This window comes from Cynocephalus volans, chromosome 9 (genome assembly GCF_027409185.1).
Source record: "Cynocephalus volans isolate mCynVol1 chromosome 9, mCynVol1.pri, whole genome shotgun sequence".
Taxonomy (NCBI): Eukaryota; Metazoa; Chordata; class Mammalia; order Dermoptera; family Cynocephalidae; genus Cynocephalus; species Cynocephalus volans.
Window position 1 is genome coordinate 104,173,157 of NC_084468.1, and position 288,358 is coordinate 104,461,514.

General features: G+C 37.1%; 4 protein-coding genes and 1 long non-coding RNA gene across 7 annotated transcripts; 2 read left to right on the plus strand and 3 right to left on the minus strand.

Moving 5' to 3' along the window:
- The first annotated feature begins 73,556 nt into the window (after window positions 1–73,556).
- On the plus strand, window positions 73,557–113,254 carry MYOZ2 (myozenin 2). Of its 2 annotated transcripts, none has more exons than XM_063107935.1 (6): window positions 73,557–73,722; window positions 74,279–74,366; window positions 90,056–90,225; window positions 97,171–97,300; window positions 99,235–99,418; window positions 112,818–113,254. In XM_063107935.1, the coding sequence occupies exons 2-6, from the start codon at window positions 74,291–74,293 to the stop codon at window positions 113,050–113,052; spliced, it is 795 nt and encodes a 264-aa protein (XP_062964005.1). In that variant the 5' UTR covers window positions 73,557–73,722; window positions 74,279–74,290; the 3' UTR covers window positions 113,053–113,254. The 2 variants fall into 2 exon arrangements, with proteins under 2 accessions (XP_062964005.1, XP_062964006.1); XM_063107936.1 differs by lacking the exon at window positions 73,557–73,722 and adding an exon at window positions 83,462–83,541 and having other exon boundaries at window positions 74,277–74,366.
- On the minus strand, window positions 76,570–133,521 carry LOC134386028 (uncharacterized). Its single transcript, XR_010024438.1, has 3 exons — window positions 133,402–133,521; window positions 116,028–116,081; window positions 76,570–76,668 (listed from the first exon to the last, which is right to left on the minus strand). It is a non-coding gene; the product is annotated as an uncharacterized LOC134386028 (long non-coding RNA).
- Window positions 133,522–133,830: 309 nt separating this feature from the next.
- On the plus strand, window positions 133,831–203,496 carry USP53 (ubiquitin specific peptidase 53). Of its 2 annotated transcripts, XM_063107933.1 has the most exons (16): window positions 133,831–134,008; window positions 153,762–154,454; window positions 158,660–158,752; window positions 168,723–168,857; window positions 169,893–170,006; window positions 170,087–170,169; window positions 172,524–172,629; window positions 173,221–173,367; window positions 174,159–174,308; window positions 179,721–179,883; window positions 180,393–180,545; window positions 182,000–182,146; window positions 183,191–183,929; window positions 185,047–185,123; window positions 199,116–199,197; window positions 200,394–203,496. In XM_063107933.1, the coding sequence occupies exons 2-16, from the start codon at window positions 154,311–154,313 to the stop codon at window positions 201,358–201,360; spliced, it is 3,300 nt and encodes a 1,099-aa protein (XP_062964003.1). In that variant the 5' UTR covers window positions 133,831–134,008; window positions 153,762–154,310; the 3' UTR covers window positions 201,361–203,496. The 2 variants fall into 2 exon arrangements, with proteins under 2 accessions (XP_062964003.1, XP_062964004.1); XM_063107934.1 differs by lacking the exons at window positions 153,762–154,454; window positions 158,660–158,752.
- An 11,492-nt stretch (window positions 203,497–214,988) lies between these two features.
- Window positions 214,989–217,073, minus strand: C9H4orf3 (chromosome 9 C4orf3 homolog). Its single transcript, XM_063108437.1, has 2 exons — window positions 216,757–217,073; window positions 214,989–215,289 (listed from the first exon to the last, which is right to left on the minus strand). Coding segments are annotated over exons 1-2 (207 nt in total). The 5' UTR covers window positions 216,963–217,073; the 3' UTR covers window positions 214,989–215,288.
- A 40,962-nt stretch (window positions 217,074–258,035) lies between these two features.
- FABP2 (fatty acid binding protein 2) lies at window positions 258,036–261,115 on the minus strand. Its single transcript, XM_063107228.1, has 4 exons — window positions 261,049–261,115; window positions 259,626–259,798; window positions 258,483–258,590; window positions 258,036–258,086 (listed from the first exon to the last, which is right to left on the minus strand). Exons 1-4 carry the CDS (start codon window positions 261,113–261,115, stop codon window positions 258,036–258,038), a joined length of 399 nt encoding a protein of 132 aa, XP_062963298.1.
- Window positions 261,116–288,358: the final 27,243 nt, after the last annotated feature.

Here is a 288,358-nt window from a genome sequence, read left to right on the forward strand (position 1 = left end):
TAATCGAGGTGGAGGATGGGTATGTTTGTGTGAGTTCCTCATCACATGTAACTGATGTTTGAGGACTACATCTTGTGAGTTGACCAAAAATTTTGGGGAAGATAACCAAATTTCCTGCTATGACAGGCTGATATAGAAATTATTATTCATTTACTCAACAAATATTTACTCCTTATGCTTCCTGAATGCTTTCTTCTATTTGTGTACCCCTTCTAGGGCATCTGCTTTTCAGAAATTCTAATCTATGGTTAAAAAGGCAAAAGAAATATCCTGCTTGTTTTTCTTGGGCCTCTTGGAATTTTTTTATGATAAAGTGTATGTTTGTGATGAGTATTTACTGATCAGGTGTTTAAGAGAGAAAGGACTTAAAGGAGTTGAAATAATACTTATCAGTTGAAGACCCTAAGATTTCAGCCAAAATAAGTTTTTAGCTTTCAAGGTTTATGGTATAAAATAGTTTGAGCTTCAAAACGTATATCATATTAAACTTCTTTGGCTTCCAGGACTATTTACATTGCTTTAAAATTCATGTCTTTATCCTAAGTAAACCTCAGACAGACAATTCCTTTTTAAAAGTCAAGTGTTCCCTGCAGTTAAATTTGTTACCAGACAGTTTAAGAAGGAAGCTAGGGAAGCTGCTTCATTAGCATGCTATGTGGATAAATCAACATTTAATTGACATGAAAAGATGGTTTGTGTTAACCTGAAAAAGGCCCTCTGCTCATCTGAGCTTTTCTCCTGAATGCAGAGCCCCATATGTGTCTTACCTGCAAGTAGCAGAAATTCATCTAAATGGGATGCATTGTTTTCCCTGTATGTTGGTTGAGCAAGATGCCAGCATTAATTAATCCAAATTTAATCAAGATTTAAATGATCCTATCCAAAATTTCTAAGATCTCATTAAAAAAGATGTTCTCTTGAAACAATTTTATTGCAAGTACAGTCCAACATTATATTAAGAACTCTGGTATGAGTCTGCTTGAGTTCCACTCCCCACTCCAACACTTATTAGCTTCTATCCTTGGGGAAGTTACTTACCCTCTTCAAGTTTCATTCTCATCTGGCAAATAGGGATAATAATAGTTCCTACTTCGTGGGGTTGCTGTGAGGATTATGTGAAACGTTTCACATAAAGCAATTAGCACCCACTGCCTGGCACATGGTAAGCAATATACTTGGCTATTATTAAAGGCAGAAGTAGGAAAATGCCTCCTTAGTGTTTAGCCCTTTTGTGGGAATATATAACTACCAGGTGATTCATGATTCAGTGGGAATCTTGCAGCCTTTACTGCATGCATTAAATTGGACTGGCTAAAGATTGGCATGTACTGTCCTGGGTTGAACACTTGAAGAACAGACAAGCAGGTCAGAGTGGACTGTGGTCTGACTTCCACCCAGGAAATCTGAAGGTGAGAGACAGGCTGACAAAGTGTTTTGGCAAAGAACCAGGAAATTTACTGACACATCCCAAAAAGCAAATGATGTGAGTGTTCCCCATGGGCCAGGACAAGCCAGGAGCAAGGAAGAGCTGGATGGGTCATCTTGGGGCCTCTGCAAGGGGGCAAATGGATCTTAGTAGCTATGGTATGTATGTAGACAGCTTCCTAATGGAGCACCGAATGCAACACAAGTTACCCCCTAGAATAGAGACAAATTGGCATGAAACAAGGACTGCAGGTAAGATGTCCCAAGTGATAGGAATCTTCAAATATCCCATGAAAGTGTCCCTCCCTGAGTGTGTCTGGCCCCAAGAGTGATAAGCCAGAATATGATGTTACCGAATCAAGTAAAAGCGTCCTTCTGCTTTTTATTTATTTATTTATTTTTATTATAGGTACTTGTGGGGTATAATGTTGATTTTCAATAATTGTGTAGAATGTGTGGTCATTAGATCAGTATAGTTAGCTTATTCATCATTACAATATGCAATCATTCTTTGTGTCCGTTGCCCAATTCCTCTTTTTCCTTCTGCGTCCTTTCCATCTAATTCCAGGGGGTCAGAGTCAGGGTTAGCAGCTGGGACAGGAAATGAGAGGTGAGAGTGAAGAAGCCACCACAGCTCCTTCCCTGGAGGAAGGTGATCTTCCTGAAACAGGCCCCAGTCAGGGAAGGAGGGGAGATTTACCTTTAAGTGGAAATTGGAGTTTGTTAATACAGGAGATGGTACCTTCTATTTCAACATAAGACCTGTTTGGGTAACTTAAGGTAACCATAGAACTATTCCTAAAAGTAAACAGAATGTCACAGGACATGTTAAGTTTTCATACAGTGGCAGTGGGAAAACTTCTCTCATTAAATAAAATTTAAAGGGCACTAGGAGACCAAAGGAAGCAATTTGATGGCTCATCATGGGTAAATCCAATTTAACATATTGCTGACAGTTAAGTGCTCTCTATCAGAAATTTAAATTCCTTTGATGATAATACAACCCACAGTGGAACTGACAACCCGGGATCTAACTCATGTTATGCTAGGATTCTACCATCAGGCATTCAAACTCCAAACTAGAAGAAACACCTCTGTTATTTTCCAGTCCCTTTGGTCATTTCTGGCTAAGGGTGTATCACATGGCATCACTGAGCCAGCCAAGCAGAGAACAGCATGAACCCTGGGACAGAGATGCACAGAAGGAAATGGCACCAAAGAACAAGACATGAAAATTGCTTTGGGGAAATAGGTTAAAATTAGGGGTTTGGTTGCAGGCAGAGAGCATAGGCCTGCAATATTTTTGGTACAAACAGAAACAACTATGTTCCTGAAGAATGATTTATTTATATCACAGTTGAATCTCAAACCTAAGACAATTTATAATTTTATCCTCTATTATTAGCACTTGAAGGACCATGAAGGCATGTTTGGCAGTGTGAGGACTATGTAGAAGGGCAGCAGTCATTTTGTTCATTGAGCCAATTGCCCTTCTTTCCTCACAAGCAATACTGGTATTATATGTGTTGCATGCGTATTCTACAAGAGACTTTTGTTTTAAACTTCAATGCTATCTTTAATTTCTCTTCAAAAGACTTGACTTATTCTTTCAATACCATCTCTCAAAGTTTTACTTTCCTCCCTACACATTCAGCTGATTAACATTTATACCTGAACTAAAAAAAATCTCTGATCTCTCTGATCTCTCTGATCTCTGTTATTAGGATATTATTCAACAATGCTTTGAGCTTCCTAATTTCTAAGTTTCAATACTTCTGAAGATTTTCAGTCTAAGAGGGTGGAAGAGAGACCAGAAAATAAATTTCTCTCTTTCATCCTGGGTTTTGGATGTCCCATCACTACAGTGTACACACTCACAGAGTACTTAATGCTTCCAAGTGTGTGGATAATTACTTCTCTTTCTAGCTATTAGCCAGTTAGAGCAATCACTTGTATATATATTCAGGGGCTCTCCTACATTTCTGTAGAGTCTTAGATCCCTTTGTCTCTGGCATCCCCTCAACTTTCTATTGTTTGATAGACCTTTGACTAAAGCAGGCCCTTGAAGTGCTGATCAAAGGCCACAGAAGGCACATATTGCTGGAATCTGAAAACTGTCCCGGGGACTCTGGACAACAATGTCGTTCTTCCTCTTCCATGGATAAGAACAAAAGGGCAATATAGAAATATCCTGTGGGAGACTGCTAAATTTCTTTTTATCACACTGAATCTTAATACTTCTCACAGTTTAGAAAATTCCCTATTTTTCTTGTCAAGATAGGTAAAGAGTCTCTTCTCTGAACTGGCCTTCTATGATTGACTAACTTGCCACCGAAAGCTAAAAAGTAGTACTGGACTGTGTGCTTCTTGATGGCAGAGACTTTATCATCTTTGTATCTTTGTCTCATAGAAGAGTGCCCAGAAATATTAGGTGCTCGATAAAATTTTCGTTATATGACCAAGGACATAAAAGAGACTAAAAGTCAGGCTCCTCTCACCCCCACCTCTATAATGAAAAAGGATTTATGACTAGTTCTGGATTAACATAAGGAAATTAATGAAAACAAATTTTTGCTAACATTCAACAATTATTGGTGCAATTGTAATGATTAAAAAGAGAGAATGAAGATCCATTATTTTGACCCCTTATTCTTTGTACACAAACAAAAATGAACCGTCTACCTTCTTTGTGTGCCTAATAGAAAAATCAAAAACAAAACATTTGAATCTGAGATATTTTGCCCAAATCTAGGTGTTATTGTCCACTTTAAAATTAAGAACTTGATTAAGAGAAAAAAGTTGTTGAAACTGTTTATAAAATTTGCACACAATGGGCCGAGCCCGTGGCGCACTCGGTAGAGTGCTGCACTGGGAGCGCGGCGACGCTCCGGGTTCGGATCCTATATAGGAATGACCCGTGCACTCACTGGCTGAGTGCCGGTCACGAAAAAACGGCAAAAAAAAAAAAAAAATTTGCACACATTATTAAGCATAGCAATGCCTTTGTTCAAGAAAGACAATGTTTTGATACTTTCAAAGCTGACTCATTTCCACTAGGTGTACCCTTGCTACTTTTTCCCAGGAGTTTGTCTAAAGAGTCTCATGTGAATGGGAATGTATGAGGAAGTAATGTGGATAGCCAGTCACCAGGGTCCCTGAAAATGTAGACGAGTAAAAGGAGAGAATACATGAGCTTATACTACATGATATTGCTGTGGATTAGCCAAGCAGAACATTTAGCATACACAGAGGAAAGGTGCAGGGACACAAACTCTCAAAGAAATACGAGTGTAATGCACATAAAACAAAGAAAAATGCAAATGAAACAAGTGGTCAGAGTGATTCCTTCAGAGACCTGGGCAATACACCCCACTTAGGAAATAAAGATCCATGTGATGTTCACCAGACAAATAGATTTTGAGAGGAAAAAGGCCAGCCACTCCATCACAGTAATGTTAACTGCATCTAAGTAGCTCTTGTTGATTTTTGCTACATTCAGTGAACCAAAATGAGATAACAGATTAAAAGTCACTTGGGAAAAGTAAAAAGCCCAGTAGTTTACGGCCAGTTTCTGGTGTTATCAGTATCTTTTGTTTATTTTGTACCAGGAAAACAGGACTGGAATGCAGGTGGGCTTTGCATGTAGATTTGAATATGTGCAGGGCATGTGGAGGCAGGAGTGGTTCCCAGTGATGGCAAGGCCCCTGGGGTGGTTATGCCTGAGAAGGATGGCAACAGTTGGAGCTATGCGTTCAGAGTGGAAGAGCAAGTAGGAGGCCAAGCAAGGGAAGTGGGGTCGAGTGGCAGATCAGAGCTAACAATATGCCAGGCAGAGGCAGCCTGTCCTGGCATTAGGAATAGGCATTTTGGGGGTTGTTTTTTGCAGTGCTTGGTAATGGAAACCAAAATGAATGAAAAATATTAACGTTGTTATTGTTTCTAGGAGAGTGGGCGCTCCCTTTCTCTTCCGGGAAGCTTAGTCGCACCCACCATTTCTACAACTCCTTGGGTATACCAGCCTGCCTACAGTTACTCTAGCAAACCAACTGATGGGCTGGAGAAAGCAAACAAGAAACCAACTCCTTGGGAAGCAGCAGCAAAGTCTCCTCCTGGTCTAGTGGATGATGCCTTCAGACCCAGAAACATCCAGGAATCCATTGTGGCAAGTGTGGTTTCAGCAGCTCGGAGGAAGGTGCTTCCAGGGCCCCCACAGGATTGGAATGAGAGACTATCCTACGTTCCTCCAACCCAGAGGGCCAACATGGGCTCATGTGGAAGACAAGAGTATAATGTCACACCCCTACCAAATAATAGTATGCCCCTTAGCTCCCAGTATGGTTCACAGTTGCCATATGAATATTATAGGCAGGTTTCCAGAAATGATTCTGAAATAATGTCCATGGAGTCCAAGTCTGATTACTATCTTCCAGTGGCCGATTGCAACTATAACCCACACCCAAGGGGATGGAGACGCCAAACCTGAAATTAGGAAAACCGATTGTGTGCCAACTATAATTTTTTTGGAAAATGCTCCTTTGTAGGGTTTTTGACTTTTCTAATAGATTTAGATTCACTTTTTGTCTTGACTTGTTCTCAAAGGTCATTTATCTGAGTTTATGTGTGGATGCATGTATATGTGTAGGTGAGTTTGAATCATTTCCTTGTCTGCTGATGCATAGAGAATTTCTTTGAAGAAAAAATTCATTTTCTGCATTAATATGCTGGCACTTATACGTAATTCATAATCATAAGTCCATTTATATAGGGTAGTCTATGCAACTAAATTCTGCTCAATTTAAATGAAACTAAGTATTTTTCTCTATGTGCCTTAGTCCAGGAAGGAATTAATGGAAAATGGTGAATATTAATTAATATTAATAGAATATTAATTATCATGATCTGTAGTTGCAAGGAATATAACATTGGAGAAATTTTCAATGGAAGCATGCCAGTGAATAATGATTGTGCAAAAAAGGATTTATTTCCTTGGTGTTATTTCAAGTATTTCTCTGAAACATTTTTTAAAAGTGTAATAAAATTCAGTTTGTTCAATTATAAAAATAATTGAAATATAGGAGGTCTCAGAAAGAAGGAACTATATCAGAGTAAGATTATTATACATTTCAGAAAGACTTTCAAAGTAAATAGTGTAATGTGTGGGTAATAGAAAGATTTAGGTACAGGATTTATTTCTAATCTATTTAAAGCCAGCAGCCTGAGACAAGAATAGACTTTGGGTTCACGTGTCTTTATTTGTCAGATGAGAAGATTGGATTATCTAATCTCCTAGATCCTTAACAACTCTGATATTCTGAGATTCTCTCATTAGTAGAATCACCTTTGATGCATTCTTCATTTTTGTTGCTCATCATATAAATATCAGATTAAGTTTAGGAATGGATTAGGTAATTAATGTCACTACATGTATCAATAAAGGTCCCAAAAGGAATTGTTGGGCGGCAGGTTTTGTGTTATGTGTTACTTGGAATGAGGGTTGATGTGAAAAACAAAACTATTAATGGATTTAAGGAAGTGGTAGATGAATATGTCTGTTATTATGCAACTGTAGGTCATGACCATTTATTTGGTTATTGGTCATATGCCACAGAAGCTCACGCAACAAGTGGTGCTTCTTTAGAAAGTTCGCCATTAGGATGTTCAAAGGAAGTTAAACAGCTCCTTCATCAATCCTAAAACCCATGCCTCGATAGCATGACCACAAATCAATCAAATCAAACACCTGCTCCTTACTGCCATACCTACAAGCAAATCCAAAGTATTTTACATCATAAGCAAGTATTGAGAATATTTTTAAATTAGAAAAATCTTGGGTATTTAAAACTTACTTAGGTTCTGTACACTTGGTCTTAGCCAAAAGGCCGAGAAATAATTACTTAGGTTTTTTAATGTATGTTTTGCTTTGTTTTACTTTTTAACTCTTGAACTTATCCTTACAATAGTCTCATCATTATGATGGGCTCTTCTACAGAATAATACTTTAAGAAAAATGCCAGGGTACAAGTGATCTCTTATCCTGGAAGTGAAAAAATAAAAGAGTTGAAAAAAATCGCAGTAAGTTCTATTAGTGATGGAACCAGCCAGATACTAATTTTTACGGTTATGGAGAAAAGATGAATACTTTCTGAAGTTATATTAAATTGATATAAGGTTAATTCTCTCAAAATATAAGATATAATTATTGACTCAAGAACTTCTATGGAATCTTTAAAAAAAAATGTCTGGTATATGGATTAGTCTGTCAGCAAATTCTCAGGAATCCTCCACATGAAATCCTGACTTGGTTCAGATTTTATTATAGTCATTGAACCATTCTAGATTTGAATGTTTTAAGATAAGGAAAATTTAGCAGAAAAGACTTTGCCGGGGCCATATTCTATTTTGTTGCTTTCTTTTGTAAGTGCTAGGAGTTATTTTCGTCAGTTGATAAATATTATATTATTCACTAAAACTTTCACTAGATTCTAAATAGAGAAAAGACATTTTAAACTTAAACTTAAATATTATCATTTAAGTTTAATGCCTGCTTCTTTGCATGTACAAAATGAAATTTATCATCTGTATTAAGCTATATGAATTTATTCTAGACATCAACAAAAAGACAATACATGGCAAAAAGTTGTACATTTTTCACTCACAAGGAAATAATGATCATCCCATATTTTATTAGAAATCAGTGCTTTGAGAAGTCATTCTTAAAAGTGCCATTGCCAAGTCACCACAATGTGTACTGTTGGTATTTTTCTCTAGTCTGCTTGAAAATAGGGCTGGCTTGTTAGCTCGGTGGGTTAGAGCGCAGTATTGTTGCACCCAGGTCAAGCGTTTGGATCCCTGTACAGGCCAGGCACTAAAAAAATGAATAAAGCTAGATTGCTCACATTCCAGCTAAGACTTGAGACAGGATACTTGCCATACTGAGATATGATTCCTGTGGGTAAGATGATCTAGATAACTATTGTTCTCACAAAAGTAAAATGAGTTGGTCTTATCTTCCAAATAAGAGTGTTTGTAGAGAAGAGCTGTTGCTTTGTAAATACATACCACATTTGTTGTAAGACTTTTTTCTGTTAGTAGCAATCACATAGGTAGAAAGAGTTCATGTTTTACTGTGAATTAAAAAGCCTTCTCTAAAAGTACAGTTTGCCAGTTATAGGGACACTAATTTCGCACTTTTACTCCATCTTGAGTTTAAATATCATAGCACTGCATGTGTGTGAAGTGTCTGTTATTAGAATGATTTAAAATTTGTCCTGTATTTTGAGTTTTATAAATGCACAGATTCTAGTCCATTTAGCTCTGAATATGTCTTTTATGTTTTGGCATCATCGCACACATTGCAAAGAGCCACCCTATTAGAGCTTATGCATACATATGTATTAATGACTTGAAATTTAGGATTAAAAATGATATCAGATCAGCTTACTTATTATAATTAGAGAGAAATTGCAGAAATGGTTGCTTTTTAAGAGAAAGTAGATTTTCACGTTTGATTTCTATTCAAAGTAGAAGCATCTACACTGTCCACAGTTTTCTATTTAAAAAAGACTATGTTCTCCTGCTAATTAGATTGACATTTTCACCTCTGTTTATCTCAAAAGACTGTATTTGAAAGATGCACACTGAAAATCAAAATTATATTAGTAATAAACATAACTTGAAAATCAAGTTAAGGAGCCTTTTCATTTTTTCTTACAGAAGATTTTTTTTGAATTATTCTTTATCCCAAAGAAGATTTACTCTTATCTACTACGAATTTCTAAATTTTATTTTGCCTAATAGCTTTCAGACACATCAAAAGAATTTAATGCTAAATGGCAACATTTTAACTGTAACATTTAAAACCTTTAAAAAAGAAAACTTACCTGAAAACATGATTAATTTCAGGCAAGTTTTTGAAATAAGTTAAAAAGTTTAGGATCCAAATATATTTTAATATTATTCTTAACTAATTCTGTCCTTTATAGTATGCTGAAAATCAGTCCTAAGCACAAGCACAGACAACAATCATATGACTTGACAACATGTTGGCTGAATTTCTAAAACCACTCTGGGTACTCACTCTAATCTACCTTGTTTGTCATTCCAGTGCTTCCAATTATTTGTCCTTTTTAAGCCAGACCAAGACTAACCTCTGCTAAACTGAATCCCTCATTATAATAAGGCATGTCTAAGTAAAACTTTAAAAAATTACTTTGGTTCTTTCTATATGATATTAAAGCTATCAGCTCAAATATGAGTTTCCTGGTCAATTGTATCATATAGCACAACTTTTTGACTTTTTTGGATAAATTCTAAGTAAAATGGCTGTTTTGGGCATTCTGATAAAAAAATATATATATATTTTTAAAGGGCCAGCAATTGAAAACACACTTCAAGAATAAGAATGTTTTAAAAATTTAAATGACTTAAGAGACAGTAGTACTAGATTGTCTTAAGACACTAACGCTATATTAAAAGCCCCTTTTCTCTGAGGAATTCCTAATGCTAGCAAACCATAAATTTCAAAACGTACTAAGAGGTAGGTAGTGTCATCTCCACAGGGAGCGAACAGGCAGCCTAAGGCCAGGACAGTCCAATTTCCTGGCTCATCTCCCAGGAAGACAGCAACAGAAATGAATGCCTCAAGACCAGCCTGTGTTTCCCTACTTTGCATAATAACAGAAGCATTTAGTACAAAGTGCTCCCTTCTCCTCAGCAATTTTAGAAAGTTGCAAGATCTTTGACTTCTCAAATTTAATAAAGCAGTATTTTTCACAAAGGGGCATTTCATTATGTATAGCTTTATAAAACATGACAGTTTATATTTCTAGAAAGGATCTGGCTATCCCCTCTCCCCTATAAAAATCAAGTAGTTTTATGAAGGGCACTTAAAGAAGAAATGTCTCCGGTGTATCTTGCTCTGATATTTTCTTTCCTCTCTCTAAAGGGAAGATTTGCTCTATTGTACCTTTCTTCTCCTTGATTTTTCCTGTCACCTTCCTTCACAAACTTTCCTTCACGACCACCTACCCTCAAGGGAGAAAGCTTCACTCACCTCCTCAGCTTTTCAGGACTTAGAGTTTTAACTTGAGGGTCTAAAAAGGCAGGACTGCCTCCCGTGATGATTTGATTAAGTGTGAGGTTTGCCATAAATTACTGAATAAATTATAGTAGGTGATATGTAGGCAAAGGCTCAATCTTACTTAAGTCCAAACTCCCCCCTGAAGAGGCTTGCCTATTTTACTGTGAACATACAGAGGTAGAGATAGAATCTCCTAGTTAGGCTTTCTTCAGCATCACCTTTTCTAGAAAAAAAATTATTCCGACAGTTGAGCTATAAGTGTATTCCTCAGGGATATTTCTTCCACACAGGTATAGTGCATGTGTTGGAAAGTAAAGTGCCATGCTTTGTACCACCCCTGCTCCACTTGGATGGAGCAACCATTCTTGTAGCAACATAGAAAACCAAGGCACAGTAGTCTGAAGAAGCTTTGCAGCACCCAAAGCTTGTCCCTGACCTGTCAGGACTAGCCTCATTTCAAGAGGTTGGCTTGGTAGTTTTTCTTGTTGATCTACATGTCATTCATACCACAGCTTTCTGCCAGACTAGTACATAGGACAGAGAAGGATAATAGTTAAAAAATAAATAATAAAGGGGGGTATGTATTTTCCCATAACTTGTTATTATTTGGTGTTGTCTATTTACACTAACTATGACTATAAATAGTAGCAAGACAAAAGGCCTATGATTTATTGAAGTTGATACTTAGTAGAGAGCTGAGAAGATAAAAAAAGAACCCAGATTTTGTGATAAATCAGCCAACATTCAATGCACAGCTAAGCCAAACCTCATGTTCAGCATGAAACTGATAAAGCAAATAACCAAAAAAGGGGGCAGAGGTTTCATGTCCTATAGTGTTTTCTGTTGGTGGTATCTGAAAATCTTGTATTTCTAATAGAGACTCGACTGGTTCTTCCAGAATGTGTTTGAATAAGCAATGTATCTGAATGTCTCATTTTGCATTAAAAAGGAAGACACTGAGAAATAAATAAGAATGAACTGTTCAAGGCCTAAAATGCTATCATGTAGGGAAAAAATCAGAGGTATGAACAAATGGTATAGGTATTTTTCCTGAGGGAGTTGCAAACAAAGAATATATTTAGCTTTCACTTTTTACAGTAGGAATAAATATTTTTTTCTCAAAAATAAGTCTCATATGAATTTGTAAAATGTTATTTCATCATTACCCTGCTGTAGAATTGTCTTGGTCTCTTCCTGCTGCTAACAAAATACCAGGGACTGGGTAATTTATAAAGAACAGAAATTTCTTTTCTCACAATTCTGGAACCTGGGAAGTTCAAGGTCAAGGTGCTGGTAGATCAGGTGTCTGGTGAGGGCTACTCCTTCTACTGCTTCTCTTGCTGTGTTCACACATGACAAAAGGGACAGACGGAAGGGGCAAACTTGCCCCTTCAATCCTTTTTATAAGATGCTAACCACCACATGAACTAATTACCTCCTAAAGGCCTTACCTCTTAATACTGTTGCATTGGGGATTAAGTTTTAACATGATTTTTGGAGAGAACACAAACATTCAAACCATAGCAAGAATTATTCTTAAAACAAAGCACATTAACCAAGTTATGAAATCAACCTAGGTGTCATGAATGGATAAAAAAAGAAAAAAGGTAATATATACACACAATGGAATACTACTTAGCTATAAAAAAGAATGACATTTTGCCATTGCAACAACGTGGATGAGCCTAGAAGACATTATGTTAAATGAAATAAGTCAGACACAGAAAGATAAATACTGCATGTTCTCACTCACATATGGGAGCTAAAAAGAAAAAAAGAAGTTGAACTTTTAGAAGTAGACAGTGCAATTGTGGTTACTAGAAGCTGGGAATGGGAAAGGGTAGCAGGGATAATGAGAGGTTGGTTAATGAACACAAAATTGCAGCTGACAGGAAAAATAAGTTCTAGTAGCACTCGGCATGTATAACTAACAATAGTTTATTGTATGTTCTCAAATGGCTGGAAGAAAGGAGCTCAAATGTTCTCATCACAAAGAAACAATAAATTTTTGTGATGATGAATTTGCTAACTACCCTGATTTGATCATTACACTTTATATACATGTATTAAAATATAATTGTACCCAGTAAATATGTACAATCAATAATTGCACCCCATAAATATGTACAATCAATATGTTTCAATTAAAAAATAAATACATTAAATTTTTTTTTATAAGGGTCATTCCAACATCCAAAAAGTGTGTGTGTGTGGGGGGGGTGTGCAGGGGAGACTGAGGAAGAGTGAATTTTAGCCATAAGTGTGAAACAAATATTTTTACTACCATGAAGACATTGGTATTTATGGAACAAATATTTCCATAAAACATCTGTATTGTATTCACTTGAAGAAATCTCCCTTTGGGCATAAATTACTCAAACTCAGCATTTTCCCCAAGTTGTTATCATTTGAAGTTATCAATGAGGAGATTTGAGGGCTTTCATAAAGACATCGGAATTAAAGATCAGTAGGTAGTACTGGTCCTGAATTTTAATATCTCCGACAAAAGGAAACATACAATTTCATTAGCATGGTATCAGTAGGTTTAATAACACTGAACGGTATTTGTGTTCCTGCCCTAGACTTTTTTTCTTGTCACAACGAATATACCAGGGGTTGGATTTAAAGTGACAGCAAACTCAGATCGTCTCCCTGAATGGGAAGCTAATATAAATGGGCTCACCATAGTCTATGGCTACAGACTATGCAAAGTTCAAGAGTAAAGCCCTAGGAAGGAAAATGGAATGTCACAATCCACGGACACTTAGTAATTCTTCTAGAATCTGCCACTCTGGCAAAGGCACATAAAGCCCTTCAGGTGGCAGCTCCAAGAACTACTGTCAGGGGGAGATGGTTTCATTCATTTTTTCATTCAGTCAGCAATCCTTCATTATTTACCCACTCGGCACCATACACGGTGTTTGATGCCAGGAATTTATTAGTGAATAAAATGTGACCTTTGTCCCCAAGGAGCCGGCAGTTCTAAGGGAGGGTACAGTGTAAGGAGGCAAGAACAATGACAGGGTTATTCACAGAGTGTTATGAAACACAGAAAAAAACAAAACAAAACTTCAGTGTGGGAGGATTGGTGCACAGAGGGTGGGAGGAGAGTCCTCACAGAAGGCTTCCTGTAAGAATTTATGGTAGAGTCTTAGAGGCTGAGTAGGAGTAACTGGTAGAGGTGAATAGAGCACAGAGGAAGGCCATCCAGACAGAGGTACCAGCATGGTGCTGATGAACTCCAGGCAGCTCTGTTATTACTGCATAACAAAGCGGGAATCAGAAAGAGGTGGATTTTATCCTACGGAGCAAGGTAAACTTTTTTGGTAAAGGGCCAGATAGTACATACTTTAGATTTAGGGAACCATTTAATTTCAATTCAACTCTACCTTTGTAGTGCAAAGAAGCCATGGCAAATATGAAAATGAATGAGAGTGGCTCAATAAAACTTTATTTATAGACATTGAAATTAGAATTTCATATTATTTTCACAAGTCATGAAATAGAATTCTTCTGAGTTTTTCCAACCACTTAAAATGTAAATACCATTTGTAACTCACCATTCATGCAAAAACAGCGTTTGGCCAAATTTGGCCCATTGGCCATAGTTTGTCTATATCTGCTATAGGGCAACCGCGGGGATTTTAAACAAGGAACTGGCATGATCAAGCTGTGTTGTCAGAAGTTTATTCTGGCAGCACTGAGAAAAATAGATTTGAAAGAGCAGGGCAAGAGGAAGGGAGGACATGAAGGGCTGGCGAATCTTTCTACATAAAAGGCAGGCACGTTTTGCCTTTAAGAACACTCTGTAATAAATCAGTCAACTCCAGAATGTCCCCAAAGTGCCTCCTGCCTCCCCATCACTGCTCAGCCCTCCCTGCCACTGTGCTTCCTCCTCTCACCTCACCATTGTCCCCATCGCAAACACACACCATTGCTGCCAGCTGCCACCTCTTCAAAACTCTTTCAACAGAATACAGAACAGAGAACTGTGCTGAGTCCCCCCCAGTGGCCCACTTCCCCGATTTCTGGAAAGATGGTGATGGCTGAGTGAGCACTAGGATAACCCAACCTTCCTCTAAGCCATCAATACATGGAAGAGATGTGGTTACAGTCTTTGGAACATTCGTTTTCCAGTCGATGGGAATAACAGCCTTTTAAAAAAAATTTGCATTGGGCAGGTGAAGTAATTCAGTCTCAGAAGAGTGAAATGACTAGCTTCTTTTCCTGCAGCATAATCTAAGACTTTATCCTTTGCTAAATAATCTTGAATCTTGATTCCAAAACTTTTAAAACTAAATACACCACAAAAGTGCTTTGGTACTTAGAAATATTGTTGGTAGGTTTTCAAAACTCACAGACTATTAGGAACAGAAAGGAACGTAAAGACCATGTAATAAAATACAGGAGTGATTTAAAAAAACAGAATGAGACCAGGTTCTCTTTCCCTTCAATGCTGAGTTCTTTCTTCAAAGAATTGATTACAGAGGTTTTTTTTCATCACATGGCTAAATTTAAGATAGCGATATACATTTGGTACAATGTTGTTTTCAAACATTAATGTTGCTGTACCATAAAATCCATTTTAGTCTTTTAAGGTGCTTGATGTGTACAGACCTGAGCCGATGTTGTTCCAGACATGGTCCGTGTTAACAACCCTCCTCCCTTCCTGTTTTACAGACATAAGTGAGGTCATTGGCAATTGAAGGGATAGTTATATGTGGCACTGTATCATTATCTCCATCCTGAAATTCTCCCAAAATGGAGAAACGTAAAATGAAAGAGACCATAGTAATGGAAGATGTATAATGTATGCTTTTAAAAGAGTAAAACAGAAAAAGCCAGAGTTGACTGTAAATAGTAACTTATTTTAACTAAAGCAGCTCTGTAATCTGGATGTTGTCAGTCTATTATACCCACACAAATAGTTCAAGCTTAAGAATAATATGAAAATCTTTAAACAGAATGATGTGTGAAAATTAACAACAAAAAAAATTCACAAGAGCTTAATTATTACGGATTTTCAAAAACAAACAGAAATAATTAGGAAATACATCACAAAAACCAGGCAATTCTGCCACATACTCATCTGATCTACTCTAATTTCATCACGTATGTCAATCCAGACGAAGCTTCCACAATATGGCAAGGTGAAGATTTGCACCAGAGACTTAGCTGTTGCTTATATATTTTCAAATAATTAATAAAAATCTTATTCAAATAATTAAGGGCAAAACTTAAGTGGAGATTTATTTGGCATAATACACCTGAACTGTTATTCTCTTTTACTGCATTCATTCAGTCACTCGTTAGAATTGTATTAAGTATTTTCCAGGTGTTAAGCACTCTACTAGCTAGAGTGATTGTGATGATGATGATGATAGTGATGATAGCCACTGTATTAGTCCATTTGTGTTGCTTATAACAAAATACAGGGAACTGGGTAATTTATAAGACAACAAAATTTATTTGCTTACAGTTTCTGAGGCTGGGAAATCCAAAGCCCGAGGAACACATCTGGTGGTGGTGACAGTGACCCAGATGTTTCACATTGCAAGATGGTGGAAGCAGAGAGAGTGACACTGATCTCATTCACTCCTCTTTTTTAAAGCCCTCAGAACCACAACCATGACACCATTTTTAATCTATTCACTGTGGCATGGTCCTACAATTCAATCACCTCTTCAAGGCCCCACCTTTCAATTATCATAATAAGATTTCCACCCTCTACAGCTACAACGGGGATTAAGTTTTGGGGGTACATTCAACACAAGACAGCCAGTCTTTATAGACTCTCACAATGTACCACATGCTATACTAAATAATTTAGCTCTATTGTCTCATTTAATCTCCTTAACTTTTTGAGGTTGCTATTGTTATCCCCATTTTACAACTGAATAAACTAAGACACGGAGTGCATAAATAATTAACAGGGTCATACTACTAGAAAGTGGTAGATCTGGGATTTGAATTTGGGTCTTTCTGTTCCAGTCTATCCTATATACACTTATCTATGTATATACATGATAGAAAGATGTAAATGACATGGCCTCCCCATGTCATTTATCTAGTTATCCCCATGTCATACATGTAGTTTGGGAAACTAGACAGATACATTTACAACAACAAAAAAATTCTAAGGCATATATGGGATCACCGTGCTGAAAGGGATCATAGTCATTATCTGGTCAATACTCTCATTTTGTCCAGCTAAGACCAAGTGCCCAAGGTCACACAAAGGGGCACAGAAGCACTTTTTTCTTCTCCCTGTGCTGCTACCCAATCCTAGGCACTGGTCATCTGTTACCTGAACTATTAAATAGCATCATACTATGTCTCTCTGCCTTCAGTTGCATTCTTTTTTCTGTGATATTTATATTTCTAAAACCCAGATCTGTTAATGTTGAACTACTTAAACTCTTCAAAATGGTTTTCTTTTCCTTCTTCCCAAAGGCCCAGCCTTGCCTTATCAAGCACTAATCTATCTTTCCAGTTCCAGTTTCCACCATTACTTCAACTGATTAACAATCCATTTCCTCAATCCTGCTGTTCATGATTACTTCCTTATGTGTTCGATCACGTTCTTTGCTCTGTCTAAAATGCCGTTCTTCTTTCCTAGCTGGTGAACCTATTCATCCTCTAAGAAGTAGCTCAAATATGACTCACTAAAACATTTTATTCTCCAAACTGTTAGTCACTCCCTCCTCTACATTTGCTTACCTTTTATTTTTCAGCATCCAAAGAATACATGAATGACTCATAGTAGGTCCTAAATACATGCTTGTTGAATGAATGAATAAACTGAGTCTATTGTTTCTTGATCTCCAAATCAATTTTTGCCATAATAGCTTTAACAAGTATTTATTGTATTTCTACTTTTTTCCAGGTACTCACTAGGTGTAAGAGTTACGGTGGTGAAAAAGATACATGAGGTTTCTGCCCTCATTGAGCTATTTCTAGCAAGAAATACAGATAAGAAAAAATAAAAAACAGATAATAAGTGCCAGTAAATTATAAATACTGGACAAAAGAGAGAGCAACTGGGGAAGGCCACCTTAAAAAAATGATGAGAAAAACCTTCTGCAAGTACTTGTTATTTTAGCTAAGACCCCAAGGATAAGATGGCTAGCCTTGTAAAGAGTTGGGGAAAAGCATTTCAGGCAGAGAGAACACCAAGGCTTGTAGATAGGAAGAGGAACAGGAAGAGGCCTAGGTGGCTAAAGCCACAGTAGTTGAGAGGGATAAATTTGGTGAAAACAGTTTGAAGAGGTAGACAAACCACAGTTCATGAATGGCTTTGTGGCTTTGTGGTTATTAGAAGAGGGAAAGTGGGAGGGGAAAAAGATTAGAGAGAAATTGGTTAATGGAAACAAAGAATGAGTACATTTTGTAATGATGAATATGCCAACTATCCTGATTTGATCATTGTGTATTGCACACAGATACTGGTAGTCAGCTCTGTACCCCACAAATATGTATAATCAATTATGTTTCAAATAAGAAAAAGTGAGTGGCTTTGCATGCTTTGTAGGCTGTCATAAGGAATTTGAATTATCTCCTAAATCGACCACAGGAGGTTTCCAAGCCAGAAGTAAACTGATCTGATCTATGCATTTAAAAATGGGGAAATGGGTTTAAAAAGAGCAAGGGTAAAAGCAGGAAGACCAGTTAGGAAGGTCTTGGGGAAGTCCAGACAAACAATGGTTCAAGTGGAATAATCAGAGAAGGAAGCAACACAGATTTTAACTATATTTGGCAGATAGACTCACCAGATCATGGAAATGTATTGTATGTGGGCATTAAAAGAAAGAGGAGTTACAGTTGGTATTTACATATTATAGTTTGAATCACTGGATGAAAGGCATATTTTTTATTGAGGTGAGGAAGATTAAGATAAGAAATAAATTTAGAAAGGAAAATCAAAAGCCCAATGTTGGACATATTGAACTAATATTAAGTATGGACATTTCAAGGTTGACTGTGGAAAACTGCTCCTAAAGTAAGAGAACAGCCAAATAGTAATAATAGCTAATAATTATTGGGATTGCTTACCATGTGTTAGACTTTGTTTACACATTAACTTATTTATTTATTTTTTAATTTCATTTTATTTTGTCAATATACAATGTAGTTGATTACTGTGGCCCATTACCAAAACCTCCCTCCCTCCTGCCTCTCCCCCTCCCTCCCAACAACCTCCTTTCTGTTCACTTGTATCAACTTCAAGGAATTGTAATTGTTGTGTCTTCTTCCCTCCCCCCACAGTTTGTATTTTTATTTATTTATTTATTTATTTTTAGCTCCCACAAATGAGTGAGAACATGTGATATTTCTATTTCTGCGTCTGACCTGTTTCACTTAATATAATTCTCTCTAGGTCCATCCATGTCATTGCAAATGGCAGTATTTCATTCTTTTTTATAGTTGAGTAGTATTCCATTGTGTACATATAGCACATTTTCTGTATCCACTCATCTGATGATGGACATTTGGGCTGGTTCCAACTCTTAGCTATTGTAAAGAGTGCTGTGATGAACATTGGGGAACAGGTACACCTTTGACTTGATGATTTCCATTCCTCTGTGTATATTCCCAGCAGTGGGATAGCTGGGTCATATGACAGATCTATCTGCAATTGTTTGAGGAACCTCCATACCATTTTCCATAGAGGCTGCACCATTTTGCAGTCCTACCAACACTGTATGAGAGTTCCTTTTTCTCCACCACCTCGCCAGCATTTATCATTCACACTCTTTTGGATATTAGCCATCCTAAGTGGGGTGAGGTGGTATCTCAGTGTGGTTTTGAATTGCATTTCCTGAATGCTGAGTGATGCTGAGGATTTTTTCATGTGTCTGTTGGCCATTCGTATATCTTCCTTTGAGAAATGCCTATTTAGCTCTTTTGCCTATTTTTTAATGGGGTTACTTGTTTTTTTGTTGTAAAGTTGTTTGAGTTCCTTATATATTCTGGATATTAATCCTTTGCCAGATGTATATTTTGCAAATATTTTCTCCCATTCTGACGGTTATCTTTTAACTCTGTTAATTGTTTCTTTGCTGTGCAGGACCTTTTTAGTTTGATATAATCCCATTTGTTTATTTTTCCTTTGGTTGCACATGCTTTTGGGGTTGTATTCATGAAGTCTGTGCCCAGTCCTACTTCCTTAAGTGTTTCTCCTATGTTTTCTTTAAGAAGTTTTATTGTTTCAGGGTGTATATTTAATTCTTTAATCCATTTTGAGTTGATTTTAGTATATGGTGAGAGGTATGGGTGTAGTTTCATTCTTCTGCATATGGATATCCAGTTATCCCAGCACCATTTGCTGAAGAGGCAGTCTCTTCCCCAGTGTATAGGCTTGGGGCCTTTGTCAAAGATCAGATGACTGTAGGTGTGTGGGTTAATTTCTGGATTCTCTACTCTATTCCATTGATCAGTGTGTCTGTTTTTATGCCAATACCACGCTGTTTTGGTTATTATAGCTTTGTAGTATAGCTTAAAGTCAGGTAGTTTTATGCCTCCAGCTTTATTTATTTTTTGCTCAGAATTGCTTTGGCTATGCATGGTCTTTTGTTATTCTATATAAATGTCTGGATAGTTTTTTCCTTTTCTTAGATAAACGTCATTGGAATTTTGATAGGGATTGCATTGAATTTGTATGTTACTTTGGGTAGTATGGACATTTTCATAATGTTGATTCTTCCAATCCAAGTGCATGGGATATCTTTCCATCTTCTTGTGTCCTCTTTAATTTCTCTAAGCAGTGTTTTGTAGTTCTCATTATAGAGATTTTTCACATCCTTGGTTAACTCTATTCGTAAGTATTTTATTTTTTTGGTGGCTATTGTAAATGGGCAAGCTTTCTTGATTTCTCTTTCTGCATGTTCACTATTGGAGAATAGAAATGCTACTGATTTTTGTGTGTTGATTTTGTAACCTGTTACTTTGCTGAAATCATTTACCAACTCCAAGAGTTTTATTGTAGAGGCTTTAGGCTGTTCAATATATAGGATCATGTCATCTGCAAACAGGGACAGTTTGACTTCATCTTTTCCAATCTGGATGCCCTTTATTTCCTTCTCTTCTCTGATTGCTCTGGCTAGTACTTCCAACAGTACGTTGAATAGGAGTGGTGAGAGTGGGCATCCTTGTCTAGTTCCTGTTCTTAAAGGAAAAGCTTTCAGCTTTTCCCCATTCAGGATGATATTGGCAGTGGGTTTATCATATATGGCTTTAAGTATGTTGAAATACTTTCCATCTATACCTAACTTATAGAGGGTCTTTGTCATGAATAAGTGTTAAATTTTATCAAATGCTTTTTCAGCATCTATAGAGATGATCATATGGTCCTTGTGTTTGATTTTATTGATGTGGTGTATCACATTTATTCATTTGCATATGTCGAACCAACCTTGCATTACTGGGATGAATCCCACTTGATCACGATGTATAATTTTGTGTACGTGTTGCTCTATTCTGTTAGCTAGAATTTTATTGAAGATTTTTCTATCTATATTCATCAAGGATATTGGTCTATAGTTTTCTTTTTTAGTTGTATCTTTACCTGGTTTTGGTATCAGGGTGATGTTTGCTTCATAGAATGAGTTTGGGAGAATTGCCTCTGTTTCAATCTTTTGGAATAGCTTGTAGAGAATTGGTGTCAATTCCTCTTTGAATGTTTGGTTGAATTCTGCTGTGAATCCATCTGGTCCTGGGCTTTTCTTTGTTGAGAGCCTTCTGATAACATCTTCAATCTCTTTTATTGTTATTGGTCCATTCAGATTTTCTACATCATCTTGGCTCAGTTTTGGTAGTTTGTGTATGTCCAGAAATTTATCCATTTCCTCTAGATTTTCAAATTTGTTGGTGTATAGTTGTTTATAGTAGTCTCTAATGTTTCCTTGTATTTCAGAGATATCAGTTGTAATATCACCTTTTTCATTCCTAATTTTTGTTATTTGTGTCTTCTCTCTTCTTTTTTTACTTAGCCATGCTAATGGTTTGTCAATTTTATTTATCTTTTCAAAAAATCAACTTTTTGATTCATTGATCTTTTGTATCATTTTTTGGGTTTCAATTTCATTAAGTTCTTCTCGGACCTTAATGATTTCTTTCTGTCTGCTAACTTTGTGTTTGGATTATTCTTGTTTTTCTAGTTCTTTAAGGTGAAGTATTAAGTTTTTCACTTGCCTTCTTTCCATTCTTCTGAAGTAAGCATTTAATGAAATAAATTTCCCCCTTAGTACTGCTTTTGCAGCATCCCACAGGTTTTGGTATATCATTGTTTTCATTAGTTTGAAGAAATTTTTTGATTTCCTATTTGACTTCTTCTTGGACCCACATGTCATTAAGTAGAATGCTGTTTAATTTCCATGTGTTTTTATAGTTTCCAATTTTAATCCATTGTGGTCTGAAAAAATACATGAGATAATTCCAATTTTTTTGAGTTTGTTGGAACTTGATTTGTGACCTAATATGTGACCTATCCTGGAGAATATTCCATGTGCTGATGAGAAGAATGAATATTCTGAGGCTGTTGGATGGAATGTTCTGTAGATATCTGCAAAGTCCAATTGGTCTAGAGTGTTGTTTAGATCTTGTGTTTCTCTGCTGATTCTTTGCCTAGATGATCTGTCCAATATTGATAGCGGGGTGTTCAGGTCCCCTGCTATTATGGTATTAGTGTCTATTTCCTTCTTTAGGTCTAACAGAGTTTGCTTTATAAATCTGGCTGCTCTGACATTGGGTGTGTATATATTTATGATTGTTATGTCTTCTTGATGGATGAATCCTTTTATCATTATGTAGTGGCTCTCATTATCTCTTTTTCTGGTTTTTAGTTTAAAGTCTATTTTATCAGATAGAAGAATAGCTACTCCAGCTCATTTTTCATTTCTGTTTGCATGGTAAATCTTTTTCCATCCTTTCACTCTTAGTCTATGTGAGTCTTTATAGGTGAGGCGGGACTCTTGAAGGCAGCATATAATTGGGTCCTCCTTTTTAATCCAGTCAGCCAGTCTGTGTCTTTTGATGGGAGAATTTAATCCTTGTACATTAAGAGTTGTTATTGAAAAGTGTTGATTTACTCCTAGCATTTTATTGATTTTTGTTTGGATGTCTTAAGAGTCTTCTGTTCCTTTCTTTCTGATTTACTGTTTGTCTTCTGTATTTGTTGGTTTCTTGGTTTGTAGATAAACTTTATTTTTCTCTTCATTGTTGGCATTTTTATTTTGCTGTGGGGTTTTGATTTTTCTTGAGTTTTTATGGCAATGGTAGCTATTTTTCAGGTACCAAACCCAGTACTCCCTTGAGAATTTCTTGTAAGGGTGGTTGTGTGGTAGTGAACTCCCACAGTTTTTGTTTGTCTGAGAAATATACTATTTGCCCCTCATTTCAGAAGGATAGCCTTGCAGGGTAGAGTATTCTTGGCTGGCAATCTCTGTCTTTTAGTATTTTGAATATATCATCCCATTCCTTTCTGGCTTTTAGGGCTTATGATGAAAAGTATGATGTTAGTCTGATTGGGGCTCCCTTATAGGTGATTTGACGCTTCTCTCTTGCAGCTTTTAAGATTCTCTCTTTGTCTTTGAATTTTGCCAATTTGACTATAACAGTCTTGGAGAAGACCTTTTTGGGTTGAATACATTTGGGGATCTTTGAGCTTCCTGAATCTGAATATCTGTGTCTTTTCCTATACCTGCGAAGTTTTTGCCACTATTTTGTTGAATATATTTTCAATGCAATCTCCTTTTTCTTCCCCTTCTGGAATACCCATGACTCGGATGTTTGAGCACTTAAGGTTGTCTGATATCTCTCTTAGATTTTCTTCAATGTTTTTAATTCTTTTTTCTTTTCTTTTCTTTTTTTGGTCTTCCTGTGTTACTTCAAACAGCCCATCTTCAAGGTCAGAAGTTCTCTCTTCTGCTTCTGCAAGCCTGCTGGTTAAACTCTCTGTTGTGTTTTTTATTTCATTGAATGAATTCTTCAGTTCTGCAAGCTCTGCTATGTTCTTTTTCAGGGCATTGATTTCCTTGGTCATTTTTTCTTTCGGGTCCTGTATACTTTTCCTCATTTCATATTGTTGTCTAGCTGAGTTTTCTTGTATCTCATTTAGTATTCTTAGAATTATCACTCGAAATTCCTTGTCAGACATTTCAAGGGCTTCTTGATTTAGAGCTTGAGAGTTATTACCCTTTGGTGGTGTACTTTCTTAATTTTTCATATTTCTGGTATCTTTCCTTTGATGTTTAGTCATTGTGGCAAGGGATTTCACAGCCCACTGGTTCAACACTATTGTCTGGCTAGGATCCTGCCTGGGCTGACAGTTTTGCATGGCTGCCTCAGTGTCTGCTCAGTCTCCCACTGGCGCCTTGGGCACATGGTCGCCTCGGGTCTCAGGCCTCTACTGGGAGGTGCCTCTCTGGTCCGCATGCACTCGGCCAGGCTGGGGATGGGGTCCAGTGGTGGTGAGGCCTTCCTGCTAGGTCATACTCTGGCGCCGCGGGGTGTGTGTTCTCTGTGGGACTCAGGCCTCTCTGGCGGGGTGCCTCTCTAGTTGGCATGCACTAGCTGGGCTGGGGATGGGGTCTGGCAGCAGTAACCTGCTTGGTCCCACATTAACTTATTTAATCCCCACAATCATCCTATAATGAACTTACTATTGTGGTCATTTTACAGATGGGAAAAGTAAGGTACAGACTAGTCAACTTACCTCGCAAGAACTCACATTTGTATGTGGCAGATTCAGGATTCAAATCCAGCCAGTTGACTCCAGAACCTCATCTTCTAATCTCTGTATCATAAGAATTAATGGCCCATGGCCCACCAGTTAGCTCAGTTGGTTAGAGCACAGTGTTATAACACCAAGGTCAGGGTTTTGGATCTCCATATAGGCCAGCTGCCAGAAAAAAAAAAAAAGAGAAGAAGAAGAATTAATGGCCTTGTGCCAGGAAAGCAATTAAATCCTACTCGTTTCTTAATAAAACCAATAGGAAGTAACTATGGCTCTCCACACATTACATGACAGGATTTATTAAACACTGATTTTAATAAATGACAATTAGGTTACTGAAATAAGACCACTTTTCTTATTGCTGGTGCCACTATAGAACCACGTTATGTACTGGGCATCAAGTAAAGCGCAAATGCTCAAATAAAATTTGCCTCTGCCTAAAGGCATATTGCTCAGCAGTGACTTCTCCCAGGAGAATTAACTGGACCCTTTTTAGCGCTCTTGCCTGGAGGCAATCACCTGCAGACACCCACTTAAATCCACAGTTATACTTCAGAAACTACTTATTAACCATCTATAGCTAGCCAGGCACTGGGGTAAGCATGGGAACTGCAACTCCCTGCCTTCAGAGAGCTTCTGAGTAGCGAAGGAGACAAAAAATAAAGCCACCATGTAGAGTAAACCATGATACAGGCTGAATGTAATACACACTTACACACGCCAGGGGCATCCAACCCTACATTTGAGCTGAGACCTGAAAAGGGAGGTAGGATTTAACCTGGAGGCAGCCCAATATTAATTAGTTAGAAAAGAGAAGAAACTTATGGAACACTCTGGAAATGGCACAGGAGCACTCGTGCCATTTGACAGACAGCAGGTCTCCAAAACTTCCAAAGGAACAAATATCGAAATTGCCTTTGCCTATTCGTAGTATCAGTGTTTCATCTCTAACCTCTGCCCTTTACTCTGATCCTTATCCTGGGTTATCTAATTATCAGTCACCTAAATCATTATCAATTAGGTGGTGGTGACAGGTAATCAATATCCAAACCAGATTCCAAATATCTCTTCAGCTCTAGCCTGAGTTTATTTATCACTAGACTTCACTGCTTGAGTGATTCTCAAACACGTTAGCTTCAACCCTTCCAGAAGAGGTCCTTTTCCCCCGTGGCCTATTCCTTCTGCATTCTCCACTCAGGGCCTGGGACCACCATCCATCCACCCAACTGCCTAAGTCAGGACTAGAAGCATTACCCTAGTTTTCTCCCTTAACCGAGTCTTTATTCAACACATCAATCGCCAGACCCCATGAACTCCACCTTCTTAGCATCTCTCATTACCCACCTGGCCCTGCCTACCACCAGTGTCACAGCAGAGGTCAAGCCCTCATCACCTTTCACTTAGACAACTGCAAGAGTCCCAAGTGTCCTGCTGCCTTCGTCTCCAGTCTGTTGTTCATACCAAGGCCAGAATAATGTTACAAAAATGAACATCTTATTATTCTTTTGCTTTAAGCCATCAATGGCTCCCCACGATTTACAGGCTAAAGTCCAAACTCCTGTGAAGCCTTCTAGTATTTCATCTTTTACTGCCTTTCAGCCTTACTGTTGCTAATAACCCCTCTTCTTCCTTCTGTGCTTCATACTTCACCCACACCAAACTATTTATAATTCCATAAACTCCTTATGTGGCTTCAAACCTCCATGCTTCAGCTCACACTGGTCTCTCTGCTTGAAATGCCTTTCAACACCATCCCCACACCTTTACTCATCTTGGAAGCCTGAACTCACAGGTCAACTTGTCTCTGGAGCTTTTTTTCTGATCACCCTGCCTCTGCCCCAAATAGCTGCCCTTTTACTCTTTTATGTCCTGACTCCTTCCAATGCAGACTGTTTTCATAGCATGTTTGTTATAGCAATCCCACCAGTCTGGTGCAGTGCCTGCCTATCTGATTCTTCAAAAGACACACACACAAGTATGCATGGACCAATACTTGCTATTTACCATGAGTAAATGCTGTGGCTAAATGTTGGAGAGGCAGAAAAGGGCAATCCCTGCTCTCATAGCTTATTTACAGTCATAAAATAAGACCTTTCAGTCCAAAAGTCAAAAACCCTCCCATAACCATTCTATGTCAAAGATGTCACAGATAATAATGAATTTAGCCTGAAGGTAATGCAGTTTAAGTCAGTTTATGTGGTGTAAGAAATCTGATTTTTTTTTCCCTTAAGCAGTTGGCTGGTATGTGGATCTGAACCCTGGACCATGGTTTTACAAAGCTGTGCTCTAACCAACTGAGCTAACCAGCCAGCTCAGAAACCTGATTTTAGAGACTTTTTCTAAAGTCCTGTGCTCATTTTATATATTTTCAAATATAAAATTATATTTTTATATAAAATTTTTTAAAAATAGGGCCCCAAACTTGTACACATTTCAGGCTGTATAAAAACGGCATGCACCCCTGGTACAAGGACTTGAATCATTTATCTGTGGTCACAAATTTTTGTAAACAAAGCTTAAGGAAAAGTCAATAGTGACTCAGGGTGGGTTGACAGGAGGTGGCAAAGGCTTACTCCTGGGCTGGCCAAACTGAGCGTTGAGTGGGAGTGGGTCAACACCACTCCCTCAGTGGTCCCCTGGAGTAAGGCACAAGGGTCCTATTGTCTCCCTGCTCTCTTACTATTCAGAACCCCTAAAAAGAGGAATGAATTAGAAAACAAGGAAAGAAAAGAAAGATGACATACATCAGGAGAAGCAGAATACCACAGTTACGAGGTACCCACAGGAAACACATCACACTGGCTCACTCAGTGTCATGAGGTTCACGGGTTTGCTGCAGCCAAGAAGTGAGGGAAGAAGGAAGTTAGAAGCAAGAGACAAAGTGAAGAAGGACATGTGACAAAGGCAATGAACATGACTAATGAGTCGGATGCTTCCTTGTGTTACCCGTGGCCTCCCCAGCATCAACAAAGGAATGATGGGCTGGGATCCGGTCGCCCACATTCCTTCTCCCTGCCCCACCCCTGCTTCAGCATTTCCTTCAGAATCATGTCAGGCACTGGTACAGCATCTCTGTGTGGCAAAAGGGAGAAAAAGTAACTTGTGGACAGGCACACAGGGGGCCCGAATCCAGTTGCTTGTTCTGGCTAGGACAGGATTCAGATCTTTTACGTCTCCAAGCACAGAAAAGAATATGGGATCACCACTACTCCCATTATGTAATTCAAATTACACTTTCCTATTTTTTAATGACACAATTTACATGTATGCTGAAATTAAGATAACTGTTTTTCTAGAATTTGTGATTTTCACATTTCAGACATGCTGGTTTGAGCTGAACTTCTAACTTCTCCCTTTCCCCCTTGTCCCCCCATTTTTCTGGGCTAACACCACCTAGCGCTTACTGATGGTGTGACCTTACCACTCTAGGTCTGTTTGCTCATCTATAAAGTTGGTATGTCATATTCCTTTAATCCCCATGAGTCTATTAGTGGGCATTCTCTTTCATCTTCCAAAACAAAGCAATTTAAAATAATTTTCTCTGCCTGTACATCTTACTGACTTGTACAGAGTAAAGAATTCCAGCCCAGATTAGAGAGGCCATCCTATATATGTAGTGATACATCTGATTTTACTCATTCTACAAATTACTGCATGCCTACCATGTTACAGCCGCTGAGTGTACGGTGAGGAACCAAGCAAACCTTGCCTTGTCCAGTAGAGTACTTATCAGTGGAGCTTACAGTCCACTGAAAACAGTGGTGGAAACAGTGGGATCAGCCCAGGTGTCTGATTTTAGAACCTACCCTCTTAATTGCAAACTAGTGTGATGGCAGAGAGCCTGCCTCTGCAGTCAGGTGGCCTGGGTTCAAATCCCAGTTGTGTTATTTCCTTGCTTAGTGACTCTAAACAACTTTCTTAGCCTTTCTGTACTGCTATTTCCTTGCCTTTAAAACCACACTCAAAATAGCAAGTCCACCCAAGATGTATCTCCTGACACGCCCAAGTAATTGGCGTGACTCTTCTACTGACAGATCTTGTGCTCCTGCTCAGAAGCAGACACTGTGGGCCCAGAGAGACCATGGTGAGTTTGCTCCATGGCACATGTTTAGCTTTTGGCCAAAGAGGAAAGAATGATTCTCTCCCCAGTTTGTGTCTTACTTTTGCATCCAGGTTAAGCAGTACTATCTTGATGTCACAGAGATTTTAGATAAAACAGCATTTTCAGTTTTGACTCAAGTTCCATTCCATCTTCACTACCCTCTCCCCTATCTTTGAAAAAATATCCTTGGGGGCTTAGGAGATCTTTGGGAACTCCCAGAGACCCAGGAGATCATGGGAAAGGGTAACCCAGATTTCTTCTGTCCCCTTGTCCTTCTCTTTGAGTTCTCCAATATCTGTTCTCCTCCAAAAAATAATGAATCCACCTCACAAAAACATACTACAGAGAAATGCGGAATTTAAACAAGATTTTACGGAAACAAAAGAAGAGAAAGTTAACACCGCATACTCCTCCTAGACATTTCTTCATTTCTCTTCTCCCAATTTCCCTTTTCTGCCCCATCACTCCAGCGGGCTTGTTCTCTCCCCTCCCAGGAGTGCCCAGCTTCACTGTTCCTCTCCTCCCATTACCAAGGCCCACCATCCTTAGGTGGCAGTGGGGGTTGTAAATACCAACAAAAATTTCTGTTACACAGTAACAGATGCCACTCCATGTTCTGAAAACTCACCAGCCCGTCTGCACCAAATCTTTATCACTGGGTGCAATTTGTCTGCCATCTGCCTCTTCTTTAGGATCAGTCCTTCTCTAGGAGACTGCTTGGCATCTCTTGCAAATAGCCCCTAGGAAGGCAGCCCTCTTTCCACAAGATGCGACCTGAACACTAGTGAGGACCAGGTTACACCACTTGTTGACATAAAGATGCCGTATAACAGTTTATATTTTTTCTCCATCTTATTCCTTCAAAGCAGCCTTATGGTTTACAAAACAAAGTTGTGCTAAGTGCATTTAATTTTCACCAATGTCTTTAGGTTTCATGCCTTCTCTGACCATGCCTTCCCACATCCCACCCCCAGCAAAACTGTCTGCTTTATCTGTAATTTCTTTAGCACCCGAACTTGCCTGTACATAATACTCAACATATTATAATTTCCTATTTGTGTACCCATGTCACCAGTAGACTGTAAGTTCTATAAAAACAGGCATTGGGCTGTTGTATCCCCAGCACCCAGTTCTTGACCCAATTAGGAGCTTAGTATATATTTGTTAAATTAAGGAACAAATGAACAACATAGGCTCTACTACTGACTATCCTCATTATAAAGTAATACATGTCATGGCTTTTGTGACCAGTCTCAAATCTCAGAAACCTCAAATGTGAAATCTGTCATACTAATGATCTACGTGCTTTTATTCAGTTCACTCAGATTGTAGTTACCTTCAGAATTCTCTCCTTCCCAGTGACTCTGCTTGGGCCTCATGAAAGATGCCACTATAAATTTATTTCATTTGCTTGCTTATTTCTCTTATTCCTTCTAAGCAAAAAGCAAAACACAAGCTCTGGAGGTAAATAGACATGTGTGTGAAATTTCACCACTGCTAGCTTTATGATCTTGAAAAATTAGTCTTTTTGTTTAATTTTTCTTAACTATAAAATGAGGATACCTATACCCATAGCACAGTATTTTCAAAGAATTAATTAGTACATGTCAAATACATAGTAGGGCTTTGGTAAATAGGAAACCTATTAAACCTCTCTTTCCTCTTACCCCTTTCTCATAACTCACAGTATTACTCTACCCTGGAAGTTCAGCAACCTCAGTCTGCTCACCACTTGATCTTTCTGTATCCTTTGCAATTTATTATTTTTCTCCCCTAGAGCTGCTTGCAAGACTTTCTTTTTGTCTTTGTGTTCTGTAGTTTCATTATGATGTATTTATATATAGATTTGTTTCTATTTATCTTGTTTGGGCTTTTTCAGGCTTCCTGATTTCATAGGTTGCTGTCTTTTATCATTTCAACTGTTTCCTTTTTAGAAATAGTCACCATTCTATTCTTCTGTCATCTCCTTCTGGGCACTGATTAGATTTATTTTATGTCTTTCATACTATCCTATGTGTCTCTTAACCTCTTCTTCATACTTTCCTTCTATTTTACTCACTGAACTTCATTTGGATAATATCTTCAGAGCTAGTATATTAATTCTTTTATATGATGTGTCTAATACACTATTCAATCCATACACTGAATTCTCAATTTCAATCATATTTCATTTCTGTAGGTTCTGCAAAATAGAATTGATTGGATTGTTTTAAGTGTGCTTGCTCTTTACTTATAATTTTTAAACTCTTTATTTTTTTTAAAAAAAAGAGTTCGTACTTCTTTTAATGTTTATGTATTGATTCCAAAAAGTTGGCAGATTTTTCTATCGGTTGTCTGTGAGCTCCCACTCTTGTTATCTTCTTTTCTTATGTATTGTGTGTGTGTGTGTGTGTATTTCAAATGAGCTACTCATCTTCCTTGAGCTTTTGTTGGTGGAGACTCTTTAAGACTTGGGGAAAAAGTGGGTTCTTACAAAAGGGATTTCCATTTGTTTCTGTTAAGCGCCTTCACTACGAGTCTAGGATTACTTAAAACTACCTCTTGGTTTAAGATTTTTCAGACTACCACAGATAGTGGGAATTCTGTCTTCAAATACATATGTGGGCTAGTTTATGGTTATAAATTATCAAGGGATTATTTTTAACCCTACTCATCACCAAGGGTTAATACAAGTAGTTTTCCTTGAAATACCTAGGGAAGGGCAAAGTGCATAGTATATAAAGGTTTATTTCTGGCTCACCCTTACACAAAGAGTACAGTCCTTTGGTGTCCTGACTTTATAGAGGGTGTGTCTCTTATTAAGTTTCCCACAATAAGCAAGCCCTAAGCTTTCTTTTCCATCCCCATAAAACTGGGAAGATACACAAATTAATGCTTAAGTTCACCCAGGTCAGGAAATAACCTCGAAAAATGTATTCTGGTATTCTGTTTATCTCTCTGGGTCCCTACCTTTATTTAATTCATGGCCTGAGTATTCCAGCTTATGCATACAATCAAGTTTTTTTTTTTTTTTCTTCAATCAGCATATTAAGTTGTTTTTAGTTTGGGCAGCTAATATACCAGGTTGCCATTCAGAGTTTGTTTAGTCTGATACTGGGTCAAGCTGCCTGATCATCTTGTTTGGTGATCAGTCTAATACAAAGTCACAGTATTTAAATCATTATGCTGAGATCTATATTTCAATGTGTTAGTTGCATTCTCTTTCTCCACTCTTTTTGCTGTAAATTGCTGCCCTTGTAACATTGTAAACATTGCTGTAGAAAAAAGAGAAAGAAAGAAGATAAAGTTAACAAAGAATCCTAACTTTGGACCTCTTTAAAGGAGTCCACACCGGGACTTGGATTTTCTTTGCCTTGCCCTGTTTAGGATTCTGCTGAGTTAGCCTTCACATTAGGAAAGTTGGTTACTTACAAAAGTTGGAACATTTTCTCACTGACCCCATGGTTGGGTGTGCCTCTGGAATAACAAAAGATGAAAAACTAGACAAATTTAATTTTAATCCTTTTTTTGAAGGAAATGTTGAAAGTAAGCAGTTAAAAAAAAAAAAAAAAAGAAGTAGTAATACATACCCGGGAATTTATTTCCTTAACACACATCCCAGAGGACCTAAAATAGAGTCTGAGACTATTAATACTGGAAAGGAAGAGAGATCACCTAACAGTGATGAGGAAACCAATTCCCAGAGAAGTTACATGACCTGTTCAACATCACACAATAGAATTATTTCCAGGACTGAGTCTCCTGATTTTTAGGAACCAATTTCTTTCAATTGTATCATGCTGCCATGTAATATGCAGGCTCCATTTCAACAAAAATTGATGAACATGTTTCATGAATGTGGTAGGTTTAGTAAATTAAGTTTATTCTTTTAAAAAAATTTTTATTGCCTCAAAATTGATTATACATATTTTTGGGGTTCAACATTGAGATATATTGATCAATCAATATTACTAGCATATATATTGTTACAAATCATAACTATTCTTTATGCCCCTTGTCCAATCTTTCCCCTTCCCCTTCTCTCCTCTAATCACCCTAGATTTCTTCACTACTTCTGAAGGAATAATGGTTAATCTGTTGATTTGTTGCCTAGATGATCTGTCCAATGCTGAGAGGTGTGATCGGGTCCCCCAACATTATCATAGAGCAGACGCTTCCTCTGTCACTCTGAAATAGGCTTTGTGGAAAGAGGCATCCTCCTCCTTTCTTTATCTCTGCTGGTGACTCTCCTTGTGTCAATGCACTCCAGCAGCTGGTAGACCATATGCATGGTGGTTGTGGCATCCAGCCGCTTTCACGGTAGCCATGGTTATTGTGGTGGCTGTGGTGGGCCACCCACATGGAGGTGATGTTTTGGGCATGCTCCTTGGTGCTGGTGGTGTGTCTGGTTGTGGGAAGGTGGTTTGCTCCACTTCTCCATACCTCAGATCCCCAGGCAGGCCCTGAGGTGCTGGTGCAGTGTGCCTGGTTGTGGGAGGTGGGTCTGGTCCCCGGCTCTATACCTCAGCTCCCTGGGTGGGCCCTGAGGTGCTGGGACAGTGTGCCTGGTTGTGGGAGTGGGATCTGATTCTCTTCTCCATGCTTCGTGTCCCCAGGTGGGCCCTGAGGTGCTGGCAGTGTGCCTGGATGTGGGAGTGGGGTCCCGTCCCTGGCTCCAAGCCTTGGGTTCCTGGGCAGGCCCCAAGGCTCTGGTGGTGTGAGTGGGTGTGGGCAGGGATCCTGACCCCAGCTCCATGCCTTATGTCCCCTGGCAGGCCCCAAGGTGCTGATCATGTGCCTGGGCCAGAACTAATTTGTTGTCCTTTGCTTACTTCTAAAATGGGGGAACTTCCTGTGGGAACCAGTACTTGAACTGTATGGTTGAGCTAAATTGCTGCTTTGCTGCTGTTTCCCTAGGGAAGGCTTTTTGTGCAGCTCAGGGTTTAATGGTTGACCTTATAGATACTTCCGGCTCTCCAGAGACTCAGTGCTCCTGGGTTGTGTAGTATCTCTGATCTGGGGCCTGAATTTTTTCATCCGACTTTATCCCATGCAATTCTGCATTCCCGACCAGTCTCCTCTGAGTGGACCTACGCTGATTGGGGGGCAGATAGGCTATCCTTGCTGTGCCCCATTGTTCTCCCAGTGGGCCTGTCTCCCCACCGCCTGTGCTCCAAACACTTCTCATGGGACGGGCTCTGTACCAGTCCCTTGCGTTGACTCACCAGCCTCTGAATGGCTCCCATTTTTCAGCTGTTCTGGCTCCTCACTCTGTGTGGGTCCACGTGAACCCTATTGGTGGTCTTACTGTCCTGGGGGCCACCAAGGTCCTCTTCTCCCCTGCCGCCTCCAAGAAACTCCATCTGAAGGGCACAGCTGCGGCTTCTGCTGGCTCCTGCTCCGTGCACTCAGTAGCTCCAGCATTAAAATGGCTGCGGCCAGAAAGTCTCAGAGCCGTTTTTTCTTTCTCTCATCACGGTTTCTCCCACCTTCATGTACTCTGTAGGTCTCTCCTCCTCTTCTCCTGAGCTCCAGCATCCCGAGCTTGGCTGATATTACATTTTTATAGTTGTAAATTGGTTGATTTGTGGGAGAGAGTGATGTTGGGGACCATCTCTTCTGCCATCTTGACTGGAACTCAAATTCAGTTTATTCTGAGCACCTAAAGACAGATTTATAAAAAAAATAAGCAGAAAGAATCTACTTGAACTGAAAAACAAAACAAAAACAACAGTTTATTTATTCACTTATACAGTTTTTTAATTGAAACATAATTGACTATACATATTTGTGGGGTAAAGATTTGAACATCAATACCTGTGTAAATATATGGTGATCAAATCAGGATAATTAGTATACTTATGTTTACAAAACATAATCAATGTTTGTGATCCTTAACCAATTTCTCCCTAACCCCTCTCCCCATCCCCCTTCCCTACCTCTAATATCTACAGTTCTCTTTTCTTTAAAAAAGTTCAGCATATTATTGTGATTGTTGTTTCTCTTTCCTTTCCTTTCCTTTCTTTTCCTTTCTTCTCTCTCTCTGTCTCTCTCTCTCTCTCTCTCTCTCTCTTTCTTTCATTTAGCTCCCACTTATGAGTGAGGGCATGTGGTATTTCTCTTTCTGTGCCTGGCTGATTCCACTTAACATAAATTTCCCTAAGTTCATCCATGTTACTGTGAATGACAGAATTTCATTCTTTTTTATGGCTGAGTAGTATTCCATTGGGTACATATACCACATTTTCTTTATCCAATCATCCATTGATGAACATTTAGGTTGGTTCCATATCTTGGCTATTATAAATAGAGCTGCAATAAACATGAGTGCAGGTATCCCTTCAACATGATGATTTCCTTTCCTTTGGATATATACCCAGCAGTGGGATTGCTGGATCATATGGAAGTTTTATCTATAGTTGTTTGAGGAACCTCAATACTGTTTTCCTAATGACTGCACTAATTTAAAGTCCCACCAACAGTGTAGGAGAGTTCCCCTTTTTTCTGCATCCTCACCAGCATTTGTTATTCTCTGTTGTTTTGATAATAACCAGTCTAACTGGGGTGAGATGACATCTCAGTGTGGTTTTGATTTGCATTTCCCCAGTGCTGAGTGATGTTGAGCATTTTTTATGTGTCAGTTGGCCATTTGTATATCTGCCTTTGAGAAATGCCTATACACTGCCTTTGCCCATTTTTAATTGGGTTACTTGTTTTCTTATGGTTAAGTTGCTTTTGAGTTCTTTGTATATTCTGGATATCAATCCTTGTGAGATGCATAGTTTGCAAATATTTTTTCCCCTTCTGTAGGCTATCTTTTTGCTCTGTTAATTGTTTCTTTTGCTGTGCAGAAGATTTTTAGTTTAATATAATCAGATTTGTTTATTTTTTCTTTTGTTGCCTGTGCTTTTGGGTCTTACTAATAAAGTCTTTGCCCAGTCCTCATCCTGAAGTGTTTCCCCTATCTTTTCTTTTAGGAGTTTTATAGTTTCAGGTCTTCTATTTAAGTCTTTAATCCATTTTGAGTTGATTTTGGTATATGGTGAGAGGTATGGATCTAGTTTAATTCTTCAACATATGGATGTCCAGTTTTCTCAGTATCATTTATTGAAGAGGCAGTCTTTTCCTCAATGTATGTTCTTTGTTGTCTTTGTCAAAGATCATGTATGTAAAATATGTAAGTCTGTTGGATGATTTCTGGGTTCTCTATTCTGTTGCATTGGTTATGTGTCTGTTTTTAGGCCAGTACCATGCTGTTTTGGTTACTATAGCTTTGTAGTATAATTTAAAGTCAGGCAGTTTATGCCTCTGGGTTTATTTTTTTTGCACAGGATTGCTTTGGCTATTCAAGATTTTTCATAGTCCGATATGAATGTTAGGATTGTTTTTTCTATTTCTGTGAAGAATGTCATTGGTGTTTTGATGGGGATTGCATTGAACCTGCAGATCACTTTAGGTAGTATGGACATTTTCACAATGTTAATTCTTCCAACCCAAGAGCATGAAATGTCTTTCTTTTTGTGTCCTCTAATTTCTTTCAACAGTGATTTGTAGTTCTCACTGTAGAGATCTTTAATCTCCTTGGTTAAATTGATTCCAAGGTATTTCATTTTTTGGTGACTATTGTAAATGCTCTTGTATCTTGATTTCTTTTTCTGCGAGTTTGTTATTGTAGTATGACAATACTGCTGATCTTTGTGTGTTGATTTTCTATCTTGCAACTTTACTGAAATCATTTATCAGCTCTAAGAGGTTTTTTTTTTTTTGGTAGAATCTTCAGGTTTTTCTATATATAGGATCATGTCATCTAAAAACAGAGACAGTTTGACTTCATCTTTCCCAAACTGTTTGCCCTTTGTTTCCTTCTCTTCCCTGATTGCTCTGGCTAGTACTTCCAATACTATGTTAAATAAGAGTGGTGAAAGTGGGCATCCTTGTCTTGTTCTTGTTCTTAAAAGCTGAAAGCTTTTCCCCAGTGAGGATGATATTGGCAGTGTGTTGGTCATACATGGTTTTTATTGTGTTGAGGTACTTTATACTTAATTTGCTAAGAGTCTTTATCATGAAAAGATGTTGAATATTGTCAAATGTTTTTTCCTGTATCTACTGAGGTAATCATACGGTTTTTGTCCTTGATTTTGTTGATGTGGTCTATCACATTTATTGATTTGCATATGGTGAACCATTCTTGCATCTCTGGGATGGATCCCACTTAATCATGGTGTATAATTTTTTGATGATTTGCTGTATTCTGATTTCTAATATTTTGTTGAGGATATTTGCACCTATGTTCATCAAAGATATTCGCCTGCAGCTTTCTTTTTTTGTTGTCTCTTTTTCTGGTTTTGATATCAGGGTGATGCTGGCCTCATAGAATGAGTTTGGGAGAACAACCTCTGTTTCAATTTTTTGGAAAACTTTGAAGAGAATTGGTATTAATTCCTCTTTAAATGTTTGGTAGAATTCAGCAGTAAAGCCATCTGGTTCTGAGTTTTTCTTTGTTGGGAGACAGCTGATTACTGTTTCAATCTCATTGATTGTTATTCATTCTGTTCAGGTTTTCTACTTCTTCTTGGTTCAGTCTTGGTATTTTGTACATGTCCAGAAATTTATCCTTTTCCTCCAGGTTTTCAAATTTGTTGGCGTATCATTGTTTATAATAGTCTCTAATGATTCTTTTTATTTCTGTGATAGCAGTTGTAATGTCTCCCCTTTCATTTCTGATTTTTGTTATTTGAGTCTTCTGTCTTCTTTTTTTAGTTAGCCTGGCTAATGGTTTGTCTATTTTGTCTCTTCTCGAAAAACCAGCTTTTTGTTTCATTGATCTTCTGTATCATTTCTGGGGTGCCTATTTCATTTATTTCTGCTCTGATCTTAATTATTTATTTCTGTCTACTAATTTGGGGATTGGATTGTTCTTATTTCTCTAAAAAACAACAGTTTAATAGAAACCTTTCCATTATATTGTGTTGGATTATTCTTTTAGTTTTCTTTATCAGCTTAGTAATTGGAAAACTAGCGTACATCAAAGTTATTTAGGGCTGCCATTATTACTAATGATAAAACTTTATATGTACATATTTTGTGTTTTGAAATAAATTTAGAAATTTATTTAGATATTAAGAAATCAATATCTTCATCAGGAATATCTTCTCTGCCATTATCACTAAGTATAAGATTCATGTACCTTATAGCTAAGGAGCTATAAGGTAAAGTTGTATGTGAACTATCAAGAGTAAACCTCAGAACCCAAAGAAATAAATGAGGTTCAGAACAAGAGAGAGAGAGAAAAGTCAAGTATCATCATCATTACCCATGATGAGGCAGCAGCAAATCACAGAGAGTGTGGAACCATGAAAGTTTCTTGGGTACTGGAACCAAAGCATAAAAGTGACCACGTCAGGACATCTCTGATGGATCAGATTTGATATATCCACTCATAGCACATGAATAATTACATATTCAGAATCACATATTTTTACTTTTATCAGCTATTATGCAATTGTGAGTTTCCCTCAAAGGGAAAAATAATAACCCATACTTGAGATTGTTTTTGGACACATTAGTGCTTTAACCTCCTATTTGAAAAACATAATCCAAGATTCCAATAGATAACCCAGGATTTGTGCTGCCAGTACATTCCAGTCTCCACAGGTTCACAGAAGTTTTAGTCACCTAAGAATAATTAGATCTAGTAGAGATTTTTGTTTATTTTCTTTTGTTTTAAATATGGAAATAGAAAGTTCACTTATCTAATAGCGGGTTTTGTTCCACATCTGCAAGAGATCAAAGTTAGTATGGAAAGTATCTCTGGCATGGATAAGTTATGAAATCAAAAGAACTGCATGTGCCAGTAGAGTTTAGTTTTTGGATAAAGTCTCATGAGCAAAACTTGAAGATGGGATAAGCATATTACATGTTAATAATAAAATGTGCCCTGTCAACAAAACATAAAAAAGGGATTACTGCATAGAAATCAAACTCCATGTGGTAAAATAAATGCCAACATTATCAGCAAAAATTGCCAAGAGTATCAAGCACTACGCTAGGTATCTAGTTGTAAATAATGACTATTAAAAGAAGTACCATTTCTTCTTAACAAAGTTTTTGCTCCAAAATGAACACAGTGACACAGACAATGGCAAAGAAAAAATGGACACATTTTAAATACTATTGCTAAGAGAAAAATTCCTCTAACTTAAATTTTATATTTCCAAAATTTATTTAGCTATTTTTAGGGCTTTTCCTCCAATTGGAAATTTGCTGAGCATAAAGAAAGACCTTAATAGAAGAAACAAATCAGTAGAGAGAGTTTATGGAAAATGAAGAAAGGATAATGAGAAAGAGGAAGATTTAATCAGAGACGGTAAAAAACAAGACGGTGACACAGACGATCTATCTATTCATTCCTTCTTTTTTTCTTTTTTAAACAAATATTAAGTATCTTCTAATTACCAGGTATTTTCATAGGCACCGGGGATAGAGCAGGAAACAAAACAAAGTACTTTCCTTTGTGAGGTTTACAGTCTAGAATAGGGGCTGGCCAACTTTTTATATACAAGGGCAGATAGTAAATATTTTAGGCTTTGCAGGCCATACAATCTCAGTCAAGACTGCTCAACTCTGCCAATGTAATGCAAAAGTTGTCACAGAAAAACAAATGGCCATGACAGTGTTCCAATAAAACTATTTATTAAAACAGATGGCAGGCCAATTTGGCCTGCAAGCCAGCGTTTTCCAACCTCTATTTTAAGTAGAAGGAGACAAGTAAATATGTAATGTAATTTCAGTTGAAGATATGTGCCTGGAAGAAAAGTAAAACAGGCTAAGGGGATAGAAGGCAATGATGTTGGGGAGATGGGAGAAGCTATTTTAGATTGTTACAGAAAGGTGACAATAAAATAGAGAACCTGAATGAAGTGTGGCTGTCTGGGGAAGATCATTCTAAGTAGAAGGAATGATGAATAAAAAGGCCTGAGACTGGAACATGTGTGGAGAGTGAAAGGAAGAGCCAGGGCCCAGACTGACTGTAGCAGAGTGAAGTGGGGAGAGAGCTGGTGAGAGGCCAGATCATACAGAGCCTTGTTAGAACCATGGTAAGGGCTCTAGACATATTCAAAGTATGCTGTAAGCCATTGGAGGGCTTTAAACCATTAGAAGAATTAGTCCACTGTGTGGAGAATGGCATGCAAGGGGCTAGGAGTGGGAGCCAACCGCTAGTGAGGAGGCTGTTTCATAAGCAGTCCAGGAGGTGATGATCAATTGGACAAGGTGGTTGTGAGCTGAAGATAGTGGACTAAGGTAGAGTTGGTGAGAAGTCACAGAATTCGGGTTCTATTCTGAAGTCAGGATTCACTGATTGTTTTAATGTGGAGTGCAACGAAAAGAATGAAGTCAAGAATGACTTCCAAGATTTTTGCTTAAACAACTTAGTGACCATGGTAAAGAATGGTTTCCATTGGAGCAGCAGAGAGAAACTGAAGACAGCCAGGCATAAACAAATTTTGACATAAAAGGGGAGCATAGGAAGGGTCAAGGGAGGTGTTTTATTATGCCTTGTTTCTGTTTGTGAGTTTTTTTGTTTTGTTTTTGTTTGATGTGAGATATAGCACAGCATGTTTCTGTGATGATGGAGGAAAAACCAGCAGAAAGACAAAACAACAGTAACAAAGAAAGAGACGGGATAATTTCAGGAAGGAAGTCCTTGAACTTTGAGTAGGGAAGAGAAGAAGAGATCTAGTGCACAAGTGGAGGGCATGACTCTAAATAAGAACGTGGACAACCGATCTCTTATAACAGGAAAGAAGGCAAAATTAAAGCTACAGATGCAGGTGAGTTGTCATATACGGTGGGGAGAAAGTGGATGTTCTGTGTGATCGCTGATGGAAATTGATGATTAGAACTACACTGATTGCACTTACCCTCTTCTCTTAGTCTTTTTCTTTGCTCTCTGATACAAGAAATTCAGTAAGTATTATGAGCAGGTAAGAACACTACAAAATGAAATTATATAGCATTTTTAAATGAGGCAGGGGATATAGTTGGGAAGGAGGTTAAAGTATTCCAAGAATGACTAGTGGATGCTACACCAACTTTGAGGAATGTCATATAACCTGGACGTAGAAACCAAAACCACATTGCTAGACTGAGAGCATGTATTCTGATGTGCAATGACTGTCATTATGTAAGGAAGGTAGAAAGTGATTAGAAGAATTTAGAAAATGTATTTAAAAGTTTAAATTGTATTTAATCAGTAACATCGTTGATCCATGGGGGCTGTGCAAGGTTCTGTGAAGGGGAAACGAAAGGTGATACTTAAGGAAGGTGAAGCTTTCTATTAATATCTGCTGTACTAAGAGATACCAACAAAGAGTTCTGTTGTTCCAGTCCAATTGGGGTCATCTCTGGCTTGTCTCATGAAAGATATAAAAGTATAAATCAACAAGATCAATTTCATGTAATCAGAGCTCATGGGAAAAATTGTGATACAGACTACTGCTGTACATGAAATGATATGATGGAATTGGGAGCAGAGAGAGAAAAATAACTGACAATTAAGAATGATCTATATATATAGAATTAATTTCAAAGCTCTAAAGCATTGCAAATAAAAAATTATTCTAGAAATCACTCATGTCCAGACAACAGTCCCTCTCCTAAAATATTTAATCATGCTTGGTAGCTATTGTCAACCTAGGAATAAAAATATTAGAGAAAAATATTTCCAAATATGTTGAGTTTACTTAGGAATAGAAAACAGAACTATAATCTAGAATGCATATCATGGCAAGCCATGAATACATTCAATGAGAGAAGAGTAAGAGAAAGCCTTTATTGGCAAAAAGGAAGAGGTTCACATAAGCTGCTTGGAAACAGAGTTCATTGGTTTCGGAGGCTCAAAGTCATGCTTGTAGTCAATTCATTGGTTGAGATGCCATTACTGAGCAGTTTCTTCTCAGAGCACCTTATCTGAATTACTTTAGTTCTAAGGAATGTCTAGTGATTAACCCTGTCACAGAAACATGCACGTACATGCAAAGCAGGGGATGCGTGAAAGACATGAGGGATTTCTGATGGGTTTTTAGATGGTCTTTGGAAACAGTTCTCATCTCAGACAAGCAAACAAGAGCTCCCATCCTTCATGCCTTTCTCAGCCCTATTTTGTCTGGGTCTGACAGAAAGTGATTTCATAAACTTTCACACTACCTAGTGGATGTAAACTATGCTTCAAAACAAGAGGGCAATGGGTCATACTGTCTCCATTCCTTATATCTACAGCTTGACTCAAGACAGCCTGAAGTTCAAAGCTTTTGTTCTTCAGGAGCAATGAACTCTAAGGGCAAAGTTTGTCCAAAGAAATCAGCAACCAACATGTAATCTTCAATTTTGGATTTAACATATAAAAATAAAACCATGATGTCTGTATGCCAACCATAGAAACAAATGCTAATTTAGGATGATGTCTTCTCAAAGAGCAGATTGGTGGTCATGCTCAAAAACAAGCCCACCTGCTCTTCATAAAAAGCCCATAGTTTTGAAGGGGGAGCAATAGACAAAAGGTAGATGGAGGTGCCAGTATATTTAACACATACCCAGGAAGCTCCCTGCTCTCTTTTAGGCTGAGTAAATGATGCACTGTTGTAATATTGAGTAAGTCACTTAAGTTCCAAGAACTCAACTTCCTTCCATCTACTAACAATGACCTGATAGTAAAGAAATTCTGAAAATACGAGACAACACAATTTACCAGCATCTAACAGTATTAGGTGACTAATAAAGAAAAAAAAAAGTAGGAAATATCCAGAAAGCAAAAGTAATTCATTCTTTATCATACTACCTCTTTCACTAAGTTACTAATACTTCTTCTAGAAATGTTGTTTTTGAGCTAGTTCAACATCGGTTCTAGAATAACTAATTTAAGAGCTAAGCTTCAATTTTTCCTACACAGTTTTTCAAACTATGTCCCTTTGTCTCGAGAATAGTGTGTCAATGTCTTTTTTCTAATTGTGTCATACTGCACGTTCACGAACTTTGGTCCTAATCTGCTAGTTTAATTCAAAAACTCTCACCAAATATAACAAAAGTTCATACCTTTACTTCAGAAGTATGACCCAACTTTCTAGGATGCAGATTAGTTGATTAGAAAGAATGAGGGCTTCAGGCAGGTCTCTTTTCTACAATATAAAATGTAGAGTTTGTATTTGTTTTATTATTTTTTAACCCCCAAAAGAAAAGAGTATAATATAAGGGTTAAGTATGCAGATTTTAGAATACAACAGACCAGGCTTCAAATGCTGATTCTGTTTTCTAGCTGTAGATTGAGGGAAAACTAATTAATTGTTCTAAATCTTACATTTCTCATTTGCAAAATGGGAATAGTGAAACCTAATCCAGGCTTATTGCTGTTAAGGTTAAACAAGAAAAATACAGGCATAAAAATTATATATAAAGTACATATATAGCAATTAATGCAGTCTGAGGCATAATTAATACTTAGTTTTTATAAGCAAGGATAAAGTTAACCCAGATAATACAGTAGTTTTGAGTAATTTTATTCATTCACTCTTTAGCTATCCAGAGCCTTTAGTAAATTCTTCTTCAGAAAGAAGTGATTCTCAAATTCTTCATAATCATCCACTAAGTTTGGAGTAGTATCACACCCAGTGTTTTGCTTCTTTTGAGGACAAATGTGAATTCTACACCAAATCCTATAGCTTACTTCTATGTATTATTTCAGATCCAAAAAATATTACTTAAAATTTTCAGTTATTCTAGAGAGATTATATGTATATCAGACATGAAAATGTAGACCACTGTTCTGACAAATAATATCTTGAAACCTAAGCATTTAGCAAAGCAGAAATGCTATAGGAAAAACAGGAATAAAAAAAACTAGAGGGTCTAATCCTTACCTTCCTTAGCCCCAGAGTATAAATAATTGAGTGTTCTAATTGCACAGGGCACTTTATGCTTTATACAGTAAAAATAAAACAAAGGGCACTGGTATCAAATACAGTTCTCTGTGAGCCAGTGGCATGCCTCCCTGCCCATCACATTTCCTAAGCCAAGACTTGAGTAATCAGGTGACTTGGCAAAGAAAAATAACACATACTCATAGAAAGTCCATAAACCAGGATGGATATGTAACTTGAAAATTCAGACAAGGGTCTATTGCCCTTTTATTGCCTTTGTCTCTTGTCTCTATTGCCTTTTATTGCCTCTATTGATGGCAATAGAGACTGTGAACATGGTAAGAAAAAAAGAGACTGCTAAAACTGGCTTGGCACTGCACCCTGTCACACAGCATTGCAAGTCAATGAGAACACAAACAGAATCTGGCTTGCCCTTCTCAAAATCTTCACCATAACCTTGGCCACTCTCTTAATTGAATTTATGGATCTCAGGTTGGTTTGGTCTTTATTACTGGTAAACTACTATACTTTGGTATTTACTATCTAATATTCTTCACTGAGTATTTATATCAAATGGGTATTTGTTGCTGCTATTGTTGCTATTGTTGTTTTGCCATTTAGTTAATGAAACTGGCCATATCCAAATGGCCAAGACCAGAATCTAAGCAGAGATGTTTTCTTGTCATAAATTACATATCTTATAAATATGTTAATTTCTAACTGTAGAGTGCATTATGTAGTCCCCTTTTAGTGAATTTTTTTGTACCTCTAAGTCAAAGAGATGAAAAAAACTTATCAATCACAGAGCTATTACAAAGAATATAAGCAGAATTATGAGGCTTGAAGAAAGTAATTTAATTGTGTCCTATTTCTATATAAAAAATCTTGCAAGTTATTAAATACAAAGTTCATATTAATTACATGTGTAATATACACACTATGTGTATATGAAGAAATACACAAGTTTTTTGGTAGAAATCTACTTTTAAGTAATGTTATTTAGGAATAAAGTGTCAAGGTCAGGATTCTATGACATTGAAATAACCAATATGTTCCTTAAAACAAATGAGATGAATTAGAGAATAGACAAAAGATGTTGGAATATGCAATGGTAGCATACATGTGTATTTAGAACACTTGCTGTCACTTAGAAAGAGTGGGTCATCTTGTTCTAGTGAATAAGGTGAACAAAGGATGTAGTTAAACCAATGAGCTGGCTGTATTTCTAAAATTATCTCTTTTGGGAGACCATTAAAGTCCATATTTGAAAAAATTTCTTCATTTATTTGGTTTGATTACAGTAATCTCCCTGCACCACAGTTTCACTTTTCATGGTTTCAGTTACCCATGGTCAACTGAGGTAGAAAAATATTATAGTATTTTGACAGAGAGACCACATTCACATAACTTTCATTACAGTATATTGTTATAATTGTTCTATTTTATTATTAATTATTGTTGTTGACCTCTAACTTACAAATTAAACTTTATCACAAGTATGTACACATAGGAAAAAAAACATAGTATATACAGGGGTCAGTACTATCCGTGGTTTCAAGCATCCACTGGGGGGCTTGGAATGTATCCCCATGGATAAGAGGGAACTACTGTACTCAAAGGGAAAAAATGGGATCTGAGATGTAGGAGAAAAGAGTTCCAACAAGTTCTAAATGTGCAAGATCTGAAGAACTTACTTCATGTCGGACTTTATTAATACTGAGTCTATCTGGATGCCAGCCTTTTCTTACCAAAAATACCAGTCTGGAATAATCAGGAAGCATAAATCATGAGAACCAAGAGAGAAAGCCAGAAACGTGAAGCCAGCACAACTTATCTAGTATTATCAGTATAAATGACAGTGACATATTAAATCTAGTAGGACTTGAGGACCCCAGAGTACAGACATAATAGAGATTATGGTTTGGTGGAAAAGCCTGGAAACTGGGGTAAGGGAATGCATTTCAATTCTGTTTGTGCCTCTTCACAGGTGTATTCATCATGATCTTTTAGATGAAAGCTACAGAAACCCAGCTAGAACTAGCTTAGGTGAAGGAAAACGAGGCTTTTATTGGGTCAGGAAACAAAATCGACAGAAGCATAAAAACACAGACGTCATCAAGGACAACTGAGCCAGGGATATGAGTGCTGCTAGGTTCCTCGCTTTCATTGCTGTTTCTGTCTGTATGTCAGCTTCCTTCTCTCGGACCAGAGCTCTCAATGTGCCTACCACAGCAACTTGCAGTGACCTCTGGCTCCCGTAGGAACGGCTTCCCAACCAGCAAAGAGGAAGTTTTCTTTATGTCACCTCCCTCAGCTTCCTTCATCCTTCTTCTTGTCCAAGTTAAAAAAAAAAAGAAAGAAAGAATGAAACAATTCTAATTGTCCATGCTCTTCTACTGAATTCAAGTGTTGGATAAGGAGGGTTATTATGATTAGTCCAGCTTCAGTCAGGTGGCCACTCCAAGGTCAGTCAGTGTAGCCCAGGAGATTGAGGTCACACGGAATGAGGCATCTTTCAATCAGACCAAATGTTGGAGGCAGGGATTGAGGAGCAGTTTCCCACAAGAAGGAGGTCAGCACAGACATGATCTCCATGAGCAGGGCAGCCCTGGTGATTTGACCACTACGGAAGCTGCTGAGCCTTAGGCCGAGTTTCTTCAACCTTCTGAGTTTCCTTAACCATAAAATGATTAAAATTATAATTCTTAATTCACAGGATAATTGTGAGGAGTTATTAAATTAGTACCTGATAAAGTACCTTTAAAACATAAAATGCTTTACAAATAAATAAATTTTCAATTTTTTACTCAGACTAGTAGACTTCTGGAATCTGGCATAAGCCACCAAAGGACTGTCTTTCTCCTGGCCCCAGTTTAAGTACGAGTCTGGCCAGTGAATTCACAAGCTAATTCCTTAGGAAAGGCTCTAATAACCAGCAAGTTATTTGTAGCAAATACACCAGATCAAAGGTTAAAAGACATACTAGAAAGAATTAGGTCCAGCAATTTAAAACATTAAGCTTAAAGGAGTAAAAGTTTATTTTATCTCATCAGAAATACAGCAGTTTCTGCTTCATCGCCTGGTATCTAAATTATGGGTCTGGCTGGTTGGCTCAGTTGGTGGGAGCACAGCCTTGTAACACCAAGGTCAAGGGTTTGGATCCCTGTACCAGCCAGCTGCAAAACAAAACAAAGAACAAAAACAAAAATAAAATAAATTATGAATTAGTAAAAAGAAATGTATTTTCTGGAGAACGTAGCTGAATATTTATCTTGAATAGAAAAATAAGTTTTACTCAGGACTTGTCCTAGTTCATTTTGTGCTGCTATAACAGAAAACTTGAGACTGGGTAATTTATAAATTTATTTCTTACAGTTCCAGAGGCTGGGAAGTCTTAGGAAGGTTTGTATCTGGTGAGGGCCTTCAGGCTTCATCATAACATGGCAGAGGGCATTGCGTGGGTAAGAGAGAGAGGAAACAGGCTGAACTCATCCTTTTATAAGGAGCCCAATCCAGAAATAACAAACCCACTCCTGTAATAATGGCATTAATCTATTCATGAAGGCAAAGCCCTCATGACCTAATCATCTCTTAAAGGTCCCACCTCTCAACACTTGCACTGAAGATGGTTTTCAACACCTAAACCTTAGGAGACACATTCAAACATAGTAATACTTCTTACTTCAAGCATTCTGAGTCTTTTCTCTGATACTGATGAATATATCACATGGGAGGCTAGCAATACAAATTTCATGCTGTTGAAAAGGAAACTAAGGTAAAAATATTCAGCAGCTCACCTGTAGTGGTTAGTGATATCACTCAAGTGATGTTACCAAGTGCAAAATCCCTGTCTTCCATCCCCAAATTCAGGACTTTCAATATGTCCTGAATTGACTGTCCTTAATCTAGTGCAAGTTGACTTTGGAATTGATATATATGGTACTTGGTGAAGGACATATAGCAGACAGGTGGCTCTTGATGTGTGTAAGTCCTCTCTTAACTACTAGTTTCCATTGGATCTTCCTGCCTTTAACAACTTTTCTCTAGTGGGGGAGGGTCAGGGAATTTAGGGGAAAGAGTGAGTTTCTCAGTGTCAGTCCTGCCTACCTTATACCATGAGAACCCATTCTTTTTTTTTTTTTTTTTGTCCTTTTTGTGACCGGCTGCCCCGCGCTCAGCCAGTGAGTGCACCGGCCATCCCTATATAGGATCCGAACCCGCGGCGGGAGCGCCACTCTTCCGAGTGCGCCATGGGGTCGACCGAGAACCCATTCTTACAAGAGTAAAACGATCCTGCCTTATCCTCGGCATGTGGTACACAAACTCAAATCTCACCTCCTCTGGGATGGCCTCTCTGAGCTGTCAAGACTGGGTTAGATGATTCTCCATTGAGTCCCAGAGTACACTGTGCTTGTCCCTTGTCCATTTTCTTCAGCAGGTATATATCTCCAGTGCCTAACACAGTGTAAAATAGCATTTATTCATCCAGCAAATATTTATTGAGAATCCACAGTATGTCAGGCTTTATTCTAGTAGTTATAGGAGTTGGTGCTTGAAACATAAATGAATGAATACGACTTCCATTCCTATCTGCAAGTGGGACTAGGAACCAGTCTTGTACCATAAATCTGGGCTCCTCCATGCCCAGAGAGTTACAATCGTTTCTTTTAACCACTGTTTTTGTCCAGTCATCATAACTGGGCCTCTTCCTTGTGTTCTACTGGTTCAAGTTCCTTTCTATGGCTGGAACTCTGCACCTGGTCTGCTCAGCAAGAAAATGAGCCCTTGATTATTTCTTGATAATCTCCTTCTCCTGGGGGCTATGTCTAGCACAAACTGTATGAGACACCTGAGACATGATGCATTTACCTATTTAACTTCAAGCCCCACCACTGCCCGTTCTCTACAGTGGCTCTTTCAACTTCTATTATTCCTAAACCTCCTAGGTCACCACTGCCACCTCCTTCTTTCTTAATAGAGGACCTCAACTCCTGTCTAACAGAGGAAATGGAAGACATTAGATACAAACGTACTCAAATTTATATCTGTACATCTTCAAAATTACCTACACCTATACCTATTGTTCTCTTATTTCCTCTTTTCATTGTGACAAAAGTCTCCCCTCCTCCGGAAAAAACAAATACTCCAACCTAAGTTCTGGATCCCATTCCCTCCCTCTGTCTAACTTTGAAGCACAACTTTCGTTTGTATGTGTAATTTCCATTATAAATCTTACCTCTTAACTTTTCATATAGTACCTAAAAATCCTCTGTAGTAGCTGAGAAGGTAACAAAACAATGTTCCCAATAAGGGTTTCTACCAATCAGGGTTTCTCAACCTCAGCACTGTTGACATTTTGGATGGGATAATAGGTGTGGGTGGGGGAGGGGACGTGAGAAAGGACTGTTCTGTGTATTCAGCATCTCTAGCCTCTACTCACTAGATTCCAGTAGCACCCCACCCCCCAGGCATGACAACCAAAAATGTCTCCAGGCATGGCTAAATGTCCTCTGGTGAGCAAAATTACCCCTGATTAAGAATCACCGTTATAAACAATTAGAAAGCAAAATGTAGGACTTGAGAGTGAGATCAGAAGGTTTAGGCTTCTGGATTCAGGATCAACTTGAGTTGTGTTTCTGAGTTTGAATATCAGTAACAATAAAACTTTAAGGGTTAAAAAATATTGGATAGTAAAATTGTGGTAAAGAATCAAGTGATTAAAAACTCAGCTAGTAGTTCAAGATGAAGTTATGAGTGCTAATGAAATACAGGTACCAGACCAAGAATAGAAAGAATCTTATTTTCAAAGATAACATATGATTAAGAATATGATCTCCATTTGTTCTTCTACAGGAAGTTTTATTGTAAGAAAAAAAATATTACGAAAAGCTTTGAAGTGGCCCAAGTTTTCACAAAATTCTCCTCCAGAATGCCAGTATATATCCTCCCAAATAAGTCTTTCTGAATTCCATTTTTCTGATAAAAATTCTGACTTGTAGAATATTAATGTGCAAACTAAGATAACTTTCAAACAATATAATAAAACAGTATATATTTATTACAATTAAAAATGGCTCATTACTTTTTTTGTCCTGTTTACTTAATTTACACATACTGATACTTGCTGTGCATACCAATCAATAGGTTGAATACATTAGTGGTCACTCATGTTAAAAGTTAGGCAAAGGGTCATTAAACATACATATAAAATAACCCTCTATACTAATCTTATTTTCTTGGAAAAATTCAACTTGATATTCAGCATTTCAATTTATTCTCTTTTTTCATAAAGGGAAACTAGTTGATAGAAACAGAATATATCACAGTTAAGAATAAGGGCTAGAATCAAACTGCGGGTATTTGAAAGCCAGGCTCCCTCACTTGCTACTGCGTGACCATGGGAAAGTCACTTTATCTTCTCTGTGCCTGTAACACAGGATTAGATGAAACAAAGCATGTGGAAAGTATATATATATAGTGCCTAACATATCCTTAGCTTTCATCACCTTCATCAATAACCAACCCTGTCCACTGCAGAGAGGCTAGCCAACATACCGTTCAAGAAGAGGGCTTCTGGACCTAGCCAGAGCTTACCACTGAAAGTGATAATTGACACATAATAGCGTTTCTTCCAGATGCATATCTGGGGCTCATTAGTATCTGCTTCTAGCATGGTTTTAAAAGGCTCTCAGGAGCTTGATGATTGTTGGCTACTACACTCAACATCAGCAAGAAAGAAATTATCTAGGAATGAAACATTCTTCAAGTAATATGATCTAATTTTTTTCTTTAAAAAATAATATATAAGAAAATGTGTTAAAAAAAGAGGTAGAGAAAATATAAGAAAATGGTTATCTCTTTGATTCATTTCACATTTATTGAATATGTGCTCTTTACAAGGAGTGATTTTGCTAGGGGTTGGAGATACAATATGAAGTTGAATATAATACAGTGCCTATTATCAAGCAGTACAGACAAATATAAAACACATATATTTGATACCAAATTCTACATCAGATGTATGAATTAAGTGCTATGAAAACATAGAGAAGAAAAAAAATTAAATAAAATATAGGAAAATGAAAAATTTCCTTGGGTTTTAGTTACACATACATAGAACTACTTATGGGAAGATCAGGGCAAGGTTTCCCATTACTCTCAGCGATACTCCTTCACTCCCCACCCTCCCCAACCCCCAACAACCACAATATTTGTACAGGAGATATAATAAATATCAAAGAATACCATTAGAACAACAAAAAAATCGTAAAAGGCAGCATGGCGAGAAGCATATAAGAATTGTTCCATCCACTTTACGAAATGAAGGACTTTATGGGATGATTGTGTGGATCAAAATCAAGGCAGAAATAATTTTATAAAGGTTTATTGAAAGCCAAGCTTGATTCTGGATGCTGGTAATATTCTGTCTCTCAGTATTATCAGTATACCTTAAATATATACCTATGTTTCATATGCTCTTTTGCATGTGTGATCTATTTTACAGTGACAAAAACCTTGTAATGGAACATTCCCTGCAGCATTTTTGAATATGTCAAATGACTATATATTATTTATTAAACTTATATTTTCTTAAACACCTATCTCATGTCCAGTATGCACGAGATCTTTTGAGGTATGTAAGAAAAGAACAAAGTATTATTTAATTTTACATTGAGAATGTATTCATGCATTGTCTGCGTAAAAACTTGAATCATAAGTAAGAAAACTTAAAAAAAAAAAAAAAAAAGAAAGCCAAGCTTGAGGATCAACTCAGGAAACATAAGCCAACAGAGCTGGAAAGTGCTCTGAAGTCTACTACAAGCAAAGGCATTTTATAAGGGAGTTTCAAAAGGGAAGGGGAAGCTCCTAGTACAGTTGTCCTTTTCTCATAGAACACAAAAAATCACAATCATTAGTTACTGATTACAACAAAGGAACCAAAAACGCCTGTGTGCAACCTGAAGCAGAAGCGTCAGGCTTCAGCTATTATTGACATTATCTACGTGGCTTATTCAGAACCAGTAGGTTATTCATTAATTAATACATCAGCACTTCTAACCACAAACATTGTTTATCTTAAGAAAAAGGTGTCAACATTGAGTTCATGAAATTTATCTCAAGGCAGTGAGTTTTGGAAAACCTGCTTCATAAGATTATTTCCTTCATTAATTGTATACATAGGGACCAAATAGAAAAGCCACTGTCACCCCATATTTCCATGTGCTTCAATGCTCACCACTTTTCTACATAAATGGATGTGTAGACTATAAACTCAGCGTCTTATTTCCTAAAAGACCCTTCTGGTTCTTTGTATACTAGGAATAACTTCAACCAAGTAATAAATAGGCCAAGTGTATGTGACTTTAACCAGCTTGTCCTTCATTTTCTATCTGCTTCACCGTAGGCAAAATTCAATACAAGGATGAAGAGCAGCAAATGTTTCCACAGTATATCTACCCCTGGCTGCCAGCCAGAGGTATGTTTGTAAGGCCTGTAAGAGCATAATGATTCAACTCTTTCTTCAGAAACAGGAAATCAGCAAAAGAGAAGTCATCCTGATATTTTAGCTACTCCCCACCCTTCCTTCAATTTATCTGCCTTTCTGTATATCTCATTTACAAATTTTCTCCCATAATGATTTGTCAGATTTATAAAAAACTCAGGACATATCTATTTTCCTCTCATTCAGAGTAACCTCAGGAAAAGCACTCTGCCTGGAGGGAAAATGGTCCACTGAACCTAGGCAGCAACTTGGAAAGGCTGGCTCTAGAATGAAAATCTAGAATTTCATTAATGCACTGTGTGTAGCAGAGCAAATGGATTAACCTTCAAAGGGTATTGTGAATTTGGAAAACAAAGAAGAGCAGAAGAGATAAACAGTCCTATCTCTGATATTATCACAATTAATTATGAAATTCAAAACTGTTCTCAGTGAACAATAACAGTGACAAGCAACAACATTGGTTTTTTAAATGGTCTTAAATAAAATCAAAACAATTTTCGGTCCTTTTCAGAAACACATTTAAATTTGTTCAAGAAGTTTTTTTTTGTTGAAACAGTGTAATTTCCAAAATATTTATTTTGAAGAACTGCAGTTTCTGAAACTAAGCTGCTAAGGCTGGATATTTTAATTCCCTCAAAAATATAAAATAAAATAATCTAATATCTCTTCACTTGAAATTCCGGTTTGGTATCAAATACAATACTAATAGTAAATGGTCACCTTAGTTAGCACTTTTTTATGGTTCAGTAAAAACCCATTCCAAAAAATGTCATGCTTCACCCGTTGCCTCCTCTAATCTGCAAAGGCCTTGTGGGTTACTGTTTATGAAAGCAGGAAGATGGCCTAGTGGAAAAAACACTGAACAGATCTTGATTCTTGTCCCAATTTTACCACAGAGACTTGAATAAGTAATTTAATTGTTGTTGAACCTCATTTTCTCATTTCTAAATGGGGACAGAAGCATTTTTCACTGCTTTACTCATAGGGTTGTTATGAGTCTCAACTGAGAAAATACATGTAAAGTGCTTTTAAAAAATGTAATGCTTTTGTGCATCCTTTCCTAGAGATATGTAAGAAGGCACCTATTATATTTTATTTATATGTATTTTTCAAACTATTTAAAAATACATCTGTAAACCTAATTATCATGATATACTATTTTATCAGTTCTTTGACAGTAACCAATATACACTAAGGCATTGAGGTTTATTAAGCTCATGGACTATTGAATCAAACTGCTATTTACCAGGGCAAATTGCTTAGTCTATTTCTCAGTTTCTTAACCTATAAAATGGGATATAATAACAGTACCTACCTCACAAGACTGTTGTACATATTAAGTACATTAGAATATGCAAAATATCTAGAATGACTGGTACACAATAAACACTTAAAAATGTACTAGTTCTTCTTTAGAATAGAATAAGAATCTGAAAAGAGATATGAATCAGTTGGCATCTTTATCACTAGAAAAGGCAGGTATTTTACATAATCAGCCCATGTGATTTCATTTTCTCTCAGAAAAAAAAAATTAAAAGCTTATCCAACTGTCTCTCTTAAAATCTACTCATCCTTTACATCTAAGAAGAAAAGATCACTAAACCTTGAAAGCCTAACTGCCCACCTCTTTGCAGTAATGTTCTCAAGAAAGAAAAAGGATATAGTCAGTATGACTCACTAGCAAGTAGGAGAACATAGCCAAACAATGCTGTATTCCAGGTTTCTACTTCCTTTCAGTGGCTAACTTCTGGATCTGATAATGCTTAATCATATGAAAAAGGAAGTAATAGTTCAGGACATTAAATAAGAAGTGTGTCTTTATACTACCTAGCCTGGAGACCCAAAATAATTTACCAAGCCTAGAATAAAGCAAGATAGCCTCATGGTCAGGATGCCCTTTCTTGAGAAATACTTACAGCTTTATTCTTTGTCTTATCACCTTGTATTTCTGCACAATTGTCAACTAAACTTCAAAGACCTGACTGGGATATCAGTTATGCTTTCTATTGAAAATTCTAGTTGTTTTGCATCATTTTGAACCATGGACCAAAACAAAGATAGAAAAGTTACTTTCTCTATTGTAACTAAGCAACAAGGAAATTTTTTTCTTCATAAAAAAAGTTTCATGCAGCTACATTTTTCATCATTTAAGAACAAAATCCTTTCTTTTTTTTTCTAAATAATTCAAATAACAACCAACACTAACTATGCTCCGGATATTACTTATAGTTCCCTCCATAAACTATCTCATTTAATACTCACAAAAACCCTGAGGGTCAAGGACTAATATTAATTCTATTATACACATGAGAAAACTGAGCCTCATAGAGGTTAAGTAATTTGCTCATGGAGATGCTAAATGGAGCTTCAGCAAACGCTAAAGCTGGGATTTGAGCCCAAGTAGTCTAGATTGAGAGTTCATTCACTCTGGTATATAGTCATTCAATAATTTATATATAACATGTTAAGGTAAACCTCAGTATTTCATTTCTTTCCAATTTTTATTTCTTTTCATTTTTTTTTCCTTATCCTCTATCTTTTATTTGAATATCTCACAGCTATCTCCTCCAACCACATCTAAGTAGTCACCAAATCTTATTGATTTTTTTTTTAGCTCTTTATCTGTTTTGTGAGGTCCATATTCATATATATATCTGCCTATTAAAATTTTCTGCTTGAATATCCCACATGTACCTTAAGCTCACACACCATAAGTTGTCATATATTTCCTATTATGGTTAGTAACACCATTACCCACTCAGCTGAGAGAAAGAAAAGTAATCTTATGTATATTATAAATTCTTTCTGCTTCCGACCATCTACCTACCAAACACAAGTGGTGTACACACACACACACGCATGCAAACATACCACCCATTCCATCTAATCACTAAGACCTGTTAATTCTCACCTAAACTATTACAAGTGTCTCCTTGCTGATTTTCCTGCCTGCCTCTAATCTCACTATACAGTCCACATCACTTTAATATAACTTCTGTACTGCTGCCAGAATGGTCTTCATGATGTGAGCATTTGCTTGTTTTCTTCCTGCTTGCATTTTTATAATGAATTATAAGATAAATTCTAAACACTTGCAATGAATACAAAACTGTTCAGAATCTGACACCTGCCTGTCTACTCAGATTAATCTTCCAATGCTGTACTCTTTGCCTGGAATATCTCTTCTCTAGGATTCCCACAAATCCTACAAGGTTCAACCAAAATGCTGCCTCCTTCATGAAGACTTTCCTATCTCTTGAAGTTACTCTTAGATGCTACTTCTGACATATGTTCAGTGATTTTTCAATATATCTCTATTATAACAACTACCTTATTGCTGTATAGTTGTTTGTTCACACATCTACCTTCTCACTAGGATCCTGGGAGGAAAAATCAGGTATATTATTAAATTATAAAAATGTATAAGTATAATATATCCGTATCATAGATACTTTAGAATATTCAAAAATATATAATAAAGAAAAGCAAAATTATATTTCTTCCACAAAGAGGATACCACTATTTTAAAAATATTTCTTCTATTCATACACACAAAAACACCTAACCATATTACATATTTTTATTTGTCTTAGAACATTCATAATTTGGTTTTGTTTTTTCCTAGCAGCTAGCACATGGCCCACCACATGCAAAATAGTCAACAAATATTTGTTGGGTAAATTAATGATCTCAAATCTGTTCTTTTTTCTCCATTTCCTCAGCTACTGCCTTAAAATCATTCTTCCAAGTTATTCTAATAATCTTCAATTGGTCTCATTCCCTCTTGTTTCTTCTCCCTTGAATTCATTCTTCACATTGCTGCCATAGTTATATGATAAAATGAAAATCTTGACACATTATTATATTTATGAATGCTTTGATGGCTTTTATTGCCTATGAAATAAAATACAATTTCTTATCCTTTGAGACTTGTCACAATTTAGTCCTAATCTACTTTCCAGACACATCTTCTGTGATTTCCATCTCCCCACCCTCCACCCCCATTTTAGGCATCAGTCTAGTCAAACTGGACCATTTATAGCTCTCAGAAATATGCCATGGATTCTCACTCTTGAGCCTCTACTCATGACACTCCTTCTGACTAAAAATATCCTACCCCAGTCTTCCCCATCTGGCAAATATTTTATTTATCCTTCAAAGATAAATTTAAAAAATAATAATAATAACTCTTCTGTGAAGTCTTCTTCAAGCCTTTCCCTCATTTTCCAGCCAAGTTATTTGCTCTCTCTTGTTTTCCGGACAAGTAGTCCCTGAAACTAAAACTATAGTTTTGTAAAACTGCAGAATCCTTGACCCCTGACTTACAGAGGTTCAGATTCAGTAGAACTGGGGTGGAGACAGGAATCTGTTTTTTTGAAAACATGCTACTTCCCAACCTAAACAAAGCCACTTCAGAGCCAGACTGAACTCGGGTTGCTGAATGCTAAACATTCTCCTTAAAGCATTCAGTATCTTGTAGAAACAACCAGAAATAGAGCATGTTAGGACCCATTTTTTCAGGTATTAGCAAAACCAATCATTTTTTTGATAGGTTTTATGGGTATGAGTCCTTGGGAAGTAAAACTGGGCTGTTTTTTTTCAGCTTTTCAAAATATCAGGGAAACAGAGAGACTGAAAATATAAAGCAAGACAAAGGCACACACTATTAAATATAAACAACAAAAAAGAAAGGAACGGACATGAGGTCACTTAAATTGACCTCTAAACTGCCTCTATAATATTGTACTCATAGAAAAGAAATGAGGAGGTGAACACATACAATGAAACCAGTTATAAGCAAATACAATTTGTATCAAAGGAGGCACCAAGGGCCTTGGCTGGTTCCAATCATCAGAACCATTTTTCTAGAATGGCATTACTGGCTCTAAACAAGTCACTTTGAACAAATTCTTGAGATTTTCCTCATTTAGAAAGATACACAACTCCTTTTGAAGATTTCAGTTAAAAGCAACTCTGTGTAAAACCCATCCCCTCCTCTCTTGGATACAATATGCTCATTCAGTGAATAAGTGCCCAGAGAAGAAGAGAGTATTAATAGTTAATCTTTAAAATCAAGAGCTTTAGAGAAAGGAGGACTGTTAAAAGACCTCCTGGACCATTCTTCTTAACCTTTTTCACAGCACAGTACACATGGAAAGTGTTATTTATAAGGCACATAAGGGTAAAGACATGAGACTATTAGAGACTGAAAGTGACTGGCAAGGAGGGCTCAAGCTGCCCCAGGCAATACCTGGGGGTCAAAGAGATCGATAAATTCTAGAACATGTGTAGTATATACTGCTTGGGAAGGTATACTGGGTAAACCAATGCATCTTAGGGATGAGAAGAATCAAGCCCCAAAGGGTGGGTTGACACCACACAGGTTAACAAGGTCACTTAGTGAAAGGGCTGGCACTGAGTTTTCACAGGTCTCATAACAGTGATTCCAACCTGTACGTCATTCACATTTCATCAATTCTGACAAATTGTTGGAGTCATTTAAAGAAATCCACAAGTCACTGAGGCACCCAGCATTGACAATAGACTGAAAACATGATGATCCCTCCTGCAAATATCTGTACTATTTTCAACTGTATTTAAATGCAACTTGAAAAAATAAAAGAGAATTATATTGATAATGCTCTTAATTCTCTGAAAAAATTGCTAGATAAAATATTAAAAACTCTTTTAAAAAAATGAATGGAAGAGGCTGCCAGGAATTAAGTGGGAGTATGAGTCTAGAGAAATAAATGAGAACTGAAGTGACTGAGTACTCTGGGATTACCTATACATGCAGGCTGCCTGGAATGTTCACAGAACAGAGTTCCGTTAGAGACCACCAGCATAGAAGCCATGCTCAGGGAGGCCTAAGCACACAGGAAGACAGTTCACTAGAGAGAGATAAATAAATAACCCCTCACAAGGGCAAGAAGCAAGGAAAACTGTCTGGCAGATACTTGACTATAGGAGAAAAAAGCTCTCCTGAGAATTCGTAGCCACTAGACATGAATTTAAGGTCAAAATTTGCACTGTTTACATGGTAAGAAAAACCATAAACTAAAAATTTTCACTTCTAGTCCCATTTTAAATTGAAACCAGGTCTGTAATGTCCCCATACATGTGTCAGAAAGAAAAACAAATTCTTCCTGGAGGAAAAAATCTACAACCTGGATATTAGAAAGTCCAAAGGATTGCTTTTTGTTTTGAATAAAATTTCAGAATAAACAAAAAATCCACAAAACACACGAGAAATTAAGCAATTATAAGCAAATGTCACAGAAATAATAAACAATAGGAACTTGAATATTGGAAATGTACAAATACAGGGAATATATTAGAAAAAAATGTAAATGCAGTAATTACATATGTTTAAAGAATCATTTTTCGTAAAAAAATTACAAAAGAGGAAGGAGGTAAAAACATGACTGATCAGTAAGATATTAGGCAGAATTTGGGAGAGAAGATCTCCTAGAAATAAAAATGTAACAATTAAAAGTAAAAAGTCAATGTAAGTGTTAAACAAAAGATAGATACAATGGAGGAGAGAATTAATAAAATGGAAGATTTTTATGCAAAAGAAGAAATTGCACAGAATGAAGCAATAGAGATTAAAAAGATGAAAATATTTTTAAAAGAGTTGAGGACACAAGGAGAACAGAGTGAGAAATATATATCTAATTAGAGTTTCAAAAGGAGAACCAGGCAAATTTAGCCAAAAGAAAGAAATATAGCCATAATTAACACTGGACAAAATATTCTTTAAAGGAAAAAAATACTACTGATAAAGAAGGGAACTCTATAAAAATAACAGGACATAATCAAAAGGACAAACTACATTTGTAAGTTTATATTGTTTAATATCATAGCCTCAAAATAAATAACGTATAAATTAAAAGAACTACAAAGAGAAATTGACAAATCTGCCAACATTGTGGAAAATTTCTAATACATATCTTAGTCATTAATACTTGAAGTAGATAAAAAAAACCAGTAGGGATGCAAATAATTTGAACAATAAAGTCAACAGGTTTAATTTAGTTGATATATATAGAAGCCTACATCCAGTAACTAGAAAATATATACATTATTTTCAAGCACACACAAAACATTTACAAAAATGGACTGTCATTAATTCTTCAAAGAATTGGTATCATAGAGAACACATTCTCTGACCATGATGCAATCAATCACATTAGAAATTATGGCAGGGAATCTGATTCTCCTCTCTCTCATAGGCATATAGTTAAATCACATTTCCAGCCCACATATTTAGGAGACTTAGGTCGGTCCTAATGAATGTGGGCAGAGGTGATACATGTACTTTCAGGCCTGACCACAGAATATACTGTGCAATCTTCCACATGCTTCCTTCCTCTTCATCAAAAAATCATAGGGCTACATGTTGAGAATGTTGGCAGTCTAAAAGGGAAGGAGCTTGCTTTCTGTGCCATATTTAGAAGCATTCGTGTTGGACTTCGAATGAGCAAGAAATCAACCTGTATTGTGTTCAGCCCTCTGAAATTTGGAATGGTTTGTTGCAACTGATAGCTTATTATGAGAACACAAAAACTAAAAATAAAATGATAGCTAAAAATAACTCCCTGTTTTCAAATTTTTAAACACAATTCTGGCTACTTAAGACTTAAAGTGGAGAGTATAATACAAAATTTTTAAATACTGGAATTAAATAATAAAAACCCAAAGAAAGTTGGATGAGGAAAATAATATAGAAAAGAACAGAAAATTAAGAGATAGAAATAAATGTTTAATAGAGAAGCAGCAAAATGAAATGTTGGTATTTGAAAAGACTATTAAATAAATTCAGTAAAGTTGCAGAATACAAAATCAACATACAAAAATCAGTAGCATTTTTATATGCCAACAGTGAACTGTCTGAAAAAGAAATCAAAACAGTCCCATTTACAATAGCTACAAAAAAAAAAAGCCCTAGAAATAACTTCAGTGAAGGAGGTGAAAGATATCTATAATAAAAACTATAAAATATTGAGGAAAGAAGTTGAAGAGGACACAAATAAATGGAAAGATATTCTGCATTTGTGGATTGGGAGAATTGAATTCATATTGTTAAAATGTTCATACTACCCAAAGCGATCTACAGATTCAATGCAATCAAAATACCAATGGCATTCTTCAAAGAAATAGAAAAAACAATCCTAAAATTCAAATGGAAACACAAAAGATCCCGAATAGCTGAAGCAATCCTGAGCAAAAAGAACAAAGTTGGAGGCATCACACTACCTGACTTCAAAATATCCTACAAAACTATATTAACCAAAACACCATTGTACTGGCATAAAAACAGACATATAGACCAATGGAACCCAATACAGTACCCATAAATAAATCCACACGCCTACAGCCAACTGATTTTCTACCAAGAACACACATTGGGGAAAGGACAGTCTCTTCAATAAATGGTGCTGGGAAAACTGGATATCCACATGCAGAAGACTGAAAACCAACTCCTCTATCTCTCACCATACAGAAAAATCAACTCAAAATAGATTAAAGACTTAAATGTAAGACCCCAAACTATGAAATTACTAGAAGAAAACATAGGGGAAATGCTTCATGACACTTGTTTGAGGAAGGATTCTTTGGATAGGACTTCAAAAGCACAGGCAAAAAATGCAAAAAATAGACACACAGGATTACATCAAACTAAAAAGCTTCTGCACAGGGCCGAGCCCGTGGCGCACTTGGTAGAGTGCTGCGCTGGCAGCGCGGTGACGCTCCCGCCACGGGTTCGGATCCTATATAGGACTGACCAGTGCACTCACTGGCTGAGTGCCGGTCACGAAAAAACGACCAAAAAAAAAATAAAATAAAATAAAAAGCTTCTGCACAGCAAAGAAATCACCAGAGTGAACAGAAAACCTACAGAATGGGAAAAAATATTTGCAACCTAAGCATCTAACAAGGGGTTAATATTCAGAATGTATAAGAAACTCAAACAACTCAACAGCAAAAAACTAAATAATCTAATTTTTAAAATAGGCAAAAGTCCTGGACAGACATTCTCAAAAGAAGACATAAAAATGGCCAACAGATATATGAAAAAATGCTCAACATCACTCATCATCAGGGAAGTGCAAATCAAAACCACAAAGAGATATCACCTCATCCCAGTTAGAATGGTTATTATCTAAATGACAATAAATAAATAACAAATGCTGGTGAGGATGTGGAGAAAGAGAAAACTCTTATACACTATTGGTAGGGATGTAAATTGTGGTTCCTCAAAAAATTAAAAATGGAACAACCATATAATACAGCGATTCCATTTCTGGGCATATATCCAAAGGAAGTGAAATCAGTTTATCGAAGAGATATTTGCACTCCCATGTTCATCGCAGCACTATTCACTATAGCTAATCAACTTAAATGCTCATCCACAGATGAAGAGATTTAAGGGGCTGGCTGTTGGTTCACTTGGGAGAGCATGGTGCTGGTAACACCAAGGTCAGGGGTTGATATCTCCATAGTGGACAGCTGCCAAAAAAAAACCAAAACAGATAAATAGATTTTTTAAATGTGATATATATATATACACACACACAATGGAATACTATTCAGCCATAAAAATGAATGAAATTCTGTCATTTTTAACAACATGGATGAACTCAGAAGACATTATGTAAAGTGAAATAAGGCAAGCACAGAAGGACAAATACTGCACGAGCTCACTCATGTGGAATAAGAAAAAAGTTGATCTTGTAGAATTAGAGAGTAGAATAATAGTTACCAGAGACTGGCAAGGGTGGGAGTGGGGTGATGGGGAGAGGTTGGTCAGTGGGTGCGATGATATTAAGATATGTATATACTGGTTTTAGTCCATGGTTCCCGGCTCTTACTCTCTGACATTCTCCTGTCCTCCTATCACCTGCTCCTTTTTCTCCCCAAGGTAGGAAATGCTCTGACCTACCTTGTCTGATTGTAGGTCTGCATACAAGAAGCAGAATCTGTTCCAGAATCAGGTAAATTGGTTATTCAGGACTTTCTCTTTCCATTGCAAATGACATCATTCCTAAAGCATATTCATTTGTTTTTATAGCAAATACTAACCGCCCACCCAGTGTGCATAAGGCAACAGTCATTCCAGTAAGAGCAGGAGACACGTCTGCCTTCAATGAGTTTTAAATTTAATGGGGAAATATTAATTCCTCATTAATATTAATACGGGGGTTGGACCTTCATTACAATTGGAGGCAGTATAAAGAACACATGCTATAAAGCCAGACTACCTGGATTTGAGTCCTGGCAACATCCCTCATCAGCCGAATAAGCTAAAGCAAATTTAGTCTTCTATATCTCTGTTTCCTTGCCTATAAAATGGAGATGACAACAGTACTGATCTGAGGTGTTGTGAGGACAAAATGAGTTAAGGTATATAAAACACGTAGAACAGTCTATGACACACCATAAGTGGTATAGAAATGACAGCTGCTATAATGAAGACATTGTATGGCCAACATGACACTAATGGTGATGATGGTGATGATGGTGGTAATGGTGATGCTTCTCTCTATAATTGCACATCTTCCTGTACTTAGAACCCCAGTATTCTAGTCAATTCAATTAAGTGATTCTCAATTGGGATATTATCAGAAAGAATTGGGGAGACTTTTTCGTAATATAACTTCACCACCCTACTTGTCCAATGGTAATCGACCTATGGTATAAAGGAATCCCACACTCAGCCATTCCTTAACAGAAAAAGGTAGAAAAGTCCTTTTTATGGGCCAGCTCATCAGTCAGCTTATGAGTCCCCACACAAACAAAATGGTAGAAAATAAAAAGGGAAAAATGCCAGACAATTAATAACATTTTATAATTTTTATGGTATAAAAATGTCTTAACATCAAGTTTAAGTCAAAAAAAAAAAAAAGAAAGGAAAACCACAAAAGAGGAAAAAGAGGGAATAAAATATTAGAGAGAGTAATTAACAAAAGCACAAATGTAGTGCTAGATAAAAAGAAGTTTCGCGTAGAGATTCACAGATGTCACTTGTAAAAGTACCAGATACAATTGATCCCTTCACATTCTTCTCTAGCTGATGACATGGTTTGGTAAAAACCAGGAACAGTCTTTCGTCCCTGATCTTCTTTGTTGCTTACAGCCACATCAAACCTCTATCTAGCTTGGTACATAAACAAACTGAAAATCTAACTTAGGACTATACCTTCCTAACAAATAGCTGAGTCTCAGCAAATCACAGCAGCTTAGCTTCAGCCCATCACAGGCTGCCAACTAATGAGACCATGCCAAATATGGCAAACTCTGAGCTGTAACTAGTGAAGTTGTTTCTGTACCTCACTTCTCTGTTTCTGTATTTATAAATACTACCTGCCCACATGTAGTTCTTTGAGCCTCTTCTGGTTCTCACAGGGCTTCCTTATGTAGGAATCATTCGTTTGCCTGATGAAACTCTGTTAAATTGAATTTGGACAAAGTTTTTCTTTTAACAGAATGAACTGCTGTATATTAATTAGGCAAAACTGAAATCATCATTTTTGAAGCAAGACATTTTCCAACAGTCAAATGGCAACACTGAATGAATTCATTGAGCTTCTTAGAGGTACATTTGCAATCAAGCCATTTGGATGCTTTCTAGAAAAAAAGAAACGGTCCTAAAACTGAGATTTTCTAGAGGAAAGAAGGAACAGTTCTTTTGCCTGACCTATAAATATTCTAAAGCTTCTCCTTACCTACTTGGTTCCCTCCAATTATTATGGAAGCGCCTCCAAGACCCCTCCCTTCTTCCCCCACCATGCATCCTATTGCCAAAATCTTAGCCCACACATATTTGTCAATCATACTTCTTCCTTCTTACTCATACCACCCAATTCCTTCCTTTCTCATCTGACCTTTTTTCTTTGAGACAAAAACTGCCTTGAGATGCTCCTCTCCCTTCTTAGTGTAAATCAATCAGTCTTGCCCAACTTCTTTCAGATTTGGAGCTCTCCTCTTTATTATCAGCTCAACAAAACCACAGGCCTAAAAAACTCCAATGTTTTTAGGAATTGGCAGTCAAGGGGAAAGTTGTTAATACTTACATTAAAACTTTTTCCTTTTATGCAAGTCACATGTTTTTACACAACTTTTCCCCCAATTGGACTACAAATTTCTCAAAAACAGGAACACATTCTACTCATTTTTATAAATGCCCTCCATGAGTATGACTTAAAGAAGCCTCTTGAGCCCTTTTTCTGCATGTACTTCCTACTGTATCACCTATGGTTATTTCGGCATTTCATTTATTTCAAATTTCCCTAGAGGGAAATTTGAGGGAAGAGGATCTAGGAGAATAGTCTTGAAGCAGCACTTGCATAGCAAGCAGACAGCGTTCGCTTAGATTGTCTGTATTTTCATTTCGTTCATTAAGTCCTCCACTTATAAAAAAATATTAAATGCCAACTATGTGACAGACACTATTCTTGGTGCTGGAAATACAGCAGTGAACAAAAGAGGCAATAATCTGTACTTTCATGGAGTTGACATTAATATGTTAGGTAGGATGGGGACTTCTCGGGGGGAGGTCTTAGATTTCTAAAAGGGGAGTCCAGGAATGCATCACTGAGATGGTGGCATTGAGTAAAGACCTGAAGGTGGTTTGGGAGAGAGCCATGCAGATATCTGGAGGCAAGTGTTTCAGGCACAGGGAATAACCTGGGATGTTCGAGAAAAGCAATGAAGCCAGAAGGCTACAGCAGCAAGATAGAAAGGAATAGAAGATGTGGTCAGAGAGTTATCGGATGATAAGATTGTACAGGACATTTTTAGTTCATTATGGGGACTGGCTTTTACTCTGGCAAAGTCAGGACGCCACTGGAGTACTTTGAGCAGAGGACTTAAACTATCTGATCTAAATTTTTTAAAGGTTCTGGCTACTTTGTGAGAACAGACTTCAGTAAGATACATGTGGAATGGAAGACCAGTTATGAGGTTATTGTAGTAATATGGGCAAGAGAAATGGATCAGGGTGATAACAGTGAAGGTGGTAGGAATGGATCAGTTGCAAACTATATCCAGGATTTGCTAACCAGATTTGATAAGGAGTGTGAGAGAGAGATGAAAGAAAGAGAGATGATTTAATGTAGGCAGAAAAGTGAAGAGATTCAAAGACTGCAACCTGCAGCATTTCAATGTTAAAACCTCACATTGCTGAACAGGACCCAGCAAGGAGGACCTTACCCAGTCTCAAGGCTTTAAATATCCTATAAGTGCTGAAAAACCTCAAATTTATATTCCATCCCAGACTTCTTCCCTGAAATTCAAATTCATACACTTCAGTTGGCTACTTCACATCTCTACTTGGATGTCTGATAGACATCTCAAAATTAACATGTCCAAATTTGAGCTTCTGACATTCTGTCCTACCCCAACACTGAATTACTCACAGTCTTCCAAATCTCAGAGGATTGTTAACTCCATCCTTCCCACTGTTCAGGTCCCCAACCTTGAGTCATTCTCTCTCTCACACCCTATATGCAATCCACCAGCAAATCCTACTGGTTCTACCTTCCAGAATCTAACCACTTCATACCACCTACCCTACTACCTCCAGAAACCAAAACGTTCCCTCTCTTGCCTAAATTATTCCAGCAACCTTGTAAAGAGTTTCCTTCTTCTCTCCTTGCCCTACTATGGTCTATTCTCCACAGAACACCAGAGTGGTCCTATTAGAACCGAACATTGTGTTGTCATTTCTCTGGACAAAACCCTCTAAAATTTCCTATCTCAGGTAGAATAAAGCCAAAGCACTTGTAACTAAAAAGGCCTACATTACCTCCCTAACCAATTGCCTAACGTCTCTCTTCCTTACTCTGCTCTAGTCACATGAACCTCTTCCCTTTCCTCAAATATAACCGGCATGCTCCCACCTCAGAACCTTCATCCTTGCTCTTTCTGCCTGGCATGGTCTTCCCTTGTTATACCCTCATGGCTTGCTCCCCTACTTCCTTCAGGTCTTTACTCAAATGCTGCCTTCTCAATGAGGCCTTCTGTGGTCATATGTATATAACACCACAGTCCCTTACCCAACAATGCTGTATGCCTTCTCTGCTTTATTATTTTCTTAGAACTTATTCTCTAACATATAGTACATTTCACTTGATCTTGTCCAGTGCCTGTCTCTCCCACTAGAATGTGAGCTCCCTGAGGATAGGAATTCAATATTTTACTTACTACTCAGTGCCTAGAATAACACCTTGTCTATGATAGTTACTCAATTAATATTTTTTGAGTAAATAAACTGAGAAGAAGCAGAGGAGGAAATCCAGGCGTATATCATTTTCTGGAATCATGGAAGAAAATGTTTCAAAAAAAAGGGAACGTTGAAGGTGCATTTTCCACTTAAAATGTAAATGTTTATTGAGATGTGATGAAGCTGTGTTTGCATAGCCTGCACACCATTTCAGCTTCAAGAGTGTTGATACAAAATAAGGGAGCTAAAGTTCCCTAACCACCATCACTTCTTGTCCCACCTCTACACATCATGGAATCAGGTGATAAGAATGGAGAATGGATGGTTGATCTAAGAGAGTGGTAAAAGGAAATAATATACATTGCACTCCTGCTAAAGCATTATGTTATGCTATCCAACAAATATCTGCCACATGCCTACCATATGCCAGCACTGTTTTAAGCACTGGGGTTACAAGTTGATGGATTTTGGACATGGAGACACCACTGTGCACACAATTAGCACCAGCATGAAATAGCCTCCAGCCTCGTCTTCCACTCCAGCACTAAGCCCCTCCCCACTTCCCTTTACGAGAAGCCTCCTGACTTAGAAACAACTTTCTGGCTTCTGCATCGGCACAGTTCTCCACCGAGTTGCATTAACCTAATGGTCCCTCCCCCTGTACATTTCATGCCCCAAAGCTAATACAAACTCTTGCAAACCCATTGTTGCAGCTGTCCCCCATTTTCAGGGCAGCCCCGGGCTGTCCTCCATTTTGAGTACAGCCCAGCAGATTTCTTTCTTTAATAAAGCTTGAATGGTACCCGGCATCTTGGCTCACTTTCTTTCACTCACAAGTGACCCAGTCTATTAGGGAATAAAAACATTAGAACACTAGTTCTGTCAACCTTCATAGCCTCAGAAGTTACCCCAAATCTCAAATTATCAGAATTTTTATTATTTTATACATCAGTATTTGTTTCTCTTTTATCTCCAAACACTTCCAAGTTTCCACTTCCCAAACACACACACACACACACACACACACACACACACACACACACACACACACACACACACACTCCTGCACACACTATTTACACAGACTCACACACATACACAGACAACTTGTTTTTCTTTCTAGAAACTACCTCTCTCCTTCAATTCACAGACAGCTCTTTCAAATACATAGTTTCCATTTGGTCTTGTCTTAAATCCCTTCTGTTTGGACTCTGACTACCACATTGCAAAGTTATCTCTAAATTCTGCCAATGACCTATTTCTTGCCAAGTCAAATGACCTTTTTTCATGCGTCATTCCCTGTAGCCTTTGTGTAGACCTTCGCTGTGCCTTAAAATTCTCTTTTCCCTTAAACTTTGTTCTCTTGTTTCTTTTCCAGTTTCTTACTTTTTCTTATTCATTCATTCATTCAACAAACATTTACTAAGCACTTAATTTTTTACCAGTACAATGCAAAGTAATTTAATGAGAAAAAGTAGGCGGGTTCAGATTCTGACAAACTACATGGGAAACCAGTGGTTTAGTGGAACTTTGGATGGTGAGCACAGAATCAGAATAGAGTTATTTGTACAACTAAGATTTTTGTTAATGACATCAGGTTCTGATTCACTCATAAATCACCCCCACATGAGTGATTATGCTTATCAAATATACCAGGCCCTTCACTGTTCATTTCTAGGTGCTTTATTTCTTAGCAATCCTCTTTCTGGGCTACACATGCTTTATTTATGTGTAACAATACCATAACTCAAGTTATATCCTTATCTTTCTCAGTTAAGGAACCATTCTACTTTTTCTCTTTGTGTGACCTTTGGCATATGACTTAACCTCTCTGTGTTTCATTCGCAAATGGGGTTTAAGCCATTGTTATTTAGGGTGACCATACATGTCTATGCTAAAGTTAAAGTTTTTAATGCTAGTAATAATAATGGCTAACATTTATTACATACTTAATATGTGCTAGGTATTTGATAAGCACTATGCAATGCAACAGCCACAGGCTGTTGATACTGTGATTGCCCCTATTTTATAGTCATGCTGTAGATACTCTGTGATGTGACACATAGCTATGAGGTCTAAATTTCTTGACCGTGCATTCTTTTTTAAAAACTACATTTTCTTTAATAAACTTTTATTTAATTAGGACTTGCTAAATTTACATATATGAGGAGTAGACTTTCTCACAGGTGAGAAAACTCAAAATAAAAAGCTTCAGTATTTTATATCTGTATAGGAAAAATACAGGCTGACTAGAATTGTGAAAGGAAATGTGACAACATTCTGGATAAATGTTGGGATTATGCAAGCAAAAGAAAAAAATGATTTGCGAGTTTGCTTTGGCAACTTGTTTGTTAACACTGCTGTGTATGAAGCTATTTCTTTCCAAGTTTGCAACCCTATTCATGTTAGCTTCTGTCCTTGACAAGTGATCATCAGGCTCTGCTTAGCCCTCCTTGTTTCCGCAGTTTATCTTGAGGCTTAATTTAAGACCCTAGAAGGAAATGCTTACATTAAGAAAAAAAAAAAAAAAAATTTACAAAGGAAGACAGGTAAAACATGGGGCTTCCCTACAAATGGATTATTTGGATAGAGTTGGATTTGATACTTATTGTTGGCAACAAAGGTGGTAAGTGTGTTTGGGATGGTGGGGTACATGGGCCAGGAAAGAAGGAGAGGTCTGCACAGCAAACGGCTTCCATTTGTTTATGTTCAGTATTTCAATCACTTCAGTATTTGCACAGCTGAAGGAAAGGAAAGCACCCTGAGAATAGACACCATGAGGAACTCTAGAAGTTTGCAAACCAGAAAAACATGTTAAAAAAGAGCCACAGATGTTATAAATAAAAAGCACCTCAGCCAAAATAAGCCTAGTGTTGGGATGTTAAATTCCAAAGGAAATCAATAAGGAGCACATTGCAATAATTATTCTGACAATTCTCAACTCTGCTTCTTTATTTATGTAGTGTAGATATCAATACAGAGAAGATTAGGAAAATAGAGATTTATGCACAATGTAATGAAAATACAAAAGCCTTTGGATCAGACAGAACCTATTTTTTACTTCTATCTCTGTAACTTACAAGTATGATGCCTTGGGGATTTCACTTAATCTCTTAGAACCTCAGTTTCCTTATCTGTAAAACAAGGCTAACCATGCTTAGCAAACATTACCTCAATGCTGATGGCGATTGTTTTTCTTACCACTTTTTGCTGCCCTTGGGTCTTTAATGTAATGAGACCACCTGCAAACTCTACTTCCTTGTATTGTCCCACATTGACCAGTAAAATGATCACTACAGCACTGCTTATTACTGTTATGCCCATGGCCTATTAAGGAAGTCAATTGTAAGTGGATCCTCTTCACTATAGGGAAATAAGAACCATGAAGACACAGCAAGCCAATTAGGCATCAAGAAAAAAGCATAGGGCATTTTGCACAAACCAAAGCCCATGCTTGCAAAGAGCTTCACCAAAAGTGACTTGTTTATACCACATTTGTTATCTTTTCAAACAGATTTTTTCCTATCAGAGTTAGCATCATATCTGAGGCCCTGAAGGCTGGTAAAAAACTGTCTTCTCAGATTTATTACTCGACACTGTTCTGGCAGCTGCCCTATTTGAGTTATGTGTGCATCAATCCAGAACTGAGGCTCAACTGGGGCAATGTGCTGTCTGACCACCTAGCAAACAGTTCCCACATCCTGCCCCCCCGCCCCCATCCTGCCCTAATCTCTAATTGCCCACAGATGCCTCATATAGACAGTAAATGGGACAAGGAGAAACACAGAATTAAAAAAGAAGCACTCAGAGGAAGATTAATGTAGGCCTTGTTTACCACTTGGCTAAAGTGCTCATGTTTACCACTGGCTGAATAAGGTTGCCTTTCATGGGTCCTCATGGTGTGGATTTTTGTTAGGCAGTAATATTGCAGTAAAAGTCACTGTCTTAGTTTGTTTTTTCTCCTCATAGTTCTGGAGGCTGAAAAGACAAGAGCATGGCACCAGCATCTGGCAAAGGTTATCCCATGAGTAAAGGCAGAAGGGCAAGCAAGCATGAGACAGAGAGAGGATAGAAGGCCAAACCCGTCCTTTTATCAGGAGACCACTCGCAAGATAATGAACTCACTCTTTCAACAGCATCAATCCATTCATGAGTGCTCTAGGTTAGTTATCACTGGAGCAGGCTCCTAATAAAAGGATAAATTCACCTAATCACCTCTTAAATGTCCCACCTCTTAACACTGTTACAATGGCAATTAAATTTCAGCATGAGTTTTGGAGGGGACATTCAACCCATAGCAGTCACCTTATTTAATCTATTTTATTTTTTTCTCTTTTAGAAAATGGCAAAGATGTTGGAGATGCAACTGTGGCCAACCCCTGCAGTGGAAATAATTTGGTTATGGGGGTGTTGAAAATCTCTGCCAAAAACTTCTTCCTCACTAGCCTTACGAGGAACAAGTTCTACCATTAGAATCCCATTATTTTGCCTATAAGAAAATACCTCATTTTTGTCTTTAGCACCAATTAGTTTTAAATACTTAAGGCCTTGTGAGAAAGATAAAGTACTACTTGGCTTAAATTGGGGTTAGGAAGAAGCTTCAAGGACAGGAATGATTAGTAGGACAAGGGTAGAAACCGAGTCCCTGTGGGGAAGAGAGATCCTCTTCTAGTTTATAGTATGGGGGTGATGGGGATGGGAGGGGACAGTCCTGGGTGATGAGGATGGGAGGGTGGGGGCTGAGGACAAAAAGAAACTACAATATGACCAATCTGGTGGGCGTTTTAATTGTTTAGGACCAGATTTCTGCATAGACAAAATATAAATATATTAACTGTGACAATTTTAAATTAAAAGGCAGTGGTTTTTAGAATGGATGATCTGAAAATCTTTATAATAACAATCAAAATTCTGTTTAAAGTTCAGCATTTGTGTCATGAAGTACATGAATAGCATACAATGTTTTAAAAATACAGTGATTTGTTCTTTCTTCTTTTATAAAACAAATAACTCAGAAACCAGACAGCTTCTTATGTATAAATAAGCTTAAAAAATAAGGCAAGATAATTCTAAGTATAATATATCTGGAAAATAAACCAAACAAGTAATATATTGTATTCTGTAAAAATTTTTAAAATCTTTTAACATATCTCCTTTCATTTGGGAAACCAAAATTAACATAAAAATTATTGTCTATTGAAGACACCATTTTGCTGAGGATTGAATTTTTCCCCATGTATTAGAAACTTAACCACCACTATGACAGTGTTAAGACGGTGGGAAATCCTATTACGGTAATTGAAAGGTGGGGCCTTGAAGTGATTAGATTGTGAGAACCATACCCTACTATGAATTAATAAGTTGATGGCTTAGTGGTGATCATGGGCATGATTCTGAAGGCTTTAAAAGGAGAGCACTAGAGGAGCTCTCTCTCTCTCTGTTCAAGCCATCTGCCCCCTTGCAATGTTATACCCGCATCTCTGAAGTCACCACCAAAGAACACCCTCACCAGATGTGTTCTCAGGATTTTAGACTTCCTGCCTCCAAAACTGTAAGCAATAAATATTGTTTCTTTACAAATTACCTAGTTTCAGGTATTTCTGTTATAAGCAACAGACGAATACACATTTCAACCTTTAAAACTATACATAACATAAAGTTGAAAACCTATTAAGATAGTCAAATAGGAAAACTGAGGCTTTCTAAATCTATTTTTATTTTTTACTGAATAATGCAGTTGATTATTCTAAGGCTCCAAATCCATTCATTTTGCAGGAATAATAATAATTGTAAAAGGAAAAATAAACAATAGCAAAATAAAAAATAAACATTTGTTAAACTTTATTAAACTTTTGCTATGTATCAGGAATTTTTAAATTCAAGTGGTTGTTCATTTATTACAATCCCATTTCCCCCCTAATGTTTGACATAATAGGAAGAAAATTCCAAACTCATACCAAACCTTTAATGCATTTCACAATTAATCTTCAACCTATTCATTTATTCATTCATTCAATGAGTATTGAGTACCTACCATATATCAGATACAGTTCTAGGTGCCAAAGATACAGACAAAGCCCAACCCGTTATGGAGTTCATATTTTAGTAGGAAAAAGAAATATCAGATAAATAGATAATTTGAGAAAGAGAGGGTGAGAGAGAGAAGGAGAGAGAGAGAGACAGAGAGAGAGAGACAGAGAGAGCTGATAGATATATAGATAAAATAATGTTGACTGAGAGTTGTTACCCAACAGCCCTTATCTCCTTTGTCAATGTTACCTCTAACTTATTGGGCACATGGCCAATCAGAATACAAGCTACATTTCCCAAACTCTTTTGAGTTATGTATGGCTATATGTCTGAATTCCACCCAATAGGATGTAAGCAGAAGAGGGATGAACAATATTAAGACATGTTCTGAAGAGGAAACAATGTTTTCATTTATTTCTTTTTCTTTTTCCAGCTGGCTGAAATATAAGCAAGCTGACTGGAGAGGAAGCAGCTGATTAGGCCCAAAGGGTAGGCATTTTAGAGGTAGTGAAGCAAAAAATTAGAAGATAATTGAACTTCTGGCAATGATGTCAATCATGCCACTTGAGACTACTTACATATAGACTAAGCTTACCTATGAGAGAAATAACCTCCATCTTTCTTTAAGTTTCTGTTTTTGGGGTTTTTCTGTCACTCCCATTTGACTCTGATCTTAACTAATACAAAAGCATAAAGAAAAATGAAGCAGAGTAAGGGACTAGAGAGTGGCATAGTGTGATATTTTAGACAGGGTGACTGGGAAAGGATTTTATGAAGAACTGATATTTGAGCAGAGTCCGGAATGCACGAGGGAGTGAGCCGTGTGGGTAGGGGGAAAGCATGTTCTGGGAAATGAGAAATAGTAAGAAGAACAGCCCAGAGAAGGAAACATGCTTTTGTGTTCAAAGACCAGCAAGAAGGCCAACATGGCCTACCTTTCAAACTTCTTATCCTATCATTCCACAAACAGAAATTCTTGACTCCAGACCTCATAGAGATTGGTCAACTTTGCAAGATCTTGTTTCCATGTGGTCTCTTCAAAAAGCGAGGCCCAGTTATGACTCTAAGCTTTTACTCAGCTTCGTGGCTCAACCACTAATGGCCCATTTCAATATGATCCCCTATTTCATTCAAACATACCCGTTTTTCTGAACCTAGCATAAGTTCTCACTCCTGCTTAAGGCCTGGCTCTCCTGATCCACCCACATTGCTTTTTTTTCTTAAGTCTCCATATATATTATTGCTTGTACTGTTCATTTTAATTATGAATAATCTATCATTCCGTTCTAATTCATGTATGCGTCTCCTTCTGCCTCAATTAAGATGTAGCATAAGAGCTATGTCCTAAAAAGTTTTAAGAAATCCCTTTGGCTACTATCTCTTCAAACAAAAGTTGCTCATAAAAAATTTCTGCATATCCAATGAATGAGTATTTTATTCAACCATCTCACAAACCAGAAACACAATGGAGAGAACCTAATCTTTCCCTGTTCCTCCCTTTGGCCAGGAAGATATGAGTAGCTAAAGTATTTGGTGCTATATATAGTCAGTTGATGTCAGCTGGATGCCAGTCTCTTCAGAAAGGCTCAGTCCCCAGTTTCAGTCAGAACTAGGGACCATGCCGTCCCAGGTTCAAGGATAAAAACCATCGGGTGCCATCCAGATTCCATCTCCAGAGTCTTCCTCCACAAATTGGTATTCATCCCTGCTGAAAAGCACAGCCTAACAGCAAGGTGAGTATATTGCTTCCTAAAATGTTTTATTAGTCAGTTGTCCAAAGAGATTCCTAGTTGTGACTCATAAATGGGCATTCTTTTCATTAAAGGACAGCTGTTGATGCCAGTATTAAAATACCACCACCACCAAAGAATTCTGGTTTAAGCTGGTGTCTCTTCATTCTTACAGTTTGCTGGAATTGATGTACTGTGATGCTGTGCAAATGAAGGCCAGTAAAGAAACCATGACAGATTGAAATAAACTGTGGAAGAGAGAGAGGAGGGGGAAAGGAGACTAGCTCTTTCATTGTTTCTCACTGCCTGTTGATCATTGTACTAATGTACAAATAGGATGGGGTATGAAACTCCGAGTATCATCTTCAGTTCATTGTGACACTGCCTGTCAATGAATAACATGCTGTCACCAGACAAGGAATGCATATTAAAGTCTCTCAGTGGAAAGAAATAAGAAATTCGTAATAAAGAACAAAGATGTTCTCTCTCAAAAGGATGATTACAAAACACTCCAAATGAGTTCTCCACATTACCAATAATGTCTTTTTATTTCTAACAGGGAACAAAAACCATGCTATCACATAATACCATGGTGAAGCAGAAGAAACAGCAAGCATCAGACATCATGAAGGAAATCCATGGAAATGGTATCAATAAAAATCCTTTATAGTGTTAATGTAGCTCAGCTTTAACGTAGATCCTTCCTGACTTTATTTAATATTCTACAGTTTACTTCCTTTCAGTTCTTGCTGTTCTGTCATAAACCTGAAGCTCCAGGGGGTGCAGAAAAGCCTATGGTAACTAATCCTCTTGTAGTCATCCTTTTTCATTTGAAAGCTATTTTCAGATGAACAACTGCTATAAAAGGAATGAAGCAATTTGACAGCTGATGTACATTCTACTTAGCTTGCCATTTGCATTATAAGTTAATATCACTCCCAATTCTTTTTTTTTTTTTTTGACAGGTCTCATAGAATCCTGTCCTTATTGTCCACTCCACATTGTTTATCTTGATTTCTTTTACCTTATGTTAATTACACAAATCATTCAAAATACATTCTATCATCACCCCCCGCCTTTTTTAAACAAAAGCTGTTGCTTAAGTTGCAATTCATATTCACTGCTTATTTGTTTAACCCCAAAACCAATCTTCATATTTAGTCATTGATTTGTGAACATATTTTGTGTGAAAAATCTACTTTTATTTATAATTTGGGGGCAAATATAGAGAAAGTTCTTGCAGTCTCAAAGCATATGATTCAAAAAATTTTAATATATACAAGTATTAAATGCAAGATAATTTTCCACTCTCTCCTTTTCTCTAAATTCTGGTAAGTAACTCTAGAAAGTAATGCTTTATACTTTGCATTTTGGTTATTATAAAGGAAATTCAACTTCATTCATGAACAGAGGATAGCATCAATTTTAAAAGTTAAGTTGAAGATCCAGATTATTTTAAGGACTGATTTGGCCCATTCCGGGTATATTTGTAAAATTTTCAGAATGTTTACTTATTTTCCCTCTATTGACAAGGAATATAGCCTTTCACCATAACAATATTGAGACCTGGAGGCATGAGTCCAGGTGAGGACAGCTGGGAATGGGGTTGAGTATAGAGTTTTCACATTGTACCTTCCATAAAGCAAACTGAACAGAACCAGTGAGAGACTTTCAGATACTCCCACAACAACGTAATCATATCTAAAGGATGTTATGTTTTCTACTTTCTGCAATATAAAATCACTGTACTGTATTCAACTTGATTCCCATATTTTACTATGATGTCAAATTAGTTTTGAATAAAACGAGAATAATTTTGAACCAGATATCAGAACTGAATTTGTACCAATTCAAAGTTTCAAAATTCATGCTTATTTAAAATTTTTATGCATCTTTGTATTTCCTGCCTCAGGTAGTTTACTTGAAATTGTATAGTTTTCCTGAGCAAAAAGGTGAAAAATCAGATAATCACTTGAGTTTGAGACTAAATTGTTGACCTTAAAACGAGACTTTGGAAAAGTTATCATCTTCTAATTGTATCATAATCATAAATCAATCAATTCACTTAATGTATCCCCAGTCTAAATCATATGTTGGAGTCTACTCTGTGCTAGCTCTGACATAGACCTATAAGAGTAAGAATGTCTTTTTTCCTTTTCTATAAACATAATTATTGTCTTAATGAAATATAAAGAAAAAAAATCAATTATCTCCCAAAGGAGGGAAAAGACTTCAGAGACTGCCTCACCACCAGTAAATTCTAGCCATGTAAAGTCTGCTGAAGCCCTCCCTTCTACCACACTGGATGAGTTCCAGCTCCCTTAAGAGGAGTCACATGCTCTGCCTTTGTTTGGTTGTCAAGTATTCCAGATAATGCAGAAATAATCAGACTCTTTCTTAATATCCCAGATAAAATAGCTGTAGTACTTCACGAAACAGTTCAAATATTTAATTTTCCTCTCTTATTTTATCTAATGTCTTATATTGTACTTTACTATTTGTACACAGCATGGCATTGAGAGATCTGGAGTTAGGAAATTATTTTTTTAAGGATGCAGAAATAAGACATAGATTTCAGAGAAACCTTTTTGGGAATAATTTTCCAAATGTTCAAATACTTCACAGCAGTAAAAATCTGGATAATTTAAGATAAATCATGCAACTATTTCAATCTTAATTATAAGACTAAATAAATCAAATTTGGGCTTTTAAAAAGTGAATAGAGAAGGGTGTTTTCAAGTCCTTTCTCCTACATCCTCCTCCCTTTGTGCATCAGCTTTTTTTTTTTTTTTTCAGTATTATAACTGATTTTATTCATTATCACTTTCCAAAAACATTTACCTGGAGGAGAATAAAATGTGACAATAAGTTGGCTAAGCCAGTTGTCCTCTAAACATGAGGTGGAAATTCAGTCCAGTTCTTGTAGGGGAGAGAGTTTTTGAGATGAATCTGTAAGAAAATATAAAAACCAAAAAGGGAAAATTATATATCAGAGCACTCATTCTGTCAGAAAAAGAAATAACCTCAAAGAATTACTGAAAAATTCTGTCCATATAAGTTACAGTCCTAACTGAATAGAATGAGTAAAAAAAGGTGGATAACTCCCAGCGTCTATACCCTAAGTCATTGCTCAGCATGGATCCATTATGACTTGGGATTAAATTATGTACCAGAAGCAAATATACCACATTCCCAACAAACAACTAATAAAAATCGTCCCCTAGCACTAAGGCTGCCTACTCTCAGATCAGTCTTCCCCCTCATCACATCACAGTCCTGATCATCACCGTCATCATCATATTGGAGAAGCAGAGCTGATGGTGAAGCTGCTCTGTATTACTATTGTGATACAAACCTCTGTGCTTTATACAAAAGTAGCTCAGCCACAGCTACCATCTAACAAATGCTATTGTAAAAGACAGACAAAAACACACAAAAATACTTTGCCACTGTCTGTTGCATGAATTAATTGTGGAGACAAGAAAAGATGGCCATAACAGCTCCCTGCCCACCAGTCCTGTGCAGTTTACCTCTGAATCTTCACATAATTTCCATTATGAATCAGGTTCCTCTCTCACTCAGTAACTCATCTGAAACTTGAAGACTGAAGAAAGAGAGAGGGATAGGGAAGGATAAAGGGATAGGAAGTAGTAAATTGATAGAGAAAGAGACGGGGCAATCAGAATGGAATAAGGAGAGCCACTCTAGAGCAATTGGCATCTGTTTAGAACTGGTGAAGAAAAGGAATTGGAATTAAAATAATCATAAGACCTGGGAGTATGATGTTCCCTGACTTTAAGCACAGATATTGCTGACAATTGAGAATAGGAGTTTCATAAATAAGAAAGACAACAGTGCCTCATAAGGCTGTTTTAGTCACCCTACAGTTTTCTCACCTGGGCTCCAGAAGGGCTTTTTTTTCTATGTTTTTTGTTTGATTTTTTTTTTTTTTTTTTTTCTCCTCATGACTGGCAAACAGCTTTTCCCAGCACACAGAAAAGAACTGGGCAGATTATTTTTGCAATTTCAGGAAGAGAGCTTAGCTTTGTGGTTTGAAAACAGGAAGCCCAGTTTCTAAATGGAGTGCTATTGTTGACACAGTACCAAGAGCCTTGGGTTCCAGACTAGACATCAGATTCCTCATCAGAAAATGAGGAAGGTTGAAGCCATTGATATATCTAATTCTAAAATTCCATCATTTAATTTACTGAGCTATGCACTGAAGTCAAACATTAGTGTATTTGAGTTTCCCCACCAGTAACAAAGAAAATGACAATATTGACATAAATTGTAAGGACCCTTTGAAAAAGTGCAGAGTATAAAGTCTAGAATTTCAGATGAATGATTATTTGAAGAACATTTTACTTTTCCCATACAAGCATATTTTAAACTGTAATTAGTCAAATCTTCAACATCAAAATAAGGATGCCAGGAAGGCCTTAAAAACCTCATATCAAATATAAAAAGTTTGGGGAAGAAAAAAAACTTACTTAATGGCACAAGTTTGTTAGTTCTCTTTTGTTTGGTTTGACTTTTCCAATTAGCATTCTCATAACCCCAAGAAAAATCAGAGCTTGGAAATTGCGTGTTTTCTTATGAAAACTGGTATGCAGTCATGTCTTGTGAATTCTCAGATTTTCTGAACATCTGATCTCTAACAAGGCCCTCCAGAAAACTAGTACCAGAGAACTAAGCTAAATTGTATTTTACACCAAAGTTGAAATTGCAGAGTTTAATTCTAGCCATATTATTTCATTATCCTAGTTTTCATTGATGCTTTTTTCATTCTAGTATGCTCTAGATGTACACACTGTACATAGTACTAGGTGATTCTGTTTGTGTAATTCAATTTGAGTAACTTAATGTATTGGTAATGTTCATAGATTTATACAGCTCTTAAATGATAATTTTCCATTAATGACAAATTTTTGAAAACTTTATAAAATAGTCTAGCAAATCAAGACAAAGATGTAAGAAACAGGAAAATAAAAGAGTCCCACATGGTTTTCAAAATCAACTTTTTTATGTAGAAAATTATCAATAAACTCTTTATCAGTTGTAGTCTTTTCAAGTATTATCCAAAATCACAGTCTGGACTATAACCTTTTACATTATATGAAATTTATGAAGTACCCGTATATATACGCATTATTATAGACTATTAATATTTTATGGACTATTATTTATTCCATACAGGCCAACAGTCTGTAACTAGGCAGAAGAGTCCTGAGCAAAGGTAAATAAAATCTCTTTGCCTCAATAACCCTTCTAAATAAAAAAATAAGCCCACCCTAAAGCGAATAAGCTTCAGCTAGCTCCCCTTCTAGTGGTTTTACCATTCTGTCAGAATTACGGGTGCCAGTCAGTCATGGGAAACTTTTTAAAAAAAATATTATCTATTTTACTACAATCACTTTTAAGTGGGTATCTTTACATACTATGGATTGGATTCAATGATCTAATGAAGTTCTGGATCACTATAAGTGACACCAATAGGAAAGTATGCCTAGCAATATTATTTTCAATAGATGACCTAATGCCACAAAGACAACCTTCTAAGCCATGAGGGCAAGGATATGTATTCTGAAAGTGACGTATCATTTATCAGGCATCAAGATTAAACACACTGCAAAGACCCTGTGCAGGGGTTTGAAGTAAAGGGCAGAGAACAGCTGAACTTGGAGTCTATGTGCTCACGTGACAGCATTCTTCACTCTGGAACTTTAAGTAATGAGAGTGATCATACATTAGATTCCCCAACTCACAAATGATCCTGGAATTCCTGCTCCAATGACATTGTAAATTTAATAATTAGAAGGAAAGGAAAGGAAACCTCAGGGAATTTAGTTTATGTCTTTTGTTGTTTGTTTATGCAAAATATCTTGACAACATATTGACATTGATGGATGTGTCCAGTGGTATGCTAGTAAATATTTAACAACTGGTTCTCTGGGTGGAGGGGGGGTGGGGAGGGAAATGCCTTGCTTTGTAGAGTTTGCCAATTCTGTGGTATAAGTACTCCCACCAGGGTCAATTTCAAGCTTCCATCAAGGAGCACTAAATGCAACATTAAATAGTATTTTCACCATACAGATACAATAGATATAAATAACCTCAAGAGCATAGATAATAGCAAAAAGTAGTTTAAAAAATTATGAGTGGATACTTTTTGAATGTTTACTGCTTCATTTTTAATGTGATTTATTTAAGTATTAAGTTTATATAATTTAGTTCTAATAATGGTGTACTCACTGTGTTTAACTACTGGCTTACAGAATTTTTGAAAATTTATCAGTCAACTCTTGTGAACCAGTACAAGCTCTCTCCAGCACACCACTAGATTTATCATCCAGTGCTTCTGGCCCTTGTCATCCAAAATACCTTTGGACAGTCACTCTAAGCAAATTAACTCACTGTCTATTGCCTATGGAGTAGGAGGAAGAAAACTCAGGCTTAAAGGAGATGAAACGAAGTATGAAGAATAAGAAGAGAGGTTTAGAGTTGGTCAATTATTTTTTGTGCCTTTTCCTTCTATTCCCTTTTGTCTCTTATTTCTCCTCTTTGTTGGCATAAATTTACTAGTAATTGTGGATTGCACCAACTGATTATTTCTTTGTATGCCTGGCCATCCAGGACAGGTAAGTTTCCCACAGCTCCTGTTGCACTTCTATTTCTTGTAGCAGCTTGAACGATGGATATAATGCTTTGCTAAAGAGGAGTGAATGTTTCTTATGAGCCCAAATGAACTAGTGGCCAAGGATATAACTATTTGTTTCTACCTCTGCTCTCCTCTCTTTCCTTTCTGAGGACTCCACTACTGGGCTTCTACGCCAGCCTTCTTCACCTTTCCCTGTGACTCCAATCTTAATACTTTTCGGACCTCTATCAGTGAAAACAATCTTAATACTTTTCGGACCTGTATCAGTGAGATAACAGAAAGTCAGAACCCAAGTAGCTTAAACAATAAAAAAAAATTACTGTATCACATAACTGAAAAGTTCAGAGGTGATCTGAGGTGATCCAACAGCACAGGTTTGCCACCAAGGACTGGGTTTTTTTCCGTCTTTACTTTGATCTCTTTGAGCTAATATTCATCCCAAGTCTGTCTCTATTATTCTACCAAGTAATTCCTAGCAGTCTTCCAGGCAATATACAGTACTTTCTCATTTATGTCCAGCAGGAAAAGAGAGCAAAAGGCAACACAACATTTGCAGAGAAAAGTCCTGAAAGTCACTCTCATTGGCCTAGGTTAGGTCACATACCTGTTCCTGAATCAATTGCAAAAGTGATTAATTCCCAGAAGACTGTTGTAAATCTCAGGGGCCAGAGTGATGAAATTCATTTAGGTCACATGGTTAGTTCAGAACTGTTGGTGAAGTCACTAACATACTTTTGTTGGGAAGATAAAAATGAGATAAAAACATTTCCTCAAATTTTTGTCTTGGGGCACCAAAATTAAACTTATTCCATAACTTGAAATTTAGAACTTCTAGAAATCAACATAATATGTTATTCCTACTTTCTGGTTCTATTCTCACTTAACTGTTTATAATGACTCAAGTTGTTCCAAATGATAACAAAAAGGTGGAGGAGGAGAAGAAAAGTTGCATTCCTATTTGGGTTTCCTCCTTGAAAATCTTTGTAACTTTAATTTAAAGAGAAAGATTCTGCTGCTTATGAGAACTGCCATCTCTGCATTATCTCGGGGTTGCCTACTTTGGAGTGTTTTCTATTTCCTGAAAATATCCCATTACAAATGTTTTTCAGGAAAAAACTAAATTTGCTTAAAAATACTATTTGTGATATGTAATTATATTGACACAGAATGGGTAATTCTAGAAAAGTTTTGATGGACAAAAATCTGTGGGTTTCAGTTTTTTGTGTTAACATTCTGTCCTCTCTGTCTCTGTCCGTCTCTCTCTCTCTGTCTGTTTGCTCATTGAATCCTTTTCAGATTCATTTAGAGACAAATGCCCTCTTCTCCTCCTAGTATTACACCAAATTCTATAAGCAATTCTGTGTCTCTTCTATCTTTTGTGATCTAAAGGGCACTTGCTATTTTGATTCCAGAATCAATTAGTTGAAATAGCTCGCCCTTGTCACACTGTCTAGTATATTGAGGAATATTCATAGACACACTGAAATATAACCCAGTCCTCCTTCTATGTTCCAAACACACAGTGACAGACTCCAAACACTTGCAAATAAAGGTGAATATTCCCTGTAGAAGTCAGCAGAGCCAGCAAGCAAATCCCAGGAAATTGTTGTAAAACATCCTCATCTACTCTGTTCTGTTCCTCCTATTCCTCTTTCATAGGCTATTTCTACCATCCCTTGGCATTGTAAAACACAGCATTTTAACATTTTGTTTTGTTTTGTTCTGTTTTGGCTTTGGAGAGTTAGACATAGCTGCTCTGCATTGCGTTAGGAAGAGCTATGAAATTTTTTTAAATGAACTTTTTCTTTTGTAATTATTTTTAGGGAAGTTTTAGGTTTACAGAAAAATTTGGTAGAAAGTATAGTGAGTTCCCATATATACTCCTCCCCTCAACAACAGTTCTCCCTGTTATTAATGTCTTGCATTAGTATATACTTGTTATAATTGATTAATCAATATTGATACACTATTATTAACTAAAGTCCATAATTCACATCAGGGTTCACTCTTTGTGTTTTATAGTTCTATGGGTTTTCAAAACTTTATAATACCATATATCTACTATTCTAACATCATACAAGGTAGTTTCATTGCCCTAAACATCTCCTGTGCTCCATTTATTCCTCCCTCCTTCCCCACAAGCCCTTGGCAATCACTTGTCTTTTACTGTCTCTATAGTTTTGTCTTTTCCAAATGTCATATAGTTGTAATTATACAGTATATAGCCTTTTCAGTCTGACTTTTTTAACTTAGCATTTAAGAAAACTTTATATTTTTCCATGGCTTGATAACTTTTAATTAAACTTCTTATTTTGAGATAATTGTAGTTTCACATCCAGTTGTTAAGAAATAATACGAGGCTGTCCTAAGTACCTTTTCCTAGTTTCCCCAATGGTAACATCTGGCAAAATCATTATATAATATCACAACAATAATGTTACCATTGATATAGTCACGAGAAATAACATTTCCATCACTATGAGCCTCTTGTGTTAACTTTTTATAGCCACACCCACTCCTCTCTTTCCCCCATCTTTCCACAATCCTGCCAAATATTAATCTACTCCCCATTTCTATAATTTTTTTTTCATTTTAAGAATGCTATGTAAATGGAATCATACAATATGTAACCTTTTGGGACTGGGTTTTTTCACTCAGTGTAATTCCCTGGAGATTCATCCAGGTGTTGTGTGTCTCATGGTTTGTTCCTTTTTATTGCTGAATACCAAGGTACGAAGAACTAAAATGTGTTAAATAAGTTACCCATTGAAGTGCATTTGGGTTGTTCCAGTTTTTGATTATTAAGAAGAATGTTGCCATGAACATTTGTGTATATTTTTGAGTGAACATAAGCTTTCATTTCACTGGGATAAATGTCCAGTATTGCTGGCAGTTCTATTCATTTTTTAACAGAACCTACTATATTGTTTTGCAGAGTGAATGTAACATTTTACATTTCCAGCAGCAATGTATGAGTAATCTGGTTTCTTCATATCCTCCCCAGCATATGGTGCTGTCACTATTTTTCATTTTAGCCATTCTGATAGGTGTATAGTGACTTCTCTCTCTCCCCCTGTCTCCAAGACCATACTGAGAAGATCTCAGATGTAAATGAGAAGGGACTTACTGGGAACTGGGGCAAAGATCATCCTTGCTATGAACTGGTAAGGAACTTAGCTGCATTCTGCTCACGCGTAAAAGTTTTTCAAATGTGGTGCTGACCCAGGGTGTTTGGTAGAAGAAATTTCTAAGCAGCAAAGAATTAAGGAAGTTGCATGGCTACTTCCAATACCCTATGCTGAGTTACAGTAGCAAAGGCATGACATAAAGCCAGAATTTAAAAGGGAAGCCGAGTATAAAGATTTAGAAAATTTGCAGCCTGGCCATGCAGTAGAGAAGCAGAGAGCATTTTTAGGAGAAAAATGCATTGGTGCAGACTAGTGACTGCTAGAGAGAGTAGTACAGAAGAAAGGAATTATCAAGAGAAGGGGGAAAAGGCCATGAAGGCATTACAGAAGCCTCTGGGGTCAACCCTTCCATTGCAGGCCCAAAGGCCTAGGGAGTCAGAATGGTCTTGGGGAACAGGCATGAGGTACCCTCCACAGGCTCACTGCCCAGGACCACCTCAGGAAGCTGCTTCCAGCACCAGCACCCTGACTGTTTTGGCTGCTCTAATTGTGACTAAATTGGCCCCATGTGTGGCTGGACCCTCAGCCTTGGAAAATACAAGCCAGAAGCTTGGCAGCATCCACGTGGTGTTAGTTTCTGCAGGCTTGCAGAATGCCAGAGCAGCGGTGGCTTGGGATCCTCCATGATGATTTCGAAGGATATACTTACTGAAAAGCATGGGGACCTAAGAAGAGACCTGTCATGGGGTGGATTCACTGCATACAGCCTTTGCTAGAGCAATGCCAAGAAGAAATATGGAGTCAGAGTTGCAGCAGGAAAACCCCTATAGTGCCATGCCTAGTGGAGCCATAGGTCATGGAGATCCCAGACCTATGAAGCATGCAATGCCAGCCTGCAAGAGCTGAAGCATCACCTGAGATTAGGAAAGCCATAGAAGCAGAGCTTCCTGAGGACTTGGGGACCCAACCTCCACACCAGTGTGCAGACGATGTCAAACATGTAGTCAAGATACATGATTCACCAGCTGTAAGATTTAATGCCTGCCCTGCTGGGTTTCAGACATGTTTGGGATCTGTTACTCCCTTCTTCTGTCCTATTTCTCCCTTTTTGAATGAGAATATGTACCCTACGCTTGTCCCACCACTGTATCTTGGAATACATAACTTGTTTTGATTTCATAGATGGGTCTTTGAACTTTGAACTATTGATTTGAAACAAGTTAAAACTTTGGGGACAAAATGAATATATTTGTGTATGAAAAGGATGTGAGTTTTGAGGGGTCAGGGACAGAATGCTGTAGATTGGATGCCCTTGCAATGTCATTGAGGCTTAATCCCTACTGTTAACTGTTAAGGGTAGGAAATCCTTATTATGATAATTGATAGGTGGGGTCTTGAAGAAGTGATAGATTGTAGGACCATGCCACAGTGAATGTATTAATAATGGTGGTCAGGGGTGTGGTTCTGGGGCTTTAAAAGGAGAGCATGAGAAGCTATCTTGCTCTCTCTGGTCTCTCTGCTCTGCCATTTTCTGCCATGTGAGTGGTGGTACTGTTACCACCAAGGCTTTCACCAGATGTGTTCCCTGGACTTTGGACTTTCCAGCCTCTGAAACCATAAACAATAAATTTCATTTTCTTTATAAATCACCCAGCTCTGTGTATTTTGTTATAAGCAACAGATACAGACTAATACATGCAGGACTGGTATTAATTGTTCTCTAAATGTTAGGCAGAATTCTCCACTGAAACCATCTAGGTCTAAAGACTTCTTCTTCTCTAAAAAAAGAGAGTTTTTAAGTTATAGATTCAATTGCCTGAATAGTTATAAGATTAATCAAGTTATCCCTTTAATGTTAGGTGAACTGTGGTACTTTGTGCTTTTCAAGGAATTGGTATATTTTTTCTAAGTTCTCAAATTTATGTGTTGAATTGTTTACAGTATTCTCTTATTATCTGTTTGATATCTACAGTGTCTATGGTAATATCCCCTATTTTGTTCCTAATATTGTTAACTTGTGTCTTCTCCATTTTTTTCTGTGTCAGTCTTAACACAGACTTGTCAATTTTACTGATCTTTGAAAAAACTAGCTTTGTGCTTAACTGACCTTCTCTATTGTTTTTCAGTTTTCAATCTAATTGATTTCTGCTTTTATGTTTATTATTTCCTTCCTTCTGCTTCCTTTGGGTTATTTTGCTCTTTTTTCCTAAGTTTTTGAGGTGGAGCCTTAGATTGTTGATTTGAGACTTATCCTTTTTAAAAATTTTTCATTTAGTGTTATAAATATTCCTCTCAGCACAGCATTACCTGTATCCTGTAAATTTTGATATGGTGTATTTTTATTTGCGTTCAGTTTAATGATTTTTTAAATTTCCCTTAAGATTTCCTTTTTGACCCATGGATTATTTAGAAATGTTTTGTTTAGTTTCCAAGTGTTTGGAGATTTTCCTCTTATCTTTCTGTTACTTATTTCTAGTTTGATTACACTGTAATCAGAGATAATACTCTGAATATTTTAATTCCTTTAAATCTGTTGAGGTTTACTTCATGGCCAAGCCTATGGTCTGTCTTGATATATGTTCCATGACACTTGAAAAGAATGTGCATTCTGTTGTTGTTGAGAAGAATATAACTGTCAATTAAATCCTATTGGTTGAATTCTTTTGTATTCTTACTGCTTTTCTGTCAGGTATTCTATCACTTGTGGGGAGAGGACTGTTAAAGTCGCCAACTATAACTGTGGATTTATCTATTTCTCCTTTTAGTTTTACAGTTTTCATTCCACATATTTTGTAGCTCTGTTTTTTGGTGCATACACATTTAAGATTTCTAGGTCATTTTGGTGAATTGACACTTTAATCATTATATAATGTTCTTCTCTGTTTGTGGTAATTTTCTTTACTCTAAAGTCTACTTTATCTGAGATTAATATAGCCACTCTTGCTGTCCTTTAGTTAATGTTTGCTCAATATATCTTTTCCCACACTTTTACTTTCAATCTGCCTATAATGTTATATTTGAGGTGAGTTTCTTGTAGGCAGCATTTAGTTGAGTCATTTTAAATCCAATCTGCCAATCACTGTCCTTTAATTGGTCTATTTACAGCATTTATGCTTAATGTAATTATTGATGTATTAGAACTTAGGTCTATAATTTTAATTTTAGTTTTCTGTTTGTCATCTCTGTTTTTCTTTCTGCCCTCCTGTGGGATTACTTAAATATTTTTTAGAGTTCCATTTTGATTTATCTATAGTGTTTTCAAGTATATCTGTTTGTATACCTTTTAGGAGTTGCTTTAAGTATTACATTATATATGCATAAGTTATTACAGACTAATGATGTTGTTATTTTCCAGTTCAAGTGAAGTATAAAAACCTTACCTACCTTTATGTCTGTTTATCCTCCCCTGTTTATAATGTAACTGTCTTAAATATTTCTTCTACATATATTTACAATTACATCAGTTAGTGTTACAATTTTTGCTGCTACCATCAAATGTAACTTAGAAAATTTATGAGGGGAAGAGAAGCCTTTTGTATTTACCTATATTTTTGCTTACTGTATTCCAAGTTTCCTTCTTTGATTTTTTTCTTTCTGTTTAAAGAACTTCCTTTAGCCTTTCTTTTAGGGTAGGTCTCCAGGCAACAAATTCTCTTAGCTTTCCTTCATCTCAGAATGTCTCAATTTCCTCTTCATTCCTGAAGTATATTTTCACTGGACATATGAGATTCTTTGCTAACAATTCTTTTCTTTAAGTACCTGGAAAAAAATATTGTGCCACTTCCTTCTGGTTTTCTTGGTTCCTAATGAGAAACTCACTGTCATTCTAATTGTTTTCTTCCTACAGGTAAGTTGTTGTTTTCTTTGGCTGCTTTCAAGATTTTTTCATTGTCTTTAGTTTGCAGAAGTTTAAGTATGAATCTTGCTGTGGAGTTTCTTTGGGTTTATTCTGCTTAGGGTACCCTCAGCTTCTTGAATCTGTAAACTTATATCTTGCTAAATGTGGGAAGTTTTCAGACATTATGAATACTTCCTCAGTCCCACCCTTTTTCTCTTCTCCTTCTGGGTCTTCAATGACATAAATGCTGTATCTTTTATTATAATCACACAAATTCTTAAGCCTCTGTTCATTTTTTTAAAGTCTGTTTTTTTCTCTATTGTGCTTACTGGTTAATTTCTATTGTTCTGTCTCCCAGTTCACAGATTCTTTTGTTCCCTCCATTCTGCTGTTGAATATATCCATTGAGCTTTTTATTCTGGTTATTGTATTTTCAGTTCTAAAGTTTCCACTTGGTTCTTTACATCTTTTATTTCTCTGATGAGATATCCTGTTTGTTTTTTGCTAAAGTTTTCATTCTTTCTTTCTTTTTTCATTTATTCTAAGCAGCTTCCTAATTGCTCTCTGAAGCATTTTTATCATGGGTGTTTTAAAACCTTTGTCAGATAATTTTAACATTTTGGTCATCTCAGTGTTGGCATGTGATTGTCTTTTTTCATTCAGTTTGAGATCTTCCTAGTTCTTCATATGATAAGTTATTTTTTATTTAAGCCTGAACATTTTCATATAATGTTCTGAAATGTCTGCTCTTATTTAAACCTCTATTTTCATCTGCCCTCCTCTGACAATGTTCTAGCAGACAGAGGGAAGTGTCACTTCATTACTCTCAGGTGAGGCAGAAGTCCACCTTTCTGACTTGGCCCCCATTAAAACTTTAGGGATGGTCTCCTCATTACTGCTGGGATGGGATAGGAATTTGGGCTCCCACATGGTCTCCACTAATACTACAGGGAGGAAAAGCTTGTTACTTGCCAACAGGGATCAAAGTCCCAGCTTCCTACTTGGCCTCTCTGATACCAGCCTAGTAGTAATATTGAGGAGACTTGTTACAGCCACACAGGGTGAAATTCTAGGCTCCCCACTTGGTCTTTGTTAACATGAGTGTGGGAATGAGGCCAAAGTGTTTTCTGTGGTGTTTGGCCAAAGTAGAGTGACTTGTCTAAATATTTTCTGTCTTTCTAGGTTGCTCCTTTCCTGATCACTTGGTTAGAGAGAACAGTCTTTTGCTGGAGCTTTGTTGGCACTCATTGGTGTTTCTGGGTTGCCAGCATCTTCAGCTCCAAGTCTGAAATATATGAGGCTAATAGAAAACCCGGAGAACTCACCACCATGTTGTTCCTTGGGCCCTGGGATCCCTAGCTGGTCTGCCTTCTTCTCTCCACTTTTCAGAGTCTTCTTATTTCTGTTTTATGTATAATGTCCAAGATTACTAGTTGTACGTAATAGACATGTAGGGGAAAATAACATATACTCTATCTTCCTAGAAGTGGAAGTCTTAATGCTATGATTTTGATAATTAGTGGAGCTCCTCTCCATGTAGTGGAGATAATATTAATAAACTGATTTTTTCAAAGCAAAATGGGGAGAAAATTTAACAAGTAATTCTGTTGTTTTATTCCAAACACTCCCAAAAGCTTAATTATTATGGTTAATTTGTCATATCATCAAAGAATGCTGCCCCAATCAAACAAAATAATTATTTATTTTCCACATGGTCGAGTATTTCTTCATATGCATTTAACAGCAGTCCACAGAGACTAAAGGACTCTGTGGGTTATACAGAAATATATTCCTGATTAAATAAGCAAGTTGAAGGGTTTCATCTTTTGTGGATTTTGGAAAAGCTCTTTAGTACTAGAAATAGAAACTAACACTCATCTACTGAACATCTCCTATATTTTAGGCACAGAGGAGCAAAGACTAAAACCTAAAGAAAATGCAAACTATAATCAAATAAAAGCAAATCAAGTATATGTGATTCAGTGTTATGGAAATATAAAGAAAACATGAATAATTGTGAATAGTGATTTTAGAGAAGGGATTCACAGAAATAATATTTGAGCTGGATTGGGGAGGATGTCCCATCAGTTCTTATCATCTGCCTTCTTTATATAGGCTCCTTTTTGCTGGATACAGAGTGAATAGTATTTTGACTGAGACTGGGAAATGGGGTGGGGTGAGGTGGGAGCATAGACATTTCAGTAAAATGGATAGCTCAAGCCAATACATGAAAATGTGGATAGCAAAACAGAGCTTAGTAACATAATTATGAAGTAGTGCTGTTTGAAAATTCACTTAATATGGAAAGACTAAATTGTGGTAATAGTAATGACAGCTAACTTTTCTTCACTCTTTGTATGTGCCAGGTACCATGTCAAGTGCTTTAAGTGAAGCATTTTTATTTAACTTTCATATCAACCCTTTGCAGTAGGTATTATTCTCATTAGCCCACTTTAAAGATGAGGAAGTTGAAGTTTAGATAAAATATGTAACACATCTGTGATCATGCAGCTATAAAGTGGTAGAGCCAGGTGACTAAACAGCCCATATCTTATTCACCCCAATAGCATATATCATAGGCAATAAATTAGGGAATTTAGAAAAGCATTAAAATGTTCTTACCTAGGGCCGGCCCATGGCTCACTCGGTAGAGTGCGGTGTTGAAAATGTTCTTACCTTGGGATTTTCATGCATCTAAATATTGTTTTACAGATGTAGATGGCATGAACCTGGGCAAAAAGGTCAGCATCCCCAGAGACATCATGTTGGAAGAATTATCCCATCTTAGTAATCGTGGTGCCAGACTATTTAAGATGCGTCAAAGAAGATCTGACAAATACACATTTGAAAATTTCCACTATGAAACTAAAGCACAAATTAATGTAGGTATAACTTAACCATGTGTTATCTAAATAAATGGGCAGCATTTCTAAATTTGTATGTATTACTAGATTCCAAAAAAAGTATTCTACATATTTTCTTTCAACTGATTCTGTTAGACTTTTTTTTTTTTTCATGAAAATGAATAGTTTAGGTGTCTAAACAAAAGAAGTACTGTGTATGATATAAGTATGCTTTTAGTTCAATAGAGGCATTGTAATCTTGTCAATTTGGCTCTGAGGAACTAGTCTGTTCTGCTAAGAGGAGGGAGAGGGAGTGGAGAGAAGTGGTACTGAAAGTTTCCATGGTTTTATCGCCACCAGTTAAATGTTTGAGATGGAAACACTTCCAAAGCACATAGTGCTCCACCAAGTAAGGACAAACATTTTATTGGCTGAATATACACGCTGGCACTAAAACATTCCTGGGAAGCACAGACATTCAGTCTCCTCTCAAAGCATTTATTCCACATTGTGCAGGGAAGTCTGGTCCCTATTAATGAGAAACCAGTGTGGACATACTCTTTGGGCAGATATTTCCTCAACTGAAAGCTAATAAACAAACAAAAAATTAATTAAATTATATTTTACTTGTTATATTAATATTATATTCACTTACACTGTCATTTACAGAGCTTGTAGAAAAAGAAGTTCATAGTAGGAAGGCAACCAGCTTTGGGAAAATGGCTTTAAAAATCAAATACCAGGCATGAAAAATTAAAAAATTAAAGTAGTGCACTGGTCCTAAATTTGAAGAGATGAGAGAGACTACAACAAATATAAGGTTTTTTTGGTTTTGTTTTTTTTTTTTTACCAGTAAGGGGATCGCAACCCTCGGGCACGGTGTGGTCTGCACCACGCTCAGTGCACTGGCCATCCCTATATAGGATCCGAACCAGCGGCCTCTGCGCTACCAGCGCCGCACTCTCCCAAGTGAGGTGCAGGGCTGGCCCAACAAATATAAGTTTTATTTACTGAAGGTTTCTTTCTATAGCTATGAAAGGTCTAGAAGTTTACTTACAAATTTAAATCTGAAAACTTATTAGCTGCCATCACTGATAAGCTGTTTAGAATGGACAGCTCACTTCTTTACAGCAAACAGATTTCACTGAGATCTTTTACCATAATTACTAAAACAAATTATAGAAACTAATATCCACACCCACAAACACCAAAATTTCATTCATTCATAAAATTTCTATTTCAATTTGTATATTTCTTATTAACAGTAAATGTTAAGAGGACATTTTAAATTAATTTTTTCACATTAATGAACATCCTTTAATATCCATGGATCTCGTTGTAATTGTGAATTCAGCTAGACATCAAATCTTCCTCAACTACAGTATTTACATTTGTGAGGGATGATTTTTCACTTGAAGTCATGGATAAATGGAATGTTATGTTACCCTGTAGTTATGTCCAGTATCTTTTTATCAGAAAATATCTGTGGCAAATACAGTGTGAGCCTAAAATAAACCCTATTCCATCTGACAAAGTCTGACTATGTAATCATATTCTTTCGATAATGACAACAAAGTAGACACTCTATGGAGTAATAGACAATTTTCTTTCAAAGGAAAGTCTTTGAAAAGTCATCTGCAAGACTAGACATCTGAATAAATGAATAATGCCAGTTTTCATAACTTCTACTTACACATCCAAGAATAATACTTTAACTACAGTTCTGGAGGAAGATACACTGAGATAAAAAATGTCCTTATGCACATAACATATTCTACTATTACCAGCATTTTGAATTATTAATGATAATCTTATATACCTGCAGTCAAATGTTCTGGTTATATAAAATGTATAAGATATGTCTTGGCAATTTTTCACTATTTCTGGAAGATTGGGCACTAAATAAATAAAATAGTCCCAAACAGGCATATTGAAATAAACAATTAAATGCTGATAAATAACTCAGAGCAATAAACAATAAATCTGTATGCAATGAAGTCACATCTCACTGAGTTACATAACATACTCTGAAGTCTGATGAAATGTACTTTCTTCCTATTCAAGGAAGTATGTTGATTTTATTTAAGCAAAACCATAATAAAGAATACCAAACTCAGCTCTCAGAATCCTAGCTATCTTGGCACTAACAACTATTATGGTATAATTAAAGAAACTCTGGCCTGGGAACCAGAAGAGCAAGGTTTGGTCCCCACTGTGCCATCAGCGGTGTGATTTGGAGTTAATTTACAAGTTTCTTTGCCTTTCTGGATTTCTTTTCTCATTTATAAAATAAGGGCATGAATTCAAATGCTCTCTAAGGTGCTTCTGGCTTTACTGATCTGTATGGTCTCTGATCTTAATTCTAAAAGTTTGCTGCACAATAAATCATTGAGGATGAGAGCAAGCCAAATATATGATGATATATTCATTTTGTCAAGGCACTAGATTGCATCTTGGAACATTGTTACTATAAAAGGAGTTTTAAAAATAGCATTGGTCCCATGTCTATTTCTATTCATTCGTTTATACTTTTGGCAAATATTTATTAAGTGCCTATTATCCTCTAGATACTATGCTGCGAGCTCAAAGAGAAATATTACAGCCTGTGTCTAATGATGGAGACAGCAAACGACATTGAAAGACACAGAGCAACTGTTAATTCACAATTTGTCCTCAAATCATCTTTATATAGTTTATATCACATTAACCCAATTCGCTGACTACGTTTTCTGGAATAAGCTTTTACTTTTACTGCTTCCCTTGATCTATAGATATTGTCAAAGTAATGATTTTACTTATCTTTATATATTTCTTATTTTATTATAATGTTTAGGGCCTCATATAGATGAAAATATAAACCAACTCCCTAGTAATCAGTGCCATTTGTTCAAATACTAAGCATCATTTTAAAAATAGAAAAAAATAAGTGCAGCTTTGAGCTCACTCTGCTGTTAAGGGATGTTGGTAAATTCAAGCCACATACTTTCTGTGACACAAGCAATAATAATAGGATATGTACGTTCTTAAAAAGAAATGAAGGGGCCGAGCCCGTGGCGCACTTGGTAGAGTGCTGCGCTGGGAGCGCGGCGACGCTCCCGCCGTGGGTTCGGATCCTATATAGGACTGACCAGTGCACTCACTGGCTGAGTGCCAGTCATGAAAAAACGACAAAAAAAAAAAAAAAAAAAGAAAAGAAATGAAGAAACATTGCTTGCTACATGAGCCAATTTTGAAGCCAATTTTGAAGTTCATGAACTGATATACTTCTTAAACAAAAAAGCAAAAAAGGAGATGGGTGAAAAAAATAAGCATTCAAAGAAAAATAAAATTGAAGGATTATTCATGAAAATTAAAATTTTCTTCTATGAATTACTGCAAAATGATATTGGACTTTTTGAAATCTCTGGAAATCTTAAATAATACTGGAAGTACATTATAAAAAGTAATTATGAAATAAGACCAAACAAAATATATTGGGATTCAGAATATCTATTCATTTTGTTTGAAAAATAACATCTACTCTGTATTTGGCACAATGCATAGAACAAACAAAAAAGCTACTCTTTTATTTCTATTGATATTTCAACAGAAATCATGTAATATACATTACAGGTGTGTTTTTCACTTAACATTTTTATAATCTATAAGTTACTGCTCTAGTTTTATTTTCTTTAGGGTCAACTTAACTGAGATAAAAAGAAACAAATTTTCATTTGTCTTTCCAACTTTTCTGAAGGTAATCACAGATGATGAAATCCTATAATTTAAGGCTCAAGTCAGTCACTACCTAACCATTATAAGGCTTTGCTTGTATACTTAATGATGATAATAGAGGTATTGGGTGTCTCCTGATAATTAATGACTAACTAGAAAGAGTTGATTTTCCTGCTCATCATTAATCTCTAGAAAAAGGTTACAAAAGTTTAAAAATTCTTAAAAATTAATGTAGGTAGAATTATTTGTAACTTTAGGTGAAATTTATTTCATGAATACATTCTAGAAATTTTAGAAAAGTAATTCTTTATGCACTGTACATTTAAACTTCCTATATTCATCTCAACTGCCTTCTTATTTATAATTAAAGTTGGCAGAAACTTTCCATTTTTTAAGAGGTGGCCTAGGTTAAAAAAAAGAAAAAATAATAATCTAGTGAATTATTTAGTCAAATTCTCAAGATAGGAGCTAAGTTCCAACTGTAAAATATTCAATTATATATATATATTCAAAAGTGCTTTATCTTTAGCAATCAATTATTTAAAATAATCTTTAGTTATAACATTATATTAGAACTAAAGAAAACGAATACAAAAGAAAAATGGTGACTGAGTAGGTTTAAACCAGATTATAAACTAGTTGGGGACCCAAAACGACATAAATGTATTAACAGAGTTCAGCTAATGAGAAGAAATAAGAAAGATCATGAAAGGGAGGTACATACATTAAAGTATTGAGATTAAATAAAATTAAATTAAAATATGGAGGCATTTTTTGTGGGTTCAGTTAGTCAGAAAGGAGAGGGAAATTTTAAGATGGGTCTTAGAGAAAACCTAGGATTTGGTTTGGTGAAGAACAGGAGGGAGAACATTCCAAGCAGATGAAACAGCGTGGGTAAAGCGACTGTGCGGGAACGAGTACGGCACATGTTAACAATGGGGAACTGGCTCAAGGAAGGGTGCAAGAAGGCATTAGAGGTAATATTTATTAAGTGAGTGCAAGATCTTGATTACCAAGTGTAAGAGTCTGCATTTTATTCAGTAGACAATAAGGAATGATTTCTAACTGAAGTAATGCCATACTCAGAAGCATTAGTATTCAGGCTGACTAAAAGAGAAATGCTCAGAAGGAAGATGAACAGAAGGAAGACTATCGTGTTAGATAAAAGTAGGTACAAATAAGAAAGATGACATTTTTAAAAAGATCATAGAAAAAAAATTAGCTGGACTTGGTGATTTATTCACTAAAACTTCAGCAAATATTCACTAACTGTTTTTGCTATATAAGGCACCAAACTAGGCCTTGTAAAAGATGAGTAAAATAAAATTCTCTGTTCTCAAGTAGCTAACAAGCTAGTAAATAAAACAGGACACAAAAGATGACTTAAAAGGTGAATGATATGGGAGTGGCAAGAAGAAAGAACTTTTGACTGGAGAGTGAGGGGGAATCAGAGAGGGAGTGGTTTTTAAATCAGGACAGATCTGACCATGGTAACGAGAGAGAGGGTGTCTCTTGCTACTGGAACTCCTATGATCAAAGAATCAAAGGTAGGAAAGCATACAAGATAATGGGAGATTCATAAGTGGTTTAGTTTGAAGCTTAGGGTACAACTTTAAAAACTGAAGAGAGATGAGACTACATAGGCAGGTCTGAGTTCAAGGTTAAAACACTTAGGGTTTATTCAGTATGCAATAAAGTGTGAACATGATAGTGAGTTTGCAATTAGGTATGCAATGTTTAAAGTTTTAATATTTTTGCTACAAATTTTAACCTCAGGCAGAGACAGCTACGAGAACAGTTCTTCCCAAAATATGTCCTTTAAAATTCTACTTGAGATTAAATCCTTTTGTTTAAAAAGCTATTCTTTGAAAATGTATATGTTCCTGGAAAGTTAGTACGTCATATCAGATTATCAATATTTTACAAATATTTTTCCATAAAGAGTTCATTTTACCATTGACATATCTGATCTGATTAAAGGAGGGCTTTGATAAAGCAGATGAAAGAACAAAAGATTAAATTTAGACTACTCATTTGAAAGTAGACTGCTTTTGGATGCTGCAGAGATTAAGATGAGTGCAAAAGACACTTAGGGAGTGGCTGTGTGTGGGTGAGGCATGAAAACAGGGGTAAACTTTATTTCCTTCATAATTTTATAAGGTGAGGCTCTTAATTTATGGCCTTTAATTATTGTAAGTACTTGAATTTAAGAACAAAATAGTCTTTTATCCTTAAATTTCCATAAAGTTAAATATAAATATAAAATGTAAAGGTGTATTTTAAAATGAAACCATAAATATGGAAATAAAAAAATTGGTAAATATATTCTGCATATGTCACACAGAAAAAAGTCAAAATTGGTCTCTATTCGCTAAATTTGCTCTTACTAATTTTTCTTTCTGAAGTTAATTTGACCTTATGCAGTCTTTCTTTTTAAAGTACACATTATATCCTACATATAATTTGAACAATGTTTATTATAAGGATAAGGCCTAGGCATACTTCTGAGGTCATAATCTATTACAATGTCTATTTTCCTCTCTTAAAATACAAATTGAATGTTTTAAAGGTATAATATTATTGCCATAGAATAAATCCTAAATCATAATAAAACCAATTCACCTAAAACTTAAAAGACCAATGTCTCTTTTCTGCATTTCATTTTCTAAAAATCACAAATTCTTCCTTCTACAAGTCCATGAAACATAAAGTACAAATGGTATTGTTTAATTGTTTTGTTTTTGTTTTTGTTTTCTAATTTTTGTTACATATGACTACTATTACAAGTCTCAGATTAAATTTTTAAACTTTCTACATATTAAAGTATCTATTAAAGCCCAACTATAAAATACAATGGTAATGTAAGAATTACTGAGCCACATCTTTGGCCAATATGCTCTGCATTATTAGACTCAGAAAAATTTTAAAATTAAATACTTTTATCTCATAGGGATGTTGTGAACAGAAAATTAAATAATTGATATGAAGCAGTAGACACAGTGCCTGGCACACAGTAAGGCTCAATTAATCTAAGCTTTAGTTATTATTAAGTGGATTGTTATCATAAAACAGATCTTAGATTGCTATCAGTAAAATTTCTCATTCAACTGCTCAACCATATTACCATGTAAATTATTGAGGCCCGTGAAACAGTGAAATGGCATTGTATTTAAATTCTAAATAATACAGATGGAGTCTTGCAATATACACCCCTATTAGTGTACTTGCATTTTTGAGTTTTCAGCAGAGTTTACTTTTGATCAAATACAGCACAATATTGCTATGCAGAATGGGAAACTGGATGAAAGCAATTTAGAGGGTGGTTCACAGCAAGCCCCGTTGACTCCTCCGAACACCCCGGATCCACGAAGCCCTCCGAATCCAGACAACATTGCTCCAGGTAACTAATCTCCTTAAATAAAAAAAAATTGTAAATAAAATTGCTGTGTGCTTAAAGATATGACTCAAGTCATTTGAAGCCTTATTAAGCGGTGTTTAAATGATATAGCTTTTCTCATTAAATATCTGTTTTGTGGATAAGTGCAAGAAAAATGTAAAAATTTAGACCCAAAGAAATTACGTAAAACAATTATAGTAGCCATATGTTCCTTCAGATGTCCATCGTGTTTTTTGGCAAGCACCTGTTATACTGAAAATTAGTCATTGGTAATTATATTAAAATTTGATTTTATGGGGACTGTACAATTGATGAAATACTGTGATATATTGTCTTTAATTTCACAATAACTTCATAACATATTAATTGCAATCCTTGTTTTACAAATTAAGAAACTGAAGGTATGAATGCTTATGAGACTTGATGAAGAATTAAACCCAGGTCTTGTACCAAATTTACGAATGCTTCAGTGAGGTGACCTTGTGGAGATTGCTTTCATTATTCTCTGCTCTCTCAAAGGACTTTAAATGCAGTCTCTTTAGAGTGTATATCTGTTTATTATCTTAAAAGAGAAGCAAATCCTTATCCAGCCAGACTATATTACTTAGAAATGTTGTTAGATATTGAAATATAAAATCCTTCAAAAATTATATTATCTATTTAGACAATAACTTGTCAAAATAACTTACAGCAAGTGTCTTTGAAAATTCAAGTATTTCCTGAAGAGTAATGCATAAAGTAGATTTTTAAATTTTCAATAATGTTGACATTAGAGATATCTGTCATATTAAAAATAAACAGTAAATTTAGCAAAATTATTCCTAGAATTCTTCTCAAAGGTAATACTATTTTTGAAAATATGTAAGTAAAGCAACTGTATAATATTAAATCTTATTTAAAAATAAGTTGAGTGTTAGTTATTGTTGAGCTTAGATTCATTAGAGTGTTCTTATTGCACACAAAGAGAAAAACTATTGATAGACCTGGTAAAATAACATTGAAGTAGATCAGTTAGACAAAAATTAAAAATACTTAGAATTCTGAAATGAACTATTGCAATAAAGTTTGCCAGTAGCTTTCAACCAAATGTCATGGCAGAAAAGCAGGTAGCAGGTTCTATATAGCATTAACCACATGGGAGAAGAAACAAGCTTCAGAATCAGAAAAGACCTGGATTCAACCCTGTCTCCTTTCTACCCCTTCCCATTTTACAACTGTGGTGACAAAGAAAATAAATATCTTAGGGCCTCAGATTCCTCAATCTGTAAAATAAGAAACACAAATCTTACTGCCTAGGGTTGTTATGAAAATTAAGTGTGGTGATATAAATTTAGTCCCTAACATGTAATAAGTACTCAGCTAAAGTTAATTATTTCCCTATCTACCTTCACGTCTTTCCTAGTCAATAGAATCCATACATATTCTTTTAGCTTCAATCACTGTACTGCAACCTGTTGCTTTCTAATTTTTGGAGTTTTTTTTTTTTTTAATAGGAAAGAGAGAGGACCTATGGAAAAGTTAATGTTCATACAGTTTGGTACTCTCATCACTTAGTTAGAACTTTTGGTATATAATCATCACTATGGAATTGCAAAATGAATAGAAGAATTAATCTCTATCCTTAAGGAATTCATACATTAAGAATAGACACAGTACATACTTGAATAAGTATATACTAAGATGATCAAGGAAAAAATAACTGTATGATTTGGAAAAATTACACATTAAAAATGTGGGTTCTTTTGAAAATTCCATAAGCTTAAAGGAGTTTTAAGACGTCTAACACTTTCAGACTGCTGTTTTCTGGGGAATCATAAAAAGGATGTATTCTTCATAAGTTTAACCCAGCATGAAAAATTAAACATGGTAAAATGTTAGGTGGAGTTTAGTAATTCTCCTGCACTCTGTTTACTTATTCTTGCTATATTTTTCCAAAGGATATTCTGGACCACTGAAGGAAATTCCTCCTGAAAAATTCAACACCACAGCTGTCCCTAAGTACTATCAGTCTCCCTGGGAACAGGCCATTAGCAGTGATCCAGAGCTTTTAGAGGCTTTATACCCTAAACTTTTCCAGCCTGAAGGAAAGGCAGAACTGCCTGATTACAGGAGCTTTAACAGGTAATCCAATTATACTGGGTGACACTGTTGGCATGTCATACCAAGATTTTTCCATCACTGTACAGAGGACTAAATCCTCTGGTAGAAAAAAATATTTTCTTTTAAGAAAAGAATCTAAATAGGAATATAAGATATCTTCAAAGCCTAGGCAAGAACTCATTTTTGCAATATTACTAATATTTTTAAACTTGGTCCTTTTTAGTATAAAAATGAAGAAAATGATTCAGAAACTATCATTGTTATAACATCAAGATTATCCCCCAACACTTTAAAAATGTTATTTTAATAATAATTGCTAACTCAAAGGTTGATATTAATTTATGTGTTGCTTCAAATGACAGTGCTGCTTAAAAATTTTAGAAATAATTCACATCCAGGGCTTTGTGAATTATTGTGTAAATCCAGATTCCAATTTACATTTTTGCAGGCTTTAGACCAGATTAAAGGTAATTTAGAGACTTAGTGGCCCCAGATTCAAGCACACAAACAAACCAAAACTTATGATACCAAAATATTGCCAAAAATATCTGTAGTACAGATTATACATGGGCATCTGTTTTTCCCTATTATTTATTTTTTATGATCTCCATAGAGATTTTGGATATTTTTAATGGCCTCATAATCCATTCTTTGATAAGTTTGCTTTCATTTTAGAGTAAAATATATCTACCATGTTATCTCACACCCACAAAAAAATTAGACTCAATTTATAGGCTACTTAATAACTGTTAATTTAAGGAATAAATCTTTACTTACAAAAAAAAAATTCCACATAGACTGCATTTAAATAGTAATCTTCTTTGGTACTTTTAATTATTGTACTGTAAGAATTTTAGTTTTCACACACTACTATAGTAGTATTACACCTATTGTATAAATGAGATGTACCATAGAACTTAAAGAGGGTCGAGGAGTGGCAGGGAAGAGGTTGAAGGCCCATTCTAATCAATGATAAAATGTTTTTCCGAAATGAGAGTGTAGAAAATTACAAAATATAAAACACTAAGGAAAAATGGAAAATAGTGAAATACTTCAGGCTTTATTTTTGAGATTCGTATTTAAGAGATATAGTAAGACTTTTCTGTGTCCTGTGGCTTCAGTACCTCATACCTGCTGAGCAGCTTGCTTCTACTTCTACAGACACACCGGTGTATTGGGGTCAGTTATAAAGAGATGCGTAATGATCGTATAAATACTAAGTGAGTACTATATTAATGGGCAAAATACCATCCAATAGGAAATGTAGCTCCCTGTGTTAAATTGAAGCTTTTGTAAATGTAACATTGTGTGTGTGTGTGTGTGTGTGTGTGTGTGTGTGTGTGTGTCAGAGAGAGAAAGAAAAGGAGAGAATTTAACCTGCTAATGCATCTTCTTTACTTGAGAAAATTTTATTCCTTTTTATGTATATATCAACATAGAAATAAAAAGTTAAGGGCTACATTTAATCAATATGACTGTGTATTCTTAGACTCCTTATTATCATTAAATAGCATTAACAGATGAAATAAAACATAAGGTGATATGTAGACATCCCAAACAGGTAGCTTTAAGATACTTTCTGTCCTTAAAGTATATGCACAAGGGCATACAAAATTTAAAGCTTTGTCCATTACAAGCATTGCTTTAGAAGTCTGCTTAACAAATAAACACTGTGATCATATCTTTGGTTTAAATGCTTGCTAAATGAGTAAGATTATAAAAAGTCACATAGGTAGGAATTCTATTTCCAGCTATGGCAGATTAGTTTATATCAGAACAACTTCATGAAAATAATTAGAAAAGCTAATTTTTAAAAAATGATTGAAAAGCTACCAAGGAAGTGGGTACTTGAGGGCCAAGATCCTGGAGATGAGGAAAATTTAGAAATGTGTCAGCACCACACTCAGCCAGTGAGCGAACCGGCCATCCGTATATGGGATCCGAACCCGGGGCCTTGGTGTTATCAGCACCGCACTCTTCCGAGTGAGCCACGGGCCGGCCCAAAATTTAGAAATGTGAACCCAACAGTTGGTACCATTTTTCTTCCCTTGAGGCACTTACTAATTCATTGGCCACAGCTATAAGGCTGAGAATCTGAGCAAACCTTTGGGCAATTTCAAGTCTGTAAGACCAAAAATAGGAGGAGGAGCCCTGGTGAATATTCCAAGCTTTCAGCTGGGAACCCTAAAGGGTTATACCATTGGAGTAAAGTGAACAAGTAATAGGTCAGCCTTCACAAAACTAAATGCTGCTCCCAGTCAACACAGCCTTAGATTGAACAAAGCCCACTTCCCCTAAATCAAACTGCCTGCTGTGACAAAAGTAAATCCTCTCTGGAAAGAAAATGACACCATTCAGAAATTCAAATTATCTCTACATTTTTATTCTTTTTTCTTTTTTATTGTGGTAAAATAAACAACACAAAATTTACTGTCTTAACCATTTTCAAATGTACACTTCTGTGTCATTAAATACATTCATAATGTTGGGCAATCATGACCACCATCCATCTTCACAACTCTTTTTATCTTGTAAAACAGAAACTCTATACAAATTAAACAATTACTATCCATTCCACCCTTCCCCCAGCCCTTGACAACCACCATTCTGCTTTCTGTCTCTATGATTTTTACTACTCTAAGTGCCTCAAATAAGTGGAATCATACGGTATTTGTCTTTTGTGACTGGCTTATTTCACTTAGCATAATGTCCTTAAGTTTTAAAAAATATTTTCTAGGTTTATATTACCATAAAATTCAAAATATTACTACTAAGGGCAAGAGGGGGAAGTGATTGGGCAGAAACATATATAGGGCTCTGGAATAGCTCTTAATATGTGTAGTCATCCCAAGATTGCTCATTTTATATATATTATGTACATTTTCATAAGGTTTTCTGTACATGTGTTATACTGAATGATAGAAATGGTTTTTTTAATCTCAATAAATAGAATTAATGGCAGATTAGACACAGCTAAAGAGAGGATTGGTAAACTCATGTAGAAAATGTTCCGGATGAAAGACAGAGAAAAAAAGATCCAAATGCAAGAAAACAGCAGGAGACACAGTTGGAGGAGTAATAAAAATGCCAATATATGTGTATGATTATAGTCTAAGGAGCAAATAAAAGAGAACAATATTGGAAGAATTAATGGCCAAGAATTTTTCAAACTGACAAAAGTTCAGGAAGTACTACTCAACCCAAGAAGGGTAAATGCAAAGTGAACCACACAAAGGCACATGATTGTAAACTAAAGACAACAGGAAAATATTAAAGCTCAGGAATGAAAGACACATTACTTTAAAAGGAGTAAAAATAAGATAGTTGATTTCCCAACTGAAATCATGGAAAATAATAGAATAACACCTTTAAAATAATGAATTAAATAACTGCCAACCTATTATTCAATATCCACTGAAAATATTCTTTAAAGCTAAGCGTTAAAATAAAACATATTTACATACACATTTTCAGACAGAGACATTGTTTGTTGACACCTTTTGGACAACAAGATAAGAATAATAAAATATCTTTTAAAAATAAAATGTAATAAGTATCATTTTCCCTTGTTTATTAAGCAATTCAACATGTTATTACATTAAGATTTTATTCTGATACATCTATTTTTTTCATTTTTGCAAAAATAAATGGGAGCAACAGAGAGAGGGAGAAATAAGCATTTTCCAGATATTCCCAAAGTCCTTGCAAAGAATAAAATAACACTATTTGGTAGTCCCACATTATCATATATAATTATTAAATATTGTTAATAAAGCATAGAAGGGTAAGATGTAGTCTAATATACAGCAGTAATAATGGCTAGATGATAATTGGCTCCCAAGTCTAATCACAATTTCAAAATGGCACAGAGTTTAATACAATTTTGTATTCTTGTACTGCTTTTGAGTATATTCAAATTTTATGCAATATATTCAAATAATACTCTATTAAACCCCTGTAACAAGTGAAAAAAGTAAACTGGGAGCAAGGAAGCTCCCAGCTCTGCTTCAAAAGGCTGTGTAACTTTAGGTATGTCACTTAGCCTCTCCTATCTTAATTTCCTTATCTATAAAATAAATTCTATGATTACATGATTAAGTACCTTTAAATAGTATGTATATAAGCTATTTAGTAGCATAATTTATTTTAATTTCTATATAATCATTTTAGCTACTCCTTTAGATTATAGAATAATTAGTAATTATTATGAGTGTATTATATGCCTGGCACTTACTTTCTACAAATGCAATCCCATCACTGATCAAATGAAATAAAAAAGAAAGCATCTATTAATTGTGAATCTAAGAGTAACAGGCTTATTATTCATTACACAGATGACAAAGTGTAAAAATCATTTTAAGTTATACTTGTATTTGAAGAATTTATATTATGGGAATTATAGAGATGCACAGTTATCATTCAGTAGATTTCAAATCTTTCTGTGGAAATTTTTGCTTCACTAACTTTGACTAACACTTGAAACTATTTTCAGAGATCTTAAAAATCTTAAAGGAGTCTCCCACTTTGAATGCATAATTTCTCTGTGAATGAACTCTTTAATTTGTGCGTAAGGGCAATGAAATTCAAACAAATAGTTTCAATGGTACCAAAGAAAAGAAAACTGTTTTCCAAACAGCAACCTTTGACTTTATCTGTGGTAGGAGGTAGGAGATAGGTGATGTAACGGAAGGGAATGTTTTCATTTACAAGAGAAGAAAATGATCCACAAATTGGAAGGGAAAAACAAAACAAAACAAAAACAGAACCAGATAAAAAGGGAAAAAGCAATCCACAAAAGGCCAAACCCAAATATTGAATTTTAGTGCAGAGGAATATTTCTTCTTTAATTCAGAAAAATAAATAAATGAGTAAAATTCATTTTGGAATTAATAAATACAAGATTAATTGATCAAATTCAGCTTAAATCTAGAAATATTCTACTCCAGTTTCTTGTATCTTATGGGTAATGATTCATTCCTAAGATCCCAGTAATGGGTGTGCATACTATGTCCCACGTTTAAAAGGGCCATGCTAGGTTTAATGCTGTGTTGTTCCTGTAAGGCAATTCTATTTTTAAATTTATTTTTTATTTTGACATTTACTTGTACATATTTGTGGGGTACAGTGTATTGTTTCAATACATTCATATATCGCACTATGATTCACTTAGTGTAAATAGCATAGTTTTGTACCTGTTAGTAGGCCACGACTTCCCCTCCCCACCCATCCCCAAATCTGATAATCATTATTCTGCTCTCTAATTCTATGAGAACCACTTTTTTTTTAAGATTCCACATGAGGGGGGTCACGTGGTATTTATCTTTTTGTGCCTGACTTATTTCACTTAACATGATGGTTTCCAGTTCCATCCATGTTGCTGTGAATGATAGGATATTTCTTTTTATAGCTGAATAGTATTCCACTGTGTATATATACCACAGTTCTTTTTATCCATTCATCCACTCATGGGCATTTAGGTTGATTACATCTCTTGGCTATTGTGAACAGCATTGCGATGAGCATGGAAGTACAGGTGTCTTTTTGATGTATTAATTTCATTTCCTTTGGGTATATACCCAGTAGTGGGATAGCTGGATTGTAAAGAAGATATTTTTAGTTCTCTGAAGAACCTCCATGCTGTTTTCCACAATGGCTGTACCAATTTACATCACCACCAACAATGTAGGGGAGTTCCCTTTTCTCTGCATTTTCACTGGCATTTTTTATTTCCTGTCTTGTTGATAATAGTCAAGATGATATCTCATTGTGGTTTTAATTTGCATTTCTCTGATGATCAGTGATTTTGAACATTTTTTTCATGTGTTTGTTGGCCTTTTGTATGTCTTCTTTTGAGAAATGTCTGTTCAGGTCCTTTGTCCATTTTTTAATTGGGTTACTTGTTTTTTTGCTCTTGAATTCCTTATATATTCTGGATATTAGCCCCTTGTCTGATGTGTAAATTGTCTCTTCACTTTGTTGATAGTGTCCCTTGCTGTGCTGAAACTTTTTAGTTTGATGTAGTCCCTTTTGTGTATTTTTTCTTAGTTGCTATGTCTTTGTAGTATTGCTCAAAAAAGCACTGCCCAGTCCTATTTCATGTAGTGTTTCCTCTATGTTTTTTTTTTCTAGTAGTTTCATAATTTGGGGTCTCAAATTCAGGTCTTTAATCCATTTTGAGTTGATTTTTGTGTAGGGTGAGAGATAGGGGTCTAGTTTCAATCTTCTGCATGTGCATATCTAGTTTTCCCAGCACCATTTACTGAAGAGGCTGTCCTTTCCCCACTGAATATTCCTGGCACCTTTGTTGAAAATCAGTTGGCTGTAAGTATGTGGGTTTATTTCTGGGCTCTCTATTCTGTTCCATTTGTCCATTTGTCTATTTTTATGCCAGTACCATGCTGTTTTGGTTACTACAGATTTATGGTATACTTAAAAGTGAGGAAGTATGATGCCTCCAACTTTGCTCTTTTTGTTCAAGATTGCTTTAGCTGTACGAGGTCTTCTATGGTTCCATACAAATTTCAGGATAATTTTTTTCTATATCCATGAAGAATGTCATTGATATTTTGATATGGATTGTGTTGAATGTGTAGATTGCTTTGGGTAATATGGTCATTTTGAAGGTGTTAATTCTTCCAAGCCAAGAACATGGAACATCTTTCCATTTATTTGTGTCCTCTTCAATTTTTTTCAATGATGTCATATAGTTTTCATTGCAGAGGTCTTTCACCTCCTTGGTTAAAAGTACTTCTAGGTATTTCATTTTTTTTTATAGCTATTGTGAACGGGATTACTTTCCTGATTCCTTCTTCAGCTATTTCATTATTGGCATATAGGAGGGCTACTGATTTTTGTGTGTTGATCTTGTATCCTGCCACTATACTGAATTCATTTATTAGTTCTAGTAATTTTTTAGTGGAGTCTTTAGGGTTTTCTACATATTGATGATCATATCATCTGTAAATAGGGATTATCTGACTTCCTCCTTTCTTGTTCTGAATAGAACTTCTAGTACTATATCACATAAGAGTAGGGAAAGCGAGCATCCTTGTTTTATTCCATATCTTAGAGGAAAAGCCTCCCATTTTTTGTCCATTCAATATAATAGCTGTGGGTTTGTCATATATGGCCTATATTGTGTTGAGGTACATTCCTTCTATACCCAATTTGTTGAGTGTTTTTATCATGATGTGTTGTTGGATTTTATCAAATGATTTTTCTGCATGTACTGAAATGATTATATGGTTTTTTTTCTTCATTCTGTTGTTATGATGTATCATGTTTATTGATTTGTGTATGTTGAACCAATCTTGTATCCCTGTGATGAATCCCATTTAATCATGGTTAATGATCCTTTTAATGTGTTGTTGGATTCTGTTTGTTAGTATTTTATTGAGGATCTTTGCTTCTGTGTTCATTAGGGATATTGGTCTTCAGTTTTCTTTTGTTGTATCTTTTTCTGGTTTTGGTATGAGGTTAATATTGGCCTTGTAGAATGAGTTTGAAAGTATTCCCTCCTCTTCAATTTTTTGGAAGAGTTTTAGAGGAATTGGTATTAGTTCTTCTTTAAATGTTTGGTAGAATTCAGCAGTGAAGCCATCTGGTCCTGGGGACTTCTTTGCTGGGAGACTTTTTATTATTGCTTTTATCTTATTACTTGTTATTGGTCTATTTAGGTTTTCTAATTTTTCATGATTCAACCTTGGTATGTTGTATGTGTCCAGGAATTTCATGAAATTCTCAGTAAGTTTTGAATAAGGGGCCCTGTGTTTTCATTTTTGCTCTTGGTCCTGAAAATTATGTAGCTGGTCCTGTTCCCAGGCTCTAAGTTTGAGAAGAATTTCCTGCTCACCGGGCAGACTAAGGTGCTTTTTACCCTAGGCTTCTCTGCAGTCAGGACATTCTTACCTTAGAGCAACTAGCTTATTCCATGTGTTTTTCCCCTCATGTTTCACTCTTTGCGAGCTCTTTAAGGTTGAGATCTACTACAGTCTTCTTGTCTTTGATTCCTTAGCACATAGCAGAGTGTCTAGACATGCTAAGAAATCTGTTGTTTGTTGTATATATAAATGGATGAATCAAGAAATGAACACACAGTTGATATAAAATGGCAAGTTTCTAAAATGATAAAATACTGTCTTGGATATCTTGAACTCCAGAAATAAGTTTTCTTTTGTACTGTATCAAATTTAAGTCACATAGGCTCTCCAAGCCACTAAATCAAACAACAATATGTGAGACACTGAATCAGCTAGCCATGTCATGAATGTGATAACAACCTGATTTGACATCATTTAGACACAGCCCAAGTATGTTGAGATTCCTAAAAACACTGCTCTTAGAAAGTGATCTGAGACAGCCCAGTTGTCCTCAAGGATTATTTCATGGGGTATGGTATAGATGTAACTGTCTCATATTAATAGAATTCTAGTGAGTCTGGCTGCTTGGGTTCAAATCTTGGTTTCACAACTTTAAAGGTGAGTGACTTTGGGCAAGTCATTTAACTCATTTGTGTCTGTAAAAAGGGGTATAAATAGAACCAACTCATGAGGTTGTTGTGAGGATTTAATGAGCCAATCATGTAAAGCCTTTGGTACTCAAAGTGTGGTCACAGACCAACACACTGACATCACCTGGGAACTGGTCAGAAATGCAGAATCTCAGGGTCCACCCTGACTGAATTAGCATTTGCAGTTTAACAAGAGCCAAATGTGATTCTTATACCAATAGAGTTTGAGAAACACTTAAAACAATGTCTGGTATGTAGTACTCACCTCTTAATACCAACACAATGGGGATTAAGTTTCAACACATGAATTTTAGGACACAAACCATACTAGTGTCTCAAACAGTACCTGGCGTGTACTAGGTGCTCTTTAAATATCTACACTGAGTGATGAACAGATTCTACATACTGATTAGGGAATCATGTGGTCTGTTTGGTATTTCAGATCAGCTAGTCTGACTCCAGAATCCCATTTCTTAGATTGTTCTATTTTTTGTGTGCTGTTCTATAAACTCTGTCTTGTTTACTTTTATCACCTGTGGTGAACTGGTAGGGAGAAATCCTATTTTAACTTCTCCCCATCATTCTTTTTAGGTCAGTCAAATGTATACACTGTATAAACAATCTCTCTAATTATTAAATTCAAGAACAAAACATTAACTTCTGATTCCCACCTATACATGGGAGAATGAGAAATACAACCTCTTTACTCCACCCCCCGTCTCCTGCCCACCAGCCAATACTTGTTAATTTAATCTGCATACCACTATTTGCTTGTCTGCCATATAAATATTTTAAATTAGACAAATCTTCTTTTCAAGAATAGTAGCTGGCTTTGGTAATTAATTTGCATGATCATAATTTTTAAAGTGGCTTTTATTGTCATTGCCAGTACTTTTTACATTATGACTTCACTTGATTTAATTATCTATCCATCAGTTAGCGGGAATATGTCTTCAAGTAGTTCTCTTAGGAAGGAGACACCAATCTGAGTTTGTGCATATCTAGGATATATATATATATTTACCTTGGCTCATGAATAATTACTTGGTCACAGCCTTTTCTGCCCAACACCCACTCAACATACTATCTCTTGGTATTTAATGTTTTGGAAAAGATTTTTTTTTTTTTTTTTTTTCATGACCGGCACTCAGCCAGTGAGTGCACCGGTCATTCCTATATAGGATCCGAACCCGTGCGGGAGCGTCACCGTGCTCCCAGTGCAGCACTCTACCGAGTGCGCCACGGGCTCGGCCCTGGAAAAGATTTTGACTGGCCTGATTTTTGTTCCTCCTCTACATTCCCTGCCCTTCTCCCTGCATGCATGGCTCACTATATTAAAAACATTAAAATTCTGCCAAGGAATACCTAGGTAGTATTTCTTTCTTTCTTCTTTTTTTTCCTTTTCTTTTAACTTTGCCTAGAGTTTGGAGACTCCTTTTCCTATATAAATCTTCTTCAACTCAGGAAAGTTGTCTTCCCATCATAACTTTGATTCATGATTGTGACTCTAATATTCTGTTTCCTTCCTTTGCAAGCTTGAATATTCTCTATCTTGACTCTCATGTATTTTATTTTTTATCATATTGCCTGCTTCTTGTGTATTCTGGGAGAGTTCTTCTACATAATTATGTCTGAGAAAAATAAATAAAACTTTACTATCTTCTCAATAGATTGCAAGTTTCTTGAGAGTAAATACCGTGGCTTTCATTTCTACTTATTTGCTTCCAGTACATTCTGGGAAAACAGTGGATATTTATAATTACCATTTGGTTTCCTTAGATGGACTAAGACATTGTCTGGCAATAAAGGCATATAAAATTACTAGAAAAAAATGTGGCAAAGTACTGAAAAGTTGGAATATGGAGGCTATCTCTAGTATACTTGTATATTTATTAAACATGAGGCAAACAAGAATCTAGAATTCAGTACACAAAGAAAAGGATCAAAACCCACGTTATATACAGGCAAATGACAAACAAAAAAATTACAAATTTAGCAAATCTGATATCTGATTTTATATAGACTAAACTTTAGGAATGCATTATTATTATGAAACTACCGATACTGCAGAGTTTAAAAAGTTGAAGAACAGATTATCCAGTGAATATTTAAAATAAGATTCTATTGTTTTAGAAGTTTGTTACTAAATTTTCAAATCAATGTGTATAATTTCAAATGTTTTAGAACTAACCCAATATGGTTTTCAGAAGTTTTTTGGAATTATTTTCTCTGCTATGCATAATAATAATTTTTAAAAAGAGGACAGTGTCAAATTACATAGTAAGTTAAAGCAACATAAAACACTTCTCATGCCACTGATGACACTTTGAAACAAAATGTGACAATTAAACTCTGCAGTCCCCACAGGCTGTACTAAACATTCATCATTGCTAAGAACAAACATATTTAGCTCCCACCAAATTCGTTGGGTAAAGGATGTAAGGCCTGAAGCTTGAAATGCTGTTGTTTTTACTCCACTTCTAGCAGTGAAGTGCTGGGAACATCTACACAGTCCTTTCTTAATTCACTAGTCACAAAGAGGCAACTGGAAAGTAATGGAATCACATTTGTAGAACCCTGTACATATTAATGCCTTTATTACTTCTTTAATACAAGGCAAACAGAAATTAAGATATTCAAGATAGTGACTGAACTACAAAAAAATGAGGTCTCTTCCAGGTTTCTAAATAATCTCCACAATACTGGAGAATCTATGTAGTCTTACCAGTTCCTGTTGTCCATATGTTTATGAGGATCTTTCAGGTACAATGCATTATACAAGTATATTTTAATGAATTACAAACACACATCAAAGAAAAATTCCAATTCTCTTGGAGATAAGAAATAAGGCAGACTTACCATGGATGTAATGAATGATGGAAAATAAGGTCACAGGGCAGATGTAAATGCAAGGGCACTTCAAAGAGTTCATGAAAAGATTTGTATTATCTTTTTAATTCTATTTTTCCATGAACTTTTTGAAGTACCTTCATAGAATCCATGGAAACATGGAAACTTAGGGGAGGAATGCTTACTTCTGGCTGTGGGAGATGGGAAAAACTACAAGAAGAAAGTTAAATGTGAGTTAGAACTTAAAGAGGATTTAGAAATGTAGTAGTAAAGCTCAAAATACTGAGAGAGCGAGAAAAAGAGAGAGAGAGAGAGAGTATAAGTAAAGGCAATGAGGTAGTAGAGCATAAAATGGGAAGAGCAAGCAGTTATTCAATGTCCTGGAACAACAGGTGCCTGAAAGAATAGGGCAAAACCTGAATGAATGACCTCTCCACTGGGATGTCTAAATTATGTTTTCCACCCAGGCACCAAATCTGTTTTTTCGGTCTCCCACTAGCCAGTTGCTAAAAGTCTAAACCCAGGAATTATCCTTGATTTCTGTTTCCCTCACAATATTTATCGAATTTATCAGCAAATTCAGTTGACAGTACCTCTGAAACACACCATGAGACCACCCACTTCTTTCGATCTTCACAGAAAACGTCTGGAATCCAAGCCATCATTTCTTGCTTGAATTGCTATACTCTTTTCTCCTTCCACTCTTGTCCTCTTATAATCTCTTCACACAGCAAAAGAAGCCAGAATGATCTTTATAAAATTTATTCAGATTATTCACAATGGTTTCCCTTCACACTTAGAAGGAAATCCATATTCCTTACTTGGACAAAACCCCAGACAATCCACCTTTCTGTCCCCTCTTCCCTATAACCCACCCTCACCTACTAATCTGGAAACATAGACCTTCTGTCTTTTCCTGAACATGCCAACTTCTGCCTTAGGATCCTTGCATTAGCTATTTCCTCTACAGGAAATGCTGATGTGCTTTAGCCATACTGTACATGGCTAACTTTTGACCTTGAGATGGCAGTTTATATGTCACTTCTTGAGAGAAGTCTTCCCTGATGATTAAGTCTAAAGTAACTATTGAGTCATTCAGTTATTCACCATTACATCACCCTATTTTAACTTTCTGCATAACTTCTATCACTACTTGATGTTTTTCTATGTGTTTATGTTTATTTTCTGTCTCCTTCACTAGAATATAAGAGCTGAGATTTTATTCTGTTCACTTAGAACTGTGCCTGGCACTGAATGAATAAATTAATTAATGCCTAAATCAAACAAAGCTAGAAAATTATGTGGGCTCCTGAAAGCCAATTTAAGGAAGTTGGACTATATTCAGAAAACAATTGGAAGCATTTTGAGGTTTTTGAGGTGGAGATACAAAGATGCAAAAGACATACTTCTTGCCTTAGAAGAGTTTAAAATTCACAGATAACTCAAACCAAACTATATTCTTAAAGAGAAGCTGATAATATAAAGTACCGTATCATAGCATAAGACAATTGATGCTACAGGAATTTGGCTAAGGGACTGTGGGCTGGGATAGTTAGAGGGAAGTCAGAACAAAAAGATCACAGGACATATACAAGTAGAGAGAAGGTAGGGAGGAAACATCATTTCTTGTTTTTTTGGCAGCTGGCTGGGATCTAAACCCTTGACCTTGATGTTACAAGGTAGCACACTAACCAACTGAGCAACTGGCCAGCCCAGAAATATCTTAAATAGGGGGAACATTGTTAGCAAAGGCACAGAGGCAAGAAACATTTGTGATGAGCTCAGGGTACAGGGAATAGATTAGTTTCGTCCAAAACTAAGAGTACATACAAAGGGTATTTATACTAATTTGTTGCCAATATCTGTTTTTATCATAAAAGCATGGTCCTTAAATGGAAATACTTACCTCAGAGGTAAAGAACTGAAAACCATACGTAGGATATAAATGTGCCCATAAAATCATGAATTAAACATGCCCATAAAATTATGTATTAAATTGTTTTCTATTTTCTGGCCAATAAATTTGAATATTAATAAGTATTTCTTTTTCATTTCCCACAGAGTTGCCACCCCATTTGGAGGTTTTGAAAAAGCATCAAAAATGGTTAAATTCAAAGTTCCAGATTTTGAGCTACTACTGTTAACAGATCCCAGGTTCATGGCCTTTGCCAATCCTCTTTCTGGCAGACGGTCCTTTAATAGGACTCCTAAGGGATGGATATCTGAGAATATTCCTATAGTGATAACAACTGAACCTACAGAGGATACCACTGTACCAGAATCAGAAGACCTATGAAAAGAAAGTTGTATGTGCCACAGAAACCTCTGAATATAAAAGTTGCTGTTTTATTACTCTACTTACTTGCAAAGCCACTTACGTTCATTATTAGTAGCAATCATTTAACAGCAATTTAGCAATTTTCCTTTTATAGCATTTCATTTCATTCTCAGATCAAACACTAATAAGCAATTAAAAATCTTATTTTAAAAAACCTTAACTCACTTGTCTTTATTCACAATATTGTTTTCACATGGTTTAAACAATCCAGCCTTATCATGGCAAAAGTTCAGATGGAAGAGTAACAGACAACAAAAGTTTTATCTTTGTTTCATTTAATTTATTCCAGAATAAGTTTTTCAAGTGGAATCTAGAACCAAAATACAGTGCAAATATGTAGACTCATTCAAAGTTTTATCTAAGGAATGAAAACTATGGAAGAGTATGTACAGATGTTATTGATGGAGAAAAGGGTTGGGTGACTCCTTTCTGGTGACCATGATGAAATAGTATGTCCAGATGAAGCCTTTTCATTAGTCATTCTTAAAATTCTAAAGTGGTTTGTACTTTTGAACGTGCTTTGAATCATTGGGTAATTATTCTGAATGGCATTCTCCAGAGTTTAATTAGATTAGCATATTTGTTTGGTATTAAGTCAGGGAGACTGAGACAATGACTCAAGGAATGTCCTACTACTATGGTTTTAATGACCAAGTTGTGCTTAGAATTCAAGTTCCACAAACCCCAGGGCTTTGCATTGATTAGGTTCAACTTTATGTAAGTGTTTTTAGAAGTGTAAGAACAAATAAAATGCACATTAATATATGTATAAATAATATATGTATGTGAGAGAGGGAGAGAGAATGTATAATTTGAATTGGCAACTTTCTTTGCTGAATCTTTAAGTTTTGTTCAAATCCTCAAGTACTAGGGAGTACATGCTATAAAACACAAACAAAAATGAGAATTAGAAGAGCACAAAAGGATCTGAAAGCAATGTAGCACACATCTGTCATGATATATGTAATATATGATATAAAAGACTCAAATTAAACTAATACAAATTTATAGATATATCTTAAAATACGATTGAGGAAGTATATAACATGGAACTCATAAGAAATCAATATCAATTCCTCCCATTTCAATTCAGTTAAGAGATCTGTGATAGATGTTTATAGTGGAGAAGAAATGTCTCATCCATAGAAAACTGTCTACCAGTTTAAGTTTAGGAGATAGGAGGAAGGAGAGAGTATAGTAATGAAAATGCCAAGTAGTAACATTACATATTTATGAAAGATTCTGTGTATGTAGTGTGGGAACTGGTGGCTGTTTTAATCATCCCCTAGACTCATAGGTAGAGAAATTTTTTAAAAATTCCTTATGAAAAATAAGACCCCTAGAAAGTAACAATGTCAAAGTATTGTATTTACACATGACCATTGCAGATAATTTGTATAATTTAAGATACACCTTTAAGATATCTTAGTTTTATTTATAGGTTTTGGTATTTACCTGTTTTAAAATAATGTTGGCATCTGTGATAAACTCTATTTAAGAGGCTTCCATCACGCGTTTTTTTGTTCATTTTAATCTTTAAAAAATAAAAATTAGTCATATTTTTTATGGATTCTGATGAAATGGTTTAGTTCTTTATTAGCATCATAAAATGAGTCACTATTTTTAATGAAATAACAATTTTATTGCATTATTTCAACCATGTCTTAAGAGTTAAACTATATGATTAGTGTCACCATTCTGCAACCACTGAAAGGGAGGTCAGCAATTAAGCATATTAGCTATACAAGTGGAACAGTGCTTCCAGTATCATAAAAGAATATTTTAAAAGGGAGAATCTTAAGTGGCTTCTTCTAAGACTGGGTAGAAATGAAGAAATAATCCTCTGTTCACTATAGTATTCCTTTCTTTCCTGGAAGTGTCTATTGAATCTAGCTCAGATGACACCTTTAGAAATGCCAAAATTTCACTCTCGTTGCTACACCATTCAGAATTCAAAAAGAATTTTAAATGAGTTTTCCATTGACCTGAAAAACAGCTAAGTCTTTCAAAGTCAGGAGAAATATGATAGTCTTTTCAGAACAGCAAAAAGACTGGCATTTTTTCCACGTGCATTTGCATACATGAAATATGGAAAAAAGGAGAAAGAACATTAAAAGTAAAGAAATGAGAATAACATTTGTTGATGCACTAATAAATGTCAAGCACTATACTCATTGCTTAATAAAGGCAATTATATACCTGCATATATATATTTAATATTAATTTATTTTTATAATTATCCTGTGAGGAAGGCATTATAAATAATCTCAATTTTATATAAGAAAACTGAGCCTCAGAGAACATGACCTGAAATAAGCCTAGCTCACAAGGGGAAGAACTTGGTAAGTGTGGCTCTGAACTATATGCTCTAAGAACTCATGGTTCATAACCTCTTTCAGAATAAAATTCAGCCTTAAACTACTTTATTACATATAGAAAAAATAATGAAAAATCTCCATTATCTTAAGTTTGGGTAAATACAGCAATAAATTGAATAATTTTAGAGTCAATATTTAAAGTCATACAGGAACTCATAATCATAAAAGCTGAACTCTCAGACTGTGTTGAAAGTGAACTAAATGAAACAAGCAATATGCACAAGTTTAATTTTGAAATTAGAGAAACACAAACGTGTACTCTGATTAAACCTGCTCATTTCTGCTCAGCATTGTACATACTTTTGATCTATGTAATCTTCCTTTCCTTTTCCCTAGAAGGAGAAAGAGAGGGAAAGAGGAAAGAAATGCTTGACACTAATATCCATTAGGCTGAAAAAAATCATCTACTGTAACAACATACCAAAACCATTCCTTAAAATGAAAATATTTTCTACTTTTCAAAACTTCAGAGGAAACTCAATTTCCAGTATACTGTTCACAAGACTTCCAGGTCATGAAATTATATCTATTTTATTTAAGCCAATTTCCTCTTACCTCATTGGCAGGATTGATGATCAGCTGGCCAACTGTCCTCTGGATAATAATGACCTACATTAATAAATAGAGTATGGTTAAAAAAAACATCCTTGGCTGCTACCTCGCTACTTCCTTTAATCAGTTTTCAAATTATTTTCCATCTCTTAACTCAGTATTGGAAAGAACTTGACAATTAAAAGTAACTATTTATTTGCTAGTACAAAATCAAGCCAAATGTAAACAATTTTAAGTAAAAACAACCATTTATTGCAGCCGTTTAATATTTTACATTTTTTAAATAAACCCATTTATAAATGTTTTAGCAGCTTGGAAATGGAGGGAGTCAATTATTCTTGCTAATATGGAGCAGAACATCCAGTCATGAGTATGAAAAGAACATACTGAACTTTCCAACTCAGGGCACAGTTGTATCAGCACACTTATTAATTCTGGAATCTCCTCTGCTTATGCAAGATAAAACTTACATGACATCATCACAGTTTTTCAGCCACAACTGCTCTTTATTATGCTTAGGAAAGTATTTCTTTGAATGCCCCTTTTCTTATGAAAAATATTTTCGCCCTCCACATGCTCTATTCTGTAGGAAGAAGGGCAGTTCACTTTCTATGAAAGGTGGAAGAGTGCCAGGCTTTGTCAAGAACAAGCAAGGGGAATCCATTTCAAAATAACTGATCAAAGCACTTTGCAAATATATCAAAGAGTTCTTAAAAAAACTGTAGTGTCTTTAAAACGTTAAATTTTCTAGATCTAAGAAAAAAGGTAAAATTGAATACGAATTCCAATGGCTTAAATTGAAATGCTGCTAAATTAAATAAAAGTGTGTGTAGGAGGCGGAGGGGAGGGGAACTAAAAAAAAAAAAAAAAAAGTGTGTGTCCCTATTTGAATTCCTTAAACACAGGAGCTAGATTTCGACACAGGATATGAACTTCCCCTGCGTTATTATAATGTGATTTCAATAGGAAGACTTGGTACATATGGGCAGATACAGAAAAAAAGCTATTTCTAAGAGGTTATAGTTTAGGTCCAAAAAAGAATGTGCTTATTATTCTGTAATGTATAATATTTTGAAACACATTTCAATGACAACTTGAGCAGTGGACACATTTCAGGAAATAGGAATGGAAAAAAGTCAGAAAGAAAAAAGATAAATTCAATGTCATTATCTATTTTAAAATTGCTGATTGCAGGATTAGCATAGAAGCTGCATCACTAGCAAAACAAATATAAAGAGCAGGGGGAAAAAGGAATGCCTGAATGAAGCAGGCAGAAAGGAAATACAATCTCCGCTGTGCAAAAAAGCTAATTGTGTCATTTTATGTTTTCTGAAGCCTTTTCCTCACCCCTTTTGAAGTAGTTTTGTTCTACATATACGCAATTGTTTGTTCTGGATTGTCACCCAAATAGATACTCGCATTACATTTTATCATCACTCACCTATAATATATAAAAGCAGTTGTACTCAAAGGTGCCAGCTTTGAAGTGAAAAATTTACACACAGACCTACCACAAATCAGTGATATAATCTCAAGCAATTTATTTCACTCTGTAAAACAGTTTTCTCCAACTATTTATATGATTCAAATGTCACCTCCTTCTGAGACCTTTCCTGAAAACCCTTAAGAGAGCATACTTATAACCTCTTATTGTGCTTTTATTTTTCTTTACAAACTTATTCCTTAACGTAATGTGTTAGTCCAGATCCTCTGAGAAGCACACGCCAAGATGGGATTAAACGTGCAAGAATTTTATTAGGAGAAATGCCTGTGTGAGAGAAAATGCGGATGTAGTCAAGAAAGGCTGGGAGAGCTAGCAGACCTCAAACGGAAGTGCATGGAAGTGTTAGAGACTGCCACACAATCCCAGGAAGATTCAGCAAGGCTGTTGGGGAGTCCTTGAGCCAAAGTCACCCATTGCTGGTGGGGTTCTGTGTCTCCCAGAAACAGCCTGCCTTAGTGTCATTGCCACCATCAGGCATTGGCTGGTAGCAGCTTGTGGAAGGCAGCCTCGGCATGAATGCACTGATGGAGTGGAGAGTGCAATAGAACCAGGACCCTTTGTCAGTTATGTTGTTGGTGGTCTGCAAAGAGCACTCCTATGGCTGCCACACATAATATGTATACTTATTCCGTTATTGTTTATTTCTCCCACAGAATGAATGCTCTCTGAGGGCTGGGACTTTGCCTTTTTTATTAATTTTGTTTTATATTTTAATTGACAAATAAAAATTGTATATACTGATTGTGTACAACATGTTTTGAAACATGTATGCATTGTGGAATGGCTCCACGGATATACACATTACCTCACATATTTGACACTTTTTGTGATAAGAACACTTAAAATCTGTTCTTAGAGGTTTTCAAAATAGAGGTTTTTACAATAGATATCCTGAACTTATTCCTTTTATCAAATAGAAATTTTGAATCCTTTGATCAACATTTTCCCAGTCTTCCACCCTGTTAGCCCCAGGTAATCACCATTCTACTCTCTACTTCTATGAGTTCAACTTTTTTAGATTCCACATATAAGTGAGATCACTTCACCTTTTTTACTAGCTGCTGTATCCTTTGTGCCTGGTACATACTAAAAACAATAAATATTTGTTAAATAAACAAGTCTGAATTCCTGGGACACAATTACTATCTTAAAAATAATGCATTATAAAGTACACTACCTTATACATGTTAAGAGCTCAATAAATGTTAGCTATTATTATTAATAAAATAAAAAATTATTAAGATCACACAGTAAAAACAAAAAGGCATTTAGAACTAAGTTAGATAAGAGGTGACACTGAGATTACTTTGGGATGAATATATTTGGCCCTGATTTGGACCTAATGTATGTTCGAGCCATGAGTATGGTAAACATATACATAATCAGAAACACTAAAGTAGTCTAGTTTTTAGAATAAGCATTATTATTCACTCTGTTCTCCAGACTCAAAAGCCGTTAAGATAGCCTTTTTAGGAGATTACTAAAATGGTCTTATTTCTTGTGAGCATTCACATTTTGTACGTCACTTGAGAATTAAAAAAAAAGAAAAAGAAGAACCAATATGTGGGATACTTTCCTCAATCAATATAGCCTATCTCAGGCCGAGCCCGTGGTGCACTCGGGAGAGTGCGGTGCTGGGAGCATGGCGATGCTCCCGCCGCGGGTTCGGATCCTATATAGGAATGGCCGGTGCACTCACTGGCTGAGTGCCGGTCACGAAAAAGACAAAAAAAAAAGAAAAAAAAAAATATATATATATAGTCTATCTCTACAGGAAATACATTACATAATCAGAAGGGAGTTCCCGTGGGATTGATGCCAACAAAGTATTGCCTTTTTTCTGTTTTTTTAATAACTAAAATGGCTTTTCATTCAAACACCTGTTTGGAATGTTTCAGATAAAAAAAAATATTGCAATTAGATTCTAATTCTTTGGCAAAATAATCTATAGAGTATAATGAATAAAAACAATCATGCCTAACTCCCTTGCTCTGGGGAATTTCTACCTTGCTTAGAGAAATTAGGCATCTGACACGATATGACCCCCAGGAGGCGAACAACTGCCTTAGTACTGACCCCCGCTTCAAGGAGCCAGGGTCAATACTCCCCAAAACTCTGCCGGGATTAATCTTTTACCCCCCAGGTGGTGAGAGTGGCCTCCCAGAAAACCAGAGCTGATACAGGAGAAATCTTTGCTGCCTTCTCATAGCTCTGGATTCTTGAGCCCTAAGTCTGAGTGCCCAGGGCCTCAGGGAGAATGCAGAGATGCAGGCACAGAGGCCCTGACCCCTCACATTTGGAATCATCTACATACTGCCACTAGTCGAAAGAGTTACTGGCCCGGCTCACTGGAACCCTGGATGGAGCCCCCGAGTCCTTTTGAGGATGTGGCCAACACAGAAATGAGTCAGTCTGACAGTACCTAGACCTGAGTGGGGATTCTCAGGTGTTACCAGGTCCTTGCAGTCAGTGAAGTTCCCCTGATAGAGGACTCAAGGGGGCAGCAAAGGGATTCCCCAAGTTCTGGTGAGGGTCCACCTGGCTCTGAACCTCCTAGGAGATGGCTACCTCCGCTGCAACAATGGGGACAGAAAGGAGCTGCCCCAGGAGTGGCCTCTGCCCCCTTACCCCAGTGGCACAGAATGATCACAGCATACAGACCAAGGCCCAGAGCCTGGCCTCTCTGGCCATTCCATCGACCTGGCACCCCAGTCCAGTTTGGTATTAGCGACAAGGATTCTTAGTGGTAAGAGACAGTTTAAAAGCTGAGAAGGAGCTGATGGCATCAGTCACTGAAGCCATCCCTATATCTCAAGACTAAGAGCTACTCCCCGGTGATTCTGCCTCAGATGAGCCACAGTCCAAAAACCTGGGTTCTGGGTGCTGTGGCCCAGAGCCCAGCTCCTCAGGTCAGCCCCTATAGCCTGAGGTCTTCTATGGCAGTCCTGGGCCTCTTAGTTCTCAGGACTCTGGGGAAGCCACAGACTCTCAATTATATCCCACCAATGGAGGCTTCCTCCCTGGGATACCCTCACTGAATCCTTACAGATCACAGCCCCTACACCTATTCCTGGGCCCAGTCCCTCCCTTAACACTGCTCTTTGGCATAGCTTTCAAGGGTCAGTTTCTGGATTTCTCAGCAATGCAAGTGACAGAGCTGGGGAAGTTGCTGCCTGGAGTTGTTCTCCACCCTCCACCTTCCTTCCTCTACTCTCCAGCTTTCTGCTCCAGCCCTTTGCCCAACCCATCCTTGCTTCAGGTACACCAGGATTTGCCAACCCTTTCAGATTTCTATTCTACTCCTCTGCAGCTTGGTGGTAAAAGCAGTTTCCTCCTTTCAGGGGCCCTTGCCCAGCAGATGCTTCTACCTGTGGTAGATGCACAGCTACCTGTGGTGAACTTTGGCTCCCTGTCGCCAATGCTGCCTCCTGCCCCAAGCCCCTTTCTCTGTTACCTGTGGGTCCTGCTTGCAGCCTCCCAGCCTGGCTGTGTGGCCTCCACCTTCATGTTACTCGGGTACTGCCTTCATCTGCCAGGCCTTTCCCCACCAGCTTGGGGCGAGCAGAGCTGCACCCAATAGAACTAAAGCCATTCCAGGATTATCAAAAACTGAGCAGCAACCTTGGGGCACCAGGGTCATCAAATACTCCCCCAGCTGGAAGCTCTTTCTCTGGCCTCAGTTCCTGTCCCAATGCCCCACCTTTCACCTACGGCGGAATCTTCCGCATCCAGAGCATTGACCTCTACCAGCAGGTCCCCCACCATTTGCCCTGCGCTGGATGCCGGAGCCTTGGGAGAGGACAGGGCCACCTTCAGGAGATCAGCAGAGGAACCTGGGTCGCAAGGGAACAAGGAGGCTGTGTTGCTCCCACTGGAGGGAGTTCCCCTTGGCCCTCATCCCCTGGGGCTTGTATACAGATTACAAATATATAAGGGGGAGAGTGTGGGGAGGGGTTGTGGGGCTGGGACCTTGCTCCTCCTCCTGCCCCTTCCCCTGGTCTCCTATCCCTGGGGCCATTTGTCAAAAAACAATAATAAAAGGATTAAAAAAAAAGAAGAAGAAAGAAAGAAATTAGGCATCTGGAAGTCGTTTAACCAAGGAAAGGTAATTCCTCTATCAGCTGAAATAATGGAAAATGCACTTAAATACAATCAACTTGAAATAATCTTTTCTTCTTTCCCACCTTACCTTGAAAAATCAGGAATTAATATTTACCAATTTCCATATATATTTCCATCCTCAAGCTTAATTTTTAAACTCAATTTATAACATCCTTTTTTTTAACCTTAATCCTACCTATGTAAAACATTGGAGCTAATGAGGATGATTACAACATAGCTGATTTGCTTCAGGTTCTAGGCCTCCTGGACAAGGGTCTCTTCTAAGCCCTATAGCACTCCAAGCTCAGTGCCTATTTTAGAACATAAAGTCAAATGTGAATATGGACCACATTTATTTTAAGAAATATGTCCTTTACTTCTAGTATACATGGGGTCTTCAAAAAGTTCATTAAATAATTTATATTATCTTTTAATTCCATTTTTCCACTAACTTTTTGAAGTCCCCGGTATAGAAAGAGATGTGAACATAACGTGATTAATTACAGTAAGTTTCCTCCCAAACTCATCAAAACCTATTACAAACTTTTAAAAACCCAAACTCTGAACTCTGCGTTGAAGTACTACACGTTAAATTTATAGCTACAGAGAAAAATTAACATGTTTTCAGATGCATATATATATAAATGTATCAATTATGGTTAATGATCACAGTTATCAGATGTATTAGACTATGCTATTTGTACAATTCCATACTCTGATGTTTACTTAAGTGTTCTTTTGTTAGTACAGTAAAAAGATATTAATAATTTAGATATAGTAATAAAAATAAGCAAAGAACAAGTTGTTATTTTGCAAAGTACAACCTGCTAGTACCATGTTAATGGCATAATAAAACACTTTCTTTGCTTTAAAGTAAGTAAACAACCATATGCTCAGAATCAATAAACTTTAGAATTAGACACTATCTTGAAATGTTCTAAATCAATCCCCTCATTTACAGAATGGAAACTGAGATTAGAGAAGTCAAAAAACTGGATCAATCTTATGTTGCAGGTCTAAAATTAGGACCCAAGGATCCCAACTTCAGATTTAACATTCCTTCCACACTTTTGTTCTCCTTCCTATCACAGTTGAGAACACAATCATCCACACAGGCACAATCCATATATCTTTTGATGACATTTTGTAAATGATTTCATATATATCTATATAAAGATATAGCCTAATATAAATTATATACCATATTTATTGACCATAGAGAAATAAAACTATAGATAAGGGAAAATGTTAGTAAAATGTGCAGCCAGAGAGTAAAATCCTTTTTTGGCAATGCTAGGAAGTTTTAATTTTATTAGTAAAAACTTGTTAACATGACAGTATCAAACCAAAATGAGTATTTTTTTTGTAATTGGATGGAGTAAATTTCCATTCTGTATTGAAGAAGAGAGTAAACATTACTCTTCCAATAAAAACCTCTTGCTCTGTGCTGTTCAAACTATAGTCGTGTTCTGTTAGGGGGCTAGAAATCAACTTAGTTGGTTATAACCAGTACCTTTTAAAATGAAATAAAATAGAATAAAATATCAGAGTACATCACTCACAGTAATAGTATTATTTCGTGAAATTTTTCATTCAGTTTTACATATATGTTCATGTGTACTGGATCACAATGTATTCTGCTTACTCTACGTTGCAGTCTAAAACGTCTGAAAGCCACTCTTCTATCTAGTGCTAGTTGCTGCTTGAAATTTAAATGTCAGCACTATTTTTAGCAACTGAAATGGCTTCTGTCACATTTAAACCATTCTGATAGAGTTCTTCAGAATTAAAAGAATTTGAAGAGCAGAACAAAACTTGTAGAAAGCAATTTAATCAGAAAACTTTGATTTTTAAAATGTACAAAAAGGCTTTAACACACATACCAGCGATATTGCTTGCCAAGAGTTACTTTGTATTTTTCCCCAGCACAATTTCAGGTTTAGGGCTTGTTTTACTGATAAGAGAATGAGAGATTCAAGAGCACAACCAGTTAAGAATTAGAAATAAATTCAGTACTCTAGTATTTCTGCCTTTTTATATACTTGTAATTCTTTGGAATAGTTCTATCACTGATTATTTTCCAACAACAATTTTATTACTTTATTAAACATTAAGTCCTTCTTTCGCATTTTTATTTTGACTGTGAAGTGAATTTCAACAAGGAAATTCAACTTGAAAACACTGGTGCCCTGAATATTTTTGTTATCCTTACAAAGAAATGTGCTCTCCAGGGCAACTTCCTTTGCTTTTAGTATTGCAGCCAATATGTTATTAGCAAAAGACACTGTGTTACTTTACTACTGTATTTCTTAAAGAACTACTTTATTTTATTTTTTTAAAGAACTACTTTAAAAACAAGTCAACCCAAAATGTAGAGTGTGAGAGTGTGTGTGTGTGCACGTGTGTGTGCATGTCACAGATGCTTCTGTTAGATTGGCACGAAGTTTGATAAATGTCTAGACACCATAGTGTTTTACATATAAAGTCAGTGTACTATCACGGATATTACAATTCAGAAAAAGAAACTATTTGCTTGTGAAATACTCTTGACCTCCTCCTTATGTTCCACTTCCCTTGTCTTTCAAAAGGGGTCAAAGGTGTCAAGTATGTTTATCACCAATATTTGAATACAGAAGAAATTTTACTGCATTTTGAGAAACAAGAGTACCATCTCCCATGAAACTTCAGGGAAAATACTTCACACCAGGCAAATTCCAAGTGTTTAGAAACTGGATTGCAGTCTGTAAAGCTACATGACTACGCCAATTGTCCGGCTACTTTTACCTGCCCGTAATCCTGTCAACTGGGCCAATTGTCAAACTAGGGCTGTGTCTGGGGCTCACAGACCCCTCAAGCCCATTCACAGACTGGGTCACAAACCCTTCACATGCCACGCTGGGTCACCAGACCCCTTACACATGGGTCTATGAGCTAGGTAACCAGCCAAAGGTCCTTGGAAGCCATAGGTTGGAAAGCATGGCCACACTGAGTGGTGTCTGCCTGAGGCAGTCGCCAGCAAAGGCCTCAGCACCATGCATGTGCACCAACTCCACCCACACACACAAACACACACACAATTTGTTTACTGAACCACCCCCAACCGGCCCTAGGGTGAGTGAAGCCCGATGAAATTATTCTATTTTCCCAACACAGTCCTAGTTCTGCTGGTGTTTAGAATGAGCAAAGGTAATTTTACTTCCCTAAGTTTAAGTTTTCTCAACTGTACAGGGAGAGATTTTAACAAATTCATCTGTGTTCTTTTCCATCTCTAATATTCTAAAGAGTCTTATACGTGTTACAAAACTTGTTTTATAAAAAAAATTAAAGAAGTGATATTTATGAGTAAAACTCCTAGTGAATGGCTTTTTTTTTTTTTTTTTTTGTCTTTTTCGTGACCGGCACTCAGCCAGTGAGTGCACCGGCCATTCTTATATAGGATCCGAACCCGCGGCGGGTGCATCACCGCGCTCCCAGCGCTGCACTCTCCCGAGTGCGCCACGGGCTCGGCCCGTGAATGGCTTTATTACAATTAAAACCTCCAGATATTTTTGGCCTTTACTTCTGGATCTATTAGTACAGTACATATTGCTTTTGTTCATTTCTTCTTACTCTACTCTATTTCCATGGCCTAATCAGATGACATACTTAATTGATATGTTCTTTTATGTAGTCATTCATGTTATGTTTATTGAGTGCCTCCAATGTGCTAAACATTGTGCTAAGTAACTCATTTTCATTATCTCTAAAGATATTAATAATATTTAAACATTAATATTTTACAGTTGTTGGTAAAATTAAATAATCTGCATAAAGCACTGAGTTTCTAACACATTTAGGGATTAAATAACACATGGGAAAAGGCCCCTTCACTTCAAATCTTTAGCATTTAGAATCATGTAGTCCAATCCTTTCATTTATGGATTAGAAAAGAGAGGTTAAAAAAGGTAAATAGACATATCCACAGCCATACAGCTACTTGTTGAGATCACGGAATGCCCAGTGTTCCTTCTATCATATCACGTCACTTCTGAATACAAGTAATTCTACCATCTGTCTCTTTCATTCTTTCTCTCAGATTACAGAACACTGCCAGAAAAAAAAAAATTACAAAACTATGCAAATAAATGCCCACAGGGGTGGGCAATCCTACTTATCCTGTTAACAGCAATCCAGTTAGCTAGGATTCCCTGCTACACACAGATGAGGAAACAGGTTTAGGGAAGTTAATAACTGCTAAAGATCACACGAACAATAAACAGTAAAGCTAGGATATCAACCTAGGACTGTCCAGGTCCAAGTCATATTCTTTTATGACACCATGTTACCTTTAAACATTGTCTCTTCTAGGCTTTCTAAACAGTTTTAATGCCGCATTTAGGGTTAGCTTAGGTTACAGCTGAAACTCAATGTCAGGAATATGGTCTTCAACATTTTCCTCAATGACTTAGCTAAAGACAGAAAATATCACTAATTTTGGCAATACAAAAATCTAGGAAGAATACCGAATCTTATGAGATATGAAATAAAACTTCAAAACCTAATAGGGTATTTAAAAGCAATGAAGGAAACAGATAATGGGATTGCTTGTACTCAGAGGCAGTATAAGCATTTGTGTTCAAAAAACTAATGGCATTAAGATTTGGGAAACCTGGCTTCATATCAATTCACAAAAACAAAATAATCAACTAAAAAATTAAGTATTTTGAACATAAACTTATGTTGGCAAACAAAGCAACATAGTTGCAAAATAAGTTAAAACAATCTTATTTAAACTGTTCTGGTAAAATCAGTATCTGAACTGCAGGAGGAAATGACTTCCCCAAACCACCATCAGGCTAATTACAAAAATCTGTTTTTACTTTTGGGCACCACATTTTTTTCAGAAGTTGACAACAAAAGTGCATCTTGAATTCAGTTACACAGACGGCATATGAAGCTTGTTACTGATTCGGCAGGGACATGTTGATTAGGCCACTGTCAGTGAACACAGATTAAGAGCCTCCTTAGATGAAGGCCCACTTGGGGAGAAAAAGCATTTTAGATGACGACAGAAGAATATTTTCCTATTACTCATCATTTAAATATTTTATTCACTTTTGGTTTTTGATCAGAGCCAAACTCGAGTTTAAGCTACAGGCTCATGCATATTCCCATTTTCTTGCTTTCACTCTTTACATTCTACTCTTAATTTACTTTCCTATAGCTCTCATTCTTTCTTCTTATTTATATTTGACCACTATTTTATTTTTTTAATTAAAAAAATTTTTTTATTATAATAATTTTAATTTTAATTTATTTTATTTTTAAAATTTTTATTGAATCAAAATTGATTATACCTATTTTGGGGGTACAACATTGAGATAGACTGATCAAATCAATATTACTAGCATATATATTGTTACTAATTGTAATTATTCTTTATGCCCCTTGTCCAATCCCACCCTATCCCCCTTCCTTCCCCCCCCCACAATCACCCTAGATTTCTTCTCTCCCTCTGAAAGAATAATGGTTACTCTGTTGATTTGCTGCCCAAATGATCTGTCCAATGCTGAGAGGCATGATCAGTTCCCCCTATACTATCATAGAGCAGATGTCTCTTCCATCACTGTGAAATGGGCTCTGTGGAGACAGACATCCTCCTCTTTTCTTTATCTCTGCTGGTGACTCTCCTTGTGTCAACTCACTCCAGTGGCTGGTGGACCATCTGTGTAGTGGTTGTGGCATCTAGCCACCTTCACAGCAGCCACAGTTATTGTGGTGGCTGTGGTGGGCCACCCACATGAAGGAGATGTTTTTGGCCTGCTCCGTGGTGTTGGCAGTGTGCCAGGTTGTGGAGAGTGTCCAATCCCTGGTTCCATGCCCCAGGTCCCCAAGTGGGTCCCGAGGTGCTGGCACGGTGTGGGAGGGGGGGTCCAGTCCCCAGCTCCTTACCGTGGGTCCCTAAGCATGCCCTGAGGCACTGGCGCAGTGTGCCTGGTTGTGGGAGGTGGGTCTGGTCCCCTTCTCCATGCCTCGGGTCCCAGTGACCACTATTTTATATGCCAGAATTTACTTTAAATCCTTTGTAGGATGAGGGGAAGTATAACAAATGAACAAATGAATTAGTTTACTATTTACTAGGCCTTCAAAAAATTGAGGGAACAAAGTGTTTTAGCTTGAAAACACAAAAGATGTTTTCAATGTTAAGTAGTGTCTTATGGAAATGATACACAGATTTCTGTTGCTACAAAGAACAGAAATAAGACGAGTATATGGAAATTACTGGGAAGTAAATTTCAACCCATCGTAATGAAAATTTCTTAACAGAGAAGTCTCAAAAAGGAAACAACAGGCTGCCCCAGAGCATCAGTTTTTCTATCACTGTTACCATATTTGAACAGAAGCTAGAAGCCTACTGGTGGGGATTAATCCTCCAATGAGTGGCAGGTTGGACCAGATGAAATCAAAGCCTCTTCCGTCTTTGAGATTGTAATAAAGTACATATTGCAGCAAAAAAAACCAATATGTAAGTTCTCATAGCATCACATTATCATTGATGACAACAGTATTGGTAATCATAATAATAGCACTAATGGCCATAATAACACAGTATAGGACTTTACAGTTGCTTTTATCTGAGGCATTATCAAAAGACATCACATATAAGTATTATTTCTCATCCCAATTTTACAGATAAGAAAATTAGAATGTTTCAAAGTGAAATAACATGTCAGCAAGAACTAAGGAGGCCACTAGACAAACCACTAGATGTGGTTTACCAGTAAATGTTGACCCTGGTATAGCATAGGCTTACAAAGACTGAAATGTATAGCCAGTAAAGTTTCAGCCAAGGAAGAGCTGGTTAAGATGTCATGAATATTGAATTTGATTTTCTTATGTTTAACAAAATGTTATGCTGCAGAGTTTTGAGGAATCCAGTGAATACTCAACTCCTTAATTTCCCGTAAAAGCATTAAGGATCTTTAGGGACTCTCTCCTTCACACCCTCATCCGTGCCTTATTCTTTCAGACTAGCTACTCCAAATGACAAAGCACACTGCTACACCAGCTCTGGGCTCACATCTTTACAGATCTGCAATCAGACAAAAAAGGGGTCATTCTTGCAAGTTCCTATTTGAAAACTTGTGGGAAAGGATCCCGATTAGACTTAATCACCCACACAGCAATCCCTGCAGCCAGAAAAGGGTGAGATACCCTACTCAAGATCATGCCTGAACTGTGGTTAAGTAGTGTGCATCTATTCCTAGAAGCAAGAAAAGATAAAGCAACATATGCCCACAATAGATATTTTCTCAGTTGAAAAAACTGAAATATGTAGTGATCAGGCACATATATTTTTGAAACAGCTTTTTTTGGATGTACACATATTTAAAAATCAGGTTTTCTAGACCTGTAGGAGATCATTTTACCAAAAAAATTAGAATTTTATCTCACTTTTTGGGGGTACTATTCTTCCTTATCTATTTTCTTTCCTTCTGAAAAACTTTTATCACCTCACAATTAATTTGGTCACAATATTTACTTGTGGTTCCTACTGTGACAAGCTTGGAGTACCGCATGAAAGGATATTCGTGGAGCACATCTGGGTACTGACAGCAGACCAGCAGCTTTCCAGAGGACGCTGTTAGTCATAATAACTTCTTTTCAGGTGACTTCACTCTGCTCTTAGTGACTGTATATTTTAATTTTACAGAAAAAAAGAAAAAGATAAAGTCTTGCTGTCAAGTTTCCATTGAGTGACCTATTGTGGATACTAGTTCAGATGCTGACAACTCTTTATCAATGCCTACTCTATGCCACTGGATTAAGATTTACAAATAAAATGATGTATGAGATAGAATGACATTACAGATAGAATGACTGTATCAGACTTTACAGACAGAATAATGATCAAGAGAAATATACCCTTTATGGAATTTTCTTCCTAGATAGTGAAAAAGACAATAAACAAGCAAGCAAATAGATAAGAAAAAACATAGGTTGTGATTATATGAGGTGAATAAACAGGGCACTGTGATAGGGATAAGCAGGGAGCTCAAGGTCAAGGATGGCTTTCCTAAGAAGGTGAAGTTAAAACTGGGGTACAGAGAATGAAAAGGAATCAATTACTTAGAGACCCAGGGGAAGTGTGTTCTAAGCCAGGGGTCTCAACTTTGGTACTAGATATTTTGAGCTGGGTAATTCTTTGTTGTGGGGGGTTTGTCTTGCCCATTGTAGGATGTTTAGTAGCATCCAAGTCCCCAACTGTGACCACCAAAAATGTTTCTAGCCATTGCCAAATGTCCAATGGGAGACAAAACCACCCCAACAATAACTACTTTTCTAGGCAAAGGGAATAAAGAACGCAAAGTCTTGAATAGCATTAGATGCTGTTGGGCCCTAGCAAGAATTTTGGATTTTATTCTATGTAAATGGTAAATCACTGAACAATTTTAAGTTGGGAAGTAACATGTCTACATCTTAAATAGACTACTTTGGCTGCTCTGTGGGAAATGGATTTAAAACCCTGAGGACAAATGAGATCTTGGGATCAGGCACTAAGACACGTCATCATTTAGATTAGATTGAAAAGTACAAGAGAAAAGTAGATTGAGAAGGGGTAGACAGTGAGGTAGGAGGAATGCCATAAGATGATGTCACAAAAATTGAGATGTGTGTGTGAGGAGAGAGTGGTCGGTGGTGACTAGATTTTTGTGGCTGGCTGGTTCATCCCCAAGTCTGAAGATTTCTCTTCTTGCCTAGCTATAGTTTCCCCTATAATTCTTGTGTATCTTACTTCAAACTAATCATCCTGTTCAGGAATTTACAGAGGCTTCCCATGATATCCCTGCACTGGCTCATTCATTCCTGTTTCTAAAACTTTGCTTTTGTAAGTCACATCTTTTCCTCAATGAAGCTCTTATTTGATCTCCCACAGAAGTCCTCTCCAACAATTCTGTCCCACACAGATGTCTCTATTCTCTTAAAAAAAAAATTAACAAAACTCCCAATTTTTCACTCCATCCACTAAACACATATTTGTTTAGCATCTGTGCCAGGCACTGTGCTATGATCTAGAAATACAATGAAAAAAAAAATGTACGGTTCCTGCTCTCCAGAGGCTTAGTTAGTAGGGAAATATATGTCAGCACTCCTCATTAACAGGAAAAAAAGGATTTTGTCTAGTATACAATCCTGAGTCAGCCATTCAGCTACTACTTCTCTGTGTTATATTTCACTCCACCCCACCCAACTCAATCATGGTCTGCCACGCCTTTAGCTAGTGATTACCTCCTGAAAGTACTGAACCACAGCTCTGTTGCCACTCCTACCAGTGATCAGTGGTGGAGTGTACCCTAGCCACAGGGTAGTACATTTCCCAAGTCTGAGTTACAATAAATCCAGTATAACACTAAGAGGTATATAGGTGTGCTTGTGCTGTTAGTGTAAACTTTGGCTGGGCCTCAGCTGAACAACCCACAGTGATCTCTGGCACTCTAAACCTGCTCACTTTCATGATCTCATTGTCTGTGTGAAGTACAGAGATCATTCTTCATAAATTTGGGTCCATCCAGTAAGGAACTGTTTAATAAAACGCACACATATCACTGAAGGACAAATAATTCTGAGAGGCAATACATTTAAACTCCACATTGTGACATTCCTAACTACAAAGTTTTCTGGGAGCAACTCCTGTCCCGTTATGCAGTGAAATGTCAATTTTCCTTTTTATCATCTGTTTGCTTCAGACTCTGCCCTCTTGATGCTTAAATTGGGACCTATGACAAATCTATCATTTAAAGGTCAGTATTTAGATATACCAAGAACTAGTAGAAAGTTTAAACTTATATGATTAAAAAAGTGTACAGTCAGGGTTTACTCAAATTCTTGAGCAGGGTGAACTGAAGGGCATTCTTCTGTAATCTCTTAAATGAGAAAAGGAGGTAGTATAAGTCTTTCTTTCCTACAGTTCAAGTTCTTTCTCAAGAGTGGAGGTGGGGGTTGCTCTATCAGTTATATTTGCACAGAAATAATTATAATATAACATAATTGTTGTAATTGAAATAAATCCCAAATGGGTGAAGGAAGGACAAGTTTGTTTCAGAAAGTTATGGGAGAATACATGAAGAGATAAGTATTCAACTCAGACCAGAAATATCTTGAGGGAAGCTGGCAGGATCACACAATAGCAAGGAATTTTGAATGACTAGTGTGGAGTAAGTGGAGGAAGAATGGCAGATGAGGTTAACAGTTTAAGGCCAAATCATGAAGGGCCCTGCTGGTGATGGGGAGCCCCTGAAAAATTCTTAGTATTGGAGTACCATGATCATATATTCATGTTAGAATAATTACTAATAGAACGGAGATTGGACTGGAGTGAAAAATAACTAGAGGATATTATGCAGATATTGCAAGAGTCTAAGGGAGTTGAGTCAGAAGAAATGATTACCTGAAGAAGAAAGACAGTGAGAGTGGAGATTAAAAAGAGGGGTGGATTTGAGGTATACTCAGGAGATAAAGGTCAACTAAATTTGTTGTTAGCATAGAAGAAATTAAAGAAAAGTAACATAGGGTTACTCATGGATTTCTCACTTGGGCAACTGGGTGCCAATATCTGAAATAGGGAACGGAAATGACCTCGGTTCTAGATGGGAGGGTAGAGACATGACATCTGGAGTAAAAATTAAGGTAAAGATGCCCACGCCAATTTGGGACATATTTAAGGCACCTATGAGAAAACCAAATAGAAATGCTGTTGCTCAAAAGGGTCCTGAAGATATACATCTGAGAGTCTTTTGTGCACAGGACCCCTGGTAAGTCCGTGATGGGGAAGAGATTGCTTACGGAGACATGAGGAGTCACATTAAACGACAAATACAACAAAAGAAAATGGAATGCTGAGGAACACAGAGGAAGAAAAATATTTGAAGTGCACCAGAGAGGCAGCTGCAGAACCAGGAGGAAATGGCATTAGGGAAACCAAGGGGAGAGTTAATGGTGTTCTCGTTGTTTTAAAAATGTAGAGCAGGGTTTTCCTCCCCCCCGCCCCCAAAGATTTTTAATATCTTGAAGTTAGGAACCACAGAATAATTTCTTTGGATTCCCTTCAGCGCCTAATTCAGTAAAGAGAACATAGTAAATGTTCAATAAATTCTGATTCAGTCTCAAGCACTATAAACTGGTCGTATTTGTCGCCCCTATCAACCTCCCAATGTTTTTTCATCCTATTTCTTCAAGTAAACTTTGGGAGTTACCAATCAGTTTACTGAAATCCATTTTTATAATCAGTATGTTCTACGTGCACCAGCTTTGGAATGAGTTCCACAACCTCATTTATCTACTTGAGAGAAATCCTTGAAACAATGACGGCGGTGGGTTTTTCTTTTACTACTATTCCAAAGAAAACGTTTTTTAAAAAAACAAAGGTTAGTCTAATTCCCAGCAGTACCTTGTATCTTAAAACCTGTTCCAAAGCACGGTAAGGAGGCAGCCAAACTTTTCTGACAATTAAATATTAACCGGGTCAACACGCTTATGAAAGCTTTCATTTTATTAATGGTCACGAAACAACCAGTTGGGGAATATACACATTCACGCCAATGGAAGCCATTTAACTGCAAACAGCTGGTCATGACTCACAGAAAGCTAAAGGAACTGCGTAGCCACACGGGGTTTTGATGCCAAGCAGCCGACGACTGTTTTCTATCAGGTAACACCACCTAACCTCGCTGGACCCGCGTTCTCAAGTTCAGAAAACACAGAATAAACGACCAAGAGCACCGGAATAATCACCTCGGCTTCAGGAACTAGCCCCTCCTGCTCGCTACACCAGACAGCTCAAACTCCTGCCACCTTTCCCCCGCCTGACAACCAAGCCCCAGTACAGTACAGTACTCCCGCCTTGGTGGAAATGGTCAAGCTTCTGCTCTCGCGGGATCTCGCGCCTCGGACTAAGCCAACTGGATCACTCGCCCCATCGAATCCCCGCGGGAATAGAGTTACACAGGTCCGGAAAGCCGGGAAATCGCGTGCGGGGGCGGGGTTAGCTCGGAGAGCGTGAAGGCGGGGCCGGCCCTGAGGGAGCGGGGCGGGCTCGAGGAGGAGAGAGGGGCGGGGCTCCTGGGACCTGTTGATCGCAGGTGTCACTGCCTTGACTGGCCTCTGTGTATTGGGGCGTGTGCGCATGCTCCGCGCTCAGGGTCGGGCTCTGGGCGGCGGGGACCAGCCGCCTGTGCTCCAGTTCCGTGGCAGTCTGGGTACTGTGGCAGCTGTTGCTGTGTCTGTCGGGTGTCGGCGTGAGGCGGAGCGGGGCCAGCGGGAGATAGCTCTGTGGGAGTGGAACGTCCGCATTTCTCTGCCTGGACCGTACGCTCCCCGGGCTAGCAGGGTAGAGCTCCAGGTAAGTCTCCAAAGCCAGTCCATGAATGGAGATCCGATGACCTGAGACCCCCACAGGCCTGACTGGGACACTCTCATTCCAGCCTTAGACCTAGTCTCTCCCCGCGCAGCCTCACGCCCTCCTCAGCCCACTAGCCCTCCGGGCAAACTCTAGGCTCCTAGCCGGGCGGTTCAGGCTCCCGAGGTCACGCAGCCTCCCGCGCCGGTCCCGCCGGGTCCCTGCCCCGGCAGAGATGCCTTTGGTCGGGCTGAAGGCGCGCGCGAGGAGGGAGGAGGTGCTGCACTTACTGGGTCGTGGTTGTTATTGCTGCTGTGTTTGAGGGCGGGGATGGGGCAGAATCTGGAGTCCCGCAGGATCGCTTCGTGCACTGGGGTTATGAATATTACACTTACCTGGCTCCTGCCTCTCCCGAGTACAGGTTTTTTATAGGGGTCCAGGAATGGTTATGTTTCCTTCTTGGAGAAGACAGATGACTGGATTCTCGGTGGTAGTAGTGATGTATAAAGTTAATATTTAGCTTCTAAATGATGGCTTATGGGGTATTTACTAAACTACTCAAACAGCGTTGAAGAACAGGAAGTACTTGCACAGGTGTAATAGGGAGGGTTTCTGAAACCTGCAATCTGAGCACGTTCTGAGGTTTTGTTATCCCGCTACAAGGTTTTCTTTATGAATGCAAAGTATGATTAATGCTGGCAAAATATACTGCAAGGCCTTTTCTGCTAGACAGCAAAGTTTTCTGAATATTTCCTTATCTGGACAAAAATATATACATTTCTGTGAGGAATTTTCAAGGCAATTTTTAAGGTACATTTAACAGTAAACTTAGGAAGTTCTTTGTGATTGCGGTGTGATGGGCTTTTAGTTCGTTCTTTAAAGACAAGCTCTGCTATTTTTCACTATTTAAAAGGAGTAGCAAATGCTAACACAAAATTCTGGTCGAAATGAACTTTTGGTTAAATTGACACTTGTTAATCAGTTTTATTTTCAGTTCTTTTCAGTTCCATGATGATGGTCTAGGCAAAGACCCTTCATCCTGTTAAAGAGAAATGAAAAACAGCAAAAACGAACAAAACTTATTCTGCAAAAAGTTAATACATGATTTATCTGCTGTTGTCATAAAAGTTACAGTTAGACAAACGTACTGTAGGTAGGAGTTAATTGTAGTCTGAAAAACAAGGTTTTTGTTTTATATTTTAGAGGCTTTTAAAATGAACTCCTTTGGACATATTGTCTAGGTTCATGATTACTGGTGATAAACTATGAAAGCTATTTAAATTTGTTCATTAATCAGACTAACTGGTAACTATGTGTATGTTTTTCCCTAAACTGTAAAAAATAAGAGACTAAGCACGGGCCTTTCCTTTTCCCTATGAATTTAAAAATAATTTTTTTTGTAAATGTATGAGATTTTATATAATTCTTGCAACTTAACCTAGTAATCAGTTTGTTAACATTATTATTTCCTCTAAAAGTTGTAAAAAGTTTTTAAAAAGATAGCTGTTTTAATGGGGAAACCCACTTTTCCACCTAGTTTATTCTTTTCCTTAAAAAGAAATCACAATACTCTTACGATTTCAGTATGTATTGTGATTCAAGATCTTTTATATTGTTTTGTGTCAAATAAATGTTTATTTTAAACTGTGTAGTATCAAGAAATACAATTTGGTATCATATGGTTTAGAATTTGTTATAGCAAGACAAAGTTAAAAAATGAAAGTTTTTATCTATTTTAGGGTGTTGTACACTTTTGAAAGTCAAAATCAGAGTTATTTTCCCTGCTGGAACTGTTTGAAACTCACTCTCCTACTAAGCTAGAGGGGACGTTGCTTTACCCTACAACTTTCCAAAAACCTATTTGATCTCTGGAATGTGGTAGATTAAGCTGTCCTACAATGAAATTTAGTTGCTAAAATACCTAGCAGATTTTGTTATTTGGCAGCTTTAAATATAGGTGTTTCTTAGTTATAGACCCTAAAGATGACCTACAGAAAGCTAGGTATTTATATGTATTACATCTAGAAGCATTTTGAACACAGTATGCTAGGGCCCCAAAATTGTCAATTTAGCCTACTCTTGCTCATGAACTCTTGTTTTAAGGAAAGAAGTGTGTTAATTTATGTTATCTTTGAAGAGCTAGGTAGAAATTAATTATACAAATGTAGCATTAGTATATTATTACTAATTTTGAACTGATGAAATGATTTCAGAAAAATTTGCATTACAGTGTATACATATAGTAGGAACCAGAAATGGATGCAATATATTCTACCATAAATAAAATCCTCAAAGGTTATTTAAACTTTACATAATATTGTAATCTTGGCAAATTATTATGATGTTTTTGTTAATAATAGAAATACTATAGATACTACATATATAGAATATTCAGGCAAAAAAGAAAAAATATGTTCTATGCTTTTCCAAGGTAACTCATATCCTCTATCAGGATGGGCCATGATTAGAACTGTGGTCTGTGGTTAGAATTGAATTTTAATGTAATTGGTTTTCTTTGTAATCTGATGATTTTTTTGTCTTTTTTTTATCCTATGAATTTTATTTTATGTGTTTACAAACATTATTCAGAGGAGGCTTCATTAGGCCATCAAAGATGTCCATGACACAAAAGAAGTCTACACACCATTGCGTCTGGTTAAAGAATTTTTGTTTTATATGGGACTAAATAATAGTTGCTTCATATATTCATATTTGTAGTAAAATTTTACGCAACATAAACCTTATTTCAATATTTTAGCTGTTTTAATGAACAAAATTAGTTGTCTGAGGTGTCATGGTATTTTTTAACTAGTTTGAAAATAATTACATTACTCTTCTATTTTATACATATTGACCTGCAGAAAAGAAATTTTAAGAAATAGTTTTCCTATGAAAGTTTTTTACTTACAATTTGCTCTTTTTTGAGTTAGTAAATTTTTCAATAAACACTTATTAATGTGCTGTTGTATACTAGGCCTAGTGCTAGGCACTAGAGATTAAAAAATTAGTAAGACAATTTTAAAGTAATCATAGTTATTAATTTTCCCCCTTCTAAGCTTCATCTCTGGCTGTTCTCAATCCTTCCTATCCCCCCCCCGCCCCGCTTTTTTCTTATACCCTTGCCATTGCAGAATTCTAATTCTCTTCTCTTACTTTCTCATTCCTCTTTCAAATTCCTAGTCATCCATACCACACCTGTGAGGTATCTTCTGATGCAGCAAAGGACAGAAGATTACTTCATCTTTGTGTTACCACTGTGTACATTCCTTAGTTAGAGATTTATACTGTGTTGCTGTAGAGGGAATACAGAATAGCCAAGGGAACCTGAAGATGATAATACATGAACTGTCATATTAAGTATGAGAAGAGTGCTGGACAGACAGCATAAAGGATGGTTATACAAGCAGGGAGAACATTCGCAGGGACCCAGAGACATGAACAAGGTGCATTTTGGGTGCTTTAGATATTTGCTTTGGCTGGATGGATCATCATTTTAGTCTACTCATATGAATTTAAATCGTCATTAAGGAAATTTGTAGTTATTTTTCTGAAAAGTTGTACATTGGTTGAATTTTCCTAAATTAAATCTTCTCTGTTGCTTACATTGTTATTTTGGAGTTGCTTTTTCTTTCTTTCTGATGCATTGGCTTCTAACATTTTAACTGAGTTTCTGCTTCTCCTAGTCCAAAAAGATTTGTAAATGAATGTTTAAAATAATACTATGGTAAATTCACTTGTAAAGTGAAGCATTCCCAAACATTCATTTTGTAAATTAGAATTTTTCATATATCCATCACTGCAAATATTTATCCTCTCTTTGTGATGAGAACATTTGAATTCCTCTCCTCTAGCCATTTGAAAATATAAAATAAATTATTGTTAATTATAGACAGCTAGCACTACTATCAAGTATTAGAACTTATTCTTCCTATCTAGACGTAACTCTGTAACCAACCTTCTCTTGTCCTCCTTCCCCCCTACCCTTCCCAACCTCTAGTTCTTTGCTGACTCTTGAGGATAGACTGTAAGTTACCTGATAAGAGTAGAATCCAGGAGACAGGAGGCTATTCTAGCAATCCAGACAAGATAGGATAGATTGCTAAGACCAGAATTGTAGAAGTGGAGGTGGTAAGAAGTGGTCAGATTCTGACTGAGATAAGAGGGAAAGAGGATTCAAGGGTATCACCAAAGATACTTGTTCTGAGCAAATGGAAAAATGTCATTGCCATCAGATGAGATGGGGAAGAATGTATTGGTAAAGAAAGAGTTCAGTTTGGGCTTTGTTAAGGAAAAAAAAAAATGTTAGGTTATTCCTGCTTTGCCATAATTCTCGTCTAGCAATCTTGTCTTAAAGTGGACTGCCATTAGCCATTTTCTTTAATGCTCATACTTTGTATTCTGGATATACTTGTACCCTTGTCTTTCTCTGGTTAGTTACCAGTGGAAACTGGTAAGGTAAAAGCAGCATGAAATAAAGCACAGTTCTTTACTGGACACAAAGAAATAGAGCAAAAAAGTGTAAAACATTGAAAATTATTTAAAATTTACTGTTTTTGTTGTTGGCGGTACAGTATTTTTCCTTATTAGTTTAATTTTATTTTATCTTTGTTTCATAAATTTTCTAATGTAATCTTCTCCAATTCCTCCATTTGTAGGGTGACAGTGGTTTTGTATATCAGAGGATATCCATTTTCATTTATACCTTCCTTACTATAATTCTTCTACTTTATAAAAATGAAGATATTTCTATACTGGATGATAATTTTGTATTGCTTCAACTTGCTATAATTCTTCTGCTTTCTACCTATTTATCTGAAATAAAACCTTAAATACTTTTACTAGTAAGGTGAACAGATGAAGCATTTTGGGGAACAGTTGTAGTATTTCAGTGAAAAGTCTTCAGTGTGTCCTTGAGTAGCTACATTACTTATTAGAGAAAAGATGTTAAAGTGAAGTTTTACCGTTTGATGGGTAGGCCTGGGTCTATTAAAAATATATTTGAATAGCTTTATTAGCAGTGATTCTCTGCTAATATGGAATTATGGATATTTCTAATTTTTTATGCATTATTTCTAAGGTATTTTAGAAATCTGTGTAATAAACAAGTACTATTTCATAATCAAAAGAACCAATAAACTTGAATAAATGAGTCTCATGGCTTTATCAACTATTACATTAGTTTCCTAAGGCTGCTGTAATAAAGTATCACAAACTGGATGCCTTAAAACAACAGAAATTTATTCTCTTACAGTTCTGGAGGCTAAGAGTCCAAAATCAAGGTGTTGGCAGGATTGTTTCCTTCTGTGGGCTCTGAGTGGAATCTTTTCTTGCCCCTCCCTAGCTTCTTGTGTTGATTATCAATCCTTGGTGTTCCTTGGCTTGTCACTGCATCATTCCAACTTCTTTCCAACTTCTGCCTCTGTCATCCACATGGCGTTCTCTCTGTGTGTTGGTCTCTTCTTATGACTGCTGCCAGCCATACTGGATTAGGACCCACCCTAATGACCTCATCTTACCCTGATTACATCTGTAAAGACCCAATTTCCAAATAAAGTCACATTCACAGGCCTGGGAGTTAGGACTTCAACATATCTTTTTGGGGGACACAATTCAACCCATAACAGCTGTAATGAATACAGTTTAAGATATGATTATCATTTACCCAGACTGTTCTTGTAGGCTAATCAAGTCATTGAATGTTAGAATTTGAACGATTCCACATAGTCTAGTCCCCTCCATTTAAAAAATGTGTGTGGTGGGGAGACCCTACTAATCAAGTTTATGCAGTGTGGTATAGATTGCCTAACTAATTAGATACTAGGCTTAAGTTTTGGGGGGAGAAAAGGGAATTTTGTACCTAGGGTAATGAAGGAAAGTGGACCTGGAATCTCTGCCATTGGGGTCAAATTATTGCTGGTTAGGCACTGACTCATAAGAAAGAAGCAGTAATTTTCTTTTTTACTTTTTTTGGTCAAACTTCTAACACGTTTTCAAGTTAAAATTAAAAATTTTTAATCATAAGCCTATGATAGTTACATAAGATAATTGCTAGTATGTTATAAATATTGACATTTTAAAATAAAGTAATTATACCATTATTTTAAAGGTACCCAATTGCAGTTTTTTTTTTTTTTTTTTTTTTTTCCCCTTTGGAGGCTGGTTGGTATGGGGATTTGAACCCTTGACCTAGGTGTTATAACACCACGGTCTAACTGACTTAACTAACTGATCAGCTCATTAATGGGATTTAAATACTGTAGCAATTTGATAGTCATACCCATCCATTGAAAAACATACATAAACTTTTTTTTTACATTATCCTTTTTTACTTGGAACTCATATTTATTCCATTCCTACCACCGATTTTTTTGTAATGTATTTTTATGCTCCAAATCATTTATTAATTACTTTGTTATACTATTTTAAAATGAAATAACGTGTATATTTTTCCCTTTAGATTGTTATAATTACAATTACTTTAGGAACCGGTAATCTAAAGTTTCACTTTCTGTCTTTATTCTCTATATCTAGATACACTATAAATTTTGATAAATAACTAAAACATAAGTTAAAAGTATATTGTAAATGCATCTTTTAATGAGATGAGTTGAGCATGAGTTAGGGTGCCTTGAGTTACAGGAAGCTTTTGACATCAATATTTTGAACTCTTCCTTTATGTGGCAACCTGAGGTATTTGTAGTAAACCCAGAAAATACAAAACAGTGAGATGTAGGGTGGGTGAAGAGTATATGTCTTTCTTTTGTAAAGTAAGAAAAAAGCAATTGTGGAAGTTGGGGGGGTGGGGGAGGAGAGCTACAGACTCTATCAGCCAGATCAATTCTAGGAAAGTGTACATGTGGAAGTTGCAGATCTGGGAATTCCTTTAAAACTAAACATACCTTCAAACTCTTGGAAAGTCATTTGTTTCCTTGGGTATGCATATCCCCATTTGAAGACCACTGCTTTTGATTATAAGGGCACCAAGATTCTAGGTTTAGTGAAAAGTCAAAAGAGGAAAAGAGATTATTAGAGAACAATCCGGAAATCCCAAGTAATTGCTGTGAAACTCCCTGGTACCTGTGTGTTCATGGTCTTTCTGATCTGCTCCCAGAATCTTCACTTTCCAAATTATTGTTCTTAGTTCTACGAGAGTAATCTTAAAACAACACTGATCATTATAGGCAGGGTATTATAGAGGTAAAAGCATTAGATTGGCACTCACCATATATAGTTCTTAATTTTAGCTCTACCACTTAAAAATTTTAAAAACCAGATGGAATCAGTTACTAAACTTCTCCTGGCCTAATTTTTCTTATCTTGTCAAAAAAAAAAAAAAAAAAAAGAGAAGTAAGATTAATATAATTCAGTGGCTTTTATACTTTTTTATCATGACCCTTAGTAAGGAAGATGATTTACATGACAGTCTAAGTACATATATGCATATATGTGATGGGGGAATAGTTTTAGGAAGCAATATTCACCTTTTCTACTAATCATGCACAATGATAATGATATTTTCTATTCTGTTTCATTGAAAGAAGTACTTGTCCAAGCTCCTAAATTGATTTAATAACTCACTGATGGGTGGCTATTTGTATTTTTTAAAATGCTGTATTGGATTATATCTGAGATAATTTTTAACACTAAGAAATGTATACATTTACATATTTATACTACACTGCTCAGAAATATTATATGTATCTTTATTGCTTTCAGAATAAAGTATATCCGTCTTACCATGACATCCAGGTTCCTCCATTCATAATCTGGCCCTCACCAATTTTATCGCCTTTTGTATACCTCTCCAGTTTTTCAGATCTCATATGCTTGAATTGATCTTAATTGTTTGCCAGTTATATTTTATGCTTTTCCTTCTCTGCACCTTTGCTCATGCCTGTCTGTTCACCTGGTATTCTGCACCCATCCCCCAGCATGCCTGTTCCTTTTTCTTCATTTTGTTCCTTGGAATCCTGTTGAGCCATCAGTGACTTGGTGAGATGCTCTTCCCAGTTGTAAAATGGAAAATAGTCTCTTTCCTTAATTCTTTAGTACTTTTTTCATACTTCTAAAGCTCCTAAATTTTGCTTCATGTTGTAATGACTTGTGTTACTTAAATGTCATCTCTTCCTTACTAGATTGTAAACTCTTTGAGTTACAAGGATTTTTTTCTTTTAATCATTTTATCTCTTATAGTATCCGGCTTAATACTTTCAATATACTCAGTATTTAGTGAATGGTTTTTGAATTAATGCCTTGAAAATTTTTATTAGCATAGATGTAAGTATGTAGATTTGTAATTGGGTAGTTATTTGGTAAAATAACATTAGTGAATTAAATTGAGATCTTTTATTGTGATAGACATCTCATGATTAGATCTGAGTAGCATTCACATTCATTGTGGTAATGTATTATTGTGCATTTACATCACAAAATTTAAATTTAATTCTTGCTCAACCTTTAATGACAACTGTTTTGAGTCCTGAGCATTTTTATTTTAAACATAAAAATTTAATTTTACCCTTAAAAGGAGAGGGAGTTAGGAGTTACATTATAACTATAAAATTATTATTTTATTGGAGGCTTAAATTTCTTTAAACAGAATTGATGTATAAATGCTACATTAAACCCAAAGCAGCCATGTTTTATTATACTACATAGTAGAAATAATAAATAACTGTTAAAATGCAAGGTATTATATACTAGCCAAAAGAACATCATGGCTGATCTCATTTTAAACTTGTATTTCTTAGTATGAGATTTAGAAGTATTTAATAATCTTGAGTGCATTTCAATATTGCTGAGTTGGGGAAAAGGGTTAGTTCTAAATATCTTTATGGATCTGATATAAAGCTGTGATCAGGGAGGCTGGGGTTGAGGCGCTCATACTTACCCGACTGTGTCCTGCCCAGCTGTGGCTGTTAGGCACCCATGCCGTGCCCTGCTATGCTGTAACCAAGACCTTCACCTGGATGTCATAGAGACCAGGCTGCAGCTGCACCCTTGCCTTGTTTCACACTGCAGTTGCCACAGACTGCTGTAACAAAATTTTCCCTTCTGCTTCTCTTGCTGTAATTTTCCACCCTGAGATAGAGTCATAACCACATAAGATCATAAGATTCATCCCTCTTGCCCTGTTGCAAAAACCCAGAAATGCTGTGATATAAAAATAGCAGCCCTGCTGCGTTTGGGGCTCACCCTTTGGATAGGAATCCTCTGGGCCAGTGCTGCCGGCATCAATAAACTCTGTTTCCTGCCACAAGCCCCAGTGTTTCCTGCCTCTCCCTGCAAGTTCGCAGTAGCCCACTACAACATTTCTTGGGGGCTTATCCAGGATGGTGGAAACGGTGGCTTAACCGCCTGCCTCCCTTGTTTCTTGGTCTCTGCCCCCGGGACACCCAATGATGTGGATGCACTCTGGCGCCAATGGAGAGTTTTCCGGGAGTGGGAAAGACCTCACTGGGTGGGCCCAGAGGACGAACCTGAGCACAACAGAACCCAAAGAGGCGCAGGAACCAGACCGGGGGAGCTCCGCCCATCCAACTAGGTAAGGACCTGGGTCCCACTAGGTTCCTACTCCCAGGAGAGTAGAAGGGGAGCCTGATCACCTCCCAAAGGGGGGAATGTCTTAGTACTCCATTCAGAGGAATCCACATTCCCCAGTCAGGTCAGGATTTCAATAATTTTTGGATGGTGAACTCTTGTTTCACGAAGGAAACCACATTCTCAGGTCAGGATTTTTGGAATTTTCAGGTGGTGAATGCATGTATGTGTATGTGTGTGGCTGAGATGTATCCTGGATACGAAGTGAGTGCAGAGTCCTGATCTGTGGTTCCATTGTGACCTCATACGGCTAAGGGTGACTCTCACAAGAGAGGTCGTGATGGGGGTTTATACCAGCTCACCCAGCCAAGAGGCGCTGAAATACCACTGCGAGGTGAGTGGCCAGAGATGGATGAAGTGATTGGAATTGTGTGTCTGTTGCAACACCGATCATGGGTGGAAAACATGGGAGGAACACCTAGCAAACAAACTCCCCTTGCCTGTATGCTGAGGAATTTTAAAAAGGGCTTTTCTGGTGACTGTGGTGTCAAGCTATCTCCTGATAAACTCAGGGCATTCTGTGAAGTGGATTGGCTGTCTTTCAATGTAGGACAGCCCTCTGAGGGGTCCTTTGATTTTTCCCTTATCCATCGAGTCAGAAGGGTTATTACTGGACAGCGTGGAAATGACCCTCAGGGCCACTCTGACCAACATCCCTATATTTATTCTTGGGAAGACTTACCTCATTCTCCACCTTCCTGGTTAAAGGCCTGCATGGAAAAACACTGCCAAATTCTCCTGGCTCGAGAAATGTTGGTCCTGGGTCAGACTCATGCCTGGAAGCAACTGCTATATGCGGGCTCCAAGCCAGCTATTCTGCCTTCAGATCCAGAGGATCTGCCACCTCCCTACTTGACTGAGTCAGCTGCTCTGACACCCCCACGGCCCCCGTCACTGCCTCCTACTCCAGCAGTGACTCCTACGTGTCCTCCTGGCCCATCAGAAGGGACCACTTCAGCTCCCAATTCTCCAGAGACCCCACGCCGCCTACTGTCACCCCATATGGGCCAAGCCAGACCCAGCCTTCAACCGAGTCACCATGGGGAATGGCTCTCCAGATGCCACTCAGAGAGACTCAGGCTCCCTTGTTTTATGATCAGGATGGGCACCTGCAGGGAGGACATCCCACCTTCATCTATCAGCCGTTCACAACGACTGACCTTCTGAACTGGAAACATCATATGCCCTCTTATACTGAAAAGCCCCAGGCTGTGCTTGATCTGATCCAGCCCATAGTCCAGACTCACCAGCCCACCTGGATGGACTGCAGGCAGCTCCTAATGACTCTCTTCAATATGGAAGAGAGATGCCATATCAGCCAGGCGGCTCAAAAGTGGCTCCAAGACCATGCCCCAGCCAGGATGCTGAATGCCCAAGTGTATGCCCAAACCCATTTCCTGGATGAGGATCCACACAGAGACCCCAACACAGATTAGGGCCTATGGATGCTGGGGCAAAATACCAAAAGGCTCTCCTGGGTGGCCTAAAAGAGGGAGGAAAAAAGCCGACCAGTATTGTATGTAGGATCTCTGAAGCACGCTAGAAGCCAGACAAAAGCCCCAGTCAGTTTTATGAGAGGCTCTGTGAGGCATTCCCACCTCTACATGCCCTTGGACCCAGAAAAGCCTGAAAACCAGAGAATGGTCAACGCTGCTTTTGTAGGATAGGCACAGGGTAATATCTACCGCAAGTTACAAAAGCTGAAAGGGTTTGCTGGCATGAATGTTACCCAACTCCTTAAATTTGCAATCAAAGTGTTCGTCAACTAGGACCTGGAGGCCCACCACAAGGCAGACAAAAAAATGAAAAAGAAGGTAGACTGCCCAGCTGCTGCACTGGCCGTGAAGTCAGGACCCCCAAAATGGCCCCAGGCCAAGGCCAAAAGCCGACCAGAGGATAGCCACAGGACACTCCTGGTTCCAGACCACCCTTGAGACCCAACGAATGTGTCTTCTGTCATGATGACGGTCATTAAAAAAAAATCCCCAACTCCCAGCCACCTCTAAGGGCAAATTCCAGCCCCCGAAAAAGAGACAATCCTCCTGAGGAGACTGCAGTCCAGGCAAACCGGCTACCAAGGCAGCCCCAGCAAGATTTCATTGGCTTGGCTGACTGAACTTGAATATAAAATTAAATAGAACCTACCGGGCTCCCTTTCCCTGGTCTCCCAAGGAGCCCTTGGTTCAAATGATGGTAAGGGGCCAACCTATAAACTTCATGGTGGACACTGGAGCCAAACATTCAGTAGTTACACAGCTTCTTGGACCTCTTTCTTAGAAACAAACCACCATAGTCAGAACCACAAGAAACTGACAAAGACTCTCCTTGCTGCCCAGAAAATGCAACATAGGGAAAAAAAAAAAAAGGTCATTCATGAGTTCCTCTACCTGCCAGACTGTCCAATACCTCTACTTAACAATAACAATTGTTGGTGGATATATGGAGCAGCTGTAACTCTCATACATGAATGGTGGGAATTAAAAATTGTATAGTATTCAAGAACTTTGGAAAGCATCTTGGCAATTTCTTATAATGTTAAACATATATACAACTCAGCAATCCCATTCCTAGGTATTTACCTGAGAGAAATTAAAATCTATGTCCACAGAAAGACTTGTACTTGAATGTTCATAGTTACTTTGTTCATAATCGCCCCAAACTGGAAACAACCCAAATACCCATCTACTGGTAAATGGATGGACAAATTTTGGTATATCCAGGTGAAGGAATATTACTTGGTAATAAAAAGGAATGAACAACTCTATTGATTTATACAGTAATACAGATGAAACTCAAAAGTATTATTTCAAGTGAAATAAACCAAACACAAAAGATTGTCTGATTCTGTTTGTGTGAAATCCTAGAAAAGTTGAAAATGTAGGGACAGAATGCAGATCAATTTGCTTGTTTGCTTGGGGTTGGATGTATTAGTTTTCTATTACTGTATAATGAATTACCACAAATTTAGCAGCTTAAAAATCACACTTTTAGTAGGTCAGAAGTCCAGGTGTGCTCAACTGTATTCTCTGCTCTGGGTCTCACAAGGCTGAGGTCAAAGTGTCAAATGGGGGCCGAGCCCGTGGCGCACTCGGGAGAGTGCGGCGCTGGGAGCGCGGCGACGCTCCCGCCGCGGGTTCGGATCCTATATAGGGATGGCTGGTACACTCACTGGCTGAGTGCCAGTCACAAAAGACACACACACAAGAAAAGTGTCAAATGGGCTGGCCTCTTATCTGGAGGCCATAGAGAAGAATCTGCTTCCAGGCTCTTTCAGGTTATTGGCAGATTCATTTCCTTGAAGAACTGAGGTTCCTGTTTCTTTGCTAGCTGTCAACCAGTATCCTAAAGGCCACCCACATTCCTTCTCATGTGGTTCTCTCCATTTTCAAAGCAGCAATGGCACATAGAGTCCTTCTTGTGGTTCAAACCTCTCTGACATTTTGCTGCCACCAGACAGAGAGAGAACTGTGCTTTGAAGAGCTCATGTGATTAGATTAGGCCCAACCAGATAGTCTCCCTATTTTAAGGTCAACTGTGCCATATAACATAACCATGGGATCGATATCTTGTCATATGTACAAGTTTGAGGGAGTAGGATAGGAAATCTGGGGGTGGGAATGGGTGCATTTTTAGAATTCTACTTACCACGTTGGGGAAGGTTATTGATCATATGTCTTCACACATATATTGTTTTACCAAATTGGGATCATGTTAAATGTCTGCATTTTGTCTTTGTCACTCAAAAATACTGTTAAATTTTTCTGTAATTTGGTCTTGAGGTTTCTCTCTCTGGAGAGTGGCTATAGAATCTAGCCCTGCCCTGACAGGCTTCAGGAGATTTGGTTGTAGGTGTTTACAGTGTGCCTTTTGTAGGATACTTCTCTATCCTGGCATATGACCTCAGTGTCTGCAACCCTTGGCCAGGCGTCACTCCTACAGGATATTTGTTTTTACCAGCAGATGCCCTTGTGGCTCTTGTCTGACCTGTGTCAAGTTTATTTCTATCAAGATAGCCATTTTGTCAGAGAGCCCTGACCAGGAAAGAAGTTAGTTTTAAGCGTGTTGGTCAGAGGAAGCAACAGTGAGACAGAGGAAGCAACTCACAAAAACACGTGAAGTAAAAGATGCAGTTTATTATTTACAGATTCCAGAGAGAAGAGGGCAGCACACCTCTCAGGGACACCAGAAATGGGGGGTGCCATCCAGGACACACAAGCTCAACCAGCAGGTGGGGAGCAAGAGAGAGACAGAGAGAGGGATCTATGGATCAAAGCTTTTTTGGGGGTCCAGGGTGTTATCTAGGTGGGTTTCCCCCAGAGAGTTCTAATTGGTGGGTTTAGAACAAGGTGGTACAAGTTCCATGGAGTCACGTTGTGACCGAGAGGTGATCACTGGCATATCTGTGCAGCCCATGCAGGGTGTGGGGGTCAATAGGGTGAGTCATGTAGGTTGTATCTAGCTGATGACCCATAGGAGGTGGTCACCAGGAGGCAGTTGTATAAGGTGTATATCTGGATCGACCACATCAAGGAACCAGCAGGAGGTGGAGAACTGCCAACTGTCAAGAGTAACAAAGCCGTGCATCTGGTATGAGAAAGTCCAACTTATGTTCAAAATGGATGCAGAGGCAATATAGGATTATAGAAATTCACTGTAATAGGAGACACCCTGTTCTACAATTATGTCCCTATTGTTGAAGATTTGCTTTACCTTTTTTATTTACTGCTACTACCTACATATTGCAATAAAATAGTACTTTTATTTCTGAGGGATAGATTCTCAATATTAGGTTTTTTGAGTTGAAGTGTATTTATGTTTTTAACTTTAGTAGTTGCTGTCAGGTTGATATAAAATTGCCAGAGAATATAATAGTATAATTACATTTTTAAATAATCAGCAATAAATGAATGTACCTCTTTTATCCCCACCAACTGTGTTACTTTTTTTTTTTTTTTCTGCCAGTCTGATAGAATGAGAGTAGCTCTTTACCACACTATAATGTGTCTGAATTGGAGGTCCCCAGGATCCCTCCCTCCCACCCAGTTTGGTGATTTTCTAGTAGGACTCACAGGATTCAGTGTATAGTCATACTCTTTCCTATGTTTTATTACAATGAAAAATTATAAAGCAAAATCAGCAAACAGAAAAGGAGCATGGGGTGAAGTCAGGAGGAAACCAGGCACAAACTTCCAATAGTGTTCTCCCAGTGGAGTCACACAGGACACACTAATTCCTCTAGCAACAAATTGTGATGACTTGTGTAAAATATTGTCTACCAGGAAATCCGAGACTCAGTGCCCACCGTTTTTATTGGGGGGTGGTCACATAGGCATCCTGTGCCTAAGATGCACCAAAATTCCTGACTTCCAGAAGGAAAACAGGTGTTCAGGATAAACCACATTGCACAATTTAGGTACAGTGACCCACTCTTATCAGGGTGGTAAGAAGCCTTTTGAAATCTTAAGTTCCCAAGGGGCCAACCTTGTGAGCAGACCATTCTTTGGATAACAATCTCAGGTCTGTTAAGTCTTTCCTTTTCCGTTTATTTATTTTTTTTTAAAGAAAACAGCATTATCGAAATATAACTTACCATACAATTCACCCACTTAAAGAGTACAATTCAGTGATTTTCAGGATATTCACAGAAATGTATGTCCATCACCACAGTCAATTTTGAAACATTTTTATCACCTCAGAAAGAAACCCTGTACCCTTTACCTATCACCCTCCTCTCCCATCACTTCAGCCCCCACTTCTTCAGTCCTAAGCAACACTAATTTACTATTGGTCTGTGTAGATTTCCCAGTTCTGGACATTTCATATGAATGGAATCATATAATATGTGGTCTTCTGTGACTGACTTCCTCCACTTAGCATAATGTTTTCAGTGTTCATCCATGTTATAGCATATGTCAGTACTTCATTCTTTTTATGGCTAGAATAGTATTTCACTGTGTGTGTGTGTGTGTGTGTGTGTGTGTGTGTGTGTAAAGAGAGAAAGAGTGTGTGCATGAGAGTGATGAGCACATTTTGTTTATTCTCCAGCTGATGGGCATTTGGCTTGTTTCCATATTTTGGCTATTATGAATAATGCTGTTAGCTCTTTTCTGCACAGCCTCCCAAATATTTATTGAAAGAATAAATATGGAATCACATTTGCATTACTGGAATAAACTCTACTTGGCATTATTCTTTTGTATAGTGCATTATTCTTTTGACGCTTATAGATTGTTTGCTAGTTTTTTATTTATCATTTTTGCACCTATATGTCACTTTGGTCTGAGGTTTATCATGTTTTGATATTAAGGTTATGTTAGCTTCATAAAATGACTTGGGGTTGCTTTGTATTTTATTTTCCCTGTGGCCAGCAATAATTTAATGTTGGAATTAGCAGTTCAGATAAAATTTAACTTGGAATTTGTCAGACCCAGATGCTATTTTCAATGGGAGAACTTTTGTCTCCTTTTCATTTTCTTTAAACTAGTTAATCTTTTCAAATTTTCCTCTTTTTCTTGGGTTAATTTTGATAATTTGTGTTTGGCTAGGAAATTATCTGTTCCTTTAGAGTTTCAAAGTTATTGCCGTCTTGTAACACCAAGGTCAAGGGTTCAGATTCCTGTATCACCCAGATGCTAAATAAACTTTTTTTAAAACGGTGACTTAAAAAAACCCCACAAAGTTATTACCATAGGATTTAAGTAGTATTCTTTTTTTAAAAAAAAAAAAATTTATTTTGTCAATATACAATGTGGTTGATTATTGTGGCCCATTACCGAAACCTCCCTCCCCCCTCCCTCTCCCCCCTCCCACTCAACAATCTCCTTTCTGTTTGCTTGTCGTATCAACTTCAAGGAATTGTAGTTGTTGTGTCTTCTCCCCACCCCGTTATTTGTATATTTATTTACTTATTTATTTTTAGCTCCCACAAATAAGTGAGAACGTGTGATATTTCTCTTTCTGTGCCTGACTTGTTTCACTTAATATAATTCTCTCTAGGTCCGTCCATGTCTTTGCAAATGGCAGTATTTCATTCTTTTTTATAGCAGAGTAGTATTCCATTGTTAAGTGGTATTCTTTTACAGTTCCCTTAGTTACTTATGTATCTGTGGTCATTTCTCTTTTATCAATTCCATTGGTGTTTGTATTTTTCTTTTCTTTTTTATTCTTAATCAGGCTTGTGAAGATTTCGTCTATTGTATTAGTTTTTGCAAAAATTTAGTTTTGGATTTATTTTTTCTTTCTGTTGTTTGACTGCAAATCTGCTTGAAAGTCCCCCTCTCTCTAGTTTAGTTTCACAATTTTTGTCTATTTCACCCCTTCCCCACATCATGTTTGGATTTTTGCATTATCCATTCTGTCTGTCTCTTGAGTTTCTCAGTTTTTAACTCTGAGGAACTCTTAATCATTCTTTTCCCCCTTTCTTTCTAGGAGTCCCATTGGATAGATATTGACACTTTTAAGTTTCATCTAAGTCTCTTAGCTTTTAAAAAATGTTTATATTTTCTACTTCTTTATTCCTATTTTAATGCTTTGTAGTATAATTTTTTGACCTGAACTTACTGCTTGCTAGTATGTTCTTCCCATCTATTCAATTTGCTAGTTAACCCATCATTTGAGTTTTTTATTTCAGCATTTTTAAAATCTGCACATATCTTCAATTGGTGGATATTTGTAACATTTATCTTAAATTTGTTTTCTCTTTAGTGTGTTCTTTCTGTTTCCTGAGTTATAGATTGTTTGGTTTGTTGCCTTTCTTTCATAGTGCTCATAACCTCCAAGTGTCTGGATATATTTTAACTGCGAGTACCAAGTTAGAAGTTGGTAATATTTACCTGGGGAGAAGGGTGAAAGACTAGGCTGTAATTTATGTGTCTTCAGATGATTTCAGGTAGTAGAGAAGTGGGCGTACGGGCATTATTCGGACTGATGCAGTTTGAGGGTTTGCTCTAAAAAGGCACTTCCTGTTGTCCTGTCTAGAAGCATGATCTTCTTCAGGTCTTACTCTCCCCTGTTCTATTTGTGGAGTGGGGGTGAGGACAGAACACCCAGAAGCCTTAAAGGTCACTTGTACTTGTTACTGTTTCCCAAACTGGTTGTGCTCTAGTGTTTTCCTGATGTAATAATAACCTTCCTTACCCTCCAGCGGGCACTGGGGTGGTAGCAGAGCTTTCCTGTCTTATTGTATTGTGTCAGGTGGGAATTCTCTGCCCAGAGCAATGTAAGGAATGGAAAAGGTCATAACTAAAAAGATCTTTCCTAGTCTGTAACATCTGGCTCTCTCCATCTCTTGGCTGCTGTTTCCCTCCCACTGTAGAAGCTGGTCATGTTTGGTGTTCCCAAGGTTTCTCCTTGTTTGTTCTTAGACTGCTTTCTGCTTTTGTGTAATCTCCAGGGTTGTATTGGAGGGAGAGAACCAGGAACACATAGTAGTTTTACATCTGTGCAGGAATGGAAGGCACAATATTTTTTAATTATCTGTTTTTGTCTGTGCCCCTCATCAAACTAAGCTCCTTAAGGGTAGTGATTATTTCATATATCTTAGCATAGTTCATGGTACAGACTTGGTGCCTAATAAATGCTGAAAGAATATCATTTCAGAAGGATTCTTCCATTAAAAATATGAACTTACTACCAATACAGAGCTCCCTTAATGTTGTAAAAACATGACTAAATTTGTTAAAAACTTAATTTATTTAAAAGGTTTCAGGATTATATAGATCACTTTAGAGGAGGTTGCTAAATTGTGGAGTTAAAATAAAAAGAAGAAAACAACTAACATCACAATATAGTATTTTACAATTATCAAAACATTTAACCTACATTAAAGCAGGGCTGTTATTGTTATCTCCGTTTTATAAGTGAAGAAGCTGTGAATCAGCGATGACAAGAATGTGTCTAAGATCAAGCAGCTAATAAGTGGGCCTGAAAACAAAGTCTCCTGAGTTTAATTTTGCAAAGACTAATGCTTTTCTTGATTCTTCAGTGCTTTGCTATCTTAGTGGGTGTTTGATCAGTGATATTGAACTGACCTGTGCCATTCTGTCTATCATCTTTTTGTGCTGTGAAAATGGAACTCAATGACTTTCACTTAGAATTTAAAGCCAGAGTGCTTATAAAGGGCTTGTAAGACCTACATGATCTATCTCTTTCTCATCCTTCCTTTTCATCTACTTTCTTATGTTCACATTTCTCCTGCCACACTGGGCTTCATACTGTTCCTCCACTATACCAGATATGCTCCAACCTCAGAATCTTTGAAGGTGCTGCTCACTGTGCTTGGAATTCCTTCCCTCAGGTGGCTTCCTCACCTCCTTCAAATCTCTGTGCAAATGTAACCTTGATGATACCTTCCTTGACTATCCTATTTAAAAATGCAAACTGTCCCACATTATGTACACTTCATATCCCCCTTCCTTGCATTGTTTTTCTGTTAGCAGTCAGCACATAACCCTTTTAGTACACTCTGCAATTTATTATTCATTGTGGTATTGTCTGCCTTTCCTCATTACAGTGTTAGTTCCAGTGCCTGATACAGTACATGGCTCAATAAATGTGTGTTGAGTGAAGCAATGCAGGAAAGAAATTCAGCTGATTAAGCAAAACTTTGTTCGTACTACTTGTTTTTCATTCAGAAGTTTAACATTTAAAGTTCTTTTAACCAGGAGCTTGCATTTGTGAATAAGATGGAAATTTAATTCACTAAAATTTGTTTATCAATTCAGCATTTCTTCTGAGTTGTTATTCATATCAATTTACATAAAATCTATAGATTTTTTTGAAAAAATATGATTCTGTGTGTAAGATAGATAATATAGAGTTTCTATATATGTATTTGTTTTAATAAACAAAGCAGTTTAGTATTGACATATAGGATACCACCTGAGATCTGACTTAATTCTAGTTTTTTAAAGAATATTTTCCTTATGAAACCATCCTTTGAACATTTCCAGCTTGAGGTAAATAGAGGTTGATGTCATTGACATTTTTAAAAATTTTAAATGAAATATATTTTCGTTTTTATGTTTTAGAGTATTAGTTCTTGTCCTTTTTATGATGAGTTTTAATTCTGTATTCAATATTTGTGGTCAAAAAGTAAAGCAGGAATTTTCTCAATCAGCTTTTACTTTTATTGAAACATTTCTTTTCTTTCTTGTAGATTTGCTTTGAAGTCACGTTGATATAAAATAGAGTCACCTTTGATAACTTCGCCTGCAAAAGAGAGAGACTTGTTTCTTGTTAAAAATATAAATAAGGAAAACAAATGACCAAAGGAATCATGCCAAGTGCGAGCTCTACATCTTTTGTATCATCAAGATGCATTTTTTAATCCATCAAGACAAATGGCTTGTGCATTAAAGAAAATGAGTTGTTCATCGATATTATTTTTAACAGTTTCTAAAACTTTTTCATCTTAACTTTATATAACTCTCCTATAAAATTTAACACATATAAAAATCTTTAAAGCCTTGTTTAAAATAGCTTTCTTTTTTATCTCTTAGAGTGTCAACATATATGCACCCTAGTTTTACTTGTCAAAGTCCTCAAAATTTTGTAACGTCGAGAAAGATATGGACTTGGAAACTTATGTTATTGTAACAGACTACAGTGAAATTAAGTGAACAGTTCAAGACATCATCCATTTTATTACAGAACTGTCACATAAGGGTACAATTCTTGGCTTTAATGCAAACAACGTTGCTTGAAAATGGCATGGGTAAAATTCTTACGGAAACCTGGTGGCAATCTTGGAAAAGCTTATCAACCAGGGAGTATGCTATCCCTAGCTCCTACCAAAGGCTTGTTAAATGAACCAGGACAAAACAGCTGTTTTCTTAATAGTGCTGTACAGGTGAGACTATAATGTTAAATTTTTAAAAATATTTTTCGGGAAATTCCTTTAATGCCTACTTAACTCATAAATGCCTCTTAAACTCATAAATTAAGAATAAAGTTATTGACTGGAATGACTTTTCAATATAACTTTATGGGAACAAAATATTTTGGTTGGGTATTCTGGTTTTTATAATAAATGGAAATGGCTTTTTCAACAAAACTATGTATTACTGTTGTATGAAAACATCTTTTGATTTAAAATGTTTGGTGGGGCCGGCCGTGGCTCACTCGGGAGAGTGTGGTGCTAATAACACCAAGGCCATGGGTTTGGATTCCATATAGGGATGGCTGGTTAGCTCACTGGGTGAGCATGGTGCTGACAACACCAAGTCAAGGGTTAAGATCCCCTTACCGGTCATCTTTTTTAAAAAAAGAATAAAAAATAAATACAATAAAATGTTTGGTAAATTAAGAATATGCTTCTAAAATACATAAGGATTTTTGTTTTAATCTGCTAACAGCCCTGACCCCCCATTTCCTTTAAAAGAAATCCAATGTAGATCCCAATAAATAGGATAAAAAAGAACAAGCTGCTTGGTTTGAAACGTTTTGATCTCAGTACTCAAACTCCCTTCACCGCCCACTGTGGCCCTTAATTCACCTTTTTGGAATCATAATTTGGGCATCACTGTTTTGGTTAAATTGAAGGTTAAACTATTTTGCATCAATCCTTGTTGAGATTCTTTTAATTAACAAATGTGTATTAACCTGCTTTTCTGCCTTAGTTGAATATCCTTTCTTACATATAACATAGTTTTTATTCAGAAGTTCCAGATTTTGTAATATCTTCTGTCCTTCTGACCATTAACTGTACAATACTAAAGGTGAGGAAGATTTAGAATATTGAAATGTTTTGCTATTGAGTCTGGAATAGTATACCTTAAAAAAATTCATTTAAATTTATCACTTTTCACATATATTCTATTTTTTTTCTCTCTTTCTTTGTTTTTTTTTTTGTTGTTGTTGTTGTTGGCTGGCCAGTAGGGGAATCTGAACCCTTGACCTTGGTATTAGCAAGGCTGTGCTCTAACCAACTGAGCTAACTGGCCAGCCTTACTTTTCTCTCTTGAAAACTGAGAGTAAATATTGGTTACTTAGCTCATTTGATGAATAAAAATCTAGAATGTGTCTAGTGCTCAAACATCTGACTCAGTTCTGTGTTCTCAATTGCCCCCTACCTGGAACAAATGTCCACATGAAAATTCATTAACCAAGGGAAAGAGAAGCAGTTGGTATTAGGATAACATTAATTCTAATTTACTTAGGACCTTTAAATGGCAGTCAGTGTTCTGCCCTGGCTCAAAGATCCCACTGGAATTAATGCTGTGAGAATGCAGGAAAATATTTATTGAATGGTACTGAATATAGGGAGATATCAGATACCAAAAGACCTAGAATTAAATGCTTTTGATTGAATCAGGGTATAAGAAAGTGTTGTTGAGAAGAGGCACTATCCTAGGCCTGTGTGAGCTCTGGGCAGTGTTCACTCTGATCTTTTGTGTGTTTCTTTCCCTGGCTTAGGTAGTTTCTTTCCTCATAGTACCCATCTGAATACTCGAGGGAGGCCCTCTATGGGTCTCTGTGCAGCTCTCTCCTCTGCAGTGTTCTGCCCTGCCAACCTTAGGAGCTTTGGTTTCCCTGCCCTCCCAGCTCTGTCTTCTCAGCTTAGGACATCTGCTGACCTCTGATGTTAACATGTCTGCCTCAAAAACTAATTAGCAAAGCCAATCCTTACTGACAAACCAACTATTCAAACAGACTTTCTGTCAGAAAAAGCCTGACTGTATTTTTAAAAATTCAAACTACAAATGTTAACATGCAATTTGATGAATATTTTTAGAAGCTTTTCTCTTTTGGGGGGGTTGGGGCAGGCTGGCCAGTACCGTATGGGGTTTTGAACCCTTGACCTTAGTGTTACAACACTGCTTTCTAACCAACTTAGCTAACAGGCCTGCCTCAATATTTTTAGAAACTGCTGAGAAATAAATGTGGAATACATCTCGTAAGAAATTACTAAAAGCAGACATTATTAAAATGGTAGGAATCTAACATAAGCCAGAAAAATGAATTTATATGCCATTTCTCATTGTTTGGAAGTAAGGAGTAAGATGAAAGATTTGTATTCCTTTATTAAATGTGTGTGCATATATGTATTGATCTTTTGGGACTAATTAAATAAGTATGTATAAACACTCAAATAACTACATTAATTTTGTTAGGCACCATGTTAGATTGCTACATGCAAATAATAAAAAAGAAAAGTGTATGTTGCTGAAAGCTAATTAGTCCAATAACTAGGTTACACTTTAGTTTTTTTAAATAGGTGGCAAACTATCATTGACATTTAAAAACAAAGTAGGATAAGGATTAACTATAATAAGAATATATATTTTGTGATAGGTATTTGTTTAAATAGTCTTTACACAGTTGTGTTGAATAATGTGCAGAGAACTTTAAAGAAATCACATAAAATATTTTTTCTGTAGTTTGATCCAGTGTCACTTAAAAATTTTGCTAGTCCCAGAAAACATCCTAGTTACATTTGAAAGACTTTACTGACTTTATAAACAAATTATAGAGAGCATCCTATTTTGGCTGACTATTTTAAACTTTTATCTGATGAGAAAGCAAGTAGGTATGACATATCGGTGTGTTTTTAAATTCTCTGAGTTAGAAGCAATGTTATAATATTTAATAGCTAAAATTTATTGTGTTCTTACTGTGTACTAAACCCTTGTATGAGCATTACTTATGTAATTCTTACAGCAACCCTAAGTAGTAGGTACTACTTTTATCCTCATTTTACTGATGAGAAAACTGAATCTCAGAAAATATTTTGGCCAAGTCAGTCCAAGAGTAGGTAAATAGTAAAGCCAGAATTAGAATCCAGATGGCCTGCCTTTAGAGGCTGTATTATTACCGCAGTGCAGTACTACTTACAAAGTTGTGCTATCATTGACATTCATCTTCTTTGTTGGTAAAATGGATTCCAATTTAATATTTTTTTTATGGTATGATAGGATATGATATGCGGGAAAGTTACTTAAACACTGTTAAGTGCTTTGTAAAACACTGTTATTTGTGATAGATAAATGGATCTTACTCATTATGCTTTAAGAAAAAGCAACTTTCAAAGGGAAATTCTGAAATGACCTTTAGTTATTGAGTAGTTGAAAATATAGGAAATGTTAAAATCAATTTTTTATTAACCTTTGTTTTTAATGGGGAGAAATGAGAAATCATGAATGGATTTTCTTAGTTATATTATTTGAGGACATGACTAAAAGATATAGGGAAACTTGAGGATCTTACTTCTTTGTTGTAGTAGTAACAGCCACAAATAGCAGCTGATATTCATTGCATGCCAATTATGTACCAAGCCCTGCTCTGAATATTACTTCATATATTATTATATATTATTTAATCCTTACAAGAACTCTATGAAGCAGGCAATATTATTATCCACATTGTATAGAATGCAGGTTTTTTAAGAATGATTTTAAGAAGTAGACTGATTTATATAAATAGTTACAGTCTTTTTGTTTGCTTTGTCTTTGTCTTTTAGTTGCAGATGATAACTGGATAATTGCAGCAAATATATTCAGGTTATTCCTTAACTGCTGCTACTTCTTACCAAGCTATACCCCAATACCACACAGATACCCCCTTCTCATTCTGTATCAGTGACCACACACACCTCTGCTCACCCTTTTTTTGTGTGTGTGACAATGCACTGATCTCTATTTAGTACACCCTATCTTTAAAATCTGATTATATTTCCTTCCTAGATTTCAATTTTTTCCAAGTGTTATAATCACTTCCTCTTTCATGTCTTTGCCAAGCCCTCCATTTAGTATCCCGTGTTTCCTTTTCATATCAAATCCTCAGCTGAGCAGTTAGTTTTTTCCTGCTCGGCACCTGTCATGGTTTTTCATGTGAGTCAGTCAGAATATCTTCTAAGTCCATCTTTTACATATGCACAATATGTATGTAACGTTTGCATACTTGCTATTATTTGTGGTGTTTGTGTATGTCTCATTATGTACAGGAGATTAAAATAAATTACTTATTAACCTTTTGCAATTTTTAAAGTATCTAAATCTTTTATCACAGTAAGAAAAATCTCAGTTTCTTTTTCCTTCACATCTCACTGTTTTTTAGGTTTTATGGCAGTTGGATATATTCCGACGAAGCTTGCGGGTTCTGACTGGACATATTTGTCAGGGAGATGCCTGCATATTTTGTGCATTGAAGGTAACCTTTCAGTAGTTCTGTAAAATTACTATCAATTGTTTCTCCAAAAATTGAATCTTGATTGTTCACATGGTTGGTCAATTTGTTTGTAATTAAAGTTTATTGTCAGGTGATCCAAAGTTTTTAACTCTTAAAGTATGACTTATTTAGGTTTATGTTTTCATTTTCTGCTTTCATATAAAAACAGTTAAAAATTAATATTCTAAATAGTATAAAATTGTTAGAAACATTACATTTTTCATTATTGAAATAATTCTTTGTTCATTTAACAAATGTTTTTTGAGCTACTACTGAATTCTGGGTACTGCTGTAGTTTCTGAGGATACAGAAGTGAATAATACTGATTAAAACCACTGTTCTCATGGAGCTTATATTCTTGTACGGGAGGAGACAATAAGTAAGCAAAATATAGAATATGTTAGATGGTAATAATTGCTATGGAGGAAAAATAAATCAGGGAAAAAGAATAGGGAGTGTTGAGTGGCCACGAAAGCCTCACTGAGAAAGTGACATTTGAATCAAGACCTGGAAAAGGTGATGGACTGATCTATAAGGCCATGTGGTGGAAGAGTCTTCTGGGCATACAGAGAAACAGTAACTATGTAAAGGCCTTGAGATACAACATATTTCAGGAACACCAAGGAAACCTGGTGGCAGAAACCCCTGGTAGCAGGGGAGAGAATGGTAGGGGATGAGCTCAGAGGTAAGGTGAGTTGTGGTGGCTTTAAAACATGTCTTCAGATTCTCCATATTCTTTCTATTCGAAGTCTAATTCTGTAAATATGGGCTAGCCTTAATGACTTATTTCTATGAAGTAGAATGTGGCAGAACTGATGCTGCAAGACTTCTGATTAGAAAACGTGATATAGCTCCCACCTAGCTCTGGCTCTTGGGGTGCTTATTCTTGGAAGGGAGCCACCATGTTGTGAGGAAGCCGAGTGGTCGCATAGAAAGGCCACATGTAGGCATCCTGGACACAGCTACAGCAGAGGTCCCAGCCAACCACAAGACATGAGTGAAGGACCTTCGGATAGTTCTTGGTCCCAGCATTCAAACTGCCTCAAATGACTCCCAAGTGGAGCAGAGTTGAGCCATCCCTATCATGATCAAAGTAATATTTTTTTTTTTTTCAGTAACTGAGTTTTGGGGTGGTTTGTTATGGAGCAGTAAATCACTGCAACAGGAGTTCAGATTATATAGGATCTTATAGGCCTTTGTGAAGACCTTGGCATTTTCTCTTACTGATTAGGAAGTTTTAAGATTGTTCTGAGTGGAGGAGTGATATAATATATCTTAACTAGGTGTAATGATTGAACTAGTTCCTTTTGGTGCTTTGCTGAGAATAAATAGAAGAGAGACAAAGGCAGAAACAGGGAGTCCAGTATATATTAAGAATTCACTTGTGTCATTGAAATCTTTTACCCCAGAATTCAAGATTTTGTTAACATGTTTTAGAGATAAATTTTTTTCATTCTTTGTTCTTGAATATCCTTAATGAAAACACACACACACACACACACACACACACACACACACACACACACACAAAAAAAATTTACATACCTTAATTTCTTAATAATCGTGAAGGGGCTGTTTGAATAAATTACCGAAGGAAGAAATTTTATGTTCTCATTTTTAGAACATGGCAAAATCGGGTTATAGTTTAAGGATGGAAAATGAACCTAGACCAAATTACAGTATCACTCTTTATTTACTTCCAGCAAATTTTGAATGTTTTGCCCAATTGTAAAAACTAGTCCAGTTCAGTTTCCTAGCCCAATTTTTTTATAGCCCTATACAATCACCTCCTGTTCCTTCTGCTTGCCTCCCCCTAAAACAAACAAACAAACAAACAAACAAACAAACACCCCACGCATACATACATTGCATTTCAGCCAAACTGGCTTTCATTTCTCAGAGCTGGCTCCCATCTTCAAGTCTTTTTTCATTGTTATTCCTTTTGTCTGGAATGCTTTTCTTCCACATGTCCTCATGGCTAACACACTTATTTCCTTTATGCCTCTCCTCAAGTGTTTTTTCCATCAGTGAGGCCTTCCCTGACTACCCTAGGTAAAAGGTAAGCTGTTTCCCTCTGTCTTACCTCTAGCATTCCTATCCCCATTACACTGCTTTATTTTTCTTTCTTGTATTGTATTTCCTTACTTTTTTCTCTGTTGTACTTAATCACATTGTGACATATTAAATAATTACTTATTTGCCTTCTTGTGACTACAACTAGAATGTAAGCTCCATGTGGGCAGGGTTGTCATCTGTTTTCTAGCATAGAACAATGCCTGACATATACTAGGAAGAAAAAAATAAATGATAAATGAATGATAAATGAATGACAGTGTTGTATAGGATTAATATCTTAAACGTTACCTGGAACAGTTAATTACCTAAATAAGACAAAATCTAAAAATTATTTTTTATCTTCTAGTATTCATGATTTTAGCTCTTGTGATGTCTAAAATAATTATAGTTCTGGGTATCTAATATCAGTTGGCATCTTTATTTTTTAATTTATTTTATTTATAAGTTAAGTTTTTTTTGCTGTAGTAGAGCAGACTCATGAAATATTTTTCTAGCCTACCATATGTTGCATGTAAAAAAAATTTTTTTTTTGCTATGACATGAACTGAATATGGCCAATTCTTATTTGGTGGGTTGTCATTGAAAACCTTTCTTTTTTCCTCACTTCCTTCCACATAAGATTGCATAAAACTGGAACTTATTTAAAAGTATTTCAGTTGTTTAAATTCAGTAAGGAAGATAGAAGACCAGATTAACATATATAATCTCATGTCCTTGAATGATGTTTCCACAGTTTCTTAGGCTAAGGTTAGAAGCAATTCTCAAAATGAGGAAAATAGATAAGTTGAGGGGAGGGGAGGACCTTTTTTTAAAAAATTAAACGTAATTATTATTTCTTCTCTGATGCTTCTTATAAAATGTACATTTGCATTTTTAAAAGGAAATTTAGTATAATAATAGTGAGAAATTGTCATTCTATTGAGGTTGTCTAATTTTTGTTTGTTTTTCAACAGGAGTTTATAATTTTCTGAGGTTTAAGAACCTAGTAGAAGAAATAAAACATTTTAAAAGTTCATTTACGTTACTTTAACTTTTTTTCCTAAGATTAGTGAATTCCTACTAATTTTTATGTGATTATATCTTTTTAATTTCTATAGTATATTTTTAGATTTAAAGCAACTTATCTCTAAATTCTGTTCTTAAACAACCTACATCAGAATCATATGAGGAATAGTTTAAAAATGGGCCTCACCTCAGGCTTACTCAATCAGAGTCTCTGAGGATGGGACCTGAGAGCTCTACATGTTTAATTCTTATGCATGCTAATATTTGATTTAGAGGCTGGTAAAACTATTTCTGAACTTCACTGATATGAATAGTTACTTTTAATTTTTGTATGGAATGTTAGAGCAAAACACTATTCTGTATTAGTTTCTGAGCATAGAGGTTTTTTTTTTCTTTTTCTTTTTAATATTTATTTGTACATATTTGTTGGGTATAGTGTGTTGTTTCAATACATGTATATACTATACATAGATTCATTTAGTGTAGATAGTGTAGCTAGTGTAGCTTTTACCCATTAATCCACACTTTCCCTTCCCCTGACCCCTCTCTCCCTCCATCCATGTTGCTGTAAATGACAGTATGTCATTTTCTTTTAATAGCTGAATAGAATTCCATTGTGTATGTATACCACAGTTGTTTTTATCCATTCATCCGTTGATGGGCGTTTAGGTTGATTTCATTTCTTGGCTATTGTGAAGTGTTGCAATGAACATGGTAGTGCAGGCATCTTTTTGATATATTGATTTTATTTCCTTTGGGTATATAGCCAGTAGTGAGATAGCTTAGCTCAGTTGTAAGGTACATCTATTTTTAGTTCTCTGAGGAATCTCCATACTGTTTTCCATAGTGTGGCTGTACCAATTTACATTCTCACCAGCAATATAAGAGAGTTCCCTTTTCTCCACATTTTTACCAGCATTTGTTATTTTTTATCTTTTTGATAACAGCCATTCTAACAAGGGTGAAATGATATCTCATTGTGGTTTTAATTTGTGTTTCCTTGGTGAATAGTGATGTTGAGCATTTTTTCATAGGTCTGTTTGTCATTTGTATGTCTTCTTTTGAGAAATATCTGTTTGGGTTCTTGCCCATTTTTTAAATGAGTTATTTATTTTCTTGCTGTTGAGTTTCTTACATATTCTGGATATTAGCTCCTTGTCTGATGTGTAGTTTGCAAACATTTTCTCCCATTCTGTAGGTTGTCTCTTCACTTTGTTAATCATGAAGCTTTTTAGTTTGATATAGTGTATGAAAATATATAACAAATTTATAGTATATAGAAATACATTGGGGTATTTTTTATTTAGTTGCTAGTGCCTTGTAGTCTCATTCAAAAAAACACTGCCCATGCCCATTTCATATAGTGTTTCCCCTATGATTTCTTCTAGTAGTTTCAGGTCTTAAATTTTGGTCTTTGATCCATTTGGGATTGATTTTTGTACAGAATGAGGTAGAGGTCTAGTTTCAGTCATCTACTTGTGGATATCCAGTTTTCCAAGCACCATTTATTGAAGAGGCTGTCTTTTCCCCAGTGTACATTTTTGGCACCTTTGTTGAAAATCAGTTGGCTATAAATGTGAGGGTTTATTTCTGCTCTGTATTCTGTTCATTTGGTCCATTTGTCTATTTTTTGCCAGTGCCTGCTGTTTTGGTTACTATAGTTTTATAGTATATTTTAATTCAGGAAGTGTGATGCCTCTAACTTTGTTCTTTTTGTTCATGATTGCTTTCACTATACCAGTCTTTTGTGGCTCCACAGAAATTTTAGAATTGTTTTTTCTATTTCTGTGAAAATGGCATTGGTATTTTGATTAGGGATTGCATTAGATGTGTAGATTGCTTTGGGTAATATGGATGTTTTGATGATCTTAAATTCTTCCAGCCCATGAACATGGGATATCTTTACATTTGTTTGTGTCCTCTTCAGGTTTTTTCACCCATGATTTATAGATTTCATTATAGATATCTTTTACCTCCTTGGTTAAATTTACTCCTGGAAATTTCATTTTGTTTGATAGATATTGTGAATGAAATTGCCTTCATGATTTCTTCTTCAACTGTTTTGTTATTGGTGTATGAGAAGTCTGTCTATTGATTTCTGTGTGTTGATTTTGTATCTTGCTGCTATACTGAATTCATTCCTAGTAATTTTTCAGAGGAGTCTAGGGTTTTCTATGTGTGAATCATATCATCTGCAAGTAAGGATAGTTTGACTTCCTCCTTTCTGATTTGGATACACTTTATTGCTTTCTCTTGCCTTATTTTGCTGGCTAGAACTTCCAATACTATGGTGATTAAGAGTGGGGGAAGTGGGCATCCTTCTCTCGTTCCATATCTTAGAGGAAAAGCCTCCAATTTTTGTCCATTCAATATGATATTAGCTGTGGCTTTGTCATATATGGCCTTTATTGTGTTGCGGTACATACCTTCTATACCTAGTTTGTTGAGTATTTTTATTATGAGGTTGTTGGATTTTATCAAATGCTTTTTCTTTGTCTGTTGCAATGATCATATGTTTTTTTCCTTCATTCTGTTGTTGTGATGTATCGTGTTTATTGATTTGTGCATTTTGAACCATCCTTGCATCCCTGGGATAGATTCCACTTGATCATGGTGAATGATCTTTTTAATGTTTTATTGGATTCTGTTTGCTAGTATTTGTTGAGGATCTTCACATCTGTGTTCATTAGGAATGTTGGTCTGTTTTCTTTTTTTGTTGCATCTTTTTTCAGTTTTGGTATAAGGTTAATGCTGGCCTTGTAGAAACAGTTTGGAAATATTCGCTCCTCTTCAATTTTTGTGAAGAGTTCAAGAAGACTTGGTATTCTTCTTTTAAGGTTTTGGTAGAATTTGGCAGTGAAACCATCTGGTTTTAGAGTTTTCTTTGTTGTGAGACTTTTTATTACTGCTTCAGTCTCATTACTAGTTTTTGTATTGTTTAGATTTTCTAATTCTTCACAATTCAACCTTGGTAGTTGTCTAGTTCTTCACAATTCAACCTTGGTAGGTTGTATGTGTCCAGGAATTTATCCATTTCTTCTAGGTTTTTCAGTTTTTTAGCAAATAGTTGTTTTTAATAGTCTGTTATGATCCTGTGTATTTCTGTGGTATCAATTGTAATGTCTTCTTTATTCATTTCTGGTTTTATTTATTTGAGTCTTCTCTGTTTTATTCTTTAGTCTAATGGTTTATCAATTTTGTTTATCTTTTCTAAAAACCAACTATTCATTTCATCAATATTTTTTATTATTTTATAAATATCTAATTCCTTTATTTCTGCTGTGATTTTTGTTACTTCTCCTTCTCCTAATTTTAGGTTTGTTTTGTTTTTGTTTTTCTAGTTCCTTGAGGTGGAATGTTTGGTTATTTGAAGGCTTTCTACTTTTTTGATGTAGACATTTATTGCTATAAACTTCCCTCTTGGAACTGCTTTGGATATATCCTATAGGTTCTGGCATGCTGTGTTTCATTTGCATTTGTTTTTAGGCATTTTAAATTTCCTTTTTGATTTTTTCTTTAACCCATTCATTGATTAAGAGCATGTTGTTTAAGTTCCATATTATTGTAGTTTCCAGTGACCTGTCTGTTACTGATTTCTAGTTTTATTCCATTGTGGTTGGACAAGATAGTATGATTTCATTTTTAGAAAATTTGTTGTGACTTGTTTTGTGACTAGTATATGGTCTTTTCTAGAGAATGTTCCATGTGCTAGTTAGAAAAATGTGTATTCTGCAGTTGTTGAATGAAATGTTCTATAAATGTCCATTAGGTCTAATTGGTCTAGAAAGGAGATTAACTCTGATTTTCTTGGTTAATTTTCTGTCTGGATGATCTGTCCTTTGCTGAAAGGGGGTTAATAAAGTCTCCAACTCTTATTGTGTTGGAGTCTATTTCTACCATTATGTCTAGTAGTATTTGCTTTATATATCTGGGTGCTCTGGAGTTGGGTGTATGTATATTTAGAATTGTTATATCATCTTGTTGAACTGATCCCTGTATCATTATAATGACCTTTATCATTTTTTTTTACTTTCCTTAGCTTGAAGTCTGTTTTATCTGTTATAAGCATAGATACTCCTGGTCTTTTTTGATTTCCATTTGCAGGAAATATCTTTTTCCAATTCTTCACTTTAATGTGTGTCTTCATAGGTGAAGTGAGTTTCCTATAGGTAGTATATTGTTCTTATTTTATAATCCATTCTGCTGCTCTGTGTCTTTTAATTGTGGAAATTAATTCATTTGCATTTAGAGTTATCGTTACACAGGGACTTGTTAATGTCATTTTGCTACTTTTTTTCTGGTTTTGTAGAACCTTCTTTCCTTTTTTCCAGTCTTACTTTCTTCCTTTGTGATTAAGTGGTTTCCTCTAATAGAATATTTTGATTTCTCACTACTTATTTTTAGTATGTCTACTACTGGTTTTTGTGCTATGGTTACCAAGAGGTTTACACAAAATGTTATAGTTATAATAAATTATTTAAAAATAATAACAACTTTGATGGCTAAGAAAAAAGAAAAAAACAAAGCCAACTCTACAGTTTAACATTATTCTTCCCCGCTTTCTGACAGTCCACTGTTTCAAGTTACAACTTTTAATATTTTCTATCTCTTATTCAGTTGTTGAATTTGTTATTATCTTTTTGGGTTTGTCCTTTAGTATTCATAGTGAGGATATAAGTGGTTTATTCACCAGCCTTATAACATTGAAGTATTCTGAGATTGTTTACGTACTTCATTAGTGAGTTTTATACCTTCAAATCTTTCAGTGTGAAGAACTCACTTTAGCATTTCTTGTGAGGCAGGTCTAATGTTGGTGAATTTCCTTAGCTTTTGTTTGTCTGGGAAAGACTTTATTTTTCCTTCATATTTGAAGGTTAGCTTTGCTGGATACAGAATTCTTGGCTGACAGTCTTTTTCCTTCAGCACTCTGAATATATCATCCCATTCCCTCCTGGCCATTAGGGTTTCTGCTGAGAAATCCACTGAGAGATATATTGAGGCTCTGTTGAATGTTGTGTTTTTCTCTTGCTGCTTTCAGTATTTTTTATCTTTGCTTTTTAATAATTTGATTATGATGTGCTTGGGGTATTTCTCTTTGAACTGAATGTGGTTGGTGACCTCTGAGCTTCCTGTACCTGAATGCTGTTATCTTTCTCCATATTTGGGAAATTTTCAACCATTATTGCCTTAAATATGCTTTCTAGGTCTCTTCCTTTTTGTCTCCTTTGGATCCTCCAATTATGCAGAGGTTATTTTGCTTGAATGAGTCCCATAACTGCTTCAATTCTGTTTCATTTTTTCTTATTCTTTTTTCTTTTTGCTCCTCTGATTGGTTAATTTCATATGTTCTACCTTTGAGCTCACTGATTCTGTCCTCTGACCAAGTTTGCTGTTGGAGCTCTTTACTAAGTTTTTTACTTCACATTAATGTACTCTTTATTTCTAGAATTTCTATTTGGCTTTTAAAAGTAGATTCTATTTCTTTGTCAAGTTTCTTGTTCTACTCCTGGATTGTTTTCCAATTATCGTTTAATTTTCTATCTGTATTTTCTTGTGATTCCCTGAACATCTTTAAGTGGATTATTCTGAATTCCCTGTCAGGCATTTCATAAATCCTCTGTTCTTCTGGGTTCATTTTTGTTGGTTTCCTCTGGTGTCATATTTTTCTGTTCTTTCTTGATTTTTGTGTCTTCAGGTTGTTGCCTGGGCATTTGAGATGGCTGCCTCTTCCAGGTTTTATAGTTGTACTTTGGTGCTGTTAGACCTTTGCTGCTCAATGTCAGAACTTTGTCTTTGGTCTTTGGTTGTTTTCCATTCTCTGGTGGAATAATAGCAACCGCCACCTCTTAAAAACTGCTGGAAGTAATTTGATACCCTGTGGTTAATTCCTGGATTGGGGGACATTTACTTTGGGGACTGGAACTTGAACTCTGTGCCTGAGCAAAATTACTGTTGTTTCTCAGATTGGTACCAGATTTTAAATGTCGGCCTTTTAGTAATTTCCTGATCATGTGGGAAATTCCAAATGCCTCTGGGATATGTGGAAATTCCAGCCTGGGACTGAGTCTTTCTCACAAACTGTGCCCCCTGCAGTTCTATTGCACTTACCAGTCTCCCCTTGTGTGGCAATTATGTTGATGAGAAGGCAGATCAGCTGCCTACACCGCTCCCCTATACAGTCTTATTGGATCAGTGTCCCCCACCCCCGCTTACTGCAAACATTTCTCATGGGGCAGGCTCTGCAAGAGTTCCCTGTGAAGACTCACCAAACTCTGGGTGATTTCTTTCTCCTGTTGGCTGTGGCCCCTCCCTCATATGTCTGCACAAGGGAAGCTTGTGAGCAGCTTTGCTGGTCTGGGAAATGGGATGGTGCACTCCAAAGTGATTTTTTTTTTTTTTTTTACCAGAGGTTGCCACACCCTTTTTCTCTGCAGATTCCAAGTAGCTTCATGCAAAGGGCGCTACTGCTGCTTTGCCATGTTTAGGTAGCTGCTGCATATTCTGGTAGCTGCTCATTGAGTGGTTGGGGCTGGGTTTGACCTGGATAATCCCTCCTCCTGCTCCTTGTGGCTTTCCACACCTTCGTGGACTCTTAGTGTTGTGTGTTTTTCTCTTGCTGCTTTCAGTATTCTTGGGTCTCTCTTCCTTCTGCTCCAAGTTCCAGTGATTACAGGATGGAAGTTTTTGTGTTTTAATTGATGTAAGTTGATTGGTTGTGAGGGGCAGCAACCCAGGAATCCTCCATTCCACCACCTTGTTGATGCCACTTCCCGTCTGAGCATAGTGTTCTGAGTTTGTGTTATAATGAAATTATTGAAGTGGTTTTAAAGTTGTTGGCATGAAACTTACTGATGTACTTGTTGATTCCCAGACAATATTTGCACAGTTTCAACACAGTCGAGAAAAAGCACTTCCCTCAGATAACATAAGGCATGCTCTTGCAGAAAGCTTCAAAGATGAGCAGCGATTTCAACTTGGTCTTATGGATGATGCTGCTGAGTGCTTTGTAAGTATTTCTGATAATCTTTAAGAAGGCAGGATAGTAGTTTTCATTTGCTACATGATGCAGATTTTGAGAAAAATGAAACAAAAATTTATAGCAATAGAAAAGTGTTAGAACTGGTCAGTGGATTCATGTCTTACCCATCCTTCAAGGATCTATTTAAACTCATCTGTATTTTGTGTTATACTTTTGGTTTGATTATTTCTGCTGCTATAATTTTTACTGAGTGTGAGGCCACTAAAATATTTTAAAATTTATTTGTTGCAGCAAGAACTTTGCTAAACATAAATTATATTACTTAAATTAGTGTTCTACCTCAACAGGTTTTCCATGTCCAACACATCCCCAGCAGTAATATTTCTCACTGCATGCATTGAGTCTCACTGGGAGAGAAGGGGATCTTGTTTGGCAACTGTCAAGGCCACCATTTCTGATACATGCCATACTCCGGGTTGAGAATCACTGAGGTTGTTATTCTAAGGCACTGTGTTACCACCATATTAATAAGTAGAGCATTCCTTTGATTAGGAATATATATACCCTATATACCTTCTAAAATATGTATGTTGTTTATTAAATGTCTCAGTAATATAGATGCCACCTACATGTAAGACAGAACCATTTCTTCTCTTAGCATTATTTGAGCCTCCTTACTATAGTGTCCATTCAACCTGTCCCTTTACATTCCATTTTCAGTGGCCACCAGATTAATATAATTTTCTTCAAGTTAATGCTTACTCTTCAAATATTTCTGTGATTCACACCTACACTTTTTCTGCAGACATTTAATGTCCTTTATAATTAAATGTTACATTATACTGTTTGTTTTGCTAAAAAAAATTTTTTAAGCTAATGCTACAAATGGTGAATAACTGAACAACATTTGAAGTGTTGATTAGAGAGGAAAGCTAAAAAGCTGACAATGTGTATGATGCTCCTAAATTTACACTTTGGAAAATCTTCAGTTAAAAAGAGTTGTATTTTGAAGTGTTCTCTGTAAGATCAACAACTCCTATGTCATTTTTATTTTTAAATTAGGAAAATATATTGGAGAGGATTCATTTTCACATAGTGCCAAGCAGAGATGCAGACATGTGTACCTCTAAATCTTGTATCACTCACCAGAAGTTTGCTATGACTCTGTACGAACAGGTGAGATGGCTTAATTATTTTATTAGATATTACATTTATGTTTTATGATTGATAGATTAAATGTGTGTTTTTACCTATAGTGTGTGTGTCGTAGCTGTGGAGCATCATCAGATCCTCTACCTTTTACAGAATTTGTGCGGTACATTTCTACAACAGCCCTATGGTAAGAACCTTTTAAAGCGCATTCCCAGCACACATTTAATAACACGTTTAGGCACATTGAGCATTTATTCTATAAACCCAGATTAAACTCATTAAACCTATTTCTTCATCAACAAAATAGTGTTTTTGATAAAACACATACATATGTGAATTTCCCCTCTCTGTCTGAGACTAACAAATGTGCTACTAACAGAGGTACCAAGTAACATCTGTCTCAGTTGGATGTTTGTAGTTTAGCCTAATATATGTATCTTTTAGTGAAATGTACAAAATATTAGTCACAATTTATATATATTTGTAGCAAGTTTTTGGAATAGTGAACGGGAGCTTAAAATGGCAAACACAATGGTAAATAGAACTGTACATGGTTTCTTCATTTTTGCTAAGACGTTCCTTTTGTAGTGGCTGTGTACCTGTCAGGTACACTATGTCCCTTCATGATGATAAGAGTTAGGGTAAGCAGAAAAGGAAGAAAAATGTGAACATACTCCTCAGGTTACTGCATTTGAGGTCTCAGCATTCACCTTACATAAAAATTTACCATGATTTTTTGCCTGCCTGCCTCCTCCTCCCTTTCCCTCATTATCTGTGAAACATTAGCTAGTCTAAAAATGATCCCTAGACCTCACATAATAAAGATTGTTGGAATACTTTCCAATAAGTATTTGAGAGTATAAATATTTTATGTGGTAAACATTTAATGAGATCATAAATGTTTGCAGAAATTTTATGCAAAATACATAACATAGATCAATTATTACCTATCAGAATACATCAGTCCAACAGTTAGTTGATGAATGCTACCAATATTTTTGTCAGTGTACTAAGTGAATATCATGTTTTCATCTATTTCATATCATTTAACTTCTTTTCTTGGGTGTAACACATTATTTCTTAAAGATTATTGAAAAAAAACTATTTGGTTATTTGAGTGTGTTTAATATCTTTCTTATATATACAAAGTTGAAAAACATTGGTTTAGAGAGACATTCTCTAAACTTCAGTCAATTGTAGGCTCTTTTTTTTTTTTGTACGAAAAGTAGGAAGGTGTTTGAACAACGATAGACCAGAAATAAAAAGCAATAAAATTTTAACTCTACTTTGAAACTTTTGTATAAAGTAACAGCACCGTGAGGCAGTATCTAACATAATAAGAATTAGATCCCCATCAATCTCTGCCTGATCCACACTGCAAATTACAGGACTACAGACTTTGAACTCTAATTCTAATCTCTCTTTTTATGGTAATAAGTATTGAATTCCAATTATCAAATACATACTATGTTCCAGGTTTTATGTAAATTGTCTCTTTTAATCTCATCAAAAACACTATTTTGTTGATGAAGAAACAGGTTTAATGATGTTAATCTGGTAAGTAGATGAATTAAGATTCAAACCCAGGTATGTATGACTTCAGAATTTGCCTGGTTAACCACTACTCTGATGCTGTCAGTTTTGTAAAACCATTACATGCAATTTGAATGAGCTTATTAGATTTAGTGCTTTCTAGCACACTTGTGAAGTGTTTTGGAAGGGTACTTTTAGATGTTATCATATACTTGTAGGTGATTTAAACTATTGAACTTTAAAATATATCCTGTTCTAGGACAGTTTTATTACAATTAAGTAGAACCAGAGTATCTAGAATGTAAACTAATAAGGGTGTTTCAGCCAACATTATATTTCTTTTTGGAAATGTTTAAATAGTTGTTTAAAGGTACTTAATACCTTGATATGTAAAAATGTGATTCTTAGGGAGGTTGAATAAAAAGTAGCAGAGTTACCCTGTAATGAATTAAAAGGCCTGAGTAGGCTCTAATCAAATGATTAACGTTCATAATTGGAACAAAAGGCACAAGTCCAGCTTAAATAACTTTGGTTCTAACTTCTGCATTAATTAGCAAAAGGCCTTTTCCTAGCTGAAACTGTTACCTTTGTTTCTGGGAACTCTGGGCCAAAGAGGGAGCCTTTCCTATAATTTTGTTGTTCTTGTTAGGGTAGAGTTTAAACTCAAATCCCTACATGTTGAATAATAATTAAAAAAAAGATTTTGCCTTAGAACTACCTTCAGATGAAGCATCTTATCCTCATTTACGTAGTTCCAAACAAAAGTATAATTTTGTGTTATTTTATTCTATACTTGGCCTAATTTTTTTCATTATATACTTGCCAAATTTAATAATTTTCCATTGTATGGAAATTTACTTTATGATTAATTTTTCAGACACAGTCATGTTTTAGGAAAGGTGATGTGCACCTATATAGACAACTTAATATTTTCATGTGTAATATATTAAATCTGTTTTAAGTGCATAGACTAGATTTGGGACTTATTTGGCACTTTTTTTTTTGTAGCAATGAAGTTGAAAAAATGATGGAAAGGCATGAACGCTTCAAGCCTGAAATGTTTGCAGAATTGCTGCAAGCAGCAAATACAACTGATGACTATAGGAAATGTCCTGTAAGTATAATTTGGAGAATGTTAATATGTTTCTGTTTGTGAATTTGAAAATTGACATTCAGAAATTATCACACAAATATTAATTCTATATAGAGAATTAACTATAACAATTTATTTTTTCAATGTTGTTTTAGATAACTTTATACCATGTGAGCTATTTATCTTAGCACTATTTCCTTAAAAATCTAAACTATGTGAAGGAGTTATGGTAGCATATGTTGAATGGATTTTTTTCAAAGTCCTGAAATTTGTCATTTAACTAAAGAGATAGTTTTTTTTCTTTAAATTTGATAAGTGATACTCTTTTCTCATCTAATATTGTTAATGACTTCAGGAGTTTTATTTCTTTTTTGATTGAATTCTTATTTTGACATATTTACAAAAATACTAAAGAATACTTTGATTTAAAATAAACTTCTTGTTTAATCAATAATTAAGACAAATAGCTTGTTAGAAGTCAATTTCTAATATACTGAAGAATTAGATTTCAGATGTATGTTAAGATTGTCATTGTATAATACTGTATAAAGCTTTGCATTTAATATGTCTGTTTTGATAATTTCAAAATTTGCCTTTTGTGTTTTTCTGTAGAGTAACTGTGGCCAAAAAATAAAAATTCGCCGTGTTTTAATGAATTGCCCAGAGATTGTTACAATTGGCTTAGTCTGGGATTCTGAGCATTCTGACTTGACCGAAGATGTTGTTCGGAATCTAGCAACACGTCTTTATCTTCCTGGGGTACCACAATGTTTTCATTCTCTTCACTTTTACATTTCTCTAAAACATCTTAATATATTGTGATACACTTAATTTTGTTTTTCAAAACTAAATTTTCTTTCTAAAAGAAATAATAATAATCAGATGTAACTGATAAAATATAAATTTAATCATACCAGGTTGACTGAATGCCTTTCTTGCATAGACAAGAAAGGGCTTTTAATTACATACTAAACTATCTCATGCCCTTTTCTTTTACTGCATAACAATGATGTGATAATTATACATATATGTGATCATGTTTATAAATATAAATATTAATATAAAAATGTTTAAGATTTAAAATTCATCTATAGCGCTGATTTCTTTATATGCTTCATTGTTACTTAATATTTTGAATTTGTTTATGTTACAATTAAAATTTTAGATAATTATGTCAATTAATATGTTTAATGTATGTTCAAATATGTGATTCAATCAAGAATCATCAAGAATGTGTAGTTTACTTACATTTTGAGTTTATATATATATAAAGTGTCAGTTCTGTATTACTGAAGAGCTATGTTACTGAACTTATTTGTAGTGAATTTATTTTATTGGACTTAAAGTTTCTATGGACTAATTAAAAGTAGTAATTCTGTTAACAGTGCAATGTCAGTAGTGCCTTCAGTACTAATATCTTAATACTGGATTGGGACAGTATACATGAGAAATTTTTTTCATAATGAGTGTAATACATGATTTATCAAATTATTATTCCTTACTTTGTAAAAGATACAGTATTAAGTGTACATTATTAATTTTTTAAACAGCTTTTTTATAGGGTTACTGATGAAAATGCCAAAAATAGTGAACTTCACCTTGTTGGTATGATCTGCTATACCAGCCAACATTACTGTGCCTTTGCTTTTCATACCAAGAGTTCCAAATGGGTATTTTTTGATGATGCAAATGTGAAAGAGGTAAGTGACACTTTCACTAACTGGAACAATTATTTTTTTTGTACTTTTCACGAAAAAAATGTTATAATAATAATGGTATAGAAAATGACATAATTGTTGTACAACATAATAACAAATGAATGTAATAATAATAGCATCATTAAGTTCAAACTTATTTTTATTATTAACATATGCCTTATTTTGAAGCCAACTTTTAAACCAGTCCATTTCCAGAATAATAAAAAGTTGACTAAGAAATGTTAGTATACAAATATTAACTGTTAGTGATCCCTGTGTCAGTAATGATCATGCCCTTTTGTCTGATACATAGATATATGTATTTCTTTGTAGATAGTTCACAGTTGCTTGTGTAACTATTGATGAAAACATACTTGCTTTTAAAAATATTTTTATGACAATGTTTTTAAATTTTGAGTGTGGTATACAGTTATATATATCGGTTATATCCTTTGGTAAATAATTTACTTATTCAAACATAATATTGTGTAGAAAACTAGTGAATAGTAGTTCTTAATAAGGAGTATTGCAATCAGTGAAGCTTTTTAAAAAACATATACAAGGATACTTCCAAAAGTTAGTAGAAAATAGAATTAAAAGATAATATGAATCTTCCAATGAACTTTTTTTTTTTTTTGTCTTTTTCGTGACCGGCACTCAGCCAGTGAGTGCACCGGCCATTCCTATATAGGATCCGAACCCGCGGTGGGAGCGTCACCGCGCTCCCAGCGCTGCACTCTCCCGAGTGCGCCACGTGCTTGGCCCTCCATGAACTTTTTGAAGACCCCTTGTATGCTTGGACTCTTAGATTCTTGATTCAGTGGTACAGGGGCAGGTATCTGAATTTTAAAAAAATTCTACAGAAGATTCATACTTAGCACAGTTGAAACTGTTGATCTTGTCAATACTGTTCTCAGGCTTGTTCACCTTAAGAATACTATTATTAAGCAGTAAACTGATGTAAAAATACAAATTCTTTGGTTGTTACAAGCAGATAATGTAGAATTACATTTAGCTTCACTTTAATATATAACAAAGGACCATTTAACAGCACCACGATTAACTAAGTCAATAAAAGTTCAAATTTTGGTGTTTAGTGGACTTCTGTCCACCCATGAAAGATTAATGGCTACGGAAATAGCCCTTTCACTGTTAAAAATTAGAAAAACAAACAAAATAGATGAAACAAGTCTTTTTTAGACATTGGAAAACATGCAGTTGAACAGAGAAAAGGGAAACAAATGAAATAAGCTCTACAATTACCCTTGCTTACTGCCTAGAGGTAGTTTTGGGGTTGCAGTGCAGGGAGCGGGAACCCATACAAAGCCCAGTAGTCTCACTAAGTTCCAGAGACCAAAACAAGTTCAGAGAGGCCAAGAAAGCTAAAAAATTGCAGGATGGAAAACCAGAAGGAAGGCTACACAGAAGGAGGGTCCTGGAGATTGAAAGAGGGATCTCCTTGAATCTTTGGATGAATGGTGATCTATGCATGTATGGGGCAAACCTGCATGAGCAGTATTGGGGTGGGGAACCACTGGAAAACAGAAAACCAAATAATTCCAAAAACTCATGCAAGGCTGGTAATAGTTTGCATCCTCTGCATCAAGAGTGGAGATAAATTGTAACACATAAGCGTCAGCTAGAATCCTCAGAAAAATATTGCCTTGAAAATGGGGCTATATTACACCTAGACTGAAGGTTCTCAACCTGAGGTAAAAAGTTTGAAACGAAGCCTTGAAAGGACTGAGCTAATTCCACTTTTTAAAAGATCACAACAAAATTCAAAGCCTAACAATGTGAAAATTCAATAAAATTTCAATATGTCTTTTCAAAATGGCATTCAATAAAAACTTACCAAATATGAAAAGTAGGAAAATATCACCCATAACTAAAAGAAAAATTAATAAATGACCAGAAATGACATAGATGGAAATATCAGACAAGGATATTAAAACCACTTTTTATGTAGAGAGATTTCTAAAGTAACATTCAATAAGCATGAACTATAAAAATAAATGATAAATTGGACTTTATCAAAACTTAAAACTTTTGCTCTTCAGTAAGATACTGTTAGGAGAATGAAACAAAAAGCCATAGACTGGGAGAAAATATCTGTCAAATATATATCTTAATGAAGACTATATCCAGACTATATAAAGAACTCTTACAACTCAGTAATAAAAAGACAACCCAATTAAAGAAATGAGCAAAAGATTTTGACAGTTCACCAAAGAAGATATATAAATGGCCCTTGAAATGATATTTAATACATCATTAGCCACAAAGGAAATACTAATTTAGTTTACAATGAGATTTCAGTATTCTCTCATTACAATGGCTAAAATTTAAAGGACTGACCATACCAAGAGTTGTTGAAGATGTGGACCAGTTAGATCTTTCATATGAGACTGATAGAACTGAAAAATTGAACAGTAACTTTAGAAAACTGTCAGTTTCTTATAAATTTAAACATATGCTTACCATACAGCCCAGCAATTCCACTCCTGTGAAAACACATGTCCACACAAAATTTGTCCTTGAATGTTTGTGGTAGTTTTCTTCTTAATAGCCAGAACTGGAAACAATTCAAGTTTCCAACAACAGGTGAATGGATAAACAAATTGTGATGTAGCTATACGGTGGAATATAATACTCAGCAATAAAATGGAATGAACTATTGCTACATACAGTAATGTAGACAAATCTTAGAAGCGTTATGCCAAGTGAAAGGAGCAAGACATAAAAGACTGTCTGCTATGATTCCATTTATGTGAAATTCTAGAAAAGGAAAAAACAAAGTTGTAGAAAGTAGATGAGTGGTTTCCTGGGACTGCAAAGGGGGAAAAGGGGAAGATTTTAGGGTGAGGACTACATGACTGTATATATTTGTCAAAACTGACTGGTTGTATGCTATATGGGATACTTTTATTTCATGTAAATTATACCTCAAGAAAGCTGATGAAAAAATTTTGGTATTTATATTCTAAAGTGAGGACTTTGCTTGAATTAATTAGTACTTTGATACAGGAGTTTGTTAAGAAGTTTCATCTTGAGTCAGTGTATAGCAACATTTTGGAGATCCTACTTTGCATCTACATAATTTAAATTGTAAAAATTTAGAGGAAGAACTGGGTATATTAATCACCCTGTGAAGTTTATTGTTTGATTTGTTTTTTTTTGTTTTTTTGTTTTTTTTTTTCCATGACCGGCACTCAGCCAGTGAGCGTACCGGCCATTCCTATATGGGATCCGAACCTGCGGTGGGAGCGTTGCTGTGCTCCCAGCGCTGCACTCTCCTGAGTGCGCCACGGGCTCGGCCCTTGATTTGTTTTTAAATTGTCTCCTCAAGTATCTCAGAATCCCAGGTGAGGAGGGTAAATAGCTGAACATGTATAGTTTGAAGAGGATCCTCCGGATTTTTTTTTTAAAGGCCCCTTCCCTGAAAAAACCAATATTCTAGAATGCTTTGTAGGTTTTTTGTTTGTTTTGTTTTTAACCCAGCTTTGTAGAGATATAACTTATAAATATTAAAATGCACCCATTTTAAGTGTACAGTTTGAGTTTTGACTAATGTGTACACCTGTGTAACCACCATAATCAGTACTGTCATCCCTTGGTACTCATGGACACTCCCCCCCAACTCCACCCCCCCCTTCGCAGATACAAAATCCACAGATACTCAAGTTGCATACATAAAATGGTGTAGTATTTGCATATAACCTGTGTGCATCCTCCTGTACCATCTCTAGATTATTTATAATACCTAATACAATGTGAATGCTATGTAAATAGTTGTTATACTATACTGTATTGTTTTTTTGTTTGTATTATTTTTTATTGTTGTATTTTTGTTTTTGTTTCTCCCCTGAATGTTTTCAGTCCATGGTTCAACATGTGGTTGAATCCACATGTGCAGAATGCACAGATACAGAAGGCCAAATATGTATAGAACATTTTTATCACTCCAGAAAAATTCTCTCATGCCCCTTTACTTTCAGTCCCCCCCTCCCCACCCTGGGCCCAGGGAATCACTGATTTCTCTGTAGATTAGTTTTGCCCATTCTACAATTTTATGTAAATGTTCTTTTGCAATGTGTACTACTCTGGCTTCCTTCCCTTAGTGTGAGGTCTTTAAGATGCATTCATGTTGTTTGGATCAGTGCTTCATTTTTATTGTTGTGTTCCATTTCATGGCTACACAGCAGTTTATTTATCCATTTATTTTTTGAGGTGTGAACAGTCTTAGTGTGAACATATTTTTTTCCATTGTTCTTACATAATACCCAGAAGTGGAATTTCTGGGTTGTATAGTAAGTGTATGTTAAACTTTACAAGAAACTGCCAAATTGATCTCCAAAGTGGTTGTACCAATTTACATTCCTACCAGCAATGTACAAGAGTTCCTGTCATTCTGTGTTGGTAGTCATTTTAATTTTAGCCCTCTAGTGGGTGTATATTATCTCACTGTGGTTCTTAATTTGCATTAACCTTGTGATTGATTATGTTTTGGTCATCTTTTCATGTGCTTATTGGCCATTCTTGTATCTATTTTTGGTGAAGTGTCTGTTCAAATGTTTGGCAGTTTTTCAAATTGGATTATCTTTTTATTAGAGTTGTAGGAATTCTTTATTCTGCACACCAGGTGTTTCTTGTTTGTTTGTTTGGTGGCTGGCTGGTATGGGGATCTGAACTCTTGACCTTGGTGTTACCAGCACCACTCTACTGATGGAGCTAACTAGCCAGGCCTGTACACCAGTTCTTTATTAGATGTGTATTGCTTATTTTTTTCTATTTCTTAATGGTGTCTTTTTCCAAGAGCAGAAATTATTAATTAATTTTGACAAAGTCTATTTTATAAATTTTCTTCTTTCTGTGGTTTGTTTAGTATCCTATCTAAGAAATTTTTGCCTTCCCCAAGGCTGTAAAGATTTTCTCTTTTGTTTTCTTCTATAGAGTTTATAGTTTTTATGTGATCCATTCTGAGTTAATTTTTATGTTTTATGGGTAATAGGGTCAAAGTTCTTTTTCTCGTATGGCTGTACAGTTGGTCTAGCATCATTTGTTGAACAGACTCTTTCATATTTCTCCATTGACTTGCCTTGAAATCTTTGTCAAAAGTTATTAATCAGCCATGTATGTGGAAAGCTTGTTAAAATTTGATAATTAAATCTTGATATAGAAATATAGAAAGCCTATGATTTTTGCCCATCAATTGTTTAAATTATAATGTTTAAAGATTTTTATTTAGACTAGTCACTAAACAAAATCGTATAATATGATGGGCAATTAAACTACTAGAATCTGAAAATTTAAAAAATTTCTTATAATACAAATTAATTCAGTCTCTGCCTTTTCATGTAACACATTGATTACAAGGTTTTGTTTTGTTTTTATTCATTGTGCTTTTTAAAAAAGGTTGGAACTAGATGGAAAGATGTGGTCTCCAAGTGCATCCGATGCCACTTCCAGCCACTACTTTTGTTTTATGCAAACCCAGATGGCACAGCAGTTTCTACTGAAGATGCACTCAAGCAGGTTGTCAACTGGTCACATTACAAATCTGTTGCAGAAAATATGGGTAATTTTTTTTAATGCAAAATTTTTAATGTTTTTTTATTATCATAATCAACTAGGAATACTAATATACTGAATATAAAATGAATATTGAGGATAGTTTCAAAATTAAGTTTTAGTAAAGTGGAATTCAGGAAAATACTAGTACTTTTTCTTAATCTTTAGAAAGTAACCGTTCCTCATCAGTGGCCTCAGAAGCACCTTCAGGAGCCGCCCTCTATTATGGTCACACAAGCTTAGAAGAGGCTGCTTGGCTGGTAGCTCTTTCTAGCAGTAAATGTTGAGATTTAAAGTGATTTTAGTAAACTGGAAAAGTCCAAAGCAGCTAGGCTATGTTTGGACGCATTACAAAGCATGTAGAAATCCAAGTTTTAAGTAATTTTGTCTACAAATAAAATTTTGTCTTCAAAAAAAAAATTTTCCCTACAATATTAAAAATGTTTGAAAAGATTCAAACATCTCTTCCCCTGATGGGAAGGAAGGGAATGATACATTTTTGTTTATCTTTTTAAGGATGTGAAAAGCCCGCAATTTATAAGACAGATAATTTAAAAGAAAATGGATTTGGTGATCAGGCAAAACAGAGAGAAAATCAGAAGTTTCAAACCGATAATATTTCATCATTTAATCGGAGCCACATTCAGACAAGTGGAGGGAGGGGACCAGGTATGTGTTTAACTTGTAATTTTTTTTTTTTTTTGTCTTTTTGTGACTGGCTGCACCGCGCTCAGCCAGTGAGCGCACCGGCCATCCTTATATAGGATCCCAACCCGTGGCGGGAGCACTGCTGCACTCCCAGCGCCGCACTCCCCCGAGTGCGCCATGGGGTCGGCCCAACTTGTAATTTTTATATTATCCCTGAGCGAGTAAGCCTCCCACTTTCTTTGTTTACTGAGTCTAATTTCTGGTGAGAACCATATAGAAGGATGGTGCTTAACTAGCTTTATTTGGCCATGAAAAGAACATAACAAGTAGATAAAATCTTATCTTTTGGTTGATGCATTTCTCTGAGAGCTATAGTTATATCTGGCCAATTTGATTAGAAGAGTTTGAGTTTCTCCATGCACTCAGAGCTGTGGTAAGCCTGAGGCAGTCTGTACAGTTACCAAAGGAAGTTCTAGCTTGGCCTTTCTTTCAAGAAGTTAATAATCAACTTAGAGAAGAAAAACATGAGTTAATAATTTGGCTTGTATGCTAAAACTAAATTTCCATTAGGGAATTCAGCAGTAGTTCAAAGTTACTGTAGCTGTAGTGTGTTCCTCATTTTTATTCAATTCTCGTTATTGTCGTTCCGTGACTTTAATTTTTCAAGCCAAGTTCTGTGACTTAGGTCCAAAAATAAGACACCACAATATTATTTGTAGCTATGGTTTAGAAATACATAAAACTTAATCATATTGTTGTTCAGGATGATTTTGTAAGCAACTTTTAAGTATATTAATGAAATAACGTCTAACCATAAAATTAACCAATTTAATCAGGGTAGTAAGATCCAGAATTAACAGTTATCATCAACAAAGAATTTAAAGGCTTTTAAAAATTCATAATGAAACTATATCTTTTTCCCTCTGATGGATTATTGATTCTCTTAAATTGAGACATTTTATATTTTTCAGAAGACGCTTTCTTTTAAGCTCAGAAACAGTATGTGTTTAAGAACACAGGCATTGGAACAGACAGCTTGGGTCATATTCCCAGTTCTACACTTACAAACTATGTGAATTTGGTAAAGTTTCTAATTTCTTTGTGCCTCAGTTGCCTTACCTGAAATGGACATAGAAATTATACCTACCTCAGAATTAAAAGAATAAGACATTTAGAATAGTACCTGGCAAATAGTGACTACTGTTTTCTTTAGCTCTTATTATTTTTGTGGTATGTCTCTTTTTTTCATTTATACTTGTTTTAGGGACTATATAAGAAGTTTTAAGACAACATACATCTCCAGTAACAGAAAAAATCATAATGAGTTTTTAGTTAAGCATAAAAATTAGTTCATTATATACTTTGTTCCGCTTTTGATATTTAACATCTTAAAATTTTTATATAATTCAGTTTTTACTTTTGTTGAGCAATTTGAAAAATGATCTGTATCATTGTAAGAATGATTTCTTTTACAGTTAAGTTAAACCACAGTGATCAAAGAGAAAAGATAAAAGACATTTCCAGAGAATGTGCTCTGAAAGCCATTGAACAGAAAAACTTACTTTCTTCACAAAGGAAAGATTTAGAGAAGGGACAAAGAAAAGATTTAGGCCAACATAAAGGTAAGTTAAGAGCTTATAGCATTCATTTAAGAAGGGGAAGCTAAGAATCTTATTTTAAAACTGAATTTTATAACTTTAATGTAATTTAATTTCTGTATATATTTAGATACTGTGTTTTATATATTTACATGTTTCTTAGTATTATTTCTTTAACACACCTGTATTAATCTAAAGATGGAACATTTTCCTGGTTGTTACTTAATTCTAGCCTGGGATACTTGTGTTTGTGTTTTGATGTTTTTATTTTACTTTTATTAAGAAATGCAATTCACTCAAATAATAAGGGAGGTTATTAAATTAAGTGAAAAGGCCTCTTTCCCTGCAAGCTCTGACCTTCCCTCTGTTCACCATTAATAGTTTCCAGTTCATTATAAGCATTTCTTACTTTTTATGGTTTTTATGCTCTTTTCTTTATGGACATAGCATAATGCAACTGATACTGATAGACTGTGAAGAGTGATTTAAGATTTTTGTTACAGTGACATTCTTACATATACTTTCGTATATTTTCTGTGCATAGCCATAGCACAAAATTCTTTTAGAGGAGTTACTGAGTCAGAGTATGTTTGTTTTTAATTTTGACAGATATAGCTCAGTTGTTCTTCTGAAAGACTGAACCAGTCTGCAATCCTACCAACAGTTATTGGATATCTATTTCTTCACACTCTCAGCAGCAATTGCTTTAGCAGGGTTTTAAATCTTTACCAATATAAGAGGTAGAAAATATTTTTTTAATGGGTTTTGTTAATTATGAGTGAGATAGAATGTTTTTTTAAAAAAAAAAACTGCTTTAATCTTATTATCTATACCTTAGAGCTCACTTTTTAAAGTACATTCCTTTTATAAATACTTCTCATGAAGCATAAATAGGGACTAAAAAAGCACTTTTAAATCTCAAAGCAGTATGTGGTATAATCTACTTATTATTTTACCTATGACTACTTAACATTTCTTCTCAAACAAACTAGGTAACTGGCTTGTGACTAAAAAGTGGTTCTGAGGAATAGTTCATTTGTTATCTTTAATTTTTTTTTTTCTTTGAAGATGTGATCAATGAAGGCCTTACACATTTCAAGTCTGGATCACCTCCTATCCCAAATGGCTTTAGACAATATGGGAATCCACATCTATATCATAGTCAAGGAAAAGGACCATGTAAACATGACCGAGTTGCCCATCAGAGTCGAGCTTCTGCACAAATAATAAGTTCAAATAAATCCCAGATTCTTGCTCAAGGAGAGAAAATAACTGGTAAAGTTAAGAGTGACAGTGGCACTGGATATGATACAGACAGCAGCCAAGATTCTAGGGATAAAGGAAGCAGCTGTATTAGCAGCAGTAGAAGCCGGAACCGAGGTTGGAAACCTATGAGAGAAACATTAAATGTTGATAGTATTTTTAGTGAAAGTGAAAAAAGGCAGCATAGTCCAAGACATAAAGCAAATATCAGCAACAAACCTAAATGTAACAAAGATCAGAGTTTTAATAATTGGCCAAAAGAGAATCCAAAGCAAAAAGGTTTAATGACCATATATGAAGATGAAATGAAGCAGGAAATAGGAAGCAGAAGTTCCCTTGAATCTAATGGAAAAGGAGCAGAGAAAAATAAAGGCCTCATAGAGGGTAAAGTTCATGGGGACAACTGGCAGATGCAAAGGACAGAATCTGGATATGAAAGTAGTGATCACATTAGTAATGGATCTGCTAATTTGGACTCACCTGTTATTGATGGGAATGGTACAGAACTGGATATCAGAGGAGTTAAAGAAGCGGTATCCTTCAGGTAATACTTAAATTGAATGAATGATTCCTGCCCCCGATCCTCTCTTATTAATTATTCGAAGTAATTTTTTTTAAAAGTGTGGAGTCAGTTAAGTATAATGGAAACAGCATGAGCTTAGGATGAAGAAACCTAGCATATTATAGCTTATTTGATATTTCAGATTTTTATTACTAATAGTTATTTCCTGATTCTAAAAATAACAACTGTATATTTTTAGGAAATTTGGAAAGTACAGAAATATATTACCATCGTTGCCCTCATTGTCAATTAGTGATGTGTACTACAGGTTTTAAAGCATAGATTTAAATTGGTTTCATCTCAGTCATTGTTTAATTCTTCAATCTATGTAAGCTGATTTTTTAATTATTTAATATATTTAACGCTTATTATTTCATTTCTAACATTTATAACTCACAACTGGGGCTATTTTCTATCGTCACAACCCAGTTCCATGGAAGAAATATTTTCCCTTTAGCAAATATAAAAGAATTCAGCCAAATAACTAAGTTTGTGTTCAATTAATTAATTCAGAATACATTTATCATATTACTATTAGCAGTACGTTCACACTTCTCTCTATAACCTCTAGAACATTCCCATAGCTTAGTGGATAATTTCTTAGGTCAATCTAACCACTTTTTCTGCTTTTAATCCTTCTTAAACATCTTAATTTGATATTAGCTGGTGTTTGACCATATTCATTATTAAAAAGCTAGACTCACAAAAAATTAACTGCTCATGTTTTACTAAAATAAAAATTTCAGTAAAGACTTAGGGAAACTTTTACTTGGCAGGGTAATTTTATAACACTTAGAAAGGGGTAGACTAGGATAGCAGAAAGACCAAGACTTCTTTACACAGACTTGGATTTCACAGTTACTGAACAAATTAATTTGACTTTCACAGCCTCTTAATAGCTTTAATCTCCTATTGTAAAATGAAGATAATAACTACTTTTAAGTTTTGTGGTATGTAAATTAAATAATTAATATTAAGCCCCTAGAACAGCACATGCCATATAATAATTGTTTAACAAATGTTATTTCTTTCTTTGTCTTAGAATAAACTAAGATAACCTGTAATAACTGATGTGTTTTGGGTGTGTTTTATTTTCTAGTGACCAGATTAAGACAAGCAACCTAAATATAGAACATATGGCCTGTACCTTCCATCAGAGCAAAAACCACTTGGAAGGTAAAAATTTCATTTAAATATATAGTTGCAGTAAAGGATAAATTGTAGTAATTTATTGTTTCCTGTTATGATTTACTTAAGAGTAAATCCTATATGGCTTTAAAAGTTATTTTAAAATAACTTTAAGATATCAATAAACTAATTTTCTTTTTATTAAGCTAATTATATATAATATTTTAATATAATGTATGTACAAGGAAGCAAATCATCATTCTTTTTTGTATATATATTGTCTATGCATGTCAGATTTTTCACATTTGCTTCACAAAGTTAAATATTAGTTTTGTATCTCACTTTTTATTTAACTATCTAAATTTTTTTTGAAGTTTGCAGCCTATTTGAATATGCTTTTTGGATATGTCTTTGATGTTATAGTATCACTTGCATTAGATTGCTTACTTTTTCTATTTAGATGATGAAATCTTTGCATCATTTTTTTTTCCAGCAGCTGCTTGCATTTTAATGTTCCATACTAGGAACCCTTGAACACATTGCTTTTGATACTAGCCCTTACAACAATGATGTGGGACTCAAGCAGGCCATAGATCTCTATCTATGGCAACTTGTTAACACTTTTCTTTTTTTAAAAGATGACCAGTAAGGGGATCTTAACCCTTGGCTTGGTGTTGTCAGCACCGCGCTCTTCCAAGTGAGCTAACCAACCATCCCTATATAGGATCCAAACCCATGGCCTTGGTGTTATCAGCACCACACTCTCCCAAGTGAGCCACAGGCTGGCCGTTAACACTTTTCTTTTACTCAAGAGAAGGCACATTTCTATATTTGCTAAGAAAAGGCCATGATCTCATAATTTATTTATTATTATTATTTTTTTTTTGAAATTGACCAGAAATGTATGGGTTAGTTTTATTATTTGCATTTTCCAGAAATTACTAAATTTCCTTCATCAAAACGTGATGCTCAAAAGTTGAAAGCCAGCATACCATTACAAATAAAGAGGAAAATTGTTATTGCTTAAAATGCCTTGAGTTACAATTATATAACATATGCTGTTAAAAAAATGTTGTCGAGTAGTCCTTCCTTCCTTCCTTCCTTCCTTCCTACCTATGTACCTACCTACCTATATACATTGTAGTTGATTTTTGTGTCCCTTCACTGGTTCCTATTTTCCCCCTCCTTCTCTCCCCTCCCCCACCAGTACATCATATTTGTTCACTTGTCTTAACAAGTTCAAGGAATTGCTGTGATTGCTGTGTCTTCTTCCCCCCACCATTTGTTTGTATAGTTATTTATTTATTTTTAGCTTCCACAAATAAGTGAGACCATGTGATATTTCTCTTTCTGTGCCTGACTTGTTTCACTTAATATAATTTTCTCTAGGTCCATCCATGTTGTTGCAAATGGCAGTATTTCATTCCTTTTTATAGCAGAGTAGTATTCCATTTTGTCATGATCTCATAATTTAAAAACTGTGGTCTTTAGATTGTTATTTATTCCCCCCCCCTTTTTTAAACAGTGGACATGTAAGAATGTCACAAAAAGAGAACGGCCAGTTTTTCTCTGACATAAGTAAGGAAGATAAGAATGGTCCTGTTCCTGACGAGATTATGAGTAATAAGGAGGGAAGTTGGGAGTGTTTGTGGTCAAAGGCTTTTAAATAATGGGATTAGCTACTTTGGGCATTGAGAAAGGGGGAAACTGTATCAGCCAGGATAGGCTAGGTTCTAGGCTACGCTATGGTGATAACTTCAAAAACTCAGTATCTTGACACAAGTTTGTTTCTTGCTCACAAATATGTCCAGTGGAGGTCAGCGTGGAGTCTCTAGGAATCACTCAAGGCCCTGGGTAATGGGATGTGGACTGAGGGAGAGTTGGAGGATTCAATATGGAGAATCACCTGTAACTCTTAAAACTTCAAACCAGAAGTGACACGTGTACGTCCACTCATATCTCATTAGCCAAGGCAAGTCTTATAACCAGGCCTAATCTCAAAGACGGTAGAAAAAATGCAATTTTATAGGTGCCTAGAAGTGAATTGAAGTATGTGTGAACAGCCCTAATGACTGCCACAGGAGTTAAGAACAAATAGAAAGATTGGTAAATAGTCTTCTGGAAAAGTTCAGTTTGGGAAAAATAAATGTGTAAATAAATATGTAATGGTGTGGCATTATTATAGGTAATTTGTTAGCGACATGTAGTGGCCCAGAAGCAATGAAAATTAGATGTTTGAATGTGTACTGGATTCAGGATTGCTTTGGGGAGGATATACCTAAAGAATTTGGGGGAAAGGGGGTCAAGGAAAATGATAAGCAAGGAAATTATTGATGTTGTAATCAAAAACAGTGTTTTCAAATTTTGGAATTCAGAGGAACAGAAGGCATATAATTTTTGCTAATAAAAAATAGCCATGAACAATGAATTTTAATGTTGTTTTAGTCTTTATCATCCTTAAGGTTTTGGTGGAGATTATTTTTCAGGTTGTAGACACTGAGAATGATTACATGTTAAATGATTGTGTTTTCATCAAATGGTATAATATCAGAAGGAAACACTTATGTTAAGGAAATAACCTTTCTTTCCCATATTAACATGTCTCGCCTGTTTAAAAAATCTGATAAAAGTCTGGTAGTCAAGTATCACAGGAAACAGTAAAGGTGGCCAGAAATCACAGTAGAAGTAAGTGAGATTGAACAATAACTTCAGGTTCAGTACTCTTTACAAAACGGTGCTTGCTTCCTCATAGGTATAAAAACTCAAGGTCGTAGAGATCTTGATGGTCAAGAGTGCATTGCTGTAAGAGTTTTGCAGTACATTTCTCCGTTTAATATGGAAGAGCAAGTATGTAACACACTTAAAAACTTTTTAATTATAAAATATACATAGCAAAACTTATTACCATTCTAACTGTTTTTAAATGTACAGTTGAGTGGCATTAAGTACATTCACTTTGTTGTACAGCCATCACCACCATTCATCTCCAGAACTTTTTTATCTTCTCAAACTGAAACTCTCAACCCATTGAACAATTCCCCATTCTTCCCTCCCCCCAGCCCCTGCAACCATCATTCTCTTTCTGTCTCTGTGAATTTGATTACTCTAGGTACCTCATGTAAGTGGAACCATACTATATTTGTCCTTTAGTGTCTGGCTTATTTCACTTAGCATAACGACTTTAAGGCTTATCCATCTTGTAGCATGTATCAGAACTTCATTCCTTTGTAAGTCTTGATAATATTTCATTTTATGATATACCACATCTTGTTTATTCATCCACCGATAGACAATTTGGGTTGTTACTGCCTTTTGGCTACAGGTATTGTGAGTAATGCTGCTGTGAACATTTGTGTGGAAATATCTGTTTGAGGCCCTGCTTTTAATTCTTTTGAGTATATACCCAACAGAAGTGCAATTGCTGGATCCTAGGGTAGTTCTATATTTAATTTTTTGAGGAACTGCCATAATGTTTTCCACAGCAGCTGTACCATTTTATATTTCCACAAGCAATGCTCAAGGGTTCCAATTTCTCCATATCCTTGCCAACACTTGTAATTTTTTTTTTGATAAGTATCTTATTGTGATTTTTTGTAATCCACTTTTTATTTAACTACGTAAAGTGTACAATTGTACTATTTTATTTTATTTTATTTTTTTAAATTTTATTTTGTCGATATACAATGTGGTTGATTATTGTGGCCCATTACCGAAACCTCCCTCCCTCCTCCCTCTCCTCCCTCCCACCCAACAATGTCCTTTCTGTTTGCTTGTCATATCAACTTTGAGGAATTGTAGTTGTTATGTCTTCTTCCCCCCCCGCCCCGGTTTTGTGTGTGTGTGTGTGTGTGTGTGTGTGTGTGTGTGTGTGTGTGTGTGTGTTTATTTATTTTTAGCTCCCACCAATAAGTGAGAACATGTGGTATTTCTCTTTCTGTGCCTGACTCATTTCACTTAATATAATTCTCTCAAGGTCCATCCATGTTGTTGCAAATGGCAGTATTTCATTCGTTTTTATAGCTGAGTAGTATTCCTTTGTGTAGATGTACCACATTTTCCATATACACTCATCCGATGATGGATATTTGGGCTGGTTCCAACTCTTGGCTATTGTAAAGAGTGCTGCGATGAACAGTGGGGAACAGGTAATACCTTCGACTTGATGATTTCCATTCCTCTGGGTATGTTCCCAGCAGTGGGATAGCCAGGTCATATGGTAGATCTATCTGCAATTGTTTGAGGAACCTCCATACCATTTTCCATAGAGGCTGCACCATTTTGCAGTCCCACCAACAATGTATGAGAGTTGCTTTTTCTCCACAACCTCGCCAGCATTTATCGTTCAGAGTCTTTTGGATTTTAGCCATCCTAACTGGGGTGAGATGGTATCTCAGTGTAGTTTTGATTTGCATTTCCCGAATGCTGAGTGATGTTGAGCATTTTTTCATGTCTATTGGCCATTTGTATATCTTCCTTAGAGAAATGCCTACTTAGCTCTTTTGCCCATTTTTTAATTGGGTTGCTTGTTTTTTTCTTGTAAAGTTGTTTGAGTTCCTTGTATATTCTGGATATTAATCCTTTGTCAGATGTATATTTTGCAAATATTTTCTCCCACTCTGTTGGTTGTCTTTTAACTCTTTTAATTGTTTCTTTTGCTGTGCAGAAGCTTTTTAGTTTGATATAATCCCATTTGCAATTGTACTATTTTAAAGGGTTTTTTTTTGTTGTTTTTAAATAAACTTCCAAGTTCACCATGGTTCTAAGCCAGTCTTTGCCTTGAGAACCTTTACTAATGTCACATCTTGTGATACCTGTGTATATTTGCTTCCCCCAGTCTATGTGAATATGTGGAAAAGTGATATAGGAATTTTTCTTCCCACACTGAAAACTTGCCTTGTGTGAGTTTTTTCCCCCCGCATAAGGCACGGTTTAATTAAATTCTTTGTGATTGTGTATGATTTTCTTCGTTCTCTTCTCTCATTTATAAGATGAGGGCTCACTTACATTACTGACCTGTAGAATAATTTTCCATCAATACCTAAAAGACTTAAACAGTTAAGGAGCCTTAGAAGTTTTTTTATTTTTAAATTTTTTGACATTTAAGTCAATTTTTAATATTAGTCTATGCAAGCATATTTAGTGGTAGAAAACCAAAATCTATAATAATCCCATTGTAATTATTTCTTTTTTTTTCATTTAGAGATATTGTATAGGCTTGTCTACCTATTTTATTATGGGTTCTGTAGCAAAAAACCATCCTCAACTGCCTAAAGCTATTATTTAGGAAAATTGTTCAAATTGCCACAATGCCATTTGGAATGTTTTAACTCCTATTTAAAAATGAATTTCTAATGGAGGGAATTTTAATTGCTTTAAATTACATTGAAGGTAGATGAAATATGTTCAAAAGCGTGAGGTCAGAAGAAAATATCACATATTTGAAGAATACAAGGAGTTTGGTATATGCAAGGCTGGAGTGTATACCTGGAAATCATAAGATGATGGCAAGAGGGAGAGAGAGAAGCCAAATCAGGATGAAACTTTGTGTTATTTTTAATCCTGTAGGAGGTGGAGAGGCACCACAGGACAAGGAGAATGGCATACTCCAATTTGCATTTTAGAAAAAATTCTTTGTGGTAGAGTAGAGGGTGAATTTGGAGCAGTGGAAGAAAAATTAGTTGTAAGACTATTTTAATTCCTAGGAGAAAAAAGATGAGGACAGTACCAATGTCAAGAAAGAAGATTCGACAGATTGTTAGCATATGTGGGCAGGAGAATCAGTTAGCTTTTGTGACAGGTGTACAGATGAGAGAAAGGAAGGAAGCAGGGATAGCTTTATTTGGGACTTATGTAACTAGATACACCATTTACCAAAATAAGGAATATAGGAAGAAGGAACAGATTTGGGAGGATGGAGGGATGCCAGGTTTATTTTTTGATTTGTTGAGTTTACAGTGTAGGTAAATAGATTTATTAGGCAGTTAAGAACATAAGTCTGGAACTTGGGAAAGATTATGTATTTGGTAACCATCAGCATTTATGGGAATTGAATGCCATAGACATGGACAAGATCATTCAGGAAAACTGGAGATTGAAGGGCAAAGAATAGACAAGGAATATGGGGTTTGCTGAGGAAGAAGGTAAGTGGAGGCTACAGAGAAGGAGCAGCTGTAGACAGGTATAAGAAGGAGTAGCTGGAAAGATATGAGAAAATTAGGAGAGGGGGTTATTACAGGAAAATTAGAGAAACAGAGCTTTAAGGAGAAGAGTGGCCACAGACTAAGCAGAGTAAGGATTAAAAAGCGCCAGTTTGATCTAGCAGTTAGTAAGTCATTAGTGATATAGTAAAAGCAGTCAGTGTTAGAGGAACATTAGAAAAAGAAATAAGATTGAGGTGGAACTGAAGTATTTAGAAGTAAAAGGCCATGATATTTGTAATTCTCAAATTCTTCAGGAAAAATATAAGGTAAAATGTTACTAGGTGAATCTAGATAAAGGATACACAGGTATTTTTTGTACTATTTTTAATCTTTCACCTTTTCTGAACTTTCTGAAATTATTTCCAAATAAAAAGTTGGAAAAAAGTTACAGTAGAATGAAAAAGTAAGTATGTAAGTATGTAAAAGTAAGTATGTAAAAGTAAAGAAGTAAATTTCATCTGTCAAAACATTTGCTGTGAATAGCAAAGAGGCTAGAGGAGAAAATGAAATCTAGTGCTTAGGTTTGGTTTTGTATTGTTTTTTAAAATGGAGAGAGGCTTGGGCATTTATATTGCAGGAGATAAGGAGCTAATAATTTAGTAAGGGTAAGATGTGAAGAATGGAACAGAACAACAATTGATGGAGTAAGATCCTAGAGGTAGCATGAGAAGGAACCAAAGGGACAGAGATGGGCTTTGAATTGAAGGAATGACAGCTTTTTTGTAATGGGTGAGATATAGGTGAGTGCAGGTATTATGGTGGGATAGTTGAAGTAGTTCATACCTAATGAACTCTCTATGAGGTAACTCTGCCTGAGCTGTCACCAAGCTTCAAATTTTATAGCCAACTCTGAAGGCAACATGATGTGGCAAGCACATGGGTCAGGGGTCAGAAGTGCTGTGTGCTTGCCCTAGTTCTGGTGTCAATGACTCAGCCAAGTCACCCTACCTCTCAGTCCTTTGTCTATGAAATGAAGTAGCTGAACTGTCATGTCTAACATTTATTATAAATATATAGGTTAGGATATTTAAGGGTATATGAGGGTACTTCAAAAAGTTCCTGGAGGGCCCACCCCGTGGCGCACTCGGGAGGGTGCTGGGAGTGCAGCAGGGCTCCCGCCGCGGGTTCGGATCCTATATAGGGATGGCCGGTGTGCTCACTGGCTGAGCGCGGTGCGGTGCGGCCGGTCACAAAAAAGACACACACACACAAAAAAAGTTCCTGGAAAAATGGAATTGAAAGAATACAATCCTTCAAAGTTCGTGGAAAAATGGAATTGAAAGATAATACAATCTTTCCATGAAATTTTTGAAGTACTCTTCCACATAAAAAAAATCACAAAGGATATTTCTTTCAAGAACTTCTGCCATTTGCTTTTGGAGTCCACAATACTTGGCTTAATCCCAGTTGATCCTAGAAGTCAGGGTTAGTTCGTGCTGAGAATCCTGATCTTGGAAATGATAAAAAAATAATTAATCAGTTGTCAAAAAATCGGTTAATTCCGTAATTTCTTATTATTAAAGAGTCTGTACCTCCGCTTTTTTTTTTTTTTTTTTTTTTTTTTTTTTGGTGGCTGACCAGTAACAGAGATCAAACCCTGGAGCTTGTTGTTATCAGCACTGTGCTCTAAGCAACTGAGCTAACTGGTCAGCCCTGTACCTCTACTTTCTTAAGTGAAATATGCTGTCCTTAATGTTATTAAATCCTAATTAGTAAATGAAAAATTTTATTGGAAGAGTTTGTACATGAGCATAAGTTTGATAATTTTCTCTAAGATGTTTTTTGCAGACTACAGGGTATGTTCATTTAAAACAAATACGTTAGAAAGTATATTTAGAGAAGGAGGTACTTTTATCAATTTTGTTTCCATGCACATACATTTTTTTTTCTGTCAGAGTTTCATAGATTGTTGAAAGTCAATGTATTAACACATAATTTCTTCTCTGTTGCTTTGGCCCAGCACCACCAAATGGCTATCTAAGATTTTTTTTAAAAACTATAAACTTTCAGTATTGAAATCTAACTTCTAGCAAAATAACAATATTTGCTTTTCCTTTAAATTATTATCCCAGTGAGAATAGAAGTTGTTCCTGCCTTTTTATTTTGTAACATCCTAAAATTTAGGTGCTGGATAGTGTGGATTATTATATATTAAAGTATCTAAAGTATTATATACTAAAGTATCTCTTCTCCTTTGGATATATGACAAATATAGCCAGAAATATTTATCCAGGGATGGCCAGTTAGCTTAGTTGGTTAAAGCATGGTGCTAATAACACCAAGATCCATGGTTCAATCCATGTACCAGCCAGCCGCAAAAAAAAAAAAAAAAAAAAAAAAAAAAAAAAAAAAAAAAAATATATATATATATATATATATATATATATATGTTTATCCAGTTAAAATTTTGTGATTTTCTGAAGTGTTCAAATTTTATTTAAATGTATTTTTATTGTAAATGACATTATTGTTTTAGGTTATTGTTCTTGAATGTTTAGGATTCATAATTGTAGTATTGCCATTATATTCTGAAATCTCTCTATACAACAAGAGGGAAGATTACATTGCCTAGACTGGCAGTTTAGTTTTATTGCTATATAAGACTGTTTTAAACCTAGGTCATCTTTTCAGATGAAATATATATTTTGATTTCTTCAATATGCTTTGGGTTTTTTTTGATACAATATCAAAATTAGCATTATTAAATAAAGCTTCCTGTCTTGACATTGAGGTTTCTTCTGTGCCTAGTGTTAATCAGGCTATCATAGATTCACAAAGAACGTGGAGCCAAAATTCCCCATAAAGACACATGGATGTTTATGTCAGCAGAAGAGAAAAATAACACATCTATTTTTAAGTTAGTTGGAATTCTGAAGTCAAACCACTTGGTTGAATGCCTGTCATAGTGATATTAAAATTTCAAACATTTTCATAAAACCTCTGCTGCCTCCTGCTGCCCATTGTGTGGATAGTTTAGTAAAAGTAAAGAATAATTTTTTAAGAATTAAAAATTTTTTTCTTGTTTGTGAATATTAAACTTGAAATTATAGATAAGCTAAGAAGTAAAATAAAAATTCTGAAGTTAAAAATCACAGTGGATGGAAAATTATAATGTTATTTTAACTTAGAAGTTTTTCAAGCTTTAAACATTGAAAAATTATTGAGGTTCTTTTGACATCTTGTTACTTTTTTTTTTTTTTTTTTTAATCATAAAATAGCTGTTGAAGAGAGTGGCAGAGTTTTGGAGTCTCAGGCAGTGTGTCGGGCTTACCAGCAACTATTTTCTTAAACAATAACAGAGAACTTTATCATAGATGCCATGAAAAATAATATATTTCTTCTAGAGAGACTCTCTGGGGTAAATTTTACTGTCTTTTATCTTTAAGGTTTTATTAGTATGGCACTTGTAGACTTGAGATAGGTGGGGGAAAGAAAAGAATTTATCTCAATTCATACTTATCTGGTCCTGCATCAGCAAGTTAGGAACATGGTGGGCAGGGTGGGAGAAATTTGAAAGAAGAAAACCAGTATGTTTTTCATGCAGTTGTTCATTCATTCTGCAGACTTTCATTTGAAGGTCCTCTATGTGCTAGATACTGTGCTAGCATCTGGGAAAACAATAACTGAAAAGGCACATATCATACCATCAAAGAGCTTACTGCCAATCTAGTGAAAGTAAGATTGTTAAATCTTAAACAAATGAATGCCAGACTTGTAGTTCCTCTCATTCTACTATCTTAAGTTTTTATTATTTACTAAGTGAGCAATATGTCTTAAATTCTCATGTATATTACATGACTTCTTCTTGGAAATTGCTTCCAAGATTTAACTTGCAGAGCCTGGTCATAATCAAATATAGATTTTTTTTTTTCCAGAGGGGGAAAATATTTACATACTTTAATCAACTGTAGATTCCAGTTGAATTTTGAGTGATAGGGTGGTTTTAAAAAATGCACCCACAAGATCAATTTTGGGATTAAAAAGGCATCTATGATAAAGTTATCTGTTATTGTTTAAAAAATGAAGTCACTGCTTTAATAAATTTGATTTTGTTTTCTTTCATTTTCTTCATAGTCTTCAATTCATAGATTTGTTGTATAGTATATTAGAAGCTGGAGAATGAAAGGAAACGGATAAGTGAACATGATGAAAAGGTCAACTGAAAATACTGGAAAATGCAGAAAAACTTACTAGAAATATACAGAAGTGTAGGCAATTAATTGACAATTCAAGTTAATGCTATATATTTTGGTATCTTCTGTGGACATTAGCATATTTTAGCATATCATGTTTTTGGTGTTCAAACTAATAGCCTAGCTTCATCAGAAGGAGATTTAGTATAATGACTTTGTATATTAATGGCATATGTGAAAGAGAGCTTGCACATAGTAGCAAGAGCACTAATTTTGGAGTTAACCCTGAATTGATTTGAGTGTAGCAAATTGGAAGTAGCCATTTATCAGCTATATGGTATTGGTTAGGTCACTTAACTTCCCTGAGCTTCAGTTTCCTCAAATATAAAAAGAGGAATTGTTTCACAGAATAGTTGCGACTGAGGTTTTAAAAAGACAGCTATTGTTGTCAACTAGAACAGCAATTTTAAAACTTTTTGTCCTCAGGGTGTCATTATACTCTTAAAAAAGGATTGATGGCCTCAAAGAGGTTTTGTTCCTATAGGTTGTATCTATTAATGTTTGCTGTTTTAGGCATTAAAACTGAAAACTTTGAATTTATTTATTCATTTAAAGAATAGTAAATCCATTACATGCTAACATAAATAACATTTTTAATAAAAAACATCTATTTTTCAAAACAAAATTAGTGAGATGAATGGCATTATTTTATACTTTTCAAATCTCTGTAATGCCTGGTGTGATGGAAGACAGCTGAATTCTATATCTGCTTTTGCATTCAGACTGTTGTGATAATGTTGCTTTCATGTATGAACATTCAGCCTCACAGAGATATATAGTTGGAAAAAGGAATATTTTAATAGCCTCTCTTAGAAATTGCAGATAATCTTTAATACTGCACCAACACCAAGTGGTAGTTTCTTCAAGATTACCACTGTGAAATCTGAAACCATAGTAGTTAACTTTTCATACTACATTACATTAAAATACATTGGTCTATTTTGTATTTCCAACGATGTTTTATCCATGCTTGATTTTGTATCATCCCTATGTGGTTTGCAAGTTAGACAAGTTTTGCAAGTTTTCCAAATGTTGATAGTTTCATTACGTAATATCTTTTTTAAAACATGTTTGTTAATATCACCACAAATATTAGCAGAAAGTCATTGTAAGTAACGGGAAGTTGCAAAACTCATGGTGGTAGAAACAAGTTTTCCAAAATTCTTACTTTCATCTAAAAGCTTGGTTTTTATTATGGGCAATAAATATTACCAGTTGTTTTCTTTGAAGTGACAGGGTCACATTTTCTTTACAAGAAAATTTCTGCCGATACCCAAGTCTGAATATCCAAAGTTTGTTTGTTGTCTTTTCAGGTGAAAATGGTGTTCTGTGATAAAACCAGCTGAATTCAGCTAACAACTCAACCCTATAAATGTTTTTTCATGAAACCACCCTTATACTTGTACATGCAGCAAAAGTGCTTTATGCATACTTCCCATTTTCTCACACAGATTAATAAAAAGATGTGTAATTACTAAACAATTCACTGCTTCATCAAGCATTCCTAAGTGAAACTGGCTTTTTTCTTTTTTAAACTCCAAGTGTGTGAAGAATACAGTTACTACTAGAACAGTTTGGTTATCACTGACTTGATTTATGCTAGCAGTTTTATCCATCCTTGTTTTTGCACCATCAGTGTAAATGTTAACAGAGTCAAAAAGACAAATAACATCTTAGTATCATTATGAAAATAGTTTGACTTCATAGACCCTCTGAAAGGGTCTTGGGGACCTCCAGGAGTCTGTGGCCACACTTTGAGAACTGCTTAGTTAAAATAAGACTGAGTACATACTGGACATTCTGCAAATTGTAGCTATTATTATTGTGGGGATACATGACTAAAATAACTCTATACTATTTTCTAGTTTTCATTTCTAAGATAAGTGGGTGGTGTGTTCACAGAGTAATTTACTGAACTCCAAAGATATGTCTGTGCTTTGTCTATACCCGGGTGCTTGTGATTTTTCTGTCAGTATACTGGAGCTTTAGGTCCCTCATGTTTATCAGCAAAGGAAATAGCTACTGGTAGACCTTCAGGTTCTCAGATACAAAGCACCTCCTCTCCCATAAGGGGGTATCAAAAACTGGGATGGTCTTAGGTAAACTCCTATATAAATCCAAATGTCTTTGTTCTTTTTTCTTCATCTTTTCCCTATAAAATAAGCTTTAAGGGGTTTGTTAATTTGCTTGGGCCTACTGTATTTATGGTCAGGAAATTAATTTCATTTACATGTATTAAAGATTAGAGGGCAGTAGTTGTTTTTATTAGAGCTATTCTAAAGTAATACTTTGTAGAGAGATACCCAAATGTAGATAATGTTTTACTCTGAACGTTAATATTGTTAAAAGACCTTCAGTGAATTCTACCTGAATCATGTTAGAGGGAAATAGAAGTAGATCCACTGTTTTTTATGTGGCACCATATTGGACTTTAGGCCCTAATCCTAGGTAGATGTAGTTAAAAAACGAAGGTTGGGGGAGGCAGAGATGATTAATTTGGAACCTGAAATCTTACAATGTCCCAGGCTTGGAAGTAAAAGAAGTCACATTGTAAATTATCATTAGACTTCATTAAAATTAAATTAAAAAACTATTTGGTACCTATTATATGTCAGAACTGGTGATAAGTAACAATTATAAGGGGGAAATATGGCACAGTGGTTAAGAGCATGGACTTTTGAATCATACAGATCTAGTTTTGCATTTGTTAGCTTTGTATATGAGGGGTCTTCCAAAAGTTCATGGAAAGATTTGTATTATCTTTTCTTTCTATTTTTCTATGAACTTTTTTGAAGTACCCTTGCTTACCCTTGGGCAAGTTACTTAACCTTTCTAAGCCTCTGTTTCCTCATCTGTAAAATGGAGATGATAGTAATTTCTTCATAAGCTTGTAAAGAATAAATGAAATAGTATCAACTTCTTACAACTTGAGTAAGCAGTCAATAAATGGTAGCTAATTAGTTGTGGTATAATATTTCATGTGCTGTCATACTACTCTCCCACCTGTTGTAATTCAATTGATCTTCTTAATATTCCTATGAGGTAGGTAAAATGGATTACCATTATCTCATTACATAAATGAAGAAACTGAGATTGTAAGGGGAAAGAGGCTTGCCTAAAGTTACCAACCCAAAGCTAGCTGGTTAGCCCAGTCGGTTAGAGGGTGATGCCGATAACACCAAGGTCTGGGGTTCAATCCCTGTATCAGCCAGCAAAAGAAAGAAAAAAAAGGTTCTAACCTGTAAGTAGTGAATCCAAACTTCAACCCAAGCCATGTATTTTCAAATGCAGGATTTTTTCGTCATAGCATTTTGTCTGTAAAGATCAGTTCTCATATAACAGGGGAAACACTGGCATGGTTCCACATGACCCAGCAGGAATAGCACTATTCTGGCATTGCTGACACCCTCAAATGATAATAAACTGAAGAAAGAACTATTAATTTTGCATAAACGGTTTGATAAAGTGGTGTTATTTTGAGTTGATTCTTGAAGAATTATTTTTTTTGTTTGTTTCTTAATTGGAAGAGAATTACCTGTTTATAGAAAACTTTATGTAACTATAGAGGAGTATAAATGGAATAAATTCTACAAGATTATTTAAATAAGTTTGTTTTCCTTCTCTCTCCTCTCCATTCCCCACCCCAGGCTTTAACTTGGAAGCAGGCTGTAAATCTCATGAGTTCCACCCAGAATCACATCTGCAAATAAAAAATCATTTGATAAGAAGGTAATCATAGATATTTGGAAATATTAAAACTTTTTTTCCTAAATACATGTATTATAGTAACTCTTACTGTAATACTTATCAGAAGGGCATAAATACATATTACTACTCTGAAAGCAATAGGTTCACCATATGATGATGCCTGTCTTACTGGGAATCATTAATAGGATGAGGACCTGAAGATAGAGGGCCTACAAAGTACCAGGTGCAATGCTTGACTGTCCGTTTTAATCCTCACAGCATTCTTATGAGGTAGATGGTATTTTACAAAAGAGAAAATTTGAGGTTTAGATTAGGTAATGTGCCCAAAGCAATGGAACTGAGATTTTATTATTTCTCTATCTACCTAGCAAAACCTCAACTCTTTTTAACCATTCTCCTCTAACTCAACTCCATGTTGTTGATATAAGAAAAATAACTGGCAATGAGATATCATTTATCTTTACCTTAGAAATTAGTTAGTACCTAATTAAAGGTAATCTTGACTGACTAAATTATTTTAAATTAGTTTAAGGAGTTCTTCAAAAAGTTCATGGAAAGATTTGTATTAACTTTTAATTCATTTTTCCACAAACTTTTTTTTTTTTTTTTTGACCGGTAAGGGGATCGCAACCCTTGGCCCGGTGTTGTCGGCACCATGCTCAGCCAGTGAGCGCACTGGCCATCCTTATATAGGATCTAAACCTGCAGCCTCGGTGCTATAGCGCCGCACTCGGGCCACGGGGCCGGCCCAATTTTTCCACGAACTTTTTGAAGTACTCTTGTTACTATCCTTATAGCATTGTATATCAGATTTTAAGTGTCCCTAACTCTATTGCCTTTAAACTTTTGGATGTTGGTGGGGAAGTCTTTTAGGGTATTGAATTGTTTGCTTGTAAATATTTCCCTTAAGTTCTGTGCTGTGTTTTGTCACAAATAAATATATTTTCAGTGTTTGTAAGTTGAAATGAGTTTTAAAGATACGATTTTCGTAATGAAGGTGTTTTTGGTAAGCATTCTTGTATTCTGGCATAAAGATTTTGGGTTTGGAGAGAGATAAAAATGTTAATGGTTACAAATATCTTCCCATTTCTGTTTTGTTGCAAAAATAATATAAACCATATGTTGGGAAAATCAAACTACAGGACAAATGTTTGTTTTCCCCAGTTTTGCATATTTGCAAATGGTGTTTTATCACTGATTTTATTTTCAAATTCCAGGTCCCATATACGTGAAACCAGTGGAAAGTTATTTCCTTCGTCCAGCCCACAAATACTCAAGGATGATACTGCAAGAGAACACATCCACCAGTCAGATGAACAGAAACTTGGAAAACCAAGTGAATGGAAATTTTCTGAGTGGCTTAATATAGAAAATTCTGAGAGAACAGGTTTGCCTTTTCGCATTGATGATAATTCTGCTTCTGGGAAGAGAGTGAACAGTAATGAAGTAGTCTCACCATCTTCATTGTTGTCTTCACAAGTGAGAACTGTTGGGTTAAAGCTAGAAACTGCTCCCCTCACCCAGCAGCAAAATATGACGGAACAATGTTATTCTGAGAATTCTCTATCTAGGGAACATACAATTCAGTCAACCTATAGGTCTGATGGTTGTCAGATGCCAAAACTCTTTTGCCAGAATCCACCACCCCCTTTGCCACCAAAGAAATATGCTATAACCAGTGTGCCACAGTCAAAGAAAAATGAATCTCCACCTGATGTCAAACTTAAAGCTAACTCTTCTATTCTTCCAAAGCACACTTTAGAACCAAGTTTAGGAGTGAGTACATATATGAATGATGAACCACATAAAGAAACATTTCAAGCAGATGAGCATGTTGGCAAGATATCAAACTACTCTTTTAACTCTTCAACTGATGGTTTTCAGGCAAACTCAGGTGCAGTTATTGATGCATTTTGCCAACCAGAACTACACTCTATTTCTGCATGTCCAAATGAGACAATTTCATTAACTACCTATTTTTCAGTTGATAGCTGCATGACTGATACATATAGATTGAAATACCATCAGAGGCCCAAGCTGTGTTTTCCAGAGAACAGTGGCTTTTGTAATGATAATTCACTATCTCAGAGTGAAAGAGTGTTAGGACCTGTGTTACATAATAGTCTTGGTTCAAGTTGCCCCTCTGAGCAAAGATATAAACCTAGCATACATTGTAATAGATAAATGATGAAATTGGCAAGCTTATACCTCTCAGAGGCCATAAAAATATTATAGGAACCTACTGACCAAACCTAGTGATATATAAAATTAAAACCCATGGTATTTTTAAAGTTATTAATCACTTTAACTTTACACACACACACACACACACACACACACACACACACACACAACACACACACACACACACACACACACACACAATGTTATGGTCAATTTATTGGATAATTTAGAAATTCCCTTTGAATAGTCTTGGCATGCACTGAAAAATAGAAAATTAGGGGGTATATTTGCCATATGCTATAGTTGAATAAAAAATAAATTTGCCCCTTTATTATTTGGCTAATAGACCCATAAAGTATTAAACTAACTAGTACTCACGTATGTAGATTAGTCAACTATGCTAATTGAAAAATACCAGGTGATGTATGGTTGTCTAGTCAAAGCAGTATTTGTTTTATGAGGAAGCACTTTCTAATGGGTAACCAAAGGAGGGCGTCACCCATTTGTTTTTGACTTCTGTGATAGTCAGCTATGTATGATCCTTTTAAGTGTCTTTAAAAACAATTGACCCATGAATTTGATAGCATTTGGAAAAAAAATGCCTTAATGATTAACAACGTTAAAATTAAATTTTCAAGGTGAAATGGAACTTAACTTTGCTTCTAGAACTTTTTATTTTCAGAATGTCTAGTTAACATAACTTGGGCCTTTGACTAATAAATGTATTCATAAATACTTCTTCAACCCTGTAAGCTAAAAAGTTAAAATACTTAAACTTTAGTATATTTATTTATCTGGTTACATTTTTTTCTAATTTTATATGAAATGTAAAAGTTTTTATTTCGGTTTGGTTTATTTTGGGCTAATAATCAGTGTTAGAAATTAACCTAGGGCCCTCTTATTGGGAATGTCACTGTAACTGCCTAAATTTTCTCTGCTGTAATTTTAACTGCTTATAGGTTGTCAACCCATTTTACTGATTTTGATTCTTGAATCTGTAAATCTGCCTAGGTTTTCAGATTAAATTTCTGTCTTTCATATAGAGAGTATAATTTTAATTACATATTTAATTAATTTGAGCATCCATCCATCTCTAAGCAAATAATAATTTTATCCCAAATACTTTCATGGAGAGGGCTTTGTTTAAAAATGAAAGGAATTCCCATTACTATGGTGACCTTACAAGTGAAAATAAGTTACTTTAATTGCCTTATTTCATTAGTTGTCATTTTATTTTCTACTAAGCTGGTAAACTAATTGTGGTTTAGAATAGTTTTATAATGTCCACTCCAAAGAATTGAGAATCACAGAATTAAAGTTTTCTTTACATTCCTAAATGGATAAACTTCATAAATATAAAAAGTAAACTAATTAGTTAATTTAATATCTTGACTGATTCCATAAATTGCATTAAAATATTCCAAAATGTAAAAATGAATACTTTTAGGTAAATAGAAAATAATTGCTTGTAAAAGTGTAACCTCACCAAGTTATCAAATCTTGGCCAATCTTCCACCTGTAGAGAAGTTTTTACTAGCCTTTTAAAACTATAGTACAGTAGTAGGTGATTATTACTTTATATTATCTTAATTTAGAAATACTTGAATACCAACTAAATTAATTTTTACTTTTAAGAAAACTTATTTTTAACAATTTTTAGTATGGAGGGTTTGTAAATAATGTAATGTTTGTAAAATTGTATTTGAAATGTCAATGTTTTTAATTACTGCTTTTATAACACTGTAAAATACTAGAAAAATGGGCTTCAAGTATTTTTAATAGCTTTCAAAATCTGTGTAGGTTTTAAAATTTCTATTTGGTCAGTACATTCACTTTGAAATGTATTATTTGAAACATTTAAACCAATTTCTGCATTTAACAGCAGTTTTATAAAATTGTCTTTTCAACTCACAATTGAGTTGCAAACAAATGTGTCCAATTTTGCACCTTTTAAAATACTGTCCAGTTGAAACTTCCTGAATCATGTAATGTAGTAGTACTAACCAAACTAGAAACTATCCATTTGCTTTTATGTTGATTCAACACTCCAAATACAGATTAAATACATATTTGCTAACTAATCATTAACATGTAAAATTTTTACTTCTAGGGTGCCTATTTATTTTTATAGATGTTTTCATCTGGTTATAACCTTATTATAACTTTTAAAATAATGCAACCAACTGTTAGAATGTTTAAAATACTTGTCTTCAGAATGTTATATTTTCATGTGAAATCAGTTTCTCCTGGTTCAAAAAAATTTAAGATAAAGTGATTTTTTAAGTTAATATGGTTGAACTTTTCTTTGCATTCATGAACTATGTGTTCCCCTCTTCCCACATGGAATTGGGAGATGTACATCAATTTGAAGTTCAGGACTATGAGAAATTTTACTGCTCATAAAATGTTATCACGGGGAAGTTTCTAAGAGTTAAACTCCAACATGATCTAAAGTACAGCTCGTAGAAAAGTCGGCAAACTTTCTCTAAGAAGCCAGAGAGTAAATAATTTAGGCTTTGTGGACAATAAGGTCTCTGTAACAACTACTCTGCCTTTGTAGTGTAAAAGCAGCCATAAAAATATGTAAATGAACGGGCATGGCTGCTTTCCAGTAAAACTTTGACATTGAAATCCAGATTGCATATAATTTTCACGTGTCATAAAAGCCTTTTGATTTTGTTCAGTCATATTAAAACTTAAAAACTGTTTGTAGCTCACAGGCCTTCCTTGTAAAAACAGGTATCAAGCCAGATTTGGCATTGGCCCTAGTCTGATGACCTTGTCCTAGAGCATAATTTACATTAAATGCCCACATTAACCCTAAATATCCTGAATCTCAAAATGTATTCCCATGTCATTTGGGGACTACGTATTTGGAGCTCTTTACATCCTAAAATTCTCAGGTTAACAGACCCCTAAACACTGTTCTTCACAGCTGTTAATTAGCTAATTCATTTCAAATGGGACTATTAAGAATGCTTTCACTTATATGAAATTGTGTGAAATTTACAAAGGAACTTACCAGATTAAAATCACATTGATGTTATTCTTTTGATGTCTTTGTTTTTATCATAGTTAGTTTGCAACTTTTCTTGGTGTCTCATTTATCCATTTCTTAAAAGCCTTCAAAGTGTGAGCACTGTAAGTAGTCACTACACTTGAAATGGCACAGTTCAGTAGTAAGTACAATTTCTTACTGATCACCTGTATGAAAGCTTCAGTCTTCAACCCTCATTTTTGTGTAGCATTTACAATCATGTCATAATACTAATACCAACTGTATTAGTCAGAGTTCTCCAAAGAAACTGGATGTTTATATAGAAAAAAATTTATTAGGAGGGATTGGCTCACATAATTACGGAGGTTGAGAAGTCCCACAATCTGCCATCTGCAAGCTGGAGGCCCAGGAAAGCTGATGGTATAGTTCCAGTCCAAACCCAAAGGCGTGGGAACCAGGAGTGCCTATGTCTGAGGGCAGAAGATGGATGTCCCAGATGAAGCAGGGAGAGAACTCGCCCTTCCTTCTTTTTTATTCCATGAAAGGACTGGATGATGCCCACCCACATTGGGAAGGGCAGTTCTTATTTGGTCTTCTGATTCAAATGCTAATCTCTTCCAGAAATATCCAGAAATAATGTTTTACCAGCTATCTAGGCATCCCTTAGCCCAGTCAAATTGACATATAAAGTTAACTATCACACTAAGATCTCTCATCTTCACTAGAAAATACTAGAAATTTTTAGAATATTTTATAGTTGTGGTAGTGTAGGGGGGCATAGGAAATTGTAGTAGAATTGTAGAAAAATATAACCTTAATGTACACAGTCTTCTAACAAATGCTTAAGCAAAGCAGCTTCTAAGGGGCCATACAAGGGTCAGGCCCGAGCACACTAAACATTAATAGCCCCTACCCGGTTCCAGGAAATGACTGGTTCCTTATCTAAAGGCCACCTGGCCAGGCCCCGGAGAAGATAAATGATTGAGAAATGCACTATCGGGGTGCCAGCCTGCTAAAGCCCACCTGTAAACCTAAAGGTGCCACAGATAACCAACAACTCATCCTGTCACAAGATCTGTTCAGAAAAACTGTATAAAAGCTGCTTGTATTGTAAATTTGGGGTCGCTTATGTCTTGAATGCTGAGTGACCCCAGCATGCTGGAAATAAACTCCTCTTGCTTGATTGCATCGGACTCTGTCTCGTGGTCTTTGTGAGGTGAGCTATCCCAGCGTGTGGGGTTTGTGCATGGTGCACGGATCTTACATTTTTGGTGGCTCATCTGGGAGGAAGCTTGCTCTCTCCAGGACCAGAGACTAGAGAATGGAGGATTGCTCGAGCAGCAGATACCGCGGTTGTCTCTGTCTGTCTGCTGTGTCTGTCTTTGTGTCTTTGTTGTCTGCTGTAATCTGGTTTCAGTTTCTCGGTGGCTCCTGGAGGGAGTCACCGGTCTGTTTAGCTTTTCGGTGGCTCCAGGACGGAATCACCGGTCTGATTTTAGATTTTCTGAGGCTCCAAAGCAGAGCCATCTGTAGTGGTCAAGCGGCTAGGCAGACGTGCCAGCACGTCACGGCCACAGGAATCCTGGAGGACGCTCCAGATTCCTCTGTGGGAGACAAACAGGTTCGGCTCCACGGGAGATCTCTGGGAAGGAGATCCCACCCGAGTTCTCTGATAATCTGGTTGTGGCACCCGTGGCAGGGGCGCGTCAGTGTTTTGTTTTTTGTTTGTCTGGTTGCGTGTGTGTGTGGGGACTGACGATTTTCTAGGGCGACATGGGGCAGACTGTCTCAACCCCTTTAAATCTGACTCTAAAGTACTGGACTGATGTAAAGGACAGAGCTAATAATTTGTCTGTGCAGGTTAGAAGGAATAAATGGACCACACTGTGTTCTTCGGAGTGGCCGACTTTCCGACTCGGCTGGCCCGCTGAAGGTTCCTTCTCTCCGCCATTGATTACAGCAGTCAAAAAGAAAATTTTCAGTTCTGAAAGCGACCCAGACCAGATAGCTTATATCGTTGTCTGGGAAGATCTAGTCACGAATCCTCCTCCATGGGTCCGTCCCTTTGTTCCCTTAACAGGTCCAACAGCTGTATTTGCTCTCCGAGAAATAAAAAAGAAACCGGAGGACCTGCCATCCACCGACCCAGACTGGCTTCTTTCTGGTCCTCCTCTCCCTCCCCTTCCCCCTGCTTTCCGATCACAGGCAGTCTGGCCGTCAGCTCCGCCAGAGGACCCACCAGAAAATGAATCCGAGGGGGGCCCTGCTCAAGGGACACGCAGTAAACGAGTGGCCTCTCCAGAGGCAATCCATATCTTACCCTTGCGGGCTTATGGCCCTCCTGATGAAGAGGGCAACCAGCCCTTACAGTACTGGCCTTTCTCCTCTTCTGATCTTTACAACTGGAAAACTCAAAATCCCCCTTTTTCTGAAAACCCCCAGGGTCTCACTAACCTTGTAGAATCCCTCCTCTTTACTCATCAGCCCACCTGGGATGACTGTCAGCAGCTCCTCCAGGTCCTGTTCACCACCGAGGAGAGACAACGGATCCTCCTGGAGGCTCGAAAGAACGTTCCAGGAGCCGATGGGCGACCTACCCTCCTCCCTGATGTTATAGATGCAGGATTCCCGTTGATTAGACCAAACTGGGATTTCAACTCGGCAGAAGGTAGGGAGCACCTGAAGGTCTATCGCCAGGCTCTAATGGCAGGTCTCCGAGGGGCAGCGAAACGCCCCACTAATTTGACTAAGGTAAGGGATGTGATCCAGGGGCCCAATGAGTCTCTTTCAGCATTTCTGGAAAGACTCATGGGGGCATTCCGTCAGTTTACCCCATATGACCCTGGTAGTGAAGAACACAATGCTACTGTGACAGTTTCTTTTATTGACCAGTCTAGCAGAGACATCAGGAAGAAACTGCAGAAGCTTGAAGAGTTACAAGATAAGTCATTGAGGGAATTAGTGCAGGTGGCTGAAAAGGTTTATCATAATAGAGAGACAGAGGAAGAAAAAGAAATAAAGAGAGAAAAGTGCCAAGAAAGAAATTTTCACGAAATTCTGGCCACTGTAGTCAGGGAAACTAGGGAGCCTAATAAGACAGTACCGGGCAACAAAAAGGGACCCCTGGCAAAGGATCAATGTATGTACTATAAGGAGAGAGGACACTGGGTTCGAAACTGCCCCAGGAAAAAGAAAGAGGCGCAGGGCCCCAAAGTCTTGGCCCTGCAGGAAATCAGTGACTAGAGGGGACGGGGTTCGGATCCCCTCTCCGAACCCAGGGTTACTCTCTCTCAAAGTGGAGGGGAAACCCACTTAGTTCGTGGTAGACACTGGAGCCGATAATTCAGTATTAATATGAGCAAATGGACTACCCGAAGAACAGTGGACCTAGGCGTGGGCCGGGTATCACACTCATTCATGGTCATTCCTGAGTGCCCCTACCTACTGCTGGGAAGAGATCTCCTCACCAAAATGGGTGCTCAAATTCATTTTAACCCCGAGGGACCTTGGGTGCTAAATCGGCAAGGAAAGCCTCTTCAGGTACTAACTCTCAGGTTAGAAGATGAATACCAATTGTTTGAAAAGCAAGGGCAAGAGACTGGACAGATGGACTGGTGGTTAGAAAACTACCCCCAGGCATGGGCAGAAACTGCAGGAATAGGGAAGGCTAAAAACCGGCCACCCGTCCACGTAGAGCTGAAGGCTCAAGCCAGTCCTATAGCTGTCCGACAATACCCAGTGTCCCGAGAGGCACGCGAAGGCATCCGACCCCACATTGCCCGTTTGCTCCAGCTGGGGATCCTACGGAAGTGCCAATCAGCCCAGAACACGCCCTTGCTGCCAGTCCGAAAACCTGGGACTAATGACTACCGACCGGTCCAAGATCTCCGAGAGGTAAACAAGCGTGTGGCCGACCTCCATGCCACCGTCCCTAATCCCTATAATCTTTTAAGTTCTTTACCTCCAGACAGGACCTGGTATTCAGTACTGGATCTCAAAGATGCATTCTTCTGTTTGCCGCTGACTGTAAAAAGTCAAGATTATTTTGCCTTTGAGTGGAAAGATTCAGAGACTGACCTAACAGGGCAACTTACATGGACCCGCCTGCCTCAAGGATTTAAAAACTCGACCACTATCTTTGATGAGGCCCTCCACCAGGACTTGGCTGTGTTCCAGGCCTCTAATCCCCAGGTAACAGTATGTAGATGACCTCCTCCTGGCGGCGGCCAACAAGGAACTGTGTCTGGAAGGAACAAAGCATCTCCTTACGGAGTTGGGAGAACTGGGCTATCGAGCCTCCTCCAAAAAGGTTCAGATCTGCAAGGGACAGGTCAGTTACCTGGGGTACCTTCTTAAAGACGGGAAAAGATGGTTGTCTGAGGCCAGAAAAGAGACAGTGTTTCACATCTTGCCACCCTCTAACCCAAGTCAAGTCAGAGAATTTTTAGGTACTACTGGGTTCTGCCACCTGTGGATACCTGGTTTTGCTGAGATGGTAGCCCCGTTATATCCCCTCACTAAGAACAGTCAGCCCTTCAAATGGGGAAAAGAGGAGCAACAGGCTTTTGACAACATTAAGACAGCTTTAATGTCCGTGCCGGCTCTGGGGCTCCCCAACATAACTAAGCCCTTCCACCTGTATGTGGCAGAAAATAAGGGGGTTACAAAGGGGGTCCTGACTCAAAGACTGGGGCCCTGGAAGAGGTCTGTAGCATATCTGTCTAAAAAACTAGACCCAGTAGCCTCGGGGTGGCCAGCTTGTCTAAGGATCATAGCGGCAGTCACAGTTTTAGTAAAAAAGATGCTGACAAGTTAACTATGGGACAGAGTTTAGTAATCTCAGCACCTCATGCCTTAGAGAGTATTGTCCACCAGCCCCCCGACCTCTGGCTCACAAATGCTCGCATGACTCACTGTCAGACTCTGTTACTGAATTCAGACTGTGTTTCTTTTGCTCCCCCGGCAAGCTTAAATCCAGCCACATTGTTACCAGACCCGGACCTTCACCCTCCTATACATGACTGCCAACAAGTGCTTGCTGAGGCACATAGATGGCGGAAAGACTTGTCAGATCAGCCTCTGACGGACGCTGAAGCCACCTGGTTCACTGATGGCAGCAGTTTCCTGGAGGAAGGAGTACGAAAGGCAGGAGCTGCTATAGTAGATGGCCAGAATCTGATATGGGCACAGACTTTACCTGCTGGAACGTCCGCCCAGAAGGCAGAACTCATCGCCCTCACAAAAGCCCTTGAACTAGGAGAGGGCAAAAGAATCAACATCTATACGGACAGCAGGTATCCCTTTGCCACTGCTCCTGTGCACGGTGCTATATATCAACAACGGGGTCTGCTGACCTCTGGAGGAAAAGAAATCAAAAACAAGGCAGAGATCGTAGCCCTGTTGGAGGCCCTTCACAGACCACTAAAAGTGAGTATTATACACTGCCCAGGCCACCAAAGAGGGGATTCCCTCCATCACCAGGGGAAACAACTTGGCCGATTCTGAAGCAAGGGCAGCAGTCCACGGGTCCTCGTCTATTTTGTTGGTTAACGTCCCCGAGCCAGAAAAGCCCAAATTTAAATACTCAGCTGAGGACGTAGCAGTGATCTCAAGGGACTCTAATAACTACTTTGATCAGGAAACAGGGCGTTGGCATGCAGCGTCAGGCAAGCCTATCTTGCCACAAGAACAAGCCTGTGCCATGATCAAACAAATGCACCAATGGACTCATCTGGGAGTAAACAAATTGGCCCAGACTGCCCTGAGGACAGAATGTCATATCATAGGGCTAAAACAATTAGCAGAACAGATAGTTAAAAGCTGTGTACCTTGTCAAAAAGTAAATGTCTGCAAAAATACAGCAGGACCTGGCAAGAGACTCAGGGGAGACACCAGGGGTGTATTGGGAAGTAGATTTTACAGAGGTCAAGCCAGGCAGATACGGTTACAAGTATCTCCTAGTTTTTATAGACACCTTCTCCGGATGGGTGGAAGCATTCCCAGCAAAACGAGAAACAGCCACCATCGTGGTCAAGAAAATCCTGGAAGAAATCTTCCCACGCTTCGGGGTGCCCAAGGTAATCTGGTCCGACAATGGACCCGCTTTCGTTGCCAAGGTAAGTCAGGGAGTGGCCAGATACCTAGGGGTCAATTGGAAATTACATTGTATCTATAGACCCCAGAGTTCAGGGCAGGTAGAAAGGATGAACAGAACTCTAAAAGAGGACCTGACCAAATTAACCATGGAGACTGGCATAGACTGGGTGGTGCTCCTTCCCTTGGCCCTGTTTAGAGCTAGGAACACCCCCTCCCAGTTCAACATGACCCCCTTTGAAATTCTCTATGGTGCCCCTGCCCCCTTGACCTTACTGGGGAATGCCTTTGAACCCACTTGCCACAGTAACAGTGACTTATATGCCAGGTTAAAAGAACTGCAAGCAGTGCAAAAAGACGTCTGGATGCAGCTGGCAGCCACCTATGAGCCTGGGACCCCCGAAGTTTCTCACCAGTTCCAGGTTGGAGACGCAGTCTATGTGAGACGGCATCGCTCCCAGACCTTGGAGCCCCGCTGGAAAGGACCTTACCTACTGCTTTTAACAACCCCAACGGCTGTAAAAGTAGACGGAATCTTCGCTTGGATCCACGCCTCGCACGTAAAACCTGCACCACCAGAGGACCAAGGACTGAGAGACGCCACCTGGAGAGTCCAGAGCTCCAAGGAGCACCCCTTAAGACTTAAAATTGTTCGGACACCCTAAATGTTGTAAGATGAAAACTCTCTTGCTTCTCCTATGCCTAACAATTCTCTTCCAGGGTGCAAGAGCTAGCAGCCCACATATCCCCAGAAATTTCACTTGGTATGTTGTAAATAGGGTGGAAGATACAATCTGGAGTCAATCTAAGGTAACTACAGGAGGGTGGTGGCCTGACTTATTTCCAGATGTGTGTAAACTAGCTTTAGGAGCCCCAGGCAACTAGGATTTAGGAGAATACTTTGATAGTCATAAACCCCCAGTCGCCCCCAGCCCACCAGGCCGCCCTGGGATATCAGGAGGAGTAGGTTGTGCAACTCCTTCTAGGAGGAGTCGGCTAAGTGCTCTCACCTTTTATGTATGCCCTGGGTTCCACCGCAACAGGAAACTCAGCTCCCGGTGTGGAAAAAAAGCAGATTACTTCTGCAAAAGCTGAGGGTGCGAGACCACGGGAGACACATATTGGAGTCCATCGTCATCCTGGGATTATATAAAGGTAACTGCTAATTATACCCACCAAAAGACTGTCCCTGCCTGCAAGGGATGGTGCCACCCCCTCCAAATGTCCTTCACGGATTCAGGAAAAAAAGCCATCAGATGGGAAAAGGGATTTACATGGGGACTACGGTATTATAAAACAGAATATGATGATGGGCTGTTGTTTACCATCAAACTCAAGTAGAAACCCAGTATACTGCTGTAGGCCCAAATAAATATTTAGCCCCAGTGGGGCCTACAATGGTCAAACTACAAACTACCTCAGCACCCCCGGGTACTCCACCAGAGTCCTCAGCCCCCGTTAAAAGGTCAAAAGCCAGGGCACCAAAGAAAATGTCTAAACCTTCTAAACCTAGGTTTCAAAAACAATCTGGGACATTCCGCTTAATCTCTGAAGCCTTTAAAGTCTTAAATAGTACCAACCCAAATGTTACCCACTCCTGCTGGCTTTGTTATGATGTTGCTCCCCCATATTATGAAGGAATAGCCTTTAGAAATGAAATTAAAACTACAACTGATGTCTCTAACTGTTGTTGGCAGCAACGACAGGTCAAACTCACTCTGTCAGCTGTTACAGGGCAGGGAACATGTGTAGGAAAGATCCCCTCCTCACATAGCCAGCTGTGCAATCAGACACTTAACTTGACTGAGTGGTCTGGTGACACATATCTGTTGCCACCTCTGGGGGGATGGTGGGCTTGCACCACAGGGATTACACCCTGCATTAGCTCAAAGGTCCTAAAAGGAACCCAAGATTTCTGTGTCCTAGTTCAGTTGCTACCTCGGCTCATTTATCATCCCTACGAAGAACTATTATCATATTGGGATGAAAATAATGAAAACTACCGAACTAAGAGAGAGCCTCTAAGTATCACGCTCTGTCCTCTTAGGCTTAGGATTGGGAGCAGCTGGGGCAGCTACAGGAGCCTCAGCTCTAGTTACTCCACATCAGAATTACCAAAGTTTGCAGACAGCCATAGATGCTGATATTAAAGAAATAGAAAAATCAATTACTAAGTTACAAGAGTCCCTCACCTCTCTTTCTGAGGTGGTCTTGCAAAATAGGAGGGGGTTAGATCTCTTGTTCCTCCAGCAGGGGGGGCTCTGTGCTGCACTAAAAGAAGAATGTTGCTTTTACATTGATCACTCAGGAGTAGTTAAAGACTCCATGGCTAAAATTAGGGAAGGCTTGGCCAAAAGAAAAGGAGAAAGAGATCAAAATCAGGGATGGTTTGAATCATGGTTCAACTCCTCCCCATGGCTCACGACCCTTGTGTCTACTCTGTTAGGACCACTGATTACTTTAATATTGCTTCTGACCTTCGGTCCCTGCATTTTAAATCGCTTAGTAGCTTTTGTTAAGGACCGTGTTAGTACTGTCCAGATTATGATGTTGAGACAGCATTATCAGGAAGTAAACCAACAAGAAACAAGTATTTCATGATTGAAATACGCACAAGAAAGAGGGGGGATTGTAGGGGGGCATAGAAAATTGTAGTAGAATTGTAGAAAAATATAACCTTAATGTACACAGTCTTCTAACAAATGCTTAAGCAAAGCAGCTTCTAAGGGGCCATACAAGGGTCAGGCCCGAGCACACTAAACATTAATAGCCCCTACCCGGTTCCAGGAAATGACTGGTTCCTTATCTAAAGGCCACCTGGCCAGGCCCCGGGGAAGATAAATGATTGAGAAATGCACTATCGGGGTGCCAGCCTGCTAAAGCCCACCTGTAAACCTAAAGGTGCCACAGATAACCAACAACTCATCCTGTCACAAGATCTGTTCAGAAAAACTGTATAAAAGCTGCTTGTATTGTAAATTTGGGGTCGCTTATGTCTTGAATGCTGAGTGACCCCAGCATGCTGGAAATAAACTCCTCTTGCTTGATTGCATCGGACTCTGTCTCGTGGTCTTTGTGAGGTGAGCTATCCCAGCGTGTGGGGTTTGTGCATGGTGCACGGATCTTACAGTAGTAGGTATAGTTTTAGGCTCAGAAAGGTAGTATGGATTATGATTAGAAATTTTTGTGTGTGACCTAACAGCAAGCTATAGGAAAACTGTAATCCCCTTACAACCTCACCACCAAGTAACTTGTTAAAACAACACCAAACTCAACTATAAGTAAACTTTATTAGACAAAATTATTAGCAAGAAGCACAAAATAGTTCATACAATCTATTTGGTAAATTCAATGAAATCCCAGTTCTGTATTCCTCTAATATGCTTCAACGCCACATTCTGTAAAAGGCTCTCTTTAGGCAGATGCAACAATACCTTGAAAGCATAATCGTTAACTCATAAATGGTATTAGGCACTTAAAATCCTCCAAAATCAATTCCAGACTTCACTGTAACCCTAAGCAAAGCTGAAAGGCAAAGGGTATATAGAATTTACAATATCGTATGCCCATTTTCCAAGGGAGGGGAATATCTCCAAAATACTTTAGACAGATCACATATATGAGAGTACTTCAAAAAGTTCATGGAAAAATAGAATTAAAAGATAATGAGTTGTTCCATGAACTTTTTGAAGACCCCTCATGTAGAATATGTTGCTAATTTCAAGAATAAGATCCGATTTCTAAAATCCCTTACATAAAGTGTTTAGGGCTAAAAGGAATGGCTTCTGAAGTGGTTATATAGTAGCTGCTTTGGGAGTGGGGCCTTTCTGATTAGATGCCAGCTGATCACCCCTAGAATGTAAATTCTTATTAAATAACATATTCATATTTAAAAAACAACAAATGAGAAAGTAAACTTCATGAAGAAGAATTTTTGTGTTTTGTACAATGCTCTATTTAAACTCATGCCTGGCCGATAGTGAGGGCTCAAATATCTGTTGAATGAGTACTAACTTTGTTGAACTATTTAAGTAAGTTACAGATATGATAAGAATAAATGTTTTGGCCACAAGCATACTTAATACAACAGGATTAAAAAATAGGTCTGAACCACAAAACCCTATTTTAGGGAGCTCAAGAGTTTAAAAGAAAGGGAGGCAACCAGGTAAGACGACATGCATACTAACTTTCTAATATCGGATATTACCTACTTTCTGTAAGACTGTATCAACCTATCAAGCATGACATATTTTTTCATAAGAGTCCCACTTAATCTAAAAATTAAACTGGTATTTACAGCCAGTACACTGCAGGACATTTTCAGTATAGTTTTTGTGTTTGTTTATAGCATTGATGCAATCTAAGAACACTTTGTTCCTTCTCTAAAAATCCTTCCCTTGCTTTTGAGTAATCTACTTTTGAATTTATAAATACCTCACATTATTTACCATATTATTTGCATCATACCAAATCCTGATCAACCCTTAAAATGTTAAAGGAAAGACATTGCTATATTTCTTAATGAATACACGAAACCTTTAGATACAAATACTTTTATATTTAGCCTCTGTAAAGCCATAGATGTTTGAAAAGTTTTTAAACGTGAACCAAAGGGTCTAGTTTTAAGAACTTAGCTGTGAACGAGTGAGATCACTACCCATTTAATAGTATTCTCCAAGTGAGTAACAGAATGTGTAAAATGAAAGGAAGATCCCTTAGAGGTTTGAAGTTCTTCAGCTGCACAATCCTGTCTGTCTTCCTTATTCAAGAAGTTTGTAAGTCATTTCCAGAATTCACTCCAGAAGCCAACTTCTTAATTTAGATATCAGCAAACCAGTCTGTAAAAAACAAATCTTTGTCAGCAATGTTTCCTTTATCATCCCATTTTAACACTTTATGCCAACTTCTGAAAAGTTTGTCTTAGTCACTTGCCTATTTGTAAATGATTAACATGTTAATAAGAGCCAGAAACGACCCGGACTATTTCTTGTAAGGTTTCCATTTTCTACCCAGAGCTGAAAATTCATCAGGCCATTAAAAAAAAAAAAAAAAAAAAAATCATTGTATTTGATGTTATCAGTCTCTGAAACCTGAGGGGGAAGAGTGGAAATTCTCCCTTTACAAATGGTTTGATTTTACAGAAATACCAATCCCTTTCACCATTCTTCCCTTTCAATCCTCTGCCTTCTAATTTGCCACACCATCAAAGAAATCGGAGACAATGAGGCGGAAGATACCCACATCTTAGCCAAAATTCAGGGATGGAAAGAAGAAAGAAGGCAATAATTGCCCATCAAGAAGGGCAAATTTCTGAAGTAAAACCTCTTAAGCATGATGAAGAGGATTTAACTTACAATGAGTGAACAATCAACTCCAAAGTCCAGGAGAGGTGTTTAATGTCTAAACAGGCTGCAATGCTTTTCTTCCATAGTCCCCCTTCCTTCATTTCACTACTTCTCTCTTGAACTTGTCCCTTATTATCATCTGGGTCCTGTGTCCTTCTTGTTCTGCTTCCTCCTCTCCCGTTCTCTAAGTTCCTTTCCTTTATCCCCTCCCAGAACCGTCTTTTCAGAGTGAGTGACAAGAAAATGGACATCATGGATTTTGCAAGTGGACTCTTCATCTTCAGGATTTTGTGATTTATCTGTTGGTGTTTTGGGATGTGTGGGCGAAGTCAGAGTCCCAGGTTTCTGGGAGGAGTAACTGGGTGGATAAAGTTGTCATTTACTGAAATGGGAACAATGAAAGATAACTACGTTTGGGTAAGAAATGAGGATTTATGTTTTGAACATGTTAAGTTTGAGATACTTGCGTGGCCTGCCCATGGACAAGCAGTTTTGGCTGAGCACTAACTACTGCCGGGCAATATACAAATCACTTTTAGATAAATCACCATCTCATTTAATCTTCTTCACTACACCCCTATTGACCTGGTTACTATGGGTCCCAAATGGTAGATGAGAAAATAAAGCTCCAAGAAGCTACACGACTTCGCCAGTTCCTTCGTGGTGGTGAAGGAACGCAAACCTATCTGGTTTCATTCCAAAACATAAGAAAAAAAATGATGAAGCCAAGTTTCCTCCACGCTTCTTTGCAGACTCCCACTGAGGCGCCAAGAACATTTTCACTCTAGTCCTCCTCCCCACTCTTCCACCCACCCGACTCCACCACTAACCATGGAGTGATGTGTGGTCTTGGACACATATAAAGTCTAGAATTCAGTTTCCTCACCCTTCCCGCCCCCCAAATGGAGTAAATGGTCTCTAAGCTCCTTGCCACTTAAACTGTGCCTTCAGGACACTCACCAGGGCAAAAGATACACGAACAAAAACAACACCACATCGAAAAGGATAAAGAGCCAGACATCCAGCCAGTAGGAGTGTCTTGGAAGCCCGTTTACTCCAGACCGAGGCCGCACATCGTGGTTCTGCGGCTGCCTCCCAGTCTCGCACAAGCCTCGCCGCTCCCGAGGGCCGTCCGGGCCATCTACTGCCGCCGCGCCCACCTCCATCTCGCTCCCGCAGGTGCGCCGCAACCCCAGCACCTGGAAAAGCCTCGGCTCCCGCACTTCCGCCTTCACTGCACAGCAAAATGCACAGACGCCTTTCGCCTGCGCCAGCCGTGCCCCACCCACCGCGGAAGTGGCTTCTAGGCCGGCCCCTCCCAGCGCGCAGGCGCCCTGGCCCGGCGGTCGGCTTCCTCCGTGACAACGGGCAGGCGCTCGGCGCCAACCGGAAGCGAAGTAAACGGACCCGCCCTCTCCTTCCTTCCAGCGGCCCAAGCTGAAAGCCGGTTTTTCAGATTTCTAGGAGGAAATTCTGTAGTTTGTCGCCCGACCGGAAGTCGCCCTCACGTCCCATTTCTGTCAGGTGATGGACTCCACCCTGGAGCTGCCCAAGGTCGTCACCTCTTATCTCTGTATTCCTTTTAGATCCTTATGCCAACATGTTAGGAAGGCCCCCTCTAGTGGGTTTCATACGTTCTCTAGCATTTTACACTTAATATTTGAAACAGCTCTAATGGGGTGTACATCATAATCACAAGTGAGTTTCTAAGAGGGCTGGAGGGCAAAACATAACAATTTTTGCATGTATCTCATGGTAGTGAATTTTAAGAATAATACGAAGGTTTGGGAGTGTGAGCCCCATCAAGATTGGAATGCTAGCGGAAGGAAAAAGACCCACACCTGGATTGTAATTGGTGGCTCCAATTTCAAATATTCTCTCCCCTTGTCACATTATGAATCCTTAATTGTTTAGAAAATGTAGACGTCTAGACGTACACATGGTTCTCTTAGTGATAGTGAATGGAGATGTGACTGTATAGTTGTGTTTTTACATAAATTGTCATTAAATCTTCATAAAACCTCTTGGAACCTTTTTTGAGACACAAAAGAAGCGAATTATCTAAGTTTACTAAAAAAATTATAAAGCCTAAAATTAACTCCAAAGTCAACATTCCTAACGCTTTTCTACAGCAGTTTTATCTTGCTTCAGTCTGCTTCCAAATAAGTTGCCAGCTTATAGAGACAAAGATAGCATACCACTCTTAAAGAAAAATACCACTGTCCATCGCCTTGTAGATTCTGAGAATAAGAGGGCCACTATCTGAGAGTTAGACTGTTAGCTGTAGCCCAAATTATCTGCTCTTAGGAGATGAGAAAAGACCCTGGGTTTAAGTAACACTGAATCTTTACAAAAAATTAAGGAAGGCAAGTAAACTGTTGCTCCTACCAGAGATGGAAGCATTCTTCTCACTGGCAAGGTAGAATCAATTGTTTTTAATTATTGAAATAGGATTGGTAAAAATTATTGAAATTAGCAGTGTAAACATAACCTGACATAAAGTGAAAAAGTTCTGAAATGGGTTTAAGCTTGTCCTTGGCACAGAGTCATATGCTTGTTGATGTTATAGTCTAAATCAGAAAGTTCTGTCAGACTTGGAAGAGTAATTAATGCAAATAGGGAGGGGTTATCTAGACTAAGTTCACCTTAATGAGTCTATCACCTCTTCAGAATTCACCCCTGCAAAAATTTCATTGATTCTTGATTACTCCACATGACGAAATGAATGTAGAGTATGTTGTGGAATTTACATGTCACTAAATTCAAAGCAATTTAATGTAAAGAAAGTACTGTACTGAAATCCATGTACACTGTCAGTCATGCAAGAGCTCTGCATTTTCCCAACCTTGAACCTTTCTACCTTACATGTTCAAGTGAAAAATATGCACCAGGGACTACAGATTGAATTATTACAATGTAATCGTGATCCAACACTATTATCAGCACAATTGTCTGTGCTGAGGTGGACAAGACAGTATATGAGAATGCCATAAAAATCAGGCCAAAGACAGGTAAGTATTTTTAAGAAGACATTATAAATCTAAAGTTCAAGTGCAGTAAGCTCTCAGGAAAGATGTGATGAATTCGGCTTTAATTAAGATGATAATACTGATATCTTTACACAGCTATCAAGCCAGTAGGCCCATGTAATAAAGCATTCTTATGATTATTCTAGGAATTAAACTAGTTTTATAGAGTAGCCTCTCCAACAGTAGAGAGCTTTGTTATTGTAATTTTCAACTGAAAGCGTATAAGTGTTTGTCTTAATTATATCTTTCTCATCTTCACTTCATCTTTTCTTCCTTTTCAAATTGGGTAAGTGTCCCAACAATAACCCTGTTGATTGGTACAGCAAGTTACTTCCGTCAACTTCTGGGTCATTTTATCCATTTTCTTTCTCCTCTTCCATCATTATTGTTTTGCATACCTATGATTGTATTTTTTGAGTGTTGTACTATCATCATAGGTAAATTGTGCCTTCTCTTTTATCTTCATCTTGGCCTGTAGCAACTCTCATCTCTATACCCACTATTTAATCTGGCTCCACCCTACTCAACTAATCTGATGCCCAGCCAACACCCTTTGCTCTAGTGAGATTGCTTTCTTTCATCTTTCACATCGAAAATATTCTCCTCATGGCCTCTGGGCTTTGGTGCATGTTGTTCCTATTACAGTGTAATGCTTCCTCACTTGACTAAATTCTACCCATCCTTTTGGGTCCAACTCAAGTGCCACCTTCATAAAATTTCCTTCACTGCAATTCACCTTGATCCATTGTCAGTATTTCTAACATACCAATTGCAAAAACTTCATGTCTAACTTGTCTCCAAGAACTTCCTGTGTCATAATTTCTTGGGAAGAGGGTTATTTTCCCAAAATCAAGGCAGGGAGTGAAGTATTTTGAAAGAAAGTGAGCCAAGACACTGGGTACTGATCAAACTTTATTAAAGGAAAAGAAAATCTGCCAGGCTGTGCTCAAAATGACAGACAGCCCAGGGCTGCCCTCAAAATGGAGGACAGCCCCAGATGTGGGGGTAAGAGAGCTTATATAGGGCACCAGGGTCTGGCTGATACCATCAAGGAGGGAAATTATGCTAATACCAAAGCTATGCAACCAGGGTTGAGAACTATGCCCTTACAGAAGCCATGAGATTTCTCGTAAAGGGAAATGGGGAGGGGGTTGGTGCTGGAGTGGAAGATAAGGCTGGTGGCTGTTTTGTGCTTATTGTGTACACAATGGCCCTGGTCACGTCAAAGATCCATCATTCCTGCCTTTTAAATATAGGGAGAAGGGAAAAGGGGTGAAGGTCTCATTCTTTTTTTTTTTTTTAAATTTTATTTTGTCGATATACATTGTGGCTGATTATTGTTCCCCATCACCAAAACCTCCCTCCCTCCTCCCTCCCCCCTCCCCTGGAACAATGTCCTTTCTGTTTGCTTGTCATATCAACTTCAAGTAATTGTGGTTGTTATATCTCCCCCCTCCCCCCGGTTTTGTGTGTGTGTGTGTATGTGTGTGTGTGTGTGTGTGTGAATTTATATATTAATTTTTAGCTCCCACCAATAAGTGAGAACATTTGGTATTTCTCTTTCTATGCCTGAATTGTTTCACTTAATATAATTCTCTCAAGGTCCGTCCATGTTGTTGCAAATGGCAGTATTTCATTCGTTTTTATAGCTGAGTAGTATTCCATTGTGCAGATGTACCACATTTTCCGTATCCACACATCTGATGATGGACATTTGGGTTGGTTCCAACTCTTGGCTATTGTAAAGAGTGCTGCGATGAACAGTGGGGAACAGGTATACCTTCGACTTGATGATTTCCATTCCTCTGGGTATATTCCCAACAGTGGGATAGCTGGGTCGTATGGTAGATCTATCTGCAATTGTTTGAGGAAACTCCATACCATTTTCCATAGAGGCTGCACCATTTTGCAGTCCCACCAACAATGTATGAGAGTTCCTTTTTCTCCGCAACCTCGCCAGCATTTATCGTTCAGAGTCTTTTGGATTTTAGCCATCCTAACTGGGGTTAGATGGTATCTCAATGTGGTTTTGATTTGCATTTCCCGGATGCTGAGTGATGTTGAGCATTTTTTCATATGTCTGTTGGCCATTTGTATATCTTCCTTAGAGAAATGCCTACTTAGCTCTTTTGCCCATTTTTTAATTGGGTTGCTTGTTTTCTTCTTGTAAAGTTGTTTGAGTTCCTTATATATTCTGGATATTAATCCTTTGTCAGATGTATATTTTGCAAATATTTTCTCCCACTCTGTTGGTTGTCTTTTAACTCTGTTAATTGTTTCTTTTGCTGTGCAGAAGCTTTTTAGTTTGACATAATCCCATTTGTTAATTTTTCCTTTGGTTGCCTGTGCTTTTGGGGTCATATTCATGAAGTCTGTGTCCAGTCCTATTTCCTGAAGTGTTTCTCCTATGTTTTCTTGAAGAAGTTTTATTGTTTCAGGGTGTATATTTAAATCCTTAATCCATTTTGAGTTGATTTTAGTATACGGTGAGAGGTATGGGTGTAGTTTCATTCTCCTGCATATGGATATCCAGTTATCCCAGCACCATTTGCTGAAGAGGCAGTCCCTTCCCCAGTGAATAGGCTTGGTGTCTTTGTCGAAGATCAGATGGCAGTAAGTGTGTGGGTTGATTTCTGGATTCTCTATTGTATTTCATTGGTCAGAGTGTCTGTTTTTATGCCAGTACCATACTGTTTTGCTTATTATAGCTTTGTAGTATAGCTTAAAGTCGGGTAGTGTTATGCCTCCAGCTTTATTTTTTTTGCTCAGCATTGCTTTGGCTATGCGTGGTCTTTTATTATTCCATATAAATGTCTGGATAGTTCTTTCCATTTCTGAGAAAAATGTCTTTGGAATTTTGATGGGGATTGCATTGAATTTGTATATCACTTTGGGTAGTATGGACATTTTGACTATGTTGATTCTTCCAATCCAAGAGCATGGGATATCTTTCCATCTTCTTGTATCCTCTCTAATTTCTCTCAGCAGTGGTTTGTAGTTCTCATTATAGAGATTTTTCACCTCCTTGGTTAACTCAATTCCTAAGTATTTTATTTGTTGGGTGGCTATTGTAAATGGGCAGGCTTTCTTGATTTCTCGTTCTGCATGTTCACTATTGGAGAAAAGAAATGCTACTGATTTTTGTGTGTTGATTTTGTATCCTCCTACTGTGCTGAAATCATTTATCAATTCCAGCAGTTTTTTTGTAGAGGTTTTAGGCTGTTCGATATATAGGATCATGTCATCTGCAAACAGGGACAGTTTGACTTCATCTTTTCCAATCTGGATGCCCTTTATTTCCTTCTCTTCTCTGATTGCTCTGGCTAGTACTTCCAACACTATGTTGAATAGGAGTGGTGAGAGTGGGCATCCTCGTCTAGTTCCTGTTCTTAAAGGAAAAGCTTTTAGCTTTTCTGCATTCAGGATGATATTGGCAGTGGGTTTGGCATATATGGCTTTAATTATGTTGAGATACTTTCCCTCTGTACCTAACTTATAGAGGGTTTTTATCATAAATGAGTGCTGAACTTTATCAAATGCTTTTTCAGCATCTCTAGAGATGATGATATGGTCCTTGTGTTTGAGTTTATTAATATGGTGTATCACATTTATTGATTTGCGTATGTTGAACCAACCTTGCATCCCTGGGATGAATCCCACTTGATCGTGGTGAATAATTTTACGTATGTGTTGCTGTATTCTGTTTGCTAGTATTTAGTGAGGATTTTTGCATCTATATTCATCAAGGATATTGGCCTGTAGTTTTCTTTTTTGGTTATATCTTTACCTGGTTTTGGTATCAGGATGATGTTTGCTTCATAGAATGAGTTTGGGAGATTGGCGTCCGTTTCAATCTTTTGGAATAGTTTGTAAAGAATCGGTGTCAATTCCTCTTTGAATGTTTGGTAAAATTCTGCTGTGAATCCATCTGGTCCTGGGTTTTTCTTTGTTGGGAGCCTTCTGATAACAGCTTCAATCTCCTTTATTGTTATTGTTCTGTTCAAATTTTCTACGTCTTCATGGTTCAGTTTTGGGAGCTTGTGTGTGTCCAGAAATTTATCCATTTCCTCCAGATTTTCAAATTTGTTGGCGTATAGTTGTTTATAGTAGTATCGAATGATTCTTTGTATATCAGATGAATCAGTTGTAATATCGCCTTTTTCATTTCTAATTTTTGTTATTTGAGTCTTCTCTCTTCTTTTTTTTGTTAGCCATGCTAATGGTTTGTCAATTTTATTTATCTTTTCAAAAAACCAACTTTTTGATTCATTGATCTTTTGTATTGTTTTTTGGTTTTCAATTTCATTCAGTTCTGCTCTGATCTTAATGATTTCTTTCCGTCTGCTAGCTTTAGGTTTGGATTGTTCTTGTTTTTCTAGTTCTTTAAGGTGAAGTGTTAGGTTGTTCACTTGCCATCTTTGCATTCTTCTGAGGTGAGCATTTAATGCAATAAATTTTCCCCTCAATACTGCTTTTGCAGTATCCCACAGGTTTTGGTATGATGTATCATTGTTTTCATTAGTTTCAATAAATTTTTTGATTTCCTGCTTGATTTCTTCTTGGACCCATATGTCATTAAGTAGAATGCTGTTTAATTTCCATGTGTTTGTATAGTTTCCAGAGTTTCGTTTGTTATTAATTTCTAGTTTTAATCCATTGTGGTCTGAGAAAATACATGGGATAATTCCAATTTTTTTGAATTTATTGAGACTTGATTTGTGACCTAATATGTGATCTATCCTGGAGAATGATCCATGTGCTGATGAGAAGAATGAATATTTTGAGGTTGTTGGGTGGAATGTTCTGTAGATATCTGCCAATTCCAATTGGTCTAGAGTCTTGTTTAGATCTTGTGTTTCTCTACTGATTCTTTGCCTAGATGATCTGTCTAATATTGACAGTGGGGTGTTCAGGTCCCCTGCTATTATGGTATTAGTGTCTATTTCCTTCTTTAGGTCTAATAGAGGTTGTTTTATAAATCTGGCTGCTCCAACATTGGGTGCGTACATATTTATGATTGTTATGTCTTCTTGATGGATCAGTCCTTTTATCATTAAGTAGTGTCCCTCATTGTCTCTTTTTATGGTTTTTAGTTTAAAGTCTATTTTGTCAGATATAAGAATAGGTACTCCAGCTCGTTTTTCTTTTCTGTTTGCATGGTAAATCTTTTTCCATCCTTTCACTCTTAGTGTGTGTGAATCTATATGGGTGAGGTGGGTCTCTTGTAGTCAGCATATAGTTGGGTCCTCCTTTTTGATACAATCAGCCAGTCTGTGTCTTTTGATTGGGGAATTTAAGCCTTTTACATTAAGAGTTGTTATTGAAAGGTGTTGATTTATTCCTAGCATTTTATTGGTTGTTTGGTTGTCTTAGGTGTCTTTTGTTCCTTGCTTTCTGATTTACTGTTTGGTTTCTGTGTTTGTTGGGTCCTTAGGTTGTAGATAGCGTTTTTGTTTGCTTGTTTTCTCTTCATGAATGCCATTTTTATTATACTAGTGGGTTTTGATTTTTCTTGGGTTTTTATGGCAGTGGTAGTTATTTTTCAAGAACCAAACCCAGTACTCCCTTGAGGATTTCTTGTAAGGGTGGTCGTGTGGTAGTGATCTCCCCGCAGTTTTTGTTTGTCTGAGAAATATACTATTTACCCTTCATTTCGGAAGGATATCCTTGCAGGGTAGAGTATTCTTGGCTGGCAATCTTTGTCTTTTAGTATTTTGAATATATCATCCCATTCCTTTCTAGCTTTTAGGGTTTGTGATGAAAAGTCTGATGTTAGCCTGATTGGGGCTCCCTTATAGGTGATTTGACGCTTCTCTCTTGCAGCTTTTAAGATTCTCTCTTTGTCTCTGAGTTTTGCCAATTTGACTATAACATGTCTTGGAGAAGGCCTTTTTGGGTTGAATACGTTTGGAGATTGTTGAGCTTCCTGGATCTGAGGATCTGTGATTTTTCCTATACCTGGGAAGTTTTCTGCCACTATTTTGTTGAATATGTTTTCAATGGAATCTCCATTTTCCTCCCCTTCTGGAATACCCATGACTCGGATATTTGAGCGCTTAAGGTTGTCTGATATCTCTCTCAGATTTTCTTCCATGTCCTTGATTCTTTTTTCTTTCTTTTTGTCTGCTTGTGTTATTTCAAACAGCCCATCTTCAAGTTCAGAGGTTCTCTCTTCAACTTCAACAAGCCTGCTCGTTAAACTCTCCGTTGTGTTTTTTATTTCGCTGAATAACTTCTTCAGTTCAGCAAGTTCTGCTACATTTTTTTTCAGGACATTGATTTCCTTGTACATTTCCTCTTTCAGGTCCTGTATACTTTTCCTCATTTCATCATGATGTCTAGCTGAGTTTTCTTGTATCTCATTCAGTTTCCTTAGAATTATCACTCGAAATTCCTTGTCAGTCATTTCAAGAGCTTCTTGTTCTATAGGATCTAGAGTTTGGGATTTATTAACTTTTGGTGGTGTACTTTCTTGATTTTTTGTATTTCTGGTATCTTTTTTTTTTATGTTTATTCATTGTGGCAGGGGGTTTCACAGTCCACTGGTTTGAGACTATTGACTCACTAAGATGTTGCTGTGGTTGCCAATTTGGTATGGCTACCTCCGTGACTGCTCAGTTGGCCTCTAGTGCCTTGTGTGTATGGTTGCCTCGGGTCTTGGGCCTCTCCAGGGAGCCACCTTTCTGGTCAGCTTGGACTCTGTTGGGCTGCTGGATCATGTACCACAGGGTGTGTGATCTCTGTTGAGCTTTCACTTCCCATGCGGGACTTCTCCCTGTTCCGTGTGCTCTGGCCCAGGCTGTTGGATCGTGCAGTCACGACCCCACAGGGTGTGTGGTTTCTGTCGAGTCTCTGCCTCCCTGGCCGCACATCTCCCCACTCTGTGCACACTGGGCTGGGCTGGCATGTGTCTCCTGCAACCCTCGTCTATCAGCTGGGCCTTCAAGACCCTGCTCAGCACCGCCTCACCCAGGAAGTCTACCAGGTTTCTGCTAGGCACAGACGACCGGCCGCCCTGGGTGCCTTTGTAGCACTGTGTAGATCTTTCTTGGGACTTGTTCACCTTTGTATCCCCCCGGCATGGACTGCGTCTTGTGCCCGCCTTCAGTCAGCTCTTCGGCAGGTTCAAGCGGACTTGGGAACTCTCCTACCACACTATTCCCAACCAGAAATTGGTTAGGCGTTTTTCCGAACTGGTGGCCACAGAGATGGTATCTGCCTCCCAGTTACAGGAAGTTTACCGGGGGCCGGAGTCCAGGGTGTGGTGGAGTGACATTCCGCCCTGCCCGTACTTCCTTGCCCTCCCAACACTGGCCGGGGACGGCCCACGCCACCAGCCCTGCCAAAGAACCGCAGAGGTAGTGGGATGGGCGGCCAGCCTGCAGGCCCCAGGAAGCCCCACGCCAGGACAAGCAAGTGGGAAGGCTCATTGAGGAGCCGATCCGGGCCGGAGCTGCCACCACCTGGGAAAATGGAGGCAGCCCTGGGGCAGTGAGTGGCCCGGTGATGCAGGCGGAAGCTGGGTGGGCGTCAGCCCCCCGAACAGGTCTGGGCCAGGGGTCACTCACAGGGCTCTGCCAGGTTGGGTGCTCACTCTCTGCTTCTGGTTTGTAGCCTTCCCCATTCTCGGCTGCCGCCGCCTCGGGCTGCTCGCTCGGTCCCACGGCGCGGCTCGGGCGCTCCCAGGAATCTTCTTTTATGCCAGCCCAAAACCTCAAATCATGAATAGGGCAGCTGGCCACCTTCAGCGTGGCCCCGGCCTCCGGGATCCTGTCTGCATCCACAGCAGCCCTGGTGCCGTGTTCCCTGTTTCGAGACTCGCTTTTGCAGGTACGGAACAGTTCTTTTCCTGCTCCATTCTTCAAAGCTGTTGCCTGTAAATGAGGCAGCCTCTCCTGCCAAGGGCAAAGTGGCGGTCAGCCCCCACGACCGGCCATCAACAGTGGTCCTCCCTTAAGAGATGGCAGGAGGAAGGTCCACAAGTTTCCCAGCTGCCTGAGGCCCTGTGGCCGCCTTTTCCATCTCAGCTACTCCACGCCAACCGCCGCAGCCACCGCCATCTTGAAACCCCTTCGGAATTTTTGGTTTCATTCTTCTGAAGCTACTTCCTGCTGGAGATGGACGAAGATATGGAAAAAATAAAAGATTTATGTTGGTGGATAAAACAGTTAGGTGGCGGGGTATTGGTTTCATGTGGGGAGGCTCTATTCTTCTGGGAAAGGGTCGCTGATTCTGAGAGGCTGATAATCCTCCTCGCAGGAACAATTAGGTGACCTTTTGGTTGGTGAAAGCCTGCATACTTTCCTGTAAGAAATTAGAGAAACACCAAAAGAGACAGGGACCGAAGGGTAGGATGAGTCCCAGCACAGTTAGGGGTCCTAGTAGGGGCATAAGCCAGGGTATCCAAGGGTTCAGTGACTGAGGCCACCCGCAAGGTGTGTTTGTGTTTTGTAATCCTTTGCGTTGGTGATCAATGCTTACCTTTAAATGGTTAAAGTTGTTTTGGATCACCTGGGACTCATTTACATAGTAACAGCATTCCTCCCCCAAGAAGAGGCAGGTGCCTTCATTCTCAGTGGTAAGGAAGTCAAGTACTTGAGCGTTCTGTAAAGTGACTGTTGTGAGCGAGGTGATATGTCGCTTGAGGGAGGAGGTGCTGTCCATACTTAGTTCTTCTGAGAGTTTTTGGTAGAATTGAGAGGTTATAGCAAGGTCTGCTATGTCAGTCCCAGTTGCAGGAAGGACCCTTGCCCCAATTTCAAAAAGGTACAATTATTGCCCTATAGGAGTGGGGGTACTTCTTGAGAAGGGGTGCCAAAGTTAGTCCCAGTCCCATCTCCATCTCTCCATCTGTCTGGATGGTGATGTCAAGAGGAGCCAAATGAATATGCAAGAAATCACATTAGGGGGCAGGCAATGGGATAAGATAGTTTTACAAAGGAGATATATTCCGGTTTTAGGGCGTGAATGAGGAGGGGATAAGTGAGTGGTAGTGTTTGGTGATGTTAGTAAGGCAGAGTATGGGCAGGCCCCACACAACACTGACAGTCCCCACTGAGGTGAGATTAGAGGAAAGTGAAGAGATGTTTGTGGAAACATTGTGGGCTGCATCGACAGGGAGGGGGGTGACCACAAAAAGTTTTTCATGAAGTGGGAGACAGATGAGTCACTTGGGGACCAGTCTGATTCATTGAGGACTGTATCGTGCCTGTGGACCTGGAATCTCCATGTCCCAGGTAAGGGGGAGCATTGAGATAGGAGGAAAAACAGGGGAAGGATGTGAAGAGTTAGGGAGCCAAAAGAATTTAAAGGGCACATTGCCACAGTGAATTTGCTAAGAAGCATCCTACTGATAGGAGGTAAAGAAGTGCCAGGAGAAATCTTCCTATATTGTTACACTCCTTTGGGGCAGCACTGGACAATCCTGTAACAAGTACAGGGACAGATAGTATAATAAAGGTTAGGGACACAGGGTGGCATATACTTATGTCCCACCATGGCAAACCCATGATAGCAGGTTGGGACCAGTCTTAGAGTAGCTCCTGTGTGAAGGACGTGAAATGGGCCTGCAAGAGTGAGAAGATAATAGCTGGGAGAAAGATCATCCTTCTTCTGGGATTGGGGAATAGTGGAGGTCCTGGAGATTTTTAGTCTTATGGGTCCTAAAATGGGTGAAGTGTAAGGAGATGTTGGGTTGGGGGATGAGCAGAGGGGCCCCTCTGGGTTGGTGTTAACAGATTCTTTGGTTAAAATCTCAGGTGCTAGTTTTACCAAGGATAAGTGATACCAAGGGGCCTTTCCTAATTCTTTTACTGCTGCAGGGGTGGTGAGAAGTACTGTACAAGGCCCATTCCAACCTGGTGAGAGGGGCGTTGGGATTCAGGTTTTAATATACACTTGCTGTCCTGGGCTCAGTTTAAAGTCTGAGGGGGTGGTGGGAAAGGATGAGGTTATAGAAAGTTGGCCTGTTGCTGAAGAAGATCCCTAATGAGCAAAAGAGTAGGGAGATACTGGCCTAAAGGCGATGAGCTGGAAGGGAGAGGTGTGAGAGTGAAGGGTAAACCATACATAAGCTCAAAAGGGCTGAGGCCTGTGGGCTTGTGGGGGCAGCTTGCAAGCGAGTGTGTGCTAAAGGGAGAAGTTGGGTCCAAGGGAGATGAAGCTCCATGGACAGCTTAGTGAGGTATGTTAGATTTACTATGGCATAACCCACCCGGGGGTGGCGGGTGTGGAGGTGGTGCTTCTATCTATGAATGATGTATGTTGGGGCCACGTAATGGGATGTGGGGAGATGTGTGGAAAGGGATTGAGAAAGAAGTCTAAAGCCTCCATGCAACTATGTTCTAAGGGTTGTGAGTGTTTTGGGATGAGAGTTGTTGGATTTAAGGGAGGGCAAGGTTTAAAGGAGAACTGGGAATTTTTAATGGAAGTAAGGTGAATAAATTGTAGGTGGGAAGGGGAGAGAATTGACTTGGCCTTACGGCTGAGAAGGTCTTAACTATTTGTTGTCCAGAAGTTAGTTTAGAGTTTTCTCGTGGGTAAAAGGGTGGCTGCCACTAAGGCCCATAAACAGGGCCCCATCCTCAAGCTGTGGTGTCTAGTTGTTTAAAGAGGTATGCAACCAGGGAGGAAATATCTCCTGCCTCTTGTCCCAAAGCCCCAACTGCCAATCCTTGGGTTTCGGTGATGTATAGGATAAAAGAATGAGGTAGATTTGGGAGAGATAAAGCTGGGGCTGCAAGGAGAGTGGTTTTTAATCGCTGGAAGGGAAAATGAATGGGCTTTGCAGGATCAAAAGGAATAGTAGGATCCCCTTTGGCTGCCTCATAAAGGTTTTGCTAGCATGCCAAAGTTAGGAATCCATAGGCAAAGATACCCTGCAAGCCCCAGGAAAGAATTTCACTCTTTGTGGTAGGAGTAGGGAGTTCAGAAATTAAACTCCTGCAATCCACCATTATTTCTCTGGTGTTGGGGGTGAGGTGGACTCCCAAGTAGGTGACTGAAGGGGTAGAAATTTGGGCCTTGCTGGCAACACTTGATATAAGCCAGGAAATTAAGGAGAGCAACAGTGTGGGCCTGTTAATTTTCATAAGAGGGGCTACAAAGGAGGAGGTCATTCACATATTGTATTAAACTGCTAGAGGTTGGGGGAAGTTCAGATAAGTCTTGAGCTAAGGCCTGGCTGAAGAAGCAGGGGCTATCCCAAAATCCCTGGGGCAAAACTGTCCAGATAAGTTGTTGGGAATGGCACATGTCAGGATTAGTCCTGTACTAAATGGTATGAGCCATTAGGCTTTATAACCAGAAGGATAGGTGTATTAAAAGGTGAATGGGCGGGTTGTAGAAGATGAGAAAAAAGGAGTTTGTTTATAAGGGGCTTTAACCCTATTAGGTGTTTATTAGCAATGGGGTATTGTGGGACATTAGGGAACGAAGAGGGGATCTGCAACTTAACAAGGATAGGGGAATGGTGCGTAGCAATGGAGGGAGAAGAAGTGTCCCATACTATGGGATTAACCTTGTCTGAGGGGAAGGGGCAGGTGGAAGCCTCAGAGACTAAATCTGGGAGCAGCCGGTAACAGTAGAATTGTAGCTGGAGTTGAAGTGTTTAGGGTAAGAGTAGCTTTGATTTTGAAAAGAATATCCTGTTCCAGTAAGGGGGTTGGGCATTGAGGCATTATTAGAAATTTATGTGTGAATTGGGTGTGATGTAGGGTGCAGGAAAGGGATTGAGTGATCTGTGGGTGGTATTCTGATCCTGTGACCTCTACTATTGTGATAGAGGATTGGGTTGTTGGTCCTACATATTCAGGAAGGGTAGAATAAATGGCCCCTGTATTGATGACAAAAGAGATCAGCTTACCTGCTACAAGGTGAGTTACCCTGGGCTCACAAGTGGTGATCTCTGTGGGGGCCTTGGGCAGGACCTGGGCATCATCAGTCCTCCTTCTGGGCAAAACTGAGAAACTCTGGTAGGGATGGCCATGAAGCCAAAGGCTGTAGGTAGGGGACTGGGCCACTCCCTCTCTGGCAAGTGGAACAGTCAGTCCCCCCAGGGACCTGGCTGTTTGCAGTGAGGACAGGGCACAGAAGGGAGCCTGGAGTTAGAACGGGCCCATGCCCAGTGGCCTGGTTGACTGCACTTGAAGCAGTTCCTGGGTGGCTTGTCCCTAGAGGCAGCTGGCTTTGGAGTGTGTGAGCCATGGATGGCATTAGCCAGGAGTTGGTATTTGGCCTGATCTCTTTTGTAATGATCTTTCTTTTCTTCTTCTCCTCTCTATCGTTAAAAACCTTGAAAGCTGAATTGAGGAGGTAGGGTAAAAGGGCCATGCCTGCAGGGGAGTTTGGGTCTATGCATGTGTATTTATGTAAAGCCTCAGAGAGGTGGGTTAGGAATTTGTGACCTTTTGGAGGCCGTAATGTGTGTGATTATGTTATCCCAGAGATCCTGGTCCCCATTGTCAGCCTGGTAGTCCCAATTTGGGCCTGTGCAAAAGACTGCAATGGCTCCCACTGACTGTCTGTTATTTTGAGCATGTACCTCGTCTGCCTGTTGTTGGGCCACTATCCAGACCTGTTCCCTGTCTTCAGGGGACGGATATGTGTCTGGGTTGGACTGGAAGGATCACAGTCATTTTTTGATTTGGGAAGGGTCCGAAAGAGAAAAGGGGACATGAACTCAGACAGTCCCTCCATCCCAGCCACTTCATGGAGGGGATATAAAAGAGCCAGAGCTGAGGCAGTGTTGTTATCTGATGAAGGTGAAGAAGGAGGGGTGGTTTGGGTGGCTGAGGGTGAAGACGGAAAAGGCAGAGGGCTGGTAAAAGATTTGGAGTGTTCGGAGGTAGTCGAGGTGGCCCACATGGGAAGCAGAGTAGTCTGATGGATTAAAAGATTAATCCAAGTCCAGAAGGGGAGGTTGGTCATGAGCTAGGGAATTTGAGACATAGGACAGTTTTGACAGAGAGAACAGGATCAAAGATAAAGGGAAAGCCTTGAACATTAAGAATCTCTCCAGCTTGCTGTTTCAGTGACAAAAGTTGTCTAGGAGAGTATCTAAATCGAGAGTGCCATCTTGTGGCCACTGGGATCCATTGTAATGAGGTGTTCAAGTTTTAATGTTTCCCTGGAGGCTGAGAGATTGTCCAAGTGACAGCCTGGAGGTGTAGAGCATGGAGTACTGTAGAAAATGAGAGGTTTAGGTTTAATGTCTCCCTGGAGGCCAAGAAATTGTCCAGGAGATGGCCCAGAGGTGTAGAGCATGGAGGTTTGGATTGTGAGCTTCCCATTTAGGGGGTGAGAAAGAGAATGGGCAGTCCTGGTAGAAGAAGGGTGCCAACAAAGAGTGTCCTCTTTGCTGTGCACCTTCTTCTCGAGAGAAAAGCCACGACCAGCTAACAAAACATCCTCCAATAGCTGGGGGGCACGAGAGGAGTTCCCCCAGCCAGGTGCTGGGCTTCTTAGAGACCATAGTCGTAGAGATTAGTCAGGGGAACTCATAGAGGCAGGACAGATCCACTGACTCACCGTGAATTGAGGCCGATGTGTTGGTATGAAATGGGAAAAGGAGAGAGTCCTGGAGGTAACCAGTTTGGCAGGTCCAGGAAGAGTGGCCGTGGGCCAATCAACCCAGGGGGGATTGTCCAACAACGTTGGCCAGAATCTTTCCCGGGTTTCAACACCATAATGAAAGAAAGTGAGCTGAGACGCTGAGTACTGATCAAGCTTTATTAAAGGAAAAGAAAATCTGCCAGGCTGCACTCAAAGTGGCAGGCAGCCCAGGGCTGCCCTCAAAATGGAGGACAGCCCCCAATGTGGGTGTGAGAGGGCTTATATAGGGCACCAAGGGCTGGCTGATACCATCAAGGAGGGGCATTATGCTAATGCAAAAGCTATGCAACCAGGGTGGAGAACTGTGGAAGCAAATGGGTTCCTGTTTTGCAGAAGTCATGAGGCTTCTCATAAAGGGAAGGCGGGAGGGTTTTGGTGCTTGAGTGGAAGACAAGGCTGGCGGCTAGTTTGTGCTTATTGTGTGCACAATGGTGCCGGTCACGTCCAAGATCCATCATATTTGTTTCTGTAGTGTTTTGCCTTCCTTCAGGATCTATTGTTTCTTTCTTCGTTCTATAACAGCCACATATTAATGAGGCTATTTATAAGACTGGTCATCTTTCAAAAGATGAAACTTTTGAGTCTCAATACACAACAAAATTTTGTTGATATATTGTCTGGCACATTGGCATGTTTTGTAGCAATTTTATGTAAATATTTTTCCTCTATTAGAGTTTTAAGTATTTATTAGGGGGAGACTGTATTTTTGTCATCTTTGTAGCTTCCACAGTCCTTCAAATAGTGCCTGGAATAAGGAAGAAATTTACTATTTATTACATTATATTTTTTTACATTCTGCAACCACTAACACAATCCTGGTCAAAAAATACTTGTTGAATTATCTCTTTCAGAACATGATAGTATAGTGATACCACTGGAATCTAACACCACTTATCTACCACTCTCAGTGGGGATGCTTTCTGAGGTTTTTCAAGTACTAGTAATGTATATGTGCTAATGCTTCCCCCCTTTGTGGATTTCCCTTCTTTAATTTCAATAAATACTATGTGGCAGGCACTGTCTCAGGAGCTATATGGGATATAGCTGCAATAGCCATCCAATGCGTTAGAAGTACCAACTGAGGACATCCAAGAGAACAATGGAGTTTTCAAACACTCTACACAGAGTGTTTGTCACAGAGCCCTGAGGTTCTGCGTAATGGTTTGGGTGTTTGGAAGACTGAGCACAATAGGCTGTGAACAAATGGGCTGCCCTCTTTCCTCTACTTATTTATACATGTACAAACAGACATCAACCATAAGAACTCAGTTTTGTTTATATTTTAGGGTTTCATATAAGATATTATTTCAAAATAAAGAAGGCATCCTGCTGCTTTTTCAAGTTTAAAAACAACTTCAGTAAGACAAAGCTTAACTGTCAGGCACAGATGATAAAAATGTTGAAACCCACAACGTTAAAACATCATTATGCTAAACAGCTAGGCAATCAACCTGTTATTTGTCTTATTGAAGGGTGTTGTAGGGACAGTCGTTGAGAATGGCGATTGAAAGATTAAACAATACATGACATGTCTTATCTCATAAAATTATGTAATAGGCTTCTAAGCATAGGCAAAACAACATTAACATGGGCATGACCTAGAATAAGTAAGTGGATGCCAAGGTGATAATTGCTGGTTATAAAATATTGACCTGAATTAAACTTATTTCATAAGTGTGAGAAATGTCAACCTGTTAACAGCAGTTATCCCTGGGAGATAGGATCACAAATAATTTTATTCTTTGTACTTTCCCATATTTTCCAAATTTTCTCATTGAAAATACATTAACTAGAAGTTGGAGATAAAGTTTTGAAAACAAGTAAGTTAGAAAATAAGCAAGAGATAGCCTAGGTCAAAATTATTATTTAACTATTTCTGAATTCAGATCATGGGCAGTAGGCACATAAATACCAAGAGATTTTAATGATTTGTAACAGCACCTTTTAAACTAAATTTCATGGAATTCTATGATTCCTCAGGGATTGATCAAGGACCAACATGGAATGAAAGAGATATATGTAGGGAATGTGGCTTCAAGCCTCTACTGGAGAAGCTCAGCTTTTGTGTTTATGTCTATAAATAAACCTTGTTAGAAAACAGATTTACTCTTTTTTTTTTTTTTTTCTGTTCTGGTGAGAGCTGTATCAAAAAGTCACCTTGGTGACCCATTTTCAAAATGGTGGAATAATTCCTGTCCCTCCACAGAAACATTGAAAAATAAGAAAAACTGTCTGAAATAACTTTTTATAACTCTGGAAAACAGTCAAAATTTCATAGCAACCAAGAAAATACTCAGTGAACATATATGAAGTGAACATTGACAGAATTGAAGAAATAGTTTACAAAAATTTTTGGAAACTTTAATACCTTACCTTCAGTAATGGGTAGAACACCTAGACAAAAAGGAAATAAGGGAATAGAGAATTTGAACAACACTATAAGCCAACTAGACCTAACAGACATATATGGAACATCAGCAGAATGCACATTCTTCTCAAGTTTATTCTCCAGGATAGACTAAATACGAGGCCACAAAACAAGTTTCAATAAACTTTAAAAGTTTGAAATCATGCCAAGTATCTTCATTGACCATAATGAAATAAAACTAGAAGTTAATAACAGAAGGAAAACCAGAAATTTCACAAATATGTGAAAATTTAACACACTCTTAAGCAACTAGTGGGTCAAAGAAGATATCACAGGAGAAATTAGAAAACATTCAATGACAAAAGAAAATGAAAATACAACATATGAAGACTTATGGATGGAAGAAAGGTGGTGTTCAAAGGGAAATTTTTAGCTATAAATACCTACATTAAAAAGAAGCAGTATCTCTAATCAATAACATAACTTTAACCTTGGTGAAATAGAAAATGAAGAGCAAACTAAACTTAAAGCTATCAAAAGAAAGGAAATAATAAATATTAGAGCAGAGATAAGTGAAATAGAGAATAGAAAAACAATAGAGGGAATCAATGAAACCAAAAGTTGGTTCTTTGAAAAGATTAACAAAACTGGCAAACCTTTAGTTAGACTGTCAAGAAAGAAGATACAAATAGCTAAAATTGGAAATAAAATGAATATATTACTACCAACATTACAGAAATAAAAAGAACTATGAGAGAATATTATGAATAAGTATATGCCAACACATTAGATAACCTAAATGAAATAGACAAATTCCTAGTGAAATGTCAATGACCTAAACTGACTCAAAAAGAAATAGAAAATCTCAACCAACCTATAGCATGTGAAGAGTTTGAATCAGTAATCAAAATGTCTCAACAAAGAAAAGTCCAGGACCAGATCACTTCTCTGGACAATTTTACCAAACATTTAGAGAAGAATTAACATTCTTTCTCAAACTCTCCCACAAGAAAAGAAGTGGAGGGAGCACATCCTAACTCATTCTATGAGACTAGCACCCGGATACCAGAGCCAGATAATGACATCATAAGAAAAAAAATCACACACATTTGCACACCTGTGTTTATAGCAGCACTATTCACAATACCCAAGAAATGGAAGCAACTCAAATGTCCATAAACAAAATGTGTTATATGCATACAATGAAATATTATTCAGACTTAAAAGGAAGGAAATCCTGTCACATGCTACATCATGGATGAACCTTGAAGGCATTATGTTAACTAAGTCAGTGACAAAAAGAAAAGTACTGTATGAGTGCACTTACATGAGGAATCTAAAATGTTCATATTCATAGAAAGTAGAGTGGTGGTTACCAGGGTCTGGGGAGATGGGTATAAGGGGACTTGTTTAATGGGTATAGAGTTGTTACAGTTTTGCAAGATGAGAAAGTTCTGGATATATGCTTCACAACAGTGTGAATATGTTTGATGCTACTGAACTGTACATTTGAAAATGATTAATATGGTAAATTTTGTTATGTGCTTTTACCGCTATTAAAAAAATTACAGACCAATATCCTTTATGAACAAAGATGAAAAAATTCTCAAAAAGTTCTCAAATCAAGTCCAGGAGCATATGAAAAGGATTAAATACCATGACTGAGTGAGATTCATCCCAAGAATGTCAAGGTGGTTCAATAGAATAAAGGAAGTCTGAGCAACAATCTTTAGGAGAAGACTCAGACAACACAATGAAATGAGAAAAAAAAAATTCAGGATGTGAAGGACGAAATTTACAAAGAGATTAATACCTTAAAAAAGAATGTAGCAGAATTCCTGGAACTGAAGGATTCATTCAATGAAACAAAAAACACAGCCAAGAGCTTAAGTACCCTCTTTTACCCTCTCCTTCCTCACCCCCCATCCTTCCACACTGACATTTGCCTCCACTGTGTCTCTGAAACTTGTATTATGTGGTAGCACAGTGGGGGTAGGGAGGTATGTGCATAGCACATGGGATTGCTTTCATCTGGGGAGAGGTACAAACAGAACCCCCCAAGAGTACAGAAACTCAGAATACCAAAATAAAGCACTAGAACAAGTAGAAGAAGGAATTTCTGGTCTTGAAGATAGTTTTTTTCAAAATAACCCAGGCAGACAAAAAAAAAAAAAAAAAAAAAAAAAAGAAAGAAAAAATTTAAAAATGAAGAAAATCTAAGAGACTATCAGACAGCCTTAAGCACACAAACATTTGAATTTTGGGTGTCCCAGAAGGGGAGGAGTGTCACCAAATCAGTACCCCGAGGGGAGACAGTGGGAAATGAAGAGACACACTTTATGGGATTAGGAGGGCCTTTCAGGCTGCTGACCTGTAAGGCATCCTGGTTTATTTTTGGTTCCTTTTTATAAGCCAGTGAAAATAACATGGTACTGATTAAATCAGTTATGTCTGGTACCAAGCTATTTATAGAACATTTTCAGCTGCCATGGCACTTGAAGATTCATAGCTAACTACTTATCAACAAAATAAGAACATAAGTTTCTCATTTACAAAGCTTCCAGGGTCCTGGGTTCAATCAAAGGTCAGACCTCAAGGGAGGGAGGAGGGAGAAGTAGGCAAAAGGGATGCCAGCCTTGCTGGCTTCCCTAGAATAGCAAGGACTTTGTCAGCTTGCTACTTAGTATCTCACAGAGGAGAAATGTAAAGGCAAGGGAAACTTATTCAGTGAAGTAATAATGGAAAACTTCCCAGGTATATGGAGAGGCACAGACCTTCATATCTAGGAGGCTCAAAGATCCTCAAACGAATTCAACCCCCCCAAAATCCTCTCCAAAACACATTATAGTCAAACTGGCAAAACTGAAAGACAAAGAGAGAATCTTAAAAGAAGCAAGAGAAAAACATTAAGTCACCTATAAGGGAGACTGTATCAGACTAACAGCAGACTACTCAACAGAAACTCTACAGGCCAGAAGAAAATGAGATGATATATTCAAAATACTAAAAGAAAAAAACTGCCTTCCAAGAATACTATATACAGCAAGGCTAACCTTCAGAAATGAGGGAGAAGTAGTGTATTTTACAGACAAACAAAAACTGCAGGAATTCACCACTACCTGACCAGCCCTACAAGAAGTCCTCAAGGAAGTCATGCATCTGGAATCTGAAAAACAATAATCACTACCACAAATATACAAGAAAGAACAAAACCCACTTGTAGAACAAGAATGCAAATGAGAAAGAAACTGAATCTTACCACCACAAAAAACCATAATGACAGTGTAATAATGCCCCAGCTTTATTTCTGATTCTAGTAATTTAGGTCTTATCTCTTTTTTTTATTGGACAGCCTAGAAAGGTTTTCAAATTTTATTCATCTTTTTAAAGAGTCAACTTTTGGTTTTGTTGATTTTCTCTATTGTTTTTTAACTCCCTATTTCATATATTTCTGTTTTAATCTTTGTTATTTCCTACTTTATATTTGCTTTTGTTTGCTCTTTTTCTATTTTCTTAAGATAGAAGTTCACATTATTGATGTGAAATTTTTCTTATTTTTAATATCGGTTTTTAAAGTATAAATTTTCCTCTAAGCACTGCATGATCCCTGCATCCTATAAATTTTGATATTTCACACTTTGATTTTTATCTCAACTCTCTAATTTTCCTGTATATTTCCTTTTACTCATTGTTTATTTAGGAGAGAGTTGTTTAATTTCCGCATATTTGTGAGTTTTCTTTCTTTTTTTTTGTCTTTTTGTGATCGGTAAGGGGATCGCAACCCTTGGCTTGGTGTCGCCCACACCGCGCTCAGCTGGTGAGTGCACCGGCCATTCCTATATAGGATCCGAACCTGCGGCAGGAGTGCCGCTGCGCTCCCAAGCGCTGCACTCTTCCGAGTGCGCCACGGGGCCGGCCCATATTTGTGAGTTTTCTAAATCTCCTGCTATTATGGTCAGAGGACATATTTTCTATGATCTTAGTTTTTTTTATTGACTTGTTTTGTGGCAAAAAAAAAAAAAAACCCACAAACAAGCAAACAAAAAACCCCAGTTATGTTTGAATACACCAGCATTGAACAATCCAAACAAGAAATTAAGAAAACAATTCTATTTACAATACCATCAAAAAGAATAAACTTCCTACTGTCTTAGTCCATTCAGGCTGCTATAACAAAATACCATAAGCTGCGTAGCTTATAAACAACAGAAATTTATTCTTATAGTTCTGAAGGCTGGGAAGTCTAAGATCAAGGTGCCATCAAAGTAAACTGGTAGAAGAAAACATAGGGATAAGTCTTCATGACCTTGGATTTGGCAACGGATTCTAGATACGACAGCAAAAAAGCATAAGCAACAACAACACAATATATAAATTAAACTTTATCATAATAGAAACTTTTTGTCATCAAAGGAATTATAAAGAAAGTGAAAAGATAATCTACAAAATGTTAGAGAATACTTGTAAATAATATATCTGATAAATGTTTAATATCCAGAATATATAAAGAACTCCTACAACTCAACAACAACAGGACAAACAATACAATTAAAAAAAAGTTCAGAGGACTTGAATAGACATTTCTCCAAAGAAATAGCCACTATGCAATTGAAAAGATACTCAACACCATTGGTCATTAGGGAAATGCAAATCAAAAGCACAATGAGATACTATTTCACAGCTACTAGAATGGCAAGGATGTGGGGAAATTGGAACTCTTGTATGTAGCCAGTATGGAAAACAGTTTGGAGTTTCTTCCAAAAGTGAAAACATAGAGGAACCATATGGTTCAGCAATTCTGCTCCTAGGTATATAACACAAAGAATTGAAAACAGGGACTCAGATACTTGTATGCCAATGTTCATTTCAGCTTTATTCACAATAGCCAAAAAGGGAAAACAACTCAAATGTCCATCAACAGGTGGATAAACAAAATGCAGTTATACATACAATGGATTATTTCTCAGCCATAAAAAGGAATTAAGTTCTGATGCCTGCTATGACATGAATGATCCTTGAAATAATGGTAAGTGCTTTTAAATAATGCTTGAAAAGAATGCTAAATGAAATAAGCCAGACACAAAAGGACAAATAATCTATGATTCCACTTACATGAACTATCTAGAATAGGCAAAATTATAGAGACAGAAAGTAGATGAGGGACTGACTTTGAAGTTTGGAGAATGGGGTGTTATTGCTTAATGGGCACATTTTCTATTTGTGGTTATGGAAAAGTTTTGGAAACAAATGGTAGTGATGGTTGCACAACATTGTGAATGTAATTAATGCCTCTGAATTGTACATTTAAAATGGTTAAAATGCCAAATTTTACTTTATATATATTTTACTGCAGTAAAAAATATTTGAAATCTTTCTACTCTCCCCAACAAAAAGTCACTTTGGTCTCCCTTAGGGGATTAAATCAACCTTGAAGTTCTTTTTTCTTTTTCTTATTAATATTATTTTTGTTTACATTCTATGATGTTACAGAGCAGTTGGGAGGGAGGGGGAGAGGGGAAAGGGGAAGGAAATGGGATGGAAGAAAGAGGAAGGAGGAGGGGTGGGATTGAGGCCTGTGGCACCCCTCTCATTCCCACAGGGGAGACCAGGGGGCTTCAAGAGGTGGCTTGGTCATTGCTGGCTGGGTGCAGATGTCAGGGGCTGTGGAAAAAGCCCTTGCCCCCCACCACCCCAGCTTGGGAACCTGAGGCACTTCCTAAGGTGGCTTGGTGGTCATCACTGGGCTGGTTGTGCATGTCAGGGGGTGTGGCTGAGGCCCTCAGACCCCCACCACTCAGATTTGGGAGAGACTGGGGCGCTCCCTGTGGCAGCTCAGTGGTTGTCACCGGGCTGCTTGTGCATGTTGGGGGGTGTGGCCAAGGCACAAGGCCATGGGACTGGTTGTGGGTGTTGGGGGGCATGGCTCAGGCCCCCTGCTCAACCCCCTTTCTGGCTTGGTAGCCCAGGGGACTTCTGGCCCTTCTAAATGTTATAGGTGTTCTTTGGTGATGTGAGACCTTTACTAGTTAATATCAAACTTTGTCTCTAGTTGTGGGTTTTTTTTTTTTTTTTAAGTTCTGTATTGGGTTATTTGCTGTTTCCACCACTTCAGCTCTGCACTGGAACTAATTTGTTGTCCTTTGCTTACTTCTAAAATGGGGGAACTTCCTGTGGGGACTAGTACTTGAGCTGTGTGGTTGAGCTAAATTGTTGCTTTGCTGCTGATTCCCTGGAGAAGGCTTTTTGTGCAGCTCAGGTTTTAATGGTTGACTTTATAGGTACTTCCAGCTCTCATGAGATCCAGTGCACCTGGGTTGTGTGGAAACTCTGGTCTGGGCCTGAGTCTTGTAGCAAACTGCACTCATGCAGTACTATATTCCTGACCTGTCTCCACTGAGTGGTCCTACACTACTTGGGGGGGCAGATCCACTGTCCTTGCTGTGCCCCAGTGTTCACCTGGTGGGTCTGTCTCCCCACTGCCCGTGCTCCACACTCTTCCCTTGGGATGGGCCATGCGCTGGTCCCTTGTGATGACTCACTGGCCTCTGAGTGGCTCCCTTTTTTCAGTTGTTGTGGCTCCTCGGTCCTGTGTGGGTCCATGGGAACCCTATTCATTGTCTTGCTGGCCTGGGGGCCACAAAGGCCTTCTTCTCCCCTGATGCTTCCAAGCAACTTCATCTGAAGGGCACAGCTGTGGCTTTTGCCAGCTTCTGCTCTGTGTGCTCAGACGCTCCAGCCTGGAAGTGGCTGGGATTTGAATTGGTCAGAGCGGTTTTTTTCTTTTTCTCATCTTGGCTTCTCCCACCTTCGTACACTCTGTAGGTCTCTCCTCCTCTTCGCCTGACAACCTTTAAGTTCTAACATAAATAATCCCTGCAAGTGGGGCACATAAAGATGCAGTTCTGTTCACTTAAACTGTTGGAGTATTACCAGTGGTGACTTCAAAGTTGGGGAAATATTACTTGATTTTGAAAAGCATGAGGCATAGGAAGTAAAAGTTAATGCCAAAGAGATAACCTAAATCAACTTAATAGGGAAATGGGTACAGGCTCATGCTTAAATAGTGTAGTGGATTGAATATGTCCCCCCAAAACTTACTGAAGCTTGAATTGTGTCCCCCAAGTTTAATGTGTTAGAAACTTGGTCCCCACTGTGACTATTAAGAGGGTGGGAAATCCTATTACAGTAATTGAAAGGTGGAGCCTTGAAGAGGTGATTAGACTGTAGGACCATGCTGTAGTGAATGGATTAAAAATGGTGGTTAGGGGCGTGGTTCTGAGGACTTGAAGAGAGAGGAGAGTCTTTCTCTCTGCTCTCTCTGCTTCCACCATCTTGCAATGTGAGACCCCTGAGTCACTGTCACCACCACCAGATAGACTTTGGACTTCCCAGCCTCAGAAACTGTAAGCAATAAATGTCTTTTTCTTTATAGATTACCCAGTTCCAAGTATTGTGTTATAACCAACATAAATGGACTAATACAAATAGTGAACAGAGATATGGAATGTAGGAATAGCATATCAGAAGTACACCTTTTTTCTGCTGCTTCATTATTCCCTATACACTACACTCCATAAACAACAACTTCCTTCTCATAGAGTGACTCTCACCTGGAGTTTAAGGGTAATCCCTAGGAACCTAAGGGAATGAATTATCTGCTCCCCCAGGAAGAGAGGACTACTCCTCCGAGTATGAGAATTACTTCATCAACTGATAACCCAGGCAGACTAAAATAGATGGTGTGTTGGCTTTAGAAAAGCTAGAAATTGAGGGCTGGCCCGTGGCTCACTCGGCAGAGTGTGGTGCTGGTAACACCAAGGCCACGGGTTTGGATCCTATATAGGGATGGCCAGTTCGCTCACTGGTTGAGCGTGGTGCTGACAACACCAAGCCAAGAGTTGACCCCCTTACTGGTCATCTTTAAAAAAAAAAAAGAAAAGAAAAGCTAGTAATTGGGAAGAATAGAACTCATAAAGGTTTCAACATTGCTACCTCACAAAATAGTCCTTCACAGATTCCAGCTCAAAAGATATAAAAAGGCTGTTGCTTGTTTCATAATGCTTATTCAGTGATATTACTCAGCTCTTCCTTAGCAACTTTGAGTCCTCATAAGCTATGCTAGTAAGGCTCTGTACATTGCCAAACCCAGGAACTCATTCAGTGTAACTCCAGGGCTATTTTAACTCTGTCATGGGCCCAAGGATACAAACCCAGGGCTCTTACTTTTATAAATCCCTATCCAATATCATATAAAACATACTTAGAATGGCTTATTTCCTCACTTGTTTCAGGTTATTACTCAAATGTCACCTAGTACCATCTTACTTCCCTGACCATCCTTTTAAATTGTGTTCATGATCTCACCCTGGCATTCCTCATCCTCTTTCTTGCTTTGTTCTTCTGCATTGCATTTATACCATCTAATGTACTATATATTTACTACTTCTTCTTGTTTATTATTTGTATCCCCTCCATGAAGACAGGGATTTTTGTCTGTCTGCTATGTTGTATTTCTAATACTTAGATCACAACTGGCATATAGTGCCTGAATATAATAAATGCTTAGTAAGTATCAGTTGAATGATATTTTGAGTGAAAACTTTCCTGCATAACCACATTACATGAAATTGAATCTAGACTCTAGAACATATAGACTCTAGAACCAGACTGCTTGAGTTGAAATCCTGATTCAACCACTTACTGGTTATTGACCTTGGCTGAATTATATAACCTCTCTTTGCCTCATTTCCTCATGTGTAAAATGAGATTAGTAATAGCTTATTACTGTATAAGGTTTTTGTTAGGATTAACATGAGTTGATTATTGAAAAATATGTGGTGCATTGTAAATACCACGTAAGTGTTAACTTGTAGTGATAGTAAGAGTTGCATTTAACTGTCTGAATTAGTGGTATGTTTATGAATGAAACATTTATTTGTTTTGCCCATCATTACTAGCTAATTTTAGATTTTACAATTTTCTCTTTGTATTTTGGAGCTAATTTGTATCTTCATAATTTTGGATGCCTTGAGCACTAGCATTTTCGTGTACAGTTATAGATGAAAATAAGGATGGTCATTGGGCCCAGAGGTCATAAATGTACACCACACTGAGTGACAGTGTAACCCTAACCCTAGATAACCATCTAGTGTTGAAGATGATGATGTTATTCTAGGTATTCTGATTCAGACCTAAGATGAGTCTTAGAATTTGTATCCATTTGAGGAAGTTCTTAATGACCTAAATATCTCTACCAATTGTGTTCATCATCGAATACTTGATGCCTGATACATAAAAGTAGTGCTTTTTAAAAATTATTTTTTGTCTCTAAGTAAAAACAGCTTTAGGGAATTGGTTTAGGAGGACATAAAAGGAATCTTTTCTATGGAATTTGGAACTGAAGAAGCATGTAATAATTATCATTTCAAACTGCAGAATATTGTATGTCAAACCTTTCTGCAACACTCTAGACACTGATGCAAAAAGAGATTGCATCGGAGACCTTTGAAAGAGTCCACGTCCTTTACCAGTAGATGGCACTCTTATAGTTTATTTTAGAAAAAGCAAGTCACAGCAGAAGGTAAAGAAACATTTCATAACTGTTTGAAGCATCCATCTAGCTTCTTCCCTCCTCTTCCCTCCCATCCCCACAAAACCCCTTTCAATTTCCATTCTATCCCAGGCAACTATCTTACCCACCCATTCACCTCTCTTCAGGTGCCCAAGGAGGTCTTGCTCCTAGTCTCTCTAGTTGATCACAGGAAAATATTTTTTGTACTTATTAATAGTCAGCTCATGGGAATAGGACCAGCTACATAATTTGCAGGGCCCAATGTAAAATGAAAATGCAGGATTCCTTGTCCAAAGATTGTTGAGAATTGTAAAGCTATAACAGCAGAGCATTAAACTAAGCACAAGGCCCTTTCAAGCCTGCACAGGTCATACACCTATGAAACCAGCCATACCATATCACTCAGTGATATTTCCTTCTCCCCACACATCCTCCATCATTCAAACACCCTCTTCTCTGTGACACACAACAAAAGGGCTTCTTAAAAAAGGAAAACTCACTAAATGTTATGCAATTATCATAAAATCTTAGCTCTGGAAAGGAATTTAGAGATATACTCCAATCTCCTCATTTTCAAAAGATTGAACTACATTCCTAAGAGATTAGATAACCCTCCCAAAATCCCCAGCTTCTTATGTCACAGACTGAACCAGAAATACGAGTTCTTGTCTACCAGTCTAAGGCTCATTCTATCACACAGATTCAGTGAGAGACTTTTTTTTCTTCAATTTTATTTGTATTTATTTTGTGGGGTACAGTGTGTTCTTTCAATAACTGCACACAATGACTCACTTAGGGTAGATAGAACAGTTTTGTACCCTTTAGTTCATCTCTTCTCCTCCCCCAACCCATCTCCCCTCCCAGCCTCTGGATACAATTATTCTACTCTCTACTTCTATGAGAACCACTATATTTTTAAGATTTGACATGTGAGTGAGATCATGTGGTATTTGTCTTTCTGTACCTGACTTAATTCACTTAGTGTGAGATGGTTTCCAGTTTCATCCATGTTTCTGCAAATGATAGGATATCATTTCTTTTTATAGCTGAATAGTATTTCACTGTCTATACATACCACAGTTTTTTTTATCCATTCATCTTTTGATGGGCATTTAGGTTGTTCCGTCTCTTGGCTATTGTGAATAGCATCGTAATGGACATGGAAGTGCAGGTGTCTTTTTGATATATTGATTGTATTTCCTATGGATATATACCCAGTAATGGGATTGCTGGTCATAAGGTAGTTCTATTTTTGGTTCTCTGAGGAACCTTCATACTGTTTTCCACAATGGCTCTACCAATTTACATTCCCACCAACAATGAGGAAGGATTCCCTTTTCTTTGCATCCTTGCTAGCATTTATTATTTTCTGTCTTGTTGGTAATAGCCAGTCTAACTGGTGTGAGATATCTCAATGTGGTTTTAACTTGCATTTTCCTGATTAGTAATTTTGAGCATTTTTTTGTGTACTTGTTGGCCATTTGTATGTTTTCTTTTGAGAAGTGTCTCTTCAAGTATTTTGCCCACTTTTTAATTGGGTCATTTGGTTTTTTTGTTTGTTTTGCTATTGAGTTGTTTAAGTTCCTTATATATTCTGGATATTAGCCCCTTGTCTGATTTATAGTTCGTGAACACTTTCTCCCATTCTGTAGGTTGTGTAGTCACTTTGTTGATAGTGTCCCTTGATGTACAGAAGCTTTTTAGTTTGATGCAGTCCCATTTGTGTATTTTTGCTTTAGTTTACTGTGCCTTTGTGGTCTTGTTTAAAAAAGCACTGCTGGGCCGAGCCCGTGGCGCACTTGGTAGAGTGCTGCGCTGGCAGCGCGGCGACTCTCCCGCCGCGGGTTCGGATCCTATATAGGACTGACCGGTGCACTCACTGGCTGAGTGCCGGTCACGAAAAAACGACAAAAAAAAAAAATAAAAAAGCACTGCTGAAGGTGGCCCCTGCTGATGGCCAACAGGAGCATGGGACCTCAGGAGCAGAGGGCAGCCCCTGTTGACAGATGGCAGGAAAGTGGAGTGCTATTGCATGGGTGGCCCATCACTGCCATAGACACCACTGCAGGGTGGGGGGCAGCCACCACAGCCAAGGCCACAGCCACCACTGCTGCCAGAGTGGCCTGCCACCACTGCTACCACAAGAGTGGCCCACCACCACAGTAGGAATCACTGCAGCTACAGCAGCCACCACTGCCATGTAGGCGGTCCACTGACCACTCAAGTGCATTGACAGAAGGTGGGTCACCAGTGGAGCCTTGGGAAAGAGGTGAATGAGCACAATTCTATGATCCAGTGGCCCAACACACAAGGGGAATTATGCTGCCCCCTGCAGTAGCACACCAGGGGTGGAAGGTACGTGTTCAGCCCACACAACTGTCTTGATCTGGGGAGAGACACATGCAGAACCCCTGGTGAGTGCAGAAACCTAATATACCCAAATAGAGTATGGAAGAAAATTCCCATTCACCACCACCATCCCATCCCCCAACTGGGGGAAGCAAGGACCAAGGAGGAGCCTCTGCCTGTAGGAAAGAGGAAAGAGAAAACCCACTCAGGGTCACCCATTTAAATTGAGGAGCTCCAGTATACCCCAGTGCACCCATCAGGGTCACGAGATGCTAGGTGGGTTGCCAACAGTCCTGCCCAGGGTCACCCACCCCAGCCAAAGAGTGACAGGGCTTGGCACTTCTCTCAAGAACTTAAGAGCTCACCCATGTACTTGACAACCCAACCCAGTGTCACTAACCTCAGCAATGAATCACTAAGTTCCCCAGTGCCTAGGCCATGGGGCACTCACATGCAACTCCCACACTGACTATGGCCAAAGTACCCACATGGAGATTACACTACTGAGTCTACCTGGAGCCAATATTAAAACACCCTACTCAGTGGTCGATATGAAACATCTGCAGAAGGAAGTCTCTCCTCAAAGCCCACTCCAGTAAGAGGAGTAGCAACTGCTCTACTAGATGATCAAAAATCAACATAGAAATACTAGAAATATGAAAAATGAGGAAATATGACACCACCAAAGGAATACAATAATTCTCAAGAACCAGACCCCATAGAGCAGGATACACATACTTCTTATCAGCACATGGAACATTCTCCAGGATAGACCACATGTTAAGTCAAAAATCAAGTCTCAACAAATTTTAAAAAATTGAAATCATTTCAAGTATCTTTTCAGACACACAACAGATTAAAATGAGAAATCAATAACAAGAGAAACTCTGGAAATTATATAAATACATGGAAATTAAACAACATGCTTCTGAACAACCTATGGGTCCAAGAAAAAATTCAACAGGAAATAAAAAAATGTCTTGTCTCTCTGTTTTGCCATTTTACAATGTGATACCCTGCCATCACTGTTGCCACCATCAAGACCCTCAACATATGTGTTCCCTGGACTTTGGAATTCCAGCCTCTGAAACTAAGAGAAGTTATAGTACTTCACCAAGAATTTTAAAGTAAGAAGAGGATTTATTGAGCTCAGTCTGGATATGAGCCCTGGTCAAATCTTGGAGGAGGGAGCCACTGAGTACATGGAGCATGATAACTCTAAACAGGTTTTATGAGGATGAATGCATTTCCAAGATACTGTCTCTTCTGGAATATTATACTCTTAGACAGATGCATCTGGCATCTGACCATGCATAAACAGGATGGCAAGTCAGGAAAAAGATAAGCTTGGAGAACCTGAGCAAGAGGAAAACCAGTGAGCGTCTGCATTTATGAAATTGAGGAGAAATAAGCAGAACAGAAGCTTGTAGTCTTAGCATCAGATGGTGGGATAAAAAAATAATGTCAGCGTTTGGAATTACATAATGGAATGTTTTGGAGGAGAAAGTGCTTCATGATTTGCTGCAGTGACATTGTCTTAATAATTCTTCCTGTTGTGAAAGGAGCATAAATGTAATTGGAATGACATGAACTTAATATAATGGCAGCATGGAATTCTGGGATTGTGGGAATGACCAAAATAGAGCCTCTAGGTCCGGGTTCTTAATCACTACTCTACTGGGTCATTGTGGGCAAGTTGGGACTTCATCTTCATTTTTTTCTGCAAAGTGACAAGACTGAGCTAGACATCTTTCAGATTTACCATGAGAGATGGGGAGGATGGAGTGGAAGAGTCACAGGACATGTTGATGCAGTGTGTGATGGAAAGTAACCAGCAACTCCTTGGTTTGAGTGAACCTGGGCCATTTCTACCAGGCAGCAAATGACAAGAAGAAGCTTGGGAGGTTTACTTTTAAATGATGCTCCAATAATAAAGAATAATACATAAAATTTAAAATTTAAAAAAAATGATGCTCCAAAGCTCTGAGCCACCAGGACTTCTGGAAATCACCACCAGTACCCTAGTGCTGAATGTTACTCAGTAAGCAGAAGGAGTTTCTCTATTGGAAAAAAAAAATCAAAACAAAATAAAAACAAATCTCAAAAGAAAAACAAAATTTTTGAAACAAATGAAAATACAGACATCATATCAAAACCTGTGGGATATTGCAAAAGCAGTGCTAAGAGGGAAGTTTAGCAACAAATGCTTACATCAAAAGAATAAAAAGATTTCAAATAAACAACCTAACACTACACCTCAAAGAACTAGAAAAACGAGAACATTCCAATCCCAAAATTACTAGACAGAGAGAAATAATTAAGATCAGAGCTGAACTAAATGAAACAGATCCTCAAAATGGTACAAAAGATGAAAGAGACAAAAAGTTGGTGTTTTGAGAAGGTAAACAAAATAAACAAACCATTACCTAGGTTAACAAAGAAAAGGAAGACAGACCTACATAAGAAAAATCAGAAACGAAAAAGGAGACATTACAACTAATTTCACAAAAATAAAAAGGGTCAGTAGAGACTATTATAAACAACTATACACCAACAAATTTGAAAACCTGGAAGAAATGGTTAAACTTCCACACACATACAAACTACCAGGACTGAACCAAGAAGAAATAGAAAACCTGAACAGACTAATAAGAAGCAATGAGTTTGAAGCAGTAATCAGCAGTCTCCCAACAAAGAAAAGCCCAGGACCAGATGGCTTTACTGCTGAATTATACCAAACCTTTAAAGAGGAATGAATACCAATTCTTTTCAAACTATCCCAAGAAATTGAAACAGAGGCCATTCTCTGAAACTCATTCTATGAGGCCAACATCACCCTAATACAAAAACCAGAGATAGAACAAAAAAGAAAACTGCAAGCCAATATCTCTGATGAACATAGATGCAAAAATCCTCAACAAAATGTTGGCAAATGGAATACAGCAAAACATCAAAAACACTATACATTATGTATAATATACAAAAACAATATACATTATGATTCATCCCTGGAATGCAAAGATGATTCAGCACACACAAGTCAATATATGTGATACAACACATCAACAAAATCAAGGACAAAAATCATATGATTATCTCAATAGATGCAGAAAAAGCATTTGACAAAATTCTATTTCCCTTCATGATAAAGACTCAGCAGATTAGGTATAGAAGGAAGTATCTCAACACAATAAAAGCTATATACTACAAACCAACTGCCAATATCATCCTGAATGTAGTGAAAAATGAAAGCTTTTCCCTTAAAAACAGGAAGAAGACAAGGATGCCCACTCTCAGCACTCCTATTTTATACAGTATTGGAAGTACTAGCCAGAGCAGTCATGCAAGAGAAAGAAATAAGATTGGAAAAGATGAAGTCCAACTGGTCCTGTTTGCAGGTGACTTGATCCTATATATAGCAAAACCTAAAGATTCTACAAAAGAGCTCTTTGAGCTGATAAACAATTTCAGTAAAGTTGCAGGATACAAAATCAACATGCAAAAATCTGTATCATTTTCATACTCCAATAGCAAACTAACAGAGAAATGAAGAAAGCAAGTTCATTTACTATAGTCACCATAAAGATAAAATACCTAGGAATCAATTTATGCAAGGAGATGAAGATCTCTACAACATGAACTACAAATCACTGCTGAAAGAAATTACATAGGACACAAAAACATGAAAGACATTCCATGCTCCAGGGTTAGAAGAATTAACATTGTGAAAATGTCCATACTACCCAAAGAGATCTAAGATTCAATGAAATCTCCACCTAAATACCAATAACATTTTTCACAGAAACAGAAAAAAAAATCCTAGCATTCATATTTTCTCATCCTCAATTTTTGGGAAGATCTTGAGAAGAATCAGTATTAGTTCTTTAAATGTTTGGCAGAATTTGGTGGTAAAGCCATCTGATCCTTTGATTTTCTTTGTTGGGATACTTTTCATTACTGCTTCAATCTCATTACTAATTATTAGTCTGGGTTTTCTAGTTCTTCATGATTCAACCTTGTTAAATTGGATGTGTTTGGAAATTTACACATTTCTTCTAGGGTTTCCAATTTGTTCACAAATAGTTGTTCGTAGTAGTATTTTATGATCCTTTGTGTTTCTGTGGTATCAGTTGTAACGTCTTTTTCATTTCTGATTTTATTTTGGGGGGTCTTCTCTCTTTTTTCCTTCATTAGTCTAGCTAAAGGTTTATCGATTTTGTTTATCTTTTTGAAAAACCAGCTCTTTGTTCCATTGCTTTTGTATTTTTTAAAAAATCTCTAATTCATTTATTTCTCCTTTGATCTTTGTTATTTCTCTCCTTCTACTAGGTTTGGTTTGTTCCTGTTTTTCTAGTTCCTTGAGGTATAATGTTATGTGGTTTATTTTAAGTCTTTTCTGGTGCAGCATTTATTGCTATAAACTTTGCTTAGAACTGATTTTGCTGTATCCTGTAGGTTCTGGTATATTGTGTTTTCATTTTCATTTGTCTCCAGGAATATTTTAATTTCTCCTTTGACTTATTCATTGTTTAGGAGCAAGTTGTTTAATTTCCCTTTATTTGTACATATTCTAGTGTCCCTTTTGTTGTTGATTTCTAGTTTTATTCCATTGTGGTCTGACAAGGTAGTTATGATTCCAGTTTTTAAAAAATTTGTTGAGACTTGTTTTATGACCTAACATATGATCTGTTCTAGAGAATGTTCCATGTGCTTTGAGAAGAATGTGTATTCTGTAGCTGTTGGATGAAATGGTCTATAAATGTCCATGAGGTCTAATTGGTCTAGAATGGAGATTAACTCTGATGTTTCTTGGTTAGTTTTCCATCTGGATGATTATCCTTTGCTGAAAGTGGGGTGTTAAAGTGCCCAACTAGGGCCGAGCCCGTGGCGCACTTGGTAGAGTGCTGCGCTGGGAGCGCGGCGACGCTCCCGCCGCGGGTTCGGATCCTATATAGGACTGACCGGTGAGTGCCGGTCACGAAAAAACGACAAAAAATAAAAAAATAAAATAAATAAATAAATAAAGTGCCCAACTATTACTGTGTTAGAGTCTGTTTCTCACATTAGGTCTAATAGTAATTGCTTTATGTAACTGGGTGCTCCAGAGTTGGGTGCATATATATTTAGAATTGTTATATCCTCTTGTTGAATTGATCCCTTTATCATTGTATAATGACCTTCCTTATCTGTTTTTTCTTTCCTTGGCTTAAAGTCTATTTTGTCTGATATAGGTACTCCTGCTCTTTTTTGGTTTTCATTTGCATGAGATATATTTTTCTATCCCTTCACTTTCAGTTAGTGTATCTTTATAGGTGAAGTGAGTTTCTTGTATGCAGCATGTTGTTGGTTCTTATTTTATAATTCATTGAGCCACTTTGTGTCTTTTAATTGGTATATTTAATCCATTTACATTTAGAGTTATTAATGATATATGGAAACCTGTTATGTCATTTTGTTACCTTTTTTTGGTTGTTTTATTGATACTTTTTTTTCATTTTTCTGATCTTACTATCTTCCCTTGTGATTGAGTGCTTTTCTCTAGCAGTGTATGTTGATTTCTTACTACTTATTTTTAGTGTGTCTCTTAAAAGTTTTTGTGTTATGGTTACGATGAAGCTTACAAAAAACATGTTATAGTTATAATAGGTTGTTTTAGACCAATAACAATTTGACTTCATATCCAAGAAAAAAAGAAAGAACCAAAGCCAACTCTATGCTTTGGTGTCATTCTCCCCCACTTTTTGACATTTTGTTGTTTCCTCTTACATCTTTTAATATTGCCTGTCTCTAATATGGTTGTTGTATTTGGTGTTGTCTTGTTAGGTTTGTCCTTTAGTCTTCATACTAAAGAACATAAGTGGTTTATTCCCCCCCCCCCAATGACATTGGAGTACTCTGAGGTTGTCTGTGAACTTACTTTACTAATGAGTTAGGTGCCTTCAAATGTTTTCTTGCTGCTCCTTAGTTTCATTTTCTTTCAGATTGAAGAACTCCTTTTAGCATTTCTTATAAGACAGGTCCAATGTTGGTGGATTTCCTTAGCTTTTGTTTGTCTGGGAAAGATTTTATTTCTCCTTCATATTGCAGGTTAGTTTTACTGGATACAGAATTCATAGCTGACACTTCTTTTTCCTTCAGCACTCTGAATATATCATCCCATTCTCTTCTGCCTTGTAGGGTATCTACTATGAAATCCAATGATAGATGTATGGGGCTCTATTGAATGTTATGTGTTTCTTTTCTCTTGCCGCTTTCAGTATCCTTTCTTTGTCTTTGGTTTTTGATAATTTGCTTATGATGTGCCTTGGGTTGTTCCTCCTTAAATTGAATTTTATTGGCAACCTCTGAGCTTCCTATACCTGGATACCATCTTTCTTCATAGTTAGGAAAATTTCAGCAATTAATTCCTTGGATATTCTTTCTACATCTCTTCCTTTTTCTTTTCCTTTGGGTATTCCAATTACGTGATGGTTATTTTGCTTGAGGGAGTCCCATATTTGCTGTATTTCTGTTTCATTTTTACTTATTCTTTTTTTCTTTTTGCTCTTCTGATTGGGTAATTTCATATAATTTATCTTTAAGCTCACTGTTTCTTTCCTCAGTTTGATTAAGTCTGCTGTTGGAGCTTTCTAACAAGTTTTTCAGTTTGGATAGAGTATTCTTTATTTCTAGAATTTCTATTTTTCTTTTTTAAATTGATTCAATTCCTTTGTTGAGTTTCTCATTCTGCTCCTGGATTGCTTTTCAGATATCACTTAATTTTCTATCTATATTTTCTTGTAACTCCCTGAATATCTTAAGAAGGTTATTTTGAATTCTCTGTCAGACATTTTATACATCGACTATTCTTCTGGGTCCATTGCTGGTGCTTGGTTTGTTTCCTTTGACGGTGTCATAATTCTCTGTTCTTTCTCAATCTTTGTGTCTTCACATTGATGCCTGAGCATTTCAGGAGACTGCCACCTATTCTAGGTTTTGTAGGTATTCTTTGTCGTGATGGTGTTAGACCTTTACTTGTTAATACCAGAGCTTTGTCTCTGATCTGTGGTGTTTTTTTGTTTTTTGAATTTTTCTTTCCCCACAGTTCTGTGTTGGATTATTATCTACTGCTGCCACTTAAACTCTGCACTGGAACTAATTTTCCTTTGGTTAATTCCAAAATTGGCAGAACTTCCTGTGAGGACCAGCAGTTATACCGTATGATTGAGTTAAATTGCAGCTTTGATGCTGATTTTCTGGGGAAGGCTTTTTGTGTAGTTCAGATTTTAATTGTTGGCCTTTTAATCACTTCCAGGTCTTGTGAGGTCAGATTCACCTGGGTTGTGTGAAAATTCTGACCCAGGACTGAGTCTTTCCAGCAAACTGTGTCCCCTACACTTCTATCTCCCTGACCAGTCTTCACTGAGTGGGTTTGTGCTGATCGGAAAGCAGATCACCTGCCTGTTCTGCACCCCAATATTCTCCTGGTATACCAGCCTCTGCCTGTAGTCCATACACTTCCCATGGGGTGGGCTGTGTGCTGATTCCTTGGGATGACTCACCAGCATCTGGGTTACTCCTATCTTGAATTGGCTGTGGCCCCTCATCCTATGTGAGTCCACAGGAACCTTGCCAGTGGTCTCACTGGCCTTGGGGCTGGTATGGTGCATTCCAAGGTCCTCTTCTCCCCTGCAGACTCCAACCAACTTCACACAAAGGGCACAGCTGTGGATTTTGTCAGCTCCTGCTCTGTGTGCTACAAATTCTTCTCTCCCCTCACTGGGGCTGGCCCTGAAATGGTTGAAGCAGTCCCTTCTTTCTCTCACCGTGGCTTCTCCTGCCTTCACTAACTCTGTAGGTCTCTCCTCCTCTTCCCCTGAGTTCTAGCAGTCCCAGGTTTGCAGTCGTTGCCTTTTAATAGTCGCCAATTATTGGTTGTGGGAGAGAGTGATGCAGGGAACTGTCTGTTCCACCATCTTGATGACATCTCTGTGAGAGATAATTTGAGAAGAGTTTTCCCATCTACTCAAGACTTACTTTGCTCCATTTTCTCTCCAAGAGGATGGCACATGTTTATGTTACTTACAGTTAGTGAGTGTCAGCTATATGCTAGGCACAGTGCTAGATGTTTCATATATAATACCCCAATTAACAACAGTCTCAGAAAATCATTATTTTTCCTACTTGTCAAGTGAGAAAAATTGAGGATCAGAACTTGAATTTTAGTCAGTAAGTGGAAAGACAAGAGTTGAGGCAAGTCTATGATTCTAAAACTCATTCTTTTCACCACATCATTCCTGAACTCTAGGAAGGCTGAATCAGCCCATACTTCCTGAACATTGGTCGTGTTTTTATTCAGATCTGGATGATCTTGGGGACTCTTTCCAGGCTATCCATCTTTTTCAAATTTACCAGGCCTGCCCCTGCCTTACGGCCTTTGCTATAGGGTGTTTCCTCTGCTTGGAACACTCTTCCCCCAGATAGTCCATAAAAATCAGGACCATATGTCAGGTGGGTAATGGGGGATTTGATCATACAGGCCCTTGATCTTATAGGCTGTTTTAAGGACGTTGGCTTTTTCTCTGAATGAAATTTACTGCAGTGTTCGTGTAGAGAAGTGACATTATCTGATTTAGATTTTTAAAGGATACTTCTGGCTGCTGTGTTGAAAAAGAGACTAAATGGGTGTGATAGGAAAGGTGGAGGTTTGGAGGTTTTTTAGGGGTTATTACAGTAATCTGGGGAAAGATAATGGTGGCTCAGACTAAAGTGATAGCAGTGAAGGTGATGCGAAGTGGTTGGATTCTGGACTTAACACATATATGTAAATATTATATTTTTAACTTTTGGTGGAAAAATTCAAATACATACAAAAGTATGGAGAAGAGAATAATGAATTCCCATGTTCCTACTAGGTTTCCAGTGATCCTATCATGTGTTATCATGTGTCAGGCACTTTTCAACAGTGGCAAGAATTGTCATTTGTGAACAATCGTGTTTCAACTGTACCTCTTGCCACTTTCTCACCAATCCTAGATTGGGGAGAAAGCAATTTAGGCAAATCCCTGATACCATATTTCATGTGTAAATATTTTAGCTTCTACTACTTCAGCTGCTTTTAACTAACTGCCCCTCTATTCTGCTGTCTACAGTATGGCTCCTGCTTGTTTACAGTTTCATATACTCAAGACTTCTACTTATTGTCTGACCTCTTTGTCTTCTTTAAATCTTTATCTTTCCTACCAACTACTAACTGTGTACAAGGGTACTTCAAAAAGTTCATGGAAAATTGGAATTAAATGATAAAATGATCTTTCTGTGAACTTTTTGAAGTACCTTCATATTTATCAAATTCAAATTACCTAAAAAGAGATTTTTTTTAGGTTCAGTTAGTTGCTATTGTTCCTTCTGCCCAGAGCTGGCCAAATTATGGTAGTTTGGCTGCTCTTGGGTCAGGCACCCTCTCTTGGCCAAGCAGGGTGGTATAATGACAAGGTCAGTTTTCCCAAAAAGGGGTTATTGAAATGGCAGCCACTTAGGCTGCTCTCCAGCAGCCTAATAAATAGTGAAATTTAATACTAGAAAGGATATAAATTGTGAAAAAAATAAGCCTGCGATGAGACTAGAAATAGATAAGTGTCTAACCACTTAATTGCCATTATTTTACAGTCTGACCTGATTCATTTGGAGTGCTATTCTTGGGTGCCAACAAGGAATTAAGGGACATTTTTTTCTCAAGATATTTTTGTTTATAACAGGCTGATTAATAGCATAGATCATAATGTACTGGACTAAAAGTCAAGACCTACATTTTATTCTGGTGTTCATCATGGACTCTGTACGACATTAGACAAACTAATAAACTTTTTGTGCCATTGTCTCTCAACTTTCAAATGAGATTAATACCTGCCCTTTTCCTATTTTACTTATGTAGATAAGTAAGATTAGAGAGGTAAAAATGCATAGAACCTTTATGAAAAAAATGCATGTGAAAATCTAAATAATTACTATTTCCTATGTGAAGATTTTTACAAACCTATAAAATGAACAGTGCCTTTAAATTTTTGTTTTTGCAAATTACATATTCTCTAGTCCATTCATTTCCATTGTGTACTCAGACGTTTTTCTTTCCACATTGTAATGTATGTGTCATACGTGTAGAACTCTTAGAAGAGTGCATGGCACGTAATAAGAACTATGTAAATGTTAATTTTTATCTATATCAGTGTGAAAAAGGATTTGTCAAAACAAAAGTCCATAGAGTTGCAAATGCTTAAAAAATTGACCTGTTTCTCTACCCCTGATATACACCCCACTAAAATACAATGGCTTGAAACACATAAAATTGTACATCATATGAAAATGTGAAAATAAGGAAACTTTCTGGGGCCCTGGCAAATTGGTACTATACATGTTTATGCAAAAAAAAAAAAAAAAGGAAGGAGTAGTTAAATGACATTTTTGTTATCTGATAGCCCCATCATTTTCAAAGACTTGGTAGTGGACAGGTGCATCAGAATCACAGGAGTTTTTAAAAAATTCCTAGTCCTATTTTCAGAGATTCTGATCTAATAGATCGACAGTGGAGATTAAATATGTGAAAATTTTTAAGTTTTTCAGGTGATCCTGATTTTCAGCTAGGTCTGGGAATCACTGACAGTGTAGACAAATATAATACAATTGTTTAACTTAGTACATCATTTGTTTTCTATCATATTATTCAAAGTGGTATGTATTGGGAAATATCCACACCCAGAGAGGAGGACTGGGATGTTATCTATCACAATCAGAATGGTGATTATTTCTGGATTGTGAGTTTATGGAAATATTTATTTTGCACTTGCTTTCCTTATTTCTAAGATTTTTTGGTTAAGAATGTATTACTTTTATAAAAATAGATGTTACAAGGAAATTATTCACAACCAGTACAAGATTTTAGACGACCATGCAGCCCATGTTAGTTTATCAAATGTGAAAATGATGACAAAAACAAAACTATACAAACTATTGATGCATATGTCACATATATATACATATTTTTTAAAGGAGAGGCTGCTTCTAAAGCCATGCGGGAACAATATTTTTCTGCTTTAAAAAATGTTGCAAATTCTTTTAGAATACCAATAAATGTATATCTTAGAGAATGTAAAACAAAGCAAATCCTAATTAGCTTTTACCTCTTTTTGTTTTGGCAAGAATGGACATATAACAATGTTTACATATGAAAGGAATAATCAGTAACCTTTTATTGATGGGGAAGAAAAAAATAGTTCTGGTACAAAATAGATCTTCCATCTAATTTGTATTCTGGGCTGTGTTTCAAGAACAATGCTCAATCCTTTTTAAAGATTCTCTTGGCTTCTACTCCTTCATACATATAAGTCTGAAAGTTGTTAACAAACAAAAGAATTTGCCATTAACATTTCAGTCTAAATTAAGAAAAATATTCATATTATTATAATTTTGAATGAATGTATACTGTTTATTCCTTGTACTTGATAGCAATATTTTATACAGATATAGGATACATCCATTAAAAACACATTTTGGTTTGCAGTTTACATTTTTAGTCAAAATAGGCATTGATGTATTTGAGATATATATATATGCTATCTTCAATAAATAGGCTTAAAATATCTGTATTTTTAGAATCAGTAAGATTTATGAGAAAAGAAATAACAGTCTATTTAGTAAAGATATAACTCAGTAACGGCAAAAAAATGTTGTTTATAACTATTTTTATCTTTGGAAACTAGTTATAAATCTTTTCACAACTCACCTGGACTAGTTCACCACCTATAATTTCTCGGACAGTATTCAGTTCATTTCCATTGTCTAACCGTTTGAATTTTCCAACAAATTTATTTCCCTCCAGGATCCAGGCACCCTAAGTAATAAAAACAACAACAACAATAAGGCATTTATTAGGCTCTTACACATGTCATGCACTATGCTGAGTTCTGTAGACCCACTTTTTCATTTAATCTTTATGGTGAGTGACCCTATGAAGTAGTTACTGTTATCTCCACTTTACAGATGAGGAAATTGTAAAATGCATAGACTAATTCAGCCAAAGTCACATAGCCAGCATTGAACCTAGGCTATAGGGCTCTAGAGTATGTGTTGATAACCATTATGCTCATCTCCCTTGATAATTTCCATATGTTGAATTTTAAGACAGATGAGCAAGTCTTTTTTCTAAATCTTTTAGTTAATAAGATTGTCCTAAATTTAGTCATGGTTCGAGTTAGTTTCATGGACAGGCTAACAACCCTGTGCTTGTTTTAATTTTTGTGACTGTGGTAATAAAGAATGGCATAATTGATAAAACATTGAAAAGTTAAGCTGTCATTGCAACCGTATGTTATTTAATTAGAAAAATTTTGAGGCTAAAAAAAGTTTTAAAAAGTTGGTTGAAAATGAAAACTTCCTAAAATTTTTTTATCTTAAATATGAAAAGGTACATTACCAATGACCTACAATGTAGCATTAGACCTTTCCATTTGGTTACTCACTTATTCATTAATTTATTCATGTATTTTATTATTTCAATACATTTATTAAATGGCTATTTTGTTTAATTATGTAACTCTCAAAGCTTTTGTTGCTTTCGGATATGTAAATTTGAGAACACTGAGCTTTAAATTTTTTAATGAATAGATCTATACTCAGTCATTAGAAAGATATTTTTCTAATTCTCATTGTTCAATCTAGTTTTTTCACAGATGTGTGTGAAAAGGAAAACATTGCATTTAAATACTCTGCCAAATTGTGCAATATATAATGTGGACAAACTTTATTGGCTTCTTCAATAAATGAAGGAGACCTGCATTAATTAAACTATCTAATGATATAAAACAGAGATTGTTTTAGTATTGGAAAGTAAAATCAAGAATGCACTGCTTATAAAAAAATTTCTTACGCTGAGTTCAGTTCCATCTGCTAGCGTGTAATTAAAGGTGACACCAAGTTCAAAAACAATTTCAATGTTTCGAAAAGTGCTTGATTCTTTGACTGTGAATTTATTTCCTTCTTGTGTAATTATCAGTTTCAAATTGTCATGAGCTGCAAGCTTCCTTTTCACCATATTAATACCTGAAAAAGGAAAGAGATAGGAGAAAATAAAGTCAAAATGCCATAGAAAGTGTTTATTTTTCCAAGTTCTTATTTATTTATTTGTTTATTTTTATTTTGAGGGTGGGGAAGAAAACTCAATAGCATTGCCTTTGCACAGAGCATTCAGATTGCTTCTGTAGAAAAAGTTCAAGCCCAATCAGATAAGATTAAGTTTTTGTTTCAGTGTTACGTAAATAAAATTCTGTCAAATGAAGAATTAAAAGGTATATTTATAGATTTATGAGGACAGAACTTTAATTCTGCATATACAGTATTCTTTTTTTTAAAAATGCCCCTTTGCTTTGTATAATGGCTTTTAAAATTTGAACTTCATAATTCTCCTTGCTTTTTGTGGCATTTTCTTCTTTTTTATACAGATTCACTCACTGAATTTTTGTGGCATTTCTGATTGACACAAAAATGAGAAAACTTAGCAAATTATATAGCAAAATTAATTATTATAAGAATGAACAGATTCCATAAATTTAAACTTGGAATCCCTAAACTGTAGATATAATTGATGCAGATTTTTATTTTGGGGGAATTACACAAATTTGTTTGCCCATCTTGTATAGTGTATGGGCTACCAGAGTATTGATAGTTTTATAAATCAGTTAAATTAAAACCTCCATACAGGTGATGGTAGTCAACATTGTACCCCCAAAATATGTATAATTAATTATGCTTCAATTAAAAAAAAAAAAACCTCCAAAGAAAGTAGATAGCTTCTTGAAATTATTCCCAAATAATCTCAGAAGGAATTAAGTCAGAGGAAATGAGAAATCTAATTTATCCCAAGCTGTGAATTTTGATAGAACTCCTTTTCATTACTTTATTATATAGTCTTTGCTTTTCTATCCCCTAGAATTCAATGTTTTAAAATCTGGAAGTTATCATTACACAATGTCACTTTCTTACTCTAAACAAAAACATTCAGTTTTCAATGATACAGGTACAATCAGCGGTTAAAGAGTGAAGGAAACATATCTGGATCTTTTTGTGTGTTTTAGAGGACAGTACCAAAAGAATCTTTCCTTCCACTTAGTGAGACAGTGTATTCTTCCTAATGTAAGAAGTCAGAGTGTAGTTTCCCTACTCTAAACCATCCCACCTTCTGGATCCTTACCACTACTTCAGGAGCCATTCCCTAACACCAGAGATTTAAGAGTTAGAAAGAAAAATGTCTGTGATAAAGGAAAGAATGAGCCACTAAGCAATGAAATTCTTACCCATTTTTTCCATGAATTTGTCATAGTTCTCACTACGGTCTACCTTCCAACTACCATCAAACGCCATGATCTCAGTTGAGTCACCCTCTAGGTAATCAGAGGTTCATGTCTGTCCTTAAGAGAGAATTTATTCTATTTCTTATCGTAAAACCAACATCATAGTGTGATGTGGAAGTTTAAAGTTCAAGAGATCACCTAACTTAACTCTAATGTGAAGCCACTCTAGTTTCTCTTTCCATAAATTCCTTAGATCTTCTTCTGAAATTCAACTGAATTAAAACATGATAAGCATACCTACCCTGCCTTAAACTACAATTTGCATGCATATTTATTTCAGGTATTAGAATTCATTCTGTCTGAAGACAGTTTTTCTATAAAAAACTTTTTTGTTATAAGTTCAAAGTGCACACTATATTGGAGCTAACATAATTACATATTACATACTGTAGTAATTATATAACAACATCTATCAGATAACATCTGGGAAATGAGACTATTAATGACGTATCCCTTTTTCACAATTGCAATTACCTTGTAAAGTAAGACTGTATGGTCAAATACAGTTGAAAAATTAAAGTTAATATGATTATTCAGATTGAAAATTTATTTTCTAGCATGTCCTTTTGCATTGTGTTTAGGGTTCCCAGGAGTTTGGATAAGTATCCTTGCACCTCTTACAGTGCATGACACACAGTACGTACTCAATAGATACTTGTTTTGATCTTGCATGGTAAATAGCCCACTGAGAAAATTTTCCAGAGGTAAAAATGTGGCTGGATAACATAAAAACTCTCATAAGAGAAGAATTAGCTTTAAACGTGCCAATATGCAAAAAGAACTAAAGTCACACATTAGCTATACCATTAATTAAAACCATTTCTTTGTTTTATTCTGACTTCCTCTCACCCCCAAACCTGGTAGAGTCAGAAGACATTGCTCAAAATGTATTTAAGATGGGGGTATAGAGGGTGGCTAGAAAGGTAGAAAGAAAAGGTCACCACATCTCTCTCTTCTCAACTGCAGGTTTCCAGCCTGGAGCAAATCCGAGCTGGGGAAGGAAAACACTGTGAAGTCCAGAGTTTTGATTATTAACTAGTCTTAAGATGTTAATTATTAAAAAGACTATTATTGTGACTGAATGTGATCAGAGAAAATCTTACTAACTTAAAGTCAGCAGAGAAGCTATAGTGGCTGCCCAAGATTTCACTCAGGGTCAGGGGAAGATGTATCTAACAAATTTGAACAGTACATTGGGGAATAGAATCACATTTTAAAATTTTGACTCTGTGCATTAGTTACCACTCTTTCAGTGGAGTTCCCCACTTCTTATCAGGTATACACATTAAGAAGCAAATGGCCTTCTACTAGCTCTACTATTTCATTAAAAAAGAAAAAGACATCAGAACACACCCACACACCCACAGGAGTAGGGGAGAAAGGTCATAATAAAGGGAAGTTGTTTATGTTCATAACTTTAGCGTTATTTTAAAAACTGGCTACATTGTCTGTTTTCCTCTCTTTTGCCAAAGATAGTGAAAACTTCATCATTTGGGAACGATTAACCTAGTATACTTTCAACTTGGAGCAAAGTAGAAAAGCTTATGGTTACTCTAAAGCAAAGGACTGAATAGTCTCTCAGGTAATTCACTTATGGTGATTCATGAATTTAGAAAGCTAAGTTCACAAATTTAATGATAGATCTAAACTTTCTAGACTAGAAAAATAGGTGTATCTGGTTACTGAAATAAAAATGTGGGTAATGAAAAGAACAGGTGTTTTATTATTATCTTTACTATTATAATTATTATTATTAGTAGCTAGCCAGTATGGAGATCTGAACCCTTGACCTTGGTGTTACAACACCACTCTCTAACCAACTGAGCTAACCACCCAACCAAGAACATGTGTTTTTTTTTAGAAACAAAATGACTTGGTTTTCAATATTGCCTGCAACATCCATTACTCTGCAAGACCTTGGTCAGATTATTCATCCTCCCTGAGCCTCAATATCCTCACTTATAAAATGAAGATAATAATAATAATACTTGATATATAGGGTTTTATGAACAAATTGTATAAAGCACCCACCTGAGTAACTGGTAGATATCAGGTACACAATAAACCTTAGTTTCTCTCCTCATTCCCTGAGAAAGGAAATTCAACAGCAACAACAATGTCTTAGAAGCATCCCAAGTCTCAAGCCACTTTGATATTTTGTGAAGAAAATCCATGGCTTCCTGGTGTTTATTAGAAATTCACCTAAAAAGTTATTCAAGTATTTTGTGACTAGTGATCAACTTGGGACCTGGTATGCCTTGGATTTCCTGTTAAGGATAGCACAGTGCTATTGCACCTTCTGTGAATACATCTTTTCATAGTGTAATCTCATAGCAATTGAAATAAATGTGCCTGACTCAAACAGGAAGATGGGGAGGAAAAAACTAGAATGGCTTTTTACCATCGTTTACCTAACAGTGCCTTCCAAACATGACCAAACATGACCTTTGTCTCATGGATGCTTTAAGGTTCTCTGAAGGAGTGGAATAGAAGCAGTTGAAAGCAAATAACACTTGGACTCACACAAACCTGCTAACAGAATGGGCTCGTTAAACTTTTAGTCTTTCATTTATCAGTGTCAATGACCTAATTTAAAGTCAGTTAGGAAATTTCTGTTATCTCTGTAGAGTGGCAGCATTCTATTTTTTTAAATGCCCAGTTCACATTTTTAATATTACACTTTTCCTTCTCCGGCTTCCCAACTCTGTAGTGCCCCAATTCTTATCAATTACCTGCACTCCATCTAGAAAAGGTTATATAGAACCTATGCGCCAGTTTCCCTACATATGTTTCCTACTGATACAACTGATCTAACCAGGTGGGAGGCAGACCTAACCATTTATTTTCTGCTTTGATAATACTAGAAGACTTAGAGTACTGTAGAGTTTGGAAAAGTAAGTGGATTAAGTGTGTGTGTACAAGTGGGTGCAGATGCTATGGACATAGAGTTATACTCTCTCTGGGCTCTGCAGTCCATGTCATTCACTGAGTGGTCTGGAAGAAGTGGAAATCAGCAGAAACCCTTGATGATCCCTATTCCATCCCTCCAAGAGAAGGTACAAACCACATTCCTTAACATGACTTAACAAAGCTGCTACTTACAACTTCAATCTTTTTCCATTCCTTACTGCATACTTCTAGTGTTAAACATTTGCTGTCCCCAGTTCCCTGAATATTCATGCTCTGTTGCTTCAGGTCCCAGCTTGGTCACTGATTGCTTTTGGTCACTGATTGAATTACCGAGAGTGAGTCAGGTAATCTTCCTTTTCTCAGGTGTAATGACCTTCTAAAGGTCTCAGTGTAGCTCATAAAAGATGAAAGCAGCTAATTCATGATAACCAGGTGGATACTATTATCATGAAGTCCAGAGACATCATTAGCAAGGGCAATAGGATGTTAAAAGCTCGTCACAAAGGAGTAGCTCTCTAGGGATCCCAGAAATCCCATTATGCTGTTGTAAAACAGGAGAAGGAAGTGTCTTTCTAGAGTAGTTTTTTTATATATCATTAATGGTAAGTAGCATTTTAAGGCATTTTCTAATCACCTCGGAATTTATGGATCTTGTTTTTTGATTCCAAGTTGTTTAGCTTTCATAGAAAAATAGAGGCCTCTATTAAGGCCATATAAGAGAATGATTTCAGGGACAGATGGAAGGAGTAACAGGAAGATCTTAAGGTTACTGTCAAATCCCTGGTAGTGAATAAAAAATGAGGGAGAATTCTAAAGGTTGCCAACCGAGTTTACTGCATTCCGTTTTAATGATTAGCTTCTTAATTTTGGGAATATTAAGACCCGTTTAATTATGTTTTAGATTTTGTACCTGAGATGGCTGGTTGGTTTTCTTCCAAAAAGACTATAGAGGTACAGAGGTGCACAGGAGGACATCTATCATATAATGGTTGTAGAGCTAGGGCTAGGGTCTGTGAGCTCCAAACCCTAGCACTAGCACTACAATTGGCATAGTAAGAGCAGGATTCTGAGCAGGTACAGGTGCCAAGAAGCCCTTGGAGAAGGAGGAAATGTGGCTACTTTTGAACATGTGCCTTGTGGCCACTTTCCTATTGACCGGGATCTGGTTGCTGCTCACTGCACTGCAAAGCAGCATAGACCAGGCACTACAGCAGAGAGCCCGTTGGGAGGGGGAGGAAATGTGGCTGTCCTTGAGCATGTGGTGCCCAGTGGCCACTTTTCTGCTGACCGGAGCCTGGCTGCTTCTCACTGTGCTGCAAACTGATAGAGAGCTGAAGAAGAAAGCAGAGGTGTTGGAAGCACGGACAGTTATCCTGGAGGATGATGTGCAGCGACTGGCCACTCCTGCTTCTCACACCAGGGAAGACGACAAACCCAGTGGTGACTTGGGGGAGACTGTGTGTCCCCAGGTACGACCTGTTGTGCATCAGAAAATGAAGCACGAGCAGCCTATGGGACCAGGTGGGCAACTAGTGGGCAATCCACAGGTGACCCAATTTACCACCTATGTCCTGTATACCCAGGTTGAATTGGTTGACTTGGAGAAACAGGAGGAGACTCTAGCTGCTTGGCTGTTGTGGTTATAGGACCTAGGGGTGGATAGTGTGGTATGCTCTGGTGAGGAAATGGAAAAATTGGCCTCCATCACCATGCACCCATCCCTGAGGCAGTCGCTGCAGAATAGCTGTAGATATGCACAAGGGCCAGGTAATCACTCCTTAATGGAATGGGTGAGTGCAGCTGCTCGAATTGTGTGGGCAAATGCTGGAGAACTGCCCGAGATTGTGAATGAATGGCAAATGTATGCTGAGTTGGTCCAAATCATTTGGGAGCTGGGGATGTGGCAGTCCATGTTTAATGTGAACAGTTGTGGCCCGGACAATGAAAATTTTACAGACAGCATGAGAGACATAGTGTTGCGGATTGCCCTGTCAATGTCCTTTGGGTCACTGATGGCCATACTGACCCCATACATTGGTCGTCCTGTATGTGATGTAACGACCATGATAGCCAGCTTGGGTGAAATGGAGGATAGGAGACAAGCAAAGGGGTCTGAAAGGTGGCTAAGACCAAACCTCCAAGAAATACTCAGGATTTTATCCCAAAGGGACCAAGCAAGACTAGCCATAAGCAGATGTAGCTTGACTTGATTGCAGCAGGGGTTGATAAAAAGAAAATTGACCAGCAGCCACATGTGGTCCTGTTTGTCTTGTGGCAGCAATTGCGCCGTGAACAGCGTTTCACCAAAGGTCCAGAAACAGGTAGCAAGGTACGTTCAGTGGATTTAAAGGATTTTTTTTTGTCAGATATAATAATAGCTACTCCAGCTCGTTTTTCTGACAAAATAGACTTTAAACTAAAAACCATAAAAAGAGACAATGAGGGACACTACTTAATGATAAAAGGACTGATCCATCAAGAAGACATAACAATCATAAATATGTACGCACCCAATGTTGGAGCAGCCAGATTTATAAAACAAAATCTATTAGACCTAAAGAAGGAAATAGACACTAATACCATAATAGCAGGGGACCTGAACACCCCACTGTCAATATTAGAAAGATCATCTAGGAAAAGAATCAGTAGAGAAACACAAGATCTAAACAAGACTCTAGACCAATTGGAATTGGCAGATATCTACAGAACATTCCACCCAACAACCTCAAAATATTCATTCTTCTCATCAGCACATGGATCATTCTCCAGGATAGATCACATATTAGGTCACAAATCAAGTCTCAATAAATTCAAAAAAATTGGAATTATCCCATGTATCTTCTCAGACCACAATGGATTAAAACTAGAAATTAATAACAAACAAAACTCTGGAAACTATACAAACACATGGAAATTAAACAGCATTCTACTTAATGACACATGGGTCCAAGAAGAAATCAAGCAGGAAATCAAAAAATTTATTGAAACTAATGAAAACAATGATACATCATACCAAAACCTGTGGGATACTGCAAAAGCAGTATTGAGGGGAAAATTTATCGCACTAAACGCTCACTTCAGAAGAATGGAAAGATGGTAAGTGAACAACCTAACACTTCACCTTAAAGAACTAGAAAAACAAGAACAATCCAAACCTAAAGTTAGCAGACGGAAAGAAATCATTAAGATCAGAGCAGAACTGAATGAAATTGAAAACCAAAAAACAATTCAAAAGATCAACGAATCAAAAAGTTGGTTTTTTGAAAAGATAAATAAAATTGACAAACCATTAGCATGGCTAACAAAAAAAAGAAGAGAGAAGACTCAAATAACAAAAATTAGAAATGAAAAAGGCGATATTACAACTGATTCATCTGAAATACAAGGAATCATTCGAGACTACTATAAACAACTATACGCCAACAAATTTGAAAATCTGGAGGAAATGGATAAATTTCTGGACACACACAAGCTCCCAAAACTGAACCATGAAGATGTAGAAAATTTGAACAGACCAATAACAATAAAGGAGATTGAAGCTGTTATCAGAAGGCTCCCAACAAAGAAAAGCCCAGGACCAGATGGATTCACAGCAGAATTTTACCATACATTCAAAGAGGAATTGACACCGATTCTTTACAAACTATTCCAAAAGTTTGAAACGGATGCAAATCTCCCAAACTCATTCTATGAAGCAAACATCATCCTGATACCAAAACCAGGTAAAGATATAACCAAAAAAGAAAACTACAGGCCAATATCCTTGATGAATATAGATGCAAAAATCCTCACTAAAATACTAGCAAACAGAATACAGCAACACATACGTAAAATTATTCATCACGATCAAGTGGGATTCATCCCAGGGATGCAAGGTTGGTTCAACATACGCAAATCAATAAATGTGATACACCATATTAATAAACTCAAACACAAGGACCATATGATCATCTCTATAGATGCTGAAAAAGCATTTGATAAAGTTCAGCACTCATTCATGACAAAGACCCTCTATAAGTTAGGTATAGAGGGAAAGTATCTCAACATAATTAAAGCCATATATGCCAAACCCACTGCCAATATCATCCTGAATGCGGAAAAGCTGAAAGCTTTTCCTTTAAGAACAGGAACTAGACAAGGATGCCCACTCTCACCACTCCTATTCAACATAGTGTTGGAAGTACTAGCCAGAGCATTCAGAGAAGAGAAGGAAATAAAGGGCATCCAGATTGGAAAAGATGAAGTCAAACTGTCCCTGTTTGCAGATGACATGATCCTATATATTGAACAGCCTAAAACCTCTACAAAATACTGTTGGACTTGATAAATGATTTCAGCACAGTAGGAGGATACAAAATCAACACACAAAAATCAGTAGCATTTCTTTTCTCCAATAGTGAACATGCAGAACGAGAAATCAAGAAAGCCTGCCCATTTACAATAGCCACCCCAAAAATAAAATACTTAGGAATTGAGTTAACCAAGGAGGTGAAAAATCTCTATAATGAGAACTACAAACCACTGCTGAGAGAAATTAGAGAGGATACAAGAAGATGGAAAGATATCCCATGCTCTTGGACTGGAAGAATCAACATAGTCAAAATGTCCATACTACCCAAAGTGATATACAAATTCAATGCAATCCCCATCAAAATTCCAAAGACATTTTTCTCAGAAATGGAAAAAACTATCCAGACATTTATATGGAACAATAAAAGACCACGCATAGCCAAAGCAATGCTGAGCAAAAAAAATAAAGCTGGAGGCATAACACTACCCGACTTTAAGCTATACTACAAAGCTATAATAACAAAAACAGTATGGTACTGGCATAAAAACAGACACACTGACCAATGGAATACAATAGAGAATCCAGAAATCAACCCACACACTTACTTCCATCTGATCTTTGACAAAGGCACCAAGCCTATTCACTGGGGAAGGGACTGCCTCTTCAGCAAGTGGTGCTGGGATAACTGGATATCCATATGCAGGAGAATGAAACTAGATCCATACCTCTCACCGTATACTAAAATCAACTCAAAATGGGTTAAGGATTTAAATATACACCCTGAAACAATAAAACTTCTTAAAGAAAACATAGGAGAAACACTTCAGGAAATAGGGCTGGGCACAGACTTCATGAATACAACCCCAAAAGCATGGGCAACCAAAGGAAAAATAAACAAATGGGATTATATCAAACTAAAAAGCTTCTGCACAGCAAAAGAAACAATTAACAGAGTTAAAAGACAACCAACAGAGTGGGAGAAAATATTTGCAAAATATACATCTGACAAAGGATTAGTATCCAGAATATATAAGGAACTCAAACAACTTTACAAGAAGAAAACAAGCAACCCAATTAAAAAATGGGCAAAAGAGCTAAGTAGGCATTTCTCTAAGAAAAATATCCAAATGGCCAACAGACATATGAAAAAATGCTCAACATCACTCAGCATCCGGGAAATGCAAATCAAAACCACATTGAGATACCATCTAACCCCAGTTAGGATGGCTAAAATCCAAAAGACTCTGAACGATAAATGCTGGCGAGGTTGCAGAGAAAAAGGAACTCTCATACATTATTGGTGGGACTGCAAAATGGTGCAGCCTCTATGGAAAATGGTATGGAGGTTCCTCAAACAATTGTAGATAGATCTGCCATATGACCCAGCTATCCCACTGCTGGGAATATACCCAGAGGAATGGAAATCATCAAGTCGAAGGTATACCTCTTCCCCAATGTTCATCGCAGCACTCTTTACAATAGCCAAGAGTTGGAACCAGCCCAAATGTCCATCATCGGATGAGTGGATACGGAAAATGTGGTACATCTACACAATGGAATACTACTCAGCTATAAAAACGAATGAAATACTGCCATTTGCAACAACATGGATGGACCTTGAGAGAATTATATTAAGTGAAACAAGTCAGGCACAGAAAGAGAAATACCACATGTTCTCACTTATTGGTGGGAGCTAAAAATTAATATATAAATTCACTCACACACACACACACACACACACACACACACACACACAAACGGGGGGGGGAAGAAGATATAACAACCACAACTACTTGAAGTTGATACGACAAGCAAACAGAAAGGACATTGTTGGGGGGGAGGGGGGGAGGGAGAAGGGAGGGAGGTTTTGGTGATGGGGAGCAATAATCAGCCACAATGTATATCAACAAAATAAAACTTAATAAAAAAATAATAATAAAAAATAAATAAATAAAGGATTTTTTTGATTGCTCCTAAGGAGGCGGATGAACTGTTCCATTCTGACTAGGGAGCCGGCCAAGGTGCTTGTCTTTTGGGGGCAGGTGAGGACCGGAGGCCTCATGTTGAATTGGCAATGATGAAGCTGTTGTGCTGGCTAAGGTAAGGTGGCTGGAGAGAGCTCCAGCAGCTGATGTAGCTGGGTAGCTACGTTGGAGAATGTAGCATGCTGGCTGCAGGACTGGGTTGTCGATGGCTTGCCAGGTGCTGCATAAACCTGAGAAAGAATGCTCCTGATGAGGAAATGGGTACCCTGATGGGCAGATAACTCGTGTGAGAGTGCCCCTGACATGGTGGCAGGTGGATCTCATGGAACCACTGCCAAAGTCAGAGAGTTACTGGTCTTCTGTTTGTATGGGCTTGTGGGGCCCCAGACCAGGTAAGCTACCTATTCCTGCAACCATCCTTTCTCAGGATAGCAAACTGGCTTGTATTTTACCAGAGGGGCGAGAACTTCCCCTGTTGGTACCAATAACCCTTCTGTCTTTTCACCCATAGTGTTCTGGCTGTAGGCACTGCACCAGAGTCGACTGGGCACATACATACATTGGCGTGATCATCTACTGAATATGCACTGAACTTCACATCAGTATGACTACAAGATTCCTGTGGAAAATCACACCAATGATGACTACTAACAGGACATGTGCGACTGAAGGACAGAACTACTGGACAAGCCTTAAGGACAAGCCTTAAGCCATATCGAACAGACAATAGGTCGTATAAATAAAAGGGTCATGTATCCTCACTAAGGGAACATAGTGGAAGATTTTTGATGTGTAGATTGTACGGCAAGGGACACTGAAGTGGTGGATTGCGGGGAAAATAGGGTAATTTAGTCAGGCTCCCTTGGCTCAGGTGTGGTTGGGGGTCCAGCAGCACATTTCTTGTAAACAAGTTGTGTGTGGGTGGAGTTACTGTGCATGTGCACCAATGTATCTTTTTAGTTAATAGCTATTGAGTGTTCTTGAGTTTGTGAAGCAGAGCTCACATCTAAAAATAGAGCATGTTTACTCTCCTGGCAGCTGCTCAGTTTTTCTTTGGACTTTGCCAGTAGCAGTTGAGTTTCTGAGTTTCTCTTTGTACTGCCTAGCTCATAGTGTTGTGTGTGCTGAATAAAGACTATTCCTTCTTCAATCAAGGCTCCAAGGACCTTTTTTGCTGGTTATCTCACTCACAGACCTGCATGTGAAGGGTTCGTGAATGGGCTCGAGGGGTCTGTGATCTCCAGACCCTAATTGTAGTGCTAGGGCTAGGGTCTGGAGCTCACAGACCCCTCAAGCCCATTCATGAACCCTTCACACGCAGGTCTACAAGTGAGGTAACCAGCAAAAAGGTCCTTGGAGCCTTGGTTGAAGAAGGAATAGTCTTTATTCAGCACACACGTCTGAGAGTTAGACAGTCCAAAAGAGAAACCCAGAAACTCAACTGCTACTGGCAAAGTCCAAAGAAAAACTGAGCAGCCAGCAGAGTAAACATGCTTATTTTTAGACGCAGGCTCTGCCAGCCAGCTTCTGCTTCACAAACTGAAGAATACACAATAGCAACAAAACTAAAAAGATATATTTGTGCACATGTGTACTAACTCCACCCACACACAACTTGTTTACAAGAAATGTGCTGCTCGACCCCCAACCAGACCTGAGCTGAGGGAGCCTGACTAAATTATCCTATTTTCCCCACAATGGTGAGTATGGCTTACTGATTCTCATTAATAAGAAAACATCCATTTTAAAGGATTCACATGTATCAGCTGAATGATCTTGCCTGAAGGATTTATGACTCCTTTGTAATCTGGCTCTATCTCAAAAATGATAAGTCTCCTTCAAGCAATATAGATAAGCGGTTGCTCATCTCCTATGCCTCTTATACCACAGATAGAAAAAGATGAGTTTGCATTATCACAGCTCCCCACTGCCACATCCAAACCATTGTTTCTGCCTTTTAAGAAAATATATACAGAAAACCTTTTCCCTTGAGACCACTCCATTTGGCTGTATAACATTCCAGCCTACTTCATCATTGTCATCTGTCATCTAGCTCCATCTAGCATTATCTTCTGCTGTTCGCCCCCAACTAGCCCGGTTTTCTACCATCTATCACTGAATATCTTGGCACCCCAGCCCACCATCATCCTCTGTATCCTGCCATCATTCTGGGTGACCTCAGAGTCCATGTGGATAAGCCACCTGTCATTCTGGCGTCAGAGTTCCTTAACTCCCTCATATCTCATAAACTTTACTTCAGCTGTGCTTTATCCATCTGCATCCATGGGTGTGTCATGTGATTTTTCATCATTAAGCTGTTCCTTCTGTGAAATTTAACATGCCACTCTGACTACTGTTTTCCATCCTCTCAGCTCCTTCATTTTCTTCCATACCATTAGTTCTTGGCTTGGAGAGAACTTCAGTCACTTTTTGCCTCTATTTTCTCTAAAATTGGAGCTCCCTCCTGGTTTATTTACATTCTCTATCCAATTGATATCCTGTGGTCAAAAAAATCTTCCTCAGACTTTTTCTGGTACTGACCTAGGTTCTATCACACACATGCATGGATTCTAGTCTCAGCCTAATCGTCTACACTGCCTAGCAAGCCTTCTCAGTATCTTAGTCAGCTCCCTCCACATGATGACAATGGCTGTATCTTTAATCATTCTTCTACAGTCTTTTACCCTCAGCAGATGACCTGCACATTACTTCACTCGGGAAATAAACCATCAAGCAAAAATTCCAATTTAAAGAATGTTGTTGCCAAAGTGCTACTTTTTTTTTAGGCATGATAGAAATACTGTTGGAAATCAAGAAAATATTACCAGTTTTAGAAAAAGCATCAGTTGGCTTTGCTATACCCTTCATGGCTTTTTATTCTTGCCATGGAGAACCACACTTAGTGGGGAGACTGCCATGAATATACATATTCATTGTAGACAATCTGAAACTATAGCTAAAGCACAAAGAAAAGTGAAATTTACCCAATCCCTCACCACCCAAGGTAATCAGCACTAGCATTTATGTATGTGTGTGTATACACACATGATTCATTTATATAAAATATACATTTTGCACAAACAGGATCATTCTGTATATATTGTTTTGTAAACACTTTAAAAATTAAGAACTATTTCAATATTTTCTCCTTTATTAGGTATTTCTTTACATTTTAAAGTAATTTTTATTTTTATTTTTTATTTATTTTCATTTGACAATTATATTCTATTGATTAATATAATATAATGCAATCCAGACAGACTGTCAGGATATAATAATAAGGATCAGGTTACCTCATCCCAACTGAGGCACAGGAAGGGTTCAGCACTTCCAATTTTATTTATTTATTTATTTTTAATTAATTAATTTTTATTAGCTTGTTCATTATTATAAAACATAACTATTATTTATGCCCCTTACCCTACCAATCACTGCCCACTCTCCCTTCCTCTCTCCCCCCCATCTCTAGTATCTTTAGGTTTGTTCTCTCCTTTTGATAGTTCAACGTATTATTGTGGTCTTTCTAAAGTAATCATTTTAAAAAATTAAAAAAATATTGTTTTAGAAAATATAAAAAGGCATAACAAAAATATTTAGTCAAGTGCTCATAATCCCACCAACTGGACATAATTACTATAATGTTTCTACATGATTCTTCCATTTTACGTATGTGTGTATTTTTATATATACTTATGTCCTTATATGTGTGTATATATGTATGCATATACATATGTATATGTGTAAGTGAAGATACCCACACACGTATATTCATTTGGTCAGATCTGTATTTAGAAGGCTTCATCTGTCACCAAATGTGGGAGACAGCTGAGGGACCCATCAGAAGAGAAGGCTAATTAGGTATTACTGTAACCTTGCTGAGAATGAAGATTCAAACTAAGATGGTGGAAGTGAGACTGGAGAAAAGAGAACCACAAAAATGTGGCAATGCCCTACATGGCTGTCTGAATGGCAATTAAGACAGCAGATGCCAGCTGTGCCTGATGGGTATGGCATCTCCCAAGGGAACTGGAGCACAGTACTCTGTTTTCAGCTAGCTCATCTATATGAGAGATCACCTTTGAAATACAGATAAAGTTCCTAAAATGCATCCATTAGACATTGAAATTTGTTCTCAGTGAGTGTTTCTACTAGACCTTTTCAATAGGAATTTGCTTCCTAAATCATCTCCCTGTTAAGAAAACAAATCAATTTAAATAGGACCACTCTCTTTAATAACTGAAATTGACTTTTGTCTTAGTCCATTTTGTGTTGCTAAAACAGAATACTTGAGGCTATGTAATTTGTAAGGAAAAGGGGTTTATTTGTCTCAAATTATGGTGGTTGGAAAGTCCAAGATTGGGCAGCTGCATCTGACGAGGGCCTCATGCTGTTTCTACTCAAATGAGGAAAATGGAAAGGGAGCCGGGGTGTGCAAAGAGATCACATGGTGAGAGGGGAAGTAAGAGAGAGAAACCAAGGAAGCCAGACTCTTTTTAACAACCCACACTCCAGAGAGCTAATCCATGCCTACAAAAGCAAGAAATCACTCACCCCAGCAGGAGGGTATTAATTTGTTAATGAGAGATCCATCTCTATAACCCAAATGCCTCCCACTAGGGCCCACTGCCCAACATTGCCACATTGGGGATCAAATTTCTACCTGAGTTATGGCAGGGACAAACCACATCCAAACCATAGCAACCTCTTACTATCTATTTGTTCATTTATCCATCCATCCATCCCTCTATGTATCCTTCCCTAACTATAAATTGAATGAGCACAACTTATGGAGTTTAATCAAAATGCGAATTAATTTTTGTCCTTATCTTTCACTGCGAGAAAATTTTTTTTTCCGTGCCTGCATAAAAACCTAGGCAACCCTGTGATTTTTCTGTTCATTCAAGTAATAAAATGTTCTCTCAGGGTCCCTGAGTTACACAGCTCCAGGGAGCACCATTTGCACTGTAATCTTTACAAATGGAGTCTTCTAGAGCCCAACTGCAATAGATTATGATGGGAATAGTACCCCTGGAGTTTTGCAACATGGCCCTGTGGACTAAGTTCACTTTAGTATGAAAATCATAGTCTCAATTCAGTATTTAGTAAATAGTCTTAATTTAGGAATATTTCATCCAATATATTAAAGAATACTTTATTCTTCATTCAAAATTAAGACATCTTTCCCCCACCCCACCTCCATTCCAGGGCTTTGCTGTAGGCAGGCCAGCAGTCCTCAGGGAAGATTATGCATATGCTATAAACCTTCTTGCTTAACCCCTGTGTAATTGGAGAATGCAGTGGGGAGCGGATAAGTAGGGCTCCTCTGACTGCCTTGGCCCTAAGTCTTACTAGATGTAGCAGTGCCTCATCTTCGGTTGGTCACTCTCAATGCCCCTCAGCTTCTGCCTTGCAGCCATATTTCCCAAAGCCTCTTACTCCTAGGTTGTCCTCAACCCTTGCAGACCTCTCTTGGACAGGATACCTTTTTCAATGACCCCGGGCTGATATTTCTGCCACTTGTTCATCTAGTCCTTAGAGTTCACATACTTTTGCCCCAGTATTAGAACAGAGTACAGTACCTTCCTAGTCTCCCACCTCTATTTTGCTGTTTTAACAGGCTCAGGTGAGGGTCGGGCATTATTTATTACCTTGTGCCCTACAATCAGGGCTGGGACTAGGATGAAACACATAGGCATTTGCTTTGTGTGCAAAATTTAAGGGGGTACCAAAAAACTCAGCAATCAAGATAAACAATATTGTAAGGAAATACTTAAAAAAACTATTAATACAAAAAACTAAGATGAACAAGATATCATAAGTTTAAATACAGGATTAGTGCAAGGTATGACTGTCTTGAGGTGCAGTGCAAATAACCATCATCACTGTTCCTTCACAGTACATTTCTCTTTCCACTGAAATAAACCACAAAAAAAAATTCTCTCAATTGCCATTGTCTTTTATATTTATGTCATGGGTGTTAGAACTTAATATCAGCCACCTTCCTTGAAATTTAGGCTCTGGGGTCTAGCACCTCACTTTGAAATGTATTTTGTACACTGTATCAGTCAAAATTTTCAATATAAATTACAGTTATCTATCCGTTCATCCATCCACCCATGCACGCATGCATCCATCTATCCATTTACTGGGTTTGTGTATGAAGGAGAATAAAAACAATCTTCAAATGCTAATGATTAATCCATTTTAAGAGTTAGTTTAATGACTATGAAATGGAAATGTTTACAAAGGAAATTCTAAGTTGGTCTGCCTCATCATGTAGGTCCTGAGCACAAATTGATATGTAAAATTAAAGGGAGTCCCAGTGCATTTTTCTCTCTTAATTACTGTTAGAAATGTTCCACAAAGCATGTTATATTACCACTCCTCTGTTCTGCTCACATCTGTACCTCTATAGATTTAACCCTTGTGAGGTATTCTGAAACACCTTATTTTACAGTTTGTGATCAAGTTGTTGTCAATGTAAATAGAGACCCATCTTCAGAGGTATTCAGATAAAAACTGGGGACCTTCAAGCTAGTAAATTGTCAGTTCCTTTGTAAAGAGTGTTTTTTATTACTCTTCAGCTACCTTGGAGGTAGTTAACAAAGGATTAAATTAAATTTTGTATCCAAGAATATAGACATGCATGTCATGGTTGGCTTTGAGATTTTATTTTTTTGAAACTAGTTTTTTAAAAAACTGTTATATTGAGCTGGCTGTTTAGCTCAGTTGGTTAGAGCACAAATTGTAACATCAAGGTCATGGGTTCAGATCCCCATATTGGCCAGGCACCAAAAAAAAAAAGCTGTTATATTGAAAATGTAATATAATCTATAAATATTTGATATCTATTTAGCTTTCTTCATGTAGAGCTGTTAGCTCCAATGATTTTGAACGGTCAAGAATAATTCTCTAGAATTAAGGCACCTTTGGCCTATTTGTGTAATCAGATACAAATTAGCAAGTTTCCCCCTTGAGTTCTGATGGAGTTTGGATGTATTGTCCTCCCAGACAAATTTCATGTGGAAATCTGATCCCCAATGTGGCAATGTTGGAAGCTGTTTGAGTCATGGGGGCGGACCCTCATGAATGGATTCATGCTCTCCCTGGGGGAGGGGGGATTAATAAGTGAGTTCTCGCTCTATTAGTTCCTGCGAGAGCTGGTTGTTTAAAAGACCCTGGCACTTCCCCTCTCTTTTGCTTCCTCTGGCCGTGTGATCTGCTTGTACCCACTGGCTGCCTGCCATTTTCTGCCATGAGTAGAAGCAGCCTGAGGCCCACACCAGATGCAGTTGTCCCGGAATCATGAGCCAAATAAACCTCTGTTCTTTATAAATTACCCAGTCTCAGGTGTTCTGTTATAGAAACAAAAAAAGGACTAATACAAGTTCCAACTCAAATGTATTGCTCCATAAAGTATATATTTCAGTCACCAGCTATGGTTGCCTTGATTAATTGAATGACCCTGCTCCATAGGCACATACTGTAATGCATTTGGCTTAATAACATAAACTGTAACATGCCAGCCACACAATGGAGGATTTTATAGAACCATTTCTACTTGGAATAGCATGATTGGGATTTGAATTAATTATAATCCAAAAAGTTGCTTAGCCCACGGCAAAAGACCTTGAAGCCCCAAATGGCAAAATCTTAACTATGTAAAATGATCCATATACTATAAACAGACACATGAATTGAATTGAATTTCATACCATGCTGTTTTCCTAAAATATACTGTGTAAAGAGTTCTTTCAAATTAGTTCCTGCTGCTATGTAAAAGACCATATTTAAACTGAATTACAACAGCCCTGCTGCAGTGATAGGCCAAATTGTTCAAAGAATGATTTAGAGCCCAATGACACCAGGGAGTCTATGGCCTCATTGCTGCAAGTGAGCATAAGGTCAGTGACAATGAACACATAGTATAAAGTCCACATTACTAACGAATATCTTGCAAAGAATAAAATGATAATTTAAGGAACGTGTATAAGTTTACTAAATATTTTAAAATTAACATTAGCCTTTATATGCAAGAATACATTTTATGTATATAGTACAAAGATAATACAATAATTGCACTTTTAACCACCGCCAATTTTTAAAGTACAATAGTACTATAGCACACATATCCCCTTGACACTATTTCCAAAGGCACTAATGGCTGCATACTCTAGACATCTGAGATGCTTCACCTGCAAGTACTTTGCTGGCCTTAGAAGTACTCTCAGCCCATGCTGGCAGGGCCTGCTGAAGTGCCAGGGAGTTAAGGACACTAGGAGCAGCCCTCAACTAATAATAGGCAAGAGCTGGTGGATAAATTTCCAACCTTACCTGCCTTCAGATAGGATGACTTTAAGGTATATTCACACAGTCCCCAAGAGGTCTTCAGTAATAACCTACTTATTAATTCAGCCAGTATAGACTTGCTTCTCTTCCCTTCACATCTCATTTCCTCACTTCTTTACCAGTGTTTTCTGAGATAACTACTTACACTCAAATACTTATGTAGGACTTGCTACTTACACTCAAATACTTATGTAGGGCTCTTCTGGCAGAATCTAGCAACTTCTACCATTGAAGTTCCCCATATTCATCCCAATCTCAGCTCTGTCTCTCTCTCCCACCAAGAATAACAACTACTTTGATGTTTTGTGTTTATCATTGCTTTTCTGTTTGTTATAGTTTTACCAAATCTGTTAAAGTTATTAGTAGCTCCATTAGTTTGCCATAACAAGGTACCACAGACTGGGTGGCTTAAACAACAGAAATTAATTTTCTCACAGTTCTAGAGACTAGAAGTCTAAGATCAAGGTATAAGCAGGGTTGGTTCTCTCTGAAGGCCATGAGAGAAGGATCTGTTCCAGGCCTGTCTCCTTGGCTTTTAGATGGCCATCTTCTCCCTGTGTCTTCATATGTCTTTCCATCTGTACATAACTCTGTCCAAATTTCCAATAAGGACAGCAGTCTTATTAGGTTAGGGTCCACCCTAATCACTTCATTTTAACTTAGTTATTTCTTTAAAGACCCTATTTCCAAATATGGTCACATTCTGAGGTACTGAGAGTTAGAACTCTAACATAAATTTGGGAGGTGGGGCAGGTAGACACAATTCAACCCAAAATAGCAACTAATGTATTATAAAGGGGTTTTATAAACGAAATATTTTTTTTTAAATTTAGGAATAATAAAATACAGAACAATTGTGCAAACACAATGTTAAAAAGAAACTATATACGTTTAAAGGCTGTAAAAAAAAACAATTAAAAATACAAAATTATTTAAAAAGGCAGTTCACAAAATAAGAAATACAAATGGCTTATGAATATGAAAACACATTTTCTATTCCTAGCAAGTAATATACATCACATTTCAAAAACAGTGAGATATTTTCCTATAATAGATTGGTAATGTTTAAAAAAATAGCAATATTTAGGTAGGGATATAGGCATGCATGTACATTGTGAGTAAGGCTATATATTGGTATAATCATTTAGGGAAAAATTTATATTTATCAAAATTCATATTGTACAGGCTGGCCAGTTAGCTCAGTAGTTTAGAGTGCAGTGTTATAACACCAAGGTCAGCTGTTTGGATCCCCATACCAGCCAGCCATAAAAAAAACCGCAAACCAAAATAACAACAACAACAAATTCACATTGTACATTCTCAGCATTGAACCAGCACTTTTTTTTTTATTTTAAAAAATTTGTTATTCAAACATATTTATTGTACATATTTATGGGGTATAGTGTTGTGTTTCAATACATGTATGTTTATCAATTCAGGGTAACTAGCCTATTCATAATTGCAAAACTTAATCATTTCTTTGTGATATTCACTTTTGATATCTTCTTTTCTAGACATTTTGGTTACATGCAGTAAAACATTATTGATAATAGAATTCTGGGTTGACTATATACCAATAGGGCTTATTTTTCTTATCTCACTGTAGTTTTGTGTCCACTAATCATCCTTTCACTATCCCTCCTCTCACTCCCCTTTCTTATCTCTACTAACCATAGTTGTTCTCTCTCCTTTTAACAGTTCAATTTATTTTTATTTGTTTTTGTATGCTTGCTTGTTTTGTTTTGTTCCTCTTTTTCTTAGCTCCCACATATGAGTGAGAAAATGTGCTATTTTTCTTTCTGTGTCTGGCTTATTTCACTTAACATAATTTTCTCTAGGTTCATCCATGTTGCTGTGAATGGCAGAATATCATTCTTTTTTATGGTTGAATAGTATTCCATTGTGTATATGTACCACATTTTCTTTATCCAGTCATCTATTGATGGACATTTAGGTTGGTTCCATATCTTGGCTACTGTCAACAGAGCTACAATGAACATGGGGGTGCAGCTATGCCTTCAACATGATGATTTTCATTCCTATGGGTATATACCCAGTAGTGGGATTGTTGGGTCATATGGTAGTTCTATCTGCAGTTGTTTGAGAAACCTCCATATTGTTTTCTATAATAACTGTACTAATTTACAGTCCCACCAAAAATGTGTAAAGGTTCCTCTTTCTCTGCATCCTTGCCAGCATTAGTTATTTTCTGTCTTTGATAATAGCCAGCCTAACTGGGATGAGATTGGCCATTTATATGTCTTTTGAGAAGTGTCTATTGAGCTCCCTTTCCCATTTTTTAATTGAGTTATTTAATTTTTTACTATTGAGTTATTTGAGTTCATTGAATATTCTGGAAATTAGCCCTTTGTTAGATACATAGTTTGCAAATATTTTCTCCCAATCTGTAGGTTTTCTTTTTGCTCTGTGGATTGTTTCCTTTGCTATGCAGAAGCTTTTTAGTTTGATATAGACCTATTTGTTTATTTTTACTTTCATTGCTTGTGCTTTTGAGGTCTTATTCATAAAATCTTTGCCTAGTCTTATGTCCTGTAGCAATTCCCCTGTGTTTACTTCTAGAAGTTTTATACTTTCAGGTCTCATGTTTAAGTCTTTAATCCATTTTGAGTTGATTTTTATATATGATGGGAGACAGGGGTCTAGTTTTATTCTGTCACACAAGGAATCCAGTTTTCCCACCACCATTTAATGAAGAGGGTGTACTTTTCCTGATGTATGTTTTCAGAGACTTTATCGAGGATCAATTGACTAAGTATGTGGGTTTATATCGGGCTTTCTATTCTGTTCCATTGGTCCAAGTGTCTGTTTTTATGCCGGTACCATGCTGTTTTGATTACTATAGTTTTGTAGTATGATTTGAAGTCAGGTAATGTAATGCATCCCCCATTACTCTTTTTGCTAAGGATTGCTTTGATTATTCGAAGTGTTTTGTTGTTCCATATGAATGTTAGGATTGCTTTTTCAATTTCTGTGAAGAATGTTATTGGTAATTCGATAGGGATTGTGTTATATCTGTAGATGTCTTTGGGTAGTATGGACATTTTCACAACATTAATTCTACCAATCCACGAGCACAGAAAGTCCATTATTTTTGTGTCCTCTTTAATTTCTTTCATTAGTGTTTTATAATTTTCATTATAGAGATCTTTTATTTCCTTGGTTAGATTTATTCCCAGGTATTTTATTTTTTTGGTAGCTATTGAAAATGGGATTGCTTTCTTGATTTCTTTTGCTGCTAGTTCATTGTTGGTATATAGAACACTAGTGACTTTTGCACATTGATCTTATATCCTGCAACTTTACCAAAATTTATCAGCTCTCAGAGTTTTTTGGTGTAGTCTTTTGGTTTTTTTATGTATAAGGTCATGTCATCTGCAAAGAGGGATAATTTGACTTCTTCTTTTCCAACTCGGATATCCTTTATTCCTTTCTCTTGCCTAATTTCTCTGGCTAGAGCTTCCAGTACTATGTTAAATACGTGTGGTGACAGTGGACATCCTTGTCTTGTACCCAATCTTAAAGGAAAAGCTTTCAGCATTCCCCTATTCAGGACAATGTTAGCTGTGGGTTTGTCATATATGGCTTTTATGTTTTGAGATACTTTCCCTCTATACCTAATGTGTTGAGAGTTTTTATCATAAAGCAATGTTGAATTTTATCAAATGTTTTTTATACATCTATTGAGATGATCATATGGTTTTTATCTTTTATTTTGTCATTGCGGTGTGTCACATTTATTGTTTTGCATACATCGAATTATCCTTGCATCCCTGGAATGAATCTCACTTGATCATAGTGTGTAATCTTTATGATGTGCTGTTGGATTCTGTTTTCTAGCACTTTGTTGAGAAGTTTTGCATCTAAGTGCATGAAAGATATTGGCCTGTAGTTTTCTTTTTTTGTTGTTGTTGTGTCTTTGACTGGTTTTGGTATCAGGGTGATGCTGGTCTCATAGGATGAGTTTGGAAGGATATCCTCTGCTTTGATTTTTTGGAATAGTTTGAGAAAAATTGGTATAAATTCTTCTTTAAAGATTTAGTAGAATTCAGCAGTGAAGCTGTCCAGTCCTGGACTTTTCTTTGTTGGGAGACTGTTGATTACTGATTCATTCTTTTTATTTGTTGTCTGTTCATGTTTTATATTTCTTCTTGGTTCAGTCTTGGTAGAGTGTGTGTGTGTCCGAAATTTATCCATTTCCTCTAGATTTCCAAATATGTTGGTGTATAGTTGTTCATAGTAATCTCTAATGATTCTTTGTATTTCTTTAGAATCAGTTGTAATGTCTCCATTTTATATCTGATTTTTGATATTTGGGTCTTTTCTTGGTTAGTCTAGCTAATGGTTTGTCAATTTTATTCATCTTCTCAAAAAACCACAATTTTTTATTTCATCTATTTTTGATTTTTTGTTTGTTTTTTGGCCTCTGTTTCATTTAGTTCTGCTCTGGTCTTTATGATTTCTTTCCACCTTCTAATTTCGGGGTTGGATTGTTCTTGCTTCTCTAGTTCCTTGAGGTACAATGTTAGGTTGTTTATTTTGGATCTTTCAACTTTTTTATGTGAGCACTTATTACAATAATGTTTTCCTCTTATTCCCGCTTTTTCAGTATCCCATGATTTTGGTAAGTTATGCTTGTATTTGTTTCAAGGAATTTATTGATTTTCTACTTTATTTCTTCTTTTATCCATCAGTCATTCAAGAGCATGTTGTTTAATACCCATGTATTTGTATAGTTTCCCAAGGGTTTTTTTTGTTGTTAATTTCTAGTTTTATTTCATTGGGGGGTCTGATAATATACTTGATATGATCTCACTCATTTAAAATTTGTTGAGACTTGATATGTAGCCTAACATGGTCTAACCTGGAGAATGATCCATGTGCTGATGAGAAGAATGTATATTCTGCAGTTGTTGGATGAAATGTTCTGTAAATGTCTGTCAAGTCCATATGGTCTATGGTGCTGTTTAAATCTAACATTTCTCTTCTAATTTTTTGTCTAGTGATCTGTTCAGTGCTGAGAGAAGCAGGTTAAAGTCCCCAACTGTTATTGTGTTGGGGATAATCTCTCCATTTAGATAGAATAACAATTACTTTATATATCTGGGTGCTCTGGTGTTGGGTGCATATATTTTTATGGTAGTTATATCTTCTTGATGCATCAATCCATTTGTCACTACATAATGTCCTTCTTTGTCTCTTTTTATAGTTCTTGGTTTAAAGTCCATTTTATCTGATGTAAGTATGGTAACTCCTGCTCATTTTTGTATGGAATATCTTTTTTCATCCCTTCACTATTAGTCTATGTGTGTCTTTATTGGTGAAGTGAGTTTCTTGCAGGCAGCCTATAGTTTGGTCTAGTTTTATAATCCATTCAGCAAGTCTATATCTTTTAAGTGGGGGATTTAATCTATTCACATGCAGGGTTGTTATTTAAAGGTATTGCCTTATTCTTGCTATTTGATTAATTTTTTATGTTTATGTTATGTTTCTTTTGTTCCTTTCTTTCCCTTTTATTGTTTGTCCTTGCTGTTTGGTGTTTTTTTGTAGTGATAAGATACATTTTCCTTCTCTTTCCCATTTGTGCATCTGTTCTACTAATGGTTTTTATTCTTTCTCATGCATTCCTGGTGATAGTTATTGCTCTTCTGATTCCAGATGCAGGACTTCTTTGAGGATTTCTTATAGAGCTGGTCTTTTGGTGGTGAATTCCTGAAGTTTTTATTTGCCTGGGAAAGATACTATTTATCCTTCATTTCTGAAGCATAGCTTTGCTGGGCACAGTATTCTTGGTAGACAGGTTTTTTTTCTTTTATCACTTTTTATATATCATTCCCATTCTCTCCTGTCCTGTAGGGTTTCTGTCGAGCTTGCTGTTAGCCTGATGGGGATTCCCTTACAGGTGATTAGATGCTTTTCTCTTGCTGTTTTTAGAATTCTTTGTTTTTGTCTTTTGATAATTTGACTATAATGTGTCTTGGGAGGTCCTTTTTGGGTTGAATCTGGGGATCTTGGAGGTTCTTGGATCTGAGGGACCATGTCTCACCCAATACTTAGGAAATTTTCAGCTATTATTTCATTAAATAGCTTTCAGTGCCTTTTCCTTTCTCTTCCCCTTCCAATACACACATAATATAAATGTTTGTATGCTTAAGGTTGTCAAATAAATCTCATAGGCTATCTTCATTTTCTTTATAATTTCTTATTCATTTTAGGTCTAACTAACTAGGTTAGTTCGAAAACTTGTCTTCCAGTTCAGGAAGTCTTTCTTCTGCTTTCTAGCCTGTGTTTAAGCTCTTCATTGTGTTTTTTAATTGAATAAATTCTTAAATTCCAGCATTTCTGCTGGGTTCTTTTTTTATAGATTCTATTTTGTTGTTGAATTTCTCATACATGTCTTGCATTTTTTTTTTTTTAACTTCATTTTGATTTTTATGTATTTTTTCTCACATCATGTTGAACTCCTTAAGATTGCTGTTTGGAATTCCTCTTTGGGCATTTCACTGGTTTCCTGTCGTTTGGGGTCTGGTATTGGGGAATTATTGTCTTCTTTGGGGGAAGTCATTTTTCCTTGTTTATTTAAAAATGCTTTTTGTGTCTCTGCATTGATTTCTGAGTATCTGGTGGTATAGTTGCTTCTAATAATTTTGGGAGTAGTTTTTGAAGGGAGAGGCTCTTACGTATAGAAGTGTTCTATATTGGTAGTTGAGTTGGGCATGTAGGTTTGGTTCTCAGTGAGGCAGTAGTGTTGGCTCACTCCTTGCCCTCTCTCTCCTGATGTGGGCAGGCTCATTTGCAGTGTCAGGCAGACCTCTGAGTTTCCAGGGAAGGCAGGCATGGATCCAGGTAACCAGTGCAGGGGACCAGTCCAGTTGCTGCTAGCTGTCCACTTGGGTGGGAGTGGGGCTCTAAGCTCCCAGAGGGAGGAAGGCATGGGTTCATGTGACTGGTGCACTTTCCCCACTTTTTGCTGGTGCAGGCTGGTCCACTATGGCAGGTGGGACTCTTGAGCTCTTGGGGGAAGGGGACCACAGATCCAGGCAGCTGTTGCACTTCCCTACTTTCCACTGGTGTGGGTCTGTCTGTTATGGCAGACAGGACTCTGAGTTCTCAGGGAAGGAGGGCATGAATCCAGGACATTAGTGCAGGTGACTGGCACAGTCCTTGATTGCAGTAGGGGGAGGATTGAGTTGGGTGGGGTTGTGAACTCCTGGGGGAAGGAGGGTGTGAATCCAGCCAGCCAACTTGCTCTTCCCACATTCTCCACTGTGGGATTGGGGCTGGGTAGGCAGGACTCTGTGCTCCTTGACTCCTGTTCCAAAATGGTGACATCCAGTGGCAGCCCACAACTGAAGATGGTGGGAGGTACTCAGCATTTACTTCCCTTCTGGAAAAATACAGTCATGTGGGCTCTTACCAGCTTCCCACCCTGTGCTTACTGCCCACAAGGGCCACGCAGTTACTTTGCAGCCTGACTTGCAGGTGTCTGCTGTGGGAGTGCCAGCTGCCAACTCCTCTGCCTACCTTGGCTCAGCAGTGAAGGGTCTCTCCAATCTCCATGCTGGTGTTAGTTGGGTGCTTCCCTGTCTATGTTGCCTTATTGGGGGGTTTCCTCATGGTTTGGCCTGATTCCATCATTTACTCCTAGACACTCTGCTCTACAGGTGACTATCTACTTGTTGCTTTGGACTTTTTTGCATTAGAAGTGAGAACTGACTGCCTCTAGTCAGCCACATTAATGAAAAACAAACATTTTAAAGTCATTTCCTAGTAAAGACAGTAGATTGAATTCATGTGTTTATTTTTATTTTCTTTCAAAACCCCACTAAAGCTTTTCAAAAGGAAAAATTCACAGGGATAGAGAAACAAGAAGGTGAGACAATATCAATAAAAAGTTTGAATGTAGAAAGTAGATGGGTGAGCAGTAAATTACTTGGTAAAACTGAGACAGTCAAATCTAAGCTGGAGAGGATGGGCTGAGGTATCAGGGAATCACTGAATCAACTTAATTCATACTTTGGAGTCTCAAAAGGCTTTAGATTGTCAGGTACCTCTGGAAGATGGGATAAAAGGGCCTGGCTGAAATACAGTGAACTGATTAAAATCTTTTTAAGAAGCAATTATATTCCCTTATCACTTTTCCTATACCATGCCCCTGGGTAATTCTCCCTCACAGTCAGCAGAATTATTCTCCAGAGAAGGTAAAACAGAAGTATTCTTCACCAGGGAATACCAGGAATAACTGAAGGCACAAATACCATAAAGAAACAGGAAGATTTATAGCATGTGTGCATATATTGGCAGATTCACCCTATTCCCTTTTCAGAATACTGGAAGCCGAGCCTTTATTCTCTACAGAAGTTTGGAAGAGTACTCTTTTGGGGATTTGGCCAGCCCTTGTGAAAGAATTCTGATTTTCACGCTTTGCCTTAAATTGGTAATTAATTATTTTCAGCTTTTCATTGTGTTTCTCCAATATATCAAAAGCATTTAGCATCAGACTTTGGATTTTTCTTGTCCTTTTAACTAATCAAACTTCTCAAATGGCTAGGATATTGCACCCATGAGTGCATTTTCTTCTGCTGGTATTTCATCCCAGTTCACCACAGGTAAGAGTTTTAATTACTGTACTTCTCTTTAAGGTCTTTTCATTGCCACCTGACTGTCCAGTGATCTAGATCCCAAATCTCATATTAAAGTCTGCTTTCTCAGGCTACTTCTGGAACTAATTTTTTCAAGTTAGATTCTCTTTGATGGAGAACTATGTGCAGGAAGTTTATTGGGGAGTTGCTGTAGTTTGAATATTTGTCTTTTCCAGAACTCATGTTGAAATTTAATTGCCAATGTAATGGTATTCGGAAGTAGGGCCTTTAAGAGATGGTTTAGATGGGTGGGTTTTATGCCTTTATAAAAGGGCTTGTGAGAGTGGGCTCTCTTATGGCCCTTCCACCTTCTGCCATGTGAGGATCCAGGCAGTGTGCAAGGCACCATATTGGAAGAAGAGAATGGTCTCACCAGACACTACACCTGCTGGCACCTTGACCTTAGACTTCCCAGCATCCAGAACTGTGAGCTAATAAATTTCTGTTTATAAGTTACCCAGTCTCAGGTATTCTGTTATAGCAACACAAAATAGAATAATACAGGATTACTCTGTAAAAGGCGAAAGATTTATACGATCTGAAGAGAAACCAGAGTGTTACAGGATTACTCTGGACTTGGGAAAAATAACTGTGAGTGAGTGAAGGAAACAGGATTGGACAGAGGGAGAAGTTGCAGTATAATGCAGCAGTAACAAAGGCCTCCCATGGCCCTTTATAGTTGTCCCCAATTGAGGCAAGTGGTCTGTGTGCTCCTCAGCAATCAGTTCTGGATATAGGCTGCTTTGGGACAGGAGACATAATTTTGGACAAAGCAGGTCTGTTAGTCTTTTCTACTAAACTACTTTCTATTTGATCCATGGATTTTTTCCCCCTACAAAAATAGGATGATGCTCTAAATATGTTTTATAACTTTCTCCCACTTCTCTCCCAAACTTAATGTATTGTGAATATTTCTCCATGTAGTAAATATATTTGAAATAATAGGTTTTGACTTCCTGCATCCTAAGTAGCAAGACTTCGTTTTCAAGCAATCTATCCCCTGGCTGTTGTAAATCCTTCTCTTTTTTATTACAAATATTCTGTCATCATCCTAGTTT

Coding starts and splice junctions, on each gene's coding strand:
- MYOZ2 (XM_063107935.1), top strand. CDS start 74,291: ATGCTATCACATAATACCATGGTGAAGCAGAAGAAACAGCAAGCATCA. Junction 90,226..97,170: donor AAACTAAAGCACAAATTAAT/GTAGGTATAACT, acceptor GATCAAATACAG/CACAATATTGCTATGCAGAA. Junction 97,301..99,234: donor TCCAGACAACATTGCTCCAG/GTAACTAATCTC, acceptor ATTTTTCCAAAG/GATATTCTGGACCACTGAAG.
- USP53 (XM_063107933.1), top strand. CDS start 154,311: ATGGCATGGGTAAAATTCTTACGGAAACCTGGTGGCAATCTTGGAAAA. Junction 172,630..173,220: donor ATGACTATAGGAAATGTCCT/GTAAGTATAATT, acceptor GTTTTTCTGTAG/AGTAACTGTGGCCAAAAAAT. Junction 183,930..185,046: donor AAAGAAGCGGTATCCTTCAG/GTAATACTTAAA, acceptor TTTATTTTCTAG/TGACCAGATTAAGACAAGCA.
- C9H4orf3 (XM_063108437.1), bottom strand. CDS start 216,962: ATGGAGGTGGGCGCGGCGGCAGTAGATGGCCCGGACGGCCCTCGGGAG.
- FABP2 (XM_063107228.1), bottom strand. CDS start 261,115: ATGGCGTTTGATGGTAGTTGGAAGGTAGACCGTAGTGAGAACTATGAC. Junction 259,799..261,048: donor CAAATTCATGGAAAAAATGG/GTAAGAATTTCA, acceptor TTCCTTTTTCAG/GTATTAATATGGTGAAAAGG. Junction 258,591..259,625: donor CAGATGGAACTGAACTCAGC/GTAAGAAATTTT, acceptor TTTATTACTTAG/GGTGCCTGGATCCTGGAGGG.